We start from the raw sequence: 288358 nt of genomic DNA, 5'->3' as shown, positions 1-288358 counted from the left end.
TGAGCAAAAATAAATTGTTAAAAGTGGTTATAGAGTGGCAAAAATGGCTTAAAAAAAGGTAAACAGAGGAAAAAATCAGATAAAAGCTACCAATATGGGTTAAAAGGGCCAAAATGGGATCCTCCACCCCAGCCTCCGCTTCCTTTATAGCATAAAGCTTGTTCCAACCTCTTACATGGATTCATGCTACTAATTCTTTAGTGTTCAGTGCATGTTGTAATTAATGTGTCTATCTATATGGGTGTTTCTAGTCATACACTGCTTGACCAATGCAGGGAGCATCTACACAGAGTCTTCTACACCTAGTAAAACTATACATACATGTTGCAATAAAATGATAAAACATGTTTCCAGAGTGTTCTTGACTGAAAAAAAAGGTTAAAAGTGGGTTAAATTAGGAAACAAATGTCACAAAAAATGGGCTGAAACTGGAAGGGAGTGGCATAAACAAATAATTCAGACATCAGACCCCAATAATAGCTTGACACCCTTTTAAGCTAAAAAATGGAGTAACCATTAGTCAGGACAGGAGCACTGATTCTATCCTAAACACATGCAGTGATATCATTAATAAATCAGCACTAGGGAGGGCCCATTCATCAGGTTTTCAGGGGCCCAGCCAATTCTGTGGATGGGCCTGAGAACGGTAGCTATGGGTGTGGTTTGGGTTTACTGCAACCTTGTAAACAATGATGAAGAGAGAAGAGAAGGGAGTTAGGACAAGGTGTTAAAAGTTTACATTTTTTGGAGAAGTTACTTCAAGGTCTGACTTCTCCCCCTCACTGTTTTGAAAGAACGGATTGAGTTATTTTGCTTTCTGCCAGGTCATGAACTCTTTCGATATCCTGCTTTCTGTGTAATCGATGCATGCATGTAGGGATGCTCCTCTATGGGAGCATGCGCTGGTTGCTCCAGCAGTAAAGAGGATAGAGGAGGGAACACCATGCAGGCCTTGATCATTTCCTTTTCTAATATTTGCAAATAAAATATTGATTATAGTTCTTTAAGCTTGGTACTGCCCAGGGCGAAGTGGCTGGAGCTCAAGCCCCCTTTTTCTACATGTGTGCGTATGTGTTGCCTGGTGAAGACAAGGTGGTAGATCTTTTCTACTGCACCAACTTTAGTGTGAAATTTGCACTACCAAACATCTCCACTTTTGAAATGATTCCACTAAAAAAATTGTGTGCAATTAGCATTTCCCCTTTGCATGAGCTCTGTGTATGACTCATTTGCACAGCTTAAAAACATGCAAGAAGCAGCACTATTCTCTAGTGAAGGTGCCCCCAGGTCTTTTGCTTGCATGGAGTAACTCTGCAGAGTGTCTTCTTTCCTTAATGTTTCATAGGTGTCTTGTACCTGCATAACAAGTCTATCAGGACTCTTCTTCTGTGCCTGCTGGTCCATCACTGTATTTCAGAATGAAACCATAATCCATTTCTATGGCAACAATGCAAGCATACGATCACTCTACAGAAACTGAGGTGGAGGATTTTTCAAGTATGGAGGTGGATTTTCTCACAGGTTTGATCTTTGGCATCCTGTCTACATTGCCTGCGGTGTTGGAGTCAAAGGCTGTGGTTCAGAGTCTCAAAATGACCTCCTACATTTCTTCCTAACTGCTTTACTAACCTCCATGAAGAAGTCACGAGGTCAAAGAAGGTCTCAGGAGAAATCAGAAGTAGTTATGAGCAGACAGCCATAGTCCATGAAGAATGAGAGCTCCTATACTCAAAGGATTTTATTGTTATATGGATCTGCTGAGTAAAAAACTACATTCTGATAATGACGGATAACAGAGTGAGTCTATCACCATGCAGTTACTGTGGAGAGCTCATTATAAAGTGACCTGGACAACAGAGGGGGAACAACAAGGTGTTTTTATTCATATTTCTCACTGAACAGAACTTGTTAGCTTGTTAAATAACCTGGAGGTAGTGTTGCATTTGCATCTGCCAAAGGGGGGCCTGACAAAAAAAAGTTTGGGAACCATACACTTATCCAAAGTTAACTTAAAAAACAAGAATTTTATCAGCAGAGTAACACATTGACCAAACTTTTCCCTTTCTGCCAGCATTCCTATCACCCAGTTAAACTCACCATCAAACTTTCTCCTCCTTCTCTACTGCATAGCAGTATAGCCTTCATTTACATTTGTACATTTTTAAAAGCCACGCCCCATTTCTATTCCATTTAGCTCTGGTTGGGGTCAGTTTCTCCAATTTATCCCCAGAAAGTTAAAGAAAGTCCATAAAACACCAGCATTCCGTAAGGCAGGGAACTCTGGTTGGGGAGTGATGCAGGCTGCTGGGATCCATGAGCTTATTCTCGAACAGAAACGCCCTAAAGGAGTGTTGGGAAGTCCCACTCATGACATCAGCGAGTCTCAGTGTTAGTGGGCACGGGCCCATAGATTACACACCAGCACCACCAGGTACTTAACCAGTCTAAGGTAAAGATTGTCTTCTCTTTCTTCCCGCTGAGTCGCCATCTGAAGTTGCACTCTTTACTCTATCTCTGTCTACTCTGGTTCATAAAAGTTTCCCCCCAACATCCACAGAAAATGTTCAAAAAGTGTACAATCGGGCCAGCAATGTTTTTGGCCCATTTCTTTTTTCTTTTAGCTTAAACTTGCTAAATTATGTGGAGCAGCTATACCCATATGTGGTGCTGTATAAACTGTTTTTCTTTTAATTTTTTTAATTTTTTTTTTTTTTAATTGAGACCAGTTTAATGATACATACAAGACCCAAACACATACAAGTACTACAAGGACCATAAATATGTATATTAATATATATAAATATGTCCACCCACTTACTGCCAAAAAGTAAATCTCATATATGCTCTAGAATTTTGACAGTATGATGCCGCCATATGATCCTTTTCCAGACCCCATATGAAAAGCATATTTCTTGTGGGCTAGAATTTGTGTATTATTTTCATTTGAAGTACAGAGGTTTGGTATCAATTACAGAATTTTAGGTTAATTTATATACCTGTCCCTCTCTCCATGACAAAGGGGTATCTACAATCCTTTCCCAGTAATGTAGAAACTTGACTGGTATATCATTTAAATCAAATGCTTGCAAGAAAAAAAATATACATAAAAGGACTTATCTTATTTCTTTGCAACCACAAAAAAGATTTAATGAGAGGTCTACTAACCAGAACTTTTTTCCCATCAGTGTTGCCAACTTAACTTTTTCAGACCCCTCTAGCGACTTTTTTTTTAAAAAGTGGCTGATGACCAATCTAGCGACTTTGTCTGGTGTTACTGGAGACTTTAGAAGACTCTGATGCGACAGCACACATCGTTGTTGCTCCTCTCAGTGAGCAGTAGGTGCTGCTCTGGGCCCCTCCCCATCCCAAAGCACTCACAGGCAGCCCAGTCGCCCAGCAGTCCCCCTCATCTGCAGTCAGAGCAGGAGATGTTCACCCCTCCATGTCCAGACTGCAGATTAACCGCACTGTGAAGGCGCCTTGGCAGTTTTTTCTAATGTCTCCTTTTGGTCCATTTAGATTGTTAATACAAAGACTGTATGCAAAGAAAAAAAAAAAAAAAACAGATTATAGGTCTAAATGTTATGGTTAAAAATGTTAATGTTTCACTGGGATTTGTTGTAGGTTTTTAAGTGGACCTCAAGGTTTAAAACTAAACTAAATGTAAGAAAACTAAACTTCTTAGAAAAACAGAATAATAAATAGAATAATAAACTAAAAATAAAAATTAAAGTGACTGCCAGAGTATCTCTCGAGTCATTTTTGCCAGTCTCAAGCCTAGATAAAGGAGGAGTTGGAATTGTGACGTTATAAAACAAGAATCGACAGAAGCAAGTTAATTTCTACACATCTTAAGGGTCTTTTTACTCACTTTGCCTCTCTCATGACTCTTTTCCTCTTTTCTACAGCATCCATTACAATTAAATGCATAAGGACTATTATGCAAATTAGACGATGACATCATTTAGCGAGTTCTGGAGACTTTTAGGACAGCCAATAGCTACTTTCCTTACTGAGGAGTTGGCAACACTGTTTCCCATTTTCTTTGACTATTTTCCTCCAAGCCACAGGAACAGCAGCTGACTATATCTGAAAGTTGAGTAGCTGTAATAACTGTATAGCCTATCCTCTCCAAGTGTGTCCTGTTTGAATGCTCTATGAATGCCTACTATCACCAATACCTCATACAGCCTAACTTTGAAAATAGTGAAATATCCCTTTAACTATTATTTGTTAGTAAGTCCCACTACAAAAGAAATGTTTTAGTTTCACGTTATTCATTTTAGAAATGTTGCATATTGAGCCTTTGAAAGCTCCTTGAATGTGAGCATTGAGTTCTCCTGCACACACACATAATATTTATGGTTTTTGAATTATTCTTTTGTTCCGTCTCAGAATAGATCCATATAATCCACAGAGACCTGCTGCTTGTTTCAGACTGTGTCATGGTTTCAGACATCTCTAACAATCTGTCTTTGTGTTGAGGAATGTAACCCTTTCACCGCTGCTGAGACTTCGTGATGGGAGATAAGCCGTTCGCCACACTCACACGAATACAAAGTGTGTGGCCACTTCAACGAGCGGCCCACTCCTATATTTCGGGGGGTGATTTGGTTTGACACTCGAGAAGAAATGAAAGGAGAAGGGGGGAGTTTGTGGTCAACAATAGTCACAGTGTGCAGAAAAGTTGTTGCCTGGAGGCCGAAAGAATTCACTCTGACTTCCCAGGGAGACACTGCTTTTTACAGCAAACGAGCGTCTAATTGGAAACATCGCCGGGGTCAATATCATATCGAGGATCTGCCAAAGAAAAAGCTCTGTTCGCTTCCTCAAAGCCTGGTCGGAAGGCTTTTACAATCCAGCTTGTTCTGTGGCAGCCAGAGAGGTGAAAAAGACAACAAAAGGTTTGATTTGTTGTCTGTTTTTATTGACTGAGTACAAGAAGGGACCGATACAGGTCTTCATCTTTGAGAGACTATTATTCTACAACATTTTTAACAAAGCAGAGTCCAACCAAATTCATCCACTTAGTGACCTTTTCTACAATTCAGAATAGACATTGATCATGTGCCAAATGGAAAATGTATAATTGTTAGAAGAGGTAGTAAATGGAAACATCTCTGTTGCTGCTTTTACAGCAGCTATATATGCATCGTATTTTGACAGATTTACCCAAAGTGGAGAAATATCATGGATTTTGGATGTCCAACAAAAACTGCATTACATTTAAGTCTACCATTATAAAACTAAAGTACAACAAACTATTTACACAGCAGAGAGAGAGAGATAAGACGGCAAAAAACAAGATAGCTGATGCTCTTAAAATGGCTAAGTCACATGTGGTGTCTCATGTGGCTTTAGATGGTGGACTGAGAACAAAATATAGAGAAAGAAACGTTAGCTATAAGCTACAACCTCAGGGTGCTGACTTCACCTCACAGAAACCCAGTGGCCAGACACTGATTTGAAACACTGTCTCCCTGGTGTTTGTGTTGGTGTAGTGGACATAAATGGACACAGCAAAGCAAACTGACACAAGAGACAATAGGACTGCGACCCCCAAATGGCAGCCCACGGGCCACTTCCGGCCCGCCAGCAGGTGTCATCTGGCCCACGAGACATTTGGGAAAAAAGATGGAAATTTTTAATTCTTAAAAAATTTTTACCCTCTTAGGTGTTTAAAATACAAATGTTTCACTCATTTATCATGGTCTGTCTATAATTATAGCAAGGAAAGGTCGTACTACTATGCAATATGGTACGTTGAACTATCTGTCGGCTTCTATGTAAAGGTCAAGACTTCTGATTTTTGACATATGCCAAAGTACAAAACAAGCTTCAGGCTAAGGCTAATTCCCTTTCCGATAAAACCTTAGTGCCCACTTTTATTTTGAAAAAGAGTGAGATATTTGATTTCCCAAGGTGCTGATTACATGCTCATTAAGCTAATAATGCATTTTAAAAATCTGTCTATGTTGAACCCTATTGTCAGTGTGTTTATCCCGTTTTACTGCACCGCTGAAGTCAAGAGATTGCGATCACAACAGCTGTAAAAACCTACATTCATTCACGCTCTGTACTGCTTTAAAGGGAATTCCCTTAATTTGGGTGTATTTGTGCTATTTTAGTGCAGACGGACGGCTCTGTCAGTACATGGGAACATGCGCCGCCATCTCCTGCTGCAGAGAGGAAAACTGGCCCCTGAGTTTGTCTCAGGATACTGAATCTGGGACACCAGATCTGTTGTCCCACTAGATTCTCTTTGAGTATCTTTTCCAAAATAAGTTGAACATTATGAGTTCATTTTTAATGAGTGCTACAGTCAAACATATCATTCTATGCTAGTTTATTTATTTCATGACTTCTTTAAGTTATAGCAGCTTCTGATTTTATGTGCAAAGAAAAGAGTTCAGGGACACCAAAGTAGGGTAGGCATATGTCTTGAGTGTCCTGGGAACATCTTATTTTCATGTTCCATGTCCTGTTTCCTAACAAATTTCTATTAACTCTAAAATGTACCGCTTTAGAACCCATCCCAACTTCAACAGAGTGATATACCAAAACATGTCAGCATGGATGCCTACACTGATCCGTCTGAATATATGCTGATTGTTGTTTTAACGAGTAGAAAATAATCCGTTGTACATGTGTCAGCCAATATACTTGTGAGGGTGTTGCTGAGCTAGCTTATCATGCTAATGGCACCTTACATTAGCTGGGCTAGCTGTCACGATGAAAAGGAAGTGAGTGTGTATTAATGAGCTCCAGGACAGTCAGACCTTTATAGAAATACTTTATAAATGGATCGAACTCTTGTGGAGATCATTTAGTACCACATGGCATTGAAAAACACACTTTACACCATCAACATAAGGCCCAAAGTGTCAAGAAACCCCATAATGTTGGCACCACTTAAAGAAAAGAATGACAGGAAATTATTTGGGATGTATGAGTTAATGCGTTCATCATGATTAATCAAAGTCTACAATTAGTGCAATCTTTTTTTTCTTTTTTTACTGTGATTAATGCTTTTTTTGTCTCTTTCAGGACCCTCAGATTAAGCCACATTAATGTCTCTCTGCAGCCAAAGTGATGTCAAATAAGTCCACCACTGCTCCTTTTTTTTTCAATTTCAACTTGCTTTATTGGCATGAACAGATCAGTTACTGCCAAAGCAGTGTAAAAAAATAAAAATGCATTAAATATTTACATATAATATAAATTTGCATATGAAAAATTCCTCAAACAATTAATGTATAATGAAATAAATCTGATTAATTGGATAAAACAATAAGTCTAAAAAATAATAGAAATAAAATAAAGAATTTTAAAAAAGAATTTAAAAAAATAAATAAATAAAATTCTGAGTGTTTGTTGGGAAGAGACTGATTGGTTGTCCCTCAGGCTATGGCTCCTTAATGTCTTATTTCAGTTTAAAAAACTTACTGACAGCTGAGTGGACAAGTCAGAAGTCATGTGTACCTTGTTGTATCAAACATTTACCTTTTTACCAATCTCTAAAAAATGCTCCTCAACATGAAGTTATGAAGACTTTGAATATTCCACCATCTACAGTTAATAATATCAGAAAACCACTCAGAGAAGCTGGAGAAATCTCTGTGATGAGGCCGAAGGTCAATATAGCTGCTCGTGATGCATTGAATCGTTGCATGGGCTCATTAACGCTTCCATATCATTGTTCATTCATTCACAGTTAGGCCGGCCACACACTACAGGATTTGAAGCCCAATTCGGGCCAAGATTTGCCTCCCCCGACGATTGAGGGGGCGTATCCTGAGAGGAGCCTTGTCACAAACGACTGTTTGTCTGAGTAGTCTGCATGTGTGTGGTGTCAACACAATTGTTTTACTGCTCCAAATCGCGTCGTAACCTCCAAAATCCTGAATCGTAAATATCAAACATGTTTGATATTTATGATTCTAGGTTGTAGTGCCGCTGACAGAGTACCCACAACAACCAATGAGAGCGAGAACACCAGGCAGCGTAAAGCCAGATCATACGTACTTTCACCGCTCACAACCATGAACACAACTTTAACTTAATTTCAGCCAGGATTTCACCCAGAGTCTTTCCCTTGTATTATGATTTTTGATTCATCTATAACGCATCCCTGGGCAGCCTGTTGTGGAGAAACAGCAAGACGGTATCAACAGACATTCGTGTTTTGTTTCTTTTTCTAAAGTCACGTGATCACGCGAGGTCGTAGGCAGGTCGGCAGGTGTGTGGTCTTCAGTGATCTGACAGTCTGGCTGAGTTATCTAGTGTGTGCGTTCAGAGGATTAAAGATAAAAAATCTTTGGAAGTTGTCCTGAAGTCTGTGGTCTCCCACAGTTTAAAAATCGTTACATTTAACAGTGTCCCAACTTTTTTGAAAATGAGGTTGATAATGGCAGATAATTTACCATGTTAATTATATTTGTCTGACTATTTAAGGACTAAAGTACACCTAACAATAATAAAGTGAGACCATTAAATAAAATGCTTGATCTTCGATATTTAACAACAAATATTCTAACATAACCTAGAGGACGTTTTCAGCCACATGCAGATGAGACTATTTGCGTCTGAGGATTTCCTGGTGCATTCAGGAGTCCCTCAGCAGAGCGGTAAATGTTAGTTAGTCCACATGTCCGCCCTAACCTACTGATGTGTCTGACAGCTGACCTTGAGGTGTGTGCGTTTCTCTGTGAGAGAGAGAGAGAGAGTGAGTGACAGCTGACAGCCCTGCAGGCAGTCAAACAGCAGACTCCCTGCAGCGCTGACATCCTCCAGCCGGCGGGCCCTGACAGCCGACCAGCCAGGGTCCACGCTCCTCTTCATGTGTGTGATTGTGGCTTTAATTGCTCTTCATTTGTCAGCCCTCATCTCTCTGAGACCCTAGGGCTCAAAGAAGCCAGAGGTCAAAGTACAGAGTACGTGTGGCGCTTCATAAACAGACCTGCATGTTTGCTGCACTGCTGCTGTGCTCCGAGCGCCAGTTCAAAGATGAAATCTGGATCTGCTGGTGAGAAAACATGGAGCAGCTGAAAGCACTGTGACATCATGGTAAACGACATGAAACTGAAGGAATATGTCAGTGGTGTAGACACAAACCGTCTAAACTCTCTCTTTCCAGGAAACCCACAACAATGGAGCCGGCTTTTGCTTTTTCTCTCTTCCATCACACCATCTGCTCTAACTCCCCCAACTTTAGGCCTGAGCCAAACAACTATCTATCCACGGTACTGGACATAGCCATGCTGTTTGGGGGCACCGGTTCTCAAGGAGACAGAAGGAGTAGGGATGTCGACCAAAGAGGCAAAATGGTTACCAGAAAAATCAATTACTTTTGCTGCAAAGCTAAAAGAGTAACCAAAGTCAGAGTTACAGCTGAGGTGCATCCACCCTGGAATTTCAAGCACCGTTGTTGAATCATCTTGGACAAGACAAGCCCACTCACTCCACTTCACGCAGTCACCACCTGTCATCATTCAGTCCATGCTTCCTCTGCTGATTTATAATGCCATGATCACAATAGGTTGACTTAGCATGAGCTACATGAATGTGAAATGCTAATTTTTGCTCCTGTAGAAGACAAGTCTTTGCATGTTAACCACTTCATTTAAAAAATGATTTGTGATCTTAGGCAATGGCACTACATTACCCACAATCCTAGAAACTCATTGTAACATCTTTGATTGGTAGAGCTACGGCAACCAGCAGAAACTTCCATTTTTGGCAGCCCTGAAGTTAAAAATGATGGAATGATGATAAAATTTGTATGCGTTTTTGGAGAGGAGTGTTGTCCCGCTCTTGTCTGATGTCAAGCTGCTCAACAGTCCTGGGTCTTCTTTGCTTGTTTTTTATTCATGGAAGGTCTGGACTGCAGTCTCAGACTCCTCCACCACATCTCTTTCAGGCAGTCTCTGAAAGAGACATTGTCTGGATAGGAGCATATGTTGCTCAAATCGCTCTTCATACTTTTCAGCATTGGTAATGACTTACCATCAGAGAGGCAGGCTTTTGAACTGTGCACTGAGAACAAGCTGGCTGGCCCCTCTGCTCTTTAGTCTACAGGACAATGTGTTTTTGGTTTCCATAAAGACTTTAAATTTTGATTAATCTGACCACAGAACCGTTTTCCATTTTACTTGAGTCCATTTTAAATGAGCTTTGGCCCAGCAGCAGATCTCAGCAGCTGAGATAGGAGGGACTCTGCATACAACAACTGTTGGCCGGGTTCTTCACCAGTCAAGCTTTATGGGAGAGTGGCAAAAAAAAAAAAAAAAAAAAAAAAAAACAGCCACTGTTAAGGAAATTTCAGATTAAATCTGGACTAGAGTTCACCAAAAGGAATGTGGGAGACTCCCTGGTCAAGTGGAAGAAAGTTCTTTGGTTTGATGAGACCAAAATGTTGCTTTTTGGCCATTAGAGAAGACACTATGTTTGGTGACGCCAAACACTGCACATCACCACCAACACACCATCCCCACAGTGAAGCACGGTGTTGGCAGCATCATGCTGTGGGAATGCATTTTGGCAGCAAACCCTGGGAGGATTGTAAAATTAGAGGGTAAAATGAATGCAGCAAAAAGAAAAATCTGACACCAATCTTATTCAGTCTGCAGGAATACTACAGCCTGACCTAAAGCAAACAGCAAAAGCTACAAAGAGAATGCTGAAAGACAACAATGTGAATGTTCTGGAGTGGCCAAAACAAAGGCCTGATCTCAATCCAATAGAAAAATGTGATTGGACCTAAAAAGGGCTGTTCATACCTGATCCCCATGCAATCTGACAGAGCTTGTGCAGTTTTCCAAAGAATAGTGGAGTTAAATTGCAGTATTTAGATGTTTAAGCCTGACTGAGACCTATCCACACAGACTTAGTGCTGTGATTGCAGCCAAAGGTGACTCTACTAAATCCTGACTTGAGGGGGTGAATATTTATGCTGTCACTTATTTAACTCCACATTTTTATTTATGTAACTGAGATTACTTTCTTGAAATTTGTTGTCACTTTGACATTAAATTTTTTTTTTTTTTGCATTTTTTTGTGACAAGAAGCCAAATTATATCAACCACGATTGATTTATAAAAGCAATAAAAGGGTAAGACATCCAAAAGGTGGACATTTTATTGCACTGTCAATGAAATAATCTTACTTTTGCAAATTAGCATATTTCATTTCAAAACAGGGCATAAGACACAATAATATAAGAAATATAGTATTCAGCTTTCCCAGAGGAGAATGTCAATTAACAGGTTATGATGCTAGAATGTAGCTTGTTATTTTTCTGCCTGCCTCCACAGCTCTTTCCATTATGTTGCTGACCTTGATCAACAGGAGCAGAGAGTGCTCAGCATGTGCAGAAGTCACTAACATTAAAAAAACATTGCTTTACACAAAATGTTGCGCACTGATGTTGGACAAGAAGGCCTGGCTCTTAGCCTCCACTCTAATTCATCCCAAAGGTGTTCTGTCGGGTTGAGGTCAGGACTCTGTACAGGCCAGTCAAGTCCATCCACACCAAACTCTCTCATCCATGTCTTTATGGACCTTGCTTTGTGCACTGGTGCACAGTCATGCAGGAACAGGAAGGGGCCATCCCCAAACTGTTCCCACAAATTTGGGAGCATGGAATTGTCCAAAATCTTTTGGTATGCTGAAGCATTCAGAGTTCCTTTTACTGGATCTAAGGGGCCAAGCCCAGCTCCTGAAAAACAAGCCCACACCATAATCCCACCTCCACCAAACTTTACACTTGGCACAATGCAGTCAGACATGTTCTCCTGGCAACTGCCAAAACCAGACTCGTCCCTCGGATTGCCAGATGGAGAAGCATGATTCATCACTCCAGAGAAGCACTGCTCTACAGTCCAGTGGCGGTGTGCTTTACACCACTGCATCTGACACTTTGCATTGCACTTGGTGATGTATGGCTTGGATGCAGCTGCTTGGCTCTCTACGCACTGTTCTTGAGCTAATCTGAAGGCCACATGAAGTTTGGAGGTCTGTAGCGATTGACTCTGCAGAAAGTTGGCGACCTCTGCACACTATGTGCCTCAGCATCTGCTGACCTTGCTTCGTCATTTTACGTGGCCTACCACTTCGTCACTGAGTTGCTGTCATTCCCAATCGCTTCCACTTTGTTATAATACCACTGACAGTTGACTGTGGAATATTTAGGAGTGAGGGAATTTTACCACTGGACTTGTTGCACAGGTGGCATCCTATCACAGTACCACGCTGGAATTCACTGAGCTCCTGAGAGCGACCCATTCTTTCACAAATGTTTGCAGAAACAGTCTGCATGCCTAGGTGTTTGATTTTATACACCTGTGGACATGGAAGTGATTGGAACACCTGATTTCAATTATTTGGATGGGTGAGTGAATACTTTTGGCAATATTGTGTATCTTCACCTGTGTTCTGATGGTTTAGTTTGTCTTTATTTCAGAAAAATATGCAATTTTATCAACAAGGACTGCCCAAAAATATTGGTCTGACTTTCTTTAGCACTTTTAACCCTTACCACTTCTTATCAAAAACCTTAGTGTCATTATTTTTTCATCTCTTGGACAATTTTCTCTCCTTGACACCTTGTTACTTTAGACAGGCCTCTGTCCTAACAGTGAAATTCACAATTTTTCTGTGTCATTTTGAAACTACCTCAAGCACATGCTTATCCCTATACCTGGACATTTACATTTGGCCATCAGCATCATTCCTCTGAGTAAATTTATCCTAGACTATCTACCTTCTCTGTCCAGCTCAGTCCCTTGCCTCCATGGTTTTTATGTTTTTGGAAAATGCACATAGAGCCGAGACTTGGCCAACTTTCCTTCCAAATGAAACGGCTCTTTTTAATGTCGACCTCATCACTCTGCCAAAGACATCAATATTTAACCACCCTCTACTGGATTATATAGCGCCAAACAATTTGCTTTGACCTTTCAATTCACCACAAAGGCCATAATTACTGGATTATTTATAATAACTTTTTCATCTATTCACTTTATTCCCAGCTCCCATGATACCTTGTGTAAATTATGGGTCTTGCTTCTGGTTCCTGCTGTCTCTGAAAGAGGAATCATTGTAACAAGACACTAGTCCTGATTATAACAGTGGTTCAGAGTCGAAAATGTTGGAACGTCCTCTGTTGGACCTCAAACATGATAATGTGCAGTGGTAGGAAAATGTATGTGCACCCTTCTTCACCTGATCTGCATCTTAGTCACAAGTACAGACAAACACAGCATGCTTAACCAAATACCACACAAAGTCTTAAACAGCTGTTAAACATTCATAATGCTGCTGCAAAAATAAGAGAACACTGGATTTAAAAACTGGTTGAACCTCCTTTGGCAGCAATAAGCTCAACCAAGCATTTCCGATAGACTGGCACAACATTCAGGAGGAATTTTGGACCATTCCTCCTTACAGCTCACACATATTCTTATGCTGTCTGGTGTGAACAGCTCTCTTGAGGTCATTCCTCAGCATCTCTATTGGATTCAGGTCTGGGCTCTGGCTGGGCCACTCTAAATGGTGGATTTTCTCTATTTGAAGCCATGCTGTAGTAGATTTACTTCCATGTTTAGGATCATTGTCCTGCTGCATCATCCAACTTCTTCTGAGCTTCAGCTGGCAGACAGCCACCCTGACATTATCCGGTAGGATACCTTGACAAACTTGGGAATTTCATCCTACATGATGGCAAGCGATCCCAAATTCTGATGCTCCACAATTGAAATGATGTTCTTATGTTGGTATGTGGTACCCTTTTTACCCCATCTATACAGTACTGCTGCATGTCCTTCCAAACAATTCAACCTAAGTTTCACAAAAACATTTTCCTAGTACCATTGTGGAGAGTTAAGGCTAACTTCAGGCGTGCAGTGATTTTTTTATGGTGTCCTGTCATGGACGCCATGCCTGTTCATTCTTTAGCACACCGTAGACTCATGAGCAGAGATGTTGATTGTTCCAATGATTCCTTTAAGCATCTAGCTGTTACTCTAAGGTCATTTTTTTCCCTCTCTGAGCATTATATGTATGCAGCCAACCAGGCTGGATGTCTACTTCTAAGGGTTGTCCTAGAGTAACTGTGTTGTCTCCATTTGTGGACAGTTTGTCCAAATGTGGACTGGTTAAGACCTAAAGTCTTTGAGATTACTTTGTAACCCTTTTAGTTGTTCTCTATTTCAACAATTCTTGATCAAAGGTCTTCTGAGATCTCTTTTTTGCAAGGCATGGTTCACATCAGGAGATTTTTGTTGCAAAGAGCAAACTCAAAATATGTACGGCGACGCAGGGGTTAGTGCTGTTGTCTCACAGCAAGAAGGACCCTGGTTCGCTTCCTGGTCAGGGCCTTCCTGTGCGGAGTTTGTATGTTCTCAATGTGCATGTGTGGGTTCTCTCTGAGTACTCTGGCTCCCCCCCACCACCGAAAATCATCATTAGGTTAAATGAACACTCTAAATTGGCTGAAGATGTGAATGTGAGTGTGCCTGGTTGTCCGTCTCTATATGTCAGCCCTGCTATCGACTAGCGACCAGTCCAAGGTGTACCCTGCCTCTTGGCCAATGACAGCTGGGATAGGCTCCGTGCTAAGGGGAATAGTAAATGGATGGATGGATGGTTTTATAAGTCACAGTAGCTCTACACCTGGCTCATATCTGGTTTGAATGATTGGACTTGTTGTGCTAACTTCTGACTCCAATTAACCTAAGGGTTCTCTTACTTTGTCCAGCAGCACTGTGAATGTTTAACGGCCGTGTTCAATTAAGACTTTAAATATTATAACTATTTGTGTGGTTTTAGGTTAAGCACATTGTGTTTGTCCCTACAGATGCAGATCAGATCACATTTGATGACCAACTATGCAGAAAACTAGATCCTTTCAAAGGGTTTGCATTCTTATTATTGCCACTGTAATTATTCCTCAGCCTTCTATGGTTGGGAGGAAAATATGGAGGCACAGAAAATATTCAGAGCTCCTTCACCTTGTTTCGATTGTGTTATGTTGCAGCCTGATGCTACAGTCGAAAAAAAAAATTCTCATTATTTTGCACTCAGTACCCCATAATGACGAAGTGAAAACAGATTTTTGACAGTTTTACTAATTAATTAAAAAGAAAAAATGAAACATCATATTGACATAAGTATAGCTCAGGCTCCTCCCATTTTCCCTGATCTTTGCTGAGATGTTTCTACAGATTTATTGGAGTCTACCTGTGGGAAATTAAACTGATTGGACATGATTTTGAAATGCACATACCTCTCTATAGGAGGCCCTACAGCTGACGATGAATATCAGAGCAAAGATCAAGCCATGAGGTCAAAGGAACTGCCTGCAGAGCTCAGAGACAGGATTGTTGCAAGACTTCCAGTTTACCTTCATCTGCTTATACTGTACCTTCAATCAGGGATGGAGCTACAGGTACCAAAACTCTGCAAGGACATTTCAGAAATACAACTTACAACTTGTACAATATTGTAGTTTCTTAGAGCTTTACCTTCCTTATGCATGTTGGCACAGAAAAACTTGGTGTTAGTTAGTTTCTCCTTTGTTTTATATCCAAAGTGTCCGTAATGATAATGTTGCCAATGGTGCAGCAGCTCATCAGGACCATAATCTATGTACCATTCAACTCCCTAAGTCAGAGCGCCACCTCTTTTTGTCAGTGAACGTCTGCAATCTGTTGCTCAGCTGCAGCCTCCCTGTTTTCAATGAGACTGGATTGCTCAATGCTATGAGTATGGCCCCTTCACGTCTGAGCAGAAAACGAGGACAATGACTGCAAGAACACACTGCTCTTCAAAACTAAGCCCCTGTGAATATCTGATCTCTGCAAGGAACGCTTTTAGCTTTACCAAAATTTTGTAACTGACAAAAGAAGGGTGCTATCAAAGAGGTGCTTCAGTAAGAGGCACCCACGTTTGTCGTGAGCATTCTTAGAACTGTCCTTTCCTGTGGGAGAGTGAGGCTCCCCTGGGAGAAAATAATTTATTCTATGGACCCCCACCATGAAAAATAAGATGAAGTAAATTTAAACTATATTTATGTCTCATCTTAAACATTTTTATGTTTATATTTTGGTTTGCATGTCTCTTCAAACATCCATCTTGCTAAGAGTCAGATCAGTATTGGACTCATTGCAAATGCCATCTGATCATTCAAGCACTTTGCAAAAACACTTAATATTTAGCTCGGATTCTTTCTATTTCTCTCACAGCTGAGGATGCTTTCCAGAGCAAAAACCAAGACATGAGGTCAAAGCACAGATCTGGGGAAGGTGACAAAGAAAATTTCTGCTGCACTTCAGGTTCCAACAATGGCCTCCATAATTTTCAAATGGAAGAAGTCTGGCACAACCAGGACTCTTCCAAGAGCTGGCCACCCATCCAAACTGAGCAATCTGGGGAGAAGGGCCTTAGTAAGAAAGATGTCTATGTAGATTCTCATGCATCCATGTCATCCAATTCTTTGTCAAAAGGGGGAGCTGGACTTGCTCGAGGTTCTTGAAGATGTTTTACATCTCCTCCAAAAGGCTTCTTCAGTGAGAAAGGTGACCAAGGACACGATGGTCACTCTAACCCCTAAAATACACCACATACGTCAACCGTCCATCATGGCAGCGCTGCAGTTTGACTGCGTGCCCCGCCATCTGTCAACACCCACAGCACGGAGCAGCACTGCTGGACTGCGAGACCTGTGAGATCGAGGATTTGCGGTGACTACAGAATTACACCTGACCATGCCAGTAGAAATTACTGAAGTGCCATAAAACATAATAAACACAAATGAAGTTTTTGTTCTGAACTACTTTGATGTATATTTCTAACCTTTTATAAATAAATTCGCCTCTTTGTACTCCTCTCATCTGTTGCTACGCCCCATTTTGACTTTGTCAATGTAGTGAAATCAAATACAGTCTGGCATTTTTCTGGCGTCACCACGCAGCATTTTATTCCGATATTTAACCAAATATTTTGATATGGTTTTGACAACACTTCCTTTCCTGTTCGATCTGTTCCATGTTGAATTTATGCGCAGGTCTCCAGCATCCATCAGAAATAGAAGTCCAGCATATCTGCTGCACAGGGCTCTAGACTGCCGGAGCTCTACCAGAGCAGAGATGCAGTGCAGCGGAGCTGGTGGAAGCTCTAAAACTAAAACCTATTTACCTATCACCGTTCTGGAGCAGAGACAGACCAAACACGTATCTGGTGTATTTTAGGGGTGACTGAGCCCCAGAGATCCTGTGTGGAAATGGGACAAAGTTCGAGAAGGACAACCATCACTGCAGCCCTCCACCAATCACTGATGGGCTTGACAGAAGCCTCTCTTCAGTGCAAAACACATGAAAGCCTTCTTAGAGTTTGCATGTGAAAGTCAATCTAATTGACCACAGGTGGACTCCAATCAAGATGTAGAAACATCTCAGCAAGGATCCAGAGAAATCGGAGGAACATGAGATAAATTTCTAGTGTTTTTGGTCTGAATACTTTCTGAATGCGTTGTATATCTCTGGCCTGACCCTCAAAATGAATGGGATGATCAGAATTAAGCAAAGTGGATTTCCAAGAGTAGATTTACCATCCTTAATATGCAGAAAAAAAATAATAATTTAGTTTAAAATTGGCTTCACTGTAGAAAAGGCATTTAACACTAAAGCCCATTTAGACTAGACTCTTGAGACACCCATCTTGGTCCTAATATGGCTTGATTTTAATCTCATTTGCATGTTAAGAAGGCAGGGCTGTCTGGTTGCCTGCACAAAAAGTATCTCTCACACACCACATATACACATCTCATGCAGAGATATATAGATTAAAGGAATTGCCTATTATTTCCATGAGCCATGCACATCTCTCGGCCAAAATAATCAGAAAGATGATAAACAGGCAGTCATATTTACTTTGCTTTAGCAAATACATGCACCCAGAATATGTTCACAGTCTATTTCTCAAGCCAAAATGCATCCTTTAAATAAAGTTATTCTCTTAACTTTTAATATTAAGGAAGCTTTCTGATCTATGTCACAGGCACATGCACACTTGTGGTTAAAGTTTTTCAAATTAAAAGGCCCAGTTCAGCATCCCTGTGGCAAAGCCCACCCAGTTTGTACAGAATGCTTTTATAAGTGCGGATGCTAAGCATCAACACCATTGATATTCGCGTCAGCCATTTTGTTTATTATTCTTCTTCCAGGCCGGCTATCTACTCCTTCATACTTTGTCGTATCAACACCGTTTGAACTTTAAAAAATTCAGTTTCTTAGTCATTGGACTGCTATGACTTTTCTCATATCAAAATTTTATAAGTTTTAAAATATGGCTATTTTCATGCTATTTTCAGCTATTTCTATGCTTTTTCAGCCATTGTATGCAGTTTGCAACTACTTATAGGCCAAAATCAGCTATTTTTATCCAATTTTCAGCTACTTTTAGGCCAAAATCAGCTATTTGTATGCTATTTTCAGCTATTTTAAGGCTACTTTCAGATATTTTTTATCCTTTTTTGAGCTATTGAATGCCATTTTCTGCTATATTTGTGCTATTTTATGCTATTTTTATGCTATTTTCGGCTATTTTTGTGCTTTTGGTTATTTTCGGCAGTTCTTCCACAATTCATCTCTCAGCATCCCCATGCAATTTCAGCTGAGAATGCAATTTTAATCTAGTTCTGAAATGTTCTTAGCTCAGTTAAACAATAAATCAAGACACTTTTAGGGGGATTTATTGATGCAAAACTTGTGAAGAAGAGCCAATTAGCACTGATGTGAACCTGATATAAAAGACTGTGCATGCTAAAGTGGACATGCTCGGCAGATGCCAGAGTAAGACAGTGAGGAGGAGGGTGAAGGTGGTGTAGTGAGGAAGAATGGGATTATTCCAGGAGACACAGCATCCAAAGAAAACCAAATAGAGCGCTGATCCTTCCAAGCTCTGACTGGATGATTAAAATAAACTGGGGTTAACCTTACAAGTTTATACAAGACTGTCTCTTCACTGTTTCAAAGACATGGCTGCGTTTAACAGCTGTCTTCTTTACAAGTCGCTGTGCACAAAAACTTAGCCGGCCAAGTATAGGCCACTCACTCAGAACGCTTCAGGCTAGTGGAAGCTTCAGGAACGTTTGAGTTTGCCAAGTCCTGGGCACCACCCCAAACCACCATGGTGGCATCTATGGCTGGAGTGCCAGGACGCTGATATCTAAAGGGTGAGGACAGCTGTGCACGGCGTGAGGACCCTCTTTGTTTGAATCCAAAAAGAAACAGCCTGAGGGGATGGCACGGCTAATAAGCCCACAGTTTGGGGTATATCTTCTATCCTTGAAAGACTGTTTGAATTATATTAAGGGTTTTTAAAAGTAGAATATGTATTTTTAGAACTTTTCTGTTGTTTGCTGTAGTTTAATATTCCTTATTTGCCATTCTCTGTTGGCTGTATATCCCCTGAAGCGAGTTCTGAAGTTTACCCCAGGGTTTCCTCCAAGCTGGACGTGCCTGGGAAACCTCCAGAGGGAGTCAGCCAGGAGGCATCCTAATCAGAGGCCCAAACAGCCTCAACTGGCTCCTTCTGGTGAGACGGAGCAGCTGCTCTACTCCAAATGTGCGAGCTCCTCCAGCCTCTCTAAGGCTGAGCCCAGTCACCCCGTGGAGGAAATTTCTGCCGTTTAAATCAGCAGCCTCATTCCTTCAGTCACTTAGCAAAACTCAGGACAAAAAGTGAGGGCTGGAGGATAGGTGGACGGGTAAATCTCAGTCCCTTTAGCCTCTGCTCTTGTTTTTATTTATTGCACATTTTCTTGATTATTTCCTGTTTTATTGTGTTGTCACTCACTCTTGTTTCAATCTTACAGGTCCTGCTCTTCATGCCCTGCCTCGTTATCCCCTGAGTATGAATTCCTAACCTCAGGACGCAGATACAGAATGCTCAGGATGAAAACAAGAATCTCATCATTTCTACCATGGAGTATTCAGCTACACAACAAGCTCTGCCAGTAGTTAACTTTGCACTTCATTGAACTTGCTAGACATTCCTTAAATGTTGCACACGGTGCCTTAATAATGCTTTAATAATGATTTTGTTTTAGTGATACTTTTGAATGGTTTTAGTGATGTATTTACTTGTGTCCCCTGGATGTCCGTGTCTTTTGTTCATGTTTTTATGCTCTTGGTGCAAGACGAATTCCCATAGGGCTGAGCCAGCTTCTGTCTAGCCACTCTGCCATAAAGCTTAGATCTGTGGAGGGCTGCAGTGATGGTTGTCCTGCTAGAACTTCGTCACATCTCTAGTATTGAAGTACTCGAGAACGGTCTTGGTCTTGAGACCAGCCTCAAGACCACATTTTGAATGTCTTGATCTTGTCTTGAATTCGAGAGCATTTTACTCGGTCTTGTCTCAGATTTTCCATCAAGGCCGGTCGAGACCAGCACTGATCTGCTATTCTTTGACTTCATTTTTGTGATAATAAGGAGAAGCACTTGCTAAAACAACAAACAGCTACACCTGCAAAAACTCAGACATCAGTCCATCTTATTTCTAGTCACTTACTTTAGGCCTCATTCACCTGACAAATACCTCATGGCTTTGTTTTTGCTCTGCTATGTTGTTGCTATGAGGCCTTCTATAGAGAGGCGTGTGCCTTTCCAAATCATTTCCACTCAGTTTAATTTTTTTATTTTTCAAAAATTTGCCAGATATTTCAGAATCCAGTTTTCATTTTGTCAGGATTGGGTAGTGAGTGTAGATTATTGAGAATAATATGGCTATTCTACTATCTAATATGATAAGATTGTAGCATCAGGCTGCAAAATAAAAACAAAAAAAGTGAAAGGGGGTTTGTGGACTTCCTGAATGCACTGTTATATCTGAAAAATGTAGCACAAATATTAGCAGTATTATTCTCATAAAATGTAAGTTAGGGGTTTAGGTTTGGGACAGCCACCTCACAAGTACCCTAAAAGAGTATTTAACCCTTTGGGCACCAGTTTTTTCAAGAAAATATTCAATTTTGATATCAAGATTTCAAAAGGCTTTAGCTTGAAAGTGGTTAGAGATAAAGGCACACTGTAAATGAGAAAAATCTTCAGTATGACCCAAGGTTTGTGATGGGAGTAAATTCACTCATCTAATTTGAATATTCTGACATCACCAGGCAGCCTCCACCGCCATTGGCTGTGTGTTTTCTCCTACGGCTTCTACCATGTCTGCCCCTACCTCCGCAGTGTTTTTCATTTCTGCTACCTCTAACACAATTCGCAGGGGGTTTGACCACCCCTGACACCCCCACCACGTCCCCTCCTTGGCATTCGTGGATTACTCCCACTCCAGCCACGGTGAGGCAAACTATCAGCTTCAGTATGGGCTGCTTGTGCACTGTCATGGTGCACAGACTCCCTGTCGCTACTCACAGCCGCACCGTCAGTCTCACCCATGGTTTCACTGGACGACGAAACGTTATCGTCAGAGGGGTTATTATTCCTCTATTCCTCCCGGCATTGTGAGTATTCTCACTACAATTTGCTCTTTTTCTCTCTGTTACGCTCCGACTACAACCGCTACTAGCGCTTCCTCGTTTCCTCGACCGGGGGTATGTCTTTCAAAACTCTCTCTCTCCCAAACTTTGAATAGAAACACACCCACAAATGCTGCTGGGATTGAAGTTACTCATGTTCCCCATCTCCTGGTGTAAAGTAGTAACAACATGAGGCACCATATTTGCAGCTAGAGCCTGTTTAAGTCAGCAATGTTGCTTGTCACAGTTTTGTGACTTTGGCACTTAAAGAGTTAATAGTAATGTACAGTCATGGACGAAACTATTGGCATCCTGGGAATTTTTCCAAAAAATACACCATTTCTCCCAGAAATTAAAAATTAAAAAATTACAAGTGTTTTTGTTAAACATGTTTCAATCATTTATGTGCATTGAGTTGTTTTGCTGCCTCTGGCACTGAGTGCCTTGGCTGTGTACAAGGAATCATGAAATCTGGAGACTATCAAAAGATTTTGGGCTGCAATGGAGGTGTCTGAAAGCTGGGTCTGCATTAGAGGTCATGGGTGTTCAAGCAGGACAATGACCCCAAACATACCTACCAAGAAATGGTTGAAGACAAAGCACTGGAGAGTTCTTAAGTGGGCAGCAATGAGTCCAGATCTAAATCCCATCGAACACCTATGGAGAGATCTCAAAATTGCTGTTGCAAAAAGGCACACTTCAAATCTGAGAGACCTGGAGCAGTTTGCAAAAGAAGAGTGGTCCAAAATTCCAGTTGAGAGGTGTAAGAAGCTTGTTGATGATTATAAGAAGTGATTGATTTCATTTTTTTTTCTCAAGGGTGTGCAACCAAATATTAAGCTGAGGGTGCCAACAATTTTGTCTGGCCAATTTTTGTTGTTTTGTGTAAAATTATGTCAATTTTGGCTTTTTTTCTTCTGCTTTTTTGTGTTGTTCCAATGCACATGAAGGAAATAAACATGTGTATACCAAAAACATTTGTAATTGCAACAATTTCTGGGAGGAATGGTGTATTGTTTGGAAATATCCAGGGGCGGCAATACTGTCATCCATGACTGTAACTTAAAAAGTTTAGAAGTATAATCTTGGGTTTATAGAGACAACTGCTTAACCGAGATAAATGTGCAAGACTTTTGCAATGAAACCAATGTAACACTTAATACACCGAATCAGTAGACATGCTCATTTATGTCTTTTATTGCGTCCTTGCTGTAGGGAATCCCTGGAAAAGATACCACAGTCTCTCTGGTTCTCCCTGCAAAAATGAAGCATAAATAAATAAAAAGAAAGGAGATACTTAAATTCCTCCACCAGGGGCAAAGCCTCTCTTACCAACCATAGGGAGCAATCCACCGTTTCCGGCACAGACCCCATGGCCTTGGACTTGAAGGTGCTGACCCGCATCCACACCACTTCACACTTGGCTGCAAACCAATGCAACGCCTGCTGGACGTCCCAGCAAGAAGGAGCCAAGAGATAAAACACTGTCTGCAAAAAGCAGATGAGACTTTGAGGCTCCGGAAGAGGAAACCTTCCTTCCCCCAGCTGTTCCTGGAGATCCTATCCTTAGAAATCACAATAAGAATCAGCAACCCGCTGCTGAAGGCCAGCATGCACCAGGAACATTTCCAGCTTTTAGCAGAAAATGCATGACACAAATCTAACTACTACTATAGCATACACTTCTTAAACAAATGCTGCCAATGCCACACTTTGATCAGTAACATCTACAAGCATCAAAAAGTCAGCTCTTACTGCCGCTCATTAGAGCAGCTTTGACTAGGAATTAAAAGCGACATGAGTAAAACAGCATTGAAAAGAATAAAAGAGAGAAATATGCTGCTCAATAGTTCAGATATCTCTATGACAGTTTACTTTTATTGACACTTTAGGCTGGAGCGCCGAGCTCTTCAAAATGCACGAGGTAAAGCAGCTTTTCAGTCCTTCCTTTCAGAGTGAGGAGAAGTAATTAGAAGTGATGAGGGAAGCTTGGGCGGGAAAAACAGACAAAGAGAGCGAGTGAGTGATTGAGAAGAGGAACAAAGACAGACTCAATTTACTAATGGCAGGATGAGAAATTAAGAGATGTTCCAATTATGCGTCCTATAAGTAATGCCAGTGAGCTCATTAGCTGCAGGGCTGAGTTTCCCACAGAAGGCCTCTCCTCGGCGGGCTGCAGGGCTCTTCACTCGATGGCTTTAGAGGTTTTAATAAAGACACCGCACACAGCCATCCATTCACAGACCACTCACGAGTGCAGCTTCATAATGGCCCCTATTTGGGCTCATTACAGGCACTACCTTTTAATGCATAGTGTTGTACTTGAGTAAAGGTAAGAGCCAGGCTTTGTTACACAGGAGTGACTGCTTTGTGAGTGTATTGTACTGTCAGGAACAAAAGTGTGCTCCTCTAATGTCACTGTGTGACAGAAAATGGATTTAGAGTGCAGCGGGTCTCATGGCTAATAGACGAGCCAGTGTTTTCTGTGATCCTCCTGATGGCAGGAGAGCTTTAAAGACTCAGAAATGTGTGCTTCTAAAGACAAGCTTTGCAGTGAAAAGATGTCGGTCTGTTTGCCTTGATTTTACTCTGACACTGCTGCAGTAAGAGGATGTTAAGTAGCTGAACACGTGCATTACAGCTTCATAAATGTTGTTTTTACTACATTTCCTCATAATTTGTTAATTAATTCTCATATCCTTCTAAATCCAATAGCATTCAATCACAGAAGATAAAAACAAAATACTGGATCATATTTATAAGTTGTTCTAACTGAGAAACTTGAATCTGACAGTTTTTTGCAGATGAACCCCTGTCCATCTTTACTTCTGAGAGACTCTGGCTCTCAAAAAAATCTCCTTTTATACCTAAAATAAATATGACAGACATATTTGAGATCTGAGTTCAGCTTTAACTCATCCACAACTTTGTCAGCCTTCAAAATGTACCTCAAAGTTTTCCTAGCTGGGAGCATGATTTCCCAGTAGGTTTGTCTCTGAAGATCAGGAACATGAAGAAGCATTAACCACCGAAAAGCTTTGGAGCCTGTTGGCTTGAAACGTCTTGTTGCTAAATAAATAAAGGAGCCTCCTGGTGCCCAGACCTTTTCGCCTACTTATGCTTGCTCTTTTTGGATCCAGAACCCACTACGGGGTTTTGATTTCCTGTTTAGATCAGAAACTTAAGATGGGGTCATGCCTCAGACCCTGGTTTATACTGATTGTATGTCTCTTTTAACTCTCTTTACCTGATGTTCTTTGTGTTTTTCTTCTTTCTTCTGTTTTGTGGACCTGTTACCAGATCCTAAATAAATCTAGTCAATAAGTCCTTGTATAACACTGGTCTGCCAGCATCCTCTATGTTTGGATTTCCGTCCTACCCACAGGTCCTACCTTATCATCTTTAGGGGTTTAGAGCGAGTTCCTGTGTATTTATTCTTGAGTTCTGGTGTACTTTGTGTGGAGCAGATCTTTGCTCAAACGCTCCTACTGAAACCATCTAATATGAAACTTACTTCAAATGGCCTCTTCATTGATACAATGCCTATAAAAGTATTCACCCTCTTGGATGTTTTACCATTTTATCAATTTTATAAATCAATCATGGTCAATATAATTTGTTCTTTTTGACAAAAAGAAAACAAAAAACCTCTTTAATGTTTAAGTGAAAACTGATTTCTACAAAGTAATTTAAAACAAATGTAAGGTAAAAAAAAAAAAGCATGAATATTCACCTTTTGCAAAACTGCTCAAGCTCTGTCAGGTTGCATAGGGACCAGGCATGAACAGCCATTTTCCAAAAATCCTCTGTTGGATTGAGGTCTGGCCTTTGACTCGGCCACTCCAGAACACTCACCTCCCTTCCCATTTCTGTGTAGCTTTCTCTGTATGCTTCGGGTCGTTGTCTTGCTGGGAAATAAATCTTCTCCCAAGCTGTAGTTCTGTTACAGACTGAAAAAGATTGTCCTCCAAGATTTTCCTATATTTGCAGCATTCATTTTGCCCTCTAACTTTACAAGCCTTCTAGGGCTGGTTGCTGAGAAGCATTCCCACAGCATGATGCTGCCACCACCATGCTGCACAATGGGGATGGTGTGGTTGTGGTGATGTGCAGTGTTCAGTGCGCAGCTGCTGAAGCTTGTAACTCCTTCACCATAATCATAGGTGTCTTGGTGTCCTCTCTCACTAGTCTCCTTCTTGCACGCTCACTCAGTTTGTGAGGATGACCTGATCTGGGCAGATCTACACATGTGCCATATTCCTTCCATTTCTTAACTGAACTCTGGGGGATGTTCAGTTCCTTGGAATTTATTTTGTATTCATCCCCTGACTCTTTCTCTGTGTTGTTTGCAGTGTTCTTTTGTCTTCATGGTGTAATGGTAACCAGGAATACTGATTAATCAGAGACTGGACCTTCCACATACAGGTGTCTTTATACCACAATCACTTGAGACACATTCACTGCACTAAAGTGATCCCCACTTCACTAATTGTGAGGCCACTAGCAACCGGTTGGCTATTTCACCTTCTATATTTTTATTTAATTGACATTATTTTACAGAAATCTGTTTTCAACGGGGGTTTTTACAAGTTTTTGTCAAAAAAGGCAAAGTCAAATTATTTTGAACATGACTGATTTATAAAATCAATAAAAGAGTTAAACATCCAAGGGGGTTACAATTTGGAAAAGTATTTGACCCCCTACTCAGAACCCCTACCGAAGCAGAGGACCCTCAAACTGTCCCACAGTAAAACCAGGGCACAGAGATTATTTTAGGCCAACAGAAATTGAGGTTTTACAGCTTGAACAGCCTCAGGGTGACTCTGGACAGGACATGTGATATTACCGCTGCCTGTGCAGTCTTGCACAACACTGCTGCTGGATGTCATGATAGGCTGTCCAGGATGTTGCTGCAGGAGAAAAGGAGGGAGACGGATTCTTCAGGAAAGCATGGATGGAAGAAAAGTGCCTCAATACCTTCTTCAGTTTATAAGCCTCATTTTATGCTTGATGAGGTTTGGTACTGGAGTGAGACTTCAAATGTTTGACTTCCAGTGTCAAAAATTCAAGACATTTTGAATTTGGAAATTTCAAGTTTTTCTTGCAAATTTTATACATTTTAAACTCTGAAAATCAGGGGTTGATTTCATGTAAATACTCTATAATCTTTTTTTTTTTTTTTAATGACTTGTTGCAGGAAAATTTAACAACATCAGAGGAGACCGGGTCCCACATCCCCCCTGAGATCTTTGCATGGATGTTGGATGACAGACCTGGCTCACAATCTCCATTCTAGTTCATCCCAAAGGAGCTCAGTGGGGTTGAGGTCAGAGCTCTGTGTGGGACAGTTAAGCTTTTCCTCATTGAAAGCAACAAACCATGTCTTCAAAGTCCGTGCTTTGTGCTCTCTGAGGCACAGTAATTTTAGAATAGAATGTGGCCTTTCCTAAACTGTTGCCACAAAGAAGCCTAGCATTGTCCAAAATGAAGCATTAAGATTGGCCTTCACTGGAGATAAGTGGCCAAAGCCAAATCCTAAAAAACAACCCCGTGCAATTATACATCCTCCACCAAACTTCACAGTTGGAACAATGCAGTCGCCAAACAGAAACAGTATGTGTGATTCGTCACTCCACAGAACATGTTTTCACTGCTCCACAGTTCAGTGCCACTCTGTCCAATTGCATGCAGCTGCTCTGCCATAGACACCTATTCATGAAGCTCTTGCCTCAGTTTTGGTGCTTACATTAATGCCAGTGGAGGTCAGAACCCTTCAGCTCTGGAAACAGCAGAGCCCTCCTTGACCCCGCTTTGTGATTTTATGTTGTCTTCCGCTTCATGGCTGAGTTGCTGTTGTTCCTGAACTCTTCTGCTGTCTAATAGTGCCACTTAGAATTGACTGTGAAACATCCATAAGGGATAAAATTTCACAGAACATCTTATTGCAAAGGTGACATCCGTAGCAATGTTAAACTTGAGATCACAGAGCCGGCGTCCATTGCACACAAAGCCAGCCTATCTGTGAAAGGCACATCAAGAGTAACCTGCTGTCCTGAATTGAGTTATCATTTCAGTCTAACCAGTACCCAACAAGACTAATTTGCTCATGAAGAATTGAACTGAACTGCTAACTTAATTTTGGATGCATATTATGGACAAATGTGGTTGCTGAAGTAAAATATAAACAGGGCCTTTGCCATCCCTCCTGCAGCTCACAGTGAGTCTTATTTAAATGCCCCTCATGTCAAGAAAGTCTATTTTTAACTTAGATTATCTCCTTCTGATAGCTTGATATTCATCAAAGGAGGCCACTTATATAGAGTTTTCATTGAACCAGAAGAAGGCAGCCTGGCCGTCTATTTCCTTCATTCAGTGTATTATCAGACGTATGTGATGTGTGGCTCTACAGTGACCGTATGACTCCGTTTAAATGACAGGGCCTGTTATGTATGGTGAACTCCACTTATCACAGTCCCAGGGTTGCCTGTTTGTGTCACGAGGACACGTCTTTCATCCGTCACATAAACGGCAGGATGCTGATTCCATCAATGAGTGACACATATTGACAGGGAGACTGTATCTCCTCTTTACATCCTTCACTGACTCACTCCTGGCTGTCTGGATCAGAGAGAATACTTTTAATTTGTCACACCGGGCTGAGCTTTTGACTGCCAGGAAGTCAGACTGATAGATCAGACTTATCCCAGATCAATGCATGGATCTCAGCTGGTCCCCGGCTGACTGAGGGGGAGGCTATCAGACTACACAGGAGAGGGATGTAGGGACGACACCTTTATGGCTCTTTTGTTCTGAGGTTGACTGGTTACATGTCCAGCAGCTCTGAGACGGCTCTGACTGATGGAAGTGAAGTCTTTGTAAACGGTTTTTGCTGGTGGGTAGTACAGGGACAGATAGAAGTGTCTGAAGAGCAGGTGTAACACAAAGTTCCTGTAATCATAGGATCCCTTTTCATGTGCAGAATGTGCAGGGTGGAGTGTAAATTGAAACAACTCTCCACAGCCGCGAACGCCACATCTAATCCATACAAACACCTGCAAAGGCAGCAACACAAAGCTAGAAGCAAACACAAAATGTCAGGTGAATTTAGAATACAACACAATGCGTGGTCTCCTGATTATGTCAACATTTTGTCTCATCCTGCAGCACGAGTGAAAGGTCAGTGTGTCACAGAGGTACTACGGCGCCATTGTCAGAAAAAAGTTAACTTTTAAGGTAAAAGGCCACAGGTTTTTAACTTCATAATGTACTCATCCATGGTAGAAGCAATAAAATAATGGACTCATGTTAAAGTGAATGGCAAGTAACTCCAAGAAGGCTAAATAATCCGTTGTTGACATATGAACCACCAGTTCCAATGTGATCTCTGGTCTTGTCTCGAGCTGATCAGGGCTGCACAGCTTCCAGTGTGCGAGGTCGCTCTATTTTGGTCGTTGCAGAACTGCAGCGCTGCAGAGCGCAGCTGTTGTATGTGGCAATTGTGGGTAATATGGGTGGCCTGGTTCAGGGGTGTCCAAACTTTTCCCACTGAGGGCTGCAGATGAAAATATATAATGGTGGTGGGCCCACTTTCGTACACCTCACCTTGAGGATAGTTTACGGTGTTGTCTTGGTTAAGTCACAAGAAACTCAAATCAATACGTTTTTCTTGTCAAAATGTTTGTTTACAGAATTAGAACAGTAGCACTGCCCTGTGCAGAACAAAGAATTACAATACAGTCAAGCACAAGCTTCATGTTCAAATAGGGCCATATTTCATACTATGGTTAGAGTTTGCTGCGGGCGAATCAAAAATGTGCTGCGGGCCACATTTGGACCCTGGGGCCATAGTTTGGACACTCCTGCTCAGTGCAGAACTTTCCAATGTCAGGCTTGGGAGAGGAGGGGTGACACCCCAGAGAGACTCTAACCTTTAAAACTGCTTAGATGGGGCATCAAAAGAGCTCCCGCACTTTGTATTAATCCCATCAGTCAAAAAAGTAATGCCATAATGAAATCAGAGTAGGAATTAGCACAGCAGCCACTAATTAGCACACCTAATGAGCTAACTAATAGTTATATTACGATATGTTCAAGGTTGGCTGGGAAAAAAAGGAAAGGGTATTAATGTGTCAATATATAAAAAACACAAAGTAGTATTTGCACAATTTATTTCATTATCTTTATATGTTGAAAACATTTATTGGTAGGAAGTTGCAGCATTATTTTTAATTTAAATGTAATTTAATCATTTCAATATACACATAATTTTATTGCATTTTTTTCAAAGTAACGTACCAAAAATGTACCGAATCATCACTTAAAAAACTGAGGTATACAGTGATTTTGAAATATTTTTCTGCTGAAGGCACACACATTCATATCCATGCTAAATCTATCTTTAGTTGTGGTATAAAGTGTGTTTGTTTAACCCTTAGGTATACCTAGGCACATTCTTCACACTCTCTTTAGGAATTCTTGACCTAATTTGTGTTCTGTTGATGCGATTGGCATGAAACTGCACAAAGGTGTGTATTTTTGCTCATTTTTAATTGTTCAAGCCAAATCATTACATTGACCTGTTTGGTATTGTGCATAGGAAGAATGCACACGTATCTATCCCTTGGGGACAAAACCTGCCTTTTTAAACCCATTATAATTTCTTGTTTTGATTGCAAATTTGCAATACCATGTATTACTGTAACCGCCATTATCTGTGATGCAATTTTGAAGGGGATCTTAGACTTGTAATTTTTACTACTAACCACTAGATGGCACCATTACCCTTTTTGGGCTAACATGTATCCGTAGGGCACTTAAAAGACACACTTACAGTGGGATTTTTTTTACAGCTCTGTGAAATAAAGGCATAAAGAAATGAAATAAAAAATGTCTGTGGGTTTTGATATGATATAAACTTGGATTTTGCATGTAAGATATGAGAAATTGCATCTCTCAAGTGCCACTCCAACGTGCTTCGTTGGGGAAAATGAATAAATCAATTTAAAAAAACAAATTATGAATATAACCATATAAATTTGGGGTCAAAATGTTTCTTAGGGATCCATCTTTTGCATCTTCACCAATTTCTGGAAACTGCACAAAAAAAGCAAATGCATAAAACTTGATATTGGTGGTAATTGATGACTTATGACCGTTGTTGGTAATAATAACAAAAAAATCCACTGTTTAAATGGAAAATATCTCATCCTGCTGAACTGAAAATTTTGGGGAAAAAAAAGTTAAAATAATATAAATCATGAATTTCAGCATTTAAAGTAGGTGCAGAAAATGTCCCCCAGGGATAAATGTGTGTAGTCGTTTATAGGGATGCCTAAGGGTTAAATCCACACTGCAAACCTAGACATGCCTCACTGCACCAATTAAGAACAACTAAATGGCGTAAACACATACAAAAATATATGTTTTTGCGGCCTATATTTTAGCCATACCAGCCTTATTCACAGTTATTGATTTAAGCAATCCACTGCAGCCAATCCAAACTTTTTGTACCTCTCAACAGATATTTTTACACCACACTCTCACAAAATACTGCAATAAAAATGTAGCTGCCTAATTATTTTCAATATTTTGATACCCAATGATACTGTTAGTTTTAGAAGTTCTAATCTCAATCATTGATAGAGTGTCAAAAAGTGCTCCTACTGTGTTTTATATCCTTTAATTATCAATAAAACAGCACATTTATTATATTCCCTGCAACTAAAGACGTGAAACTTTTTAGTAGCATCCTCTTATCAACACAAATGTGGCGATTTTAACATTATTTGTTCCCCATAAACATATAGTATTAATGGAATGTCTCCCAATTTCTTTTTTTTTTTTTTTTTTTTAACATAGTGCACACCCCTGGCTCACGTAGGTGAGGACGCTGGTCGTCTGTGGTCAGAGAGGAGCTTTAAGAGGAGAAAGTTCTGATATTTAGCCTTCAGGATTCTGAAACTTTTGCCCTCAACAGATGGAAGCCTAAAGTCTACACTACTGACATGTCAGCATGCGTTTCAGTGTAGGTGTGTGCGTGAGTATTGTGTTTGTGTGTGTCACTCATACAGCATGAAAGCAGATGAGGATGAGAGGAGAGCAGACGCTGCTGCTGTGTTAAAGACGCACGAACGGTCGAAGGGAAAGGGACGGTGGGGGAAAAAGAGTGACAGGGACAGGAGATCATGATGGAAAAATTAAAAAACGAAGATTGTGCACAGGTCTCAAATCACGAGTCCCCATCTCCGGTCCCTGGTACTGCTGGGGTGTTATGAAGCCCAGTCTGTATTGTTGAGTGCGGTGTCTCTTATCTTCCTCCTGACATTTCCCCAGAGATTCTCTACGACCAGTTGGCTGACCAATCAAACACAGTAATGTCATGGTTGGTAAACCAGTTTCTGGTAGTTCTGGCTTCACTGTGGGCAGGTGTCAAGTCTAGTCAGCAGTCTTCCCCATGATTGTGGTTGTGTGTACTAAACCAGAGAGAGAGAATGAAGGCTCAGGAAACCTCTGCAAGTTGGACTTTTCCGCAATACTGTAATATTTTGAGAGCAGATTTTTGATTTGTGTGAGCTGTAAGCCTTAATCATCAAGATGAAAACATAAAGTCTTGAAATATTTCACTTTGAAAGTGATGATTGTAGAATATATGCAAATCCCACTTTAGTAGTTTGAGGGTGACTTTTCTCAGAGTGTATCCGAAGGTGTGAGTCCAAAGGAAACAGTGTGATCCTCTCATTCTCTGACTTAATTAGACCTTAATTAAATCTAACTGCCTCTCTTTTCAAAGACTCCTCTGTCCCGGAAGTTCACCCTGAATGAGCAAGTGGTACAAGATGTCTCAAATTAAATCTCATTGTAGGAGTGTTACAGTTGAATTTATATGAAGAGATTATCATCATTGTCCATCCCATCACCGCCGCCCGCCTGTTTCCATGGAGTTCTGCAGCGTTATTCTCCAGACCAGCCAACACTTTAAATTTTAATCTTGGCGTAATGGTTATGCATGAGGTCGTGTGTGAAGCTGCACACCACAGAGCAGACAGTGTGAACATTTACAACAGCTTGCATCAGATGCAGTTTGTTCCTCATCCCACGTGACCTCCCCCTGTCACCGCGGAGCATCGGCCAATCACGGACGCAATCTTGAGTGCTTCACAAACATGCACATTCAAATTTTCTACATCCCCTCCAGCAGGGTTCGGTTTATTCACCATCAGCAAAACCACATATTTCTTTCACAGCTTTGGTTGTGGATTAGGTGACTGAAATCAGCCTGGATCACTAACTGTATCATGGAGAGAATTAAAGAAACTATGAAAATAAAGAAAAAATATCTTCTGACCTCTGGAAATCTTATCTGAATGATGTTATATTCAGCAAGGTGGAAAAATACAATTCAATCCGACCTTTCTTTTTCATATTTGGTGCTCAAATTGCAAAGCAAGAAGTCACAGGTCAACCCACTTGTGCCCAAATTGTCTTAATGTTTTATGCACATAATCATGTTAATTAAATCCCACATGAACATGTTCTGCATCTATTGACTCCATTTTAGACCCTCTTCGCAAAATCTTATTTGAATGAGTGAGGTCTGTTCTGCTTTTTAATGTTTAAGTTACATTTCTCAGTATTCATATTCAATTTCTAATCATCTTCTCAACCTCCTTCATATCTCTTTTATTAACAGTTATTCAAAATGTTTATTTGGGTTTTATTGAGCCTGAACACTTTATTTCAGGCACCAGTAAATGTGAGGAATTAGTACCGATATCTGAATAAATCCAAATGAGACCCAATCCATCTTTGCAGAGTGGTTTATGGCCTGTGGTCTAAACTGAAGCACTCTACATGCAGTACGCCAAATTTCAGTTGGTGTCGAGAAAATACTTTTCAGCCGCAACCTCCAAAATAATAATAATAATAATAATAATAATAATGATAATAAAAACAACAACAATAATAATAATTTTTAGTGTGCAGACTTAAAATCTTATACTCTGAGTAAAACCTCGTCATCCATCCATGCCTTCAAATATACTCAGTCATCCTCTAATCCGGTGGTTTTCAAACTTTGTTTGCCGACGCACACCTAAGGCCGGCCACACCCTAGATGATTTTTTAATCTGAAACGAATTTAAAACGTGAGAGACCACAGACTTAAGGACAATTTCCAAAGATTTTTCATCATTAATACTCTGAACGTAACCTTGCAAAGCAGATGGATACGCCCGTTTCCTTGTTTTTCACTGACGAATCCATCTTGCAAAGCTCCTATCTAAACCATTTAGGCCCGGTTAGAAAGTGACAGGACCAATCAGCGAAGAGGAGCAGCACTTTCAGGTGCAGCAGAGTCGACAAGCAGCAAGAGCTGGTGCAGTTATGGAGGAAGAGCTTAGCCTGGATGCTGCCAAAGCACCAGTTTTATCAGACCTTGTCGACATTTCTTTGTTAAAAGAAGAACAAAGAACAGCAGTGAGTTGTTTTCTTTTCAAAAACGACAAAAATCAAGTACTTACATGTCTATAGTCATCATGTTTCGCATTATTACTCATTAGCTGCACAAGCGCAGCTCGATAGCGGCTACGTCACGTGTTTTGTTGCTCTGATTGGCCCGCAGAAATGTGACAGAACGTTCAGCCAATCACATGCCGAGTTTTTTTCAAAACCTCTGCCTTTTCTCAAATGTTTCCTATTAAAGCTTTCACAGATGGATGTGTGAAACAAATCAATCTGGCGTGTCAGGTTACTCTGAACGCACACACTAGACAGCTCAGCCAGACTGTCAGATCACTGACAGCACACCTGCTGACCTGCCTACGACCTTGTGTGATCACGTGACTTCAGAGAGAAAAAAAAAAAAAAAACACGGATGTCTGTCGATAACGACTTGCTGTCTCTCCACAGCAGGCTGCCCTGGCATGCGTTACAGGTGCAGCAAAAATCATAAAACATGGGAAAGACTTGTGATGAAATCATGGCTGAAATTAAGGTAAAGTTGTGTTCATGGTTGTGAGCAGTGAAAGTACGTATTATCCAGCTGTGATGCTACCCGATGTGCTCGCTCTGGTTGTTGTGGGTACTCCGCCAGTGGCACTACGACCTAGAATAGTAAATATCAAACATGTTTGATATTTACGATTTGGGATTTTGGAGGCTACGACACAATTTGGAGCAGTCAAACAATTGTGTTGACACCACACACATGAGGATTATTCAGACAAATAGTCCTTTGCAACGAGGCTTCTCTCAGGATAAGCCCTCACGATCGTTGGGGGAGTGTGTGGCCAGGCTAAGGTTGAGCAAAAATCTCAAGGCACACATATTCATGTCAATACAAATAGACTTTAAATAATGATACAGTCATGGCCGCCCATAAGGGGGTGATAAAGGGAGGAGTCCAAGCGAATTGGGTGATCATGGAGGTCAGGAAAACTGTGGTCTATTGTTGAGTTAAGCTGTGATAACCAGTATATTTAACCTAGATAATAAACACTCTTATCAAAGCAACAGAAAATAGTTTTATTTATTTGTGCTTTGGTGCAATATAGCTTTCTTAAAAATGGAATCCTCTTTAAACACAACGACCCAAGGCACACCTAGACCTGCTATCATCATCTGGCCCGAAAAGATGTTGTTTTCAGACCACAGTCAAAGAATGCCAGTCAACATAAGCAGCTCTTCTTAGTAGTCAGACAGAGAAGTTGCTGGTGTCTTTATGTCTGTGCTCGCCCATATTTTTAAAATAGGTTTAAGAATTGACAGTAGTCTAAAGCGTCGCCAGCCTAACTTCAGATTGCAATGAGCAGAGACAAAACCTCTACTTTCAGCAGAGGAATGTGGAAACTTCCTTCCAGTGTCAAACTCCGACTGGGAGTATTTCATCCTCTTTGCCGTGGATGTTTCTGTGCTGAAAGTGTCTTTTGATGACATTCATTCCTGCTGTCTCCAAAAAACATTATTTCAAATAGCTGCACTTCTTCACAATTTTCCACCTGCCAGTCTGAAGTACAGCTCATAAAACAACATCAGAGCCGCAGGAAACAAAGAGGCATGCAAATCTGCTCGGCTTTTGGTGTTTGACGACAGGAACATTTAGCTGAGGCTGCTTTTTCTCGGCTCTGATGTGTCCCTGCTGTGTGCGACGGTGAGTCACTCCTGTGTCTCTGGCAGATCTCCTTTTTCTCCGTGACACTTCAGATTCACTGTCACATGCCAATTCTCGGTGAATGCTACTCTGACTGGTGCTAAGACACTGTCATGCTTTGACAGCAGTGTGATACATAAATATTGTGGCTGCAGCATACAGCAAATGATTACTGACAGATGCCACTTTATGACTACTGTACCATTACTGTTGAAGCTTCAACTCAGAGAGCTGTGTGCCTCCTGCAGGAACATTTCTGTTCTTTTCCTGAGGCTGCTGGATCATGACAAAAAGATCTTTTTATTTCCCCTTTTTCCTGACTTTCTTATTGATGAGTTTGGAGTGTAATAGTGCAGGAAAATTTGATATACAGACTGTTCAAGCATAGACTATACATGTTTAAGTCCAGCATCAATACAAGTAACATTAAGGGTCCAAAGCGGCCATTTGTCTCACAGGCAACGCTCCTTTCCAAGACAAAACCACCTTAATTGGAGTCCACCTGTGGTAAATTAACCTGAATGGACATGATATGTGAAGGCGCACAGCTATAGAATCCTTCATGGCTGACAATGCATATCAGAGCAAGTCCAAACCATGAGGTCACAGGAACTGTCTGCAGAGCTCAGAGACAGGATCGTTGACAGGCACAGATCTGGGGAAGGACACAGAAATATTTCTGTTGTATTGAAGGTTGCAGGAAGCTGGCAGCTCCCCTTTTTGACAGCTTTTCTACCGTATTATATCATAAAATGGCATCCAAATTTAAAGGGTCTGTTTGTTACTGACTGACTGAGTCTACTTGCGCTATGGGCAGGATTTAGTTGTACTGAAAGCCGTCAGTAATGGCTGCCTCCGCTGTGGTGATTAACTCAGATAAAGCTTTAGCACTGCGTCTGTTTTGTTAGAACTGGATCATTTTTCTGTATGAAATAAAGAATAAAAACAACCCTAAATTCTTTTCATGTTGTGAACTGTGTTTTTGCTCTTCTGCTGACCTGCTTCAGCACAAATTTGTGATATTTACAGGGAAAGGGTTATTTCTTGTGTGAATGCTCGTATACGATGGCTGCTAGTGGAGTGATTAGCTTGGACGGTTTTGTCTGACCTGGACAATGTCTCTTTATTTAAACGAGCAGGGGGCAACACCAAAAGCTTGCCACGGCAGAAAGATGTTTTTCTGTACTCCTGCTCTGCTTCGGCATGACTATGTGCTTTGGCATGGTTTTGCGATCGCTACAGTTTTCCGGTGTATCCTCGGGCTGCTGCCGAGGTAGCTGTTAGCTTGGATGTAGCTGTTGGAAATTAACAGTTTAATTGGTACTGGACCTCATTTCTTTTTAAAACAAGTGCACAGAGTCACACTGAAAGCTTGTCTTGGCAAAGAGGTTGTTTTTGCGCATCATCCGAGTCGCCTTGGCATCAATTTTACGTGAAGCTCCGTCATTAACAATCTAAGGCAGTGGAGCCCTGCACAAGAGTAGCGTATGCGAACAGGGCCATTTGTTGTTTTGATAGCCCGTCATGGATGTGATGGACAGAATGCTCCTCCAATCACATTTGAAGATTTTCTGAAAAGTCCTCCCTTTTTCAGATGGTTTCTATGGGAGCTTTCCCAGGTGATTGGGAAATATATTCAGTCGATCTAACGTGTCAGGCCAGCTGTTTACTGCCAACAGGGCTTTATGTTTTAAATAGTGCTGTCAATTGATTAAAAAAAAAAAAAAAAGTTAATGGCATCTCTATGATGTGATTAATTTCTTTAGTTTTAGTAACTTAAATTTTTAAACGTTCTTATTATCAAGTGTATATTTTCATGATCTTAACTTTATGTACAGCCCTTTGAAAGTGCTTGTTACTAAAAAATTGATTTTTATAATAATAATATAATAATAATAATTATTATTATTATTAATATCTATAAATTAACATTTAAAATACTACTATTTTCTTGTATTTAGGTTGAGATAAATTAGTACATGTATGGTGTTTAAATGAAGAAATATTAAACAAACTAGAGTTTTTAAATTTATCTGTGGTTTTTAAATCAGAGTGTCTTAATTCACTGAGCAATAATATTTATAAACTGCAAACGAGCCCAGAAGACAAACCTAATCAGGTAGAAAATAACTTCTGCTGTAAAGAGAATGATCAGGTGTGCTGTTACCTTGAGGTAGCTGAAGTTGCTGACTGATGTCCAGTGGGCTCTCGTTAGTGTAATAAATGTAGCTCGGGCCAGCTGCTCCACTTTAGCTGCCTTTTTAGCTGTCATACAGTTCACAGATTCTTGTGGCAGTAGTTCTCGTAGGTGTTCTGTGGTACGGGTCATCCGAGAAGACCTGGATGATGTCTTGAAGCCCCTTGTCGTCAACGATGTTGATGGTCTGCAGTCTCTGGCGACCCATTAGCAATCACATTGGTTAGCTTACATGTTGTCGTTTTTGGGACAAATCTAGGTCTGCAACATTAGCTATAATAGCTTGATCCTGAGTTGTTGTTAGCGTCTTTGCTAACATTAGCAACATCAGCTATCATAGCTTGATCCTGAGTTGTTGTTAGCGTCTTTGCTAACATTAGCAACATTAGCTATCATAGCTTGATCCTGTGTTGTCGTTAGCAGAGATGCAAACATTAGCAACATTCGCTATCATGGCTTGATCCTGAGTTGTTGTTAGCGTCCTTGCTAATATTAGCAACATTAGCTATCATAGCTTGATCCTGTGTTGTTGTTAGCATCTTTGATAACATTAACAACATTACACATTGTGGCTACCTGATCCATCTCGTAAACCCGATTTGTACTGCGCATGTGCAAACACGCGTCTATATCCGCTCAGAAGCCTATCGAAGCTACGTTAGATATAGCATTTTAATTTCCATTCGTTAGATTTAGGGGTTTCTCATTGGGGTAGGTTTTATATTTTAATTAATTAGCTTCCTGGTGTTAGGTTTAGCATTTATATTCCACTGGTTAGGGTTAGGGTTAGGGTTAGAATTAGACGTGGATGTAGACGCGTGTTTGTACATGCGCACTACAAATTGGGTTTCCAGGATGGCTCGGGTAGCGACAGTTATCATAACTTGTTCCAGTGTTGTTGTTAGCATCTTTGCTTACATTAGCAACATTAGCTATCATAGCTTCATCCCGTTTTGTTGTTAGCATCTTTGCTAACATTAGTAACATTAGCTATCATAGCTTGATCCCATGTTGTTGTTAGCATCTTTGCAGACATTAGTAACATTAGCTATCATAGCTTGATCCCATGTTGTCGTTAGCATCTTTGCTAACATTAGCAAAGATGTGTTTTGCCCGGAGGTGGTCCTTCAGGCTCGTTGTGCTTTGGCATAAAGACAGTTCATCACCGCAGTATGTACACACAACTTTTGTTTCATCCAGACTTTCATTAGGCAGCTTTTTAAATGGAAATTTGCCATGAAGCAGACCTAGGTCTGTCTCCTCACTCATCACTGCTGGCTGCGTTTTACCTGCCTTTAACCTTTTCAACCCCAGGTACGTAAACACCCATGCAGGAGGACTATGGGAGGAAGTTGTGGTCAAACTTAGTCATATGATTAAATTGCGTATTTAGTATTTTTTTAGGCTTAATCACGAGCGTTAACATGTTTATATTAACAGGCCTATTTTTAAACTTTTGGGGTCCTTTAAATCTCAACTAACAGACATTAAGATAGTTGTGATCAGCCATATACTAGGTTTTCTACTAATCTTGTTACTGAAAAGACTATCGCTGGGCAGTGTGTTTCTAGTCATAATTTTTGCACTAAAGGAAGTTGCTCTTGTGCACAAGTTACTACAAAATACATACAGAAACTAAAAAATCATGGGTAAAATCTCTTCAGGATTTTTAAGTCTGACAGGAAGTCTTTGACTCTGCCAGGAAAACCATGGATTACAGTTTATAAAACAAAAATATCAGGTTTTAAATCTAAGTGTGTACAGCTACCAAAGTTTGGATCATCCCTGCAGGCCTCAGACAGTGCTGGCAAACTGGCCCTCCAACCTCTCAGTTAAAATAGTGATGCAATTGTATCGCCTTTGACAGAAATAAAATCACATTTACAGCATTTTACATTCAGGCTTATACTAAATATCAATGCAATGCAGCAGACGGCAGTACAGAACAAGACCAGGGCATGAAAAATACAGCAGAACAGGACAGAATTACAGGAATGAGCAGGAAACCGAAGAGATCCATGTGCAACCAAAGCAAGACAGAAAAGAGCAGAAAGGGGAGGAAAAGAGAAGAAACCCTGCAGCAAAGGCTGTAAACTCCAGCTCTGTCGGGTCATAACAGACACAGATTGCACTCATAGATGATTACAACCCGCGAACTGATGACCCCTCATTACCATCATCCAACTCAGATCAGGTCTCAATCACATTAGCCGCAGCTTGTCTCCGCTTTAATCCTTCTGATTCAGAGCGAGCGGAGATTTTCTCTCACCTCTGACTCATTATATCATTTCACACCTGCTCGGCCATAATGGAGCGCCTAAGGACGGGAAACGGTCCAGCTCTAACTGAAATCTCATCAAGAGGAAATGTCTTTTACGGGGGGAATTATTCAAATGAGAAAGCAAGATGTCTGACTGTATGTTACAAGACTCAACGCCTGATCACTGAATAAGACCAGTTAAATATCTGTGAGAAACGAGAACAAATGGAACAGATGGAGTTTATGTGTTCGTTTTTTTTTCTGATTCTGTCACCCCAGCAAAACAAATGTGGCATCTTTTTTTATCCTGTGATTTAATTCAACAAGTGAATCGTCCATTTTAGATTCATCATTACAAAGTAAAATATTCAAGACTTTGTTGTATACTTGATGATTACAGTTTACATCTCATACAAATCATAAATCCGCTATCATGCTCATTTATGCACTCAGTACTTGGTTGGAGCTCCTTTTGCACAAATTACTGCGTCTATGCAATGTGGCATGGAGGCGATCAGCCTGTGGCACTGCTGGGGTGTTATGAAGCCCAGGTTTCCCTGATAGCAGCCTTCAGTTCATCTGGATTGTTGAGTCTGGTGTCTCTCATCTTCCTCTTGACATTACCCAAGAGCTCCCTAATCCTCTACATCAGTGATACTCCCACATGTGGCTCCTTTGTGATTATTTGTGGCTCCTTTATGTCTTAATTTTAAATATCATTACCCCAGAAAACCTGACAAAAGAGAAACTTTTTTGCCCTTTTTCACCATTTTTTGCCACTTTTCATCCCTTTAAGCTACATTTTTCCATTAAACACCACTTTTTTCCTACTTTTTTGCCCATTGTTGCAACTTTTTTCCAGTTTTTGCCACTTTTATCCCATTTTTGCCATTTAAGCTAGCTTTTGCCATTAAACACGACTTTTTTCCTACTTTTTTGCCAATTTTTTGACACTTTTTGTTTTTTGTAAATTTTTACTTTTATCCCATTTTTGCCTTTTCACCATTTTTTTCTCCCCATTTCTACCCATTCAAGCTACCTTTTGTCATTAAATACCACCTCCATCCTCATTTTTGCCCATTTTAGCCACTTCTTTCTGGCAATTTCTTGCCATTTTTGCCCCTTTTAACATTTTTTTGGGCCACTTTTTCCAATTTGTGCCACTTTTATCCCATTGTTGCCTATTTAAGCTACCTTTTGCTATTAAATACCACTTTTTTTCTTACTTTTTTCCAATTTTTTGACACTTTACCACTTTACCATTTGCCCTTATCACATTTTTTTTTTTTTTTCAAATTTCGCCCATTTCTGCTACCTTTTGCCATTAAATACCACTTGTGTCTTCTTTTTTTTATTATTTTTTGCCACTTCTTTCTCCTACTTTATCTCATTTTTGCCATTTTTCATCACTTTTCACCCATTTATGCTACCCTTTGCCACTAAATATCACTAGGTTCCTAATTCTCATTTTCCCCCTTTTCATCCTTTTTTTGTTGCTTTTGACCATTTTGCCTCATTTAACTTATTGTTATTGCTACGTCAAGCTTTTTTTTTTTTTGCCACTTTTCACTACTTAGATTGTGGCTTTTGCAAAGGTATTTTTCAACCATTTGGCTTTTTGGTTGAGTAGGGTTGAGTAACACTGCTCTACAGGGTTCAGGTCAGACCAACTGGCTGGCCAACCAAACACGGCAATAGCATAGTCAGCAAACTAGTTTCTGGTGGTTCTGGCACTCTTATCTCCATAAAGCTTCACAGCAGATGGGAGCATGAAGGTCTCTGCAACAGCAGCAGATGACATGGCAGCACAAACCAGAGATGGGGACTCAAGACCAAGACTTGAACTTGAGTAGCAATTAAGTCAGACACATTAGTGACTTGACACTCCACTCAGACTTGTGATTTAGAACTCATGCAAATCAGTTTTTAATTTTTCTATCATGATCTCCTGTTCCCCTGTCACTCTTCCCCCTATGTAAGCATATTCATGCGTACACTGCGGCCAGTCGACCATAGAAAATAACAACGATGGCTGCTCCACCCGTTGTGCTGATGATACGTGCTTTGATTCGTTAGATATAACCATGCAGCTCATACAAGTCTTAAATCCACTATCATGCTCATTTATGCACTCAGTACTTGGTTGGACATACATTTATTTTAATTTGGACATTACTGATATCTTGCGTCTTATCCTCTCACTCCTTTGTTGCTTCTGTGTTTGCACACTGCCCTGCTGTGTCATGCCCTAATTTGGGCATAAGGGGCATTTCTCTATGCTAACGAGGTGAAATGTGCTTCCAGCTTTCCAGCACCTGCATTCATCAACTGAAGAACACAGAAGAGAACAATTTAGCAGTTTAAGAATGTGTCATGAATCCCATGAAGGTTTCTCTGAGCAACTTTGAGAACAAATGTAAGAAAAATCTGAGGAAGATGTTGATGAAGGAGGTCCAGTGTTAACGAGCAGTTAGTTAGTAATGCTTTAAGATGAACTCATCTTCTGCTACTTGTAAAGTGTTACCAAAGTTGCATTTGTGGGTCTTTAGTGGCTTAACTGCCTTTTTCTTTAAATCCTGAAGTTTGTGTTCTTATTTTTGCTCTGCTCTTTCCGTCTGTCTTTAATTGGCAGCGCTGACTTGATTGTTGTTCCTAATTAGAGGCATGGCTTGAAAAGTGTCAGTGTTTTTATTTGGATCACACACACCAGCACACTTCTAAACTTATCTGCTGTACTGGAGTATTTTTGATTGTATTTATTCATTATTCATCATCTCGCCGACTCCAAAGCTGATTCCCACTGCAGCACAAACACAAGCCGAGCGATGCACATGCACGGCTGACACGGCTGTCAGAGCTGTGAGCGTCTGTTCACCGAGGAGCTGCCTCCGCTCCCGGGACGGGAATTAACAAACGCTACAAGGAATTAGTGTTTCTTGGCACTGTACAAATTAACTTGTTCTGCTCCGTCTCTCTGCGATGCATGCTGCTCCTTGATACGACTCCATCGGAGAGTTGTTCACTGTGTGTGTCTCTGTGGATTAACAGAAATCAGGCATGCCAAACCCCAATGTCAGATGAATTTCTCTGGTTGATTTTGTCCGAACAGAAACAATAAAAGCAGCAGAGGCAGGGCAGAGGCACACATTTAGAAACACACCTGCACACAAATAAAATGTACAACAGGCCGCTGTTCGCCACAAGATGCCGGGTTTCTCCTAATGCAGATGTACACACTCATTCACTCAGACTCAACTTCAAATGCACATCCATGCCTTTTGTTTTTCATGTTTGTGTGCGCTGTTACTGTTTCTCTCCTGTGGTTTAATCTAAAATACATACTCTAACATTTCCACCTAAGAAAACACACATTTTCCGCGCTGCAGACTAAAGTCTGCTGTCGCTAAAAAACAGAGAACGATGGAGGATGAAAAGGAAAATAAAGAATTTTTTATCTTCAATAATAAACCAACATTGTTCAACAAACTATTCAAAAAAATCACATGATAAAGTCCAAGTATGTTAACTTTTCACACTGAAATGTCCGAACTAACTAAACAATGATGCTGTAGTTGAATTCTTACATTGACACCAGCATTTCCAACAGTTTTCAAGGCCACAGAAGTCCTTCTGTTTGGTAAATGATTTTTTTTTTTTGTCTTTATTGTACAGACAGGACAGTGGGGTTAATCAGAAAGTGGAGAGAAAGAAACATGCAGACAAGGATCCAGTAGCCAGACGGGAACCATTTACCTGATCTATAACCAGGAGCCCAACCTTTCTCAATCCTAATCCGACTATGGTCCGGTTTGAGATCTGAAACTCTTCTGGATACCCCGCAAAAACGCCAGTACAACCATGACATGAGACTCAAATATTTAACCTTTTATTTATCATGTTTTACATTGATTTGTTTTGCATAAAGCTTTGACTGGTGAAGACCTCAGCCAACAGTTGTAACCTAACAGGCCTTCCAGCTGTTGAGAAGCATCCCCACAGCATGATGCTGCCACCACCGTGCTTCACAGTGGGGATGGTGAGTTTGTGATGATGTCAGTGTTTGGCGTCTTGTCTGATGGCCTTAAAGTTCCATTTTGGTCTCATCAGACCAAACAACTTTCTTCCACTTGTCCATGGAGTCTCCTACATGACTTTTGTCCAGATTTAATCAGTTTTCTTCAACAGTGGTTTTCTCTTTGCCACTTTCCCATAAAGCTTTGACTGGTGAAGAACCCAGCCAACAGTTGTTGTCTGCAGAGTCTCTCCCATCTCGGCTGCTGAAGCTTGGAACTCCGTCAGAGTAGTCATACGTGTCTTGATGGCCTCTCTCACCAGTCTGCTTCTTGCACGCTCACTCAGTTTGTGAGGCCATCCTGATCTAGGCAGATTAACATGCTCCATATTCTTTCCATTTCTTCATGATGGATTTGAATGAGCTCTGGGGGATGTTCAGTGCCATGGAAGTTTTTTTATCCATCACCTGACTTGTTCTTTTCAATAACCTTTTCTCTAAGTTGCTTTGAGTGTTCTTTTGTCTTCGTGGTGCATTGGTAGTCATGGATACTGATTAACCAGTGACTGAACCTTCAAGACACAGGTGTTTTCACTTAAGACACATTCACTGCACACAGGTGATCCCCATTTCACTAATTGTGAGACTTCTAGCACCAGTTGTCTGGACTTCTGTTGATGTAGGTCAGTCACTTTAAAGAGGCTGAATATTTGCGCTGTCATTTATTTTATCTTACATATTTTTATTTAATTGACATTACTTTGTGAAAGTAATTGACCATGATGGACTCAACAAAAGGATCAAACATCTAAGGGGGTAAATACTTTTTATAGGTAATTTAAATTACATAGGTATGGTAGGATTTTTTGTGAAAAAAAGGCTGACAGTTGGAACTATGCATTTTCAAACAAAGAACATAAAAATCAATTATTCACACACACACAAAAAAATGTTTTGAAAAGTTGTATTTTTTAGACCAGTGTGAAAGAATTGCAGTGAGTGCATATCTTCTTAAAGATAAAAAGGATTGGGTTTTGTTTAGTTTGGTTTTAAAGGTAAAGTGCATAGTTTTTAGACTAGTAGCATTTGGCAGAACAAAACTGGTATAAAGTGGAACATAATTTTTAATAGTGGGTCTATCCAAATTGGTGGTTATTTGCCTGATTACAACAATATTTTCTTTTTTAACCCCCACTCCCGTGTAATTTTTAGCTCCATCTGTCCTTGTTTGTCCATATTCTTGACACACAGAAAACTGTTAATAAAATAATCATTTTTCAACATTTTTTTTTCACTTTCACTGCTTCAGATCTCTTCAACAACTACAACCCGGACCACTGAAAAAAAAATTAAATAAAAAATAGAAAAATTCAATGTTACATCCTTTTTATGCCAGTTATTGTACACCATGTCACTGTTATTTATTATGGTTAAAAAAAAAAAAACACAAAAACACCATATTTCCTGTATAAAATGATCTAGGAAAAAAAAAAAAAAAAACTTTTTTTCTATAAATAGAGTCTGGGCCAGGCCAATGATGAGTAGTAAAATTGATGTTGATGCATTGAATTTTTTTTGTAGTGCCAAGTGCCATACTTTAGCTCCATCTGTCCTTCTTTGTTCAGAAAACAGACATGCAGAAAACTGTTAATGAAACACTCTTTTTCAATTTTTTTTTAACTTTCCCTGACTCAAATCTCTTCAACAACTTTAACCCTGACCACTGGGAAAAAAAAAAAAAAAAAATCAGTGTTACACCCTTTTAATGCCAGTTATTGTACACTATGCCCATGACTTCAGTGAGATAGCGTCCATACTTAACAGATGAGTTTACTGGAGCGAAAAAACACGCCAGTTTTACCATCCTTTTCCCGAGCCTCGTCCTCTACCAAACCATAAGTGAGTGAATGCATTTGTTTATGTTAGGTTTATTTTATGTACGGGCATAAAAAATAAGAGGAAATATGTAGGATATGAATCACGAACACTTCCACCTCTAACCAAAATGTGATCACGATGAAGCTCATATAAATTTAATGCATGTTTGAGATATGATATATTCTCTCCTATTGATTGAAAGGACCCGTGCATCCTCATGCATGTCCATCCACTTGCTATGAAGTGAGGGCAAAGTTGAAATTGTCCAAATATCCCCCTTTCTTAGTCCCAGACCGCAGAACCCGGAAGTAGCATTTTCGACTGTAAACACTCCACGTATTCTTTTACTTTGCAGTTCCTTAGTAAATTCTGAATCCTAAGAATGAGTTTCTAAAAACGCCAAAATAAGGAGAAAAGGGCGAAAGTGTTTGAATAAAGTCAAAGCTTTCAGAAACGTGCAAAATGTCAGAAGTCAAATTTTTCAGAAGTTGCAATTAAACGACAAAATTTACAGTCAAAAGCTGAAAGGCTGGGGAAAAAAAATCAAATATTTGCTGCAGGCGGAGACTTTGGTGATAAAGAGAAATGTTATGAAAAGAACCATAATGTCAAGGAAAAGCTGAACTGTGAGAGGGCAGTCATAAAGTTTACAGTAATGCAAGACTTTATTTTCAACATTTCACAACATAAGAGAGACAAGAATTTTATTGAATTTAAAGAAAAAATGTTTGGAGGAACAAATCTTTCGATGTCAAAGTAAGTACACTGAAGCTTTTACTTAAGGAGACACTTCCAGATTTGGAACCTAAGGCAGTGGTTCTCAACCTATTCCCCAAAATAAAGGTGCCAGAGACCAGGGACCCCCTCTGTACCTGAAGGAGGTTGAACAGGGTCATGTACATTCAAGAATAGTGGTGTGAAGACAAGGCCACCCATAAGGGGGGATAAAGGGGGAGGTTTCTGGGACCCAGCCAAACTGGGGGCCCATGGAGATCAGCAAAATCATGGTCCGTTGTGAAGTTAAGCTGTGAAAACCATATTTTATATTTGACTTAAATAATAACATTCTTATCAAAGAAACAAATATCTTTATTTATTCATTTGTGTAGTAAATAGCCTACTTAAAATGAAATAACTTTTGTTACAGACATATTTGAAATGGAAAAAAAAATGATATTAATAATGGCCAAAAAAATGGTGGAAAAGTGTTAAAATTAGATTTTTAAAGAACATAAATGGGTTAAAAGCGGCAAAAATTAGATAAAAGGGGCAACAAATAACCAAAAATGATGGAAACATGAAGGCCTCTACAGTCTCCTGGTAGACGGCTGACAGAGTTGACTCTGGACTTGATAAAGACCTGTGGGACCCCAAACCACCTTGACTGTAGAAACTTCACACTGAAATTCAAGCACCTTGGATTCTGTACCCCTCCTCTCTTTCTCCAGAATCTGGAAAAAGAATTTCTAAATGGAAAGTAAAACTAGGATTCCAAACTTTCATCTGACCACTGAGCAAAAGTCCAGATCTTTTTCTCCTTAGCCCAGGAGAGACCCTTCTGATGTCAGTGGTTCAGGAGAGGCGCAACATGATGAAGGCAGATGTGTCTTCAGTAAAGACAGGATTTAGGTCTAGTTGGCTGGAATTGTAGGACATAATCAAAAGTTTGTATTTTCCTCTTATGTAGTAAAGAAAAATGGAATAGAAATTAGAGGAAAATTTCATCAACACTAGGATTGCAACAGCACTGAATGGGCCCTCACACCCTGGGAACAGATGAGTTTGGCACATAAAACAGGCTTCACAGTGAAGGTGAGCTGCTAGATCCATATCCTTCGAGTTTTATGCACAAACTAAATAATTAAACTTCTGCTGTGTCTCTTGCAGCTCACCATCACATTTTAAGTGGAAAGGTTTCCCCCTATGGCGGAGTTAATCCCAACAGGGGTCTTTGAAATGTCTTATTTTCTGTCTTTTACAATTTAAAGAGTAACTAAACCCTCAGACTTCTTTTTCAGCTATAAACCTGTGCATATGGGAATTAGGTAGTGCTGTTGATCAGTTACGATCCAAACCTCGACATTTTGGCACATCAAATTCTAGATTTTGTGTTAAATGTGTGTAGCTTGAACTGATAGCGTCTGTTGTAAAAGTCTAAACCTGTGAATCCTTAAAACTAAGATATGTGTTTCAGTTCAGTCAGTGACTGTGTAAACTGGTGACTTCTAGTCGTCTGCTTCTGCTATTGTCTTAATTGGCAGAGTTTTTGTTAGCTGGCATTTACCAGTTTCACAGGCAGATGACCTGCAGAGAAGAATATTAACAGCCAAATAAAATGTCAATTACCAACAAAAGTATGTAGTGAATACTTATATTTTGTTACCTAAAAGACGTGTTGCAAGGGTCTTTTGATATAATATCACATTAATTTTACTTTGACCAACTTCCTGTTTGGTGCTGGGGTTTCTGGATTCAGGTCTAACCTGAGGGCCCAACAGGGTCAACGTCTAACCAAAAACTGTCAACCTCATTTCACCAGTGATGAATTATGGGGAAATAAAAAAACAACTTAGCTCTGATGATAAAGGATTTTCAGTTTAAAAACATCAAAATAAGTTTAAAGGCTCAAAATCTGAGGTAAAAAGGCAAAAGTAAATAGTAAATAAATAGTTCAAAAGGTCAAAATACAAAATTAAAAGAAAAAAAAATAAATAGAAAAAATAATATATAAGGCAGGAATATGAGACCTAAAGTCAAAAATGAATGTAAAAGATCAAAATATGAGACAAAATTCACAGCCGTGAATTTAAAATACGAAATATGAGAATATGAGTTTAAAAGGCCAACAAATAAAGTAAAAATTCAAAATCATGAGTTTTAAAGCTCAAAATATGAGTTAAAATTAATACTCGTGAAATTAAAATGTAAAATATAAGATGGGATTAAAAATTTTGAGTTTAAAAGGCCAAAAAATGAGGGGAAAAAAATCAAAATCATGGCTTAAAAGGTCACAATATGAGACAAAGGCCAAAATTATACGTTGAAAAGGTTAAAATATAAAAATTCTAAATCCTGAGTTTAAGTTGCAATTGCAAGATGCAAAATTGAAAATTGAAAATAAAAACACAAACTAATTTTATCTAATTGTTTTCACTCTTGACACTAAATTAGATGACTTAAGGATATTTTTAATCATTTAAAGGTTTAGTTTACATTTTTATACTGGAGGAAATCTGCAGACCTCAAAGTGGGCCAGTTATAGTTAAAATGTGATATGATCTTGCGGGCCGGGTATAATTGTACCATGGGCCAGATTTGGACCCCGGGCCTTGAGTTTGACACCCCTGTTCTAGAGATTTCCTATCCATCCATCTATCCATCCATCCATCCATTTTCCTCCGCTTATACGAGATCGGGTTGCAGGGGCAGCAAGCCTAAGCATGGAAGCCCAGACTTCCCTCTCCCTGGCCACTTCTCGTCCAGCTCTTCCCGGGGATCCCAAGGTGTTCCCAGGCCAGCCGAGTGACATAGTCTCTCCAGTGTGTCCTGGGTCTTCCCTGGGGCCTCCACCCAGTGGGACCTGCCCCGAATACCTCACCAGGGAGGCGTCTAGGAGGCATCTGGACCAGATGCCCGAGCCACCTCATCTGGCTCCTCTCAACGCGGAGGAGCAGGGAGAGCCCAGCCACCCTGCGGAGGAAACTCATTTCAGCTGCCTGTATCCACGATCTCATTCTTTCGGTCACTACCTGCAGCTCGTGAGCATAGGTGAGGGTAGGAAAGTAGATCGACCTGTAAATCGAGAGAGCTTTGCCTTTCAACTGAGCTATTTCTTCACCACCAGGGACCGATGCAGAGACCGCATCACTGCCGACGCCGCACCTATCTGCCTGTCGATCTTCCCTCACTCGTGAACAAGACCCTGAGATACTTGAACCCCTCCACTTGGGGCAGGATCTCATTCCCAACCTGGAGAGGGCATTCCACCCTTTTCTGACTGAGGACCATGGCCTCAGATTTGGAGGTGCTGATTCTCATCCCAGCCGCTTCCCACTGGGTCGCAAACCGTTCCAGCGGTTTCCCACATGTGGCGAATATGTTAGTATATTTACAAGAAAGCGTGAATGCAAGCTGAAACAGGAAGTAAATCTCTGCTATACCTTTTTGTGAAAATGGGATAAAAATACATCTAATGTGATGTAAAATGTGTCCTACTTTTCAGATTAATGTGAAATAAGTACACTAGTGTCAGTTAAAGTGTTCAAAAGAACTTTTTGTTTGCTTTTAAAAACAGAAAGTGTTTGAGAGCTCTGCTTCTCTTCTTTTTATTCTCTCTGTTTCATCAGACACCAACTGGCAGACTCACAGAGACTGTACACTTCTTTAACGGTCCACCAGCCTACCCATGCAGGAGCCCACTGAGATTCGTTCTGATGTGTCACACGGCTGCTATAATACTAATAAAATTTAAATAAACCATTACAACCTCCTTCTTTAGGGTTTAGTTTTAACAGTTTGTTCCTCAGACCACCTCAGAGCCTTTCTGACTTGCAGAATACGCCCTCTTTGGTCACAGCCGGAGGATACTGTGTCCTCGGCGGCTCATAACAGAGAGAATCACCTCTTCACCTGCATGCTGACAAACAGGATGTGATGCGTTCACAGTCGCCCCCACAGGAAGAGCCTCGGGACCACAGCCGGCTGTTTGAGGCAGCGTCTGGTGGTGATGATGGAATTAAATGGAAACCACACCTATGAACCAAAAAGCTGCTGTTGTTCATGTTTCACCACCTCCTGCCCCATGTGTGACATCACTGCCGCTTCATTTCCTGTTCTGGCCGTCCAGGCGTCAGATTCAAGGACGGTCTGGACACCGAGGCTCCCAGGAAGCCGTCTGTTTCCTGACCTGATGCACAAAATCAGGAGGTTTGTTCTGATTCAGGAAGAGAGATGAAAAATAAGAGGCTCGATTTTGAAGTTAATGGAGGACGTTTGAAAGTTTGCTCTTTGTTCCATCAATCAGAAGATACAAAGCATTCAGAGAGTATTCAGACCCTTTCACTATTTTCAAATTTATGTTGCTGCCCTATGCTGCAATCATTTAAACACATGTTTTTACGCTCATGAATCTCCACTCAGTACCCAGTAATAACAAAGTGAAACAAGAGTTTCTGCTCCCAAGAGCACAGCATAAGCAAAGCCAAACTGAGCAATCAGGAGAGGACGGCTCTAGTAAGAGAGGTGACCATGAACCTGATGGTCAGTCTGACTGAGCTCCAGAGATCCTGTGTGAAGATGGGACAAAGTCCCAGAAGGACAACCATCGCTGCAGCCCTCTGCAGAGTGGGTAGACAGAAGCCTCTCCTCAGTCCAAAACACATGAAAGCCAACTTGCAGTTTCAAAAGAAGGAGGAGGACTCTCAGACTGCAAAACAGGATTCTCTGGTCTGATTAAACCAAGATGGATGGCGTTTGGCCTCAAATCTAAACAACAAGACAACATGTCTGGAGGAAACCAGGCACTGCTTATCACCTACATAATACCATCCTAACAGTGAAGCATGGTGATGGCGGCATCATGCTGTGGGGGTGTTTCAGGGAACACTGAATGGAGTAAAATACAAATATCCTCAATGAAAACCTGTACAGCAGGGCTCAGGACCACACACTGGGATGAGGATCACCTTCAAACATCACACTGACCCTGAGCGCACAGCCAAGGCAACAGGTGTGGCTTAGGGAGCCCTAGAGTGGCCCAGCCAGAGCCCTGACTTGAGCCCCAGCCAACATCTCTGGACAGACCTGAAAATGGCTGTCCACTGATGGTCCCCATTCAATCTGAATGATCTTGAAAGGATTTGCAAACAAGAATGAGAGAAAATGCCCCAATCCAGGTGTGCAAAGCTCATTGCATCATATTCAAAAAGACCTGAGGCTGTAACTGCTGCCAAAGGTGCTTCAACTAAGAACTGATTAAAGGGTCTGAATACTTGTGTCAAAGTGATATTTTATGTTTTAATTTAATTTTTTTAATTTAATTTAATTTTGTTTTTATTTTTATTTTTTATTTTATTTTATTTTATTTTATTTTATTTTTATCTTTTATTCTTTTTTTATTTTTTTTATTTTTATTATTATATTATTTATCATTATTTTTATTATTTTTTACAAATTTATTTCAAAAATTTTGTTCCTTAAATGAGAAAAACAATAATCCACTGTAGCATTAGGCTTCAACATAAAACTGAACTAGAAAAGCACTCGGAGGGCGCAGACCTCCGCTATTAGCCCTATCTCCTAATAGTACAGAATCCTTTAAAAAAAAATTCCTGGATCCAAATGGGGATCCAAATCACTCCCAAAATCTAATCAGTTCTTTTTTATGTTATTTCTGACATTTCCTAAAAGTTTCCTGAAAATCCATCTATAACTTTTTGAGTTATGTTGCTAACAAACTAACAAACAAACAGACTAACTAACAGACCCTGCTGATCACATAACCTCCTTGGCAGAGGTAATAAAGTGAAGGGGTTCCCAACACTTTCTGAATGCTCTTCAGTTAACTTAGGGGTTACTAATGTGGAATAATTGAGGTGGTACTAGACTGGTTTAATTAAACACAGGGACGTTGTGACAGAGCTTGAGCACAATTGAAGCTCCTCTACTACAGAAAATTACGGGCATTAATGCTGCCACCTGAATTGGGCTGTGGATACTGTGTCGAGCGGGGTCTATTTTTGGGCTTTGCATGCTTTTATTTAGAGAGGAGGACAGAGGATGGAGTCAGAAATGGGGGGGGGGGGGGGGGCATGCAGGAAAGAACATAGGGCACCACCTTACGGCTAGGCCATCTGCGCCCCTTGTTTGCCTGTTTTCTCCATTCAGAAGTTTTTATTGTGTGACTGCATGTACGTCAAACCAAAGAAATACCATTACCCCTAGTTACAACTGAAGCTGCCTCTATTATGGTTTTCTTTCTCCTCTGCTGTGAAAGCTCCATGAATGGTTGCAGTGTGGGTTTGTCTGCACTGAGCTCACCTTGGCCTACTTGCATCAGCCCAGCCTCTCTGTCTCTTACTGATGTGAAAGGAGGATTCTTTTTCCTAAGAAGTGCTATAAGTTGGAATTCCAACCATTTCTAGCACTCAGAAATATGAGCCTGTTCTTTTGACTCTGAACATGACTGTTAATTTGATTTTATTTTAGCTATTTAAATCAGCCAAGAGCTGTGGCAGCATATGCCTTTTTTTAAATACAATATTCAAAATATTTATATTTTATATATAAGTACATCACCAAGGATTGTTCCTTGAATCACAGAAAAGAACTTCAGACTGGGGCAGGAAATGATTACTGCACAGAGAAGTGTTATCAAAATGCCAAAGTTTCGTGTTGTTTATGGTCGTGACAACAGTTCAAAATTGGGAAAAAAGTTCTTGAGCGACATTTGAACCCGGAAAGTAGTGACACATGAAAGTAAAACATCTAAAAACCTCACCAACGAACGATGGCAGACATGGATTAAAACTTACCACCAAGCAGTCCAGATTGGTCCAGTATGGTTTGGCACAGCAAACCCTGATCTTGCTTGCATTTCAACATTCAAATTTCATTCAGCCTTGCTCACTTTTATGGTAAATCTGCCTCTTTTAAGAGATCTGGATCTTTAGGCTCTGCTCAGTACTAAAAGCTCTTCAGCTGGTACCAGTTTCTTTCACAGCACATCTACTGTATCGGAGATGCTGTCTCATTCAGAAAGAATTAAAAAAAAAGATAAAACCTCCATTTAGGATTCGAGTCAGGGTTAAGGTAACATTTAGGTTTACCAAAAGCTAAAAAAACTGAACTGCAAAACCTAAAAACAAAAGGTTTAACAAAGCAGAGTTAGCTCAGAGAGCGTAGCTTATGCATCTTCATTAGCTGTGTAAGCTACGTAGATAGCATAGCTACTTCATAGCAACAAAACTGACATAGCTGTTCTGTGAGAGGTCGCCAACTTTCTGCAGAGTCAATCGCTACAGACCTCCAAACTTCATGTGGCCTTCAGATTAGCTCAAGAACAGTGTGTAGAGAGCTTCATGGAATGGGTTTCCATGGCCGAGCAGCTGCATCCAAGCCATACATCACCAAGTGCAAAGCATCGGATGCAGTGGTGTAAAGCACGCCGCCACTGGACTCTAGAGCAATGGAGACGCGTTCTCTGGAGTGACCGATCATGCTTCTCCATCTTGCAATCTGATGGATGAGTCTGGGTTTGGTGGTTGCCAGGAGAACAGTACTTGTCTGACTGCATTGTGCCAAGTGTAAAGTTTGGTGGAGGGGGGACTATGGTGTGGGCTTGTTTTTCAGGAGCTGGGCTTGGCCCCTTAGTTCCAGTGAAAGGAACTCTGAATGCTTCAGCATACCAAGAGATTTTGGACAATTCCATGCCCCCAAATTTGTGGGAACAGTTTGGGGATGGTACCTTCCTGTTCCAACATGACTGTGCACCAGTGCACAAAGCTATGTCCATAAAGACATGGATGAGAGAGTTTGGTGTGGATGAACTTGACTGGCCTACCTCAACCCGATAGAACATCTTTGGGATAAATTAGAGCAGAGACTGAGAGCCAGGCCTTCTTGTCCAACATCAGTGTATGACATCTACCATAAACACACTCCTAAACCTTGTGGAAAGCCTTCCCAGAAGAGTTGAAGCTGTTATAGCTGCAAAGGGTGGACCGACATCATAATAAACCCTATGGATTAAGAATGGGATGTCACTTGAGTTCATATGCGAGTCAAGGCAGGTGAGCAAATACTTTTGGCAATATAGTGTACATATGATGTGAAAATCATTGCATTCTATTTTCTTTGTTTTTACACAGCACCCCAACTTTTTTGGAATTGGGGTTATATTTCCAATGGTTACAAAGTCACTGAGACAGTGTAATACATTTTGAGTATTTCTTATTGTGCTTTATGCCATCCATGTATCCATTAAAAGAGAAAAAAAGAAGAATAGAGTGGTCTCTGTTGCCTGATCATTCTTCCTTTATGTCATATATGTGGTTGGGAGCACATATTCTTTATGAATGACAAAGAACACCATGAAGCCATTTTACAGACTCAAACCCTGTTTTCTGGAGCACAAAAAGGTTTTGCAAAAGGATCAGAGCGGCCTGTTTCCTTGCTCTGACGGGTGATGAGGAGGCGGAGGGTGGAGGCAGGAAGATGAAGATCTTTGATAACATACAGTACACACATGAACAAGCTCCTCTCTGATCATCACCGCCTGGACGTGGCCCCCAGCAGCCTGCGTGTGGGGGCGCGCGGGTCAGGGAGGAGGCAGAGGGATCGAGGGAACCTTCAGCTCAACACTGCCCTCACATGGTGGAGCAGGGAATCACACTGGGAGCTTTTTATAGGACAGCTTCAGTTAAAGGGTGTCACGGTAAAAGTCGAGTGACCATTCATATCCATTACAGTCTGACCAGCTTTAGCCATCATGAATTTGTACAAAGTTCCTCTTTCACTTCACAGCTGAGGTTTCACCCACAAAGCTGCTTCATTTTACCTGGACTGCATCACCATGGAAACCAGTACTTTATGGATAACCTGCTCTGGAGTGGGGTAAACCACAGAGCATATGCACCTTGCAGAAACCAAGCCAGCATTTTCTAAAAGACGGAGAAAAAACAAAACATCAGAGGAGCATTCAACACACCGTAAGGCAGCATTTGTCCTGTTTATCTACCTGTAATTATTGTTATTCAGTGAACATCCACTCAGCGGACCATCTGGACTAAATAATTAAACTGATCATGTAAAGATTGTCATGTTAATGAGGAGCAGCATATGTGCAGACGGTGTAAACAGAGAGACTGTATCACATTCACATGATTTTAAATCAACAAAATACTCATTATTGATTCAGGAGTGACAATTAAAGAGTGAGGAGTAAATGTGGGACACAGAGATGTCACCATAATGCTAAAATACGTTGGAATTTTCCACAAAAATGTCTATATCTAAGGAGAAATGCCCACTCCTGTGATGACCCTGGGTCATATTGTTTCTGCTTTACTGCACATATACAGCTCTGTGTCCTCCCCTGCAGTGTTGAGTGTGTGAATGTGTCTCTGTGTGGGTGTGTCTAAGTCAGTGGTTCTCAAATGGTGTGGCAACACACACTAGTGTGCCTTAAGGCAAGTCTAGGTGTGCCATGGGAATTTGTAAGATAACGTTATTATTACAACTTTATGGCAAGAACTGTAACCAGGCCTGGCCTCAGATCTGGATGGACCCCTGTAAAAACCCCAGAGAATGGGACCTTTCCAGTCGGGATTCATTGATGATGTCAGTGTAAGTGTGTTGGGTCAGTTGCATTGGTGCTAGCATCCTGGCTAACAGTTACCTCATTAAGAGCAGAAAAGCATGGCAAGCTATTATTGGGTTGAACTTGGTGTTGAAATTATTAATTCATGCTATTTTTCACCAAGTTAACCAATTTGTCTACCCATTTTTGCCACTTCTTTTGACAACTTACACCGCGTTCCAAATTATTATGCAAATTGTGTTTAAGTGTCATAAAGGTAAAATGTGTTGTTTTCCAGTGAAACTCATGGATGTTATTGTGTCTCAGGGCTCTTTGGGTCAGTGAAATCAATCTCAGACACCTGTGCCAATTAGTTTGCCAGGTGAGTCCAATTAAAGGAAAAACTACTTAAGAAGGATGTTCCACATTATTAAGCAGACCACCATTTTCAAGCAATATGGGAAAGAAAAAGGATCTCTCTAGTGCTGAAAAGCATTAAATAGTTGAATGCCTTGGACAAGGTATGAAAACCTTAGATATTTCATGAAAACTTAAGCGTGATCATCGTACCATTAAGAGATTTGTAGCTGATTCAGAGCACACACAGATTCTTGTAGATAAAGGCACAATGAGGAAGCTCTCTGCCAGACAAATACATCAGATTAAGAGAGCAGCTGCTAAAATGCCATTACAAAGCAGCAAACAGGTATTTGAAGCTGCTGGTGCCTCTGGAGTCCCGCAAACATCAAGATGTAGGATCCTCCAGTTGTGCATAAACCTTCTATTCGGCCACCCCTAACCAATGCTCACAAGCAGAAATGGCTCCAGTGGGCCCAGAAATACATGAAGACTAATTTTCAAACAGTCTTGTTCACTGATGAGTGCTGTGCAACCCTGGATGGTCCAGATGGATGGAGTGGTGGATGGTTGGTGGACGGCCACCATGTCCCAACAAGGCTGCGACGTCAGCAAGGACCTGGCGGAGTCATGTTTTGGGCCAGAATCATGGGGAGAGAGCTGGTCGGCCCCTTTAGGGTCCCTGAAGGTGTGAAAATGACCTCCGGAAAGTATGTGGAGTTTCTGACTGACCACTTTCTTCCATGGTACAAAAAGAAGAAACGTGCTTTCCATAACAAAATTTTCTTCAAGCATGACAATGCACCATCTCATGCTGCAAAGAATAGCTCTGTGTCATTGGCTGCTATGGGCATAAAAGGAGAGAAACTCATGGTGTGGCCCCCATCCTCCCCTGACCTCAACCCTGTTGAGAACCTTTGGAGCATCCTCAAGCAAAAGATCTATGAGGGCGGGAGGTAGTTCACATCAAAACAGCAGCTCTGGGAGGATATTCTGACATCCTACAAAGAAATTCAAGCAGAAACTCTCCAAAAGCTCACAAGTTCAATGGATGCAAGAATAGTGAAGCTCCTATCAAATAAGGGTTCCTATGTTCAAATGTAACTGGACCTGTTAAGATGTTTTGATGGAAATAGCTTTTGATTTCAGTAAATATGACCTGCTAATGCTTCTGATTTAACAAATGAATATTTTCGGTTCTTTTCAACAATAACATGGTTTGAAACTCTGTTGTGCATAATAATTTGGAACAGTGCATTTTAAGTATTTATTTTAGAAAAAAATACTGTTGTCATTGGGAGGTTTGTTTAATAACATTCGAATTGTACTCTAAAGGTTGATAACTTGTAAATTATAATGACTGTCATTTGTATTGACTATTTAGCAAAATCTGAGAAAAATATCATTTGCATAATAATTTGGAACGCGGTGTAAACCATGTTGCTGCTTTTTTTTTTCTTTTTTTCTTTTTCTTTAGCATTTTTGCCACTTCTCATTACTACTGTTGACCCAATTGTGCCACTTTTTAGGAACTTTTTGCGACATTTAACCCATTTTTACTACCCTTTTGCCACTTTTCATCCATCACTTTTAACTCCATTTTACCACCTTTTGGGAATTTTAACCCTTTTTGCCATTTTTATGCCACTTGTGATCTATTTTGCCACCTTTTTGACACTATCAACCCATATATGCCACCTTTTTACAACATTTAATCCTTTTAGGCCACTTGTAACCAATTATTGCCACTATTTAGACACTTTCAGCAAGTTTTTACCAATTTTTACCTGTTTCTGACTTTGTTTTGCCACTTTTTGCCTACTTTTGCCATGTTTTTTCATCATTTTTAACCCATTTTTGCCACCTTTTGCCCACTTTTGCCATCTTCATGATCCCCCAGTTGGCTGGGCCCCAGAAAACTCTCCCCTTTATCTCCCCGTATAGGCCACCTTGACTGTTACATTATTTAAAAAAGTCTGTTTTGGATTGATTTAAATATGGTGTGCCTTGAGATTTTGACTTACCTTAGGTGTGCCTTGGGTGATAAAAGTTTGAAAACCACTGATCTATTCTGCCATTTTTTTGACACTATCAACCCATTTATGCCACCTTTATGCCATTTTTTTTTTTTGCCAAATTTGCCCTTTTTTATCCTTTTAACACATTTACCACCTTCTTACAACATTTAATCCTTTAAGGCCTCTTGTAACACATTTTTGCCACTATTCTGACACTTTAAACAAGTTTTTGCTAATTTCAACCCATTGTTTGGCCACTTTTTTACCAGTTTTCATCCATATCTGATTTGTTTTGCCACTCTTTGCCCAATTTTGCCATGTTTTTTCATCACTTTTAACCCATTTTTGCCCACTTTTGCCATCTCCATGATCCTCAAGTTGGCTCGGCCCTAGAAAGCTCTCCCCTTTATCTTCCCTTATAGGCCACCTTGACTGTAACATTACTTAAAAAGTCTATTTTGTATCGACTTAAATATGGTGTACTTTGAGCAAAAAGTCTGAAAACCACTGGTGATTAGCTGCTGATGCAGGTGGCTATAGCTGATTGGTCACTGAAGAAGAAGGTGCTGCTGCTGATTGGATCTAGCCACTCCTCCAGCCTTTAAATCCCAGCTGCTGCAGTCTGCTCTCCCCTTCACCAGCCACTTCCAAAGAAGCCAGCAGCTTTAGCTTTTGTGACTTTGTGGATTGTGTGATCTCAGTACATCAACTTTGGAGTGAGATTTGATAACTTCGTGCTTGTGATTGTTACTCATGAGAATATTTGTGTTAAAACTCGGCTCTCTGCAGCAGTTTTGTTATGCTCTTTCTGCCACTCGAATTAGGACAATTAAAACTGCTGCTTTAACTTTGCTAAACTTGTGCCTGGCTTCCTTGGGAGTGGGATGAGTGGCCACACATTGTGTTATGGCCAGATTCCCTTAGACTGGGATGTAACAACTCCTGCGTTCATTTTAAGTTGATGTCAAATTTAAATGTGTAAGATCATCAAACCAGCTTTCATATATGACAAAGATGGCCCAATAAAATAAAAAAGCAATTTTTTGACAATTCCATTCATTAAGAGAAAACAAAAACACCCAAACCTACCTGAGCCTATGTAAAAAGTCATCAAAAGCAACACATAATTTGTCATGTAATGAAAAAAAACATTGGAAAAAAAAACAAAAACACTGACATCTATCAGTCTGGAAACCATTTCTCAGGATTTGGGACTCCAGTGTACCATGGTGAGAGCCATTATCCACAAATGGAGAAAACTTTACATGTTTCGAACTGTGATGGTTAGAGGACACCATGCGCCTAGTCACGCAACCATTACGTCCAAACCATTAGCCATACAAATGCAAAGAAATATGACAAGGATTTACCTGCCAATACAGGTGGCAGTAAAATAAATAAATGTTTGCTAACCACTAATAAACAACCAATGAAGAAGAAGAAGGAGGCACGTTTATTTCCTTTCTGTGCATTGGATCAACACAAAAAGCAGAAGAAAAAAGCCAAAATTGACATAATTTTACAAAAAAAACCCTAAAAATTATTGGCCCCCTTTTAAAACTGTGGGTAAATCATTTTATTTCCAGCATGTGATGCTCATTTAAACTCACCTGTGGCAGTAACAGGTGCTGGCAATCTAGAAATCACACCTGAAGCCAGTTAGAATGTCTAAAAGTTGACCCAACCTTTGTGTTGTGTGCCTGTGTGTGTCACACCAAGCATGGAGAAGAGAAAGAAGAGCCCAGAATGGTCTGAGGACTTAGGAAGCAAAATTGTGGAAAAATATGAACAATCTCAAGGTTAAAGACCATCTCCAGAGATCTAGAAATTCCTTTGTCCACTGTGCATAATATAATCAAGAAGTTTATAACCCATGGAACTGTGGGTAATCTCCCTGGACGTGGATGGAAGAGAAAAACTGACAAAAGAATGCAACGCAGGATAGTTGGAATGGTGGATAAACATCCTCAGCCAACTTCCACACAAATTCAGGCTGTCCTGCAGACTCAGGGTGCAAAAGTGTCAGCTGGGACCATACGTGGTCATCTGAATGAGATGAAGCGCTATGGCAGGAGACAGAGGAGAACACCACTGCTGACAAAGAGACATTAAAAAGCCAGACTGGAGTTTTCAAACATGTACCTGAGTAAGCCTCAATCCTTCCTGGAGAACATTTTGAGGACAGATGAGACTAAGGTAGAGCGTTTTGGAAAAGCACGTCACACTGTTTACAGAAAACGGAATGAGGCCTACAAAGAAAAGAACACAGTACCTACAGTCAAACATGGTGGAGCTTCAAAGATGTTTGGGGTTGTTTTGCTGCGTCTGGCACTGGGTGCCTTGACTGTGTGCAAGGAATCATGAAATCTGGAGACTATCAAAAGATTTTGAGCTGCAGTGTAGGGTCTAGTGTCAGGAAGCTGGGTCTGTGTCAGAGGTCATGGGTGTTCCAGCAGGACAATGACCCCAAACATACCTCAGAAAGCACCAAGAAATGGTTGGAGACAAAGCGCTGTGGAGTTCTGAAGTGGCCAGCAGTGAGTCTGGATCTAAATCCCATTGAACACTTATGGAGAGATCTCAAAATTGCTGTTGCAAGAAGGCAACCTTCAAATCTGAGAGACCTGGAGCAGTTTTCAAAAGAAGAGTGGTCCGAAATTCCAGTTTAGAGGTGTAAGAAGCTTGTTGATGGTTATAGGAAGCCATTGGTTTCACTTATTTTTTCCCAAGGGTGTGCAACAAAATACTAAGTTGAGGGTGCCAATAATTTTGTCCAGCCCATTTTTTAAATTTTGTGTAAAATTATGTCAATTTTGGCTTTTTATTAAAAGCATTACATTTAAAAGACTATATACACAGACCTGTAGAAGAGGAGAACAGTGGCTACAAGCTTGTATTTAAGCACTCAGCTCAGACTCCATTGCAACATCCCATCCTGTGTTTACATCATAAGCATGTCAATTAGGGATAATTGACACAATATTATCAGTGTGGTATCAATATCGGCAGATATTAGCTTAAATAGGCAAGTACTGGTATCACCAGATATCAAAATTTTTGCCAATATTTACATCCATTCTTTGTAAAACTGCTCAAGCGCTGTCAGGATGCTCAGGGAGCAGGTATGAATACCCTGAATCTTCTCCCAAGCCATAGTTCTCTCACAGACTGAACAAGATTGTCTGCCTGGATGTTCCATATTTTGCAGCATTCATCTTACCCTCTACCTTTACAAGCCTTCCAGGGCCGAAGCATCCCCACAGCATGATGCTGCCACCACCGCTCTTCACAGTGGGGATGGTTTGTTTGTGGTGATGATCTTCTGACTTAAACTTTTCAATAACATTTTCTCTGAATTGCTTGGTGTGTTCTTTTGACATCATGGTGTAATGGTAGCCAGGAATACTCATTAACCAGTGACCTTACCCAACCCTGGACTGTCCAGACAGATGTGTCTTTAATTGATTGATTAAAGACACCACTGATTTATAGACTCAATGAAAGGAAAACACATCCAAGGTGGTGAATACTTTTAATAGGCATTGTAAGTTTTCTTTGATAATAGTTATAAGTGTGTTTGCAGGAGCCTTTAGCTGTTAATTTACACCAAAATTTCAGACATGACACTGCTGGGTGTAACTGTTTCATCCCTGGGTGATCTCTGCCAGATTTTCTTTGGTATAATGATATTGAAATTTTAGTAAAAAAAAAAATCTATGAAACACTTTCACACCTTGACTGACTTTATTCAGCTGTTGACGTTTTTCACAACTCAGCAACTCAACAATTCTGGTACATTCACAGTTTAAAAAAGGTGAGAGAAACAGGGTGAGAAGGGATGCAGCCGCAGAAGTAGTCGAGATACCTGACTGATAGGAGCAAAAAAGACGAGGATTTATACATGTTCCAGATTTAGCATGAAGGCTGGCTGTGGGAGTGTGCAGGGATGGGATGAAAGTTTATGAAGTGAGCCTCCTTTTTTGGAATATGTCTGTTTTTTACTGCCAGAGTTCTCTCCACGTACGTTTGTCTGAATAACAAAGGATAAAAGAGACTGTATAGCGTGAGCCCGTGGCCAAATATCTGGCGGTATGCATGCTGGCACACTGGAGTTTATTTCATGAGCACACACCAAATGTTCTGCAGCATGCATTCATCTTAAATGCCAAGTTTGTCACAGACATTTAGAAGGAACGAGATTTGCTATTAACATACAGTAGAACGCCATTTCTCTGACATTTCATTTCCTTAACTCTCCAAACAAAAGGCATTTTAGATTTGAAGTAAGCAGATTCATGTCAGTTAATTCAGTTAAAAGAGCGCTTTAAATGGTGTATTTACTAAATAAAAAATCACTGGTTTTGTTTCATGGATGAATTTCACATAATGAGGGAGAAAAGCTGTAAAACTGTTTTTGTGGTACTCTCTTGCATGCTACAGTTGCTGATGGGTCGTCATCAGTTAGACCAGTGGTTCTAAACCTTGGGGTCCGGACCCCCTTGGGGGTCACGAGACTCTATAAGAGGGGGTCTCCAGATTCCCTAAAAAAAACAAGGATATTTTTTAAATTCAGCTGTTGCCACTTTACACCAGTTTTGTCAAATCTTAACCAGTTTTCAAAGTTATCCCAAAACGTTTTACACTTTTTTGCCATTTAAAACCTGTTCCACCACTTTTTCTGCCTGTTTTTGCCACGTCTAAACCAATTCTTGCCACATAAGCCTGTCTGTCTAAGCCTGTTTGTCTTTCTACAGATCACGAACCCAAGTTTTCAAAAGATTTTCAGCAGCGCGTGTTTACTTAATTAATTATGTTGCGCTGTGGAGCATGATTGGACCAAAACACCTGATAACCATAAAAGGAAAAGGGGCAAAACTGACAAAATTATTTCAGTATCATGGGGAAAGTAGCCATTTATTGCAAGAAGTGCAGAAAATTAGTTGAAATATTGCCCAAACATTTTAATTTACCCAATTTCACAGTCAGGGTAAAATAAAGGGTATCAGTGCATGTCCAATAAGGACTTCACGACTTTTGCCACAATTTATTTTTCAGACACCTAGTCATGACCCACTTAAAACTGCTCCATGACCCACTTTTGGGTCTCGACCCACCAGTTGAGAACCACTATTGTAGAACTTGTGGAAGTGTCTCTTCTTGAATTAAGTCACAGGAAAGAAAAAGTTAAATCTTTTCATGATATTCTAATTTTTATTAGATGTGCCTGTATATACAAAGATGTATTGAGGCAACAAAAAAAAAAAAAAAAACACAAAAGTTTAAGGAAAAGGTCAACATTTTTTTGGATAAGTCCCACAATCACAAGACACCAAGATAAAGCAGAGTCGTCTCCTGACTGCTGTTAATTTGGAGCGATAACTCCTCTGACCTCTACATACTCTACCTGCACAGCGATCCAGTGATCCACTTGTGAAGCAACAGAGCAAATCACGCTTTTTTGAGTCAATCTTTGCAATTCTGAACCCACTGTGGTCCGTCTTTGGTGTGTTCCAGATGTTCTGCTCTGCTTGAGACACATGCCTGGTCTATCTTCAGCACTGGTTGCTGCCAAACTGAGTCATAATGTAAAGCAGATGGAACCTAGGAGCCAGGAAAACATGCAAAGCATCAGGCCTACTTCAGTCGGCATTCAGGTGGAGTATGTGTAATTTAGGGGTAAAGGCCTCACCAGTTATAGAGAAACAACAGCTTCTTTCTTTGCATTGGTAGCCTATCTAACAGCTTTATAATGTGCTGCTGTATGATAGCTCCAACAGCCCTGCTTCATGTTTTCATACTGTATTTGAATTTTCCAGAAGAGTCTAGCCAGATCCAGTTAAAGGAGTCTGTTTCATGCAGAGGAAACTGTAGAGCAGACATTTATTCTAAGTTCTCCTAACAGCCCCCAGCACCAAACAGGAACAATCAGCTGTCACCATCTCACAGCCCAACTCTGGCTTTAAGTACAGCTGTTCACTCAGTCGTGCCGAGCCTCTGAAAGAGTGGTGGAAATAGAAACCCAGCGTTTTGTTCCTGTCTACTGTCTTTTTCTGCTGCTGTCCTCTAAAGGTTGGACAAATCACAGGATGGTTAGCATGGAGCTCACATAATGACGCTTCTTCTTCCTCTTTGACTTGCCGTCTCTCTCTGTCATTACATCACTTTGATTCTGCAAAGCCACAGTGCCGGCATCACAAAATCACCCGAACAACCAGCGAGAAAAGCGCGGCTCCTTGGAAGCAGTTACAGGGTTCATTGTCTCCTCTCATAAGCAGGAAACAGTGAGGCATGATGGGAGTTAATGAGCTGTCGCACTCTGTTCTCTGCAGCGCTTCAGGACACGGCTTAATGGAGAGGCGCACTTCTTCCTGTCTGTCAGTCTTTCTCTTTTTCTCTGTGCGTTTCAGTTTCATCCTCCATCCTTCAGACTACCCTCCCTCCTCTCCTCCTCCATGTTGAGCACTCGTACTCGGCTGCTCTTTCCTCTTTGACCTTCTCCTTCAGCCTTCAGCATCAATTTATCTAGCAGGATGAGACTTTATAAAGCGGATCTGGAAAGACAACAGCCGTGGATCTGTTTCAGGCCTCACCTCTCCGAGTGCCATCCCAGAACAGAGCCAAAGGACCTTTTTTTATTTATTTATTTATAAAGGGCAAAGTGATTTCCACACCCGGAGCATCAAAACCAGCTTACAAATGCACTGAGAGCCGTCATCTAGCACAGCACTGCAGCAAAGTCTTATAAATAAGACCCAAACCTTCAATTTTTCAATCATAACTGGATGTTTTCTAAATAATGGGTCAGTTTGACTTGAGATGGAACAAAATAATAACAGACCAAAGATTTTGAGGCATTTCTTTCAAAGTAAAACACAATCATATGCTTTTACATGCAACCCCAATTCCAAAAAAGTTGGGGCGCTGGAAGAAATAAATAAAAACAGAATGCAGCGATTATCAAATCTCAAAACCCCATATTTTATTCACAATAGAAAATAAACATATCAGACATTGAAGCTGAGACATTTTACCATTTCATGAAAAATATAAGCTGATTTTGATGGCAGCAACACATCTAAAAAAAGATGGGACAGGGCAGCAAAAGGCTGGGAAAGTAGGTGGCACTAAAGAAAAACAGCTGCAGGGACAGGGCCACGTTTACCATTCTGTATCATCTCCTCTTCTTTAAACCAGTGGTTCTCAACCTTGGGGTAGGGACCCCTTTGGGGATCGCGAGACACTAATAGGGGTCTCCAGATTCCCTAAAAAAAAAAACAAGAGATTTTTTAAATTCAGCTGTTGCCACTTTATACCAATTTGGCCATATTTTAACCAGTTTTATCCCCCCCCCCCCAAAAAAAAATTAACACATTTTTGCATTTAACACTTATTTTTGCCATTTGAAACCCTTTCCACCACTTTTTTTCTGCCTGTTTTTGCCACTCTAAACCAATTATTGCCACATAAGCCAAATGTTGCCTCTCTTGACCCATTATTGCCACTATTAACCAAATTTTACCACTTTTAATGCCCAATGTCTGATATGCCCATTTTTGCCAGTTTGTCCAAATTCTGCCAATATCTGCCTGTTTTTTCTTTCTCAGTTAGCACTATTTTGCCAGTTTATAGTGATTTTTCTTCCCATTTCACCAGATTTCTACCCATGTTTGCCAAATTCAGCCGCTTTTTAATTCCCCTTTACCACTGTTTAAGCCCATTTTTGCCACTGTAACCATTTTTACCTTTTTCGGTTATTTTTTGCCATTCATATATTATTTTTGCCACTACTAACCCATTTCTGCTACTCTTAAGATCTAATTTGACCATCTATTCCACCATGTTTTTACATTAACCTTTTTTTCCCCATTTTTCACCTATTTTCATTTTTTTTAACAATATAAATTTACATTTTAAGAAGGCTATATACTACACAAATGATTAAAAAAAAAGAAATTTGTTTCTTTGATAAAGGTGGTTACTTTTTCAGGTTAAATATAAAAAATGCATTTCACAGCTTACCTTTACAATAGACCATGATTTTGTTTACCTCCATGGGCCCCCAGTTTGGCTGGGTCCCAGAAAGCTCTCCCATTTATCACCCCTTGTTGGGGGCTCCAACAAAAAATAGTTGGGAAACACTGGGAAACACACTGTAAAACAAAATGAGTTGAGCTTACTTATAAGAAAATATGGAAACTTGTGGCCTCAAAAACAACAAGTAAACTACACTTGAGTTTTATGAGTAAAAACGTGTTTGTTTTCAGTGTGCAGTACTTTTTCTACATGAACTATTGAAATATTCTACTACTACTATTTTAAAATCAATTATTTTTAGTGCTCAAACCTGAGATTCAAATGTTAATTTAAGTTAGCCGGACTTAGGCTAAATCATCTACTTTGAGTGTGCAATACTTCATATTTTTAGTGCAATGTGAACACTGATAAGATCATAGCACTCAAAATATCATAGTCAACTGATTACCCTTAAATGTCAAATAGTACTCTCTGTAGAAGTTTTTTTAAGTTATCATTTCATCTAAGGTGGACTAACTTGTGCCACCATTTATAACAATGGCTGTTAGTGACCCACTGAACCAGTAGTTGATATTTCATTAATGTCAGTGTCCCATCCAACATTCATAGACATTAATAACATTAACATCGCCCCCTATGTAAATGAGACAGCAACTTCACTCATGGTGCATTTTATTTATGTATTTTATTTAATCTTTATTTAACCAGGAGAAACCTCTGAGATTAAAAACATCTTTTTTCAAAAGTGTCCTGGCCAAGACAGCAGCAGCCAACAGAATGCATAATGTTTTAGTGCCCAAAGGCATTCTGGGAAAAGTGCATATTTGTCATAACTCAAATTTGAGTAATAACAAAAAAATACTTAAATTTTTTGAGTACTGTTCACTTCAAACTAAAATGAGTTCTATCAGCTCATAAAAACAGAGTTGAAATGGCTGTTTTGGATTATTAAGTAAACACAACTCTTTTTACTTAATGTGTTTAAACCAAGTAAACTAAAGTAAATTGAGCCTTTTAGCTGTTATGGCCAAGAAGTACAAGTAACTTGTTTATAATAAGTATTTAGAACAGGTGACAAAAAACTGAGTGAATTCAACTCAATGTTTCTGAGTTGAATTGATGTTGTGTTTTAGAGTGCAGAAATAATTTCGATTTTTGATTCATCTGACCACAGAACAGTTTTCCATTTTGTCTCAGTCCACTCTAAATGAGCTTTGACCAAGAGAAGACGGCAGGATTCCTGGATCCTGTTCACATACGGCTTCTTCTTTGCATGATCCAGCTCTAAGTTGCATTCATGGATGGCACAGCCAACTGTGTTGACAGACACTGATTTCTGGAAGTTTTCCTGAGCCCTTGCAGTGATTTCTAGTACAGAATCATGGCTGTTTTTAATGCAGTGCCACCTGAAGGTCTTAAGATCACCAGCCTCCTATTTTGACCAGCTTCTCTGAATGTTGTGATAATATTATGGACTGTAGATGGTGGGATAGTCAAAGTCTTTGCAGTCTTATATCGAAGTACATTTTTTTTTTTTTATGAAATTGTCCTACAATTTTTAACACACAATTTTTTTGCTGATTGGTGAAACTCTACCCGTCGTTACTTCTGGGATACTCTCTAAAATGCTCCTTTTATACCCAGTCATGTTACTGACCTGTTGGTAATTAATAATTAGCTGCAAAATGTTCCTCCAGCTGTTTTTCTTAAGTACCACTTACTTTTCCAGCCTTTTGCTGCCCTGTCCCTACTTCTTTGAGATGTGCTGATGCCATCAAGTTCAAACTGAGCTTATATTTTTCCTGAAATTTTAAACTGTCCCAGTTTCAACATCTGATATGTTGATTGTGATCGACTGAAATCTGAGATTTGATTTCTCCCAGCGCCCCAACATTTTTGGAATTTGGGTTGTACAATAATGTATAAAATATATCCCACTTCAAATCATTTTTTTTTAAAGTTGCCATGTGATTTGGAGTGCATCCTGCGCCCCCAACCCACCCCCTAAGTGTCTTGGGCCCCCCTTGGGGGTCCTGACCACCACTTTGGGGACCACTGTTCTAGATTACATATAAAGAGGAATATTTTAAGCCTTTTTTTTGGTTTGAAATTGAACATTTTGGCTCACAGATCATACAAATGAAAAATGTAGCATTAAAAAAATGAAGATATTACATAAGAATAATCCAAACAGGATACAGAAATGTCATCCTTCTGAAAAGTGCATATTTATTCATCCTCTCTATACTCATCTGCCGCTCCTTTTGTATCGGTTCCTGCATCACTGCTGAAGAAATAAGTTCTTTAGAAAAATAAAAACTTAAGAATTATGATGTGTTGGCAGGAAGAGTTTAAAAAGAATGCCACGAGGCTGCAGCTTTAGCAATCACTCCGGTTTTGAAGGGGCAGTCTTGTTCTAATGGCTGCACAACAGGAAACAAATGAATCCAAGGTTAAATTAGTCAGAGATCACAAATGGTACGCATGACTTCTCCTCTGTTTCTATTCCTCCCTCTTCCTTTCCTCATTACTTTCACACAACCGCGCTGGCACCGACGCTCCTTCTCCTTTCAGGTGACAGGCGGGTACAGTCAGACACAGAAAATGGCCGGTAATAAAACGGCAGTGGGACTGTCAGTGTTTTTTTAATGAGCTGTAGTGTCACATAGATCTGGAGGCTCTGGCTGTCCCCGCCGGGAGAAAAAGACCTTGTCCTTTAGTTTCACCGTAACTTTTTAATGAACAAAGAGCTAGAACTATATTCTCAAGAAGACCGCCGCTCGCTCCGAGTGGTGAAAACAGTTTAACCTTTGTAAGACCTCAGGCCGCCTGACAGGAATGTGACAATAGATTTCTTTTATTTCACAGAAAATGAACTGTGGTAGATATAATTAAAGAATCTGATCCTCATTCAGGACTTAACTTAGGGAGATAGTGTACCACTGCAGGGCACAACAAATAACTTCTGCTCCCTTCACTTAGGAGGAAAGTCTGCCTCCATTTACCAAGATTAGACAATGACGAGCTACCAATAAGGAATTTATGATAAAAACTCTGATGATTGCATGCAAAGTTTTTGTTATGAGACGACTAAAATGTGTGTGATCTGCTGTCAAACTCCAAATCTGTCCAAAGCCAGAGGAGCGTGTGTGTGCTTGCCCATGTTTGTTTCTGAAGACCAAGCATGACAGATAAAGCACAAGCAGTGGTATTAGCTGCATTCGATTAAACCAAATTTTAGGACCTTTTCATGGGCTTTGGGTTGAAAAACTGTCAACTCCAGCCACTGATTATGCTGCCATGAAAGGTGAACTGCCACAACTCCCACACTCACCATCAAAGCAGCCTATTAGGGGGATAAAGGGGAGAGCTTCCTGGGGCCGGACCAAACTGGGGGCCCATGGAGGTCAGCAAAATCATGGTCAGTTGTAAAGTTAAGCTGTGGTAACCATATTTTATTTTTAACCTGAATAACCACTCTGGTCAAGCAACAAAAGATGAATTTAATTTATTTATACTGCAGTGCAATACAGCCTTTTTATTAGGGGTGTTAACGAAGTGGATGGACACACTGAATTATTATTAAAGTAATGTCAGATTTTACAGCCAGCCCACGATGCCATAGATGTCAGGATGCCAGGAGAATAAAATAATAGAAACTAAGAGACCCTTTTTTACAAAAGAGTGAAAAGTGAATGATTGTGAAAATGGACAAAAAAATGGTGAAAAGTGGCAAGAATGGGTTAAATTTGTTTTAAAACAGTGGCATAAATGGAATAAAGTGGCAAAAGTGAACCAAAGGTGTCAAAATGGGGCAAGGTGGCAAAAAGAAGTGGCATAAATGTGCAAAAAGTGGAATTTCAAAAAGGCGAAAATATGGAAAATTGATTAAAAAACAAAGGAAAAATGGGTGAAATGTGAGGAAAAACAAGGCAAATACAGAAAAGGGAAAAAGGGAAAAAAGAATAAAAAGTGAGAAAAAACAAGGCATAAATATGAAAAAGTGAAAAAAAAAACAGACAAAAATATGGAAAAGTTAAATAACAAGTAAACCAAAGGTATCAAAATGGGGCAAGGTGGCAAAAAGAAGTGGCATATATGGGCAAAAAGTGGGAAAAAAAATAAGGCAAAAATATGGAAAATTGATCAAAAAAACAAAAAAACATTGGAAAAATGGATGAAAAGTGAGAAAAAACAAGGCAAAAGGGGAGAAAAGTGGAAAGAACGAGGCAAATATGGGTGAAACATGAGAAAAACAAGGCAAGAATACAGAAAAGGGAAAAAAAGGAAAAATGAATGAAAAGAGAGAAAAAACAAGGCAAAATGGGTAAAGAGTGGAAAAAAACGGCAAAAATATGAAAAAGTGAAAAAAAAACACAAAGGCAAAAATGGATGAAAAGGGGAAAAAACAAGGCAAAAATGGGTGAAAACGGGGAAAATGGGAAACAAGTTGCAAAAATGGGGTAAGGTGGCAAAAGAAATGGCAAAAGTGTGATAAATGGGCAAATTGGGCAAAAGAAAAAATGAACAAAAATTGGCACAGAATGGGCAGAGCGTGGAAAAAAAAGCTATAGTTGGCAAAAAGTTGTAAAAAGATGTTGCAGAAATGGGCAAAAGAATGGGGCAAAAAGTGGTTAAAAATAGGTGATGGAAACGGGTGAAAAGGGCAAAAACAGATAACAGTTGCAAAATGTTAAAAAGAAATTGACAAAAAATGGTCAAAAGGGTCAAAAATGGCAAAAGGTGGCTAAAGTAGTCAAAAAGTTGGAAAAAATATTGCTGAAGTTGGCTAAAAATGGTTAAAAATGTATCAGAAATTAGTGGAAAAAGGGCAAAAAGTAAAAAGTAAGTTAAAAGAAGGGAGTAGACATAGTAATATTTGCAAACTGGTCAAAAGGTAGCAAAAATGTGTAAAGGTGGGAAAATGAATGACAAGAAAGGGCAACAACTGGCATAAATAGGCCAAAAAAAAATGGCAAGAAATGTGCAGAAAGTGGCAAAATGGGTGAGAAGCAATGTTTCAACAGCAGTGGTAATGTGTTTTGTTATTGTATATTATATCTTGTGTATCTTGTGTAACTTGTGTTTGCTTCAAATTGGAGCGTGTGTGCTGAGTGTGTGTGTGGGGCGTGTGCTATCTGTCTAATTAGCTCGTCTTTGATTTAAGCAGAGAAGTGACGTCACCACAGTGCAGGGGAACCCCGTCTTATCCTCTTCTCAATCAGCCACGCCCCAGCATTGTTGAGAGCCCAGCTCGTAATTGTTAGTTTAATAGTGTTACTACTGGTAGCATAGGGGTGAGATCTATTTATGTATATATATGTACATATATATCTATATATATATTCTTTGAGATTTTCAGGGGCCCAGCCATTTCTGTGGGAGGGCCAGCACACCATCAGCAGACACAGATTCAACGGCAACATCCACAGTATCCCTGCATGCCTGGATCTTTGCTTTGACCCTGAAGACATGTAGTCCCAACGGTCCAGCCTCCTCACATACAAATTATTTTGGCACATTTGTGTGGAGTGTGTGATGGAGTAACCACCTCTAAATGATACAGATAATTTGGCCTTGCTCAGCAAGTAGAGCTAACTCTTTCAGCTTCCTAAAGGCTCTTCATTTAGAATCATTTGGCTTGATTAAATTACTGAGTTGTCGTTTTTTTCAGCACTACTAATGTGTGCGTTTGTACTCCAACAGGTTGTTTACAGCCGTTTCATCCAGAATGTCAGATAGCACTTTCCAAATAGAACAGCCTGTAGGTTCTTGGCGATGGCTCTTCGTCACTCTCACTGTAAGCAGCAGACTGGGTAAGGAGCAGCAGCTGCTGTAGGCTGGGGAGTTCATGGTAATGTTTGAACATTCAGTACTGAACCAGACAGAAACAGACTGAACGTCTTACTCTACTTGTCCAGTTTTAAGATGGAGGCTCCTCATCCATGTCTGTTTCTCTGTGGGCTTTTAAAGCTTCTATGCCTGAACTTGTCGTTAGTTTTGGGGCACAAAAGTAGTTAAAGACCTTTTTAAGTTGGCATAGCAGTAAAGAGCACAAAACGTCGTTTTGATAGTGCTTTAGGTTCTTATGACTCACTCGATATTAGGAACTTCATCTTCTGAAGTATTTTTCTGCGTTTTGCTGTTCTGGCTTGAACAGTTGTCTAAGCTATTCAACACTGCCCCCATGATTTCCAGTGGTATTGCAGCAGTCGGTCTGTGTGGGTAGGCTGCAGTCAAGATGGCCGATATAGGCGTCACTATACATCCAATCCATGCCGGAAGTCCCAAGCGGAAGTTTCTTCTTCGTGTTGGACTCAGCTGCCAGTGTTTGTCAGTCTTTTTCGTGCCTAAGCCTAACCCTTGGTGCTGGATCTCAAATATATCACCTTCCCCACAGCCTTACCCTGAACCTAACCACTCGGGTTTTAATGCCTAAGCCTAACCTTAGACATACGGACTTCCAGTTGAGACTTCCGGTATGGATTGGATGTATGTCTGCCATCTTGTTTGCATCAAGGTACTCTTGGAAGAAAGACATTTGCATAAAGTGAACACAGAGTAGGGACAGGAAGCTCTGTCTGTACCTTTATACATACAAACACAGCCTAAATGAACCTCATGAATAAAACAGCTGCTTAAAGTAACAAACTCAAAGTGACCTTTACAGTAAACTAATCTAACACATAGATGATACAAGAGCACCACACATTAACAGCATCAACCAGACACACTTTAAACGTTTTTCTCCACGCTGATGGGAGCAGCAAACATCACTGACAGGCACAGAGAAGGTCCCACGCCTCGACTTCATGAACGCCAGAGGCCTGAGTTATTCTGGGGCTGGAGCGCTGCGTTGTTTATCGTGACTGTAGACACACTTCAATCAGTGTGAAGCTACTCTTTAATCCTAATCCTCGCCCCTGTGTGATACACAGACACGTTTCCCAAAATACTCCCCGTCATCAGTCATACATGGCTCTGGGCTGAAATATCCACACTGAATTTAGCGCAGCAGCAACCCCCAAGCACCTGGGTCATAAAAAAAAAACTATTACATTTTTAATTTGTGTTTCTATAGTCCAGAGACGTGAGGCTCCCACAGCACATCAGCACTTTATATATGAGGTTTAAAGCCACAATAGGTAACTTTTCCACCCTAGAATATTCATTTTAAAGAAGATCTAACAGTAGAGTGACTTTTAACAGGAAGAATGGTGTCCATCAACTTCCATGAAGTGTGCAAGTTGCCTGCTTTGAGTGCCATGTACAGTATCTGTTGAAAAATATTCACCCCTTTGGATGTTTTACCCTCTAATTGATTTTACTCCAGAACATTCACCTTGTTGTCTTTAAACCATTTCTACATCACTTTCTCTGTATGCTTCACGTTGTCTTGCTGGAAAGGCCGTAGTTCTCTCTCTTTTTTTTTTGCTATATTCATTTTACCCTCTACCTTTACAACCCTTCCAGGGCTGTCTGCTGAGAAGCATCCCCACAGCATGATGCTGCCGCCACCGTGCTTTACAGTGGGGATGGTATGTTTGTGTTGATGTGTATTGTTTTGTTCTTCCTCTTAACCACAGAGTCTCCCACATGCCTTTTGGTGAACTCTAGTCCAGATTTAATCCGAGATTCCTTCAACAGTGGCTTGTGCCACCTTTGGTAGCAACAACTTCTAGCAAGCATTTTCTGGCAGTCTTTTACCTCCCTGTGGAGGAGTTTTGTTCCGTTCTTCTCTGCAAAATTGTTTTAATTCAGCCATGTTGAAGGGTTTTCCAGCATTCATTCCTCGGCATCTCAATCAGATTAACGTCTGGACTGTGACTAGGCCACTCCGAAACCCTCCTTTGTCTTTTCAATCCACTCAGAGGTGGTCTTGCTGTTGTGTTTTGGATCAATTTGTAAATCCTGCTGTGTAACCCATGCGGTCTTGATCTTGAGGTCATGAACTGATGGTTAGACATTCTCCTTCAGGGTTTTCTGGTAAATACAGCATGTGGTCCAGGTCCTGAAGCAGCAAAGCAGCCCCAGACTATCACACTACAAACACCATGTTTGACTTTGGGTATGATATTTATTCAATTCTGTGTTAGTTTTACCCCAAATGTAGTGGGATGCACACATTCCAGGAAGTTCAACTTTTGTCTCGTCAGTCCACTGAATATTTTCCCAAAAATCTTGGGGATCATCAGTATGTTTTTTTTTTTCAAATATGAGACGAGCCTTTGTGTTATTTTTGGTAAGCTGTGGTTTTGGCCTTTGAACTCTCCCATGATGCCATTTTTGCCTAGTTTTTTTGTTATTGTTGAATCGTGAACTCTGACCTTCATTGAGTCAAGTGAGGCCTGCAGGTCCTTAGATGTTGTCCTGGGTTCTGTTCCATCCTCCTGGATGAGTCGTTAATGCTCTCTTGGAGTCATTTTGGTCAGCTGACCACTCCTGAGAAGGTTCACCACCATTCCAAGTTTTCTCCATTTATGGATAATGGCTCTTGCTATGGTTGGCTGGAGTCAAAAGGCCTTAGAAATGGCTTTGCAACCCTTTTCAGACAAATAGATGTCAATGACTTTGTTTTTCATCTGTTCTTGAATTTCTTTAGATAGCACCATGATGTGTTCTACTTTAGCCTGCTTCACTTTGTCAGACAGGTTCTATTTAAGAGATTTCTGGATTCAACAGGTCTGGCAGAAATCAGGCCTCAGTGTGGCTAGTGAAACTGAAGTCAGCTTTTGAAAAGAAAAAAGTGGTTAATCACAGTTGATTCAATATGTTGTTTCTAATATGTTGTTTAAGAACAATTACCCTGAAAAACCCCAGCCTTACATTTTTCTCCTGCCTTTTTTGAGTAGATTTCAGCTTCTAAAGAGTTTTTCTTCATCTACTAAAGAAATAAATTAAAACTCTTCCTCTTTATAAGCTACAAATGCATGGCAAGCCATCAGCAACCATGTTTGATTATTTCTTTATTCTTATTTCTGAAGCCTGTGGACGCAGCAGGCAGGTTGTGTCAGATGTAGCAATTAACAGCAGACAAGGCAAAGATTAGGAATGAGTGATATGTTCGACTGTGTAAAGACAGCAGGTGGATATTTTTCATCTAAAACACCACTCACACATGTAGCACAGATCATTAAAGGGGAAAAAGCAGCACTTTGTCCACAGGGTGCGCCAAAATCACCACAAAACAGTTTCTTACATCAGCTTTAAAGCTCCATGATTGCTCTCCTCCTTCCCTCTTCACCGCTGGTCTGCTTTAACATCAGTAACATTGTTTTGTACCTTGCACACTTGTTTGTGGACAGTCTGATATGGTGGGTGGAATTATGCATGTAATTGGTTTGCAAATTAGCCAAGAAGAAGAGAACACCATGGACAGTCGAGTCTGTTCTGCTACCATGGATGTTTTTATCATTTTGGACACCCACCATGACCCTCGTCCTACTTCCCCACCCTGCAGCTCAGAGGGTGAAACGGAGCCATGCTGCACAGAATTAAATTTACAGCTCTTTGAGTTCCCTGTACTTGGTCACGGTTGCATCTTATCCACTCTTGTCCACCTCTTTGGGTGGACCTAGGCACAGCACAGTAGGCTTGTGTTCACAGTGGTTAAAAAAACAGACTTTAGGGTAAAGTCTACTCTGATCCTAGCTCTGGATTCTGAATGTGTAATGTTGAATTTGGCGTTTTTTCTAATGAGGCTGGGCGACACAGAAAGGTGTCCAAAACTTGCCTTGAACTGGTTTAAATGTGCCGGCACGTACCCATACAGTCATAGAAATTATGACATTCTCTGTTTTTGAAAACTTCAGAAAAAAATTTTAGACTCTCTTATACCTAAATTAGGGTTGCATGGAGGCACAGGGGATAGCGTGGTTGCCTCACAGCAAGAAGGTCCCTGGTTCGCCACCTGGTCAGGGCCTTTCTGTGCAGAGTTTACATGTTCTCCCTGTGCATGCGTAGGTTCTCTCCAGGTACTCTGGCTTCCTCCCACCACCAAAAACATGCTCCTTAGGTTAATTGGACACTCTAAATTGGCCGTATGTGTGAATGCAAGCGTGCCTGGTTGTCTGTCTCTATATGTCAGCCCTGCGATTGACTGGTGACCAGTTCAGGGTGTACCCTGCCTCTTGCCCAATGACAGCTGGGATAGGCTCCAGCACCCCCACAACCCTGAACAGGATGAGCAGTATAGAAAATGGATGGATGGATATTACCGAAAATAAATCAAACTAGACTGTTTCCTGAGCCTTCATCTACCACTTCCACTAAATGTTGGTGATGTCTTAATATTCCACTTTGTATTATCCTCTCTACCCTCTGTTTTGTTTCTGGAAACCACTTTTATGCATTACAAATGCATTTGTATGAATAAACGTGGATAAGCTATAGGCCTTCTTTAGGGGTGTCCAAACTTTTTCCACTGAGGGCCGCATACAGAAATATATGAATGGTGGGGCTACTTTTATATTCCTCACCTTGAGGGTATGACAAATCCATGCTTAGCAATTGAATACACCTAAATGGCACGTTAATGGCTGACAAGGCAAATTGAAAGTCATTTTCAGGATTTGGGGAACTCAGTCAGATTTCAGGGGGCCCTGTTTGGCTCGGTCTACCACTGGCTCTGCCTCTGAAATGCTATTGGTGCTGCTATTTGCTGCAATATATTGATCAATAAATATTCTTGTCGAAATGTTTGTTTACAGAATCAACATGGTAGGACTCAAACTAAAATGTACACTACAGTTGAGCACAGGCTTCATTATCTCACGTGGGCCATTTTTCTTTTTTTTTCTAGAATTTGCTGCAGGCCAATCAATAATGGGATAGCGGGCAGCATTTGGCCACAGTTCGGACATCCCTGGCCTACTTAAATAACCTACCAGTTTGCTCAGACTATAAAAGTAGTCTTAGTTTGTTTCAATGCTAACTTCAGCTCATAAATCCTCATATCCGGTTTATAGGCCTAATTCTGATAAATTATATACATTTGGTTCTTTGATAAAACAAGTGTCTATTATCTAATGTAGAGTATCTGAGGATTTGTTGGAATCTAGCCCTCTGTTAGACAAAAACAAATGTGGCCCTCTCTGTAACCAAAGCTGCCCATCACAGCACAGTTTATGGCTTAAAGTGACTCTTTTCATTCTCTCACTTTAATCAAAGTTGAGGGATATGAATGTCACGTGTCTATAAAGAAGATATTTCTTTAGAAAAGACATGGAAGTTAATAATTCTTCACCTGAATAGGGGTGATGTGTGAATATTTCTGACTGCTGAAGAGAGAACGTTCGATTTCCCGTCGCACCTGAAGCCATTAGTAATATTTACCTGAGCACTTAGAGTTGACACTCAAACATTTACAGCCACTTAACACAGTCATGAACTTCTCCTGCGGTCTGTGCTTAAAAGCTTTGATGATAATTCTGCTGTTATTCAATCTGAGTGTGTTCAATACGTGCAGGTGCAGCTGTTTGATAGAGTGCAGAAATTGATTGTAATTATTCTGATTGGAGCTGAAGAATGAGAAGAAATGCAGCATCTATACACAGTAGTCACCCTTCTGGATGTTTTACCCTTTTATTGATTCTATAAATCATTCTCATGTTGGTATTTCTTTTTATTAATCTGTCAAAACTTATTCACTTTTGTTTCCTTTTTAATGAAACCACATCTCACATTTACTTTTGTTGAAACAGATCTCACTTGATTGCGGTTGTGACGGTTGTTTTCTGATTTGGGTGCACACAATTTAGTTAACATTCTTTCACTTACCTTAATGTGAGATGTTTAATTTTCAGTAATACACTTTCTTTGTTCTCTTTATTGAGATCAACTGTCAAAGGACCTGCTGGCTGCTCAAGATGGCCTTTTTAAGCCCCGCCCACAGGAAGTGGAGGCTACCAGCAGTGGAGATTGCAGGAGGGGAGACTTGGACACATGATTTGCTAATTAGATTAATTTCTTTTGCTTTGGACTTTCTGATATTTCAGTAGCTATTTATTTTAAATAGCTTATTTAAATAGGCTAATTTTGGTTGGTTTCTGTTTGGATAAGTTACATGATAAGTTTCTAGTCACTTTAGTTTCCCTGTTGTTTATGTTGGACTAGTCCAATGTGTGAATATAACCCCCTCATGTGTTCCTGATGGTCAGCTCTGTTTATGTCTTGTTAGTTTGCAGCTTCAGTCCTTTTTGCTTAGTTGACCTCATTTTGAGTTTGCATTTTTATTTCCTATTCCAACTGTTAAAGTGATATTTTATGTAAACCAATTAAAACTTCATTAAAGCAATTTGCTATTTTTACACCTTTGTCCTTTTGCTTTTATTGCTTGGTCCTTGACAGGGCAAAACATCATAATGCCAAAATCACCTCTTTAAGGGAATGAAATTTTTAAAAAAGTGCAGTGTTTTTACAATAATTTAACACTAAATGGTCAAGGTCTGCATGCTTTTGACACTTGTTTTTCTTTAATTCATTGAGTGCCATTGATGTATATATACGTCAAAGTGTTTTTTTCGGCAGCCGGCACAAGGGGGTGCTTTCACGGTCCCTGTGAGTAATTTTGGGGCTTCTGGGATACATAGTTGGAACACGGAAGAGACGGTAGATCAAAGTCAGACACCGGGATCAGAGAGCAGAGCGATCGATATGGAGGTAATCTAAGCTAAAACTTATTTAATATTCAGTATCGGCACAAAATGCCCCCCAAGAAACTGAGGGAGTCAGCGGATGCTGGAAGAACCTTTAAACTTTTGAGTGAGGAATCGGTTTCTCACTGAAACCGACAAAGAACTGAGTGACAGCAAATCCAGGGATCAGCGCGGCCATTCATCTGCCTCGGCCGGCTAAGAGGCCAAAGAATGCTGCGAGGTCTCCCCCGTGTCTGCCTCTGCTCATCTTGTAGTCAGATTGTGAGCATGTTAAACAGCTGTAAATGTTTTCCTGTCTGTTAGTGGTGTCCTCAGGCTGCAGAGATACAGATTAAGGGCTGTAAATTACTCTGTACATTGGCATTAGAGTCTGCATGTTCAAATGCAGACGTGTGGTTGTTATCTGTCGTTTTTACAACTGCTGAGTGGAACGAGTGGCTCAAGGGTTATAATATTAGTAACACAAAAGTACTCTAACGCGTTACTTTTCTCAGTATGTAACACAGTAATCTAACGAGTTTCAAAAGTAACGCTACCCAAAACTGGTCAGGAACAGTCCTATTGCATCAGAAAGAGTCCACACTATCACAATCCTGTCCTGTTTTTTTGTCCAATAACATGATTACATCCAGAAAGATCCATGGACTGGTGTTGATTTCAAATGTGTCATTGTTGTTCTTAATAGTTCATTGTATTTCCTGTAATAATAATGTCTGACCTTTACATTGACACCTAATTTGACCAGTTGGGGCTACTCTGTCTAGTCTGCAACAGCCAATGAGCTGGCTGGCTAGAAGGGAAGTGCCCGCCTCTCTTGTGATGTCACCAACCCCAGCCATATAAGGACTGGCATTCTGCCAATAACATGAAAATAGTAAAATTAGTAAAAAATGGTTGTAATGATGGAAATATGACTGCAGGATAACATTCATTAACCTATTTCTCCACCATAACACATTTTCTTTTCAGGCTCAATATATTTACACAAAAATGCACTATACCTCATCGGCTCCTCTATTTCCGTGCTAGTAATACTGATTATGAATCTGGACTATGGACAGGATTCCTCTAAGTGTCAGATTTCCATTGAGACCAGGATGATCCCTGTATGTTGAAGCATTCAGGAGTAACAGCCTTTTACTGTGGATGTGGTCCAGTTGAGATTCCTAGCTAAATGGCTAATGGTTCAAACAGAGCATTCCATTTATTTGTGTTCAATATTGGCACTTTTGACTGAGTTTACCTGGATTTCTAAAGAGCTAATCAATGCCTGATCTATCTAGGGTACATTTTTCCTTAAATTCTCACCCTGATGATGACAGTGCTTATTTACAAAATGAATTTCTATTCAGTAAAATGACAAAAAAGAGAATCAAACAGTATTTGCTTCTCAAAATATCTTTTAAAAAATAGGCTCCTGCATCTGAGCATCAAGGCCGGGCCTTTCAGGACTCAGCAGTGATAATCAGAAAACTCCTTGACACAGCTGACTGTAGTGAACAAAGCTTGAAACACACAAACACAAACTCCTGATCCTTTCAGAGCAGGATGTGCTGCAGCGTTCAGCCTTGGGTTCCTGCCCGCGCAAACTGCTCCTTTCTGCTGCCTTTAAATGAGGAGAGGGGATAATAGGACTGAAGCTGTGCTCAGCCTTGAAAACACTTCACCCTCACACCTGGGAGCTGGACTATGTGGGACCTATTAAAGGTCCGAGCATCAAATGTGGAAACTTTATTTAAGAACTTTTACCTCTGTTATTTTCCTCCATCTCTTATACCTGTATCCTGGGACAGGATGAGGCTTCTACAATCAGCGTCTGTATGTCAGAGGTCAAACTTTTACTCGGCTCATAGCTCAGACATTCAGCCTGAAACATCAAGTTTTCATGGTTACAGTGCCTATAAAAAGTATTCACTCCCTTGGATGGTTAACCCTGTTATTGATTTTATAAATCAAACTCTGTGAATTTGGCTTGTTGACAAAAAATACAGGAAAAAAAAAACTCTTTAATGTCAAAGTTAAAACATATTTTCACAAAATAATATCAGTTCAATAAAAATATCTAATGTCTAATAAATGACTGTGTAAATTTCCACACCCATTAAAGTGACTGACTTAACTCAACAGAGGTCCAGCCAGTTTGGGCCAGTAGTCTCACAGTTAGTGTTATGGGGATCACCTGAGAGCAGTGAATATGTCTCAAGTGATTGTAGTATAAAGACACTTGTGTCTGCAAATCCTACTCACTGGCTAATAAATATTCCTGTCTACTATTACACCATGACAATAAAAGAACACTCCAAGCAACTCAGAGAAAAATGTTATTGAAAAGTAAAAGTCAGGGGATGGAGACAACAACAACAAAGAAAACTTCCAAGGCACTGAACATCCCCCAGAGTTCAGTTAAATCCATCATCAAGACATTGAATGAATATGGTACATGAGTAAATCTGCCTGGATCAGGCCGTCCTCAAAAACTGAATGAGTGTGCAAGAAGGAGACTAGTGAGAGAGACCACCAGGACACCTATGACTACTCTGAAGGACTTACAAGCTTCAGCAGCTGAGATGGGAGAGACTGTAGACAACAACTGTCACCCAGGTTCTTCACCAGCCAAAGCTTTATGGAGAAGTGACAAAGAGAAAGACACTTTTGAAAAAATCTCAGATTAAATCTGGACTAGAGTTCACCAAAAGGCATGTGAGGGACCCCATGGTCAAGTGGGAGAAAGGTCTATGGTCTGAGGAGACCAAAATGGTGCTTTTTGGCCATCAGCAGAGACCCTAAGGAGGACACCCAACACACCATCCTCACTGTAAAGCATGTTAGTGGCAGCATCATGCTGTGGGGATGCTTGGCAGCTGGCCCTGGAAGGCATGTAAAGGTAGAGGGTAGGGGTGGGATAGTTAACAGAGGTCACATTTTGGTACAAGTTTGATTTATTGATAAAAAAAAAAGATAGATTTATAATTCTATATGTCCCTGACTATTTTTTCTTTCACTAACGTTAGAGCAGCTAATAATATTTTCTACATGTTCAAAATATACATTTGAATTAATCAATCCTGTGTTCCATCCAGTCTTATTTAGAACTATCAGTGATAGCTCGCACAGCCTGTGATATACTAAACACAAGGCAAGAAAAGGAAAACATATTTGAATATGTTATATTTTAACACAGAGATCAGCCTAAACTCTCCTCGTCTTTGTTGGTGGTTTAACAGAAGTTAGCAAGCACTTACCAGTGTTAGTGCCACCAAGATTAGTGGGTTAATAATGTAATAATGTTCTTTCCTTTCTATTTTAATGTTTCAGATGTATTTGTCGTGGGACTACATGCACCAAACCTACCCGTGAATCGTGACGTAAGGGATGAATACAAAAACCATTACACCCCTAGTAGAGGGTAAAATGAATGCAGAAAAATATAGGAAAATCCTGTAGGACTATCTTATTCAGCAAGAGAACTACGGCTTGGGGGGGGGATTTATTTTCCAGCAAGACAACAACCCAAAGCATACAGCTAGTGGCCGAGTCACAGCCCAGACCTCAATCCAATAGAGAATTTCTGGCTTGACTTGTGAATGGATGTTCATGCCTGGTCCCTGTACAACCTGACAGAGCTTGAGCAGTTTTGCAAACATCCATCCATCCATCTTCAATACTGCTCATCCTGTTAGGGGTCTGGGGGGGCTGGAGCCTATCCCAGCTGTCATTGGGCGAGAGGCGGGGTACACCCTGGACTGGTCGCCAGTTAATCACAGGGCTGACATGTAGAGACAGACAACCAGGCCCGCTCACGCTCACACCTACAGCCAATTTTAGAGTCACCATTAACCTAATTAGCAAGTTTTTGGTGGTGGGAGGCAGTGTTCGTTTCGTCGACTAAAACTATGACTAAAAATGTTCGAAGACAGCCTTTTTTTCTTTGACTAAAACTAGACTAAGACCAACAAAAATAGATCTGTGATGACTAAAACTGACAAAAACTAAGTTTAGCTTTCGTCAAGATGACTAAATTGTGATTTAGTTCTTGTGGGACGTTCAAAATCCGTAATATTTCTCCACTGTGGGTTAATCTGTCAAAAAACAATGCAGCTGTAGCTATTCTGTCTCTTAGCTGTAGAAAGCAGGGACCCCAGGTTTAGCAGAGTGCAGAGAACACACAACCATGATTTTGTACCAGATTTAGGCAAGAAAATAAATGAAATAAAATCAAAATGCATTTCATCTAACCCTTAGAGCTCACAGCATTTTTTAACCATCATCTCTCATCTGGACTTTTTTTCTTATAAAGCTTATAAAACATTAACTCTGTGGTGCACAGTCGGGCTCTATACATCTTTTTTTTTTTTCAGGACAACCTGAGCTTTAAGAATATATCTACTACAGTAATTTCACTTGAATTTTGAAAAGGTTAAAGGACTCTGAAGACAAAAGAAAAAAAAAAAAAACAAATCAGAATAAGAAACTCACAGATTCTTGTTGATTACACACAGGAGACAATAGTTACTAAGCATTTTCTCTGCCCAGACCTGTTCTCCCATGTCTTGGGAAGAATTATACATTCTGTGACTAACGGTTTTCAAAATATCTACATTTATACAAAAAAAGTCCATGCGCTTTTTTGCAGTTAGATTAATTTGTGCCATTTCTTTAAGCAGTAGAGAGGACTGCTCCTCCCACAATGCATTGCATGTAAACATTTCCCTCAACAAATGTGCCTTTCTATATATGTTCTTCATGCGTTCGTAACTGTTACAGAACATTTTCTAGTGAGCCCAGAACTTGGCTGACTTCCAGAGGTCTCTGAAGACAGAGTTGTCGTATAAAACAAGAAGCAACGCAGTTTAGAAAAACATTAATAACTTTTGAACCATACGTCGTAGACACTGTCTTTGAAAGCTGACCATTTTGGCGATCGTTTGCTACCCTCGATGTCTCCGTAGCCCTAAAAAACGCCGTTGTAGCGAGCCCAGAACTTCGGTGACTATTCGGGGTCTTTAAATATTATCCACGGTGTTAGATCCAATAATACGTGTCTTTTTGTCCTTTTTTAAATCTATTTTCATTCATGTACTTTGGCTTTCTTCAGTGGGCAGAGCCATATTTGTTTAGGGCAAAGTTTAGATGCAAAGCATTGTGGGAGCTGGAGTCGACCAGTTGCTTCTCTACTGCTTAAAGGAATGGCACAAATGAATCCAACTGCAATAAAGCGCGTGGACTTTCTCTTGTATTTATTTAGATGTTTTAAAAACCGTTGGTCAGAGAATGTTTATTTTTCACAGTTTCATCCCCAAGAGATGGGAGAACAAGTCTATGCAAGGAAAATGCTTTGCTGCTATTGTTTACTGTGTGTTATCAATGAAAATCTTTGAGTTTTAAAGTCTGATTTGTTTTTAATATTGTCTTATGACTTTTTCATAATTCAAGTGACATTACTGTAGCAGATATATTCTTAAAGCCCCGGTTGTCCTGAAAAAAAGATTTATACAACTTGACTGTGCACTTCAGGGTTGATGTTTTACAGGCGAGACATGATGGTGAAAAATATAGCTGTGAGCTCTAAGGGTTAATTGTCATCACTGACATTGTTTACTATGATTGATGTATAAAATCAATAAAAGAGTAAAACATCTAAGAGGGTGAGAAGTTTTAGAGGCTCTGAATGACCAAAGTCTTCTAATTGATCTGCCAATTAGCAGAGGAAACTTGTGTTTTGTTTCTGTGAGCTTGTATTCAGAATCAGTGAATCAGTCTTTTTGTTTCATTTATCAGCCCCAGGCTAAACGGGCTTAAATTATTAAGATTTATTTTGTTTTTCCATGCAAAAACCTTAAGAGATTTTCATTTATAGAAGTAGGAGCATAGTTATTATCGTTCTCTTTACAACATAACCTCCTGTATCTTTCATGTTTTTCACACCTAATACTGTTTCCTTTCTAAAAGTGACTCTGCATTAATGTCTCAGCGTTGAAGATAAAGGTTTGAAGCCTATGTGTTTGTTTGGCATCCAAACATTTTGCCTATTCAGAAAACATTTCTTCCCTTGGTGCTGAGATTAACAAGGTTCTGGCCTACTGCGGGGATTAAAAGGATTATGTGGTATTCATAACACATTGATGGGTGACAGGCATTATAATAACCTTGTTATGCATGAGTCTGGAAGATGATATTTTTGATTCAAGGACGCAGTTTTGTTGTTGAATTTGTTGCATTTTAATGATGAGCAGTGGCTAGGAAAGCTGCTGCATCCATACCTCAGTGCAATTGATCAGTCTAGTCAAATAAGTGTGCTTTTTCAACTTTATTATTACTTATCTTTAAATTCTATCATGTTAAAAGGTGCTCATAATGACTGTATCATTTGCAGAGCTACAGTTGGATAATTTGGTTGAATAGGCTGGAGTGACGCGTATCTTTAATGTCGATCCAAAGCGTTTTTTGAGCTTCCACCCACTCGCCTCGCTCTGTATGCAGCGGCTCTCCGGGCATCAGCGCTGGCCTTTGATATGAGGCAATATCCATCAGAAACAAATAATATCTTTTTCTCTTAACCGTTTTCACTTAATTCAGTTTTTCAGGGATGAGTGGGAGAGTGATGCAAACAGGAGCAACATGTCTGCAGAGAGCATCTGTCATGAAGGGCCCTCAGCACTCATCTCCAGGGACTGTGGAGGAGGGGCAGGGCGTCTTCGGCCCGCTGCGCTCAAACAGTGTATGTGAGCCTGGCTGATTTTAAATGCAGCTCAGACCAGGGCTTTATTTTTGACATCCACGGAGCTGCAGAAACAAAAGGTGTCCGATAACCAAGGAAATTTAAACTGAAAGAAAATAACAGAAGAAGAAACGTCCCTGTCCTTGGTTGAAAGGACATCTTCTCTTCTGCTGTCTGGTTCTTTGTTTTGTTTGTTTTATAACTGAGATTCCAAAAAAGTGAGGACATGCACAGGGACAAAAGTATTCAGCCACCTGTCCATGACACCAACAGGGACTGTAATGACCTTGTATGGTCCTCCTAACCTGGCACACCAGATGGATTTGTTTCACACACACGCAGGAAGGAGTATGCTCGCACAAAACAAGGGGGTCAAAGAAAAATGACTTCAAGTTTGTATTAAAACCATTTCAAAAGGACTAAATGAACAAAAAAAAAAGTGCATATCTATATATAAAAATTGGTTTATTGTTGTGGTTAGTCCAACTCACCCCCGCTTACTTTTTCTCAGCCCCATTCCAATCACTTGACCAAATGGTGGAATGACTCTCATCCCCCGAGAATCCCCCTGGAATCCCGAGACCTGTGGGATTCTCGGAGCCTCTAGCTCAGGGGCGTCAAACTCAATCACAGAAGGGGCCGGATTCTGAATTAAGATCTAACCTGAGGGCCTAACAGGGTCCACATTTAACCTGTTAACCTCATTTTTACCAGTAATCAATTATGGGGGAAAAACTAGCACTGATGACAAAAGATTCTGACATTTAAAAAGTCAAAATGATTGGCTAAAAGGCTCATAGTTTGAGATAAAATTTATTAGTTCAAAAGGTCAAAACACAAAATAAGATGTTAAAATAATGCATTTAAAAGGCAAATATATTAAAAAGAAAGTCACAATCATGGTTTAAAGGCAAAAATATGACTTAATTTTAAAATTGTGCACCTAAACAGTCAAACCATTAGATAAAAAGTGAAAATGATATTGACAAAGTCAAAATTATAAATTGAAAAAGCCAAAATTATTAGATAAAGTCAAAACTATGAATAAAAAAAGCTCAAAATCTTGGATTAAAAATGAAAATAATAAATTTACTAGGTCAAAATATAAGATTAAAAGTCAAAATTATAAATTGAAAAAGCCCAATTTATTAGATAAAGCCAAAATTCTAAACTAAAAAGCTTAAAATATTAGATAAAAAAGGAAATAATAAATTGACGAGGTCAAAATATGAAATAAAAAGCCAAAATTATTAGATAAAGTCAAAATTCTAAACTAAAAAACTTAAAATATTATATAAAAAATGAAAATAATAAATTGACTAGGTCAAAATATGACATAAAAAGTCAAAAACATAAACTGAAAAAGCCTAAATTATTAGATAAAGCCAAAATTCTAAACTAAAAAGCTGAAAATAGTATATAAAAAATGAAAAATATAAATTGACAAGGTCAAAACATTACAAAAAAGTGGAAATTATAAATTGAAAAAGCTGGAATTATTAGATTAAATCAAAATTATCAACTAAAAAGCTCAAAATTTTAGATAAAAAAATGAAAATAATAAATTGATGAGGTCAAAATATGACATAAAAAGTCAAAATTGTAAATTGAAAAAGCCTAAATTATTAAAGTCAAAATTATAAACTAAAAACTCAAAAATTAGATGAAGAAAAGAAAAATATAAATTGACTAGGTCAAAAATATGAGATAAAAAGTCAAAATTATAAACTGAAGAAGCCTAAATTATTGAAGTCAAAATTATATACTAAAAACTCAAAAATTAGATAAAAAACGAAAATAATAAAATGACTACGTCAGAAAATCAGATAAAAAGTCAAAAACATAAACTGAAAAAGCCTAAATTATTAGATAAAGTCAAAATGATAAACTAAAAACACAAAAATTAAATAAAAAGTCAAAAATTGTAAATTGACGAGGTCAAAATATGAAATAACAGTCAAAATTATAAATTGAAAAAGCTGGAATTTTAAGATTAAGTCAAAATTATCAACTAAAAAGCTCAAAATATTAGATAAAAAAATGAAAATAATAAATTGATGAGGTCAAAATATGACATAACAAGTCAAAATTGTAAATTGAAAAAGCCTAAATTATTAAAGTCAAAATTATAAACTAAAAACTCAAAAATTAGATGAAGAAGAGAAAAATATAAATTGACTAGGTTAAAATATGAGATAAAAAGTCAAAAACAAAAATTGAAAAAGCCTAAATTATTAGATAAAGTCAAAATTGTGAATAAAAAAATAATATTAGATAAAAAAATTAAAGTTATAAATTGACAAGTTAAAAATATGACAAGTCAAAATTATAAATTGAAAAACCCTAAATTATTAGATAAAGTCAAAATTATAAACTAAACACTCAAAAGTTCAATAAAAAGTCAAAAATTATAAATTGACGAGGTCAAAATATGAAATGAAAGTCAAAATTATACATTGAAAAAGCTGGAATTTTTAGATTAAGTCAAAATTATCAACTACAAATCTCAAAAAATTAGATAAAAATGAAAATTATAAATTGATGACAAGTCAAATTACAACATCAAAAGTCAAAATAATACATTTTAAAGGTCAAAATATGAAATAAAAGTTGTAAAAATACATTGAAGTCAGAACTGTGCAATGCAAAATTGAAAATCTGAAAAAAAAAAAAAAAATCAATTTCTTTTCCCACATTTCTTTTAATTCATTATTTTTACTCTTTATTTTTCAAATTTTTATGTCTTAAGAATGTTTGATATCATCAAGGTTTAGTTTACATTTTTGTAATGGAGGGAATCTGCAGACCTCAAATTTTAGGGCCAGTTATAATAAGAATAGGATATGATCTTGCAGGCCGTACCATGAGCTGGATTTGGCCCCCGGGCCTTGAGTTTGACACCCCTGCTCTAGCTCACACATAGCTAGAACAAGTGTTGAATCAAGGTGCATCTCTTAGCACCTATTCAACCCTCCTCTCCTCCCACACAGATTCAAGAGTTTTTCGTTTTTTGTTTTGACAAAACAAAAAACAAAAACAAACAAAAAAAAAAAACAAGTTATAGTGAACATAATTTATGTATTAAACATACAGGTTGAATACTTTCTATGACACAGTAATGCTGCAGGCAGACCAAAAAAAAAAAAAAAACCACTACGGGTCCTGCATGGTCCCAGATAGCCATGATAGAATAAACAAACGATGAGATGATTAGAGTCAAGTTTGAAAGGTAGGTGGATTTCTTTATTAATTTAATCAAACAGTGTTATTCTGCAAATGTTCTATAAGTAGTCAGATGTGTGAGTGGGAGCGGATCACACAAGGCTGGCGGTAATGGTCTGGAGTGGGTGGGAGCAGGATTCAGAGAACAGTCCCATGCAGGGCTCTAATTCACAACCCCTTCTTAGAGAAAGAAAAACAGAAATCCAGCTTTGCTTGTGCATGCATGGGTAAAATACATAAATGCATCGCAATCTTCTACAATAAGACATTGGATAAACCATTTCCTGAAGTTATACAGTGATATAAAATATGGTACCTCTTGTTGTATTTGAAGAGTCACAGACTTCATCGCTATATCTGCTGAGTGAGGGAAATCATCCTGATGCAAATCAGCAATCTTCATCTCAGCTGATCAGACTGCACTGACTGCTCAACATAATTGTAGGATTAAAAAGAAGTTAATGTTCTTCTTGGTAGAACTCAAACCGAGGTTGACAAGCCATGATTTTTTCTGCATGTAATTCCTTTGGAGATTAAACAGCACCAACAGGCATACAGAGGCTTTACTGTATGCTAATGAGAGACTGGAGCTTTACGCCCAAGATCAGTGCAAACAGCACGAGTCCCATCATTCTCAGCCCTGAGAATGATGGGACTTATAATTTCTGAATCAGGCAGTTTGTTGTTATACACCATTACATCTTTCAAATGAGATCAAAACAGACCAAAACTATCCCAATCTCACTCTGAGGCTAAAGGCGTTTGGTTCAGTTAATACAAACGAGTCCATTTGTCAGGTTGCTGCAGTTTGTTTGGTGTGAAATCTGTCCGTCTAATCTTGGTGTGGATCGAACAACAGGAGCTTGACTGCTTCAAAAAGGTGGATCTCAGTCTACATTTTTCAGACTCTGATGTGGTTCCTTTATTGTAAGAACATGGACCTAACTCAGTCCAACATGCTGATACCTTCAGATAAAAAATGTCCACCATGGGCCCTTTCTATTCATCAACGCTGAACACGCATTAAAGAGCACAGGAAGGCACAGACTCCCTCTGTGGGGCCCCTGTGGGATGGACTATCCGACAAGAGTTTCCACTGGGGGGAAATTTTCTGGAAGGTTTTTGGGACTTTTTAGGCATGGTGAAAAAAACAAACAAAAACAACAACAACAACAAACAAGCAGCACATGGCAAAAAAAAAAAAAAAAAAAAAAAAAAAACACAGACTGCAAGCTGCACTCTAGGGCCCTTATTTTGGAATTTAACTGGAACTTCCAGTTGGGACTTCGGTATGGTATATTCAAGAGGCTTTATTCTGAGGTTTCAGGATGATCTTATGCCGACAAAAACAAAACAAAACAAACAACAACAACAAAAAAAAAATCATGAATTAAACTTTGGGGCTCAATTGTGAAAACTTAGTTTGTACAACCTTGGATCTCCATCTGGTCTAGAATCAACAAAAAATAAAAAATAAAAATCTGGAGGAAATTAGATAAAATCCCTAGGTAGAGTTTGTTTAGATATCAGACCTTTAAGAGATTATCAACAGACATTTTTTTTTTTTTTTTTTTGTCTGGACATGACGCATATGTGTACTGTTTTTCATGCATTAAGCCACAACTTCACAAAGGGGCCCCTGAAAAAGTAAGATTATGTCCCATGTGGCGCCAATGTTCAAAACCAGTAAACAAAACCACCAAGATTTTCATTATTCACAATGACTGATATTTCTGTAAAGGTTGTTGATTTTTTTGAGCATTTTAAGGCACCAAATTTGCAACTGTTTTGAGAGAAAATAATAAAGTCTACACATACAATCCTCAGTCAAAGTCTGTGTCCGAGCCCTAAAAACAACAATTAAACAGCCACAGTTTTAGGGTCCTTGCTCCAAGGTCAGTGCTAGGGCCCTAATAATAATGAAGATCGCCTACAGTATCAATAGGGTCCTTGCTCCGAGGTCGATGCTAGGGTCCTTATTAAAGCGTAGAAAGCTCAAAGTTTCAATAGGGTCCTCATTCCGAGTTCAGTGCTGGGGCCCTAGTAATTACGAAGAATGCCCACAGTTTCATCGAGGTTCCTCGCTCAGGGGTTGGTGTTTGGACCCTTATAATCAGATTTACCTTTAACCTGTTAGTTGTGATGCTGACAACAATGGGATCAGAATATAACCATTTAGCCAACTAATCACATACATCCAAAAAAAAGAGGAGGGTCATCAGTGATGACAAGTGATCTAAAATTTCAAGTGTCTCAATGTTTTGTGACCATATATACTCAGAAGAGGGAGTTTTCTTATTGAAAGATTGAGTGAAAATTAGTGGTTTAATTCATTTAATACACTGGTAGTGCATGAGCGTTTAATGCTGCAGTGGTCTTACAATAACAGATAAACTTGGATTTAGTAGTTTATTTTATTTTTTTCCATCAGAAAAGTCCCGTTCACTCCATGGATCTTATGTTTTAGTCTTGTCTGCTGCATTTCCACCTAATACTCCTTATATGCAGGTCTAAGCTGTGCAAACTGTAATCCCCTGAGCACTGCTGCACCTCTCGCACATCCTCGTGTTTCCTGACACTCTGGTAAGAAAATGACAGAGCTCTCATTGTAATTCCTTGTTGCCTGCTGCCCCTCGACAGCCTCCGACTGCACTCACACGAACCAAAGAGACATCCATGTGTCTGTCCAGCTTTTGCTCGCATGAGAAAATCTTCACAAATCAACATGGCTGAAGGTGAAGTTTAGACATCTCTGATATGAGGGAAACACAGCCAGAACCAATCAAGACATTTTCATTCTGCTGCTGACTCCACGACAGCCAGTGCCACCTGTCACTCCTGATCGGAGCAAGTCTGAGGCCTCAGCTGGTCGACTCTTCGCTCGTCTGATTGATCCTATTAAATCCTCCTGTCCTCACCTGATGCTCCTCTGAAGGATGCAGAAACACTGATCACAATTACCCCGCAGTCTGCCCGGAGCTGTCAGAGACTTAGGCCAGAAGACTTCATCCAGTCGTCATCACTCAGTAACACGCAGAGCACACCAACACCAACGCTAACCTGAATAGATGCAGAGATACAAACGCTGACACTCGTGGCGTGCCTGCCTGGTGACCACGCTGATGTGATGACACATGATTTGATGCAGAAATGTTTGTTGCTATGGTGACTAAAGCCAGCATCGATGATGTGATTTATGAATTCTCTTTTTACTGCATTTTCTTTTTTTCTTTTATTAAATATTGTTTCTTTTTGACACTAATATACAAAGCCAGCAAACACTGGCATTGGTAGAGTATGCAGGATGTTTATACTTAAAATGCCTCAGTTAATTAAGAAAGGGCTAAATGCATACAATATTTTTGCTTGAGTACTCTTATTACCTTGGATATTTCCAACATTTCCTAAGCTAGAGAAAGCCTTAATTCTTAAAGTATTAAAGTGACATGGCTCCAGACTCAGATACTCTCACATGAGGAGACGTTGGGGCTTTTTCATTGGTAAACCTGTAGGGAAAGGGTCAGGAACCTTTTCAATTGCAAGAGCCATTTTTGAAAGTACCGTCATCTAGAAAATCTTTCTGCTGCAGCAAGACACAATGCAGCCTCACAATTAGATTTACACAGCCAATTAAAGCCTATCATCGTTACTGATTGAGCTACGGTACAGACGCATCTCCTGAGATTTACTTCAAGCAGGTAAACTTCATTTTAAACTTTGTTTAAGTCTTGATGATTTCGGCTCAGCTCACAAAAATCTAAATCTGGTGTCTAAAAGTATTACAGTATTAAAAGAAATCAGTTCTAAAAAGGATTTCTAATACAGAAGCATTGACCCTCAGGAAAATTATGCTCACTTTTGCAGTTGTACATGTTTGGAGCTCCTTTTGCACAAATTTTGCACTTTTTGTTCAGGCATTTTGAGGGGCAGAAGACACATGCCAGACTCTTATTCATAGACTTTTCCTCAGCCTTCAACACTATCCGACCCTCTCTGCTTTTCTGATAGGCTCCTCCATCATTTTAAGCTAGATCCTAACCTGATTGGTTGGATAACTGACTTTTTAACTAACAGGTCACAGTGTGTGAGAGTTAATGGTGTATTTTCCAGTGTGCTCTCCTCTTCCACTGGTTCTCCTCAAGGTTGCTGCTTGTTGTCCCTCCTTTATATTTTGTACACTGATGAGTGCTGTAGCAGCTTCAGTAACAGACACATCTTGAAGTTTGCTGATGATACGGTTATTGTTAGTCTTCTTCAGGGGGATGAGCAGAACCATGGGCCTGCTGTAGATGATTTTGTAGCTTGGTGTGATGACTCTTCTCTCGAGTTGAACATGTCGAAAACTAAAGAAATGATTGTTGATTTTAGGAAGTCTCCCTTTTTTCCTCCAGCAACTGTTATCAAAGGTGCCGATGTTGAGATGGTGAAGAGCTACAAATATCTGGGTGTGGTCCTTGATCATAAACTGTGTTTTAAACCTCATGTTGATGCTACCTCCAAGAAGGTTCAGCAAAGATTGCTGTTTTTGAGGAAAATGAGAACCTTCCATGTTTACTGAGATGATGACTCTCTTTTACAGAAGTTTTATTGAATCTGTTTTAACCTTTTGTATTGTTGCATGGTTTGGAAACCTGAGCCTGTCCAATAACAACCGTCTCGTTAGTCTTGTTAAAACTGCTGGAAAAATCTCAGGAAGTCAGCAGGCCGGGGTAATGTCTATAAAAGAGGTCCTGAGGAAGGCTAATGCTATTCTGGATTGTCCTAATCATCCATTTGGAAACGAGTTTGAGCTTTTGTCCTCAGGCCGTCGTTTTAGGGTTCCTATGAGGAGGACTAAAAGACTTCAGGTCTCTTTTATCCCCACTGCAATTTATTTACTTAATGGCCATTAGCCCTTAGGTTGCTTCTGTTCTTGCACTATTATTGCTCATTTGCACATGCACACATTGCACTTTTTTGCATTACTTGGTAGTAATTTTCCATTTTTGGTATGAGCTCTGGACTAAACTCTAGTTAGTGATTTTATGTGTAGGTGTTTCTTATATTGTGTTGTTTTTTAAAATTTGTCTGACTTTTAGACTTTCTGCTGAAGTTGTCATTTTGTACCTTGTCTTTTGTGTGCCCCTGCTGCAAAACTTATTTCCCTTCACGGGACAATAAAGAGGTTCTGAGATTTCTGCATCTATGTAATGTGGTGCTAAGCCAAACAGTCTGTGGTACTGCTGGGGTGTCACTAATCCCAGGTTGCTCTGATAGCAGCCTTCAGCTCCTCTGTATTGTTGAGTTTTGTCTCTCAACTTCCTCTTGACATTTTGCCAGAGATTCTCTATGGCAGGGGTGTCAAACTCAAGGCCTGGAGGCCAAATCCGGCCTGTGGAACAGTTAAATCCGACCCACAAGATTATATATTTCTCATACAAGTGGCCCGTCAGTGTGAGGTCTGCAGATTTCCTGGAGTATAAAAATGTCAACTTATCCTTGATGATTTAAGATATCCTTGTTAAGTTGTAAAATCTGAAAGAGTAAGGAGTAAAAACAGTTAGATAAAAGTCAGAAATGTGGGGAAATTTTATTTAATTTCATATTTTCAACTTTGCATCTCACAATTAGGACTCAAACTTAAGATTTTGACTTTTTGTGAGAATTTTAACTCATAATTTTGACTTCTTTTATAATATGTTGAGTTTTAGATTCTAATTCTAAATTTTAAGTCATATTTTGACCTATTAAATTAATTATTTTGTATTTATCCTATATTTTCAACTCCAAATTTTGACTTCATATTCCCATAGTTTGACTTTTTAGACCAACAATTTGAAAATTTGAATCATGTTTTGACTCTTAATTTCATGCTTTGCCTTTTAAAAACAATAATTTTCAATTTCAATTTCATATTCTGATCTTTTTGAATAAATGTACTTTTCTCAGGTTTTGAGCATTTAAACTTATCTTTTTAACTTTTTAAATTTCAAAACTTTTTTTTTATCAGTGCTTTTTTTCATATTTTATACTGTTGAAATGAGCTTGACAGTTTATGGTTAAAAAGGTGGCCCTGTTAGGCCCTCAGATTAGACCTGAATCCAGAATCCGGCCCCTGCTGTGATTGAGTTTGACCCCTCCTCCTCTTTGGGGTTCAGGTCAGACCAGTTGGCTGGCTAATCAAACACAGGAACACCATGGTCAGCAAACCAGTTTCTGGTAGTTTTGGCTTCACTGTGGTCAGGTGAAAAGTCCTGCTGGATAAGTAAATCAGTATTTCCATAAATCTTCTCAGCAGATGGAAGCATGAAGGAGTCTAAAATCTCCTGGACGGCTGACAGCATTGACTCTGGACTTGATAAAGACTGGTGGACCAACAGCAGTAGATGGCATGGCACCACAACCCAGCACTGACTGTGGAACATGAAAACACGGGACCTCAAGCATCTTGGATTATGGGCCTCTCTGATCTTCTTCCAGACACTTATCTCCCACATTTTCAAACGTTTATATATAATGCAGAATTAAATGTTGTATACTCATGAGTACCCAGGTAGATGGTAAGCTGGGTTCATACATTCAAAATGCAGCAATAAGGAGTTAACAAAATGTCTATGGGAGATTTAAATGGCAAATATGCTTCAGGAAGACAACAGAAATCTCCAGCAACAGTTGTAGTTTAGAGAACAACTTTATTAATCCGATGCATTTTGTCAGGGTCAGGATGAAGGCTAAATGCCAAAATGTGTTGGTCTAATAAAGTTGTTCTCTAAACTACAAGTGTTGCTGGAGATTTCGGTCTTCTTCAAGACTCTCTCCATCCTCCACGCACCTTGGAAGTTGGTGAAGTTGTGCTGGAGTTACCCACTTCAGTTTTACTCAGGTTTACACGTGTGCCATATTCCAGGGGTGTCAAACTCAAGGCCCGGGGGCCAAATCCAGCCCATGGTGCAGTTATACCCGTCCCACCAGATCATGATACTTTTATTAAAAATGGCCCACCAGGATGAGGTCTGCAGATTTCCTCCAGTATAAAAATGAAAACTTAACTATGATGATTTATAATGTCCATGTTGAGTCATAAAAATGAGAAAAAGTCAACAGTAAAATAATTTGATGAAAAGTCAGGACATAGGAGAAATTTGTGGGGTTTTTTTATATTTTCAATTTTGCATCTCCCATGACTTAAAATTATGGTTTTGACCGTTTATTTTATATTTTAACCTTTACATCTCATAACTTTGCCTCTTAGATTAATAATTCTACATTTTAAACCCTATTTTGACCTTTTAAAAGTCATGATTTTGACTTTTATCTCATGTTTTGACCTTTTTCAACTCCTAACTCTTAGTTTTATCTCAGTTATTTACCTTTAAAACTCTGGATTTTTTGTAATGTTATTTCATATTTTGACTTTTAAAACTCATGAATTTGAAATGTAATCTAATATTTTGACATTTTAAACTCGTGATTTTTATGTTTCTCTCACATTTTGATTTTTAAATATCATGATTTTATTTTTTTTTTCAGTTTTGCTAACATTACAACTCCCAACTTTCACCTTTATCTCATATTTTGATTGTTAAATATCATGATTTTGAACTTTATCTGTTTTTGCTGTCCATTTCAACTCCTACCTTTGACTTTTATCTCATTTTTTTGCCCTTAAAACTCGTGATTTTGAATTTCATTTCATATTTTGATTTTTAAAACTGATGATTTTAAAATTGTCTAGTATTTTGACCTTTAAAACTCAAGATTTTGACTTTAATCTAATTTTTTGAACCTTAAAATATGAGATAGAATACTGAAAAAATGGTTTTTGCCTTTAAAAAACATTATTTTGACTTTAAATGTCATGTTTTTACCTTTGAAACTTATAAGATTGACATTTTATCTCAGATTTTGAGTTTTCAATGTATCATGTTGACCTTATACTCTCAAAATCATTTAGGCTGACACTCAGTGGTTAAATATTGACCCTGTTAGGCACTCAGGTTAGACCCAAATTCAGAACTGAGAATTGAGAAAGAATTGAGTTTGACACCCCTTCAGTTTCTTGATGATGGATCTAACTGAACTCTGGGATATGTTTAGTGTCTTGGAATCTTTCTTGTATCCATCCCCTGACTTCTACTTTTCAAAACCTTTTCTCTGAGTTGCTTGTAGTGTTCTTTTGTCTCCATGGTGTAACGGTAGCCAGGAATACTGATTAGCCAGTGAATGGAACTTCCAGATACAGGTGTCTTTATACTGCAGTCACTGAGATACATTCACTGCACTCAGGTGACCACAGTTTCACTAACTCTCAGCAAAGATAGTAAGAATGTAAGATGGCTCACTCCTGATAAGTTCTAACTATTGTCAAAAACCCTGGTGAGTCCGTCCAGTGAGATAAAATCAGTCCAGCACTGCCATCCAGTCCTGCAGTGTCTAAGTAAAGTTATGGTGATCTATTATTGTTAATACATCAGTGAAACAGTATTGTTTAGATGTTTTAAATTTGAATCTGAAAGATACCAGAGTGCCCTTTTGTTTGCTGCTGAGCTAAAAAAGTTAGGACGTGACAGATGAGCGTCTCCTATAGACAGGTGTTTGGTGTTGTTGGATTTGCTGTATGTTCAAAGAGCATCACAAATCTTCGTCTTTTCAAAGCAAACACCAGCTGAGTTCTGCCCATGCAGCAGAAACAAAGCCTTTGAAAAGAATGTGTGTGGGCAAATAGCCTCTTCATCCTTCTCTCTCTCACACACACACACACAACCTGCTGCAGCTGTAAAAATAATCTGCACCTTGTGCCCTACAGTCCCTTTATAATTGGAGCGATGGGAGATACCAAAATAGAAAAATAAAGCTCTGCATTTATTTTCTGCCTCACCACTGTGGAGTTTATTTTGGATGATCTAAATGTTAATGTGCACGATCTGTACAGGATGCTTTGCTTCAGTACACAAAGATATATGATGGCAACTCTGAGCAGGGATGTTCAGCTGCTTTTCTCTTCTGTGGTGTTAAACACAACAAGATTAAACACTTTAGACAGTTTAATATACAAATATCTAGACATGCTGAATGAGAAGAGGCTTGAGCTGTATTTGAGTACAGTAATTTAGCCTTTCTTTAAACTTTTGAGCATCACAGCTAGGCCTGAAGCCTGGTTCTTCAAGATATGACCTTCAAATTTAAGATGAAAAGTCCAGAATAAAGAGCATTAGGCTCAGATGAAAAGGTCTATTAAAAAAGGGTGTCAGACTTCAGATGAAGAAGTATGAAGTCCAATACCTTTTTTTCCCCCAAGCCTTTTTCATTTGATGCCTTTTTTTTCCCTGAGACCTTTTCCCTAGAAATCTGCTACTCATTTTCTGAGACCTGGAGATATTTTTCCTGAGACCGTTTTTGTCCCAGTCTGAAGTCTTTTTTTTCCTGAGATCTTTCTTTTTGAATTCTAATTCACATTCCTGAGACCTTAAGGCCGGACTCATAGGAATTTCTCCTGAGACCTTGTCATCTGAAGTCTGATGCTTTTGAGACTTGAGACCTTTTCGTCTAAAGTTTGATCCATTTTATTCTAACATCTTTTCATTTGAAGTCTTGTTCCCCTTTTGTCTGAGATCTTGAGGTCTGAATCTGATGCTTTTTTTTTCCCTGGGACCTTTTGATCCAAAGTCTGATGCCTTATTTCCTGAGACTTTTTTGTCTGAGCATGATGCCTTTCTTCCTGAGACCTTTTCTTCAGAAACCTGATACTCTTTTTCCTGAGACCTGAAGGTCTTGTTTCCTGAGAATGTTTTGGTCCAAGTCTGAGACCTTTTTTCCTGAGATCTTTCTTTCTGAATTCTGATATCCATTCATGAGACCTTGAGGCCAGACTCATGGGCCGTCCTCCTGAGACCTTGTCATCTGAAGTCTAATTCTTATTTCATTGAGACCTTTTCTTCAGAAATCTGCTTTTTTTTCTAAGACCTTCCCTCTGAAGTTTGTCGTCTTTTTTTCAGAGACCATAATGTTTTTCCTGCGACCTTTATCTCTGAGGTCTGATCCATTATTGATCTTTTAAACATTTTTTTATTTAATGAAATGCTGTGATTCTAAAACTTAAGTAATATTTTACTATTTATTTTGGAATGATGAGGAAGTAGAACATAATCTAAAAACTTAAGCTGAACAGTAATACCACATGGTATTTGGCTGGTTTGTGGAGCATTGTTTGAAGGCTTCATAGCAGGCGTAAATGGGATGTTAATGATCCAAATGATTTGCTCATCAAAGAGAACGCTCGCTAAAGCCAGACAGCTTCAGTCGGTGAGCTAAAACAACAATGAGAAGAAAGATCTTCAGCCGGTTTTAAGATGTGATTATTGTGAGAAAACAATGATCCGTGTTTGACTCACAACACACTGTTTTCATGATGACACTCTATGAAAGTGTTTCGGGAAGAATCCAGGCTGCACCTCGCTCTGTTTAAAGGCCAAAACAAGAACAATCCTGACAGCTGTCAAATATCATTCCTTGAAATGACATTTCTGCACAGGCTGCTGACAGACAAAGACTATTTATCGGCTTCGGGGCATCCTGAGCTGCACTGAGGAGGGTGTGAAGATTCTTCCCCCTTTCTTTGTCACAAGTCATCTCTGTCTGTTTTACTTCAATTCCAACTACCCAGGGATTATTAAGGACTACCTAAAGCTAGCTGTGGACCCATCACCATATCCTAATGAGGAATCATGACCCAAATTCGCCCCCTTCAGGTCAGAATTTAGTGGATGCACCTTTGGCTGCACAGGACTGAGTCTGTGTGGAAAGGTCTCAATCAGGCTTGCACATCTGGGCACTGCAATTTTACTCCATTCTTCTTTGTAAACCACCTCTATTCAAGTCCAGCTACAAATTCTTTATTGGAGGTCTGGGCTTTGACAACATTCACCATGTCGTTTTTAAACCATGTGGAGCTTTCTCTGTATGCTTCAGCTCATTATCTTGCTGGAAAATAAATCCTCTCCCAAGCTGTAGTTCTCTTGCAGACTGAATAAGATCGCCCTCCAGGATTTTCCTATGTTTTGCTACATTCATTTTACCCTCTACCTTTAAAAGCCTTCCAGGGCTGGCTGCTGAGAAGCATCCCCACAACATGATGCTGCCACCTCCATGCTTCACAGTGGTGATGGTGTGTTTGTGATCATGTACAGTGTTTGGTTGGCCAAAAGACCTTTCCTCCATTTGACTGGGAGTCTCCCACATGCTTTTGGCAAACTCTAGTAACTCTCATAAATCTAAGGGCGCTTTCACATTGGGCCCAGTTGTTTCGAACTGCGCCACAGTTTGATTCACAAAATCAATAAAAGGGTAAAACATCCAAAGGGGTCAAAGACTTCACAACCTGGTGAAAACAGCCCTGTGACCTACTTTAGGGTCTCGACCCACAGGTTGAAAGCTGACGCTCTCTAACATGGACTTGGCCTGTGCTGTGCAGAGATTCAGGGCTAACACTGGGCTGTCCCTCTGCCTCCTAAGCTAACACAACACCCCCGAGGTCAGTGGGACATGGTCCAGGTAAATCTCATCTTCATTCCAGTTTGTCTTTTTAGTTTCCTATTAAACCCAAAACGCCCCGTCACCATGATGAAACGCTGCCTCCCTCCACATGTGTGAGGCAGACGGTTAACTGTTGTCCCGTCCTGCTGGAGTCACATCTCTGTGCTGGGTTTTGGCTGCAGACGTGGCCAGCATGGATTATTCTCACTGAGAAGAGTCGGCATGCATCGCTGCTGCAGCCAAAAATGCTCTGAGCTAATTGACTTACTAATTTTAATGTCAACAGAGCAGCTTCAACAAAAATAGAGCCGTTTAGAGGAGGTGGTAATTATGAACTGCGGGATGTGTAGTCCACCTGTGCAAAGACCAGAACCTAAAAGAGGTGCATGTCTATTCATGCACAGCTGTGAGTTAACAGTGTCCTTACATGCAATGTTTCACAAACAGCAGCGAAAAATCAGCTTGATTTAATTTCTTATTCAAATGTCTTCACAGCCAGAGAGCAACGCAGCTCGACACAGCAGGCCGTTTTTACCCCGATGTCCCATTTCTGTTTTCCTCCACCGCTCCTGTTGACAAAGGCGAGGAGTGGGGAAAGAGACGAGGCACAGAGTGTGTCTAACAAGAACTTTTTCTCAATTTTCCTTCACCTTCTATACTCTTAGAGCTAGTTTCACTATGTGGGGATAGGGATGCCTGTAAAGTATTTTCAGAAAGTATTCAGATCCCTTCCCTTTTTTCAGTTTTGTATTGTTGCGGCCTGGTGCTACGGTCATTTGAATGAATTTTTAGACTCATAATCTACACTCAGTTCCCTACAATAACAAAGTTAAAACTGAATGTTAGATTTCTTTGCAAATTTATGACAAATTAAAAAAACTGAGATAGCACATTGATTTAAGTATTCAGACCTTGTGCAACAACACTTGAGATTTAGCTCATGCTCCTCCCATTTCTCCAAAACTTTGCTGAGATGTTTCTACACCTTGACTGGAGTCCACCTGTAGTTAATTAAATTAATAAGACATGATTTGTAAAGACACACATCTATCAAGACATCAGAGCAGTGCAACGTCACTTCCCACTTTCCAATGTGACATCGCCCCCCATTTGGGGGAAAAGAAGCCCTCAGATTGAATGGTGATAGGTTAGAAAATGTTAGTAACAACACAATTTAACTCACTGAGTGCCAGCCCTTTTACTGTATATAATGGAAAGCATTTTTGTGAAAGAGAGTCTGTCAAGCAAAACAGTTATTTTAATGTTATAATTTTGCCTTCAATGACATAAAAGACATCTGGAAATTGTATTATAAATGTTATTTTATTCTAAAATAGCTAAAAGTAAATACAAAATACAGCACAATACAACTGGACGGCCGCCATAGGACCCCCAATACGCCCATGTCCTCTCCTGCTTGCGTGTCCCCTGGCACTGCCTGTAAATTATAGAACTAATATAATACATAATATGTTGTATAGATTATATACATAATCTATTTTTTTGTTTTTACCTCTTTTTCTGCCAACAGACGGTGTTGCAGAACTGCATGGGGCTTGCTCTTCTCTCAAGTCTGCTTCTGAAATCACATGAGTGAACGCATGAGTGAAGGTTTCATTTGATAAATTTGAATAATCAGTGGGTTCCTAACGTTAACTTACCTCCATCGCTCTGGGACGGAGAACAAGATCCCCTCCACTCACTCGGCAGCCATTCCTCGGAGTCTGGGTCAGAAAAGTCTGTCTCTGAAGTGATATCGCTGTACACATCCAGCTGGATAGTGGATGCCTTCCAGCGTCCGCTGGCGAAACTGGCCACTTGATCCCTCAGTTTTTCGGGAGTCATTTTGTGCAGATACTGAGTATTTTAGATTTTTTAGCTTAGATTACCTCCATCCCTGCGTCTCCACTTCCTGCTCTGATCTCAGTGGCTTTGATCTACCAACTCTTCTGTGTTCCAACTACGTATCCCAGAAGCCCCAAAATTACTCACAGGGAGTGTGAGAGCGCCCCCTTGTGCCAGCTGCCGAAAAAACACTTTGACGTATATATACGTCAATGGCACTCAATGAGTTAAAGCCATTTTGTTGCCTTTTTTTTGCCTCAAACAATTAAAAAGTCACAATTTGGGGCATATTTCGTTATTCTCAAACGATGCAGAGTGTCAAAGATGAGTTCTGTGTCTCTGGCTGAAACTAGAAAGGACTAAAGCATGCAAATGTTGGATAAGTGCTGTGTTCTTAATGACTTTAACTTAGTTAATGCTCTGTGACAGCAGGAGCTGTAGTGTGTCTGCCTGTTTACAGCTTTTTCATACACTAACACAAGGGTGTCAAACTCAAGGCCCGGGGGCCAAATAAGGCCTGTGGAACAGTTAAATCCGGCCCACAAGATTATTTCATATTTCTGTAATAACTGGACCATCAGTATGAAGTCTGCAGATTTCCTCAAGTTTAAAAATTCAAACTTATCCTTGATGATTTAAGACAGGGGTGGCAAACTCAATCACAGCAGGGGCCGGATTCTGGATTCAGGTCTAACCTGGGGGCCTAACAGGGCCACCCTTTTAACTATAAACTGTCAACCTCTTTTCACCAGTTCTAAAATATGAAAACAACTTAGCACAGATTATAAATTATTTTGAAATATAAAAATTTAAAAAGATAAAGTTTAAGGCTCAAAATCTGAGAACAGTAAATTTATTAGTTCAAAAAGCTCAAAACATGAAATTGAAAAATAATGTTTTTAAAAGGCAAATATATTAGAAAGAAAGTCAAATCATGAGTTTAAAGGGCAAAATACCAAATAAAATTTGTAATCATGAAATTAAAAGTCAAAATATGATTCCAATTTTCAAATTGTGGGTCTAAAAAGTCAAATTATGGGATTATGACGTCAAAGTTAGGAGTGGAAAATATGAGATAAAACTGAAAATCATTTGAAACACAGGTCAGAATATGACTTAAATTTTGAAATTATAGATCTAAAAGCTCAATGTATTATAAAAAAGTCACACTTGTGAGTTGAAATTCTCATAAAAAGTCAAAACCCTAAGTTTGAGTCCAAACTGTGGGATGCAAAATTGAAAATTTGAAATAAATTAATTTCTTATCCCACATTCCTGATTTTGATTGAATTATTGTTGCTCTTTACTAGATATTACAAATTGGCAAGAATTAGTTTAGAAGTAGCAAAAACAGGCAGAAAAAAATGGTGGAAAGAGTTTAAAATTGACATAAACAAGTGTTAAATGGCGAAAATGTGTTAAAATTGGTGGGAAAAAATGATTAAAAAAAAGGTTGATAAAATTTGACAAAATTGGTGTAAAGTGGCAATAGTTGAATTTAAAAAATATTCTTAGTTTTTCAGGGCAATATGGAGACCCCCTCTCTGTGTCTCGTGACCCCTAAGGTTGAGATCCACTGCTCTACTGAATGAATGGGCACGGATTCCAACAGAAAGACTTTAAAATCTTGTGGACAGCCTTCCAAGAAGAGAGAAGACTGTTGTAGCTGTAAAACAGGGCCAATTCCATAAAGAGGCTCTATGTAAGATTTCTGCTTTAAAACTTCCCATTTTTGAGTTTATAATGGTGCGCACTTTATCCCGATGCGAAGAACGAGGCTCTTTATGTCTTCCTTGTTTGCCTGTATAAGCCTGTGGAGTCATTTCTCTGTGAAGACTTCGGCCCGAATTTTCCGTGAAATCTCAACAGAAGTGACGTCGGGTACGAGGTAATGCGCGCACCCTCTTGCTCCGTTTATACCTCACAACGACGTGTTGAATGGAGAAGGCTGCTTCTGTGAGTAAACGACCAGCTAGCTCAGCCCAAATACCCACACAGACTCAGCGAAAACATAAAAAACCTAAGATAGTTTTATCTGCTGAAGCCCGTCAAGCTAAAAGAGAGTGTGACACAGGGGTAAATCGAGGATAAATATCGGTGGAGCATTTGAGAAATGGAGGGAGCTTCACTCAGCGTTCGGGATAAATACCGATCCAGAGATGACCGTCTTTCTGTTGAAAAGGTAAGGCATCACTCCGGACCATGAAATACAAAGTAGTGTTTTATGTTATATTAACCATATGCTATATCACGTTAGCTCGCTTACGAAGACGCTATCCAAACAACGAGAATGTCACATTGCTCATTTAGTGTTTTCCGGATAATACTGCATCTTTTTCTTGCTTCCTGGCACTGGACTCAACTTACTGAGTTTATTTTTTTTGATACTTATTTCGTAAAATATCTTCAACACATAAGGTCAGCTATCTGATATCCACGGTCGAGGCACTATTTTCAGAGCTAAGCAATGTTTGCCCTGTTGCTTCTGCTCCAAAATGCGTCCCTTTCAATCCACTTTACACACATAAAAAGACAATGAAATTGGTCAACGCTGCACTAAGTAGCGAAGTTGTTCATTCATAGAAATGGGCGCGAAAATACCATACTTTTTTAATCGCCTCATATGAGCCAATATTTAATTTTGTGCCGTGTCCGCACTAAAGGTTCAATTATACTTTATTCATTTCCATTTTTAATTCGTGGAACTTTAAAGTTTTACGTCACTTACCTCCTCTGCTGGTAAACCACCTTGGTCTGCATGTGTATCAGCTGATAAACCAGAGGCTCGTACAACACGATGTTGTTGTAGTTCGCCTAATGGCCGGCGGTGTCGCTACACTGATGTTTTCTAAATCGTGCACAGAGCCCCTTTAAGGCCATGCATTTGAATACGTTATTACAGTCCATGTTGGGGTGATGGGCAGGTGTCCAAATACTTTTGTCCATATGTGATATATTACACATTCACCTGCTTTTTAACAGACTTTACAAACAGCCCAGAGTTTTCCGTTTTCATTATTATGATGTGCAGCTTTGTGCCAGTGTCTGCTTGGCTTGTATCAGTTTAAATGGCTGTTGGAAACTCTAATCATTACTGCTTTTTCTAACAGAAGAGTCTGTGTCGAATATTTTTATGCTGCTGTAACAAATAAGAATCTCTGTGGCTGTCAGGTTCATCCAAGTTCATCTGCTCTGAGTTTTCAGCAAACCCTGCATTATAGATAACTCAGAGAAAGAAAACCATCAGCCATTATTTTTACATTTTGTGAAACCATTCCTCCATAGATTGGATAGGACAGTTATATGATTTCCATCCCGCCTCTTATTGAGTGTTTCTTTGTCCTGACAAAACACAAAAATACTATTTGGCAACATAGCACGTATTTTATTGGATCTGTGAGTTTCCATACTTCATAGTGATATGGATAATCAATAACCATGCAGCCTCCACCGAAGCAGCTTTCTGCTGGAGAGATCCATCATCGGACTCCGAGGCGGTGCATTTCGACCTCATATCAGCTGCACCATGAATCGCTCAGCGCGGCTTCTTCAGGGGAGATTTATACTGAGCCTTTCACCGCGCCATCATTCACACAGCTCTGTTTTCACTATCACACTCAGGAGGGAATCATAAGGAAAAAAAACGCTGCTAAATTGAACTGTCAAAGCCAAAATATGGGACGGGAGTTATCATGTAGATGGAAATGACGGTGAACCGTCTGCACACCCACTATGTTTTCCCTTTTTATGTCTCATTTTACTTTTTAATTTTCATGAAAAAAACACCAGCGCTTTGTCACAGGCTGTGGTCCCCTGATGTGGTCTTTAATAGTCCCTGACCAAATAAATATTGATTCAGTTTCATTCAAACAGAGTTTCCTTCCTTATTCAAATACACTGACAAACTTTAACATCCAAATTCCTTTCTCTTTCAACCAGACATGGTGATATCACGTAGCTATCATATTGAAACCATCTGTAGGCCTCCTAACCTGACGTCTAAGTCACTAGGCCAGCCCTTAAATAACCCCAGATTTAAAAAGGAAGAAATACAACCCCACTTCCAAAATAGTTAGGGTGCTCTGTAACAATAAAACCAGAATGCAATGATTGTAAAATCTCATAAACCCATATTTTACTCAAAATAGAATAAACAACATACCAGAAGAGGAAACTGGGGTATTTTACCATTACATAAAATATTCGCTCAATTTAGATTTCACAGCAGCAACATATCTCAAAAAGGTACAGACAGAGCCGTTGTTACCATTGTGTAGCATCCCCTCTTCTTTTAATAACAGTCTGTAAACATCTGGAATGTGAGGAGACTAGTTGTTGGGGTTTTGGAAGAGGAATGTTGTCCAATTCTCAGTGGCAGACTTAGCAATTTTGTGGCCCAAAGTGTACACAATATATTGCTAAAAGTATTCACTCACCCATCCAAATAGTTGAAATCAGGTGTTCCAATCGCTTCCATGGCCACAGGTGAATAAAAACAAGCACCTAGGCATGCAGACTGTTTCTACAAACATTTGTGAAAGAATGGGTCGCTCCCAGGAGCTCAATGAATTCCAGTGTGGTACTGTGATGGGCTGCCACCTGTGCAACAAGTCCAGTAGTGTGAAGCACACCGCCTCTGGCCTCTAGAGCAGTGGAGACGAGTTCTCTGGAGTGACCAATCACGCTTCTCCATCTGGCAATCTGATGGACGAGTGTAAAGTTTGGTGAAGGGAGGATTATGGTGTGGCGTTGTTTTTCAGGAGCTGGGCTTGGCCCCTTAGTTCCAGTGAAGGGAACTCTGAATGCTTCAGCATACCAAGGGATTTTGGACAATTCCATGCTCCCAACTTTGTGGGAACAGTTTGGGGATGGCCCCTTCATGTTCCAACATGGCTGTGCACCAGTGCACACAGGAAGGTCCATAAAGACATGGATGAGAGAGTTTGGTGTGGATGAACTTGACTGGCCTGCACAGAGTCCTGACCTCAACCTGATACAACACCTTTGGGATGAATTAGAGTGGAGACTGAGAGCCAGGCCTTCTTGTCCAACATCAGTGTGTGACCTCACAAATGCGCTTCTGGAAGAATGGTCGAAAATCCCCATAAACACACTCCTAAACCTTGTGGAAAGCCTTCTCAGAAGAGTTGAAGCTGTTATAGCTGTAAAGGATGGACCAACATCAAATTAATCCCTATGAATTAAGAATGGGATGTCACTTAAGTTCATATGCGAGTCAAGGCAGGTGAGCAAATACTTTTGGCAATATGGTGTACATATGGAGCCTTCCCAACCACTCATATCAAGTAAAAAAAAGAAACAAAAAAAGAATTTCATTTATTTATACTGTTGTACAATATGGCCTTTTTTATTAGTAATGTTAACAATGTGTGTGTGTGTGGGGGGGTGTGTGTGTGTGGGTGGGAGTGTGTGTGTGGGTGGGTGTGGGTGTGGGTGGGTGTGTGTGTGTGAGTGTGTGTTTCAGTGTGGAGACAACTTTTTGGGAAAATTAGTAAAAAATTCAATGATTGTGGAAAGAGACAAAAAAATGGTTGAAAAGTGGCATGAATAGGTTAAATTGTTTTTGTTAAAGTTCCAAAAAAAGGCAAAAAGTGGGAAAAAAACAAGGCACAAATGAGTGTACTGTGAAAAAATGGGTTAAAAGTTGCAATCTAGTAAAAAAGTAGTAAAATGGGTTAAATGGGGCTAAATAAATAGGACAGAGGATGCAAAAAGTGGCATAAATGGCTGAAAAGCGACAAAGAAATTGACAAAAATTGGCAAGAAATGGACCTAAAGTGAGTGAGAAACAACAGTAGGTTAAAGTGCATAAAAACTAAATCAGCTCAGCTGTAGCTACAGTTCAAAAGGACATGTTTTATACTCCATATCTTGGGGCCACTTCTGTCAGCCTGCCAGCCACGCTTCCAAAACAATGCAGTGTGTTGTAGGTAGACTATTGCTAGGCTACGCGGAGTGTTGCATTCATGGTCTGAAATGCTGTAGGAAATTATGAGAACTTGCAAAACAGGTTGCCCTCTGCATCTCTGGCGTGACCACAGGCTGGGCCTCAGCGGGTTGTTTCCACATGTGACCCCAGGGCCGCTGATTGAATAGGCCTGCTGTAGATGCTAAGATATTTGAAGTCCTTCCAATTATTCATTGAGAAATATTTTTATTATTATTCCACAATTTTTAGATGCAGTTTTTCTCTGATTGATTAATGTGTGCCCATCTTCACTTTTAAGAGACTCTGCCTCTTTGTAATGCTCCTCTTATACCCAGTCATGTGACAGACTTGTTGCCAATTAAGATAATTAGTTGCTAAATTCTCCTCCAGCTGTTTTCATTAGTACCACTTACTTTTCCAGCCTTTTGTAGTCATATCCCTACTTTTTTGAGCTGTGTCACTGTTAGCAATTTGAAAATTAGCCTATATTTGACTTTTTTAACATCTGATATGTTGTTTGTGTTTAACTGTGAAAAAAATGGGTTTATGAGGTTTGCAGTTCAATTAATTCTGTTTTTGTTTACATTTTACACAGCACCCAAACTTTTTGGGAATTGAGGTTCTGCTTCTCTGTGTGCAATACTGGTACGAACAGTAGTGTAACATCATGGTGATAGGCCCCAGTGCAATTATTTCTTATGTGCCCCCACCCCCGGCCTAAACACAAGCGCACGCACACACACACGCACAGCCACTCGAGAGAACTGCCATTGTCACTATGTAGGCTAATGTTAAAGGTGACTGGCCACACACTCATCCTGCAAACCAGCCTTTCAGCACCATGGACAGCAGCCAAAGCTCCATATCAACACTTATCTAACAGCCTTCCCTGACCTGGGCTCAGACTGCCACAGCCTGATGATGTCTCCAAACTATCAAACATTCAAATATAGCCGACACTAACAAAGCTACACAAAGATATCTTGCACAGTATGTCCATAAGCATAACCATCAAGAGAAACAAAGCTCATTATATGCCTTACAAAAACACTGGCCGCCCAGAGAAGCGGGATGCGGTGGTAGGGTCAATGCTGCTTTATTTATAGAGCTAGCTAGCAAGCTGCCGCTAGCCTCTGGCGGGACGCTAGCTTTTGCCTGCATGGGTTGCCTGGGTTTGTGTAAAAACTTGTCTAATTTGGTCATTTTAGCTTTACCCTCATCCTGCTTCTTTCTTTGCATCCTCTTTTATGCACCGCTTTTTTGTTTGGGTTTGCTAAACATGATGACGCTTACCTTTTCTCATCAACTTTTACCCAACTTTTACTTGCTTATTTTTCTTGCTGAAAGGAGAAACAACTCACGTCACGTCATCGAGACTCATCATGACTGACAGGTATCAAGGTGATTGGATGAATTATCATTTCCTCCTCCCATACCAGCCACTCATCGTACCTTACCAATCCACCCTGAGCTATTCCATTCACAAAATCACGGGCCTGTGGCAATTCTGGACAGCTCATTTTTTTTTCTTCCTTCATGGGCCCCTGACGGCGTCTGGGCCCCGGTGCAGCTGCACTGGTTGCACCATCAATATTCATGCCACTGGGTACAAAAGAGTACATAGAGTGACGATCTGCAATCTTGAAAATGACTGAATGGATGTGGATGCAAGATCAGGATTTACCTCACTGAAAAGCAGACCACACCAGGAGTGTCTGGCTCTGCTCTTTCTTCAGATGGAGGTTTTTAATTCATTTCCCGCTGCCATTTCTGAAGCGTACTTTTCCCTGATTGAGTAAGTTGGCACAGTTGTTAACAGCACAAAACTTTGGCGTCTTGACAGCGGCTCTCTGTGCAAAAATCTGGAGATCTGGTTGACATCATCTGCAAACAAAGTCTAGTGTGTGCTGCAGTTAGAGATTGGAAGTGTCTTAATTGCTAATCCATCCGGTGTCATTGTGGTTGTGGTACGTCTATCAGGTGTCCCTCCAATGCCGTCTCCATCCCCCCTCATCCCCATCCTCTCATGCAGTCAGATGTCTCATCATGAGCCCGTCTCACCTCCTTTTTCCCCAGATTAGACGGAGCAGAGCGGGGAAGTGAAGCTGACAGCCAGAGTGAGGAGGATGAGATGAAAAGGAGAGCGGACTACAAACCTTCCTCTCTACATCTGTCTCCCTGCCTGCGATCTCTCACCTCTCCTCCCTCCTGCTGATGTCTTTGGTCTCCTGCCTGGCTCTCCTGATGAGAAGCCCTTTTTGGTTTTGACATTGAGGATGTCAAAGAGGAGGAAGGAAACACCAGACATCTTGCAGTTTGCCATTTGTAGGTTATTCTTCTAAAACATCAGGTGAACCTGTCCGACATAATACTGGTAAAGCTACGATTTGTTTTGATTATGAAACATGTTATGATTTAAAATAAAGGTTCTTTTCATTAAGAACTTTAAGAGAATATAATCAGCCAAATTAATAAAAAGTCATCCAACTGAAATGTGTTTCCTTATGAACTCATATTCTACTATAACGCTGCTCTGCACTCTGCTATCGTTTCCCTGAGGGTGAGAGAGGAAAAATGAGAGGCAGAAACATTTCATTTACAGCCCTCCATCTGTTTCTGTTGTTCTAACAGCGCTGTGGTTCCCTCGTGCTGCTGGCGGCTGTTAAACTGTAAAAAGCAGAATCAGGCGACGTTTAACAGACAGGCTGCTGCAGGGAGACGCTTAACCTGCAGGCCTCAAAACACGTCAATATGAATGAGATAAATCCTAATGGGATCCAATCTGAATCAATTCAAGCATTTTATTTTATGCTTGTGAACAGGTTGTTATCACAGGCTGAGTAAAACTACAGTTGCACTAAATATCAATCATATCCTGTGCCAAAAACAAAATGAAAGAAGCATCATGAGTGAGCACTGACAGAGTTTTAGTCAGAACATAAAAACATGTAAAAATGGCACAATGGGAATGTCAGTTTTTGGTATATGGAGTCAAAGTGTGACTTTTAAATTGTACTCTCTTCTTCCCCCTTGTTTTTAAAAACGGTTATTTCTGCATAAGTCACATGACCGGAGAAGAGGCCTGGAGGGCAAAAGAGCTTCGGACAGTACCAGCTACCATTGACCATGATGTGGAGCTGCAGCATCAGCCATGTTAGGTCATTTTCACACCTGATACTCTGGGGGACTTGGTTCAGTCCGGGGCGAAAAAGAAAAAAGAGCAGTGAAAAAGAAAGGGAGACGTAGAAGAGGGCAAAACCGGAAATCCATCTCCCTCACAGCAAATCCAGGTCATTGGAATAAACTCTGTGTACATGTGAAAACAGTAAATAAACTCTAGAGCACGGATTCACCCATTTCCGTGTTTCCCACTGGCAAATCCATCTTGCAAAGCTCAAATCTGAACCGTTTGGGCCCGGTTAGAAAGCGACAGGACTAATCAGCGATGAGGGGCAGTACTTTGAGGTGCGGCAGAGTTGTGACGTATGTCATGGCTTCAGGTAATAAAGAAACCTAAACAAAGAGAGCTGCAGATGGCTGAGAGACACAAACAACAATGCAGAGGCTGGGACCAAGATGGGCCTGGGACGAGCGGACAGTCATAGTCTCCCATAAAGCTCTGACTGGTGAAGAACCTGGGTGATAGTTGTTGTCTGCAGAGTCTCCCATCTCAGCTGCTGAAGCTTGTAACTCCTTCAGAGTAGTCATAAGTGTCTTGGTGGCCTCTCTCACTTGTATCCTTCACTGTCATTCAGACTGATCTAGGCAGATTTACTCATGTGCCACTGAATTCTGGGGCTGAATGCCTTTGATTTTTTTTTTTTTTTTTTTTTCATCAATCCCCTGACTTGTACATTTCAATAACCTTTTCTCTGAGTTGCTTGGAGTATTCTTTTGTCTTCACAGCGTTATGCAGGGGTGTCCAAACTTTATCCATTGAGGGCCACATACAGAAAATTTCAAGGATGGTTGGGCCACTTTCATGTACCTCCCCTTTATGATATCAAAGCGGGTCAGTCCTGTCCAATGAAGGAAAAGATACAGTAGGTGATTTAATGTGCTTTAAAGTTACATCATGAAAAAGTACATTAACAAATTGTTGTGTCAAAATGCTTGTTTGCAGAATTAGCACAGCAGCCTTTCCTAGTGCTCAAAGTACAACATATGCTACGCTGTCTTCACAAATAGCCATGTTTTCGGTGACTTTTTTTTGACAGACAAGTGTAGTTTTGTGTTATCTTCACAAACGAGCCCCCAAGGTAACACAAAACTTTTCTTGTTCGTCAGTAAGAAAACAAATCAGCTATACTCCACAGTAAAGCACAAGTTTCAAGCTCTAATGTGGGCCATTTTTCATTTATGTTTTACAATTTGCTTGGGCCAATTAAGAATGGGCCAAGGGCCGCATTTGGCCCTCAGGGCCCGGTTTGGACACCCTTGGTGTAATGGCAGCCAGGAATACTGATTAACCACTGACTGGACCTTCCAGGCACAGGTGTCTTTATACTACAAGCACACCAGCTTGATTGCTTAGGTGATCCCCATTTCACTAATTGAGAGACGACTAGCACCGATTAGCAGCCACTTATTGCTGTAATTCCAGTGAAATACATTCAAATGTTCTGTATTTGGGTGGAATAACGTCCAGTAAAAAGAAGGGAAACAGGAAATCAAAGGCATATGTGGAAAGCTGTTACCCTGGCATCAGGTTTTAGACACAAACATCCAGGGCTTCATGCAGCCAAACGGACACATACATGTAAAGATACACATCCATAAATCACGGCCTTCAGACAGACAGGGGAGTAAAAATAGAGGTATAAAAAGCAAGAGATGGATGAACAGGCTTAGGGGCGATCAGACAGATGTCCTACTGGTCGGGCTGCAGAAATATTGGTATTGATTTCCTCTCTTTGATCCACCCTGTAAACCACATCAAAAGCTTCATTCCAGACCAGACAGCACAGAAACAGAAACGCAATATTTGCTTGGCCTTTTTCTCCTCTTTCACTTTTTTTGCCCCCCTCCCGTTAAATTCCTCCATGACAACCCTCAGCGTGTCATTGCATCAGCCTGTTTCTCGATTTAGTGTGCCCGGGAAACAAGCAGATAAAGAGCTGGGAAACACTCCTGTGAGCCAATTAAAGCCTGAGACTATCCTGTTCTTTTGTTTTGTTTATTATCAGCCTTTACAGCTCGCTGCTCATGGGTATGATAATCAGAGGCGGCACATCATACACGTCTGTTTTTAAATTATACTTCAATAAAGGGCAAGAGATAATTCCATTGACGTGACCTTTATGTTTTCTCCGCCATTGTGTTCTTGCTCAGATTATAATTCTGATTGCTGTTGTGTCAACAAGCCTTTCATGATTTCAGTATTTGAGAGTGCGAAAGTCCATTTTTATGTTTGTGATTACATGCTTAGTGGCTGGAGTCCACATGGAAGTGTGGCCGCCGTGTCCCCATGCACAGTTTGAAAGTTGGCATGACTTTGGCGTGAGTCATGCAACTCAAAAGTTGTGTCTGAGTCTTCAGAAAAACACAAAGTTTACATCTGAGTTTAGGGGGGTAAAGGAAAAAAGCTTTCCTATGGAGCCCATTGAGATAGAGGTTAGATTCTCTGCCCAAGACCAGCCAGACCCAGGCCTGGATTAAGAATGCTAATGCCCAAGGGCACAAAAACTAGAATCCTACATCAGACAAGAATGGGACAACATTCCTCTCCCAAAACTCCAACAATTGGTCTCCTCACTTCCCAGATGTTTACTGACTGTTGTTAAAGAAGAGGAGATGCTACAGTAACACTGTCTATGGCCCCCCTCTGCAGTGCTTTATACAGTCATGGACAAAAGTATTGGCACCTCTGGAATTTTTTCAGAAAATCCACCATTTCTCCCAAACATTGTTGCAATTACAAATGTTTTTGGTATACACATGTTTATTTCATTTATGTGCATTGGAGAAAAAAAATGGAAGAAAAAAGCCAAAATTGACCTAACTTTACACAATACTCAAAAATGGGCCAGACAAAATTATTGGCACCCTTTTAAAATTGTGGGTAAATCATTTTATTTCAAGCATGTGATTCTCATTTAAACTCACCTGTGGCAGTAACAGGTGCTGGAAATCTAGGAATCACACCTGAAGCCAGTTAGAATGTCTAAAAGTTGACTCAACCTTTGTGTTGTGTGTCTGTGTGTGTCACACCAAGCATGGAGAAGAGAAAGAAGAGCCGTGAAATCGTCTGAGGACTTAAGAAGCAAAATTGTGGAAAAATATGAACAATCTCAAGGTTACAAGACCATCTCCAGAGATCTAGAAATTCGTTTGTCCACTGTGCGTAATATAATCAAGAAGTTTATAACCCATGGAACTGTGGGTAATCTCCCTGGACGTGGATGGAAGAGAAAAACTGACAAATGAATGCAACGCAGGATAGTTGGAATGGTGGATAAACATCCTCAGTCAACTTCCACACAAATTCAGGCTGTCCTGCAGACTCAGGGTGCAAAAGTGTCAGCTGGGACCATACGTGGTCATCTGAATGAGATGAAGCGGCAGGAGACCGGGGAGAACCCCACTGCTGACAAAGAGACAGACAAAAGCCAGACTGGAGTTTGCAAAAATGTACCTGAGTAAGCCTCAATGCTTCTGGGAGAACACTTTGTGAACAGATGAGACTAAGGTTGAGCTTTACTGAAAAGCAGGTCATTCTACTGTTGCCAGAAAATGGAATGAGGCCTACAAAGAAAAGAACACAGTACCTACAGTCAAACATGGTGAAGCTTCAAAGATGTTTTGGGGTTGTTTTGCTGCCTCTGGCACTGGGTGCCTTGACTGTGTGCAAGGAATCATGAAATCTGGAGACTATCAAAAGATTTTGGGCTGCAATGTAGGGTCTAGTGTCAGGAAGCTGGGTCTGTGTCAGAGGTCATGGGTGTTCCAGCAGGACAATGACCCCAAACAAACCTCAGAAAGCACCAAGAAATGGTTGGAGACAAAGTGCTGAAGTGGCCAGCAATGAGTCCAGATCTAAATCCCATTGAACACCTATGGAGACATCTCAAAACTGCTGTTGCAAGAAGGCAACCTTCAAATCTGAGAGACCTGGAGCAGTTTGCAAAGAAGTGGTCCAAAATTCCAGTTTAGAGGTGTAAGAAGCTTGCTGATGGTTATAGGAAGCCATTGGTTTCACTCATTTTTTTTCCAAAGGGTGTGCAACCAAATATTAAGTCGAGGGTGCCGATAATTTTGTCCCGCCCATGTTTTGAGTTTTGTGTAAAATTATGTCAATTTTGGCTTTTTTTTCCCTGTTTTTTGGTGTTGTTCCAATGCACATAAAGAAAATAAGCATGTTTATATCAACAACATTTGTAATTTGTATTTTCTGGAAAATTCCAGGGGTGCCAATACTTTCGCCCATGACTGTACTTCTTATGAGTTAGAACATTTCCATAATGCCGTAGGGGAGAGCTTACAGTGACTTAAAGTGAAATTATAACATATTATTACATATTGTACTGTATTATAGATGTAGTTCTGCAGTTTGCATTCTGATTATTTATGAATGCTTATAACTGTACTTATGACACATTATAGGTATAGTTATAAATCATTATAGACAGTCGAATTATAAGTCATGATGATTACTGGTATAGGGCATTATTAAAAGTAATGAGTGCTTATGGTTACACAACATTATAGGAACGTTCTAACTCATTTTAAGTATATTTATAATGAGTTATAAAGCATTATAGAGAGAGAGCATAGAGGCCATCTTTTTGTTCATTTCTATGTAGCTGCTGGTTGGCAATAAATGACCTCCGGCCAAGACTTCATTCCCATTTGCTAACCAGTAACTGTAGAAGTGACTATGGTTCCTGGAGGCATGAGGAATCCAGCTGAAGAGATTGTTTCCACAGCAATCAGGGAGGACCAACAATAACATTAATTTGTATCAAACAGCGTGAAAATGTACACTGAATTGGGTGTAAAAACCAATAGCTTGTTAAATGACGGTCTGGTCCGGTGAATAGCCCTCATAAATATTGATATTTTCTCCTCTGCCTGTTGTAAGAAGGCATGTAATTTATCAAACGCCCCAGGCCAACATTGTGAGAGCACAGCCATCAGCGTGTGACGACTGACAGCTGTGACTGCCGGCCACATATCCTGATGAATGCCAGAGGAAAGTAGGTGAGCCGCCTAGCCTCGCTGTTACACTTCATTAGCTGTTCCCCGTGTTCATGACAATAGAATAAACATGATTTTCCTGCAGGATGCAGCTAATTAGCTCATGATGCTGCCAGCATTTCTTTACGCATTTCAGCATTACAAGGTTGTCAATCAGTGGCAGGGCAGCAGACTGAAAACACACGAATATCACTGGTTTTAAATCCACGTCCAGCTAGGGAGACAGAAAATCAACATAGTGGTGCTGGAGTTTGACCTCAAACTAGTGAGGAGTTAAAAGTTTGAAGGAGGTTTTTTGACTGATTTCGACACCTAAAATATGAGAGTAAAATCCGGTTAAAAAGAAAAACACTTTGCATAAACGTTTCTTCATCCTTATAACATGAAAAGAGGTTTCTCTTGTTTGTTTGCTTTGGGACCAATTTACTAAATTATGGCATTCATTCAGTGTTCACATGGAGCTGTTTAAAAGTGGGCCAAAATGTGTGATAAGCTTAACCTTGTAAAGCAGATGGATATGCCCGTTTCCTTGTTTTTCACAGTTGAATCCACCTAGCAAAGCTCCCACCTGAACTGTTTGGGCCTGGTTAGAAAGTGACAGGAGCAATCAGCAACGAGGGGCAGCACTCAGGCGTGGCAGAGTCGTAACTAAACAAGCAGCAGCAAGAGGCCGGTGCAATTATGGCTGAAGAGCTTAGCGTGGATGCTGCTAAAGCAGCAGTTTATTAGAACTTGATGACATTTCTTTGTTAAAAAAAGAACAAAGAACAGCAGTGAGTTGTTTTCTTTTCAAAAAAGACAAAAGTCGTGCACTGACGTGTACAGTTGCCATGTTTCATGTCATTCCTCGGTACTGTGCACGCGCAGCTCGATAGCGGATACGTCACGTGTTTTGTTGCTCTGATTGGTCCGTAGAGATGTGACAGAACATTCATCCAATCACACTCTGCGTTTTTTTCAAAGCCTCTGCCTTTTCTCAAACGTTTCCTGTTGAAGCTTTCCCATCTGGCGTGTCAGGTTATGATAAGCTATATTCTTCAGCAATGACCTCACCATGCAGTAGCATGGTGCAGGTTCCACGTCTGTCATCTGGTGGATCCATCCTGCAGAGTCAAGCTGATGCACTTGTTTATGACAGAATGTCAGAGGACGACCGCATCAGTCAGCATCATTTGAGAGGAAAGAGGTGTAGTTATAGAGCCGAAAACTAAGACTATACTTAGAATAACTGCCGAACTTAACACTTCATCCAAGCGGCAACCTCCGGTCCTGAAAAATGAATTTGATAAGTTTAAAAAATTGCAGCATAGAGAGTGTCCACTTGAGGTTGGCTGCAGAAACATCAGAAGTACCAACACATGTTAAAAATCTGTTTAATACACTAGAAATAAACTGGTTTTCGGCCTGGTTAAAAAACAAAGCTAATGATTTTTTTTTTGTGCAGCAATCATTTAGAAAAACCTCACTGTTCACCTCACTGCAGCACTGAGAAACACTATTTGCATACAACCGGACTTAAGACTTATGACAATACCAAACCTGTTTGATATTACCATCATGCCAAGATTAAGGAAGACCTCCTTAAATCTGCTAAATTGCTAAAAATGGGAGCGAGCTGTGACTTTGGCAAGACTCCCATGATTTTACTGCGACTTTAGAATTTTGTCTGCGAGTTTAAAATCAGAGGAAAAGTCTTTAGGTGTAAGGCTAGTTTAATATGTAACAAGAAGACCAAGGTTATAAAACACCACATCACCTTTAAATGAAGTGGAAAGGACAGATGTGTACGGCTAAGAAAGACAAAGGGCTTCATGTACAAAGGTAACTGTTGGTTTATCATTTTAAAGCGGACACGTTATACAAAATAAACTTTTTCAGGCTTTCAAGAAAAATATGTGCCCCTGGGCTGTCCACAGCCCCCTTAAGTACTAGACCCCCCCGAAACAAGCCTTTCTCAGAATTCCCCTCATGATGTCATGTGGGGAGTTAGCCCCGCCCCCAGGTTTGGTTGGCCCTCCTCTCCTGATCCTCCTGTCAGCTGCCACCTGAGAAGAGGATCAGAAGAACAACATCCATTAAGCTACAGCCAATTCCTCAGAGGGGCGGAGTCAGACAGCTTATTAACATTTAAAGCTACAGACACAAAAACAGTTTGTTCTGAGCAGGGCTGAAACAGATGGATTTTTAGACATGCAAAAATCGTATACTACTGTTTTTTTCAGCAACAGACTTCACAGGCATGTTTTGGGACCTCTTAGAACAATATAAACATGTCTTAAAGGGTAAAATATGTGATCTTTAAAGCAACGAAGATGAGGTTGACGGGATTGTTTTTAAAATTACAGATACAGTTTACGTGCCTCTCTGTGATTAGTGTGAAACTCTAATGACCCACGGTCCTTTTAATTGGAAATAATGTCCTGTTAAATTAGATCATCAGCATCACTTGTTGACTTAATTGAGGTCCAAACATGTGGCTCAGGTGTTAATGACTTCACTGTTACATGCCTACACTAACTAAGAGTGTAAATCAGAGACAAGAATGTTCCTCACAGCTGGAACGTGCCGGTTGTTGATTTTTAGTCACTATCTGTGATGACTTCAGGTAGTTAGTTCGACAACAAGAAACACCTTTGTTAAATGAATCGTTTGACTAATGAAGAGGCTCTTAATTATCTGGATCTCGTTTGTAAGTGTAGAAGGTAAAAAGGTCAAAAATCACAATTTGCTTAACTTTATTATTAAGGTGTTTTTAAAATCAGGTAATTAATTTGAGAAAGAAGGGGGTGTAAAGAGAAATATGAAAAAAATGTGACTTTTTAACATGTTAGACGATCCAAAGTGTAATTATTTCTGGATAGTTAAAAAATAAGTGGAAAGGAACAAAATAAAGACCCTGGTTTTGTGGAGTTTAGATAAAAGCAGGCCACACTAAACAATTAAAGGCCTGACTTGCCCCCTCTCCCAAACAATCTGGTGGCTTTCACCCAATTCAAAGCTTTTCATAAGCAGGTGGTTCCCCAAATAAATTAAAATTAGTGAAATAAAAGTTAGTGCCCATACAATTTCAACCAACTCAGAGCCTTTCTGAGTTCCAGATTGAGCTGCCTCTTACCGAACATCTGCAGCAGCCAATCACAGCCAGTAGATCAGGAAGCATCACAGACTGGATGCTGTGCCCTTTTAGTGCTCTCAAACATGGCGGAAAACATGAATACAACAGTTTTCATTAGCCAGCATTCCCCAGTCGTTGGCTGGTTTCACTGGCAGATGCCCAACCAATAAATAATGGCCAAAATGTCCAGCTGAAGAAAATGGCAATTACCAATAATAATCAATATTTATGGGATTACCTAGAAGATACTGTACATTTTGAGGATCTTTAAAGAGGTAGTTAACACTTTAACAGTTTTTTTTTTCAGCTGTACACTGAAGTATCCGACTGAACTATGATAAAACACATCAGTGCTGCTGTTATTTCTGACGTTTGCACCAAACTGATAAAAATCTGCATTTTACGGCTTTTAATTAGCTCAAACAGACATCTGCTTTGAACATTCTTTCCTGAAAAGGCGGGGCTTAAGTGTCGTTTTAGTTTTGTCGTACTCAAGAACAATGTTGAGTCCGGTCTCAGGACTACATTTTGAATGTCTTGGTCTTGTCTCAGTCTGAGGAGCATTTTTACTCGGTCTTGTCTTGGTCTCAGACTGGCCGGACTCAGGATTTTCCATCTAAACTGCTAGCACTGATCTGCTATTCTTCCACTTCATTAATGTGATAATGAAGGAGACGCACTTGCTAAAACAACAAATGCAAAAAACTCAAATATCAATCCATCTTATTTCTAGTCTGAAATTTAGGACCAATTCAGCTGACAAAAATCTAGATAAACATCTCATTTTCAGATATTTAAAACACTTCTGGACTCGTCAGTGGCTTTTAAATACATACAAGGATTTATTTTACTTATAAGGAGTTAGTCGGGGCACACATGGCCTAGGGGTTTAAGGTACGCCCCATGAACTCGGGCAGCCTTTCCCACATGTCTATCCCCACTCTCTCGTCTCTGCTTCCAACTCTATCCACTTTCCTCTTCTATCAATAAAGGCAAAAAATATAAAAAAATAAGAAGTTGAACAAATTGTAAGGATTTGAGATTTTTGCATGTGCTTTGAAAGAGTTGCAGACACCTTGTTTTTATCTGTCAGATTTATTACAAAGAAAACTAAAATTAAAGCCCAGCCCAAACAGGTCGTGCTCAGGACCACCACGGTCCACCGCCACACTACAGCCTGCTTCAGGGGACTCTGGAGGGGGGAAAATCCTCCACCTCTGAAGATCGCTCTGAGGCAGCAGTGCTGCGGGACCCTGTATCACTTTCTCGCAAGGAGACGTCACCGCCCTTTTCCCCTTCCTCCTCTCATTTCAAAACTGCCCATTTTTGTACATTTTTCAAATCTCTGAGGGGGGTGGAGTTAGCTCTGAGCTGGGGGTTTACTTACAATTTAATATAAACTCAAAGCAATTTTACCAAGATCCACTATCTGCATGGTGATGGAAGTTTGTCTTCGAAACACGGCACATGGCCAATTTAGGCGGTGAATATTCATGTGATCAATGTTGATCATACCAAACAAAGAGACTTCAGAGCAACTGAAAACTATACAGGGAATTTGATGCAAGGGAGGGATTCTCACTTATCATAATGAACTTTGGTGACTGGATAAATCTATCTTTGACAACTCTCACATGAACAGGATCTGCATTCAAAATAGAATCACACCATGCAGGACGGTGTGGATCGTTAGGGGTGACAGCAAGAGAATCATCTCCCTTCTCTGTATCTGGGCGTTCATGCTTGAGGCATCCTAGCCAATCATCAGCAGCAGCCATTCATGAGAGGAAGCCATAGTGAACTTTTCACATTGGACACTTTTGTCTTTCTTCTGGACTACTCCAAATACACCACAGTGGTTGGATTTGATTGTTTCAGTGGAGGTTACAGTTGAGATCATCAGTTTATGAGAATAATTGGTGGTATGAGTAAACTTTTAGTTGTAATATGATATTTAAAGTTTGTTTTGTTGATTTGTTGGTGTTTTTTGTGACAGATGGTATTTGGTTGTTGTCAGCTGATATGTGATGGTAGTAGCTAATGTGCTAATGGGCACATAGAGCTAACAGTGCTAATGTTAAGCCAGGCACTGCTTTATGTGTTAAATATAGGTGTATATTGTGAAACTGACTGCACGTATGTGAGGAAATACACACAGTATATTTTTTTGTTTAAACAACTTAAAGACGTAAAAAAATGTCTTAGTCATTTCAAGGTCTGGTCATTAGTAATATGTGTCAAGCAGGCTGTAATATCAGAGTAGGAAGAACTCTGGGTTACTGTTCCTATTGTCTCAGTCTTGGGTCAGGTTCATAAAATAAAACTGTGTCCCCAGTCTCGTTTTAGCAAGACATGAAGCTGTGAAAGCAAAGATCCAGTAGTTGTTCTAAAATTCTAGAGGACTACCAGTCAGTTTCTGGTCGAAAAAAAAAAGTCTAGCAGCAAGTCCTCTATGACCTGAGTATTGAAAAAGAAGAACAGCTTGTAGAATTAAGGTGCCAACACAGGTGCCTTTAAAACGTCTGAAAAAACAATCCATGCAGGTACCATTGAAGGGACTGAAAAGATTCCATTTAAACGAATGGCAGTTATTAGAAAAGACTGTGCCTTCAGCAATTCAACAGCTTAAAATACAAAAAAATGTGCAGTTTAACAGTTAATGGGAGCTTAAATTCACTGGAGAGTGAGTGCAATATAAAAATAAGGACTTTTCCAAGCAAGGACTGTAAAACAAAAAAACAATAGTGGGTAGGGGTGTAACCGTATTTGTATTAGTCCCGTATCGTCATGGTATGACCGTCACGGTTCGGTGCACGCAGTAATACGACGAATACATCTGAGTGAGTATTAAAAAAAGTAAGTTCTCACTTCAATCCAGGTGACGGCAATGAGCCTAAAAGCTGCCAGCAACCGTCATTACAGAAGGAGCAGTTACAAAAACAAACAAAGAAGAGTGATGGCATGCGTGGAGTTAGAAGAGCCGCCGGCTTCATTTAAATCGCCCGTATAGCAATGGTGCTCTGGCTCTGTGAATCATGTTAACTTTACCTTCAGCCATCAGCCTCGGAGGAGTGAGAGAGGGACTCTGCAGCTGTGTCATAGGTAAAGTTATCCTTAGATTTCACACGACTTTAACCTCTTTATCCTCCAAGATGAGCTGTGAAAAGTTCTTCCAAACTTTGTAGAAGATCCCATTGGTTAAAAAAGTAGTCCAGTGCTGAAGTCCTTGGTGAAATCGGCAAAAAAGACTAATTTCCATACTTAACAAGCTAACTTGCCGTTGTGTGATGATGTGTTCATGTTAGCTGGGAAATTTTAGTGTTTAAAGAATGGGTATAAATATGTCAATATATCAGTGAAAATAACCTAGTTATTCAAAAATGTATTTATTTATTCATGTTTTGATCACTGAAGAACTTTTGGAGGGAGGTCACAGCATTATTCTAATCTAAATGTAATTTATTCAGCCTTTTTATTTCAATACAATTTAATTTAAAACATTAAAATTAGATTTTATTTATTTGCGTACCAAAAATGTACCGAACCGTGACTTCAAAACCAAGGTACGTACCGAACTGAATTTTTTCTGTACCGTTACACCCCTAGTAATAGGTGTAATAGCTCACTTTGGCCATAGGCGGCCCTGGCTGTATTTTTGGTGTGGAGTCACTCCTGACCTACAGACCATGTTAGAAAATTCTCACCTGAGCTAAGGAGAAAACGAACTGGATCTCAGTATTTTCGCATGTGTAGCAAACTTATTCCAATACATCCATAGTGTTACTTTACAATGACTTTATTGGTTATTCATTTTACTTTGCATGACGCCAAAAAAAAAAAAAAAAAAGGACAGCACAAGGCTTTGTCTGCTCAGAGGTCACAATTTGATTTGCATGACAAAACCCTTATCAAATTGTCAAAATAAAGGTCTTTTGGTAAAAAAAGCAAGTTTAGATCTGTTTCCCCGGGGTTTCGTCAAAGAAAAAATAAAATCAATGTTGGTTTTTGAAGCAGCCGATGATTTTTTTATTCCTTTGGCTTTGTTCCTTTTCTTAGAAATGGAGGAGCTCAAAGGAATGAAGGTTGAGCACTGCTGCATTAAAGCATGCAGTGTTATCCTACAGTAATGACATCCTGATTAAATGCTATCATCTATAATTACAGGGGCAAATATTCATACTCTTACTGACATCAGTGAGAAGTTACATCAGGCTCTGACTTCTTACCCTCACTGATTTAGAAAAAAACAAAACAAAACAGAAGGAACAGTAATCCTCTGACGTCACTCCTCCAGTTGTATCACTGACAGCAAACTAATCTATGATCATGTACAGGTCAACACATCCGCACTCGCAGCTTCAACACCTTTAGGATCCTTGAATAGTTTGGTTAAACCTGGAGTAACAGGCCAGTGGGATGACAGCTGATTCAGCACAGAGCTGATTCACAGCAAGATGACGAAGGCGGGTTTTGACAATGTCAGCGAGGGTGATAACCTGTAATGAAATCCACCTCCATACCTTAAAGTACACAGAGAAATCCTTCACACCTTTACTCTGACAGGGTGGTGTGAATAAACTTTGAATTATATATATATCCAATAAGTCATGGTGCAGCAGCGTGTTTGCAGCAGGGTTATGAGAGTAAACAATCTAATGAAGTCACTAACACTAGCATGTAAAATATCATTTAAGTTCACTGAAACTAATTAAAAATGCAGACTTCCAAAAAAACATGGATGCAGAAATACCATGCATTTCCAGAAGGTTGATATTTCTGTATGAATCCATTTTGGACTGATGGTTTCTGATATTCTAATATTTGGAGGAAGATTTGAATAACAAAAGTCTTGAAATATTTCACTTTGTATTAGATGAATTTAGAATTTATGGAAGTTTCACTTCTTATATCAAACCACAGGGAAAAAAAAGAACTTTTCCACAATGCTAATTTTTTTAGTTGCACCTTCAGGAGCTTCTCTTGTTTTTGTTTCTCAACAAAAGTGAAACTATTCAGCTGCTTTGGCCATATTACACCAGCAGGGGGTGCTGTATGCCTCCAAAAATAATTTTCCAATGAGTTTAACCTGCTTTAGTGTTTTTGTTAAACAAAATGAGAGAGATTGCTTTTTCAATTATTTTTAAAAATTTTTTTTAATCAAAGAAACCATACTGTTGCTCTGCAAGGACTTTTAAATTTTTTTTTCAAATTTATTTATTCAAACAAAAACAAATGTAACAGCCTCGTATTATCTACTCTGACTGCCCTTTATATGGAGCTTTAACATGAATGACAGCTGTGACCTTGCTCACCATCCTCACACGCTTTATGAAGCGACTTGATGCAATCCAAAGAAACCTAACGGTAGTTTAAACCAGTGGTTCTCAACCTTTTCAGCCCCCAAAACAAAGGTGCCAGAGACTGAGGACCCCCACTGGACCTGAAGGTGGTTGAACAGCCATGCACAATCAATAACAGTCATGTGCAGACAAGGCCGTCCTTAAGGGGGGATAAATGGGAGAGCTTTCTGGCGCCCGACAAACTGGGAGTCCATGGAGGTCAGCAAAACCATGGTCCATTGTAGAGTTAAGCTGTGGTATCCACATTTCATATTTAACTTGAAAAATAACCACTCTTATCAAAGAAACAAATATCTTTATTTATTCATGTGTGTAGTAAAAAGACTTCTTAAAAATGTAAAAAAAGAATGAAAATATTTTTTAAAAATTGCTAAAATGGGTTAATAATGGCAAAAAATGGTGGAAAAGGTGGTGAAGTTGGATTTTAAACGTAGCAGAAATGGATTAGAAGTCTCAAAAATTAGATAAAAATGGCAAAAATGGGTTTAAGTGGCAAAAGTGGGCATAAATAGTGGCAAAAGGAAGTTCAAATGTGGCTGAAATGGCTTTAAATGGGCAAAAAATGGGTGTAAATTTGGTGCAATGGGATGCAAAAATTGATATAAACTGGCAAAAAAGGGTTAACTGAGAAAGAAAGAATTGGTAGATATTGGCAGAAATTGGTTAAAACTTCCGAATTTGGGCATATCAAATGGTGAAATGTGGTTAAATGGGAAAAATTTGGTGTAAAAAGGGGTTAATAGTAGCAATAATGGGTCAACAGGGGCAACATTAAGCTTAAGTGGCAAGAATTGGTTTAGAAGTGGCAAAAACAGGCAGAAAAAAAGTGGTGTAAAAAGTTTAAAACTGACCAAATAGGTGTTTAATGGCAAAAATATGTTAAAATTGGTGAGAAAAATACTCAAAAGGGGTAAAAAATGTGACAAAGCTGGTGTAAAGTAGCAACAGTGTAATTTAAAAAAAATATTCTTAGCTGTTTTAAGGGCATCTGGAGCCGCCCTCTGTGTGTCTCACGACCCCAAGGTTGAGAGCCACTGGTTTAAATGACTGAGAGCTGTTTTGTTGCTGTAACGCTGAGAGCTTTAGTTTACCAGCAGGTTTTCACACTTTAAAAGATGTGACGTTTATCATGACACTCATCAGCAGACTACAGAATACTAACAGTAGAGTACATACTACACTGAGTCCTGGCAGTGCAGACACACTGACATGAAGACTGCTGCTAGTAGAGAGCTTGGATGCCCTCTAGTGGTCACACTCAGTGACTGCAGCTTTACATTCCTGCATGGGAGTCTATCTGAATAGTTAGTCTTTGTGGTTTATTCAGGGAAATATCATTTAGAAATGCTTTGCAAATTAATATAATCTGTGTTTATTTATATTTTATAAGGGTCTGTATATACGACCCTAATTCCAAAAAAGTTGGGATACTGTGTAAAATGTAAAAATAAACAGAATGCAATGATTTGTAAATCTCATAAAGCCATACTTTATTCACAATTAGAACATAAGCATCATATCAGATCTCAAAACTGCATCATTTTAATATTTCATGAAACAGCTCATTTTTAATTTGATGGCAGCGACATGGCATTAAAAAGTAAGGACGGAACAACAAAAGGCTAAAAAAGTAAGAGGCACTCATGAATGAAGCTAGAGGAGCATTTTGCAACTTAACTGGAAACAGGAAACAACTAGAAACAGGCCTGTAACCAACCTGACACGCCAGATGGATTTGTTTCACACATCCATCTAGAAAAACCTCAATATAAACACAGCGTTTGGGAAAGGGCAGACTGGATGAACACTCTGTCTGTCACATCTTTACCAGCCAATCAGAACAACAAAACACGTGATGTAGCCGTGACCGTGGAGTAAACTCCATAGAGAACTGCATAACACAAACCATGGTGACTGTAGACATGTCAGTACACGACTTTTGTCATTGTTATGAAGAAAACAATTCATTGCTGTTCTTTGTTCATCTTTTAACAAAGAAATGTAGTCAAGGTCTGCCTGGTGAAGAACCCAGCCACTTATTTTACCTCATATATTTTTATTTAATTGACATAACTTTGTAAAAATCTGTTTTCACTTTGACATAAGTTTTTTTTTATTTGTTTGGCAAAAAAATAAAGTTATATTGACCATGATTTATTTCATCAATAAACATGTTCAATAAACATCCAAGGGGGAGAATACTTTTCACAGGCTCCGTAAATTTGAGTGGGAGATTAATAATGAATTAATATTTATGCATTTAAAAACAACTGTTATCACAGCTGTTATGAGAGGGACTATTATTAATAAAATGTTAGGATTAATAAGCAATGACTTTATCTCACTTTCTTACTGTAAAGTTAATTTTGATAATTATCTCACAACACAAGAAGAAATAAAAATGATCATTATTGGAATTAAATCCTAAAATAATTCTGTATATAAATGTAAATAATTCTTCTAAATGCTTTAGCTTTATTAACAGTTGTTAAAATTAAAATAGATCTAAAATAATGGAACAATTAAAAGGTGATAGAAATTATTGTAATTGAAACTGAAATAATTTAAAATCAAACCTCTCAATTATTGATTGCAGGTGTTTCAATCAGATGTTCTGAAGAGTTCACTGACTTTAAGCATGGTACTGTGATGGTGACACGTTTGTAACAAGACGGTTCATGAAAATTTCATCACTGCTGGATATTCCAGTCGACTGTTATTGATATTAGAAAGTGGAAGCATTCAGGAACAACAGCAACTCAGCCACAGAAGAGAGAAAATCACAGACCAGGGCCAAAGACTGCTAATGCGTACAGTGCGTAAAAGTCTCCAACGATCTGCTGATTCCGTAGAGTCTGAAGAGTTCATGTAAAAACTTCGCTGTGGAAATTTCATGGAGTTTCCATGGCTGAGCAGCCATGCCAAATGTCAGATGGAACTGGTGTAGAGCACATCGGCACTAGACTGTGGAGCAGTGGAAACAAGTTCTGTGGAGTGACGAATCACGCTTCTCTGTTTGGCAGTCAGAAGGAGATGGTTCTGGATTTGGCAGATGCAGGGAGAACACTACCTGCCTGACAGAATTGTACCAACTGTGGAGTTTGGTGGGGGAGGGATAATGGTGTTGGGCTGTTTTTTTTTTTTTTTTTTTAGGTTAGTTTGGGCTATAGGCTCCTTATCTCCAGTGAAGGCCAATCTTAACTGACATTTGGACAATGCTTCCAACTTTGTGGCAACAATTTGGAGAAGGCCCTTTTCTGTTCCAACATGACTGTGCCCCAGTGCACAAAGCAAGGCTATAAAGCTCATGGAACACCTTTGGGATGAACTGGAACAGAGGTTGCAAGCCAGATCATCCAAAATCAGTGCCTGACCTCATAAATGCTCTGCAGCAGCCTTTCACAAACTTCAGAAAATGTGGAAATCTTCTGGGTCCCACCAAAACCGTCAAACAACCATAACATGATATTCAAACTATTTACGTCATATTTTTACTTCATATACAGAGATGTACTTTTGGAGGATTCACATTAATAGGAACGGCTTTGCAGAGTGAAAAAGTACCTCTAACAAGCCCCCCTGTTTATTATGTTTCGAGCAGCCATCTCCAAAGTCTTCAGTTTCTGCTTGTTTGTGACATTTTGAGCCTTCAGTTCTGTTCTCAGTAACTAAAGCCGTGCTGTGTTTGTTTCAGATCAGATTATTGACTCGGCCGTTGAAGAACATTCCACGTCCTTGCCTTCATAAACTCTTGGATTGCTTTGGTAGTATGCTTCTGGTCATTATCTGCACTGTAGACTGTGTCCTGTTAGTTTTTCAGGCTTTTACTGATAGTGATCAGAGAGTGAAGCCCTGTCAGAGATAAAAAGCAGTGGCAACCGTACTCACCCATTTGTCTTGAAGACGACAGCAGGCCACACTTGGCCATTAAAAACCTCTCCACAGTTAAAATACAGATTGCATTTGGACTGATGTTATAGTAAACATCAGTCCGAATGCTTTTAGACCCCCTGATAATGGTCTACTCAAAATGTCTGTTGTCCTGAATAGTAAGTGCTATTTTTATAAACCTTTAAATGAACGCCGAAAGTCAGCAGAAGCAAGTGGGAATTTTGTTCCACTGTCTAATGCTGATGGACCTGATGGATCAGTTTTCAACCAACTGTGATTTTGTTAAAAGAAGGGTTGAAATTGCAAACATTTAAATTAAATTTGATGTTTTTTTTTCAGAATGAAGAAGTTTTGAAATATTGACTCGTTTATGGAAGAAATTTTTTTTTAACATTTAATATTTTTACAGCTGATTTTAGGAAACTGGCAATTTGGTTGCTAGTGTTGAGTTTTTGTCTTTTATATTCTGACACTGCAATAAATAAATAAATAAATAAATAAATAAATAATAATAAAAATAATAATAATAATAATACATCAAATTTAATGTTAATGCCAATTATTGAACCATCTCATTGCCTGATAATATTAATGATCGAATTCTCCTTGAAAGGTATTTTATGGAAATCAATTCATTTTTCTACTCTTCTATAACAGTGGAGCGGTGTAAACATACTGGCCTTTGAAGGATAAACATACTCAAAAAATAATTCATATTTTACATGTATATTTTGGGCTGAAGTAGTTTTGAAAGACTGACTCGTTTAGAGTGAGAAAAATGTTAATATATATTATTTTTACAGAGGTTTTGGGGAAAAATACATTTTTTACATACTTTGTTGTTTTTTTTATAATTTGACTCTGTAGAAAATAAAGATGCATCAAAATCAGTGTTGCTGCCCATCGTTGACCCATCTCAGAGCCTGATGATAATAATGATGGAAAACTCCTTGAAATGTATTTTATGGAAAACGATTCAGTTTTTCTATAAATAACTATGGAGTTATGTTAACATACCGGCCTTTAAAAAGGGTTTAAAAAAGAAACAAAAACAGATTTATTAATATTTGATGTAAACCTATTAAAACAACCTCTCACAGTTACTAACAACTTTCTATGAAGGTTAAGCTTCATTTTGACCCACAGAAACATCCGGTTTATGTGAGATTTTTTTTTTTTTTTTTGACACCTTCTTTAACACCAATAGCACACATGAAAGCACAGTGAAGTTGATTCATGTAATTGCTCAGCAGTCCACTAGATGGCAGCGTAGTACTGTGAAAATATTTCTTCAGCCTGGTGAACAGTCAGGGAATGTCCTTGATGCAGTTTTAAACTGATTGTTTTTGTGCTTTTAGATATATATGAGCTATCTTTGTGCTTTATTTGATGCTTTTGTCTCTAAATCAAAGTTCAATACCAAGAAACAACAACAGTGAGGCTTATTGGATTAAATAAATGCATTCCCATGTGTAGAAAAGATGAAGCATTATAATCAATCATTTAAAAACCAGACTATATGAGGCTCATTAGTGTTTCTACAATGTGAAATAGGAGTCTTTTTAAAATAAGGTTTTAAAAATGGCCAACAACGGAGTTTAAAGGAAGCATAAGCTCAATAAAGCTCGTTTTACATATCTGAGTGTGGTGGTTTTGGTATGCACTCATTTTGTTTTGAAGGACTGGTTTCCGTTTTGTGCTGCTGATGTTTTAACTTTGCTTTCCCCTGAGGCTTCCCCTTCCCCCACGGCGCTGAGGCTAATGGACCGCACCTGTGGCTGCTCTGCAATCAAGCACACTACGTCTCTGCAGCAGACTGATGCCTCAGCGCCAGAGTATTGTTTGCCACACACAGCAGCACAACGGCTCCTCTCATACCTACCAGTGACACTCCTCGCTGCAAATTCTCTTGTGCGTCTTGTGAACCCGTTTTTGACCATTTCTTGTGTCTCCTTTTCTCCAGTGCCTCCCTCCTCGCCTCACGCCAGCCCTAAACCCAGCACTCTCTCTGAAGACTCGCTCTCACTCCCACTCCTCCTGTAGATCACCTTACGCCCTGGACCTGTGGATTCCCCCCTCCCAAGTAACCAATAAATCTGTTAAACCTTTGTAAACTCCGGTCTGCATTCTGGGTCCACCACACTACCAACCATATCCTTGTAAAGGAAGAAAAATGTTTTTTTTTTTTTTTTTTTTACTTTAAAGGTTGTAAATGTATGTGAGCCAAAACTTAGAAATTCTGGGATTATAAAGCTGAAAGTCCAACCACTGTTTTCAGTTTGGTTCCTTGTAAATTTCTGTTATTACACTGTTTTAAATATTTGATTTTAAAATCTGGAAATATTTGAGTTTCTAATGTCAAAATTGAACACTTTTTAAACTTGGAAAGTTTTAGTTTTTCTTGTAAATTTCAGATGAAAATTCTGAGTTTGCTTTCTAATAAATGTACCATTTTAAAACTCAAAAATGTCAACATTTCCCCGACAAATCTTGACATTTTTGCTCATAAATATAACAGTTTTTATGTTCTAATGATGATTTTTTTTATAATGATAAAACAAAAATCTGAATAAACATCTTATTTTGATAACATCAGAGCAGATGGGTGCAGACAGGTGCCCCAGACCCCAGGTTGGGAACCGCTGGACTAAATATCAGTGGCAAATATCAGCAGAAATGTTCCTGCCTGCTGATACTAATGATTTACTTTTTACCAGGCTATATTTGCAGAAAACTATATCATTCTGATAATATTATACATCCCTGGAAATGTCTTGTTGTTGTGTTGGTCTTTCTCTCCATCTCATCTTCCTCCTCCTCATAGTACCGCCTCTCACACTCCTCCTCCTCAGACTCTTGAACCGTCTCCGTCCATCTTTGATATCATCTTAAACTCACTTTTTCTCTCTGAACTGGCCTTAAATGATGTCTAACTTCTGGCTTCAGTGGTTACCATTCTGCATCACAAGTCTAACCAAAATGTGCTTTAGAGAGAGTTTAGAGTTTGGGAAAAAAGAGCAAATAAGTGCTGCAAATTGTGTCTAAGCAGGGAAAATATTTTAGGCTCTACTAACAGAAGGCCAACTCAGTAAATGAGTTTAGGAAACTGACTGGTTCAGAGGATGGGAAATAGAGTTTTAGCAGTTATGAAAAACTGTAATTCTAAGTGCTTTTCTGTTAAATCAAAGAGTTTTGAATATGCACGAGTGTGAGACTTCCCAGCTACCGTAGAAATCCGCCCATCAGCCATTATTAGTGAATACTCTGCATGATAAAAACAAAGTTATCACTTTAATCTTGATTAAATGTGTATTTTTGTGCCAACTTCTTTCTAAGAATCAAAACAAATATGCATTAGTGTGAGACTTCCTGGCCACCGTAGATTTCTGTAAAAATGGATCTGTCATTCCTGTTAAACAGTTTCACTTTCAACAATTTTGGGGTTAGAATTTATTTGTTTTTTCCCTCCCCACATTTTCTGAATCTAATAATCTTTTGGGGCCCTGATATTACCTCTCGGCCCACCAGGCGATGGTCAGTGTCGCTGTCCAATCAGTCGTCTCTGTCTATCAACACCATCACAGAAGCTGTATGTGTAAACAGAGCCACCCATAAGGGGGGATAAAGGGAAGAGCTTTCTGGAGCCCAGCCACATACAGGGCCCATGGAGGTGAGGAAAACCATGGTCCACTGTACAGTTAATTTATGATGACCATATTCTATATTTAACCTGAATAAAAACAACTCTTAGTAAAACAAAAAAAAAAAAAAAATCCTTTTTTAATGCTGCAGCACATTATAACTGTTTTCAAACTGTAAACTCCTACTCTTAAATCAGAATTACCTTTTAATGGTAGTGTTAACAATGATGGGCGTATTGGCTAGACCATGTGGAAAGTAATGTTAGACTATAAAGCTAAGCCAAGATGTGCAAAAACACCAGGAATAAAGTAAGGAACTGAAACAACTTAAAGGGAAAAATAATTATATAATTGCAAAACAAAGGCAAAAACTGTCAAAAATGGGTTAAAGTGGCAAATATTGGCATAAATAAGTAGTGAAAAGTAGAAAACGAGAAGCAAAAATTGGTATAAAAAAGGGCAAAAATTGTATTAGACAGGAAATATGGGTTAAGAAAGGCCAAAGAGAAAAATTGGGTGGTAAAAAAAAGTAGAAAAGTGGTTAAAAAGAGGCTAAAACAGATTAAGTGTAGCAAAAATCTTAAAAGGTTAAAGAGGGACAAAGACTGGTATTAAGGGGGAAATGAGATAAGGCAGCAGATATGGGTTAAGAAAGAAAGAGTGGCAAAATGGGCAGTTAAATAGGTGAAAAGCAGTTAAAAAGTGGAAAAAATTGATTAAAAGTGGGAAATATCAGCAGAAATAAGTAGTGAAAAGTGGTCAAAGAGGGACAAAGATTGGTTTTAAGGGGGAAAAATGAGATAAGGCAGCAAATATGGGTTACGAAAAGAAAAAGTGGCAAAATGGGCAGTTAAAAAAGTGGAAAAAATTGATTAAAAGTGGGAGATATCAGCAGAAATAAATAGTGAAAAGTGGTTAAAGAAGGACAAAGACTGGTTTTAAGGAGGGGAAATGAGATAAGGCAGCAGATACGTGTAAAGAAAAGAAAAAGTGGCAAAAATGGGTGGCAAATATTGGGGAAATCAGTTAGGAAGTGTCAAAAATGGATAAAGAATTGCTAGAAGTGGCAAAAAAGAGTAAAAATTGGAAACAAATGTGCCAAAATAGGCAGAAATACTGATGGGGAAACAGGGTTTCACTGGTAATTATTGTTATGAAGTCTTAGATTTTTAAGAAACTGGATGACTTTTTTCCCACAAAAACTCAGTGAAAATTCACCCAGCTCGTTTAGGCAAACTTGGTGCACCTGAGGTGGCTGCTCCCAGCTGAGAGCTGTTGGTAGTCTTTTATTGATAATCCCACTTGGGAGGCACTCAAGTCATGTAAAAAAAGCCGAATTATTACAAATTGCTGGCCAGTTTGACATCGCAGTGAAAGCAGGCAGCAGAAAAGATTCAGTCAAGCGAGATGTTGTCACCGGTTTACTGAAGAAGCAGATTCTCATTGATACAGAAGCTAAGTCAGAGAGTGGCGATGACGAAGGTGAAACCGAAGACGGTGTCGCAGGTTCAGATACTGATATTTCATTAAAACAATTAGAAATGAAGCTCAAGCTTGAGCAACTGAAATTTGAACAAAAAAGAATGCAATTAGAATTTCAAGAAAGAGAGTGAAAGGCAGAAAGAGAAGGACATACGTTCGAAAGAACAGAACATCCATTTAAAGGAATTAGAACTTGAGGAGCTCAGAATAAAGTCAACACAACAGTCCATGTCTAAAGAGTTTGATCTTGCTTGTAACAGCAGACTTGTGCCACCATTCAATGAAAAAGAGGTGGATGAATATTTCACACTTTTTGAGTGGGTTGCCGACACATTAAAATGGCCCGAGGAGTTCAGGCCATTGCTACTCCAAAGCGTGTTAGTAGGCAAGGCTCAAAGTATTTATGCTTCTCTGTCTGTTGCCCAAAGTTCTGATTATAAAACTGTAAAGGAGGCCATCCTCTGGGCATATGAGTTGGTGCCAGAGGCGTACAGGCAGCAGTTTAGAAATTTGATAAAGGGTGAGGTAAAAACTCATGTTGAGTTTGCATGAGAGCAACAGAGTTTGTTTGATCGTTGGTGTAAATCACAAGAAGTGAAGGATCTAGGTGATTTAAAAAATCTCATTCTACTTGAGCAGTTAAAGGTTGTGTGCATGAGAGAATTGCAATGTATCTCAATGAACATAGAGATTTAACTCTTGAAAAAGCTGCTGTCCTGGCCGACGAGTATATAGCTACCAGCGTTTCCCCTAGACTTTTTTGTCTCCTGTCAAAATGACTGGCAGTCCTGAAGAATTCCAGCCATTTAGAACAACTACCGGACATTTGCTTTAACATTATTTGCTGCATTAACAACAGCAAAATGCATAAATCTCTCTTATTTTTCTTTGTGTATGTGGTTTAAAGTATCAAAATAAAGGCTGCGTGTTTTTCCTTACACACGCAGTTACACAATATACGCCCACGTTAAACTCATCAACAACAGTTAGCTTCACATCATCACCGTTAGCCTGTTAGCACATTGGCCGTGATCATAACTTTGCAACTTACAACAGCCAAATACCATCCTCCACCGACAACAACAAAGCACCCAAACACATAACAAAAGTGCTCTCTTAACTGGACACGCGTCATTTCAAATGAAAAATGAGTCTTACTGTCAGCTGCTAATATCAGTCCTCATGATGATATAACTGTAACCTCTCTGAAGAGAGACAGAGCCTTCGTTATCAGCTCCAAGCGGTCCATGCCATTCTGCACGATGTGATTCTGTGTTGTCTACAATCCAACTTATCTGAGGATTGGTAATAGGTAGTGTATCGAAGTCACTACAACTTTGCTCGGCGTAGGCCTCTCTCTCTCTCTCTCTCTGCTGCTGCATCAGTGTTTAAGACACTCAGCTATACAGTTCCCTTTATTTCAGCCTCTCCATTACTTGCAGCAATGACACAATATCCCTCCATACCATTGATGATATTAAGCCTTTGGTTAACCAGGAAAACCTCACTTAGATTAAAATTCTGCTTTACGAGAAAACTCTGGTCAGACTTTCCCACTTTCGCTGCATAGTCCCCAGCAGTACTGAGCACGTGCAGAGAGATAGATTTGCTTTGACGTCATCGTGCATACATAGTTAGCCATGTGCTTGCCATCTGAGGAGATAAACAACCCCAGCACCGCAGGACAGTGGATGTAGTAAGATTAGGCAACTTTTAGTTTATATTAATGCATTCTTGCAACATAGCTTCTAGGTTACAAATAAGATGCAAGTATTCAGTATTTACTTATCTGGTCATTGGCATGTTTTCTGCCCGACATTTTGACCGGCTATATTTTTATCTGCCGGACTTCCGGTCTTTTTACCAGCCAATGACCAGCAAATGCCGGCTAATGGAAACTAAGGTATATACTCACTCATAAATTAACATTTCCTCCAAAGTCACCAAACACTAAATGCACAATAAAATCTCCAATCACCCCCAAACCAGGCTCTGCCCCTACTTCAAGGTCGATCACTTCAGGTCAAAGAGAATGTCATTACTGCCGGGCGAAAGGTCACATAGTCCGTGACTGTCCTGTCCTACGAGAGAAAAATGAGAAACCCAAAACAGTCGCCTTACTGGGAAGGCCCCTAATCAGTGAACCTTTGCTTGAAAAATTTAAACCTGTCAAAAAAGATGTGCCAGACGAGTTTAAGCCCTTTACCTCAGAGGGATTTGTGTCCCTGCCTGGAGATAATGCTAAAAAGCAACCCGTGACGATATTGTGTGACACGGCAGCGTCACAGTCAATCTTGTTGAGGGGTGTGTTGCCCTTAACTGAAGAAATGAAAAGTGGAAACAGTGCTCTACTGCAGGGGGTAGAGATGAACTGGTTTAGAGAACCATTGTTTAATGTAAATTTGGATTCTGGCATTGTTAAAGGTTCTGTTAAAGTTGTGATTAGAGATGGCTTTGCTGTAGAAGGAATCTCATTTCTCCTAGGAATTGACTTGGTAGGTGACAAGGTCACAGGTCATCTACCAAACCCTATTGTGTCGGAGGTACCTGAAATCGAAGAAAAGGAAGGGTTGATGGAGTTGCACCCTGATGTTTTGTCTTGTGTTGACACTCGTGCCATGGCCAAGAGAGTCTAGTCTATAGCACATGTTCTGAAGATGTCAGAGATCAAACTTTGGTTGATTTGTCTGAGACATTTTTGTATGATTCTGACTGAGATTTCTCCTGAAAATAAATCGTCTATTCATGAGCATGTTAAAGCAGATGGGGATGTTGAGCATCACATTTCGGTCGGTCTCTGAGACAAAACGATGTGATGTCAACTTTGTTGAAGCCCCTGAGTTGGTTTTCCCTTTGGGCAGTCCAAAGGTGAACAGAGATGTAGAGATGAAAGATGATGTCTCTACATATTGCATTAAAATGTCTCATGAGCAACCCACTGAGGAGCAGGAGAAAGAGGTTTCTTTGTCACCTCTGTATGTTGACCTCTGGTTGGAAGAGGATTGTGATAGTGTGGGATACTTTAAAAAAAGTGGCGTTTTAATGAGGAAATGGCAGCCATGTCCTCTTGTGGAAGGTGCCAAGTCGGCTGTATCTCAAATAGTGGTCCCAACACCACTTCGTCCCGAGATACTGAGGCTGGCACATGTAGAGAGTATGTCTGGCCATTTTGGTGTTGATAAGATGCATGACTGGATTTTACAAAATTTCTTTTGGCCAGATCTGAAAACAGACATTAAGAAATTTGGTAAAGCCTGTGAAGTTTGCCGGTTAACAGGCAAACCAAATCAAGTGGTGCTGGTTGCTACTTTGCAACCTACAACTACTTTTGATGAGCCATTCAGCAAAGTGCTTGTGGAGTGTGTGGACCCCTGGGAAGAGGGTGTTCAAGTTTTGTTTGCAAAGAGAAAAGTCTTGGATGATGGAAAAGCCTGTTCTCGATCATTTGAATCAGGAATCAGATGCTGATTTTGTTGCCTGCTGTTATGTCTCCCCTTGAAGTGCAGTTTTCTGGACAATGCACTGTAGTAAGGGAGGTTGGAAGCTTGGATGGCATTGTGTCAAGACCTGACTTCAGAAAGAAAAAACTACAGTGTCCCATTAAGTTGACGATTTTGACAATGATGATGCTGGCTTTTATTCTGGTTTTGGGATTCTTTGAGGTCTACACCTCATCTTCTGATCCTTTGGTGGTTTAAACAGACCACAAACCTTTGTTTCTGCACTGATCAGCTTTTGCAAACAATCAAAAACTCAGATGGAGTTTAGCTCTGCAGGATTTTCTGCTGGAAATCCAAAGAATCCAAAGAAAAAGACAGCAAAGGATAATTTAGTAGCCGAGGATTTGTCCTTAGTTTTCGTTTGAAAGATTATATCAGTGTATATTGGATCATCTTTCTGTGAATGACCTTTTCTTTTTGGAGGAAAAAAATCTGATTTTGAGTTTTAAAAAAAAGGGAAAATCATGAATCTTTGAAAAACGGACAAATTTTATTTTGCTCTGTAATCTAGAACATTAATTATTTAAGTTGATATTTTGGATGTACATGGTTTTGTGGCCTGTTCAAACATCTAAAGCCATTTGGTTGCTTTCTGCAAAATTTTACTCATTTTTTTTTTATATATATAGTGGAGTGGGAGCTTGTATTGTTTTTGTCAACAAATCTGTTAGATTTGTTGTCTTTTAGGGAGGAGGTGTTATGAATTCTTAGATCTTTAAGAAACTGGATGACATTTTTCCCACAAAAACTCAGCGAAAATTTGCCCAGCTCGTTTAGGCACACTTGGCACCTGAGGTGGCTGCTCCCAGCTGAGAGCTGGTGGTAATCAGCAGGGCTGGGAGGCTATACAGGGAGCAGGCTGCTGCTCAGTTCGGTTGGGTTATGAATGTGTGAGGGTCAACACCATCAGCTGGCTCTTTCTTTGTGTATGATCTAAAAAGAAACTTTGTTTTGAGTGCCTTTGTGTGCCTGTGTGAGGGAGAAAATCCAAAATATTGTTGATTCACCTTCCCCTTTCTTCAATGACTCCCACCTATTTTTGTTTGTGGGTCAGATTTTCAGTTCATCTATCAGTTTGATAGACTTAGGCCTTGTACACACATAGCTGGGTATTTTCTAAAACCAATATCCCCCTTCATTCATTTTTAAAAATACTTTCGTCCACACCTGATCATTTACAGAAAAAAAAAACAAAAAAAAACTTGTCCACACGTAACCGGCAAATCCTCCGTTAAATGCTGCTCTGAGCATGCCAAACCCATAGGTGGCAGTATTTTTCAGATGTGAAACCTGTGCCAGTCAATCAGAATGAACATCCGTCATTCTGTCTCTTCCGCCAGAGATTCATACATGGCGCAAGCTGTGACGTTTGTGAAAACAAAAAACTTTGTTTCCCGGCGTACACATGAAACCACGAAACTGGAGTTTTCCAAAATCTCCACTTTGGCCGGAGTTTTCAGAAAAGATTGTTTTTAGTGACGTGAAACTGCGGTTTCGTGTGGATGACAGGCCTAAACGTATAAAAAATATTTGCGGTTTCCCAGATACCCGGCTACGTGTGTACAAAACCTTAGTGGGTGGCAGTGTGGAAACATAATCCCTGCCACCTTTTAGAAACCCTGGACCCGTTTGGTTTTTGTTCATGCAGTTTTTGTTTTAGCAACTTTTGTTATAAAATTCGTTTTCTTTGGGGGGAAACGTAACATTATGAATCTCCATTTCCCCATCACTGATTATTTATTCCTGGTCATTTACCAGGAATTTACCTTCTCAAACTGCTCAGCTCCAACATGTAGCAACTGTTAGCCAGGATGCTAGCACCAATGCTCCTGATCCAACACACAGACATCGATAGCATCAATAAATCACACCTGGGGAGGGCCCGTGTTTGTCAGGGGCCCAGTCAATTCTGTGGGTGGGTCTGTGTTTAAACATGTCAAAAGTTAAGAGTTTTCATAAAGGTGAGTTTTCAGTTACCTTAAACGTGTTTGGATGAGTGTGAAAGCCCAGATTGTAGTGAAATCGACTTGTGTGAACAAAGCCTCCTCCTTTTTCCCCACTGTGCTCCCACCCTGACTGTACCCAGCAATGTGGTCTCCTGATTGGATGTGCACTTTAACCCCATGTGTCCTCCTCATACTGCTCCCTGGTGTTATCTTCTTCTAGCCTCTCTTGTCCTTACTTTTCTCCTCTTTGACCTCAGCCCGTTGGTGTCTTTTTCTTGCTCCCAGGTTGGATTTGTTTGCCTGGATGCTGAAATAACATCATGATGCAAGATTGAAGGTGCATGTTTTCTACCTGCAAAACCAGACAAACAAGTTTTAAAATTCTTTCTGTGTCCTGAAAATAATTTCTGATGCAACCTCAGGACAGATGCTACCTTTATGGTGACTCACCAAACCTACACGTCATTTTGAATCATCCTATGTAGGGAGAGGACAGGGTCAGTGTTTCTTTATTTTTTCTAACATTCCCTCAATTTTAAGGCTTTTTTTTGGTCATGATTGCATTTTGAAACTTCACAGTTCACTATTTTCACAGTTTTTGCACAGTATGAGGTTGTTTTTTTCTTTTCATGCCTCCTGTAACTTACAAATCAGTTTTGTTATTTATCCAAGTCATGCTCAGACCTGCAGGGGTTTTATTTCAGATCCTTTTCTTCACACAAGCAGAGTTTCTACAGCACTGAATATTCTCTAAAAACCTGACAATTTCAAGAGATGATCTGAAAAACTTCACTCCGCACAGCTCACTAAAGCAGAGTCCACTCTGATCTCTTCACCACTGTTTACAGGCTCTCCCTGCTGAATCAAATCTGTACTGAAAAATACCACCTGATCCCAAAAAAGTTGGGGCGCTGTGTGACATAAAAGTCAAAAACAGAATGCAATGGTTGTCAAATCTCATAAGCCCATATCTTATTCACCATAGAACATAAACAACATATCAGATGTTGAAATTGAGACATTTTAATATTTCATGAAAAATTTAAACTCAAGTTTAATTTGCAAACACATCTCAAAATGTAGGGATAGGGTAACAAAAGGCTGGAAAAGTAAGTGGTGCTGGTGAAAAACAGCTGGAGGAAAGTATTGCAACAAATTAGGTTAATTTGTAACAGGTCAGTAACATGACTGGGTGTAAAAGGAGCATTTTAGAGAGGCAGAGTCACCCATCTGTGAAAAAAATATTTCTAAAATGTATGGAACAATTTCAGAAAAATGTTCCTCAGTGTAAAATTGCAAAGACTTTGAATATTCCACCATAATACCATCAAAAAATTTATAAAATCTGGAGAAATATGCAGAGGAAGCTATAGGTGAACAGGATCAAGACACGCTGCCATCTTCTCTGGGCTTGTTATCAACGCGGAGGTCATGCGGTGGATATGCCCGTTTCCTTGTTTCTCACTGGCGAATCCATCTTGCAAAGCTCCCATCTGAACCGTTTGGGCCCGGTTAGAAAGTGACAGGACCAATCAGCATCAAGGGGCAGTACTTTCAGGCACGGCGGAGTCGTGATGTAAGCAAGCAGCAATAAGAGGCCGGTGCAATTATGGCGGAAGAGATTAGCGTGGACGCTGCTGAAGTTTTATCAGAACTTGACGACATTTCTTCATTAAAAGAAGAGCAAAGAACAGCAGTGAGTTGTCTTCTTTTCAAAAACAACAAAAGTCGAGTTCTGACATGGCTATGTCATGTGTTTTGTTGTTCTGATTGGCCCATAAAGATTTTTTTTTTTTTTTTTTTTTTTCAAAGGCTCTGCCCTTCCCCAAAGCGCTGTCTATGAGGGGTTTACCAGATGGGTGTGTGAAACAAATCCATCTGGCATGCCAGGTTACCAGGACTGTTGAACAGCTAGAATCCCAAATCAGATGAGAATGGGACAACATTAATCTCCTGCAACTGGTCTCCTTACTTCCCAGACGTTTACAGACTTCTTAAAAAGAGAGGGGAAGCTGCACATTGGTAAACCTTAGCCTGTCCCTACTTTTTTGAGATGTGTTGCTGCCATCAAATTCAAAATGAGCTAAAATCCTCATGAAATGGTAAAATGTCTGTTTCAACATCTAATGTTTTTTTATGTTCTATTATGAATAAAAAGGGGTTTATAAGCTTTCCAGATCATTTTATTCTGTTTTAATTTTACAAATGGTCCAAACTTTTGGGGGATTTTAGTTGTGAAGTTGGAACCATGACCTCTGTGAACCACTGCACGATGGGTGAAGTGAGTTGAACAGAAAATAATGTTTATCAGCACACAATGTTTTCAAACATCATACTTCCTCAGAAAGAGTCTAATCTTTGGACAAACATCAGCCTTTCTGGTCACATCTTGTTTTTCTGCTCCTGCTGTTAAAGTGAAATGATCAGCAGCATGGATCAGAAATCACTGAGATGTGGACACGGGGTGTCACACAGAAACACCAGAGACTTCCAGAACATTTCACACTTTGGTGATTTTTCCCCTCCTGTCCCTATTCCTTCTGTTTTCCTCCTGGATTTTATTCTGATAGGCCAAAGATGCCCTCATGGAGTAGGATCACGTAGAGGCTGTGTAAACAGCTCAGACAGTGAGATTTTCCTACACCATTAGCTGTTGATGATGATTGCATGTCTAGTTAAGCAGTTATGGATTTAATGAATGCAACCTCTTTAATAAATCGAGTAAAACATACTGGAGCGAAATGACAAAATAATGCAAAACATGGCAGAATATCTGTGCCTGCAGAAATATGATTTCAACTCTAAAGAACATCATCTGCCCTTGGCGGCACGCCATCTGCATCCAAGGACATCAGCGCTCTCCTGGGAGAAACGATTCCTCTGCAGCCCGCCTGGTCCGCTCATCCATTACAGAACTGTCAGAGGAGCACAGTGGGAGCAGAACATTTTCACGAAAATGAGTAGATGGCGGTTAAAGGGGACATATTATGCAAAAATCACTTTTACAGGCTTTTCTAACAAAAATATGTGCCCCTGGCCTGTCCACAATCCCCTCAAGTACCAGAAAAATCCATTACCTCCTCCCGTCTCTTTTTCCAGCCTTTAAAAAATGTGTGCTGAAACAAGCCGTTCTCAGATTCTACCCTCATGATGTCATGTGGGGAGTTAGCCCTGCCCCCAGGTTTGGTTGCCCCCCCCCCCCGGAAGAAAGTTCCACCCTCCTCTCCTGATCAATTCTCAGCTGGCAGCTGAGATGTGTATCAGGAAAGCTGCACCCATAAAGCCACATAAATTTCCTGAGAGGGGCGGAGTCAGACACCTCAGTAAGATTTAAAGATACAGACACAGAAACAGCTCGTTCTGAGCAGGGCTGAAACAGAGTGGTTTTTAGACTCACAAAAATCCAATTCTGGAGTGTTTTTTCAGCAACAAATGGGCATGTTTGGGGACCTCTGAGACCAGTTTAAACTCATCTTTACAGGGTAAAATATATCCCCTTTAAGAATGATGGCTGGAACGCAGCATCATGAACACGAATGAAAATTATTCTCTTCCAATCATTTCTACAATCTGAACATTCAAAAGTGTGTTCACAGCTCAGAGAAACATCTGCACACGTCTTCAGTTAAAATGAAACACTACTATTGCAGCTCTCCTACCCAGGACCTACCTCAAGGGGGATAAAGGGGAGAGCTTTCTGGGGCCCAGCCAACGGGCTAAAAAGAAGGTTAGAGTGGGTTAAGTGTCAAAAACCAGAAGAAAAGCTGAAAAAGTGATAGAAAGGGTGAAGAAGTGGGAAAGAAAGCTTATGTGGTAGAAATGGTGTTGAAATGGAATTTAAGAAAAAGGAAAAATATAAAATGAGAGGAAAAGGTGATTAAATGGGAATTTTAAATTGATCAGAAATGGGTTAAAAATAGCAAAAAATGGGTTAAAAAAAGGCAAAAAACAGCTGAAAACTGTAAAATGGGGTTAAAGTTCCAAAATCAAATTGAAAATGGTAAAAATGGGTGTGACAAAGAGTGTTATATGTTTAAAATGGGCAAAAACGGGGGTTAAATATGATGACAAGGGGTGATGGTGACAAAAATGGGTCAAATGATGCAAAAATAGGCGGAAAGTAGCAAAAGCTGGTAGAAGTGGTGGAAAGGGTTTAAAAATGGCAAAAAGGGCAGAAATGAGCAGAAAAAGGTGTTGAACTGGTATTTAATAGCGGCATTATTGGCATAAAATTGGCAAAAATTGGAGGAAAAGGTGATGAAATAGGATTTTAAAATGAGCAGAAATGAATTAACGTATGCAAAAAGTAACAAAAATGGGGTAAAAATATGGGTAACAGTGGCGAAAAGGGGTTAAAAGTGGCAAAAATGGGTCAAATGAGACAACAGTGAGTGGGGAGGAGTAAAAATGGGTTAAAAGTGCCAAAAATTGTCAGAAAAGATGGTGATATTGTGCAAAAAATGTGTTTACAGTCGTAAAAATGGGCAGAAAAAGTTGTTAAAAGGAGTTGCAAATAAATAATTTTGACATCAGAACCCAATAATAATCTGACACAATTTTCATCTCCTAAATAACATCACTTTTAGCCAATGATGCTAGCACTGCTTCTGATCCAACACATCAGTAAATCACAGTTGGGGAGGGTCTATTCTCTGGGTTTGTCAGGGGCCCAGACAAATCTGTGGGCAGACCTGTTTGTTAAAAAAGACTCTGATTCAGTGATTTTGAGCCTCTGAGCCTTTGAGCCTCCCTTGAGTGGGCGTGGCTTCAGCTCATTGTAGAGACATGCACACATCATCCTGGACCCGACTTTACTGCCTCATTTTCCATGATTTTGAGGCTTAATTTTATAATCTTAGAGATATTTGTTATGACTGAAATTAGCCAGTTGGTTGATAACACAGTGGCCTGTCATAAAACAAACTTAGAATACAGATTTTTTGTTTTTATCACTTTACAGGGACTTTAAAGGTACCATAATGTACTGAATGACACTTATGTCAGTTTTATGAATACCCCTTTAGATACAGTTTTACCACCTTTTTTTTTTTTTTTTAGCCTGTCTGCTGTATAGATGTGCCAGTTAGATCATGTTGTGTGTGGGTCATTTGTTGAGACTACATAGAGTGAAAATAAAGCCAGAGGGGAAGTAGCACACTTTTTAATCTATTCATTCCATTGAAAACTGTTAAAATAAAATCAACAGATTGCTAAATATCGGCCTAAATAACTTGCCAGGCTGACATTTTTTTGCCATTTATTAACCTCTTTGTTCTGCAGCCAACATCATTGAATTAAAGTATAATTCTCTTTGATCCAAGAAAAGCTTTTTAAATTTACTTTTTGATTTAAATATCCATGCCGATGCCAACAGCCCTTATGATTCTAAAGACTTTCTCAACATCACAGCATGTGGCATTTTCAAAAAAAATCAGGCATAGTACAATTTGGTTTATGGATAAATAATGAGAACCCAAAGCATAAAAGAGAATATAAAATGGTGAAAGTGGATAGTGGAAGACAAAGCTTCAAATACATCAAAGTGTGATATCTTTAAAGTAAAAGCTGCACGGTTTCTCTTTTTTAATCAGTACAGTTATGTTGAGTTTCAGAGCTGTGTGCCGTGATCCTTAATCCTCATACATATATGGTTCTTGTTCACTGTGCAGCTTTGTCTACTGTCTTTGTAGTTATGTATATGTGAGAATGCATCTGAACCTGAGGTGAACACCTGCATGAGTACACGTGCCCTCATCAGCAGCTGATTCACAGACAGAAACCCTCAAACAGAACCACTGTGACTGGATCGGACTAAGAATCACACTTTTAAATCTCAGCTGATAAAGTGGAGGTGTCATGCAGCAAAAACAAAGGTCAGTTCTGGCATGTTTAGCCTAATGTCAGAGTTTTATATCCAGACTGTCTCTCTTTTAACCTGGCTATATCACAATGATGATGATTTATTCAGAACCTGTTCGGGTCATGGTCTAAATTTTGGATCCAATCAGCTGTAAAAGAGCCAATCAAAGCAAAGTTCACAAAAATCTTTGCATGGATCATCGGCTTGCTTTATAGGCAGACAATGGTCCAATGACAATGATCCATTTATATTTGCAGACAATGCTCTGAGGAGTGACAGTATCTTGCAAATCCGTGCTTTAGGTCAGGGGTGCCAAATTCAAGGCCCGAGGGCCACATCCGGCCCGTGGCACAGATATACCCGGCCCACCAGATCATATCATATTTGTATCATAACTGACCCACCAGTATGAGGTCTGCAGATTTACTCCAGTATAACAATGTTAACTTAACCCTGATGATTGAAAATATCCTTGTTAAAGAATTAGAATTAGAAAAAGTAAAGAGCTAGAATGATTTGACAAAAAGTCAGGAATGTGGGAAAAGAAATTTGTTTTCATTTGGGATTTTCTAATTTGCATCTCAAAATTATGACTTAGAGTTATGGTTTTGAATTTTTATCTCATATTTTGACCATTTAGATTCACTATTTAAATTTTTAAGTCATATTTTGATGTTTTAAACTCATGAAATTGAATTTTATCTTACATTTTGACATTTTTTTTAACTCCTAACTTTGAATTTTAATTGCAAGGATTAACCTTTTCTATTGAAAATCTTTAAATTTTTATCTCATCTTTGGACATTTATAATTCAGTATTTTTAATTGTATCTCATATTTTGACTTTGAAAACTCATTATTTAGAATTTAATCTTATATTTTGACCTTTAAAACTCTTGATTTTGAATTTTATCTCATATCTTGACATTTTCTTATTTTTAATCCCAAACATTGACCTTTTAGATTCAAATTTTTGATTTTTTTCTTATCTAATCTTTTGATCTTTTAAACTCATGGTTTGAATTTTATCTCATATTTTAACATTAAAAACTCATAATTTTCACATTTGTAAATACTTGTTAATAGTTGTTAAATTGTTAAAGATCATGATTTTAATTTCTGACTTTTTTTTTTTATCTCAAAATCATTTATCATCAATGTTACTTTTTTTCCCCTATAATTCGTTACCAGTGAAGATGAGGTTGACAGTTAATGGTAAATTCTGACCCAAACAGGGCCTCAGGTTTGACCCAAATTCAGGCCCCTGCTGTGATTGAGTCTGACATCCCTGAGCTTTTAGATTCATAATTTTAAAATTGAAGTCATATTTTGACCTTTTAAACCAACTATTTTGTATTTTATCTCACAATTTCCAATCCTAAATTTGACTTCATAATCCCATATTTTGACTTTTTAGACCCACAATTTGAAAATTTGAATTATATTTTGACCTTTTAAACTCATAATTTCGACTTTCTTTCTGATACATTTGCCTTTTAAAAAACATTAGTTTTCAATTTCATGTTTTGACATTTTTTTAACTAATAAATTTACTTTTTTCAGATTTTAAGCATTTAAACTCATATTTTTAACTTTTAAAATTTCAAAATCCTTCATCATCAGTGCTAAGTTTTTTTTTTTTTTTCCCCATATTTTATTACTGTGAAATGAGCTTGACAGTTTATGATTAAAAAGGTGGCCCTGTTAGGCCCCCAGGTTAAACCTGAATCCAGAATCCGGCCCCTGCTGTGATTGAGTTTGACAATCCTGAACTACAGCTACTGTATATGTAGCAAAGCAGCACAAAGTCAAGCTTTTACAGTAGAGCAGATGGTTTGTGTGGCATTGTCTGTTTCTTTATTTTTCCCTTTTCCCACTGGAAGCTCCTCACATTCAGATCATGCTGCTGAAAATCTGGCCAAGAACACGGTGTGCCCCTCTGTACCATTTACAGGGTTGTTCTCAGCCAAACCGAACTACTGGAAATGTTCGTAGTGTTCCCTCATCCTGTTGGTTACATTTCTCTGTAGGTTTTCCAAAGAGTGTAGGAGAAACTGACCGTATCCATGTTAAGGGAAGATGAGGGGGATTTGGGGAAAACAAAATCCTGTCACAGCATTAATGGTCAGGTAAAGCACTTGAAGACATTTTGGCCCATAGTTTCTGGCAAATATGCACTTTACATGTAAGTCCAATGATGAAGCATCTTTTCCTTACCTATCTCTTTAAAAGATCACATAAGTCAGTGAGACTGAATAAGATGGGGTCATCTACAAAGTCTACATTTTGCAGGTAACAGTCCAAAGATAGTCAGTTCATCCTTAAATCTGATTGGACATTTGTGCAGTTTCAAGAAAACGGGTTCTTGACACATCATGTCCACAAGTAAAAGTTGTACTCTGATCAAAATGACTCCAAGAGTGCATTAACAGCTCATCCAGGAGATCACAAAAGAACCCAGAAGAACATCTAAAGACCTGCAGACCTCACTTGACTCAGTTAAGGTCAGAGTTCATGACTCAACAATAAGAAAGAGACTGGGCAAAAATGGCATCCATGGGAGAGTTCCAAGAACAAAACAGCTGCTGATCAAAAAGAACACAAAGGCTTGTCTTACATTTCACTAAAAACATCCTGATGATCCCCTAGGCTTTTGGGAAAATATTCTGTGGACTGACGAGACAAAAGTTGAACTTTCTGAAAGGTATGAGTCCCGTTCCATCTGGAGTAAAACTAACACAACATTTGATAAAAAAGAACATCATTCAGTCGAACATGGTGGTGGTAGTGTGATAGTCTATATCAAATTCAAATACTCCAAAAACGGCACTACAGCGTGTAAAATGTAAAGATTTGCTCCGGCGGAATTGCTCTATGATTGGTCATAAAGGGTTAAACCAAAATGTTGCCTTGGCATTCGCCAGTATGAAAGCATAAAAACAAGCAAACCAAAAATGTTCATAACAAAACACTCAGCCATAAAAATGTACGGTTATAAACAAGATGTGTCTAAAGTTTTGTCTGTCAAGCAGAGTTTTATCACTGTGGTAAATATCTCTACATTTAAAATAGACAAAAATGAAATATTCAAGAAAACTTAAGCAAGAATAATTCATTAAGTGAGAATTACATTAATAGAAGTACAAGTATTTGAACACTGGGGCTTGATTTGCAGAAAACATCATTATTAATCATTCATGTGCAGATAGCAGAAAGAATTGCTGATTAGAACAGTAGTTTGTTGTTGTTTTATGCATTCAGAAAATTAATCTCCATAATTTCCTCATGTTTCTTTAAAATGCGTCCATAATCGTCCAGATTCTGCCCTGCTTGCTGAACTCTCAGCCTCTTCCTCATACAGTGCTGAATATGCGATCCTCCAAAGGTGACACAAAGGCTGCACAAAGACTCAACATCCCCATCAGTAAGTCAGACAAGTGAAGCAGACACTCTCCACTGTGTGGTTCAGATCACATCAGACGACGCTCCAATTACAGAGGAGCTGCAGGGCTGTGAGGGTGAGGCATCTCGGTGGATTACTCACACTGCTGAGATGATCTGTGTCTGCAGTAGGTGATGAAGGGGACATGGATCTGCTTACTGCCCATTTAGAGAGCCCGTTTGGATATCATCTTGTTTGCACGACAGCATTTTATACATCAGAACGCATGATATATGATTCAACTTGCAAGGAGAGCAAAATAAGCATGATGAATCCCACGGCATGGATCCCAAAGTTGGTGCATCATGTGAAATATGAATCAAACAGAATACAGTGATTTGCAAACAGTTTTAGACCTTTATTGACTGAATACAGCAAAAAGACAAGACATGCTATAAAGACAAAAGTATTTAACCATACCTATTAATTATGAAACCAGGTGTCTCAATCAGACCCGTTGCCACAGGTGTGTAAAATCAAGCACATAGCCATGCAGTCTTCATTTACAAACATCTGTGATACAAAATGGGTCAATCTGGGGAGCTCAGTGACTTCTAGTATGAGACTTTCATGGATACTACCTTTGAAGTAAGGCAGTTTGTGATATTTCATCCCTGTCGGATATTTCACAGTCAACTGTAGGTGATATTCTGAGAGAGTGAAAGTGTTCAGGAACCACAGCAACTCAGCCATGAAGCAGTAGACCGCAGAGTGTTGTTGCCAACGTTTCTCTGCTGATTCCACAGCTGAAGAGTTCTGAACTTCCTCTGGCATTGATGTAAGCACAGAAAATGTGTGCAGGAGCAGCTGCATGCAAGCCCCATATCACCAAGTCCAATGCTGAACGTCAGATGGAGAGGTGTAAGGGACGCTGGCACTGGATGGTGGAGCAGTGGAAACATGTTCTGTGACAAATCATGCTTCTCTGTTTGGCAGTCAGATGGTTGAGTCTGGGTTTGGTGGATGCCAGAGAGTTACCTGTCTGGCTGCACTGTGCCAACTATGAAGTTTGGTGGAGGAGGGATAACGATAGGAGGCTGCTTCTTGTGGTCTGGTCTAGGCCCCTTTTCTCCTGTAAAGGACAACCTTTATGCTTCAGCATACCAAGACATTTTGGACAATGCTATGCTTCCAACTTTGTGGCAACAGTTTGTGAAAGACCCTTTTCCATTCCAACATGACTGTGCCCCACAAAGTAAGAACTATAAAGACTGAAGACTGGCCTCTGACTGCACAGAGGCCTGACCTCAAATCCTTTGAGCACCTTTTGGATGACCTAGAAAGCAAGCCAGGCCTTGCCATCAAACATCAGTGCCTGAACTCACAAATGCTCTATAGCAGTGATAATTAACGTGTGGCTCTTGAGCCACATGGGTCTCTTTTGTGATATTTGTGGCTCTTTTATGTCTTAGTATTATTCTTCAGTTTGTTTCCAACACTTATACAGAAGTTTAAATGGACAAATTTAATTGTCACCCTTTTTTTTTCTCTGTATATTTCATTGCCCTCATTTGTGTTTTGTATCCCTTTTTATTACAGTTTTTTATCACTTTTAATCAATTTCTGATGCTTTTAGCCCATTTTTTAAAACTTCTTTGCCACTTTTTGCCCTTTTTCATGAGTTTTAGCCACTTTTATCCTGCTTCTTTTCTCTCATTTTTTGCTGCTCTTTTACCCCCGTAACTCAATTTTGTTGTGACTTTGCACCCATTTTTGCCACTTTTCACCCAGTTTATTCCATTGTTTGCCTATTTTGCCCCTTTTCCCCGTTTTTTTGTTTTTGTTTTTGTTTTTTTTTTTTGTTGCCATTTTTATTCCATTTCTGCTGCTTTTAGGATATTTTTACTACTTCTTTCAGCCACTTTTTGACCATTTTTGCATCACACTTTTGCCCTTTTTCATGAGTTTTAGCTACTTTTATCCTGCTTCTTTGCATTTTCTCACCAGTTTTACATGCCTTTTTGCCATTAAATGCCACATGTACCCAATTTTCCAATTTTTTTGCCCATTTTCCCACTTTTCTCTTATTTTTTTAGCCACTTTTATTCCATTTCTGCTGCTTTTAGGATATTTTTACTACTTCTTTCAGCCACTTTTTGACCATTTTTGCATCACACTTTTGCCCTTTTTCATGAGCTTTAGCCACTTTTATCCTGCTCCTTTGCAATTTTTCACCAGTTTTAGCTGCCTTTTGCCATTAAATGTTACTTTACCCCATTTTCTCAACTTTTTACAGCTTTTTTTTTTGCCCATTTTAGTCACTTCCACCCATTTAGATTGTAGCTCTTGGGATGGCATTTTTCAACAATTTGGCTCTTCAGTTTAGCTGGGTTGAGTAACACTGCTCTACAGAATGAATTGTCCAAATTCCCACAGAAACACTCTAAAATATTGTAGAAAGCCTTCCAAGAAGAGTTGAGGATGCTGTAGCTGCAAAAGGAGGGCCAACTCCATTTTAAAGTACATGTAATTGAATAGGATGTCAATACAGTCCCTGCTGGTGTAATGGTCTGGAGCCTGAATAGTTTTGTCCATGTAGTGCATTGAATATTGATAAACTTTATTCATAAACTTTATTATTTAAAAAAAAAAAAAAAAAAAAAAAAAGGGTACTCATTCTGAATGTGATGGCTGCAACATTTTCCAAAAAGATTGGAACAGTAGCAAGGAAAGTCTAGAAAAGTTATGGAGTTCTCTGAATACACCTGGAAAAATCCACAGGTACCTTAATTGGTAACAGGTGGTTGTCCCGTGATCGACTCAGTCATCACAACCAATGATTCTCTGTGGTGTTGAAGACTGTGTGGGCAAATAGTCCCACAGTTTCTGAACAGCGTGCCCCTTACCCATTCTTACCTGTATTATTTACTGTTTTTTGCTTTCACTGCTATTTTAACATACACCTGGACAGTCAGCCAAGGGTTTTGAAGTTCCTCCAGGTTTGTTTTCTTCTGTGACATTGTCACTAAAAACAGCAGCTGTGTCTGGTTGGGTAATCTACCATGCATGTTTGGAGGATATTGTTAATGTAAAAAAATCTGTTGAATAAGATCTGAGGTCTCCCATGTTTTTAAAATTGACTAAGATTTAGCAATCATCTAGCGTGTGGCGAGCATTAGGGTCAGGATCAAAGCTTCAAGTCTGGGCAAAGAGCTGAAGCTCTATAATGGCTAAATAATTAAAAAGTCTTCTTTTGTCTCCAGGACTGAAGACTCAGTAAAACATGACTACATATTTCAATGCCCTCATCAGGAGTACACTGAACCAGGCTACATTCATGTGAGGTTGATTTTTCTTAAAATACATTTAATAAATCAGTTTTTTAAAAAATAGCAATGCCAATTTTCTTTTCAAACATATTTAACTAACAGAGCACTGATCCTTAGTGCAGTCATGGCTGACTCCTTATCACAAAGCAGCTGCAGGTTAATTTTATTCTCTTTGGTGCAGGCTGACCTCTCTCTCTCTCCCACCTTTCTACAACTTCCACTGAAAAATAAAGGTATAACAGACCACACTGCACACAAAATTCACTGGAATCAAAGCCTAAAGTTGTCCAACCTCTGACCCACTTGAATAAACTTCCTAGCAGAACAGGGCTTGATGAAATATGAGCGTGTGTGAGAGCACAAGTTCACAGAAGTGAATGACTCTGTCTGATAAAATGAGCAGAACTTCCTTCTACGTCCCAGCACCCACATATGAGGTAGTGTTAATTTCACTGACAGCCTTTTTTATTCCATGACAAAAACTAGACTAAGACTAACAAAAATAGATCTGTGATGACTAAAACTGACAAAAACTAAGTTTAGTTTTCATCAAGATGACTAAAACTAGACTTAAATGTAAGTTTTCATAGGACATTCAAAATCCATATTTCTCCACTCTGGGTAAATCTGTCAAAAACAATGCAGCTGTAGTTGTTCTGCCTCTCAGCTGTAGAAAGCAGGGACCCCAGGTTTGGAGTGCACAGAACACACTACCATGATTTGGTACCAGATTTAGGCAAAGAAAATAAATGCTTGCAAGGCACAAAGCCGTCTGTATGGAAAAGATTAGGACCACTGGAAAAAAAAAAAAAATGAGATGAAAATTTGTTTTTCACTTGTGAGAAAAAAAGTCAGAATTCTGAGTTTAAAGCCAGAATTCCACTCCTTGTGAAGCTCCCCAAGTTTTAGGGCACTTTCACATTAGCCCCAGTTGTTTCGAACCACGCCGCGCCACGACACCCCGGCTTGCTTTCACAGTAGCAATATCGAACCGTACCCAGGCGCACTTGCGTATTTACTCGGTCTTAAACAGCAGGTGGCGGTATGCATGTAGCTAGTTTACAGCCCCACAAAGGAGGAAAAAGAAGAAGAAGCTACCATGGCAACCACTGGGGTCATGACCTGAGCGAAGATTTGTTTTTATTTTGACCTGGTAAAAAGTCCATCCTGCAGCCTTGGATGATTAAAATCACCTTTTAAGATGCCAGCAACTTCGCTCTCATATCTGCACATCTACTACAGATCAGAGATTAAATGGGCTCGCGCTGCACAGATACAGTGGTTTTAGAGGTGACAGGAGACCTTTATTGCCTTTGCATCTCATCTCACTGACTCCAACTTGTGTTCATCTGTAAGATGAGTCACAACAGACCGTTATTGACTGGATTTTGATTATTTTTGCCCTTTATTGAGGAGAATGTGAATGATCTGCTGATGACGATGATGTCATAAAGCTGATTTGACACTCTGTCCCGTATCTGGGCGCAGTTGTATTCACATCTCATCCGAACCGTGTCAGAGTCCACTTGAGTCACGCCCAAGACCACCTCCCTAAGTAGGCCTGGTCCCGGTGCCTGGGCGCAGTTCGTTTGCATTCACACTACCCCAAAATGAACCGGACTTTGGGCTCAAGTGCGCTCAGATCCGGGACCGGGCCCCTGGTGTGAAACCACCCTGAATCTGCTTCGTTTGACAATCTTCTGAAGCTCATCCTTGTTGCTTGTGCTCCTTTTCTTACCACACTTTTCTCTTTTAGTCAACTTTCCATAAAAATGCTTTGATACAGCCTCTGAGAACAGCTTCCTCTCTCAGTAGGGACCTTCTCTGACCCCTACATGTGTTTGTGATTGTCTTCTGGACATTTGTCAAGTCAGCAGCCTTCTCCATGATCGTGATTGTGTGTACTGAACCAGAAGAAATGAATAAAGACTCAGGAAACCTTTGCAGGTGTTTGGAGTTAATTAGCTGATCGGAGCTCTAAAATAATAGACAACAAATTAGACTTCTCCACAGTTTTCTAATATTTCCAGATGTAAGCCTAAGCATGGAGATTAAAACATAAAAACCTTTGGAACATTTCACTTTGTGTGGGATGATTGTCGAAGTTTCACTCATTTACAGAAAAAACTTTTTTGCTATTCTACATTTTTTTATATTCACCTGTATACTAACGGAGAAATAAGTAGTTAACTAAGAAAAACAGACCAAAGAGAATAATCCAGTAAAATAATGACGATGTGTTTTAAGCTTGGTGTGCCCTCGGCTAGCTGTCACAGCCCGCCCCCTCACACACACATACACTCACAATATTTTTTACTGTCATTCATACAACCTCAGCTTCTCCCTTGACACACACAAACACACACACACACCCTCCGATTAAGCCCACCATGTGTTTCAGGGATTAGGTTGTGCATCTCCAAAGGGGCACGCCATACCATCTGTGCAGGGGCTGACCACAAAATACACACTCAAACGCACACTCTTCTGTTAGCTCTACTCTTAATCACTCAGGAGTACACTGACTTAATTGGGTTTGCAGTGAACAATAGCATGAATGTTTTGCTCGTGTTCGCGTGCTAAATCATCAGCATATACATTACTGTGCACGTGCACGTTACTCTGCATGTGCAGACTCTGTAGACACAGTGACTGTGCAGTATGGCTTAAGTTTGATCCACATGAAGGCTGCCTTTGATTCGTTTGTGTATTTGATTTACTAATGCCTTTTTACAGATGTATCACAGCTCTGCAGCCAGCGCTCCACAGTAACATGAATTCATGTAGAGGACAGATGGCTGCCTCATTTGTGTGCATGTTTTCATCTACCTGCCAGAGCTATTGCTGGATTCAAAAATCCACCCCAGCCATCCTAATTGTAACCAACCTCCTTATTTTAACCTGCTGTGATGCATGATATACATCAGTGGTTCTCAACGGGGTGGGACACAAAAGTGGGTCATGAAGCTGTTTTCAGTCTGTTGTTTTTTTAATTAATAGATATATGAATGTTTGCAACATTTGCAAAAAAAGAAGTGGACTACAATTACCTTGAGAGGGTTGGGGTAGATCCTAAGGGTCAACCACTTCAGATCCCCTGATATATACACTGTCAGCAGGGGTGGAAAGTAGCTGATTACATTTACTCAGATTACTGTAACTGAGTAGCTGTTTTGTGTACTTGTACTTTTTTGAGCAGCTTTAAAAATCCCTACCTTTACATAAAGAGTCTTTACATCTGAAATAAATCTGTATTTAGGTTTTTTGTATGATAGGTCACTGTGTTATGAACCCCCAGGTCAAATTTCAGTCAAATAAAACATCTCTGAGTTTATGAAATTAAGCTTCAAAACCATGAAAAATGAGGCAGTAAAATCTGCTCCAGGATGGTGTGGGCGTGTCTGTTGAATGAGCTGAAGCCACACCCACTCAGGAGAAATGCAATCCTCTCGGGTTTAAAGAAATGCTACAATCTGGATGCAGGAAAAGCACTCACGCCATTAGCCTCCCTCATGACCTTTTGTTGACCTTAGAAGAAGAGACAAAGTCTTTTTTTTGCTCAAATCTCTGTCATGATGCTTTAAATGATCCATAGACCACTGTGGCTGATAGATTTGGTAAATTTACCTCACAATGAACAAAAAACAACATTTAACTGTCAGTTAACTTTTAATAAAGGCAGTGACATCAGCTAACAACAGACTGTACTGAGATGAAATGCTCTGTGATTTTATATTGTAGTGTTAGAGGGGCGGGGTCATTACCCACTGTGGGCTCATGACAGCTTATAAGACCTTATAAATAATCTTGTTAGAGGTCCATATTTTCTTGTGGTTAGTACAGATTAAGGACAGGTCATATTTTACTGTGAGAGCCCCTTGGGCAGTGTTACTCATCCCTGCTAAACCAAAGAGCCAAATTGTTGAAAAATAAATTTACAACAGCCACAATCTAAGGGGTGAAAAGTGACAAAATAAGGTCAAAGTGTCAAGAAAATGCAGTTAAAAGTGGCAAAGAAGAAGCTGCAAAAATAGGTGAAAAAGGGGCAAAATTTGCATTAAATAGCAAACTTGGTCAATAAGTGTCAAAAACAGAAAAAGGCAATTAAGCTGACAATTAAAGCCTACTGTAGAAGATTTGATTTTTTTTTTTTTTTTTGTGAACAACTGTTTATTGAGTTAAGTTGACAACACATAAACACGTGTACACATGCTCTTAAAGATTAAGACAAAGTTCATAGTGTTGAACAGAAAGCATGACATTTGTTATTTCTCTAATCAGGACCTTATATATATATATATATATATATATATATACACATATACACACATACATATATGCACATACACATACATATATATATATATATACATATACATATACATACACATATATACACATACATACATATACAAAAGAAAAAAGAAAAAGGAAAAAAAAATACAAATAAATAAATGAATAAATAAATAAATTCTGTCAAATACATCCTCACTATGCAACAGCCATTCCTGACGGTTTAATTGCTATTTGCATCGAGATCTGCATAAACTAAAAAAAAAAATGTTCATACTTGCCTAAAAATAGGGGTGTCTATCAAAAATGACACCCCTGCTTCAAGCTGATTAATTCTTTTAAACATTCAACTTAAAATGCATATGGCATGTTTGCAAAAAAAATACATGTCTGAAAAGAGATCAATAAACATATACAGCTAGTTGTCAACCCCTTGTTTATCCCCCTAATGAGTGACCGTCCCACCCCCCATTCCACCCTCCCACCCTGTTAGCCTTCCCTTCTGCTGGCAAGAGACTGTACAGCTGAGAGAGCTTCAGACCAAGACCTTAAAGTTTTCGCTTTAGCACCATGAAACCGTGCAACAGAGAGTTCAAGGGACAATATATCTGATAGCAGGTGCCACCAGTGGTTTAATGACAGTGAATGTGGTGGTTTCCAACGCGTTGACAGAATTTTCTTTGCAGCAGTCAGACCAGAGAGCCAAATTCTTTTTCCATGTATAGACAGTGGGACCTTGGAGTTGTCATTGAGCAAGCATAATAAGGGGCAACATGGAATCTCCTTACAAAGAATTTCAGACAGGGATTTTGTAACGTGTGACCAAAAACACCGTACCTCTGGACACTCCCAGAACATGTGCAGAAAGGAACCAATAGAACCAGATGAACAAAACTGGCATAAGGGAGATGAAATGAGCTTAATCCTATATCTAATTGTAGTGGTTAAATAAGACCTGTAAATAAATCTTAAATGGATGGATTGGTGATTAGGGTTTTTGGATGCCTGTTTAATATTTGCCCAGATAGTTTCCCAAGCTATTTCTGAAGAGATAGAGTTTAAGTCTTTAAGCCAGGTTGCCTGAATAGGGAGATGAGTGTCCTGTGTTTTCATTATCCGGGAGTACAGTGTTGATACAGTTCCTTTGGTCATGTTAGTACTGTGTAAATTATTTGTAAGTTCATGTTTAGGTAAACCAGAGTTCCATGGTACTCCATACGCCTTCAAGGCAGAACGGAGCTGTAGATAAAGAAAGAAGGAAAAACCGGGTAAGTTATACTGTTGTTGTAGTTCTTGAAATGAGTGGAGACCATGCGCACTGAACAACTGTCCAAGTAGATAGATTCCATTATTTGACCAGAGTGGATAAGCCAGTGTCCGACCACCAAGCAGCAAATTATAGTTATGAAATAGTGGGGTGTAATAATGCCACTTTTTATTCAATTTAGTATATTTAATCACTGATTTCCATGTGTGTAAAACATTTGATATTATAGAACCAAAACGCATCTTTGCTTGTTTAGAGGGGACTTCTGCATAGATTAAATCCTGTAATCTGTGTGGATATACTAAATTCTCTTCTATAGGACGCCAACTTGTGGAGTTTGAGGGATCCAACCAGGATTTCAAAATACGAAGTGCAAAAGACCAATAATAAACCTTAAAGTTAGGGACTCCCCATCCTCCTACTGATTTTTCTTTCTGAAGAGTAGCCAGTTTTATCCTTGGTCTTCTGTTATTCCAGATAAAACATGAAATTAAACTGTGGAGTTTGTCCCAATATCCTGTCTGTGGATTCAAAGGAAGCATTGAGGCTATAAAGTTAATTTGAGGTGATATCATCATTTTTATAGTTGAGATTCTGCTGTCAAAGGATAACGGTTTTGATGTCCACTTGTCCAAATCACTCTTGATCTTATTTAAAACTGTGGTGTAATTTCTACTGACAGTGATTTCTAAACTAGGAAAAATATCTATGCCTAAATATTTAAATTGATTGACAATTGGAATATTGAAGCAGTTCAAGTCCTCAGTGGTATGGTTTAAAGGTAGCAGAGCAGATTTTTGCCAGTTAATTTTATAGCCTGAGATAATATTGAAGTCTGAAAATAACTTTAAGGTATGGGTAAGTGACTGTGAGAGCTTGCTAATAAAAATAAGAACATCATCTGCGTAGAGTGATATAAGGTGATTGGTAGAATTTACTGTAATAGGAATGATATTGGTGGACTGACGAACTTTCTGTGCAAGTGGCTCAAGGGATAAAACAAATAAAAGTGGCGATAGCGGGCACCCCTGGCGAGAGCCTCTGGAGATGGGAATATATTGTGAACAGGTCTTGCCTGACAGTACCATTGCACCTGGGTTAGCATAAAGAACTTTAATATAGTTGATGAACTGTTTTCCAAAATCCATGTGATCTAGTAGGGTCCAGAGATATTCCCACTCAAGTCTATCAAATGCCTTCTCAGCGTCAAGCGATAAGATTCCGCATGAGGTTATCAGGTCTGATGAATTAGGGATTGAATGTAAGATATGTAATGATCGTCTTAAATTGTCTGAGCTATATCAACCTTTTACAAAGCCTGTTTGGTCACAATGTATTAATTTACCAAGATATTTGTTCAGCCTACGGGCCAGTACTTTAGCATATATCTTCATATCTACATTTATTAGAGAAATAGGCCGGTAGCTAGTACATAGTGTAGGATCTTTATGTTTTTTAAGAAGAAGAGAAATTAAAGCTGTATTTGTTTGCTTAAGAAAAAAACCATTTTGAACTGAAATATTTATCATTTCCAAAAGCATGGGACCCAAATCTGACCAGAATTTGCTATAGACTTCAGTGGGAATACCGTCTGGGCCAGGAGATTTACCCGAGTTCATTTCTTGGAGAGAATCCCATAATTCCTTTAAGGAGATGGGTGCTCCAAGATCAGCTGCTTCTGTTTCAGACAGTTTCTTCATGTGGAGGTCAGTAAGAAAGTTTTTATATCTATCCTCACTGAATTTAATCTCTGACTTATATAATTCTGAATAAAAACAGGAAAAAACTGCATTAATTTCAGCTGGAGTTGTTACAATATCACCACCTAGTGACCGGATTGCAGAAATGCATGCTTGTCGCTCATTGGAGCGGAGACGCAGGGCCAGTTGGTGCGAGGGCCTGCTGCCGTTGAAATAATGAATTTCTCTAGATTTCTTAATTAAAAATTCAGCCTTCGCCCTAAATAAAGCATTTAGAAGATTTGATTTGATCCTTTAATTTGTTTTACTTTTTGCATGTGAACCGAAATAAATTTCCTTCCTTTATTCATTAATTCATTCATTCATTCATTCATTTTTTCATTAATGTGACTTGCGATGGATAATTTCTGACGTCAAAGTTTTCCTTTTAAGGGTTTTTTGGGGCAGTAATATTTCCAATTAAGAGATAAAAGAGCCACAAATTATCACAACAGAGCCACATGTTGAGTATCACTGCCCTTGGGTATCAAAGTAGCTACTCAGTACTTTGAGTAAATTTTAAATAACATACCTTTTACTTGAGTAGATTTATAGACCAGTACTTTTACTTCTACTCAAGTAAATTCTAACCAGAGTAACTGTACTTTTACTTGAGTAGTCTGGTACTTTCCCACCTCTGTATATCAAGAATGCCAAAGTCAATCACAGTCAGTCTTAACACTTTAACATACCAGGACATTTTGGTCAATGTTATGCTTCCAACTTTGTGGCATCAGTTTGAGTTTCTTCTATTCCAACATGACTGCCTCAGTGCACAAAGCTGGGACTATAAAGACATGAGACTGATGAGTTTGGTGTGGAAGAACCTCAACCCCATCGAGGACCTTTGGGATGAGCTAGAAGAGAGATGGTGAGCTAAGTCTTCTCATCCACCATCAGTGCCTGACCTCATAAATGCTCTACAGAATGAATGGGCACACATTCCCACAGAAATTCTCCAAAATTCTGTGGAAATCCTTCCAAGAGTGGAGGCTGTTATAGCTCCAAAAGGGGACCAACTCCATATTACAGTAGATGTATTTGAATAAAATGTCATTATAGTCCCTGTTGGTGGAATGGTCAGGCGTCCAAATACTTTTGTCCATATAATGTGAGCCAAGTTATTCATAATCAGGCATGGCTAATATGACAAGGCAAGGTTTTTAGGTTAAAATGGGGGTGGAGGGGGTGGTGTCTCTGATATAATGCACACAGTAGGTGTTATTGTTCCTGTCTACTCAGGTTAAAGGTCACCCAGCCTCATGACTGAAAAATTTAGACTCAATCGACTCAGATTATTCCCCCATCTGGCTTCGGCTTATGAAAGGTAAGGAGGAGTGTAATCATTCAACAGAAATACAGAGCTTTAACTAAAGCTGTTGTATTAAGAACGTGTGAAGAATGTAGACAGAAGTTCCATAAATACCGGGACAGTGCCAGCCGTGGAGTTTTAGTGTGAGACAGCGAAGCTTTGTGACAAATGTTGTCAAACCCAAGATTTCGCACTGCTCTAAGAGGATGAGGAATTAAAAGTTTGCAAGTCCTTCCTTCTACATTTGAATGACTAAATGATTAAATCACTTGTTTTTCTGGGACAGAATCTCCTTTGCTGTTGGTGATAAACACGTCATCCAAAGCTTTCTGGATGCCACGGGTGAACAATGCGAGTCTTTCTGCAGTCACAGACTCACTCCCCTGTGCTGCTCTGAAGCAAAAAGATCAGCTAAAGGGTAAAAAGCCCTCGGCTGTTGGATTAGTTCAGAGTCGCTCGGTCTCTGGCCAGCTTGAACTTTTGACAGCGGTGCCAAAACAAGAGATTGATGGTGATTTTAAGCCTTTCCTCTCACTGGGTTATTTTTCTTTGACTGGCGGGGAGCCGGCCAGGGTTCCGCTTATTTTTTAGAGACACAGAGATAAAGCTTTTTGTGTCTCAACTTGGTGTCCTGCTATTTTCACACCATTTAAACAGTGGCTCAGAGCTGTGTTTGTGGAAAATCCAGTTCAACATTTCACATGCTGCTTCAGTGCTGTGAAAAGCATTTGTCCCCTTCATAATGTCTTTTTTGTGTATGTTTGTCACATTTAAAGGTTTCAGATCAAAAAACAAATCCATCCCAATGTGACAAAAGCATTCAGATGAAGGGGCAGTATAAGATGTATCTTTAAAAAAACCCACATAGATCTATTTTCAGAAGTGCAGGGAGCAGAAACGAGCCGAAAGGGGTTGCAGAAATGACATTATTAGCAAGAGTAAACGAGAAATTGTGCCGACCAAAATGCCTAGAGATTCTCGTCAAGGTGAAAAATGTCTAGCAAGATTATCAGACCGCAAACACACTGGTTTGAGCTCTCTAGGATTGAATCATCTGCTCTGAAATAAATCTGCTGCTGCTGAATATGTGTGCAGGGTTAGAAATGAGAGAGATACAGTGTTTGATTAGCGCAATCAGCTTAGATGTAGCCATAGCGGCAGTTTTATCTGACCTTGATTATATTTCTTTATGAAGATGAGCAAAGAGCCACACTGCAAGCTTTTCATGTAGGAAACGATGTTTTTACTCTTTTGCAACCTGTTTCAGTGTGAGTGTGCTATCGTTAAGGGTGGGGTTACTGGCAACAGGAAGTGACACAAATGGGTCATTTGTTTACTCCTCTTTCTTTGCTGAGCCTATCAAGCTCAGATTTGTCAACTGCAGTCTTCAATAATTGTCCACAACATTGACGTGCTCAATTAATAGACATCTTACTTGCTTTGGCATGCATTTTGATGTTTGGCCAATTTCGCAGGAAGTTGCCATAACTCCTGTGAACATCTAATTTACTTAAAATTTCACATACATCAAAGTCTGCCCCTCTAAACATTCAAAGGTTATTTTTATCATTTTGCTGTAGCTGGGAACAGGAAATGACATGACTTGATCATTCTTTTATGCCCATTATTGTTGTGAATATATTATACTCAGATTATGATAGAAAACCTCAATCTTTTTCCCAACACTCTCATGTCTTATTACAGGATGCCCTTCTGCCAATGGAGAGCATTTCCATAGCTTACCAATTTGACAGGAAGTTGGGCTAATTCTGTTATGAAACATTAAATTTGCTTTAATGTTCACAGGAAGTTTTCCATAACTCCAACAAACATCTGATTGACTTCAAATTTCAAATATATCAAGGTCTGCCCCTTTACACATTCAAAGGTTATTTTTTTATCATTTTGCTTTAGCACCACATACTGGCAACAGGAAGTGACCCAATTAGGGCATTCCAATGTTCCTATTGCTGTTGTGAATATATTAAACTAAGATTATGATAGAAAACCTCTATCATTTTTTTTTTTACAACACTGACATGTCTTCTTCAGAGATGCCCTACTGCCAATGGAGAGCATTTCCATAGCCTGCCAGTTTGACAGGAAGTTGGGCTAATTCTGATATGAACATCTGATTTGCTTTAATTTTCACAGGAAGTTGCCATAACTCCTATAAACATATAATTCACGTCAAATTTCACATATATCAAGGTCTGCCCCTCCACACATTCAAAGTTAATTTTATCATTTTGCTGTAGCACCACCTACTGGCAACAGGAAGTGACACAACTGGGCCATTCCTTTATACCTATTGCTGTTGAGGAAAAATTACTGAGGTTTTTCTATCTTAATCTGAGTTAATTATATCCACAACACTGGCATGTCTTATTAAGAGATGTCAATGGTAAGCATTTCCATGGCTTGCCAATTTGACAGGAAGTTGGGGTAATTCTGATATGAAACATCTGATTTGCTTTAATTTTCACATGTATGATCGAGGTCTGGCCCACTACACATGTAAATATTAAATTCATGGTTTTATTTTAGCTCCACCTACTGTAAGCTGCCAGTTGCTACCCTTTCATAATGTCCCATTTTCCTGTGTTTTACACATTGATGTTGGTCCTTTATCACCTCTTCATATCGGCATCTTCCTTTGAAATAACACTACCTAATGTTGACAGGGAGTACTACCTCATATATTAAGTAAAATGCGCTCATTATTTTGAATTTCTTGTCCATCCTGGAAAGATCAACATGGCCTTTCTGCCATGCTGCAGCTCACTTCACAGATTGCTAACATCCAGTTATTCCCATACACCCACAGTTGCCACACACCCTTACATGTGCTGGGGTGCGAGGGTCCTTCAGTGCTGCTTGCAGCCCTAGTTTTTCTTTTTTTTAAACTAACCTTTTCCACGACACCCAAAAGAAACCACTGTGATAAGAAAGTGACAGAGTGAAGAGGGTCTGGGCTCAGAGGGATGGAGAGGCAGCGCAGTCGTACGTCAGTGAGATAAAAGAAGCGGGACAGAAAAATAATCAGCTTGAGGGAACGTTCATCCATCAAGGCATCAATAACACAAAGCTTTCTTTGTAACAGTTGTACATGTGAAGAAAAGCACCGATCAACAAGACTGACACATTTAAAACCCATGCACTTACCTCTAAAACATGGAATACCAATTTATACAATAATGGTCTAAAACCCTGATAAGATCTGATTTCCCTTATCTACGGCAAATAAAAGCCTTCTGCAAGTTATAAAACACAATGACTGTCCCTTAGTCTTACACAGAGTGTTGAAGAGCTTGTAAATTTTGTACTCACTCACTCATTTTACAAAAAACAGCCATTAAAAGCATCAGTAGGAACTGATAAAGATAGCCATAAAGCCCATCATTACCTCCACCAAGGAGGTTATGTGTTCGGGTGGGTTTGTTAGTTTGTTTGTTAGCAACATAACTCAAAAAGTTTTGGATGGATTTTGATGAAATTTTCAGGAAATGTCAGAAATGGCATAAGGAAGAACTGATTAGATTTTGGGAGTGATCTGGATCACTGTCTGGATTCAGGAATTTTTTTAAAGGATTCTTTACTATTGGGAGATAAGGCAAATGGCGGAGGTCTGTGCTTTCCGAGTGCTTTCTAGTTTGTTCCGGTACAGCTGTTCATATTTAATGAAACAGAAGATGACATTATTCTGCAATTTATGTACAAAGACAAGACTTTGCAGGCCAAGACTTAAGGAGGGATTAAAGGCTGGCTCAGACTACACGATTTTTTTGGTCGTTCACGATGGCACCATGTCAGGCTATGCAACCAAAATCTTGTCCCGTCTTGGCCAACAGCCTGGCCAAACTACAAGAGTGATCCTGACTGCTCAGCATATGCTGTCACCACTATCTCTGCAACTGAGTGCGAGTTCACAGGTTGTCGGGGGGCGGGCCAAAGAGTGTCAGTCACTCTACAACAGAAGCGCTCTGTGTGATTGTAGCAGTCTTTTGCTCATCAAAAGGAAAATAAGAAACAACTGTGGATTGGATTATGGAAAATAAGTATGGATGTATCAAGAGGAGGAAAATATTGACTGGCTCTCCTTCAGATAGAACTTAAGGTATGCATGCAATAACATAAATAAAATGATTTAAAATGTACACATTAGTTTCAGGGAATAAAAGGGGATAAAAGTGGTAAATCTTGTAAATGATGATGCAAAGATAAGGAGCAAAGGTTCTCCTGTTGTTAAACATCCGGATTCACGTCGTTAACATCAGGTCAGGGTGTCAAACTAGACGACGATGTATGAAAAATTCTGACATGCTAGTCTTGTTGAATCGTGGTCGTGGGGCATCTTGGACGCGTCGTTAATTATGTCACACTACAAGACTGTTAGTCGTTCCCGACGCTCTAAATCAGGCCAGAGTTTTGATGATGAGCTGCGACGTCGCTGTCGGGCTTAAATCTGGCTGAATTCATGTAGTCTGAGCCAGCCTTAAGAAAACCAAATTGACTAAACAATGCACCAAATTCACTTGATATAACAAAGAATTTTAAAATTGACCTAAGTTTGTGCCACAACTATTTGCTGAAAAAGGTAGATACATGCATGAGTGTTTATTAAATGTTTATATATTTTGGAAGTATAAATTGATATATCATTGTGAATAAATGTATGGTTAGCACCAACCACAGAGCGAGGACCCTTGTTTATCAGTAGGCAATAGGTGAATTTTATGGAACTATCTCCAACTAAAATCAGAGAATCTAGAATTATTTTTATTTTCATCATCGTCTATGTAATTTGGCTTATTTCACCATAAAAAGGAAAGAAAAACAAATTAATGTCAAAGTGAAACCAGATTTCTACAAAATAATGTCAATTAAATAACAACATGTAATGTCAAATAAGTGACTGCATAAATATTCACCCCTGTCAAGTCACATCACAGCGAAGCAAGTCCAGACACACATTCTCTATTGGATTGAGGTCTAGGCTTTGGCTCGGCCACTCCAGAACATTCATCTTGTCTTTAAACCATTTCTGTAGCTTTCGCTATATGCTTTGTCTTGCCTGAGAATAAATCTTCTCTCAAGCTGAAGTTCTCTTTAAGAATGAATGAGATTGTCCTCCAAGTCAATCCTCATTCATTTTACCCTCTCCCTTGATAAGCCGGCTTCCAAGAAGCATGCCCACAGCATGATGCTGCCACCACCAGGTTTCACAGTGGGGATGGTGTGTTTGTGGTGATGTAACACCAAACACGATGTCCTGTCTGATGGCCGAAAAGCACCATTTTGATTTCAGACCAAAACACTTTTCTTCCACCTGACCATGGAGTCTCCCACGTGCCTTTTGGTGAACTCTAAGATTTTAAACGTTTTCTTCAACAGTGTCGTTCTCTTTGCCACTCTCCCATAAAGCTTTGACTGGGGAAGAACTGGCTGACAGTTGTTGTCTGCAGAGTCTCTCCCATCTCAGCTGCTGAAGCTTGGAACTTATTCAGAGAAGTCATAGGTGTCTTGGTGGTCTCTCTCACTAGTCTCCTTCTTGCACAGTCACGCAGTTTGTGAGGACGGCCTGATCTAGGCAGATTTACACACGAGCCATATTCCTGACATTCCTTGATGATGGATTTAACTGAACTCTGGAAGATGTTCAGTGCATTAGACACTTTTTTGTATCCATCCCCTGACAAATTTTTTCAATAACCTTTTCTCTGACTTGCCTGAGGTATTCTTTTGGTTTAATGGTAGCCAGGAATACTGATTAACCAGTGACCGGACCTTCCAGACACAGCTGTCTTTATACTACAATCACTTGAGACACATTGACTGCACTCAGGTGATCCCCATTTCACTAACTGTGAGACCAATTGTCCAGACCTCTAGATCTATAGACCCCTAATATTAGCTTGCCACCAGGATGGCAAAACTAGTTTCCAGGTTTAAGGGCCAATGACTTTTGCACATGCAGCCAGGTAGGTTTGGATGCTTTTTTTCCTTAATACATGAAATCATAATTGAAAAACTGCGCTTTGTAATTACTCTGATTTATTTGTCCTATATTAAATTTTTGATAATCTGAGGTGTAGCAATTTGCAAAAAAAAAAAAAAAAAAAAAGGGAAAAAAAAAGAAATGGGGCAGAAACTTTACATGGCTCCTCGACCATAAATGGTTAAACTCGGACTCTATTTACTCCCCACCCACACACAGTACCTCATCAACGTTAAGTCAGTAATTGGTTTAGATGGACAAAGACCCCTGCAGAGCTCAGCTTAAAGACTCTCTGACTAGGGGGCTGACACTAATCCACTATTGTGTCTTGGTGTGTTTGGGTTGTTAACAGAATTACTCTCATGTACGCAGAGAGTGAATCCTGGAATGACACAAAACTGAATCTTGACTCCTGAGTGTGTTTGTTTCCCTGCTCACACATCTGCATGCACGTCACACATTATCAATGTTTGGGTTACTTGGTGTGTTTTTGACATGTTTTTTTTGTTTTTTTTTTGTGCTGGTGAACGCATCCTGAAATTCATGCAGCCGATGTTCGTGTGCTATGCTGTCAAAACAGGAATACTTCTAAGGCTGTGTGCGTTTGTGTGTGATTAAGTGCTAGCAGAGATCCCTCGCTCCCTTAGAAGCTCGGGGGAGATGCAGCCTGATAGCGTCTCAGCTATATTACAGAGAAAACAGCCGGCAGAGAAACAGCCCGTTTGCCTGAAATCTTCACAAGTGAGACTCTGTCAACAACTCAGAACCGTCTTTACCGAGGGGAGGGGTGTAGATGAAGCGGGGGGGGGGGGGGGGTGGGAATAAAATCAAATGCAACGAGAGCTAGACGCAAAGATAGAGAGAGAAATATGAGCCAAGCGACATTTCAACACGAAGAGCTGAAAGAAAAACAAAAACTCTGGGAAAGAGAGTTTTATTTATCACATATTTATTCTCAGTGCGTCTCATCATTGATGTTTAACTGTTGTTTTTTCCTGTCATTAAAGGAACAACACGTAGAATTTTTACATTTAAATGTCTAAGACTAAACCCGATCCATCATGTACAACCCTAGTTCCAAAAAAGTTGGGCCGCAGTATGCAATGACTGTCAAACCTCATAAACCCGTATTTTATTCACAGTAGAACATAAAAAACATATCACATGTTGTATTTGAAGGTTTCCCTTTTCTTTCAACAACAGTCTGTAAAAATCTGGGAAATGAGGAATGTTGTCCCATTCTTGCCTGGACTGCAGGCAGCCAAGTTCAGCACCCAGACTCTCCTATTGTGAAGCCATGGGGTTGTGATAGATGTGGTTTAGCATTGTCCTGCTAAAATAGTCAGCGCCTTCCCTGAAGAGACGTTGTCTGGATGGGGGCATATGTTGCTCTAAAGCTTTCTACTTTTCCGCATTGATAGTATCTTTCGAGATGTGTAAACCCCCCATGCCATAGGCACTGATGCAACCCCATACCATCAGAGATGCAGGATTTCTAACTGTGCCAGGATAACAAGCTGGGTGCTCCCTCTCCTCTTTAGTCTGCAGGACACATAGTCCCTGGTTTCCAGAATGAATTTCAAATTTTGATTCATCTGTCCACAGAACAGTTTTCCATTTAACCTCAGTCCTTGTTAAATGAGCTTTGGCTTTCAATAATACAGCTTTAACTTTCTATTGTGGATGCCAAGGCCAACTGTGATCATTTCTGGAATTGTTCCTGAGCCTGTGCAGTGATTCCCTGTTACAGAATCATGCCTGTTGTTTAGTGCAGTGGTCCCTGAGGGTCTGAAGATCACCAGCATCCACCACTAACTCAGGGCCTTGACCCTTGCTCACAGAGGTTTCCCCAGATTCTCTGAATGTTTCCATGATATTATGGACTGTAGCTGCTGGGGTATTCCAAGTCTTAACAATTGCACATTGAAGGAACATTTTTCTGAAATGTGTCCACAATTTTAGGATGCAGCTTTTTGCAGTTTTGGAGAACCTCTGCCAATCTTTACACCCAATAAACTCTGGCTTTGTCCAATGCTGCTTTCATAGCCCGTCATGTTACTGACCTGTTGCAAATTAAACTAACTACTGGCAAAATGCTCTTCCAGCTTTTTCTCATTGGTACCTCTTACTTTTCCAGCCTTTTAATAATAGTATCTTGAATTTATATAGCGCCTTTCAAGAAACCCAAGGACGCTTTTGTTGCCCTGTACCTACTGCTTTGAGATGTGATGCTGCCATCAAATTCAAAACGAGCTAATATTCTTCAAGAAATAGTAAAAAGTCTCAGTTTACACATCTAATATGTTGTTTAAGTTTTGTTGTGAAGAAATATGGGTTTATATTCTGTTTTTATTTACAGTTTACAAAGCATCCTAACTTTTTTGCAAGTACTTAAACTATCCCAAATATGGAAGAGATAGAAAAGTTTTCAAAGCCAAAGAAATACTTCATTTTATGGCTGTAATACGATATATCTTGCTAAGGTGGCCACTTTGAGCCGCCATGACAGTTACGACATGGTTGGTTAGTTAATCTGAATTTCTCCATTATTAACAGTTGTTCATATGTAGTTTTTAGGGTTCTTGTAGTTCCTGGGTTGTAATGGTTCACAGAGGTCATGGTTTGGTTTGTATGTAAGTTTTGGGGTCAGTTTGGTTCAACCACTGGTGGACTCAAATGCAGGCAAGTCTGTGATTAATCCCACTCAGTTTGTCTGTCCTGGTGCATTGTAAGCAAGCAAAAGTGAGGCAGCATTTGGATAGTTCTCATCATAGCATTGTTTTGCTCTGATAGTGGTGTAAAGTAAGTCAACCACTGCTCCTTCATGTCTCATCTCTTTAAAAACAAACTGACAGCTTAGTGGATCCCACCATCTACAGGCCATCATATCCCCCCCCCCCCCCCCCCAAGATTCTGGAGAAATCTCTTTGCACAAGTGACAGCGCAGAAGGTCAATATTGGATGCTTGTTGTCTTTGATCCCTCAGGGGCCATTGCAGAAGAGTCCAGGTGCTCAACTGGTCTTCCTGTAGTCCAGATCTTTCACCAATAGAAAACATTTGGAGCATGATAAAAGGAAAAATCCTGCAAAGAAGACCCAGGATTGTTGAGTAGCTAGACTCCTACATCAGACAAGAATGGGACAACATTCCTCTCCCAAAATTCCAGCAACTGGTCTCCTTACTTACCAGACTTTCACAAACTGTTGTTAAAAGAAGATATAGTAAACATGGGCCTGTCCCTACTTTGTTTAGATGTGTTGCTGCCATAAAATTCAAAATAAACTTATATTTTCATGAAATGTAAAAATGTCTCAGTTTTAACATCTGAAATGTTGTTTAACGTCTAATTCGAATAAAATTTTCATGTATGAGACTTTAAAATCATTGCATTTTCTTTTATTTACACCACCCCAACTTTTTTGTGGAATTTGGGTTGTATATATTTGGTCCATACCTGAAATCTTCAAGAGTAGATGCAGAAATATGGACAAATTCAGTGGTTAAACAGAAAACTTCCCCTGTATTTGTTTCCGGTTCTAATGTAGAGTGTAAATAAGCCTCTAGATCAGTTTTACTCAACCCTGCTCAACCAGAGAGACAAATTGTTGAAAAATACCTTTGCAAGTAAGTGGTGAAAAGTGGAAAAAAATGGCTTGAAGTAGCAATAAAAATAAGTTAAATATGGCAAAAGTGGTCAAAAAGCAGCAAAAATTGATGAGAAGGGGCGAAAATGTGTAAAAAAAAAAAAAGTGGAGAAAGAGTCAGAAAATGGCAAAAATAAGTGAGAAGTTACAAAAAAATGAGTTACAGGTGGCAAAAAATGGTCTGAAAGTGGCAAAAATGTGGGAAAAAAAGAGAGTTAAAAGTGACTAAAATGGGCAAAAAGCAGTCAAGACTGGCAAAAATGGGTAAAAAATAGCAAACAAGTGGTATTTAATGGCAAAAGGATGCTTTAATGGGCAAAAAATGGTGAAAAGGGCAAAAATAGGATAATAGTGGCTAAAGGAAGTCACAAAAATGGCAAGAAAATAGGAAACTAGTGGTATTTAATGGAAAAAGGCAGCTTAAATGGGTGAAAAATGGCAAAAAAAGATGGTGAAAAGGGGAAAAAAGGGGAAAAATGCTAAAAAGAAAAGGCAAACATGGGCAAGAAAATAGGAAACTAGTGGTATTTAATGGCTAAAGGCAGCTTAAATGGGTGAAAAGTGACAAAAGAAATGGTGAAAAAGGGCAAAAATGGGAAAAAATGGGGGAAAAAGTGGCAAAAAGAAGTGCCCAAAATGGGCAAAAAGTAGGAAAAAAAGTGGTATTTAATGACAGAACGTAGCTTAAATGGATGAAAAGTGGCAAAAAAAAAAATGTGAAAGGGGAAAACAAAGTTATTTGGGAAAAACATTTAAAATTAGGACCTAAAAGAGCCACAGATAGTCACAAAAGAGCCACATGTGGCTCCAGAGCCACACGTTGAGTATCACTGCTCTAGATTTCAGTGAGTCATTTTGTACATGCACTCCTGCATATTTCTCAATATGTAACACTACGCACAAGTTATTATCATAAGATATATCTCTTTCATTTGGTTCACAACAAAGACACTGAGAAGAATTCAATCACTGAACTTGTGATATGAAATTCAAAATAAAGCAATATTTTAACATTTGGCTAAAAATCCAATTAATCACAACTTCCTATAGAAACACAGGGATGAACTGTGATTAAAACTATAAATCATTTGACAGCCCTAATTTAAATTATTCCACATTTTAAACATGCTCCTTTTTTTGCACTTCAGCAAATCTGACTTTTAATGAAAAACCTTGAGAGTGAATAAAGCAGAGGATTTGATGGAAGTACAGTGAGGGAAAGAGAGAGAGGGAGATGGGGGGGGGGGGGTCATTGGATGTATTAGAGAGAGAGAGGCTGAGAGAGGGAGGGACTTAGAGGGAAAGAGAGAGAGCGCTGAGAGGATTCACAGAGAGGAGACGGGAGCAGAGATAATAAGAGCAGATAGAGCCAGCTCTTAGTTCAGCAGGGTGAACTAATGGACGGAGAGAAGCAGGCACAGACCGAGTTACTGGAAATATTTGGACTTTAACTGTGCGGCGGCTTGGAGGAACACTGAGGGGCTTGTGTGAGGTAACTACCCCTCTCTGCACACTAACACTGCTTGTTGATTAGAAAGGAGAGCGCTCACTCCACACCACAATCTTCACATAAAGTCTGTGTGCTACTTTGCGCTCCTGATCTCATTATTAAGATTATTCCTGAAGTATTTCATGTGCAGGGGGGACGGGGAGCTGAAAGGGGGGTGGGGAGCTCCTAGCAAATCAATTAAAGAAGTGACAGCTACAGTAGAGGAGCTGCATGCAGGACATGTTGTGCATTCTTAAACAGGAACGTCGACTTTGTGAAGAGGAGGAACATGCCTGGTGTGAAGCTCTTTGATCACTTTATGGTGATGGGATTGGACATTGGCTGCAGCTTTTTACAGGAAGTTCTGCATTCATTCAGATCGCTGTGGAGTAAGTTAACGTGAAGAGGATAGGACAACAACAACAGAGCAGCTTTGTTGATTCAAATATTAGGTTGTGCACCTGCTAAGGTTCTCCACTGGTCCATCCTCTGGACCCAACACAATTTTAATGAGAAATTGCAACCCAAATATCTGAATATCCCCAACCTTTCAATTATTTAATGAACTATGTTTCAGTTTGGACCTTATCCTGGCGGAAAGGTGCATCATGAAATAAGTCCTGCAAGGACAAGCATGCAATTTATTCAACTCTGTTATGTCTAAAGAATTAACACATCACCATGGAAACACCAACTTTGTTATCACAACATAACAAGAGAAACAACCAAATTGAGTTGTATTTTAAATGACTCTAATTGGCCATAATAACATTGATTTATCTCTGCTTAGAGCTCCTTAATTTACATTCAGTGCTGACAAATGTAAACCTCTCTGAGGACAGTTATTATGTGCAAATGCAAGTCTTGTGGCATGTTTAGGGTCTAGATCCACCAGTTGACAACTACAACCTCAATCTCCAAAAAGTTGGGACGCTGTGTGACATGTAAATACAAACAGAATGCAATGATTGTCAAATCTCATGAACTCATATTTCATTAACAATAGAAGAAAAACGACATATGAGATGTTGATGCTGAGACGTTTTAACATTTCATGAAAATATCCACACATTTTGAATTTGATGGCAGCAACACGTCCCAAAAAGTAGGGACAGACTTGTGTTTACCATTGTGTAGCATCCCCTCTTTTAAAAACGGGAGCCAAGCTGTTGTGATAGATGAGGTATGTGGTTTAGTATTGCCTTCCCTGACAGAGACGTTGTCAGGATGGGAGCATATTTTGCTCTAAAACGTCCTTTTACTTTCAGCATTGATAGTACCTGTCCAGATGCATAAGCAGCCCATGCCATAGGCACTAATGCAACCCCATACAATCAGAGATGCAGGCTTTAGAACTGTGCCAGGATAACAAGCTGGGTGGTCACCTTTCCTCTTTAGTCTGCAGGACACGACATCTGTGGTCCCCCAAAAGAATTTCCAGTTGATTTATCTGACCACAGAACAGTTTTCCATTTTGCCTCAGTCCTTGTTAAATGAGCTTTGGCCTGGAGAAGACTGGACTGCACACACATGGCTTCTTCTTTGCATGATAAAGCTCTAACTTGTGTTTGTGGATGACATGGCCAACTGTGTTGACAGACAATGATTTCTGGAAGTGTTTCTGAGCCCATGCAGTGATTTCCTGTTACAGAATCATGCCTGTTTTTAATGCAGTTGCCCCTGAGGGTCTGAGGATCCCTAGCATCCAATATTGACCTTTGACCTTGTCCCTTGTCTACAGAAATCTCTCCAGATTTTCTGAACCTTTCAATGATATTGTGGACTGTTGGTGGAGGCATATTTAAAGTATTTGCAATTTTACGTTGAGGAGCATTTTTCAGAAATTGTTCCACAGTTTTAAAAGAGTTTTTCACAGTTTTGTTGAACCTCTTCCCATCTTTACTTCTGAGAGACTCTGCCTCTCTAAAATGTTCCTTTTATACCCAGTCTAATGCACTCACCCAAGGTAAAAGCATAACAAGATGATACTAAGGTGAACAGCTTATCAACCTCAGAGAGGAGAAGTAACTTGCTGCCTTATTTTATTCTTATGTTTGACTCAACTCTCCTAGAGTGATCTCCCGATTCCTGCACAGACTTATAGTTCTCTTTTGGTTCTCCTATAGTTCTCCTAGGATCTTGTGATCTCTTGTCTCCAGCTGGTCAATGCCGTGCTCTGCTACAGAGATGGATCTAGGAAGCCAGGGCAGGTGCTGTGGGTGGGAACAAAACAGATGTGGAGTAGGTTTAATTTCAGGGGTCAGGGATGCACATCATTAGGTTATCTGACATGGTTCAGCTTCAAACTCCCCAAACTCAATGTTTTGCCTTGTAAGGTGAAGCACTGTGGTAGGTTCATACATGCTGCTTTGTAGATGCTATCATCATCTCATTGCAAATAGCAAAGACTGCAGTCTAACTCCTTTGGTCTCAGGATAGAATTTATAATGAATTGAAGCTATACAAAGAAAGACTGAGTGATTGAGTGTGAGGCACCTTACATTTCCTTTCCCTGTGTATACTAAGTGCTTTATAAATAAAGCTTGACTTGACCTACCTTAGCCCTTGACTTGAATCAAGATGGAAGACATTTGATTCTAACATTAGTGATTGATTATTTTCCAGTTTGAGCATTCAGTAATGAGGTTAGTTCTTTGGTTTACATGTACAGTGCTTAACAAATTTATTAGACCACTCTAACCCTAACCAAAGTAAGATTTATGCCACAGCTGCCCTAAATTAACAGCATTGGTAATTACCAAAATCATTTTTTTATGTTTCTGCAATGGTCAATACACCAATATGTAGAAGCTCTTTAACCCAAATGATATTTTTAATGCTAAAATATAATTATTATTGTCGTCCATGAATTTTCAAATATATTGATTTACAAAAAAACTAAAAAAATAGTAAAGCACATTATTATTTCTTGATTAATATGTCAAATTATAGTTATTTACTTGCATTCCTGATCAGAAAAAATAGTTTTAGTGGTTGAATGTTATGCTTGATTAATCTCTGACTTCTAAATGAGCCGGCTCAAATTTGGGTGAATTCAGTTTGAAATTCCTCATTCCTGTTCAAAATGGTAAAACGTGGAGAGCTCACTGAAAATGAAAGTCTGCATTAAAGCACTTCATGATGCTGGATGGTCTCTGAGACAAATATGACAGGGGGTCTAATACATTTGTTAAGCACTGTATATCTTGGGCCCCAAGCACCAAAAGTTGATTTTTTTTTTTTTTTTTTTTTGGTCTCTTTCCATTATTATTTTGGCAAATAAATCACTATACCACCAATTTCCAGAAAAAATGTCTCCAGGTGGAAATGTATGTATTCTTGTGGTTTAGTGCAAGTGCATTGTGCAGATGGACAGCCTGCACATTTTAACATGGTTGTCAGGGGGATTTTATCGGATTGACTCCAGTTTTTTTTTTTTTTTTTTTTTTTTTTTCTCATTGTAGACAAGTCAAGATATTAAGTTGTGTGAAGTTTTCAGCATGGGTGGGGCTACAATTGGGCCCAAATTTAGATTACTTTTTGTATGTTGATTTGCAGTGAAAACACACTAATAATGCCATATAACTTTTTTTCCATTTATTTTTGGGCTTTCTTTGCCTTTTATGACAGCAGAGGACAGTGGACAGAATTGGAAACAGGGATGAAAGAGGTGGGGGAAGCTCCACAGGCCAGATTCAAACCTGGGCTTGTTGTGTACATGGGTCATCTTAAACCACTGGGCCATCTGTGTCACCCATATAACTTTTTAGTGCTTATTTCGGTCATCACTGCAGTAGAGGGATTATCACACACTGACACTGAATACATCCATGCATCAAAATTACAGCATCACACAGCGCCCCCTTCTGCCAATGAACATTTGCTCCTCTGATTCTTTTTATTTTTCCCTTTAAAGACCCTGTAAAGTGAAATCCAAAGTTTTTGTCTCAACAAACTAGATATGTTGGAATATGGTTGCTATAAACACTGACATCTACATGTGAATAAATTCTGGATTTTTACTGTTTTTCACCTCTTTCCTGGCTTGGTTTCATGTGGGCGGGGCAAATATGTGAGCTCATGATGTCATGAGCCCACCCCTCTAACACTACAATATAAATTCACATAGCAGTTTAACTCAGTACAGTTTTAAAAACTTTTTAAAACCTGAGAGGATCGTATTTCTCTGGGGTGGGCGGGGCTTCAGCTCGTTCAACAGACACGCCCACACCCTCCTGGTGAAGCTTTTACTGCCTCATTTTTCATGGTTTTGAAGCTTAATTTTATAAACTTAGAGATGTTTTATTTGACTGAAATTTGACCTGGAGGTTCATAACACAGTGATCAGTCATACAAATACCTAAATACAGATTCATTTTCACTTTACAGGGTCTTTAAACATTCAGCCCCTGTACACCATTCAACCTAGACTTATGTTTTTTGTTCTGCCTCTTGGGCCCATACCCAGATTCCAACAGGAAGTCCCCCAGCTTGATCTCATTTTCAAAATAAGGCGTTTTTCCATGGTGCCAAATGACTTTAACCTGTCGTAACTTTTGTACACATTATTCTTATCTTCTACATTATTCTGCCAAGACAACAGCATCACACTAAACACACCCAGATGCAAACATCTCATGATAGGGCCCTCTACTGGCGACAGGAAATCACACATCTGTTTACTCCTCTTACTGTGGTGAAATTCTCAAGCTCTGATTTTCATGGTTTTGCTGTGGTCTCACCTAGATTCCATTAAAACCTCTGACATATATATTGTCCAGTTTTCTTTGAATTTTATGATAAATGTCAGTCCTACCCGGATCACATCTATATATTAGCAACTTACTTTGTCACTCTGCCACCTACTGTTGACAGCCAGCACTACTTCATATACAAAGTGCAACAAATTCATTATTTTGATTTAATAACAGTCCTGTGAGGCTCTACTTATCTCTCTGTTGCACACTGCATGGTTAACCAACACCCAGAGGGATCATCACACTAACAGTTGTCATACACTCCATCAGGGTGTGAGGGCCTTTCAGTGCTGCTGCAGCCCTGGTACATTAAATATAATTTTAGCAGTAGCAGCTACACCTTTAAAGAGCTACAAACAGCACTGTAATGACATGCTGACTGACAGTGAGCCATAAACAGTAGAGTAATACAAATGTGACCCACTTTTTATTCAGCTTATACTTTCATATAGATGCTAATTACCCTGGTAAAATGAGAGGCTTAAGAGCAGGGTGCTTCACTGAGACAGTCTATGTTTAAATAAAATAAAGGCACGCTTTCTTCTCAGGTGCTAAAATCAAACAAGCTCAGACCAAAAACTTCAGTCCTTCAAAACTCTGTAAATTTTAACAGGAGAAGGTGAAAAGCAACGCAAATCTCCACTATGGTAGGTCTGTTAGTTCTGATTAAAACTACACCAACATTTTGGCACACTCAAAACATCGGCCATACATATGAGTAGAAATTGCCATACCTGCCAAGAGCCAGTTTTAATAGTAATATCATGCATCCCTTAAATCAAACCTTAGAGCAGTGATACCCAACGTGTGGCTCTTGAGCCACATGCAGCTCTTTTATCTCATGATTTGAAATATTACTCCCCTAGAAAACCTTAAAAAAGGAAACTGTGACCTCAGAAATTATTCACAGCAAGTCACATTAATCAGTGTGTTTCCCACACTTCTACAGTAGGCTTTAGTTGTCAACATGTATTTCTGTCTTTACATTTTTATTGCAATTTCTTTTACCACTTTTAATCCTTTTTTGCTGCTTTTGGTCCATTTTTGCCCCTTCTTTTGCCATCTTAATCCACTTTAATCCTGCTTTTTGCTATTTGCAGTTTTCCCCTTTTTTCTGCCATTTTTCCCCATTAATGCTGCGCTTTGCCTTTTTTTTCCATTTTTTTAACCATTTCTGCCACTCTTTGTTGCTATTTTTCCCGATTTTTCCTATCTTTTTGCTGTTTTATGCCCATTTTAGTGACTTTTAACATACTTTTTGCTACATTTTGTTCCGCTTTTTAAACACTTTTGCCACCTATAACTTTTTTTTTGCCACTTTTCACCCAGTTTTTTGCCATTTTAAGCCTGTTTTGCCCCTTTTCAGCCATTTATGCCACACTTTTGCTTTTTGACCATTTTTGCCACCTTAATTGATGTTTTTATCACTTCCCACCCATTTTTTCCTCTTTCCACCCTTGTTGCCACTTTTTCTCTCCATTTTTGCCACTTTTCACCCATTTTTTGCCACTTTTTTGTTGCTTTTTGACCATTTTTGCCACCTATAACTTAGTTTTATTGCCACTTTAACCCCCTTTTTTTTGCCACTTTTCACCACTTAGATTTTGGCTTTTGCAAATGTATTTTAGCTAGCTAATACATATAGCATGCCTTTCTAAACTTTAAGAAGTGTTTCCAAAAGTATGGGTCCTGGAGATTTTGCAGGTCAGTGGGTTGTGGTCTTTCACACTAAGTGAAAACCATAGACGTCATTTTTTAAAGTTCCAGAATTGATAAGACTCAGCGAGTAGGTGTAGTAAACACGGCCACTTTCTATCTCTGTTTTTGTCTGTTGCTCAGAGTCAGTGACACGTTTCAACAGGTGTTGAATTAACTGGTGGCACTCTGTTAAGCGTCCTGCTAAGCCCATCAGGATAAAGCTGTTAGAATTTGTCAGTAACTTTGGAGACATTAACGTTACTAGGAAAGAGTTTGTGAAGTCACAAGAACACTTAGAGACAGTGATGGACTCTAGGTGTTTGAGGGGCGGGGCAAAGGAACAAGAAGCACTGTTGGGGCAATAGTGTATGAAAAGTTGTCCCTTTACAGTGAAATAGTTAGAAACCCTGGTTAAGATTGAGCATCTTTAAATATGTGATCAAACCTACCACACCTCTGTGAGAACACAGATAAGGAATTCTGAACTATTCGACCATTTATTCTACAAAAACAGAGCTGAGCTGAGTCTTAGTCATCCTCAGTTTAGACAGTGACCCACTACTGAATCAGTTGTGGCATGTACAATTTTGAGGAGTTCGGTCAGGGGACACTTTATCAATTTCTCTACTAAATTTGAGCCCTAGTGGGAACTTCACAATGTTTGTCCTGACTTGAGGGGCACCCTAGAGGGCACTTTGCTACCTTTATTCCCACCGACAGGGCAATCTAAACGGATCACAACTAAATTTTGCCAAATGAAAATACATTCTGGAGGGCATTAAATCCAGTTTGTCCACTTGAAGGTCATCCAATTGTGCATTCAACCTAATTTTGACCCAAATGGCTTGGGAAGGAGACCTAAGAGGGCACCTTGCCATGTTTTGTCCACTGAAAGGGCCCTTTATCACATTTTACCAACAGGATGAGCACTCATACATAGTTTTTCTTCAGTAAGGACATCCTTGGAGCACTCACTTTGTCCACATGGGGCACGGTCAAGGGCACTTTTTCATGTTTTGTCCACTTGAAAGGGAACCTAGAGGGCACCTAACCCAGTTTTGTCCACTAAATGAGCACCCAAGAGGGCTCTTTATCAGGTTTCCTCACAGAGTGGGTGCCCAATCCAGGTTTTCCACTTTAATTGCACTGTTATGGCTACTTTTTCCTGCTTTATCCACAGGAAGGACACCTAAGAGGGAACTCCACCAAGGTTTGTGCATTGGAAGGGCTCTCTTAAGAACACTTACACACATTTTGTCCTCTTGGGTACACAGTAGGGTTCTTTATCACATTGTGTCCACAGAGAGGGCACCCCAGAGGGCTCTTTCTCATGTCTTATTTACCATACAGTATTTTTGAACTTTTGGGCATATAAGAAATGTGATGGTAAAAATATGAAGGTAAATACTCCGAGTCTAGTTGTTGTTAGAGGTGGACCTCTGAAGATATTGAAGTTTCAAACTAGGCTGTGGCTGTAAAGTCAGTGTCGGTGCAGAACAGGATATCAGGAACAGAGAGAGGGATATGATCTGGAGCAGGGGTGTCAAATACGGCCCGCAGTTATACCCGACCCACAAGACCATATCAGATTTGGATGACAGTTTATGGTTAGTGTTGACCCTGTTAGACTCTCAGGTTAGACCTAAATTCAGAATCTGGCCCCTGCTGTGGTTGAGTTTGACACCCCTGATCTAGAGAAAAGAGGTCACAGATTGGACCAAAACCCAGGCCTAGTAGAATAAGATCCTTTAAATACCATATTTTAAGTAACAACTTTTCTAACTTAAACTAGTATAAAGACATTTATAGACACTGGGTGGTTGTCAGGTTTTCGTTTAGTCGCTAACAGCAGCAGAGTTTTGTTTCTTTTAACACCACTTCACTCAACGTAACAATCCACTGAATATTTAGGAGCTTTATTAGAATTTGAAATGAATGAAAATTGTTAGCACTTTATTTCTTTTGTAGATTCTTCTCATGGGAATAAGAAATTCTATATTTGCTGTTTTTCTTTATATTTAGTGACATTTCTAATCTTCTGTTGTGCGTGGAGGTGGTGCAGTTATACCGTAGTTTGCATGTCACCTCACAGCAACAGTAACTTTCTGCTCTCCAATCCTCTTTCTGGCTTGAGCCTTTCACTTCTTGGAGTTTGCATGATGCTCTTGTGCCAACTTGAGTTTCATCCAGTAGTCAACGGGAACGTGAGTCGTTCAGGTTAATGGGTCACTTTTAATAACATGAAGGTGTGAGCTATTGTGTGCCCAGTCATTGACTGACAGCTTGTCCACAGCTGGTCCTAAGTTTCTACTTTCTAATTTACTTCAGCCTGGATTTGTTGCAGTTAAATAGAGTCTGAGTAGAGACGCTGCATGCTGCCTCAGCCTGTTGAGACTGTAAACGCTGAGATGAACATGACTGAGAAACTGTTGCGCTCTGCAGAAAAGATGTCTCATCTAAAACATCTCTATGTGATGAATAAAAAGACCAGGGATGCAGCGTTCAGCTAAGATGTGACTTCAATTCAAGAGATGAACTATACACAGTGGCTTGGTCCTGGATGCAAAGTTTAGCACTATTGTCCTGTCCATGCCACACTCCTGAGCAAATCACCTCCTTTTTTTCTCAATCTTAGTATTTACTTCTCTGATACTATTTTTTCCTTCCCAATACTGATTGGGAGCTCAGATCCAATATGGGTGTGACCTTTCTGGACTGACTGTGCAGAATAGTAAATTATTTTAGACCTATTTGACTCAGAACATGGCTCAACAAACAGCATCATAACATACAGCATCTCTGTGACTCTAAGGCTGTTTTTTCTGCTGATTTTTGAGTTTTACTGCTAAATATTAAAATAACAATAATACAGGGGGCTGCATTACAGGTTCTCTTTATCTCAGACAGACCCTCACTTAGGGTAAACAACATGACAGGTAGCATTCAAGCTCGCTGTAATAAATGGTCATAATTGATTTAAATTAGATAAAACTGTTCAATATTGGGCTTCTTGGATTTAATCATAAAGTCCCAAAAAGTCACACTAGTTCCAGGCTCACTGAAAATGCTGCTGCAAGGGATTCAAAGGCATGGATAGTGTCAGTGGGAAAGCACAACGGCTAGCTTCAAGAGGAAAACAAGCAAGAGATAATGATTTATGGTTTAAAAGTTATTTAACTTTTGATAAACTGTGTCACTTCTTGTCGTGTACGACAGCACCGGTCTGGAAGGCATTTTAATGATCAAATTCAAAGAAAAACTGCAGTAGTCACTTTACTTTGCTGCTGCAGTGCAGGTCTTCGCTGCTAAAAACGCTAGCTTGTGCATGCAGTGCTTTCCGGCAGCGAAGAAGAATTGAGCTATGGCTAAGCCACGCCCCCTCCACTCACTCGGACAAACAATGAACATTCACTGACAGACGCTATTGCAGTTGTCACAGTAGGAGACATTTCACAGGAGGCCAGTGATGATTTTTTGGAGACAGAAAGATCACATATCATCTAGAAGTCACCAAAAGGGTCTAAACTACGCATTGGAGGGATATATTAATCATTTTATTGTCGAGAAAGTCGATAAAAAGCTTCAGTTACAAGCCAAAATTTACAGGTCCCAGTGGAAACGTTATAAACCGCATCTCATTGCCATCACAATCTCAGACCACAAGATAGAGGATCAACATCAAAGTGCCACTGAAGTTAAGGTTTTTGGCTCAGAATATGAGAAAAATATAACGGCCTTTTTACCATCTTTACCAAGAGTGTCTCTCCATTAGTTTGGTTCTACAGTATTTACATTGAATCATTCAGCACAACGTTTGCCAACAATTGTTATCTCAGCTATTACAGATAAGTTAATGAAGCTAAGCTCCAGAAGTTAAAGTTAGTTTAACTAGAGCCTTTTGGACAACAGCAATGATGTACGATCACCAAAGAATGAAAACTACAACAAAAAATGCCAATGAACTCCCAACAAACAACGTGACACAACGAACAACGCAGCTAGGAGCTAACGTTAGGCTAACTTTAGCTAACATTAGAGAGGCTAAAGATAACTTTGTATTTCTTTCCAGCAAAGTCACAATATGTTGCCTCAAATATGATGTTGGCTCACCTTAGAACAGATGTTGTTAATTTTATCCACGTTGAGTTGATGTTGTGGTCTACCGCACTATTATAGCCATTATTATATTGGTTTAGATGTGGCTTAGGAAAGGGTAAAAATACACTCTGTCGCCCAGCCTCTCAGGATACCTTGTGTTGGAGTCGCATGTACCCCATGAACACCGTTTGACCATTTTTAAACTTAAAATCTCAAAAAATCTCATAAAACCAGACGAAAACTGACTTTCTCCCATGCATTTCAATGGATGTCCAGGCAGCCAATGTCCGATTGTATGGAGTGGCTATATGCACTGTGACTGGCTCATTGCGTTTGAGGGCGGGACTTAGCCATAGGTCAATTGTTTTTTGGTTTATAGCGCTAACAGTTAGCATGGCTAAAGGAAGCAAAATATAATGCTAAATCAAACAGTATTGGATCTGTGCATACACTCGTTTACTGGCTGATACAATACCTGCATTTTAAGCAGTATTGGACGTATTTCCGGTACCAGTATTGAAATTCGAACAACTCTAGTTGTAGCATGATGTGTTTCGTCACCAATGACCAATACGTGTTTATAGTTGCAGTGAAATCTGCATCAGTTGCCGTGCCATATAAAGTATGAACTGCTGCTAAAAGCTGCTGTTCTGTTGCTGTACCTCACTCATGTTTTGTGCTGCTTAGTGATGGAACACTGTTATTCTCTGACATCTTTGCCCAAGACCCCCATGGTCCAAATTCCCATGATTCCCCACACCTTTGATGTCACTTTCTGATACTGTACATTTACACTGCCTTGACAGCTTTTGTTTCATTCTAGAGGTTTCTGACAGATTAGTGCAACAGTCATAAATGTATTTTATTAATTCAAGCTGGGAAGGCATCCTTTAAAGACTTAAAGCAACAGGATGCAGTAAAGCCAAACTCCATGAGGACACATTGTCCTTTAAAGGTGTTGAACTTCCAGCCCAGCAGTGTAGACTAAAGGCCGGATACAGCTGAATGGCTGTGAAAAAAGAGGACCATGAATAAGTAAATAGAATTTAAAAATCCATCTATATTTCTTGTCAAATTGCTCCTGCTCTGGTGGAGGGCTTCCACTGATGTATGGAAATGAATGAGAGCGTTGCATTGGCAGCCTGGAGAGTTTCTGTGTGGCTCCAACTGGGGCAGCTCGCCTTGTTCCACCTCAGTGGAAGATTGATGACTTCTGGGTTCTGGGATCTGCACCTGTTTCCTCTCCGCTGTCTCCCCTCTCTCCCCCCCCGTCGGTCCCTCTGCAGGCTACGCTCTATCTCCTTCTGTGCAGCTGCTTTATTGTGGTTATTAAATATTAATGGCACATCATGTTATGAGTGTAATGTATGAAAATTTAATATACAAGTTTGAGCATGTGTGCAAGGTTAGCATGGAGAGAGAACATGATCGGCTACAAGTTTAACCAGAGGGCAGAACAAACGTGCACCCAACACAGGCCTGCTCTGCTAGTGCCATGTCAGACTATGTTAAAGGATTAGTTCACTTTTTTTTTTTTTTAAATTAAGAATAAGACATGTGCTGCTATTTTTCCTGAATGACCTCAGAAGGACTCATTTTGAATGCCTGGCTTTTACTTCTTATTTTGTTGCTTTTATTTTAAAGATTATTTTTAAATTGAGATTTATTTTGCTATTTTGATAGGACTGCTGAGGCAAGACAGGACACTGGGATGAAAGAGCAAGGGGAAGATGTGCACAAAACACGGATCAGGATCAGGATTCTGCCCTATACGTTCAGTGCATTGAGGACTTTAGCTGAATGAATAAAAAAGGAATGTGTTTATCTTTGGCAGGTTTTATTTGACCCCAAACAGTCGTCGTATTTCACAACATGACCGAATTCTTGATCCACAGCATAAATGATGATTAGTACTACTCCCAGCAGCCGTATAATTCTGCAATCACCTAGAGGTTACCCAGTGATAATACCAACAAAAACCCACAGTAATAAGGCTGATTAAAGCTGGGTGTTACTAGTGATAGCCTGAATTGATTTGAATTCAATTTGAATGCTTCACAAGCTCCCAGTTCATTCTGATTTCTGACTCAGTTCAATAATGATTAGGCCTGTCAGCATTAATCAGAGTAATTAAGGTCAATAATGAGTGCATTTTTTAATCCAATTAATCTCATGCTTTATTGTCTGTGCCAGCACACTTTGGTTAGTCCATGTCAGTGTCTCCCTGAGGATAAAGATAGGAAGGAGGTAGCCCCCAGTGTGTGAATCCAAAAGTTGTCATTGTAAGAGGCGTTTGAGTTTACCCACCCCCAAAATGACTTTGAGAGTGTCTGATTGGTGTGACCAGCTGTTTTGTGGAGCTGGGCCATAGGGTAGGGGTTTTGAACCCTTGGCAGACACATTGGCAGATTTGTGTTCAGCCAGTCTGTCACGCAGCCTGCATTCTGTCCAGCCAGCATGAAAACAGCCACGCTCACATTCTGTGGTATTTTATATTTAACCTGAATCATAACCACTCTTATCAAAGAATCAAATATTTAAACAGTAAGTAGCCCTCTTAAAAATGTTGATCCTTTTGTTTAAAACAGAATTAAAATACATAAAAAAGCTAAAATGGGTTAATAATGGCAAATAATGCAGAAAGGTTGGTGAAATAGGAGTTTAAAAGTAGCAGAAATGTGTTAGAAGTGCCAAAAATTCCATAAAAGTGGCAAGAAATGACATATTAAGTGGTAAAAGGGGATTCAAAAAGTGACAAAGTAAAAGTAAAAAGTGTTAAAGTAGCAAAAATAGGTGGAAGTAGGATGAAAAGTTGATCAAAACTGGCAACAAAGGGATAGCTGAGGCAGAAATAGTCAAAAATGGGTTAAACTAGCAAAAATGGGCATATTAAATTGTGAAATGTGGTGTAAAAAGTGGTAAAGAGGGGTTAATAGTAGCAATAATGGGTCAACAGAGCCAACAATAGGCGAAGAGTGGCAAGATTTGATTTAGAAGTGGCAAAAACAGGCAGAAAAAAAGTGGAGAAAAGGGTTTAAAACTGACTAAAAATGGGTTTTAAGCTGCAAATATGTGTTTAAGTTAGAAAGTGATGACAACGGGTTGAAATCCAGCAACATTGGTGTAAAGTGGCAACAGTGTCAATTAAAAAAGTATTCCTAGTTAAGGGATCTGGAGACCCCCTCTCAGTGTTTCACTACCCCCGACGGGGTCCCAACCCCAAGGGTGAGAACTCCTGGTTTAGGGACTAGGAGTTGAAGAACATCATAAGATTGTTTTTCTTTTTAAAATTTCAATCATATTCACTCTTAAAAGTTTCTGTCAGGTTTAGTCAAAAAAAAAAAAAAAAAAAAACAACAACAACAACAAAAAAACAGTTTAGTCTAGTTTTAGTCAAGTAAAACTCCTTACATTTTAGTCTTAAATTCACAATGTGTATTCTCTTTTGACCAATTTTATTTGCTTTTATATATAAATATATATAAGTAAGTGAAAACATCCATATAAATGGACTATCAATATGTATTTACAATGAAGAAAATACAAAAATACCTTGAATGCTGTCTACATAACCTCTGCCTCCAGCACTAACATTTTAACCTTGTTTCATTCTATCAGAGTTTTTAAAAACGTTTACACATTAAGGATGACACAAATAAATTGCATGAAAATGCAAATTATTCTGAGGTGAATATCGCTCATTGAAATTACCTTGCGGCTGTGGAAGATGACTCACTACAGGCTCAAAAAAAAAAAAAAAAAAAAAAAAAGTGCAAATTATTTGCATGAAAAATTACATCTGGTGTGCAACCTTTAGCCCGGGTTCACCAATGGATACATGTTAGTCCAGGAACATTTTCAGTCATAGTTTAAAGCAGTGGTAACTCGTGGCTCTTTTGTGATGATTTGTGGCTCTTTTATCTCTTAACTGGAAATATGACTCCCCATGAAAACCTTTAAAAAGGGAAACTTTGACATCAGAAATTATCCATGCCAAGTCACATGAATCAGTGAATGAATGGAGGAAATTTATTTCGGTTCATATGCAATAAGTAAAACAAATTACAAGCTCAAAGTGAAATTTCTGAATTTCCAAGGTAACTGAAAGGGTGTATGCTGAAGCTAAAGCTTATTTATAAACCTCAAATTAATCAGTTTGTTTCCCACATTTCTACAGCAGGCTTTAATTGTCAAACTTCATTATCACCTTTTTTTGTCTGTATATTTCTATCGCCTTCTTTGCCATTTTTGGTTCCTTTTTCTTTCTTTTTTTTTTTTCAAATGTCAATGTGTCAAATGTGAGACGAGCCTTTGTGTTCTTTTTGGCCAGCAGTAGTTCTGGCCTTAGAATTCCCCCATGGAAGCCATTTTTGCCCATTCTTTCTCACTCTGGAATCATGAACTCTGACCTTAACTGAGTAAAGTGAGGCCTGCAGGTCTTTAGATGTTCTGGGATCTTTTGGGACCTCCTGAATGAGTCATCGATGCACTCTTGGAGTCATTTTGGTAGGCCGGCCAGTACTGTATGCACTCTGTTAAACGTCTCAGCTGCAGTTCCTTTAGCTTCCTGTCCAAAACCTCCAGTAGCTGGCTCACCAAAATGTGGATGCTTTGTCTTAATATGATTAAAGAATTTACCCAGTCTCATGCTGTTATTAACTAGCACCTCTTTGCAAATTACACATCAGGCCTCGAAGCAACTTCAGGACCAAATCAGGAAAATCCCAAACCAGAATTGTCATGGTGGTACTCCCTTTTTTGTCTGCTCACTCCAGTATATCTCATTTTCTCTGTTACAAAAAATCTCTCCATTTTGCTCCAAAATTACAGACTTACATGCTTTGAAAACTGCTGGTGCAGTGTGTTGCCAGCCTTGATGAGTAATCTTTATAACCAGCTTCTTGGTAGCTGATAATAAAACTTGAGGTCCAGCCAGCTTACTCAGGAAAAGACTGGGTATGTTAAACTGGCTCTGTCAGTTACCATGAATATGTCGCAAGATTAAAATACAGAACTCAGAGAACTTGGCCTTTAACCTGAATCTTGGGACCAACCATTTCATTTCACTGTGCTGCATTTAAAAAAGTAAAGCAATCATAACAAAGATTGGTATAAAGCATAAATTAGTGGAAGGCTGATGATCACATTCACTCTCCTTTACCGCTGAATGTTTTGGTTGCATTTTTTTGCAGAGAACTATGGAGAGAAACTTTACAAGAAACTGAAATTTTCTGTATTTCTAAAAAAAGCATAAATCCTCCTGGGATCTTTGGTGATGTAACAGATTTTATCCCTGAAAGTATGGAGCAGAGTTGGGAAACAGGTCCATCTCCATTTTGCTGATTCTCTCTCTCTCTGCAGGATTCACTTGAACTAAAGCTGATTCTGACATTACTGATGATCTGATGGCATCTATTAGAGGTAATATAAGAACCATGAATACAGGGGGCATGTCTGAATATGAAACATTTCCTTATTTAGCTGTGGATTGTCACACTCACTGACTTGTATCCTGATCCTCTTCTTGATATGTATTATTTGGAGCACTAAGCTGAAGATAAAGCCACAGTTGCGTCTAACACACTCTACTGACTGCAGGTGTTTCATAACAGGATCATGAGTCTTGTCTGGATTATTTTTGGCGCCTAAATGCTTGATTTCAAGGAAGCTTTTCAAAGATTGCAAGTCAAGTTACAAAGCTTTGCGACTTTTTAACACATTAATCATTGGCTGAGTGACTGGGACAAACACTCCAATGAGGACTTCTTCTGGTGTTAAACACAGCGTCTGATTAGTCAAGAGACCACTCTATCAGGAAGTGGTTGATGGACGTTTGTAACATAGAAAAAAACATGGATTTACAATTTTCAACATATTTCTGTCTCTATAGTGGCTGTTTGATTTTAAAGGGGACATATTTTACCTATTTAAGACAAGTTTGTATCAGTCTCAGAGGTCCCCAAAACATGCCTGTGAAGTCTGTTGCTGAAAAAACACTCCAGTATTGGATTTTTGTGAGTCCAGAAACCCCTCTAATTCAGCCCTGCTCAGAACGAGCTGTTTCCGTGCCTGTGGCTTTAAATGTTACTGAGCTGTCTGACTCCGCCCCTCCTGGAAATGGATGTGGCTCTGCTGATCCTCCTCTCAGCTGGCAGCTGAGAGGAGGATCAGCAGAGGAGGGTGGAACTTTCTTTCAAGCAGAGGGGGCCAACTGAGCCTGGGGGCGGGGCTAACTCCCTGATGTCCCCCTTATGACATCAGGAGGGGAAAATCTGAGAACAGCTTGTTTTAGCACACGTTTTCTGAAAGGTCGAGAAAGATTGAGGGAAGGGAATGGATTTTTTTCTGGTACTTGAGGGGATTGTGGACAGGCCAGGGGCACGTATTTTTCTCAGAAAAGCCTGAAAAAGTGATTTTTGCATGATATACCCCCTTTAAGCTGAGCCATGAAGCTCATAACCTTGCAAAGCTGATGGACTAACCATTTAGTACAGAGGACGCTTAGTCTAGCGCACTGCAGGGCAGAGCCAGACCCAGTAAGGGAGGGCCCTTACTGGGTCTTAGGGGGGCCGGGATATTTCTGTAGGTGGGCCTGACTCTCAACAGCAGAGAAACAAAATCATAAAGATTCAGTTAGAAGACAAAAACATTTTTCTCCGCTCTCATGAACAGAATTTAGTTTCACAGGCCTGACTGAGGGACAGAAGGAGGCTTCAACATGCATTTAAAACTGCAATATTAAACTTTTTCCACAAAAAAGAGAGAATGATAAAAATTTGGGGTCATATCAGCCGGCCCTAGTTGGATCCCGTCCGTTGCTCTCACAGACACTGGTGTAGAGAGGAGCAGAGGGGCAGAGTGTTTGTTTTGATAAGAATAACTATTCATGCAAAGCAAAAAGATCGGAGTTCAAAATCCTCATGTATGTGTCTGTTTCTGTTCATAGGTGTCAAACGTAAGGCCCAAATCTGGCCAGTGGCACAGTTATACCTGGCCCACCAGATCATATCATATTTTTATTCTACTGTAACTGGCCCCCAGTATGAGGTCTGCAGATTTCCTCTAGTAAAACAATGTAAACTTAACCTTGATGATTGAAAATATCCTTGTCAATTCATAAGAATCAGAAATATTAAAGAGTTAGAATATTTTGATATAAAGTCAGGAATGTGGGAAAGGAAATTTGAGTTTTAATTTTGTATTTTCTAATTTGCATATCACAGCTATGACTTAAAGTTATGGTTTGAGAGTTTACCTCATATGTTGACCTTTGCAAATCATAATTTTGACTTTTATCTCATATTTTGACCGTTTAGATTCTCATTTAAAAATTTTAATTCAAATTTTTGTTTTAAACTCATAAAATTGATTTTTATCTTACGTTTTGACATTTTTAACACCTAACTTTGAATTTTAATCGCAAATTTAAACCTTTTATATTCAAAATCTTAAATTTTTAGCTCATCTTTGGACCTTTAAAACTCAGTTTATTAAATTCTGTCTCATATTTTGACATTGAAAACTGATTATTTTGAATTTCACCTTATATTTTTACCTGCTAAACTCTTGATTTAATTTTTTTTTCTCATATCTTGACATTTTCAACTCCTAAATATAACTGTTAATCCCAAATATTGACCTTTTACATTTTTTCATCTCACCTTTTGACCTTTTAAACTCATAGTTTTGAATTTTATCTCATCTTTTGACCTTTAATCTCATGATTTTTTTTCAGTACTTTAACTGTCAAACATCATGATTTTAACTTTTAATTAGTGGGGATGCTGAGCATCCACACTATTGATATTCGCGTCAGCCATTTTGTTTATTATTATTCTTTCGCGCCTCCTTCATACTTTGTCGTATCGACAATGTTTAAACTTTAAAAAAAAATCAATTTCTTTGTCACTCGACTGCTATGACTTTTCTCATTTCTAACTTTTATAATGTTTAAAATATAGCTATTTTGATGCTATTTTCAGCTATTTCTATGCTTTTTCAGCCATTGAATGCATTTTCAGCTACTTTTAGGCCAAAACCAGCTTTTTATATGCTATTTTCAGCCATTTTAAGGCCACTTTCAGCTATTTTTAGGCTATTTTCAGCTATTTGAAGGCTACTTTCAGCTATTTTAGGCTATTTTCAGCTATTTGAAGGCTGCTTTCAGCTATTTTAGGCTATTTTCAGCTATTTGAAGGCTGCTTTCAGCTATTTTTTAATCCCTTTTGAGCTATTTAATGCAATTTTCAGCTACTTTTGCACCATTTTGTGCTATTTTATGCTATTTTCAGCTATTTTTGTGCTTTTGGCTTTTGTCACCAGTTCTTCCAAAATTCAGCTCTTAGCATCCCCACGCAATTTCAGCTGAAATTACAATTTTGATCTAGTTTTTTTGTAAAATCTCAAAATCCTTTATTATCAATGTTACAGTTTTTTCTTTCCCTATAATTTGTTACCGGTGAAGATGAGGTTGACAGTTTATAGGAAATTAAAGCCCAGTTAGGTCGTCAGGTTAGACCCAAATTGAGAATTCGGCCCCCCCCTCTGACTGAGTCTGACACCCCTGCTGTAGATTTTCCTGAGAGTCTATCTTGGCACTGCTCTGCCTAACCTGCTTTTAGCTCTAACCTTAACTCAGAGTCATTCATCCCGTCTGCAGTCGGAGTAATAAACGCTCCGTATGCTTCCTGGGTGCTGGCAGACTGATCCTTTTATCGTGTTATCCGTCTGATCCCTTTATTGTGTTATCAAGTTTGTTTATTTACCAGTCGACTAAAAAAGTGGGTGTGAAGCTCCTCATGCAGCCTCTCCTGGAGTAACCCTCTAACCTAAATCCTGCCGCGCAGCACTCTGAGGATCCTTAAAGCATGCATGCATTCATGAAAATACTAACACATCCACACAGAGCTGACATGCATGTGTTCACTTTGTAAAGGTTTAAATAGGTTTGTGTGCATGTCAATTACAGCGTTACATAAAGGGAGAAAGCTGCAGAATCTCTCTGTTTATTCATGCTCTCTCTAAACCATTGTGTTACTGTGAATCCCTGAAAAGTTAATCTTCGGGATCATGTGGAGGGTGGAGGGGAGCTGTTAAATCTATAATCTGCTAAATGACTGATGTACAGGAGGCTACGGTGATCAACAAGTCTTAAAACAAGCTGAGCTGGCAGTATTAGCAGAGTAAGCTGTAATAAATAACTACTATAGGCACTATTCAAGCTAATATGACATTATTGTGGCTGATATAAAAGAAAAAAGGCAGGAAAATAAAAACACTGTGCAGACATTCTTGCTCCTTTCAGTGATCCAGGTCACTTTGCTCAGCTCAGATGGAAGAAGTGTCTGTTTTGGCTCTGAGTCAATATTTAATTTGCAAAAACTTTCATTAGATGAGCTTTCATTAAACCTAGCAACTTGCTTGATATTTGATGTGGTATTTTATGCTTCATTCGGGGGCGCGGTCTCTTCTGAGGTTGTCAGATTAGATCAGAATTAAATCATAATTCTGCATAGCTGCTGCCTGCATGTTTTGCTGCATGCAGCTGCAGCTCTGGCATGCACCGTCACGGATTTCATACCAGGTGTGTGTGCTGCGTGTTGGCTGTGTCTCCCTGCTGTCACAGCTTTGTCTTTCTTCATTAGTTTACCTGAATAAATCACCCCCCCAAGTGACTCAGTTCATTACAGTACAGAGCCAGGAGAGTTTCAGAACAAAAGCGTGCTGTACAAACAAGGTTAGCTTCTCCCATAAATACAAATAGGGGCTTTTACTTTGAAAAGCACAAACTGGAATTGCAACAGTACTGTGTTTATCTTCCCTGTGATATATTCTACCAGTGTGGAGACAACAAGCTGCAACAGTTGGAGTTTAGAGAGCAGCTTGCTTGGGTCAATAGGAGAAACAGAACACATCTCAAACATTAAAATGTCAAGAAAAAAAGCTTTTTACTGTGATTTATTTCAAGAAGAGAAATTTTCATCTATTCTAGATTAATCTCATACAAAGTGAAATATGTCAAGACTTTTTTAATCTTGATGATTACGGCTTACAGCTCACATAAATCTAAAATCCACTATTTGAAAATATTAGAATATCACAGAACATCAGTCCAAAAAAGACCTTCTCTTTAACCCATTTATTATGAATTGTCTATGATTAAAGCAAAGAAAGAGCTTCATATGATGTAATAAGTAAGTTAAATATGAAATGTTTAACTTTCTTAAGAGCATCATAAAGATGCACAGCGAGCAAACACCAGCGCTGCTGCAGCATCACCTCAGATCTGCAAACACAGAAGTATATGAAGTCTTTACTGTTGCAGAACTGAAGGGTGCATTTCAATATTTTGAGAGCACTACTTATTGATTTTAGGCTCAGCTTTTTCTTCAAACCTTCCATGAAAACCTGCCTTTGTACTCTAAACTTCCTCGAGTGCTTAGATTTTCTTTTTCTGTGCTCAAATCTGTGGTAGCTCACTAAGAGTTCCTCTGCTCCCTCGGGTAACTTCTGCTTGCTTCTGCAAAGGTCCCTCTTTCTGCAGGCATTCTCTGCTCCAAATATATTTTTAAAATTTGAAACCAAATTCAATTGGTTTGGCTTTAAAACTGGTTAAAATTCACTCTTGCGTTGTGCAGAAAAAAATGACTCCATAGCAGCCATGCTGCCAATAAAGGGGTGATAAAGGGGTGAGCTTTCTGGGGCCCAGCCAAACTGAGGGCCCATGGAGGTCAGCTAAATCATGATCCATTGTAAAGTTGTGATATCAATGTATTATTTTTTATACCTGAATAATAACCACTAATAAATCTCATCTATTTATGCTGTAGTATAATATACCATTTTAAAATGTATGAAAAACCCTTCACTGAAAAGATAATTAGCTGTTATTGGAAGGCTCGGCCATAAAGTGCACAAACAGCAGGATATCAGAAAATAAAGTAAAAGAAACTGAGACAACTTTAATGTACATGTAAAAAAAAAAAGTGTCAAAAATAGGTTGAAAGGCTCAAATGCGCCAAATATCTGCAAAATATGTTTTAATATGTTATATATGTTACTGGATATGAATATATAAAATATGTTTTTAACGGGCTAAAAAAAAAAAGGTAAAACTGGGATAAAAGTGGAAAAATGGGTGGAAGGGGCAAAAACGTGCAGAAACATTGGTGGAAGGGGGTCAAAAGTGGCGAAAATGGGTTGAAAAAGGCAAAAAAATTATATATAAAATTCGGACATGGGTGCAAAAGAAAAGTCAAAAAATGTTGCAAAATTTGGTTAAAAGATGCAGAAATGGGACAAAAGTGAAAATTGGGGAAAACAGTGGTGAAAAGTGGTTAAAAAGTGGTGAAAATTGGATAAAAGGCTCAAAGAGGCAAAAAAAAAAAAGAGATAGCCCTATATGTTGCAAAAATAGGTTCAAGGAGGCAAAACCTGGCCCAAAAGTATGTTTTAAAGGGGTTAAAGAGAGGCCAAAAAAAAAAAAAAAAAAAAAAACATTGGTGAAAAGGGGTCAAAAGTGGTGAAAATTGGATAAAAGTGGCAAAAATGGGTTTAAAAAAAAGAAAAAAATACAAATAAAATTGAGACATGGGTGCAAAAGAAAAGCAAAAAATGTTGCAAAATTGGTTAAAAGAGGCAGAAATGGGACAAAGGTGAAAAACTGGTTAAGAGTGGTGAAAAGGGGTTAAGAATGGCAAAAATAGGTTTAAAGGCTAAAAACATGAGATGGTTTAGGTTGCAAAAATGGGTTAAAAGTGGCAAAACTTGGCAAATATATTTTATTAAGGGGTTAAAGACATACAAAAGAGTGGATAAAAATGGAAAAAATTGGTTAAAATTGGCAAAAATTGAGTGTAAAGCTTCAACATGGGGTGAAAGGGACAACATGTTAAGATGCTGGATAAATGATTAATTTCACTATAGGAACCCAATAATAGCCTCACACACTTGTAGCTCTAAAATTAAGTAACTGTTGGTCCGGACACATCGAGCATAGATCCACCATACATTCACTGATATCATCAATAAATCACAACTGGGGAGGGCCAAGTTTCTCAGGTTATCAGGGGTCAAATCTGTGGGCAGCCCTAAGTCATTCTGTCAAAAGTCCTCAGCTGAAAGATTCTAGAATAAGGTTCAACGGTTGCCGCATAGATTGTTCCAAAGTATTTATTAATAGCAAGTAAAACCAGAAAAGGGTTTAACAAAAGCTATTCCCTCTTCTCTGTGCGTATACTTTAGGCCACCCTTACATTAGTCACTGCCCCATTTGGGCCATCCCAGCCAGTATGGTTAGAACCTCATTTTAAAGTCAGTTCTCCAGACTTCCTCTAAGGAGCTGGACTTTATCTGTTCAAGGAGCATGCTCGTGCCGTGGGATGTCTCCTTCATGGAGCGTGGGTTTGATGAGCGCTGCAGGGCAGAGTATTCACCCGAGAGTCATTAAGACCTTTCAGGAACTTCACTTTGGTCACGGCTTTCTTTTTTTTTTGGTTCATTCCTTAAAAGTGATCTCTGTAGTGTTTTTGTCTACACAGTGCTTGTAGTTGTTGTTGTTCTTAATGTGATTTATAGGAATGTACAGTAGCTTTGTTTGCTGATGCATGTGCAGAAACTAAATATAGAGCAGGATGAAATATGCAGCAGGGATCAGAGTGAATCTCCAGATTCTGTTTAGTCACTACTATATTTCACTAACGCACACACTTGGAGCTCGATCCTCTGTCCTGCGGTTTGTTAAAAAGTTATAAATTGCTGCTGTGGCGTGGTGTGGCGCCCGCTGAGCCTGACTCGCTGTGACGCTGTCGGGCTCTTTAAGGATCACCAGAGTGGAACTGGTCCTAGATATCTCTGCTAGCACAACACCAACAGAGTTATGTACTCCTGTATGGACACTTATACTAATGTCATGTGTAAGAGGGTTTGTGAGGTCACAGTGCATGAGAGTTTTGAAATTCTAAAAAATGTATATAACTTTATTTAATATATCACAGGTTATATGGGATTTATTTGTGACTCACAACAACTCATTTTACAGGTATTTATGAAGTATCAAAGCTTAATGGGTTAAACTCAGATCCACCAGAATTATGAGCCAGTTAAACTAAGTATTAACATTTTTATAATCAGTGTAGGCACAAAATACCCGTTTATCTAAACTGTAGTTGTTTTTAAAGACTGCCTTGTGACTACAGTGCTCTTTAATGTGATATCCTCCTGAGACCCGGCTTTTGTTTGCAATGCAGTATTAGTTTTTCTTACTTATTTAGGACCAGTAGGACCTGATAAGCCCTGTTTTTGAGCAGGAAGAAATTTTGACCTAAATATAATGTCTGCATTTGTGGACAACAGGCTTAACTGACTGTACAACACACGCACAAAAAATATATTGTGTATATATATATATATATATATATATATATATATATTTGAACATTTCAAATGTGTCTGGCCAGTTGGAAGGGGGTTGTTCAATCAGTAAGGCCTTTAAAATTTCCACTAAAAGTTCTGGAGGTCCCTTTAAAATGATCGGAGTTCCAAAAAATAATAATCTCTCTAAATTCTCAATTTTTTTGAAGACATTACCAGAATTTTCTGTATAATTCCCCAAATCCCTTCAAATATACCCCAAAATGTCCTGAAATATTCCCCAAATTTTCAGTATTTTTTCTTCTGGAAAAAAAGCCTAAAGTTAACAGGAAATTCAAAAATTCCATGAGAATTCCTTCAAAAATTGTAGCAAACTATCCTCAATTTCAAAGCAAAAATCACTTAAAATTTCTAATCAAATTCCCCAAAATTTTACCAATAAATTCCCCCTAAAGGTAATGGACAATTCACCAAATAAATCCCCTTCCAAACAAAGTCCTTAAAATTCCCATGGAAATTCAGGAAGATTTGAAGTAATTTCCCTATCTGAGTTTCAAGTCAAATTCCCAAAATGTTTTGGTAAATATCTCTGGAAAAAGCCTAAAGATAAACATAAAAAATAAGTTTAAAAAATTCTTGAAAATTCCTGAAAAATGTTTGGCAAATTTCCCCAAATTTTAAAGCAGCAAACATGAATTAAAATTTCTCATCAACATCCCCCTAATTTCCTCCTAAATTCCATGGAATACTTCTCCCAAATATCCCCAAATATCCAAACAAAATCCCTAAAATTCCATGAAAATTCAGGAACATTTTGAAAAAAAATTCCCAGCATTAAGGTTGGCCTTCACTGGAGATAAGGGGCCAAACCCTGAAAAACAACTTGATACCATCATCCCTCCTCCACCAAACTTCACAGTTGACACTGTGCAGTCAGAGAGGTAATGCTCTCAGGTCAGATTGATTCATTATTACCTGAAATTTATTCACCTTTTTTAACGTCCCCTTAAGTAAAGTGTATCATCATCATATGTGGTTACTCAGTACATGACCTTTGATTATGTCTGCATTAATTAAAGGAGCATTCCGTGAACCAGAACTAAGCAGAATCAACCCGAAATGCGTCCACTATCTAAGCAGCCTACTGTTTACCGTAACAGCCCCTTACACCTGTCAGCTCCTATAAATCAAAGTTTCATCACATGAATATTAACAGGAAGTTTTCTCTTTATGTGTGAATTTTTGGTGGTGAAAATATCATTAGAACCTGTAAATGTCATCATCAGCTGTTTACGACTTCCTGCCGCTCTCATAATGACTCCATCAATATTTCCTCGGCCAAACACTCATTATGAGGGAGGGTTTCTAAAAATAGAAGTCAGCTTTGCTCTTTTCTTGGTGACACCTTTGATTCGTGATTGACATGTCCCTAATTAGCTAGTTAGCGTCCAATGGTGCATGAAATATTACAGGAGGCACCTGTCTGTTTGGCTGAATGTTTTCACCCTAAAAAGTTCACGCGGTATCTCGCCACCAGTCACGCTCCATCAGTGTGTCTCAGGAAACAATCCGTCCAATCAGGCTGCAGAGTCTTCATCAAACTCTTTAAGGTGGTCAAGAGGTCTGAGCATATGTAAGGCATGAAGGTCACCGCAAATGATAACGTGGTCTTCTTAAACAATAGCCCAACCAATGAGAAGATGGGAGTTAAAGGGCTATTCTGGTGTTTTTATAACTGGGATTTAGTGTGGGGTATTTTCCTAAAAAGACTCATAGCAGCAGCACTAAAGTATCTGTAAGTGGGAGTTCCAAATGCGCTGTTTACAAGGACGCCAAATAAAACGATCCTATTGTGACATGTGTATGCATGAAACATTTCATCATGATAAAACCATGCATATGTACTTGGAGCTGTCCAACTCTCTGATCGGACAGAAACAGCACAGTAGCAATGTTCTGATATCACAAAAGCATTTTAAAAAGTTTTATTTATGTCCCATGCTCAGTGACTAACATGACATTTGTCTCAGGGCTGCAGGAGACTAACAAGAGGAGAGAGGAACTCTGATAATCTGTGTTTTTGGTCTTTATCCGTCTTGCAGGGTTTGAAAAGAAACTCTGAAAAGTTTCCAGCTCCCCATATCTGTTTTGGGATTTTGAAGAGTGTTAACCTTTAGAGGAGATGAAACTTAGTGTCTCAGAGTTTTTCAGCTTTAAGACCACAGGGCACAAAAATCAATAAGATCATAAAATATATTTAAGTCTGGAGCAGCACAAAGTCAGAGCTGAGCTCACAGAGACCCTGAAAACTGTTCAAAAAATAGAGTATAGAGGAATGGACCAAAAACATAGACGACTTATGATGAGGGATACAACCTTTTTGTCTGTTCTGGTGGTCACTACGCCAGAAGATCTCAGAGCCATACATCTGTGGTACAGGACCAATCATCACAACCAACCAGCTGACTTTAGACTGCTGCTACTCAATGCTACTGAACCAAAGAGAGAAAGTGTTGAAAAATACATTTGCAAAAGCCAAAATCTAAGTGGTGAAATTGGTAAAAGTGGCAATAAACATGAGTTATAGATGGCAAAAGTGGTCAAAAAGCAACAAAAAAGCGGCAAAATAGGCTTAAAATGGCAACAACTGGGTAAAAATTGGCAAGAATGGAGAGAAAAGGTGGCAAAAAGAGCAGAAGGGGCAAGAATGGGTGGGAAGTGACAAAATAATTAGTTAGTGGTGGCAAAAATGGTCAAAAAGCAACAAGAAGTGGCAAAATGGGTGAAAAGGGGCAAAATAAGCTTAAATTGGGAAAAAAAAACTGGGCTAAAATTAAGAGAAAAGGTGGCAAAAAGAGCAGAAAGTGGCAGGAATGGGTGGGAAGTGACAAAAAATGAGTTACAGGTGGCAAAAATGGTCAAAAAGCAACAGAAAAGTGGCAAAAATGGGTGAATATGGGCAAAATAGGCTTGAAAATAGTTGAAATTGGGTAAAAAGTGGCAAAAATGGGAGGGAAGTGAGAAAAACAGTTCCTGGTGGCAAAAGTGGCAAAAACATCAAAAAGTAAGTTAAAAATCACTTAAATGGGCAAAAAAATAGTAAAAAGGTAAGAAATTTTGGAAAAATTGTGGCAAAAATGGTCAAAAAGCAACAAAAAAGTGGCAAAAATCAGTGAGTCAGGGCAAAATAGGCTTATAATGGCAAAAACTGGGTGAAAAGAGGCAAAAATGAAGAGAGAAGGTGGCAAAAAGGGCGGAAAGTGGCAAAATGAGTGGGAAGTTACAAAAAAAATGTTATAGGTGGCGATTAGGGCCAAAAAGTGGCAATAACATAGCAAAAATTAAATTAAAAGTCACTTAAATGGGCAGAAACAGCAAAAGTTAGGATAATTTTAGGAAAAGCAGCCAAAAGTGGCAGAAATGGGGGAAAATGGAAAAAATGGCAAAGAGCAGCATAAACGGGGAAAATGGTAGAAAAAGGGAAAAACTGCAAATAGCAAAAAACAGCATTAAAGTGGCAACAGGTGAAAAATGGCAAAAGAAGAGGCAAAATGGGCTAAAAGCAGCAAGACAGGATTAAAAGTGGTAAAAAGATTGCAAAGTAGGGCAGTAGAAATATACAGACAAAAATAAAGGCTGACAATTAAAGCCTACCAGAAATGAGGGAAACAAACTGATTCATGTGACTTGCAATTTATTTCTGAGGTCAAAGTTTCCTTTTAAAGGTTTTATGGGGGATAATATTTCATATTATACTGATAATAATAACAATATAATATTATGACATAAAGAGTCAAGAGCTCAAGAGCAACTGCTTTAGACTGATTTTAATTTTCTACTTTTTCTCCACCATCTGATTTGCTCACAATCATGACTTTAGTGTACACAACTAAGAACGATTAAATCATAGTTTTTGCAGGGAGACTTCCTGTGTTGTTGATTATCGTTGTCGTTCAGTATGACACACTAAACAGGATAAAACAACATATTTTCTGTGCCCACAGTTCCTAAAAGCCTGTCAGATCAAGTCATGCATAGATTAAAAAACAATAATACTGATGTGAACCGTTTAGAGTCCAGCTGAAGAACATGCCCACAGTTTAACTCTGAGATCTCAAAGTTCAGCAACCAGCTCAGAAGCAGCTCCACTCACATCCTCCTCTCTGAATTATTTTAATACTGAGTGAGTTTATGTGCCTGACTGGACTAAAGCCTCTCTAGAGATCATATCCACACTCACACACTAACACACACTCTCTACCGCACACTAAAGCCTCTCCTCAGAGGCATTTCTACCATCTCTTGTTTCAGGAAGCACTGATCCATGCCAGCCTGGTCATGTGATGGTGAAAAGGCCAGCAGAGCACAGAAACATGGCTCCTGACCTAAAGAGAACCGGGATTATTCAGAAAACTTTGTGTTATTGTTCGAGGAACTCTCCCCTGCTGACTGACTTTCATTTATGTGATTTTCTACCTTTTTTTTTTTTTTTAATTAAGTTAAACTGTGCTGGTGCATCAATCTGCACCCTAACTCCAGTGAGAGCAGAACAATAGAAGTGGGCCAACAGGAGCAGAAATGTCACAGCTGAGAGGAGATTCACTTGTTTCCATCTGAGGCACAACTACAGCCTGCAGCAGCAGCAGTTAATCTGGCTGAGCAGAGGCAGAGTGGCACATGATGGTCACCACAGCGGATAATTCAGAGCTCTGATGTGTGAAGATTGGACGCTCTTTTAGAATCACCAGGAAAAAGAAAAAAACCTTTTCTTAACCACAGACAGATGTTTCATCTGTCCACTAAAGCCACCAGAGCCCACTGACAACTAGAACCACCGCCTGGTGGTTGTAGGCCATGTAAGTAACAGGGCAGCGGAAGAGGGGTGGGAGGTCTAGGAGAAGGACTGTAGCGGGTTTAGTGGTTTAAATGAAAAAAGCTTAATATTTTGAAACTATGAATGATTGCAGTGATGCTGCTGTGTTTGGAGATCAATGTTCTGGGATACAGTGGTGCTCAAGAGGGGTCGGTGCTGATGATTTAAGCAGACATCGCCTTTTTAACGTCTGCATGTGCAGCTACATTCATCAGCTGTCTGATTAATCCAGAATGGCTGCCAAGCTCGTATGCAAAAGCCTTTTTTCTAATCTGATGGAGATGGTTTTTGGTCTGAAGTGATGGTGATGACTGTAGTGAAGAAGGCTATTTCACATGACACATTATCAAGTTTTATCTGCATTAAAAAAAAAAAAAGTTGCAGCATACAAAGCTGGTCATGGACTAAATCAAAAGCAAGCTGAAGATCTGAAAAAGGTTTTGTATTCATGGGTGCAAAAATAGAAAACTGTCATCAGCGTAAAATTGAAACAGGCGTTTGGGATATTCTAGGCAGTTGATATAAATGGTAAATAAAAGTGGTCCCAAAACTGAACCTTGAGGTACCCCCTTGTGGATTACAGGTACCTCTGATGTAACACCCTCTAACTGATCAGCCTGCATTCTGCCAGTAAGACACCCAATGGCATGCTCTGAAAACCCAGTCACTCTAAGACGGTCCAGAAGACACTATTAGGTCGTTTCCACCGAGCAGTCCGGCTCAGTTCAGTGCGGTACGACACGCTTTTTTTCTTGCGTTTCCATAGAGAAAGGGTCCCAAAAAACCGACCCGTACTGTCCCACTTTTCAGCACCCTTCCGTAGGGGTGCCAATCTTACCTAACCGTACCGAAAAGATGGAGCTACACACACAACAATAGGGGCTGCACTGACGTCGCGTCAGCGCTCGACTCAGCTGCTTGCTTCTGGGCTTCAAAGATGGAAGTCTGCTGTGAGAAGCGGGAGAAAACGGGAGAAAAATGGACCAATATCTGCCTAAATGGGAAATATTTGGACTCGATGGAGATCCAAACTGTTTCCTAGTCTATGGATATTGGTATCTGGCCACAAATCAAGTTTCCTGATGTTTATCTGGATGATTTTAAGTACACAAAGCAGAACCTGTAGGCTCACATCAGCCTGATCCATCCGCGATGGAAGAGAAACTAAATGAATGCAGAAGTTTTGTGAATACGAAGAACAGTTCATTCTCATCTGTAACTAGTTATTAATCTACGTCTTATGTTAGATAACCTGTGAAAACATCGCTCTGTGGTTGTTGAACGGGCTCGTAAAACTTCACCTTATCTGCCACTTTCCACCCAATCTGCTGCTTTTTGATCAGTTTCACCACCTTTTTCATCACTTTCAACCCATTTTTGCCACTTTTTGATTAGTCACTTTTAACCCATATTTAACACTTTTATATAAATCATTTTGGCATTTTTTTGCTACTTTTTGCCCAGTAAGACCATGTTTTTTTATCACTTTAAACCAATTTTTTTCAGCCTATTTTTACCACTTTTTGCCCATTTTTGCCACTTAAAAAAAAATTAACTTTTAACCCATTTTTGCCACTTCTTTTTACCACGTTATGCCCAATTTTGAAATTTTTTGCTTGAAGAATTTAACAAAATTTTTGGCACTTTTTTGCCATTGTTTGGCTACTTTTTGCCAATTTTTCAAAAATCACTTTCATGACTTATGTTTTCAATATTTTTGCAACTTTTTTCCCAGTGTTTCCACATTTTAGTCACTGCAGACCTATTTTTGTCAATTTTTTCCATTGTGTAGCAACTTTTTGCCCGATTTGCCACTTTTTTAAACAATCAGTTTTAATCCATTTTTTTTGCCACCATTTTGCCACTTTTTGCCTTGTTTTGCCAACTTTTTTGTATCAATTTTTTTCCTCATTTTTTTTTTCTTTTTTATCACTTTAAAACCATTTTTTGCCACTTTTTGTCCATTTTGCCATTATTTGGCCAGTTTTCGCCCAGTTTTTCCACTTTAAAAAAATCATTTTTTATCCATTTTTGCCATCATTTGCCCCTTTTTGGCCAGTTTTGCCAACACTTTTAAAATCAATTTATACCCTTTTTTGATAATTTTTGCCATTGTGGTGCCACAGTTTGCAGAATTTTTCCTAACGTTTTAAATCACTTTTAACCAGTTTTTTTGGTTAAACCTTTTTGCCCATCTATGCCATTGTTGGGCCACTTTGTGACCAATTTTGCCACACCAGCCCTTTTTGCCAATTTTACACCCATTTATTATCTCTTTTCACAATTATTCAGTTCTTCTTTATCAAAGATGTCTCAGTTTCTCCTGCTTTATTTTCTGGCATCTTTATATGTGTGCACATAGTGGCCTAGCTATGAACTCAACATTTCCTTCTTAATCATTTACTACAGCGTTCCCATGCACATTTTTAACATTACCAATAAAAAAGTAATTCAGTTTGAAGAGGACTACTTATTAAAGAAAGCTATATGGCATTAAAAAGGTATGAAACCACTGCTCTAAGATATTGCTCATCATTTTCATAGCAACAGTGGTAGTGCTGTGGTTAAACATGTAACAGACAAAAAAATTAAGTTTTGATAAAATGTTTCAACATATTTTAGCTTTAATTGAACAAAAAGCCAGGAATTAATCCTGATTGCTGTTTTATTGATTTAAAGCATTGATAAGCTGATCAAAATAAAGAAAACTGTTGTCTCAGTGATGCCAACATTTCTCTTTTTTCTCTTCCCTCCCCTGCAGGCGTATGAGCTGCTCACAGGTGACGAAGACGAGCTGGTTGATTTGGAATCAAACTTGACATTTACTGAACACACCACTGGAAACACAAGCCCTGAGACAGTCGACACTATCATGTCCAATGACTCCATTGTCCAGCACAATGGTTTTCAGTGAGACCCGTCCTCTAACAGATCTTCCCCTCATCACCTCGGATCATCTTGGATTTTAATCCCTTTTGTCCGATGCTCACCTGCAGGTTGAATCCTGCTTTGGATGCATGTCTGTTCCCACCCTGGACTCAGCCAGCTCTCTGAACTTTACACTACCTGCTATTTTCCCAGCGATATCCCCTGATGATCACAAGAGAATATGTCGCTCTGTTTCTGGTGGGCTCCTGCTTCCTGTTGGACTACAGCTCCCAAGTTCCCCTGCAGGTTCAGCTCCAGAGCAGAGCCAGAGCTGGAGGGGTGTCTGCCCGCGGACCCAGAGGTCATAAGGTGAGAGCGTTTTTAGGTGAAGTGACATCATCGGAAGGCAGGATGCGGCTCAGAGGGCACGGGAGGTCGAGGGTCCAGAGGATTAAAAGAGGATGGGTGTGGAACCAGTTCTTCGTCCTGGAGGAGTACATGGGCTCTGAGCCGCAGTATGTTGGGAAGGTAAGACACTCCAGCTCATGTCTGAGCTTCACATTTATGTACTTTTAGTGATTGTTTTTTGAAGATGAGCTGGCTCTAAATTCAGTTCCTGAGACTAGACCAGCTGAGAGCCACCACACACTGGTAACACACCGCTGGTGTGTTACCAGCATATGTGGTGAAACACCTGTTAACAAAGTAGTAGGGAGGAAAACCTGCCTTTGACAGACGTAAATCTTGAAACCAACTAGACTCATGTTAAACAGCCACCTGATGAGACTGTACTGGAGAAGGAAAGTGGGATAAAAGTGGGGAAATGGAGAGACAGGTAGGGACAAACAAAAAGAGAAACACAACAAGGACAGCTAGACTTAAGTCTGCAGAGCCAAAATAAGGATGAAAATATGTAGTGTTAGCAGGAGCAGCAATGTAAACAGTTCTTTACGTAAGCATTTAAAAGTGTTATTATAATATTTGGAGGACTGATTGTATTAATTATAACAGCTAGGGTCGTGCAGTTTAAAATGAACATTTGCTGCTTATTCTGTTAATTGTAAGCCTTTATAAAAGACCAGCACTGCCATAGGGGCTCTTGCCTCATCTCCAGCAAATCCTCTTATCATATAGTCTTATTTGTTCTGCTGTCTCTTTATTTAACTCATCACATTAAGTCTGCAAGTTAATTTGGCACTTGTATTAAAGCCACATTCGCTGCCGTGCTGCATTTGTTTAGCTGGATAATGATTAAATGACCTGTGGAGTTGAAGGAAAATGTTTAATTCTGCAGTAAAAAATAACTTGTAGTATGTTTGAAATGAACGTGAGGGCAGAAAAGGACAGAAAAGTTACTTACTGAGGAGTTGGGAGCTGTCCAAGGTGCTGAAAATCTGAACGTGGCCACTGAAAAGACAGATTCTTAGGCTGGTTACACATTAAGGATCCAGGTCTGGATTCAATTACACTTAACCCTAAATTACCAGCCTCTTGCATGCTTGAAGAAGTCATCTCTGGTTCATCTGTGTTCAAGCATGGCAACAAGTGCAGGGCACTCAATAGTGAGGAAAGCTGTAAAGTAATTTCTTTATGTCTCCTGTCTCTTATAAACACCATTTCATCCAGGCAGCACAGGACCTGAGCTGCATGATAGATGTGTAAGTAAAAAGAGGGTCATTGTTGGCATCTCAAAACTAACTAGGTCTACTAGCAGCACTGGAGGGCCTTCTTGCCTCGGTGCATGATGGGGTGTGTCCCAACCATGGGTGAGTAGGAACTGTTTGGTGTTGGCAGCCCGCTGTAAGCAACCTGTGCCGTGTGCTGCAGCATAACCACATAAATCCTCCCTGGACTGTCATTAAATAAAAAATACTGATCATATTGCACTTTGTGTTTGAGACAGTACTGGCTGTTAACACTAGGTGGCATTATGAGCAAGATGTTAAGATGTAGAAGTGATTAGACCAGGGCCGATATTTTTATCATATACATTTTAGAGAAGATGTGATATTTTATGTTAGAGGTGTTACTGGCTTCTTATGATATTTGAAGCCAATCAGATGTTTCATTTGAGAGTTGCACCAACTTCCTGTGAAACTTGCAAGATATCAAAATGCTTGCCATCAGCGTTGAGGTGTCCTTCAATGGAACATGTCTGTGTTCACTAGATACTGAGAACTTCAGTTTCAGCACAGGGGGACTAAACTAATGGCTCATTTGTGTCACTTCCTGTTGTCAGTGGGCGGTGCTTTGATAAAACATTCACACGAAGTCTGTTCACCATCATACCGTTTTCCTGCTGGAAAACTTTGAAAAACACAGAATAATCTACACAAAGGTTATTACAGTTGAATGTCATTTGGCACAATAAAAAGGCCTAATTTTGAAAATGATGTGAAGCTGGTGGGCTTCCTGTCAGGATTTAGGCATGGGTCCAAGAGGCTTTTTTGTAGGTCTCATGGTGACCCATATGCAGACCAAAAACCACAAGTCTAGGTTGAATGTGTGCAGGGGATGAATGTTTGAATTGATGTAAGAGGGGGAACAAAATCATAATTTATGATTATGTCCCTGCCCTGTGGTAAAAACCCTTGATAGCTTTAGATAACCAACTTGGCTAGAATCACCAAAATAATCTGAAGTCCATGAGATGAAATCCCTCAGACTAGTTCATAAACGAAGGGCTGCAAAAAAAAAGGCTGCAAATTTCTCCCTTTGCCCCTTATGATCTCACTTCCTGTACATATTTTTAACAGGTAGTATATTTGTTTTTTGTTTGTCTCACCATGAGACATTTATATGCCAGTTTTTTTTCTTTTTTTTTTTTTTTGCATGTAGCTCAAACTATGTTGAGAGTCCTTGTGGGACCATTTTGTGACTTTTAGTGGTCAAGATATGAGATAAATTTAACCCCTTAACGCCTGTTGTCACAAATTTAATATATACTTTTATGATACTTCTATCTAATCAATATGCTCAATAAATAACTAAAAAAAACAACAACATATGAATACAATCTGATAAATGATAAAAATGCCCTCAAGTGGATTATCAGTTACCAAAAACACCTAATGAATAAAATGAGATACTAAAAATATAATTGTTGAATTTTATGGAAATTGAATTTTTTTAAGGTTTCAGTAGAAAGTTAAATGAACATTTCAGTTCCAAAAAAAAATTAGAATTATCTTGCTGTTATTTATGTTTTCAGGCATTAAGGGGGTAAAAATCATAAGTCTAAAAAATCACAGCGTGAGAATAAGTTTTACATTTTGAGTTTTAAAGGTCAAAATATTACTTAAAATTTAAAATTGAGGATACAAAAGGTATAATTATGAGATAAAAGTCAAAGTAAGGAGCCAAAATGGGTCAAAATGTGAGAAAATAAATCAAAATTGTGAGTTTAAAAAGTCAAAATAATACTTAAAAATGTAAAATTGAGGATTTGAAAGGTCAAAAAATAAGATAAAAGTCAAATTTGTGAATTGAAAAGGTCAAAATATGAAATAAAAAGTCAAAACTGTAAGTTTGGGTCAAAACTGTGAGATGCAAAATTAAGAATATTGAATAAAAACAGAAATGTATTTTCCCATATTCCTGACTTTTATCAAATTGTTTTAACTTTTTTGTATTTCTTTTTTTTTTTTTTGACCTAACAAGGATATTTTAAGTCATCAGGGTTAAATTTACATTTTTAAACTGGGGGAAATCTGCAGACCTCATACTCATAATAAAAATATGATAGGATCTGGTGGGCCGGATTTGGCCCCCGGCCCTTGAGTTTGACACCCCCACAGTAAAATATGTTATTTTCACCAGGACTGAAACATCTGTGAAATTTAGTGATTTTGTTCATTCCTTTTAATTGGTCAAGTTTTTCCTGTAATAATAATAAAAAAGGAGAATCCATCTGTTTTAATAGGTTCTTGCTCTGAGGTTGGTGCCAGTGCCTTAATGAAAACATCCATGGCAGCAGGATGGACTTTTGTATCCATGGAGCATGGACATAAATTTGATCCTAAATGTCCTCCCTCTTGAATCTCTTCCATCCTGATGTAATGCAGATGTTTTGTAACTTCAGTGTGTGTTGTTGTCTGAGCCGCTCCGTATTTATTCTCCATAAATGAGCATCAGAATAAAACTCCGTGATATGATTGAACCAAGTAGACACCATTACTTTCAGCTGCAGCTGTGTCGTGACACATTAGGTGGATGGCTCACAGTTACATCATATCTATGAATCAATAATGAACTCATATTCAACAAATAAAACAAACACTGTGCCGTTTCTGCTGCAAACAAATCTCATCTGGGCAGCACAGATACAGTTTATATTCTAAGACATCACTGCATTAGATTTCTATGGAAAATAGTAAATGCATTAGTGTTAATGTGATGACACTTATGGAGCCATCTTTAGAGAGCAGAAACAAACATTAGAATGTAAAGAAACTTAACGTCCTCGAAAGATGAGATAAACAAAACCACAGTGTCAACTCTCAGTCTTTCATTCTCTTGCACATGCTGACTGGCACACTGTTATTTTCACAACAGATTTGAGTTTTTATTCTTAAATGGACTGAAATCTGGTCACCTGTTTAAACTTCTATGAACATCAGAAACTATACACAAAAAAGGCACAGTGAAAGCTTCATTTGCTGCCATGCTGCATTTGTTTAGCTGGTTTAGAAAAAATGTTTAATTCTGCAGCAAAAAAAAAAAAAAAAAAAAAAAAAGGGTTTGAAATGAACATGATGGCAGAAAAGGATGGAAAAGTTTGGAACCAGCCTGTTACTGAGGGGTTGGGAGCTGTCCAAGGTGCTGAAAAGCTGAACGTGGATGCTGAAAAGACAGTGAAAACTTTCATATGAGGAACAAAAGCATACCTATATACTTAAATTAGTAGTCAGTGTGTATGATCCTGCACATGTAACAGGTACTGGAGCAAGGGCACACAGAGGAGAGCTTGTTAACATTCAGGAATTAAAAGTTTTTATCTCTAATTTCTGTCCCATTTGAAATTTTTATTAAAGGTATCAGAAAAGGGGTTGTAAAAAGCTTAATCAGTGTTTGTCCATCTTTTTGTTACATCCTCTAACTAGAAAAGCATTCAGAGAGCACAGACCTCTGCCATTAGCTATATCTCCCAATAATGAAGAATCCTTTAAAAGCATTCCTGGATCCAGACGGTGATCCAATCACTCTCAAAATCTAATTCGCCGATTACTCCCTCCCCGGTGGGGTGGAAACATGGCGAGGCAAGGCATTGGCTTTGCCACGTGTGGACTGTCATGGCAGAAGCACCCATGTTCTCACCGGACAACTGGAAGTCATGACAGAGGGTGAATATTCCTCTATTCCTCCCAGCATTGTGAGTATTCACGCTACAATTCACTGTCTTTCTCTCTGTTACGCTCCGACTCGTCTCCTCGACTGGGCTGCATCTTTCAAACTCTAAAAACTCCAAAACTTTGAATTGAAACACACCAAGAACATGCTGCTGGGATTGAAGTTACTCATGTCTGCCATCTCCTGGTGTAAAGTGGTAACAGTGCAGACCTCCACTATTAGCCCTATCTCTCAATAGTGCAGAATCCTTTAAAAAATCCCTGGATCCAGACGGTGGTCCAGATCAAATCTAATCAATTCTTCCTTATGCCATTTCTGACATTTCCTGAAAATTTCATTAAATCTGTCCATGACTTTTTGAGTTATGTTGCTAACAAAAAAACAAACAAACCCACCCGATCACATGACCTCCTTGGCGGAGGTAAATATCAGGAACATCCTGTAACATAGAATTCAACCTCTTGTTGGAAAATGGAACAAGACATTTAAAAGGATGCACTTGGATTGAACATTTTTGCTTCTGAGGATTATGGTACAGCCTTAACAGGCCATCTTTTGACCCCAGCTGAGCTATCCCAAACACTTTCTCCACCTATTTGTCATTTGGACCCCAGGATATATAAAAATAGAGCTCAGGTTTTGAATGAGGCCTCCTAAGGTGATTGTAACACCAAAGACTACTGTGCTACTTTCAAAGTTAGTAGTCTGGAATGGAGTGAAAACTTTGACTTAAGCTCTATATCTCCCCGCTGGCCTGCCTGCAGACGGGCAGGAGAACACGTGCATGGTCAGACCGGGTAAGCTCAGCTCCTCTCGTGCTCAGCCAGAAAGGACTGGTGCCCAGGGGCTCGTGATTAATCTGCTGTTGGTGCTAATAGCTGGGACACAGCTTGATTATCACCCGAGGAGGCACGGCTACGTGGAAAAAAAGGAGGGGTGAGGAAATCAGATGACCTCCTGCCACTAGGAGTTTGACTCAGAGCTTGTAGTGCTAAAACCTTGGGTTAAATCTGAGCTGCAGGTTTAGAAGATTATGACAGAGAGGAGACCGGCTCTGGCCAAAGGAGGAACAGCCAAACAAAGGCATGCTAGGAAAGTTCAGGCAATATCACAGCCAATTTACCAAGAAGGAGATGGACAAATGCAAGAGTTTATTATCATTTTAAGATAGGAAGGAAGTTGCCATTGCCTTGAAGTAATTGTATAACAAACATCTGTTTCTTCTTCCACTATTTAGACGTGATCGTACCCATGAATATCTGGGAATATTTTCTTGTTGCCCCTAAACCTAATAACTGGTTCTTCCACCCTTGGCAGCAACAACTTCAACTTTGGTAGGCTGGCCACTCCTGGGGAGATTTACCACTGTTCCAAGTTTTCTGCATTTGTGGATAATTGCTCACACTGTGGTTGGCTAGAGTCCGAAAGTCTTACAAATGGCTTTGCAACCATTTCCAGACTGAAAGATGTTAGTGACTTCGTTTGTCATCTGTTCTTGAATTGAATTGAAGCTTTAATAGATCTTTTATCCTACTTGACTTTGTCAGACGGATTCTATTCAAGGGATTTCTGGATTCAGTGGGTCTAGCTTAACCATGTCTTGGTGTGGGTAGTGAAATTGATCTGGGATGTCCAAAAAATGAGTTTAATCAGGGTTAATTTAGGATTGTCCTGTGTCCTATCCTGTCCTATCCTATCCTATCCGGTCCTGTCCTGTTCTGTCCTGTCCTGTCCTGTCCTGTCCTGTCCTGTCCTATCTGATCTGATCTGATCCGATTCCTATCCTATCCTATCCTATCCTATCCTATTGTATCCTATCCTATCCTGTCCTATCCTATCCTATCCTATCCTATCTTATCCTGTCCTATCCGGTCCTGTCCTATCCTATCCTATCCTATCCTATCCTATCCTATCTTATCCTGTCCTATCCTGTCCTGTCCTATCCTGTCCTGTCCTATCTTGTCCAGCTTATCCTGTCCTATCCTCTCCTCTCCTGTCCTGTCCTGTCCTACCCTATTCTTTCCTGTCGTGTCCCATCCTATCCTATAGATCAGGCTGAAGAACTCCTATCAAACCCTACCTGAGCCTGTGCACATTCTCTCCCAGCTCCTGAATCAAATCCTGAGCCCAAGAATCAAACTCTAAATCAATCTAACTGTGAGATATTTAAAGATGCGCACCCTGCTTGGTACATTATCTGAAGTCTTCGAAATACAAAGGTTCTGAGAGTTCCTGTTTACTTTTCTGTGTTAAATTTACCTAAAGGTTTTCAGTGATCTCATTACTGATTGGTTGGAATAAGAGCACACCTTAATAAACTGCTGCTGGCTCCATTGAGTGCATGCAGAGACGGTGATGGGTTTCAAACAGAGCACAGCAGCTCATCACCTCACAGTTAACAAGAAGTGAGATTTGTTGGCTGTTGGTGGTTGATCCACCTGTTTACTGAACTGAATACTTTAACCTAGATGGATGTAAACATCCATGTTTAAATCAAATTAAAATTATCATAAAATCTTTACTTCTGTTTAAAAAAACATCCACTGAAGAGTGGGATAATTGAATAGCGACTCAAAGTTGTTTTTTAAAGAAAAAACGGTAACATGACTACTTCTGAGTATTTTTCATCTTGCGGCTCCATGCAGACATGAGCCGGTCAGTGTTGAACTTTGCTTGAACTGAGCAAACATCATGTGTAACTGGTTGCCTGCTGTGATGATGATAGAGCAGCACCTCAGGCTGAATATAAACTGAGCTTAACTGTGAGAGAAGTATAGTACAGCAGAGAAAGGTTGGCTGTTTGTGGTGGAAAATCTCTGACAGTCTTTCAGTTTCTCTCCTGGGCTGGTTGGTTTAATCACAGATACGATAGGTTATCAATCAGGGAACAGTTTAAATAACCAAACCTTTAAAACAGCTCTCTGTCAAAGAAACTTCCAGTTTGTTTGTCTCCCATTCATAGCTGACTCTTCTTTGTCTTCATGCATTTTCAGTGATTGTCTTGTAAACCAGACACGCTGCCATCAAGTTTAATTTAAAGTTTTGTGATCATCATGTTTTCCTTTGATACTGTATTGGATAAGACTGACTTCCTCTAAGCTTGTGCCTGCTCCATCATGAAAGTTACACCCAGGCACTACACATACAGCTCTAGTTTAGTTCTCCCTGTGCATGCGTGGGTTCTCTGAGGGTACTCCGACTTCCTCCCACCACCAAAAGCATGCTTATCAGGGTAATTGGTGACTCTGAAATTGTGAATGGTGTGAGTGTGAGCGTGCCTGGTTGTCTGTCTCTATATGTGACCAAGGCCAGATAAAGTTCCTGCAAGTCAGTACTCCAGTGGTTGAGAGAAATGGATACAAAGTCATTTTCTTCAATGCAAGTCAGACATTTAAACTACTCATTAGATTAAAAAGTAACACAAATGTGATATTTAAAAGTGTTAATTTTTGTTTTAAAATGCCCTGTTTTTGGAGTTACTGCGGGGAGATTGAGGGGAGGGGAAAGCGAAACTGCTGGGTGATAATTGGCCACTCAGCCTCCCATTGTTCCCAGTTTCGCCCACTGAGATGAACAATAACAAACACCGCATGATTCAAACACCACCCCTATGGTGTATAAATACAGCTGTTTCTAGTTATCACCTTTGTCAACAAGCCTCAAGATGCACCCTGCAGCGAAGAAAAGTATAAAAGACATGAAGAAGCAGCAAAAATTATCCACAGACTTGGGACGACTTCAGAATCACTCAACAGTGAAAGTTTGATGAAGGCAGATTTCCTATGGGAATATTTTGATGAGCGTCACCACTCTGATTCAGAAGCTTGGTTTGGGTGGGCTTTATGTAAATGTGGCCCTGTTGTTCATGCCCATTATCTGGCCTGCCTTAAGGTATGAAAAGTCCTGAAACTTTGAGCCTGGTTTTCTTAGAACAAACAGAAACTAGAAGTTATCATTCAAATGAGCATATCTTTGTAAAATATGCTCAGATAAAGGTGTATGATACACCATTTGAAAGCTTGGAATCTACGCTTTCATTATGTGTAAAAAACTCAAAAATGACCTCGGACGACTTGCAGGAGTTTTTACCAGCTTTGGTCACATATGTCAGCCCTGCATTTGTCTGGCGACTCAACCCAGGGTGTATCCCGTCTCTCGCCCAATGACAGCTAGGATAGGCTCCAGCCCCCTGCGACCCCCAACGGGATAAGCGGTATAGAAAATGGATGGATGATTTCAGTGAGCACTGCCCCTTTAAGGGAGCAATGCTGGAGGCAAGGAAGAAAGGGTTCTTTTGGGTTGCTATATGAGTTTTCAGAATTTGCTACAGTATTTATTTAATGAGACATTTACGTCTGCAGTGCACATTAAGGCTGCAACGGGCAGCTCCACCCTATAAACGTGCCCTATCTACCATAATAAAATACAAAAACAAGGCTTGACCAGCCACTGGATGGTGAAAGAGCTGAAGTCATGCATGCAGAACGTGTCTGGACAGGACCCGACTGAGTACAGCGTTCATGTTAGCTATCACCTCAACCAACAAGTCAAGGATGGTGCAGAAGACAGACTTGGTCAACAATAACTTAAAAAACAATTTTTGGGAATCTTCCAAACATTTTTGGGGTCAGGGTTGATTCAGTTCGCCTTAAGAAATTTGAAGAATTAGTAAGGCAGGGAACTCTGGATAGGGAGTGATGCAGGCTGCAGGCGTCTGTAAGCCGCTAAGCTAACCGGTCTCCGCCGAAGTTTCTCTCCCTCTCTTTCTTCCCACAGATTCTCCATCTGTACAAGTTGTTCCTCTGAGTACTCCCTTGTTGCCACGGTAAACGGCACGCCATCATCACCCCAGTCAGCATCGCTCATTTCAGTGTTGTTTTGGCTTAGGAACTTCTTGTTTCCTCTGACGAAGCCAGCAGACAGAAACGGCTGTTCAGATACGTTGAGGTGGAATAGCACATAGCACAAGTTTGCAATGCAAAATAGTTCCAAATACAGTGGCTTTCTGGGTGAAAAATTAAACACTTTAAACATAATTGACATGCCCACTGAAGTCATTGGTGGCTATTTTATTCTATTTTATTTACATGGGCACAGTAACAGTGATGCAATGACATTTAATCATGCTTAGGTCCTTTTTATCATTAAGCCCAATTTTCCCGGTATCATGGCCTGCTCCCTATCTGGAGTTCTGACGTAACATCATCTAAAAACAGCCTATTTTAGCCCTGAACCATATGCAAGTCTTATTCTCTAGATGTTTCCTTCCGTGAGGTGAGCTGCTCATGCCTGCAGTCCTAAATCTCTGGCTTGTGAACATGCCGAAGCCATGACACAGCCCTCTCATATTCAGTGTGAAGCGAAGGCTCTATGGCTACAGGCGGCACAGATTCACAGCACTGTGACAGGATACACATGGTGTTAAAAGACATGTGCTGTGCTCAGTCACACATTAACACTTAGCTCAGTGTCCTGGGTTCAGGTTGAGGTTTGTCCTGGAGTTCTACCTTCGCTGGTCATCTGTGACCAATGAGAGCTTTCCTTTAGTGCAACACCTGCAGAAAAATGTTAGGTTGAGTGTTTATGAATAGAAATAGTGAATCTGTGGGGTAGGAAAAGAGCACATGTTCTAAATATTTTTGAAAAATGAAGTTTGAATCAACAATATGTAACTTTCTGACCTTTAGTAGTTTAAAAGGAGCTCCAAGAGTGCAGTGATTTTCCTCAACCTGTCTGGTTTGGTTGAATTGACCTGGAGTTTATATGCCGAATTAGTTCAGTTTATTTGTGCTGGTGTGGAAGCTGTTGACTGAACTCTGTTGCAGATCAAAAAAACACTTTCAAAGGTGGATCTCAGTTCACTTTTAATCAGACTCCGGTGTGGTTAATTTGTAGTGGAAAAAGAATTTACTTCAACCTTACACAGAAATATGGCTCCTTTTTGGACTAAACCAGCTGCCGTAACCAGCCAATGTGCTAACAGCTAGACCTGAACGAGTTTCAGAAACTTTTTTCCTAAGCACCTTTTTGTCTTCCTCCCAGGCGTCTGTCTAGATTGTTCTTCTTAGTATTTATTGGTTTGTCTTTGGAGAGGTAATGTAATGTGAGAACATTAATAAACCCACACACTCTGCTGACTCTGACCCTCACTGAAACACACTCTGACAGACAGAGCATGCTGTGGAGCATGCTCAGTACATCACACTTTAAATTAACTGGTTGTTTTTATGAAACTCTTTTAAATATAATCTCCTGCTGTTGTTTAGTAAAGGCAGTCAATTTGATTTGGTACAGTTATCACAATGATTTAGACTGTTTTTGCTAATCACATCATTTTATTTATTCATTAATTATGCCACATTTACTTTTTACTTTTTTAGAATATTTGTACAAATTCCAAACCAGAGAGTATGGACGAGGATAAGGGCTGCTAAAATTCCTTTGGTGAATCAAATGTATGTAGTTGTTTTTCAAATTTTGGGAAAGAAGTCAGAATTCTGACTTAAATCTGAGATTACTGATTTAAACTCAGAATTTTGAGATTCAACTCAGAATTATGACTTGCATATTCTTCTGACTTAAATGTCAGAATCAAGACTTTAACCTCACACTTTAGACATTAAGTGCAAGATTCTGAGTTAATCTTAGAATTGTGATTTAAATCTCAGGATTATGACTTTAATCTTTGAATTCAGACTTTAATCTCAGAATTATCAAATTTGCAAAACAGATGGATACACCGGTTTCTGTGTTTCTCACTGGTGAATCCAACGCCACTTTTATCAGAACTTGTCGACATTTTTTCGTTAAAAGAGGAACAAAGAGTAAAGAGTTGAGTTGTTTTCTTTTCAAAAACGACAAAAGTCGAGTACTGACATGTCTACAGTTGCCATGGTTCGCGTTATGCAGTTCTCCATGGAGTTTACTCCTCGGTAGCGGTGATGACATCACGTGTTTTGTTGCTCTGATTGACCCGTAAAGATGTGGAAAACAGAACGTTCATCCAATTACCTCAGAGTTTTTTCAAAGCCTCTGCCCTTTCCCACATGCTGTATATCGAAGATTTTCCAGATGGATGTGTTCACACATCCATCTGGTGTGTCAGGTTACAGAATTATGACATTGATCTAAAAATTCTGTATTGTGACTTTAACCTCACACTTCAGAAATTAAAGTCAGGAATCTGACTTTAATCCCAAAATTCTGACCTTAATCTCAGAATTCTGAGTCTAATCTCTGACTTCTATATCAGAATTCTGATACAAATTTAAGAATTCTGAATGATTTTTCAGAATTCAGACTCTACTCTCAGACTTCCGACTTAAATCTCAGAATTTGACTTAAACTCAGAATTTTGACTTTAATCTCAGAAATCTGACTTTTTTTCTCAGCATTCAGGTTATGAGAATGATGTCAGAATTATGACCTTATGACTTTAATCCTGAAATTCTGAGTCTAATCTCAGACTTCTGATTCTTTTCTTGGAACTCTGATTTCAATTTCAGAATTCTGAATTATTCTCAGAATTTAGACTTTAATCTCAGACTTCTTACTTTTCTTTACTCAGAATTCTGACATTAATCTCAGAATGTCACTTTAATCTTAAAAGTCTGAGTTCATCTAAGAATTCTGACTTTAATCTCAGAAATCTGACATTGAGCCTACATTTTTAGAATTCTCAGGAATGAGTTAAAGGTCAACACTCCTTTTTTTCAGTGGCCCTGATTGTCTTCCTCATACATCACTCTTTTTCTGTTCACCTGTAAAAGTCCTGATGTGACCAATGGGGACATGATTATGCATCTGAGGGGCATGGCTGCTCTTACTAATCCCTACACAGGTCATCAGCATTCATCAGACACAAACACGGTCTGAGCATCCATTCCTCAGTGTCTTTTTTATCATCATTAAATCTGATTGCTCTGGTCACATGTCCAAACAAACCTGGCCAAAGAGCAAACTGCCTCTAATTTCAGGAACACCTTATCCAAATGATCCCAGTACAAACTTAAACTCAGGAGTACTTTGACTTCTTCTCTGTGTTTCTTCATATCATGATATAAATAAAGAGTGATGTCTCTCTGATCCATTATCCCTGAGCCTTAGGAACAGCTATGACATATTTAGACGGTATTTTCAATATGAAGCCCTTCGTCAGTCGGCCGTGTTTCTGCCGTCAGAGAAGAGGCCTCGTGTTTGTTTGTCTCCCAGCAGGATGTACGTGTGTGCAGCTTGTGTGGTCTTTGAGGTGAAGACATATCAGCTCCCTGCCCTCATTACATATGTCTGCCTGACCTTTTCAGTCTCACCTCCATCTGTCACCGAGGGGCATGACGGCTTTAACAAAATCACCACGCGGGTCATCAGCATTCATCAGACACAAATGCGACCTGACCATCCATTATGAAGCATCATCAGAGGCTTTTTAAGCAAAAACAAACAGATATTTTTTCTCCTGGTGTTAAATAAGCCATCAGGAACTGACTTTATCATGTAATATTAGACCAGTCATGTGTTTTAGAGACAAAAAGATGTCAGCAGATTTAAAACAGTCAGATATCAGACGTCATTCCTGATATCGCCTCATACATTCCTCTAAATCGGCGTCGTCTCATCCCATTATGAGTGACTGTGATGAAGACTATTAAAGATTGAGAAGGAGTGATGTAAGTTGGTGTAAGGATGATCAGATGGGTGTCAGCTGCTCACTGAGATGATGTGAGAGATGATGATATGGTTTATTAATGTCATGGAGCAGCTCACAGTCATATCAGAGGTAATGGTTGTTCTTTCTGCTCATTTATCATGTTAACAGATCATAGATTATAGGCATTCCACTGAATCTAGAGCTGTATTTGTTGTTTTGGACACGCTGCAGACAAGTTGTGATGGTTTATTTCTTCGTTTAAAGTCAGTTATTTAAAAACCAGCAGACAGAGAGCAACATATTCATCATGAGTCACGTGTCCATTCTCATATTTAAAATCCTGCGATGGTTGCTGCATGATTTGAAGGAATCTGATGAGCAAGGGATGATCATGTAATCTGTTTTCCTTGACCTTTGACCTCCAAAATCCAATGAACTCCTCCATGAGTCAGGGTGGAAACCTGTGCAAAGTTTGGAGAAAATTACTCAGATCCTTCTGAATGCATTCACAAACATTGGCTGTTTTTTGATAAGACATAAGTTGTCATCTTGCCTCAGTGGACATCAAGGTATAATCACTAGAGGTGTACATTAAAGATAATATAACCCCAGTTCCAAAAAAGTTGGAGCGCTGTGTACAATGCAGTTAAAAACAGAATGCAATAATTTGTAAATTGCAATAAAAATTAGCTCATTTTAAATTTGATGGCAGCAGCACATCTCAAGAAAGTAGGGACAGGGCAACAAAAGCATGGAAAAGTAAGTGGTATGAATGAAAAACTGCTGAGGGACCATTATGCAACCAGTTAGGTTAATTGGCAACAGGTCAGAACCATGACTGGGTATAAAAGGAGCATTTTAGAGAGGCAGAGTCTCTAGGAACACTCCTAAAAATCAATGTTTGTCAATACAGTTGGCCGTGCCATCCACAGTATCCAGTTATGCCTTGTTCCCTGGGCCAAAGCTCATTTAAAATAAACTGAGGCAAAATGGAAAACTGTTCTGTAGTCAGATGAATCAAAATTTGAAATTCTTTTTGGAAATCATGGATGCTGTGTCCAGGAGAGGGATCATCTAGCTTGTTATTGCAGCACAGTTCTAAAGCCTGCATCTCTGATGGTTATGGGGTTGCATTAGTGCCTATGACGTGGGCGGCTTACACATCTGGAAAGACACTATCAATGCTGGAAGTAGATAGTGTTTTTTGTTTGTTTGTTTGTTTGTTTTGTTTTTGGTTTTAAGATTTGTTTTGGGCTTTTTGTGCCTTTATTTGATAGAGGAGGACAGTGGTTGGATCCAGAAATGGCTGCCTGCGTACATGGGTAACGCCTTAGACCACTAGGGCATCTAATAGTGGTTTTTAAGGATTATTTGCCCCCAACCAAACAACAATTATTTTAAGGAAGGCCTCGACTGTTTCAGAGGGACAATGCACAACCACAGAAAACATCAAACACAACAGCATGGCTTCACAGGAGAAGAGTCTGCATGCCGAACTGGCCTGCTTACAGTCCAGACCTTTTACCAATAGAAAACAGTGAAAGCATCATAAAAGGAAAAATCCAACAAAGAAGAGCATGGACTGTTGAGCAGCTATACTCCTACATCAGAAAGAATGGGACAACATTCCTCTCCTAAAACTCCAACAGCTGGTCTCCTCACTTGCCACACTGTTTTCAAAATGAGATTTGATTGAATTCTGTTTTTATTTAGTAGGTTAAAAGTAGTGCCCCAACTTTTTTGGAAGTGGGGTTGTGATTTATTTTTCTCTTGTTAAACAGCGAGTGCACACAAGGTTTTAGGTCAGTGTTTTAACCTTTTAGTTACAGACAATGGTATCAGCCATGTGTTCATTTTTTTTTGGGGGGGGGGTAAAACCTCACATCTCTAATCTCCACTTGCAAACCTTTTGTCTAGAAATGGCAGCCATGGCCCCCATGGTGCCACTGGGATGCCAGCAGTGCCTGGAGCTTACATTTACCAACCAGAAATGATCTGAAATTCAACATGATAAACCAACCGACTCATTAATCAGCAGCTAGCGGTGATGAAGAGAGAAAGGTTAATAAGGTGAGCTGGGTTTACACCTTAAGGGGTCGACTGATGGCAAAGTGTTTTGGCAAGAACGCTTCCATCTCTGCAGCAAATCGGTTGATGGGATAAAGAGGGAGCCAGATGGTCTGTAGGCTACTTTCCTTGGTTTTCTGCTTCTCTACAGCACGCACCAGCCTGCAGGTTGGAGAGATAAGACGAGGTGCAACTCACCAAAAGCAGCTGACAACACAGCAGGGATGCCAAGGAGCTACCATCTGCAGAAGATGAATCTGGCTCAGCTGCTGATCCAAGGCAGCAGAGGAATTTGGATATGAGCTGCATTAGCAATTAGCTGCAAAAAAGCACACCTCTCGGATGCAAAACCCCAATTCCAAAAATGTTGGGGTGCTGTGTAAGATGTATCGGATGTTTACTCAGACATGAATGTACATTTTAGGGAATGTTTTCAGCTCCTGGGTCATTTTAAGGTTTGACTTTCCACAACTGAAAGGTAACACTAGAGACCTGAAAACCATGAGTGCACTTTCTGTTTACCAAGAGAAAAATATACAGCCCCAATTCCAAAAAAGCTTGGACACTTCATCAAATGTAAATAAAAACAAAATGCAATGACTGTCAAATCTAATAAACTATTTACATTGGAACATAAATAAGATATCAGATGTTGAAACAGACATTTCACCATTTCATGAAAAATATAAGCTCATTTTGAATTTAACGGCAGCAACACGTGTCAAAAAAGTAGGGGCGGGGTCATGTTTACCATTGTGTAGCATCTTTCCTTCTTTTACAACCAGCCTTTAAACCTCTTTGAGGTAGTTTTGGGAGAGGAATGTTGTCCCATTCTTGTCTGACGTACCGTAAAACACCAAATAATAGCCCGGGCGTTTATTTGTCTCAATCACTGAGCAGACCAGGCGTTTATTAGGGACCAGGCGGCTATTTGGCTCAGGCGTTTAATTCCTTTCTCACAAAAATCTTGCTAAGCAAAAATTGGAAAAATATGGTAAATTTAATCAAACTATTTATTTACACCAGTATGAATATCACTTTTACATTTTTAAGACAAGATTACAGTACCATAGTTATACTTTTGTCTTCTTCTGTCAACTCAACACTCTCTAAACACTTTAAATACTGGTAAGGAACTAAACAAACACAAAGTTGACGACAGACAGTTTAAAATTAATGTTGTACTTTTTATTTTTTGGCTGCACCGAGGCATGTCGCTTCCATTTCCCTTGAGAAAACGAGCAAGGGACGGGGGTGCCCCAGCCAATAAGGAGGCTAGTAGTCGCAGCCAATCAGGCTCAGGTCAGAGGGAGCGTTCCTATTGGCTGCTGTAGCTTCCGTATCTCAGCTCAGTGAGAAGTTGATTCAATGGCGGAATTATGGCGGTGTTTGGTCCTGTGTAGAATTTGTTCATGATGAGATGAAGTGTTTTCTTGCCTGTGATTCAGCCATTGATTTCAGTGGAAAAGCAGAGCAAAATCACTCCACGAGTGCTTTGCCCGGGACATTCTCACCCGTGAGGAGGCACCATAGACTGTAGAGGGGAGGCACATAAAGAGAGGGGCGGAGCTACGGAGCTCAAACAGGGAGAAGAACAGGAAGGGAGGGGGAGTTGTGAGTTGATTCTATACGGTTCTCATCTCATTTCGGTCACATATCGGAGCTGTAAATAAATTACACCCGGCATTTATTTGGAACAGGCGCTTATTTGTCAAAATGTACTGCCACACCCGGCGGTTAATTGGGACCCGGCGATTATTTGGTGTTTTACGGTAGTATTCCAGCTGCTCAACAGTCCCAGCTCATCTTTGCTGGATTTATCCTTTTATGATGCTCCAAGTGTTTTCCATTGGTGAACGGTCTGGACTGCAGGTGGACCAGTTCAGCATCCAGACTCTTCTATTGTGAAGCCATGATGTTGTGATGGATGTGGTATGGGGTTTAGCACTGTCTTAGTAAAATATGCAAGGCCTTCCTTGAAAGAGAAGTTGGGCGTATATGGTTAAACAAATGATAGTCCTAGTCCTCTCAAGCAGAACACAGTATCCATAAAATTTTGATTCAATTTACCACAGAACAGTTTTCCATTTTGCCTCAATCTGTTTTAAAGGAGTTTGGTCCTGAGAAGACAGCAACATTTCTGGATCCTGTTCACCTATGGCTTCTTCTTTGCATGATCCAGCTTTAGGTTGCATTCATGGATCGCAGAGCCAACTGTGTTGACAGACACTGATATCTGGAGGTGTTCCTGAGCCCATGCAGTGATTTCCAGTACAGAATCATCCTTGTTTTAATGCAGTACCACCTAAAGGCCCAAAGATCACCAGCTTCCAATTCTGATTTTCGGTTTTGGGTCTTGTGCATGAATACTTCTCCAGATTCTCTGAATCTGTTGATGCTATTGTGGACGGGAGATTTGGGATATTCAGTTTTGCATTAACCTCCTAAGACACTGCATACACATATGAGGACATCACATTTTTGTTCTCCTACAACAAAGTTATAATTTCTGCTCTAAATTTTTGAGATATTAGTCTAGAATGTCCACTGAAGTTTAAGTTATTGGCTTTGAATGTTAGAGTAATTTGCTGTTTGGATATTTAGGAGAATTTGCGTGGAATTTATCAAGTATTTTCATGGAAATTTCAGGGATATGTTTGCATATTTTGGAGAGTTTCGTTGAAAGTTTTGGGGATATTTTCTTTTAACTCCTTTGGCATTTTCCTGGGAATTTGGGAAATTTATTTGCATATTTTTTGGACTGTGTTGGGACTTTTAAGAGGTAGGGATTGTCCTTTAAAATTTTCACAAATTTTCATGGAAATTTCGGGGAATATGTCTGGATGTATTTTTATGAAATTCTGGGAATTTAACTGTACATTTTATTGAACAGTTTGCAGAGACATTTTAGGGGGAATTTATTATATGTTTTAACTGAAAGATTTGAGGACCATTTAAAGAAATGTGGGGTACTTATCAGGGTACACCTTTATAAAATGTTTAAGAATTTTATCAGAAATTTTCACAAAGACATTTCCTTGAAATTTAAAGGAATTTGTTTGGACTTTGGAAATAAAAATTTCCCTTTCAGAGACAAGGCTAATGCTTTAACTTATCAGTTCCTACTTAAGTGGGAGAAACTAATAAAGCTCAGGTCTCAGGAGGTTAAGAAACATGTTTCTGTGTGTTTTACAGTTATAAGACTGTTTTTCCCAAATTGGTGAACCTCTGCTCATATTTACTTCCAAGAGACTCTGCCTCTCTAAAATGCTTGTTTTAGACCCTGTCATGTTACTGACCTCTTGACAGTTAGCCTAATTATATGCAAAATGCTCCTTCTATCTGTTTTTCCTTGGTACCACTTATTTTTCAAGCCTTTTGTTGCATCTGCCTTACATTTTGAGATGTGTTGTTGCTATCAAATTCAAAATGAGCGAATATTTTCACGTAATGGTAAAATATCTCGGTTTAACATCTGATTTGCTGTTATGTTCTGTTGTGAATAAAATATGGGTTTATGAGATCTGACAATCATCGCCTTCTGTTTTTATTTACATTTTACTCAGCGCTGGGACGACCCTTAAAGTTCCTGATGTGTCATTGACAGCTTGACTTTGAAACAAATGAATTTCTCAAGGCATTCTGGGAGATTTCCAATAACGCATATTTTATAGTGTACACTACACAAAATATACCAGAGGTAGGGCTAAATGGACGTGGTAAGGAGTGTGAGTGTAAAGAATCATAGTAAAATCAGGATACTTTATTAATAAAAGAAACATTTCAACATTGCAAACACAGAGGGATGTTCATCTCCTGTTTAAGTGCCCACTCTGTTGGTCCCTATCTGCTCCTTATTTACTTTCACACCAACATTTCAGCTCCACTGGACCTTCATTAAATTGCATCAATATTCAGCTCCTTATTTCTCATCAGTGTTTGGAGCCCACTGGGTCTTGGTCAGTTAGTTGTTAACTTTCACATCAGTGGGCTCCTTCTGCAGGAAAATAATGAATTCACTGTTGGAGAGCCTCAGCTTACTTTGAAAATCCATGTTTTCATCAACTTACTGCTTCAGCTCAAGGTTCTGAGGGGCTATAAACATGTCTCAACTTCTTCAAAGGCATTCATACATTTTTTATCCCTAGTAGTTTAGTGACAAATTTGTTTTGATATGTCCAGAAATTGTCTTGTTCAATGAAGAAATCCCACAACATATAGACCCATGTGGGGTAGATGTCAAAATTGACTGTGCTTTCTCACCTTCATCAGTGTGAGAGGTTCTTCTGTAACATGGAGGTGTTCTCTCATTGGCCCAGTTCATTTAACAGATTTTCTAAATCAGTCACAGTCAATATAATCTGGCTTTTTTGACAAAAACACCCTCTTTAATGTCAAAGTGAAAACACATTTCTACAAAGTAATGTCAATTAAATAAAAATATGTAATGTCAAATAAGTTGTCTTTAAACCATTTCAGTGTAGCTTCTCTGGCTGCTTTGGTTCATTGTCTCAATGGAAAACAAATCCTCTCAAAAGCCACAGTTCTCTTGCAGACTGGGAAATATTGTCCTCGAGGATTTTCCTATATCTTGCAGCATTCATTTTACCCTCTACCTTTTCAACCCTTCTGGGGCTGGCTGCCAAGAAGCATCCCCACAGCATGATGCTGCAACTGTCAGGCTTCACAGTGGGGATGGTGTGTTTGTGGTGATGTGCAGTGTTAGACTGTTGGCCAAAAAGCTTCATTTTTGTCTAATCAGACCAACAAACTTTCCTCCACTAGACCATGGAGTCTCCCACATGCCTTTTGGTGAACTCTAGTCCAGGTTTGATCAGTTTTCTTCAACAGTGTCTTTCTCTTTAAAGCTTTGATTGATGAGGAACCCAGCCAACAGTTGTCTGCAGAGTCTTTCCCATCTCAGCTGCTGAAGCTTGGAACTCCTTCAGAGTAGTCATAGGTGTCTATGTGGACTCTCGCTAGTCTCCTTCTTGCACGCTCATTCAGTTTGTGAGGACAGCCTGATCTAGGCAGATTTACATATGTGCTATATTCCTTCCATTTCTTGATGATGGATTTATCTGAACTCTGGAGGATTTCCAATGCCTTGGACATTATTAAATCCCTTGAATTATACTTTTAAATAACATTTTCTCTCAGTTTCTTGGAGTGTTCTTTGTCTTCATGGTGTAATGGTAGCCAGGAACACTGATTGACCAGTGAGTGGACCTTCCAGACACACATCTCTTTACACATTCACTGCACTCAGGTGATCCCCGTTTCACTAATTTCTTGGGTTGTTCTTCAGTACAGATGCTCGGTTTCCTTACATGAAGATGTCCAACCACTCTAACTGTGTCTGTTCAGTTGGACGGTTGGCCCGCTGCGCTGACAGTGAGAACAGTTAGCTTGTCAATGCACGACAGTTTTTCATCGGCCAACAAACTCCTCAAATCATTAGAGAGGGCGTGACTCTAGAATTCCCGATGTGAAAGCACCACAGGCTAGCACTATCTAACTTTCTCCTTTCAACTGTCTACCCAGAGAACACATGATCACTGCGTATAAACATATTAGCAGTCTATGTAGCAGTAATGCCTGGATGACAGCACTTCATTAAGTGTGCATGTAAAATCACAAGTGCTAGTTGAAGTAAATGAAGCCCTTAATTTGGCTGACAGTGGCTCATGTTTGTGGGGCCCTCAGCTCAAAGTAAGAGATGATAAAATCAGAGATTTATGGATCCATTAGAGACTTTGCTCTTTGATCAGTAAATAAAACATACAGTAGAAATGGAGCTCTGCCAAGGTAATGAAATGAGTCACAAAATGTAAGTATTGCACGGCTGCCTGCCTGTGAAGATGATTAAAACATCAGTGAGAGGTTTCTGAAGGACTCGTTCTTTCATCTCTGGTTTAAAATTCATTTTTGAAGCATATGTTTTTTTTTTTTTTTAGAAATGATAATGCTTTATTCGCATTCTTATTTTCTGTGAATAAATAATGTGTTTTTCAATCTTAGAAAAATGTCTGAAATATATTATTTTAGAAATTCAGTATTATATTTAATTCTCTTCCTTACTTTATTCTAACTACAGTGATGCATGTTAATGATTTGCACAATAGATTTTAAAATGGCTTTGATGCCAACAATAACCAATAATGGGCAGCCCCACTAAAGGATAGCAGGGATTTTTGCACTTTTTTTTAGCCGTGCAAAGGGGAAACCATAGCATCTGATCCACAAATCACATGCAAAGGGGAAATACACACTAACTGCATTAGAAATACATGCAAACAGCACACAGGTTTAAAAATTGGTGCAGTCGCCCCCCACAGATGCAAATCAGCCTCAGAACAAAGTAACTAAGGCTGGTGCTAACTGCAACAGGCAGTTAAAGTGGTGCAATTTATCATGAAATGAAACCAGGTATTAAATGTGCAGTAATACTTGACACTTTCAAATGAGACAGCTGAATAATGTAAAAAAATAAAAAGTTTACAGAGGGGCCTACCCCCTGATGATTAATGAAGAAGTTCTTTTATATCAGGGGTGTCAAACTCATATTAAATCCGGGGCCAGATTTGTTCCAATGAGACGTCCTGATTTCCAGGAGAGTCAAAGTCAATCGCGGATTCTGAATTCAGGCCTAACCTGAGAGCCTAGCAAGGTCAACATTTAACCAGTAACTGTCAACCTCATTTTCAACAGAAGTGTGGGTTCTCTCCGGGTACTCCAGCTTCCTCCCACCACCAAAAACATGCTCATCAGGTGAATTGGTGACTAAATTGCCCGTAGGTGTGAATATGAGCGTGCCTGGTTGTCTGTCTCTACGTGTCAGCCCTGCGACTGACAAGCGACCAGTCCATGGTGTACCCCGCCTCTCGCCCGATCACAGCTGGGATAGGCTCCAGCCCCCCCGCATCCCATAACGTAATAAGCGGTATAGAAAATGGATGGATGGATGAAATGACAACATTAATTTATTTTTCACTTTCCTGACTTTTTCTAATTATTTTACTCTTATAATAGAATGATAGTATGATCTTGCGGGCTGGATACAGCTGTACCACGGGCCGGATTTGGCCCCCCGGCCTTGAGTTTGACACCCCTGTTCTATATGTAATGTAAATTTTTGTCCATTACTACAGCTATGTATCTCTATCTCATGCTTCATGCACAAAAACATGGCAAGCAGGGTGCACACACTGTGTATTTTGCACGCTGAGATGCTTTGATTTTCAGCACAAAAATCCTGCTGCCAGACAGAGCAGGAGCAGCATAGACAGAAGCTTCTCTAGTATTTGTATTGTCTGTAATTAATTATTCATCTAAAAGACAGAAGGCAAGCACATGTGATGGATGATGGAGGGATTGTCATTAGGCACTGTGATTTGGTGAAAATGAAAACAGTACTGGCCCTGGTATGAGTCAGTTTCACTGTAAAAGAGTGTAAAGAACACTGTAGTGTCTGATAACAGACTGGTGTTGTTTCTTATAAACAGCAGTGGCATCTAAATGGTCACTAATATCCTCGTCTCTGTCTTTATCCTTCACACTGACAGGATGTTTCCTCATTAATTGATTAAATGTAGATTTATGCAATTTAACTCCATACAGAATGACTTCTCTCAGCAAAACTGACTAATGACTTTTTTACAAAAATATCTGGGTCACTTCAGCATCATAATCAAGCTGAACATCATCAGAGTCTGTCTGCTGTAACTTTGATGTGGTTTTGTCTCTCCTGCAGCTCCACACAGACCTGGACCACGGAGACAACGCAGTCAAGTACACCCTGTCTGGAGAAGGAGCTGGCTCCATCTTCACCATCGATCAGATCACAGGAGACATACACGCTCTACAGGGACTCGACAGGTCGGTACTCACTGTTTAACACTAGTACTGTTAAATCATTGGAAGATGGGACATTTAACCTGTGGCTTCCTGAGCTGCACAGGCTCCTTAGTGACTAGTTGCATCTTTTTTAGGTCCTATCTAAGAGACCACCCCCCCAAAAAAAACACCCTAAGCAGGATGCCCCGGTACAAGTCTGACCCTCCACAGTCTCTCTCCTTAAGTTCCAACTCTGTCCACTTCCCTATCTGAATTAAAGTCACAAAAAATAGAAATCATGTTCATCTTTGTGTCAGGAGGTCACACTGTGAAACCCAATATATAAATCTTATTTGAAAAATCAAACTGATCAGCTTTAAAAACAGTAAAAATAACTTCTTCTTCTCAGTAAAGTAGACTGTATTCTGTAGTCTATTTTGTCTGTTGCATTTACAGAAGCTTTCTTAGTCTCGTGCACTTGCACTTTAGGTAAAGTCGCTAAATATATTCCATAATTAACACTAGATAAATTTAGTAAGATGTACAAAAGACTAAGTGAAGAGTACAAGTAATACTCATTTCATAATAGTAGGCAATTTCAAGTAAATCAGCTACTTTATTTCTATCACAAACTTCAATCTTGGGCATTTATGCCATGCTCAAGGTCGATCAATTGACGTGACAATAAGTGAAAAGTGCACACTGAACCAGGAAGTCCTCTTCTATCATGTTCTCTGTTGTGGTTGCTCTCCACAGGTTGGACTTGTCTAACCGAGTCAGTAACTCCACTCATGGTGCAAATGTGTCAAAGGAAATCTTAGAGAACTCTGCAGATTAACAGATGATTGTCAAATAATTTTAGTACAGTAAAAACAATACTTGAACGTTTAGTACTGTTTTATTTTAACCCTTTAAAGCCAACTGTATCATATTGGATACATGATTTTGGGGAACCTCTGTCTAATCAACATGATCAGTAATTTCATTTAAAAAAATAACTTTTGGATGCAGTCTGAGAAATAATAAAAATGCCTGCAAGTGGATTGTCAGTTGCAAGAAATGTTTACTGCATCAAATGTAATATACAAATATCTAGAAAAATATATGTGAATTTTCAAGGCATTTTTCCTTTTTTAAATTTCAGTAGAATGTTAAATAAACACCTCAGGTCCAAAAAAAATGAATTTTGCCATTTTTTTTTAACAACCTTTAACTGTTCAGTCTTAAAGTGAAAGACTGAAAGGTGCATTTGATCTAGAACAGGGGTGTCAAACTCAAGGCCTGTGGTGCAGTTATACCCAGCCCACCAGATCATATCATATTTTTATCATAACTGGCCCACCAGTATGAGGTCTGCAGATTTCCTCCAGTTTAAAAATGTAAACTTAACCTTGATGATTTACAATATCCTTGTTGAGTCATGAAAATTAAAAAAAAATAACAACTAAAAATAGATTGATAAAAAGTCAGGAACATGGCAAAGAAATTCATGTTTTCTCTATATTTTCAATTTTGCATCTCACAGTTATGACTAAAACTTATAATTTTGATTTTTTATTTCATTTTTTTACCTTTACATCTCATGACTTTGACTTTTTATCTCATTTTTTTACTTTTTGGAATAATAATTTTAAACTTTAAATCCTATTTTGACCTATTAAAGTCATGATTTTGACTTTTATCTCATGTTTTGACCTTTTTCAACTTCTGACTTTGACTTCTATCTCATTTTTTTAAATCTTAAAAACTCTTGTTTTTCGTTTTATTTTATATGTTGATATTTCAAACTGATGATTTCGATGTTTACCTCATATTTTGACTGTTACAATCCTGATTTTTAGTATCTGGGGGGATTTTCACAATATTACAAAGCTACAGACTTCTGACAGTCAGAGCAAATATGAAATTCTAGACGGTATATTACCTGATATAACACATGCTCTGACAGCTTGGAATGTGACATTTCTTCTTCTTTTTCTGCTTGTTTGCTTTAACCTGGTTACTGCCACCTACTGGACAGTGGTGTGAATCAGCAAAGAGCCCTCAGGCGTTACATGTTTACTTTAAGTCCACTTTACTTGGAAAAACAGTAGAATGGTTTTCTTCACCCTGAAATCAAACATTACCTAGTTTTAATAGGGATACTTCTCTATCAATTAAAGTAAACCTCATTTGCGTGAGTCTGGTAGCTCTCAGTGTGTACAGATCAGAAAGAATACTTGACCTTGGCATTCTGCATCTCGATATCTCCCTGATATTAAGATGAAAGAGTTTATGGCAATCACAGCTCTCTTTAAATCACTGCAACAATAGCCAAACCATCACAGGATGTTCTTTTGACTTGGAATGAGATGGAAGAAAATGCATATGTCACTGGGAAGTATTCATCTTACACTGTCTGCCCTCAGAGTCACTTTCGTTGTTCATCTTTTGGTCCAAATATCTTTTGAATTTGGTGCTAACAACTACTGCCAGGGAGTGTGAGCATGCATGCGGTGCTAAGAGCCTCCGCCAGCAGTGAAAGCTTTTAGCATGGCTAAATCATCTTCTCCCTGCTTGTTTCATGTCATTTCAGACAGCAGGTCCCACAGACTCTCTGACATGTAGACACTTGAAAACATGCGTGTATTCATGTGAAATGTGATCCTCCACAGGGAGGAAAAGTCTTTCTACACCCTGAAGGCCCAGGCTGTAGACCTCCTCTCCGGCGTTCCTCTGGAGCCGGAGTCAGAGTTCATCATTAAGGTGCAGGACATCAACGACAACGAGCCACGGTTTCCTGACGGTCCCTACAGCGCCAGCGTCCCGGAGATGTCCCCCACAGGTAGGACAGTCACAAACAGCCTGGGACAAAGAGACTCATTCACCTCTTCCCCAGATGTTTCCAGATTTGTTGTGAAAGTTTCTCAGAAAAACCTAGGGGTTTATGACATGTTCTTAAACAACTATTCTCTCCTTTCTTTAACCCTCTGAGGCCGCCATTGTAGTACACGACAAGAAAAGACACATTATTCAAAGCTAAATGATTTATGAACTTTAAATCAGAGCCACTTGATTGTTTTTTTGCACTGAAAGCCCTCCATTTCACCATTCTAATGACACTATCCAAGCCTATGTAGCTCTTACAGAACATTTTCTGGCAAGCTTTGAACTTTGGTGACTTTCCAGGGTCTTTCCAGGGTTTTAAAGATTAGATCCACACTAGCAAGTCTGATATTAAACGTCATTTTTATGTATATAATCCATTTTTTGATCGTTCCAGCAGTGAGCAGGTTAGAACTAAAAACGCTTAAAAAAGATGCAAAATAAAAAGCAAAGTAGAAATGGATAGTCCAACATCTCCTAAGAAAGATGAAATTAACACAACGTAATGATGAAAACAAAATGTGTATTTTAGAGCTTCTTTATGATTTATGTGGTGTGCCTTTACAGTGTCACATAGCTGCTATGAAGCAGTATATCAAAGGCTGTAGTAGGGGTAGAGAACACTGGTTAAAGTGTGTATTAGGACAGCACACCAGCGCATGTAAACACAGGCTGTAACATGCCAGGTGCTCATAAAGTGGAACCACATTTCTAGAGAGTGCCTCTTTCATGCCCATATAAGGGCATGAGACTGCAGGGCAGAGTGCAAACACAGAAGGCTCAGCTAAATGAGAGTACTGTCTAAATTAAAATGAACTGTAAAACACTGCAATTAAGTGTTTGGTGTAATTGGCAATGAGCCTTGTACATCACTGTGGAGAAGTTTTGGCTCACTCATCTTTGCAGAATTGCTTCAGTTGAGCCCCATTTGAGGATTTTCCAGCATGGATGGCCTGTTTAAGGTCATGTCACAGCATCTCAGTCATCACACTACCACCAACATGTTAGGTGTATGATGTTCTTTTGATGAAATGCTGAGCTACTGGGCCAGGTATGTTTGGATGGCCTTTTTTCACTTAAATGAAATCCTCATTTAAAACTGCATGCTGTATTCACTCGGGTTATCAATATTGGTTGTTCATATTTACAATACATGAATTTTTACATGAAATAAAGGTATTTTAAATGTGTTTAATACACCAGATTTTTGTCTAAATATACACAGTTGTTTAGGTTAAAGCCTGTTGGCACAGCTCAGATCTTAAGATTCACTTTGCAATCTGTTTGGCCACATCAAGTTGTAGCGACTGACCACACACACACAGACAGAGCTCACTAAGCCTGACTTAGTGGCCCATCTGTCTGCTAAATACCATTACTGAGAGGTAATTTAACAGTCAAGGTCTTTAGGCTTTAAGCTGTTAATGCTTCAGCTGAGGGCCAAAGTGCTCTGAAAGAACACAAGCCTGACACCGGGACGTCTCTGCTGCAGAAACATACAGAAACAAACTGTATGTTGGATTAGCTATGGCAGCAAACAGCACCAGAATCCTTATGATAAAAACATAATCCTGTCTTTAAGAAGGTGACTGCTAAGAATAGATACAGCCGTGTCATTTCTCCTCTCAAAGCTTCTGCTCGCTGCTTTTCTCCCGAGTTTCTGACTTCTCCTGAAGTTTCTGATACGCTTTGAATATGAGAAGCTGTGCAGGTTCACTTTTTTCTCTTACTGACAAAGGCTGAGGTTTTATTTCCAACTTCTCAAAGGCAAATAGACAAAAAAATCTTTAAAGGGTAACTAAAGCTGCTATAAACCTTCGCACATGAATATTTAGTAGTGCGGTTGATTTATTCAGGCCCAAATCTTGACATTTGAATACAAGTATTTAGATTCTGGATAATATGTTATAAATACGCATAGCTGCTGCCCTCTACAGGTTAAAACCAGGCTAGTGCAACTGAATTTTCTGATTGGCTGATCTAGCCGAGTCATTGTTCATCACCACAGAGCTCAACAGGAAGCACCATTTTGACAGCTGTGGCTTTGGAAGAAACGTTACCTTTCATATTATCCCTTGAATTTCAGAAAATTTGTTCATTACATCAATATTTCTGTTCCTGGAACCAAGCAAGGATTTAGGGTAAAAAGTTGCTGCAATTATTTTTAATTTCAGCACAAATAATAATAACAATAATGATAATGATAATAATAATAATAATAAAAAAAAAAAAATAATAATAATAATAACAACAACAGCAACAACAACAACAAAAACAACAACAACAATAATAATAATAATAATAATAATAATAACAATAATGATAATAATAATAATAATAATAATAATAATAATAATAATAATAATAATAATAATAATGATAATAATAATAATAATAATTATTATTATTATTATTATTATTATTATATTATTATTATAATAATAATAATAATGATAATAATAATAATAATAATAACAATAATAATAATAATAATAATAATAACAACAACAACAATAATAATAATAATAATAATAATAATAACAACAACAACAACAACAATAATAATAATAATAATTATAATAATAATAATAACAATAATAATAATAATAATAATAATAATAATAATAATAATGGAAATAATAATAATAATAAATAATATTAATAATTATAATGGTGCTGGTCTTAACAGTACAACCCCTCACAAATCTCATAAACCCATATTTTATTCACAATATAACTTAAACAACATATCAAGTCTTGAAACTAAGATATTTTACCATTTTAACGAAAGGCTGGAAAAGTAAGTGGTGCTATTGAAAAAAAGCTGGAGGAACATTTTACAGCTAATTAAGTTGATTGGCAACAGGTCAGTATGAAGACTGGGTATAAAAGGAGCATTTTAGAGAGGCAGAGTCTCTCAGGAGCAAAAATGGGCATAGGCTTTCATCTGTGAAAAACTACATCTAAAAATTATAAATCAATTTTAGAAAAATATACCTTATTGTAAAATTGTGAAGACTTTGGGTATCCCACTATCTACAGTCCATAATATCATCGAAAGATTCAGAGAATCTGATGAAATCTTTGTGAGCATGGGACAAAGCCAAAGCATGCTCATGATCCTTGGGCCCTCAGGAAGCACTGCATTAAAACAGGCTTGATTCTGTACAGGAAATCACTGCATGGACTCAGGAACACATCCAGAAATCACTGTCTGTCAACACAATCATGCAAAGAAGAACCAATGTGTTATGATCCAGAAACATGGCCTTCTTCTAGCTCCTGCTAGAAGGGCACCCTATTGTTATTCGTCTGTTTCTTTCTTCTTCTTATTATTCCCTTGTCTCTTTGAACCTTAATTTGACCCCCTAAACACACTCAAAAACTCACCAAAATTTGCACACACCTCAGATTCTGTGAAAATTTTGATAAAATGAAAAAAATTAACCCCAAACATGCCAAAATGTGCTCTCTAGCGCCACCTAGGCACACTAAAACGCCCCTCACGGCCAGTAGGAATGTTGTAGAGAGATTAAACCAACGTTGAAACGGTCGTCTCATCGAGACCCACAAGTCATGCACTGACACCCCTAACCTATCTCAAACAGGAAGCCGGCAATTTGCCTTTCAAAATAAAATTTTCCAGGAAAAAGGGCTCCGAACACAATGTATATTCTCCTAGGCTGTAAATTGTATCGGCTTGAAACTCGCAGAGAAGACACACTAGGCCATGCTGATCAACAGTTATTTGGGAATTTGTTGTTTCTCAAACGGTTTCCAAAAACCAAGCCCTCAAAATTGGTCTACCCCGAAGAAGCCCCTCCTGCTGCTCCCATTCAAATGAATAGGGGCAGCAGGGAGGGCTCTGCATAAGCTGTGGCAGTTGGGCCTCTACACAAAAACCCAAAGGTCCTACAGCTTTAAAAATGACATGGATGGATTCCTGACAAAATTTACTACAAAAATATCTTATTTTTAGAGACATTTGGTCAAAACTGTGGCATCTGTGAGGTGAGATTCAAAGAAATTTCAGTCAATTTCACTCCTGAAACACAGAGAGCAGTTGGTGATGATGTCACCCACTGATTGACAGATCAAAGCAGCTGCTATGCAGGCATTAGTTACCATGGCAACCAGGCAGACACAGAGGGCGGGGCTGAACTCATGAGCTCTGATCACGCACACACATGGGGCTGTTCCATTAAAGCAGCCCATTTTAGCAATGCTTTAACGGGATGGTTGGGACTGTGGGTGGCTTCTCATCCACATAAAGTCCCCCATAAAGACAGCCACACATATATCCTATATGAAGTGAATGGGAGAGATGCTGCATTTGTGTGTGTGTTAGCGCGCAAAGCGCGCATGAGTGTATGTTTGTGTGTCTTACAGATGCAGGTTTTTTGAACATTACAATAAGCTTACCGTGCAGCTGGTCATGTGACTCATCGAAGGCGGGAAAATGGAATGTCTAATACCCACCCATTATAAAGTCTGAGGCTCCTGACAGAGCTGCAGGTACACACCTCAGTCTAACTTTGAGCAGGTCAAAGGGTCAAAGAGGGATGAAACCCTCAAAGTGGAGGTCAAACGGGCATGAGGGACGTGCGACAGACCGAGGACCCGACAAATGCTGCTTGCAGCTTTAATTATAAATATTATTTCCTCAGAGGGGCATCATCTACCACTCAGAGACATCCACCTTCCCTCTTTTTCTTCAGGATTGACGCACCTCAGCCAGAACTCTGCTGTTTATTAAAGGCTTACTCTACAAATCTAAACATGTACTTGTCATTTGACTCTCTCTGATCTCCTCCAGGTTGTGTGAAAATAGTTTTATCCCAAATTCATTGGTTCTAAATGACTCATTTAGATGTACCATTAGGTAAAAAAGGGGGGGGTTGATAGGAGGAACTTTTCCACAAAATCACGAAATATTTGTCTGTGCTTTTTTCAGGGACCTACGTGACACAGGTGACCGCCACAGACGCAGATGACCCCACATATGGCAACAGCGCTCGGATCGTCTACAGCATCCTTCACGGCCAGCCGTACTTCTCTGTGGATCCAAAGACAGGTGAGAGCAACCGTCATGCCAAGCTTCCAAAAAACATCCAGTGAGTTCTGTGACTTCTGTATGAACCCACAGCTCACATTACGCTCCAGAAATCATTCAATTCAACCTGTAAAGACACAGATAGTACTTCTGAGAGGGAGTTTCTGCTCAGTCCTGCACCTGAATGCGTAAAGAAGCACTGAGAGGATGCAGAGATTTGAAGCCCTTTGACAGACGTCTCAGCTGACCAGTAACGGCTTTCAACAGGACTTACCCTGCATGATTCACAGGCTATTTAAGAAACATTCAGTCCTTATAAAAGTTAGAATTGTACGGAAGATGAAGGCATGAAAAAAGCATGCTTCTACTGGTGAAAAAGTCAGAACAACACATCTGTGGCCAGCTTCCTTCTATGGTAGAAGAGCATGGTTTTAGTTGTTGGGAATGTGCTAACTCCTGACATATTTTGAGGAGAGTTTGTGGATTTTAAATGACTTTATTTTCAAGTAACAGAGCCGTGCTGATCTGCAGACGACCTATAGATGCAAAATGAACAGTGTGAGTTTAAATAGAAGATTTGATTTGCAGCTTTATTTTAAGAACTATTAACCGTACAAAGTCTAAACTTCCATTTTCTAATAGTTAAATTAATACATTTCCCTAATAAGATCTTTCATGGCTATTTTTGCCAGTTTTGAAAAAGAAAAAGAGAGAAAAACGTTCAGTTTGTTTCAGATACTTGGATCTACTGCATAGAGTTTCTGTATCCTGTTGGATTTAGGAACTTTTGTAGAACCACAGGAGGGTTTTCTGGCATAACTTAACCAACTTCCAATGTGACTAAAGGATGAGAAATCATGAAGAAAGCAGAAAGTTTAGAAACACTTGAAGTTTTGAGAACAGCCCTAAATCAGCCGACACACTGGCACGCCGCCTGGATATTCTTTAAACCAGTTTTCAACCTTTTTTTTGCCCAAGGCACACCTAAGGTTAAACCAGAATCTTAAGGCACACCAAATTCATATCAATGCACTCTTTAAATAATAAAACCCACATGGCTCAGGGACCACATCACTCAGTGTGGCCCATAAGTAAATTTCCTAAACCAACATATTATGAGCTTTAGCAGGGGCGTAGCTAGGGATTTTGGGCCCACAGAAAGATTATTACACAGGGCCCTCCTAAACCGGCTAGCCAAGCATCAAATATTGCATCATTTTTGAAAATATATACGCATTTTAATGCATTTTTGAACAATAATTTCCCAATTTATAGGCAAAATTTTTGCTAGGGTTAAATCAAATTTACTTGCATTATTTTGCAGTGCTGGACTTGATCATTTGGACACTTTTAAGGGATTAGCAGAGGTCCACCAGTATTTTATTTTACTCTATTTGATGCAAATTTCAGTCTGTGGAGCAACTCATTTAGTCGCTTTCGATTCAATAATGGCACTTAAAGTATTACTAAGAAAAAAACAAATAAATAAACACTTTTTATTGCAGGTTTCTCAAGCCTACTGTGGGCCTGGGGAACTAGATTTTTCTCAATGTCTATTATTTTTATTTTTTGTTCATCTTCATCATTTTTTAATGTAAATTGTATTTCTTTCATTTTTCTTTAACCCTCTTGGTAACCAAAATTGCCCATCCCTGCTCTGGACTAACCCCGGGTGGTGGCAGGGAACGAGGACCGCTAGTACTGGTACTCATTTAGGCAAGCTGCTGCTGTCGGCCTTCTGGAGGTGGCACACATCTGGAGAGCTCATGTGTCACATTATAACATGTCTTTCCTGTCTCTCTTGTATGCTTAGCTAGCTCAGGGGGAGGTTTTGAAAAAGAAATATGAAATCTGCAACATTGCCTTGAAAGCTTGTCTAGCTAAACAAACATGGGCTCACGCATCAAAAAAGGGCGACATTTTTAAAATGACAACCTCTATAAGCCTGAAGAGCCAGGCTGTGTGGTGGCCCTCTGAGTAGACTACAAACGCTTTAAAAATGATCCACACAAGATTTTAATGAAATGCAGTAATAATGATATCTCTCTGGCCCTTTATTTGGGATCCCTTTTCAGGATCTGGCCCTCATTTCAAACTAGTTGAATGGAAATTGCCTGTAGGCTGCATGCACAATATTTCAATCAGGAGAGACTTACTATACGAGTTTAACAATGATTTATTTTACAATTTTAATGAAAGAGAAATGTGCAAAGTCCTTGGCGATTAGACTCCATCATGCTGGCTTCATGTTTTTGAAGGGGTAGTGAGGCAAACGGCAGGAATAGGATACCCCCCTATGGAGTTTAGACACTGGTGGTGGTGCTAAGAGAAGCAGGATCAGATGAGGAGACTTCTGAGAAGCTGGACCAGAAACCAATGAGGTGGCATGGAGGAGGAGACTGAGCTAGACCTGTGAAGATCTGGACTACATGCTGATTAACTGAATGGAGGTAGCTGGGGTGGAGGAGGGTAAGAGCAGCTTTAAAATCTTACAGGTGCATGATGATTGGTCAAACGAGGCTGTGGCAGAATCTGATTAGCTGGAGAGTGGACGCCCATAATCAGCTGATCGTCAGAGCAGGAAGAGAGAAAGAAAGGAACAGAGAGTCACGAGTGGTGACTAAAGAATGAGCAGAAACAGTCTTCCTGCTCGACTTTCACTGAGCTCCATTAAAAGCACTTATTTATGTATTTGTGTTATGAAAGACATCAATATAAATCAGAAAAATTTGAAATCGGACCCTTTATTCTAAAAAGAATAAAAGCTCTTTGCAGTACCTAAGTAGGGGCCCTGATGGGAGCAGATACGAGACTCCTGTTCTGACATCTATGACCACAATGACAGTTGTCTCCCTGACCTTGGCACAAACTTAAACATATTCCCAGCGGGTGTTGATGTCTGATGCTGGAGAGATTCAGTTTGTGATTTCCAGGATCTTGAGGCAAAGCCACGGGGAGGAAAGTGTTGGCTATTTGAACCTCAGTGTTACATCTCTTCATTTTGATGTGATGATAAGGTTCTGTTGGCTCCATCAAACTATGACCTCCAGCTAGCACTGCTGAGTCTGAAGAAGGCTAAACCTCCGGGGTAGAGTCTCTGCTGGACAACTGCAGATAAGTCCCTCCCACAGGGGGGAGACTTACTGCATTAAGGGATGGATTTAAGCATCTCCAGGTCTGCACCACAAGTAAGGGTGACATGGATCTTTAGATCGACGGATGGATATGTGCAGCATCAGCACACTGATGCTGTGGTTAACAGGGAGATGAGCAGGAAGGAAAAGCCCTTGATTTATGATTTATCCTTTTACTTAAAGATTCCAGATGTGTCAGTCACGATTCCCTGAAGGCAGATGAGCTCAGCTTGAAGAGAGTGAAGAGGGTTGTTATCTGAAGGAAGCTCAGAGAAGAGGATCTGTGCTGAAGGGTGATGGTTCTGTCTTCTGATTAGGATGCCTCCTGTACGTTCTCGCTCTGAGATTTCTCCACACTCTGACAATCGTTTGGAGACAAACTGGAACAAGATGCAGTAATTACATCCAACCTGGTTTAAGGGGGGGTGGGGTCTGGATCCTCCATGTGTTTGAGGATAAAGTTTGGAGGAAGAAAAACTTTGACTGTTGCCATCATGATCCAGTAGATACAGCAAACACAGAGTGGATTGACTTCAGAGCAGAGCGATTTAAATGTTCGACAGTTTGAAATCAGATAAAATTGCAGACAAAGCCAAAGGGCCTCCATTCCTTTCATGTTCTTTTTTGTGATTAACTTCTCAGACCACCGCTGTGCACCTCTCTGACCACTTCATCAAAGGCTGAAATCCTCGCTCTAATTTAGGAGTAGTCCTTCACCTGGTGTGAGGAACCTTTTTGGACACTTTGCACTCCTCCCTCCTGCCGGGCTAAAGCTTTGATTGTCCTCGCCTTGAATTAACGTTTCTCTTTCTTCAGCTTTTCATCACTTTTTGATTTGTTTCGGTCATCGTTTACTTGTTTCATGACTAAAATGTTCAGACAACTGTAATGCTATCATAATCAGGTTATCCTTAAGGCATGGCTGGCTTTACATCAGGCCATTTTCAAACTTAACTGGTTCTAAACCACAGACATATCCATGGCTGGCCCAAGGGAGCCCTAAGTAATTTCCATCTGGGACACCCGCAACCACAATTCAGTGTTTCTAATCTAAACAGCAGTGGGAACACATTTCTGTAGCAGCAGAACTTCAGTCTTTGCTTAATTTATTTCAAACAACATTATAAAGCACAATATTGAAACAAATTTGGCCATCTGACCATCACACCAACAGGGACTTCAATGACATTGTATTCAAATACATGTTCTATAATATGGAGATGATTTCGGAGTGTTTCCGTGGGAATTTGTGCCCATTCATTCTGTAGAGCACTTTTAAAGTCAGGCACTGATGTTGGACATAAAGGCATGGATCACAATCTCTGTTCCAGTTCATCCCAAAGGTGCTCAACGGGGCTACAGTCAGGGATCTGTGCGGCCCAGTCAAACTCTTCCACACTGAACTCATCAAACCATGTCTTTATAGAGTCATGTTGGAATGGAAAAGGGCCTTCCCCAAACTGTTGCAAATGTCTTGATATGCTGACGCAGTGAGATTGGCCTTCACTGGAGATAAAGGGTCTAGCCCAAACCCCAAAAAAACAGCCCCCATAACATCATCCCTCCTCCACCAAACTTTACAGTTAGCACAATACAGTCAGACAGGAAACATTCCAAATCCAGACTCACCTGTCTGATCTCAAAACAGAGAAGCGTGATTCTCCACAGAACAGGTTTCCACTACTCCACAGTGGAGTTTTGGCTTGATTTACACCACCCCATCTGATGCTTGGCATTGGACTGTGAGGCCTGCATGCAGCTGCTCAGCCATGGAAACCCATTCATGAAGCTCCTGCTGCATAGTTTTAGTATTTGCATTAATGCCAGTGGAGGTTCAGAAGTCTTCGTTGCTGGAATCAGCAGAGCGTTGGCAATCTTTGAAGCATGATTTTTCATGGTCTTCTGCTTTGCGGCTGAGTTCCTGTTGTTCCTAAACCACTTTTTAATAATATCACTTACAGATGATGGTGGAATATCCAGCAGGGATGAAATTTCAGGACCTGTCTTATTGCAAAGGTGGCGTCCATCACAGTGCCATGTTTGAAGTCATGAGCTCTTCAGATTGCCCATTTAGTGTCACAGATTTTTGTAAATGTAGACTGCATGGCTAGGTGCTTGATTTTTATATACCTATGGTAACAGGTCTGATTGAAACACCTGAATTCAATATTTAACAGGTGTGGTCAAATACTTCTGTCTATATAATGTACACTGATTTAGTACAGCCAACCAGTGAATGTATACCCAGCCTTAAATTCAGAGCCTCCTTCACTAGTCTCTTTTCAAACTCCTCTAGGTGTGATCAGGACGGCTCTAGCCAACATGGATCGTGAGGTGAAAGGGGAGTACCAGGTGCTGCTCCAGGCCAAAGACATGGGAGGTCAGCTGGGGGGTTTGGCTTCAACCACCACCATCAACATCAGCCTGAGCGACGTCAACGACAACCCACCACGCTTCGCTAAGAGTAAGAAAGCCTCCTAGATGATGTCTGACTGTTCTGTCCTAAATATGTTGTACTTCACTTTAACCCCCCCTTCCCTCCCCTCAGGTGTTTTTCATTTACGGGTGCCAGAGTCAGCGACAGTCGGCTCTCCGGTGGGTCGTATTCGAGCCAACGATCTGGATGAAGGCAGCAATGCAGAGGTGGATTATACCATCGTTCCAGGAGATGAAGGCAACATGTTTGATATCCTCTCTGACAGCCAGACCCAGGAGGGGGTCGTGGTCCTGAAAAAGGTAATGGCCTTATGATCAGTGGCACAGGGAGGATTTTAACTTAAAGTGTCTAAAAATCAATTTTTCAATCAATCATAGTCAATATAATTGAGCTTTTTGGCAAAAAAAAATGTTGTTACTACTTCACACTGGGAGATGGCGGACATGAGTGACTTCAACCCTAGCAGCATTTGTAGGTGTGTTTCTATTCAAAGTTTTGGAGAGAGTGAGTTTTGAAAGACGCACCCCTGGTCGAGGAGACGAGGAAGCGGTACTAGTGGTTGTAGTCTGAGCGTAACCGAGAGAAAGAGAGCAAATTGTAGTGAGAATACTCACAATGCTGGGAGGAATAGAGGAATATTCACCCTCTGACATGACGTTCAGTCGTCCGGTGAGACCATGGGTGAGTCTGTGAGCAGTGACACGGAGTTCAGTAGTCTACAAAGCAGCACATATCGAAACCGATGCTTTGCCTCACCGTGGCCAGGATTGGAGTAATAAATGCCAAGGAGGGGACGTGGTGGGGGTATGAGGGGTCAAAACACCGCAAATAGTGATGGAGGGAGTAGGAATAAAAAACACTGTGAAGGAGGGGCCGACACGTTAGAAGTTGTGGGAAAAAATGCACAGCCATTGGCGGTGAAACCCACCTGGTGATGTCCGAATATGCTCATTTACAGTATGCCTTCATCTCTAACCACTTCCAAGTTACAGCCTTTTGAAATCTTGATATCAAAATTGAATATTTTCTTGAAAAAACTCTGGTGCCCAAAGGGTTAAATCCTCACCAGTAACTCTGATACTGAATGTCTTTTTGTCCATGTTTTAGTACAATTTTGATCATCTCTGCAGCTAGCTTAGCCATAGCCACCTTTCCTCTGAGTTGCTTGGAGTGTTCTTTTGTCTTCATGGTGTAATGGTAGCCAGGAATACTGATTGACCAGTGACTGGACCTTTCAGATGAAGTTGTCTTTGTACTACAATCACATGAGACACATTCACTGCACTCAGGTGATCCCAGTTTCACTAATTGTGAGACTACTAGCACTGATTGTCTGGACCTCTGTTGAATTAGATCAGTCTTTTAAAGAGGGTGAATACTTATGCACTTATTTTAGATCACATGTTTTTATTTAAATGACATTACTTTATAGAAATCTGTTTTCACTTTGACATTAAGGAGGTTGTTTTTGGGATTTCATTTGACCATTCTTTATTTATAAAACCAATAATAGAGTAAAACACCCAACGGAGTAAATACCTGGTTCTGTATTTGCTATAAACACATTAATTGGATGAAATCACTGATTCAGACTCTGCTTTCATTAGAAATGAAATGCATCATGCTCTGCATGTTGAAATTAATACTTGACCACATTTAGATCATCTATTTGTGGATATTATTTAATTCTATCAAAGTGTTAGATTTAAAAAATTCTATTGTATTGATTCATTCATTTTCCAGAACAGTTGAGTGTGTATGAGTGCTAAATTAAATATTTTGCCCATCATATCCACACTAAAATGTCATTCAGAGAGCTCTGGATTTTTCTTAGATTTTGTTCTTAGCTAAGAACAAATCAGAGAGAACAACACTGGTGGGTGTCAGAGTCTTCTTAAGAAAAGGGTAAGAGGGTTTTTAAGAACAGATTTCCTCTTAAGAACGGTTGGTGAATTGGCCCAATCATTCCTCCTGCTCCTGTCCTCCCATTTCTGTCCTTTTGTTCCTCCCAGTTTGTCCTCAGTGATCCTCAGGGATCAGCAGCATCGGACGGCTGAACCAGCAGGATGTAGACTGTTTGGTGTATTTGTGTGTGAGCGAGTGTGCGAGGCATTATCTAGTTCGATGGCTCGGTAAGTGGAAGGTTAAAAGGCGGAGTGATCAGGATCCCAGCCAGATCAGCACATTCCTCTCTCCTCTTAGATCACTGACAGCTCATCAGCAGTAAAGTGCTGCTGTCTGCACTATTTGATTCGCTCTAACTTTTTTAAATTTGATCCTGCTTTGATTCAATGTGTTTTACATTTGGGGCAACAACAATAGTCTGCAGTGTTTTATTTTTTTCCTTATATTTTTTATTTTTAGGTTCATGTTCCTATGACCGAATCAGTGAAACACTCAGGTGCTTCTTCTTTTTTGATCCTGTTTAAATGACAGCCAGTAGCTGGATCTGTTTCCTTATCTTTATGCTCATCTCCAACACCGAACCGCCCCTGAGGCTGCTGGTTAACTTCTTGTCAGAGCTGAAGGTATGGAGCTGAATACAATTTTCCTGGCTCCTGACCTACATACATGTGACACGTCAACATGGCCAACAGGCCTGAACAGACAGATTCATGAGAGACACATGTGAACATGAAGGATGCAGCACATTAACATATCTGACTTTTGAAGCTATCAGACGCTGATCTCTGCAGAGATCTCCTCTCTGCTGTCTAGATTTCATCCTGGTAAATTCCTTTCTGTCTCCATGTTCACTGTCTTTTCTGTCAACCCAGAACTCTACAGGGTGCTCATGCTATGTCAGCATGGCCCATAGATAGTCTAGAGCAGGGGTATCAAACTTAATCACCAATCAAATCAACTAATCAATAATCTGAATCTAGGTCTAGTCTGAGGGCCTAAGATTTAACCGAAAACTGTCAACCGTGTTTTTACTAGTAATGGATCATGGCAGAAATTAAACAGTGATGATAAATTATTTTAAGATTTATAAAAAAAAAAAAAAATAGTCAAGATGATTAAATATCACAGCATCAGTGTTACTGTGTGTCCATGTCAAATAAATAAATAAATAAACGAGTTTAAAGGCTCAAAATCGGAATAAAAAGTCAACTTTATAAGTCCTAAAAGTCAAAAAATACAAAATTAAAAGTCAAAATAAAGTTTTTAGAGGGCAAATATATGAGATGGAGTTAAAATCAGTTTGAAGGTCAAGATATGAGATAAAATATCAAGAGTTTAAAAGGTCAAAATAGAAGATAAAATTCAAAATTGTGATTCTTAAAGGACAAAACATGAGATAAAATTCTAGACCAAGAGCTCAAAAAGTGAAAATATGGGATTAAGAGTCAAAGTTGGGAAAATAAGGTCAAGATATGATTTAAAATTTAAAAATATGTTAATCTAAAAGGTCACAATATGAGAGAAAAGGTCAAAATTATGAATTTAAAATGTCAAGATATGAAATAAAAAGTCAAAATCCCTAATTTAAGTCGTAATCTTGAGATGCAAAATGAAAATAAGAAAGGAAAACTTAAATGGATTTCTTTCCCTCATTGCTGACTTTTTATGTAATTATTTCTACTCTCTACTTTTTCAGATTTTTATGACTTAACAAGGATTTTTTTTTTTTTTTAGATCTTCAAGGTTAAATTTACATTTTCATACTGGAGACAATCTGCAGACTTCATTCGGGTGAGCCAGTTCTAATTAAAATATGATATGATCTTGTGGGCCAGTTAAAACTGCACTGTGGACCGCATTTGGCCCCCGGGCTTTGAGTTTGACACCCGTGGTCTAGAGCAGTGGGCCTCACTGGTAAAGGATCAGGACCCACCACCTCCTCCTTAACCAACGTCAGGATGACATTTGTAAAATTGTCATATTTTTTAAAATGAAAAATGTTGCATTTGGACCTGAAGTCAGAAGAAAACTGTTGACCAGACGAGACAAACACGAAAAAAAAAAAAAAAAAAAACACATCAATACATAAGGATTTGCATGCATATCTCATGTTTTGCTCCATTTTCCTTAGATAGCAATGACATCTGGTAACTTCTCTTAGAATTTCCTTGTTTTCACCTTATGTAACCCTGCACACTCAACCAAGGTTACAATAGTTTTGGATTTTTCAGTAGTTTTTATTTTTATTTCATTTTCACTTTCTGTGTTCGAATTCGGTTTAGTTTAAATTCGTTTTTACTGCTGGTTTGTTTGTTTAGTTTAGTTTTTATTTTGCAAAAATACTTTGTTTCAGTTTCATTTTTATTAGTTTTAGTTCTCTCAGAAAGATGTCGGGGCTTAGGGAATGTCATACCTTATTTAAAAACATATTCAAACAAGTTAATCTTCACTTTTCATTTAACTTGTTTAAAGATGATGTTTGAATAAAACTCCAGACATAAAACTACCACTAGGTGAAGTCTTAACCAATCAATTCAGACAATTTCACATTCCCAAGAGTCTAGTGTAGGTGTCAGTAAGTACGGTTGTGTCAAAGACTAAAACTAAGAATATTTTGTCTCCATTTTTATTTTATTTTAGTTAGTTTTGTAAGTGCACTATACAGTTTTAGTTAGTTTTCGTTTTTTTGTAAAGCTTAGTTTTGATTTAGTTTCAGTTAACTAAAATGATTTTGATTTTTAGTTTTAGTTATTTAGTTAGTTTTAGTTAACTATAATAACTTTGCAACTGACTGAAACTGTCTTTGCACTTCCCCTCTGGCGTCAGCTCCATTCAGGGGCACCTAGCCATGCAGTCTCCATTTGCAAGCCTTTAAGACCCTAAACGGGTTGTTCTGAAGAGCTCAGTAACTAGTGAGGTACTGTGATGGATGCCACCTTTGCAATAGGATGAAATTTCATCCCTGCTGGATATTCGACAGACAACTGTGAGTGATATTATTAGAAAGTGGAAGCGTTTAGGAACAACAGCAACTCAGCCATGAAGTGGAAGACCACATAAAGTCACAGTGCAGGGTTGACAACTGCTAAGGTGCATGGTGCGCAACAGTTGCCAATGTTGCCAAACACATAAACTGTGCAGTGTCGCTGAATGGGTTTCCATGGCCGAGCAGCTGCATGCAAGCCTAATATCAACAAGTCTGATGCCAAGAAACGGATGGATTGATGAAAAGCACACCAACACTGACTGTGGAGCAGTGGAAACCTGCTCTGTAGAATGACCAATCACACCTCTCTGTTTAGTAGTCAGAGTCTGGGTTTGGTGGATCCTGGGAGAACGTTATCTGCCTGGCTGCACTGTGCCATCTGTAAAGTTTGGTGGAGGAGGGATAATGGTATGGGGCTGTTTTTCAGGGTCTGGGCTAGACCCCTTATCTCCAGTGAAGGCCAATCTTAATGCTTCAGCATGCTAAGACAGTTTGGGCAATGCTATGCTCCCAACTTTTTGAGAACAGTTTGGGGAAGGCCCTTTTCTATTCTAACATGACTGTGTCCCTGTGCACAAAGCAAGGAGTATAAAGACATGGTTTGATGAGTTCTGTATGGAAGAACTTGACAGGCCTTGATCTCAACCATGTCAAGCACCTTTGGGATGAATTGGAATGGAGATTGTTGCCAGGCTGTCTCATCCAACATCAGTGCCTGACCTCATAAATGCTCTACAGAATGAATGGGCACAGAAACTCTCCAAAATCTGACAGAAAGCCTTCCAAGAAGAATGGAGGCAGTTATAGGTGCAAAAGGGGCCAAATACTCTTGTCCCTACTGTGTGTTTCACATCTATCTGACTGGCTGGGAATTTTAAACGTGATCTGTGATACGCTACTACAGGTCAGTGTTTCCGTACATTTAGCATCTTTATATTTTTGCACACAAACGTGTAAAGTTTCCATCGATGCAGCTGATTGACAGGAGGCCGACATGAGAAACAACTGAGTGTTTCTTTCCCAGAGGATTCTGGGAGTCATCCACTGAAAGTCATGAGTGGATTCTTGTAAACCAGGGATAACGTGAGATGTGTGTGGGTGTGTATTTCCTTTCAGTAGTTTTCCTAACACTGAACTCCTCCACTTGAAGAAGCTCCAGTGATGCCAGCAGAGAGTGGAGCGCAGCGGTGTGAATCGTCTCTGGCATCATGAGCCAAACTGGGTTTGATGTGGAGAAGAATGTCTTGGTACAGTTTGCGGCTGTATTTCCATATCAAAGTAGCTGTCTCCTGCATTTCTCACCTGTGCTTTCACAAACACATCAGCATGAGGAGGAATGGAAATCGACCCTCCTCTGCGTCCAAATCAATCAGTAGGTGGAGCCTTCATCAAAGTGATTGGACATCAATAACCAAAGATGGCGCCTTTGAAGTCTCCGCTGTGAGGAATTAATAAATCAGGATGCTGTCACAGTTGCTATGCAACAATAAGGCGGGTTATCCCAGAGTTTTGTAAGAGAAGAAGTGAAATCTTGAGCTGGGTGTGAATCTCTGACTGTGAAAGTGATGGAGAAAGCCACGGGATCGTCACCTGGCAGTTTCACGCTTGTTTTAAAGCTTGAGGGGAAAAGGTAAGAAACATAAAAACAGACTGTTTAGTAAGTTTGATTCCTTTAATACAAAAATAAGTCAGCAAATTGAAACAAAAGTGAAGCAAACATGACCAAAAAAAAAAAGAAGAAAGAAAATAGATAAAGAAAAGCTGTTAAGGGTGGCGCCACTTTTAAACAGCTTTTCCTCTATTACGTGACATTCATCCATGAAACAAAAAAAGTGGTGTAATAATCCTTAAATACACTTATAGAGTGTAGATTTAATTGAACAGAGCCTTTCGAACAAGATTTGAGCTGTTATAGGCACAGCCGAGCAGGGTTTTTGGAGGAACAGGGAAATACTCCCATGACTCCGTGGGACCATAAACTTCATCTTTTGCTTTTTGGGGTGAGCCCTCCTAGGACCCACCTGGAAAAATCAAGACCGTTTTTAATTATTTCCATTGAGAGCATCCCAGCATGATATGTTTACATACACTCTTAAGCCGGTTACACACCGCCACGCGGTAACTACCCAAAAACCGCAGAGCTTTTTTTAAAGCAGCTGCTGCTGCCGCGGTACGAGGCAGCAGTGACGTAGAGGTGCTTCAGTGAATATCACCGCAGAGCCCGCCCACAAGTCCATCACAACCCCCCCCTCCCCAAAAACACATAGAGTACCTCACAGTCTCTGTATATTAACATGTATAATGTACTATAAAACGGAGGGGAAAATACGGTTCCGTCATCAAAATAATTCCCCCTAGAAAATACGTTTCAATGGTTGGTTCCACAATTTTTCTTCTGGTTGTCTTTGTACAATGGTAGAGCTGTGTTGTCGAGCTCAGGATATTCAGACACCAACATTATGAGCTCCTCCATTGTTTGCTTTGACCCACGAAGCCTGCTATTTGCGGGTTCTCTCCCTCCTTCGATGTGATTGGCTGACACCAGAAAGTTCAACATGCTGAACTCCGAGCAGCAGGGCAAAATCTGTGCACATTCACGTGGGCTTCAACCACTTCTGGGTCCTACCATCATGTTGTAAATTTAGGATGCTAAAAATTGAAATGTTTGAGTTTCTAATGTTAAAACACATGAGTTTTTAAACTCTGTAATACCTGAGTTTTTCTTGTAATATACAACTTTATAATCTCTTTTTTTTTTCCCGAAAAAAGCATTTTATTGTATTTCTTTTATCAACAGATTTGCATCTTTAATCTTTTAGGATGGCCCTAAAACCCCATTGTACATTATATTTCTAATCCTGATTTTAAATATATATAAATGAGCACCACCATCATGTGCTACCATACCATAACTTAGCAGTTTATAACAGCCAAATACCATCCATCACAACAAACAGTCCAAATGAATAACTAAACAGTACTCCATTACCTTTAAACTCTGCATTACACATAAAATTTGGTCCTACTATCAATTTTCCCATATTAGTCCTCATAAACTGATGATCTCAACTGTAACCTCCACCCGGCAGCCCCCTAGGGTTGCCTAGACCGTAATTTGGGAACAACTGACCTAGGGGCATACAGAGAAAGCTGCACAGAAAAGGTTTAAAGACAACAAGGAGAATGTTCTGGAGTGGCCGAGTCAAAGCCCAGACCTCAATCCAATGGTCCCCGATGAGTGTGTGTTACTTTTGTGTGTTAGAATTTAAGAGTCATTCTGTGTGTTGTTGTTGCATCAGCAATAAACAGAAAGCACCAAAAGTTTACAGAATAGTAAAGCTAATTAATTGATTAATATATGAATCAAAACAATCATTTCCTGCTCTGTTTCTCTCCTCTGTGCAGCAGCAGTGACGATTTCACCATAATTGCGTTGATGAAGCCTATTCATCTTCACTTCTATGACTTTTAATCTCCCAGAATCAGACAGCTCTCCCAGCAGCTGCTGCTCCTCCTCCCAAGTAACTCAGTCAATACCTGAAACTTCTTGGCAGCAACCGAAACAATTTCAATTCTTTCATGGTTTCTTTCTGCTTCAGCGGTGCCGTTTGTCAGCATGGTGAAGAGGAGCAGAGCCTAATCTTGTCTTTACAATAGCAGCGGTTCTGGTATGTTCTTTCTGACTGGTCTTCCCTCAGACGTGTTTCTTTTCTCTTCAACTTGCCGTGAGTCACACTTCAACTCAAATCTGCCTTCAGACTTTGACAACAGCTGTATCCAGGCAAGGGTGTCAAGGGGTGCCAGCATAATATGACAGAACTTTGAGTAGTTTATAAGAAATATTCCAGGTAAAATCAAACCAATATTGCTGTTTTTGCCATTAAAGGCTTGGATTATTACTTCAGATGTCTGAAAACATGACAGAAAGAGTCTTTAAAATCAGCTGAAGCTCACTCCATTAAAAGATACATAATGAAGCTCTGCAGGACATAAAACTGGTCTGCTGCTGCTTCTGTAATTGCTTTGTCAGTTTGTGTTATTTTTAACTGAAATAATCTCAAAGTTTTCATACTTGCCACGGAAACATTAGACCAATACGAAGCTCATTATCATGATCCACAGATCGCACAGGCAGACTCAGTTTTAGGACTTTGGACGCCCCGGGCAGACACCAATCTGAGGCCCCTCCTCATTTAGCTGAAGGCAATCATAGTGAGTGAAACAAATATCTAGAAGCATCTCTTTTCAGGTGTGTATTTATTTCTATTAAATTCTACCAATAGTGCTCTATAATAGTACTATAATGAGCTTATATGAAAACATTTTGGGGCTTTATTAAGGGCATGGACCTTGCTCTTTGGGCCAGGAGTCCTCCATAGTCCACAGGGGCTCTCTGGATAATCAAAACCTGTTTAGAGGCTGTTTATTCACTCTTTGCCTCTTTATCTCCATTCACAACATTCACTGTGATACAGAGCCTCACCTCATATCAGAGTTTAACTTATTCTGTCATTGACTTTTTTTCGTGGACTGGATAATTGAAGAAACAAAACATATTATCAATTTAACAATCAATTTAATCAACAAACAGGAGCCTTAGTACTAGAAGCTAAAAACAAGAGTGTTAACAGCAGAATAAGCTTTTTGGGAGATTTAGCACATTTTTCCCACATACTCAGCTCTGCTGCTCATCCCACAAATGCATGTTCCCTACAAATGTGGCTCCATTTAAGAGGGAAATAAACAGGCTTTACAACAGTGTGAGATTTAAGGAGCATCGTTACAGCAAAGAATAAATGTACCAAACACCAATGTCCTTACTGTTTTGTGCTTAGTTAATTTAAACTACCTGGCTGTTGTTGGTGTTTGCTGAAGAGTGAAAGCACAGAAGAGGGTTAAAGAGAAGACCTGGGATGGTGTCTGTGGTACAAATAATAGCCTAACGATCTCCACCTTTATCCTTTGACCTCTTAATGCTGATTAATTCACCCTTGGGTGAGAGTGAACATCTGTGAAGTCCCTTCAGAGTGTTCTAGAGCAGGGGTGTCAAACTCAAGGCCCGAGGGCCGAATCTGTCCCGTCCTACAGTTACACCTAGCCCCCAAGACCACATCATTCTTTTATTATATCTGGCCCACCAGTATGAGGTCTGCAGATTTAATCCAGTATAAAAATGTAAACTTACCCATGATGACTTTTTAAGTCATAAAAATCTGAAAAAGTTAAAAAAAAAAAAAAAAAAAATAGAAATCAGGAATGTAGGAAAAAAATCATTTGTGTTTTATTTCATATTTTCAATTTCACAATTATGACTTTATCTTAGATTTGCATTTTTTTCATATTTTGACTTTTTCACTTCATTATTTTCACTTTTAATTTCATATTTAGACATTTAAAATCACATTTTTAAATATTAAGTCATATTTTGACATTTGAAACTCAGGATTTCAAGTTTTATCCCATGTTTTGATCTTTTAAACCCCTAAATCTGACTTTTAAACCCAGATTTTGGCCTATTAGACTCACACTTTATTTTTTTCTCAAACTTTGATGATTTATAATTTTTCTCAAATTTGGTCCGATGAAACTCATAGTTTCCTATTTTTTCTCAAATTTTGTCCTTTGAAACTCAAAGTTTTATGTTTTTTCTGAAATTATGTGCTTTGAAACTCATACTTTTCTAATTTTTTTTTTCAAATTATGTCTTTGAAACTCGGTTTTGAATTTTTTTCTTAAATTTTGTCCTTTGAAACTCATGATTTTTTCTTCGTTCTCAAACTTTGACATTTGAAACTGTCTTTTTCTAATGTTTTGACTTTTGAAACCCTTGATTTCTCATTTTAATTTCAAGCTTTGACCTTTGAAACTCATGATTTTGACTTTCTTTTTCACTTATTTGCCTTCTAAAAACTTTATTTTGACCTTTAATTTCATGTTTTAACCTTTTGAACTATTAAGTTTTACTTTGTATCTTGGATTTTGAGCCTTTAAATGTCATTCTGACTCTTTTTCATCTCAAAATAAATTCAGTCATTCATGTTATTGCATAAAAGATTCACTTTTACTTGGCGGAGAAGGCTCTGCTGTAAAGATGCTCCTTGGGTTAAAGCAGCATGCTTTGACTTTCCAGAGAGCACATTGCTTGATACTCCATATAGATGGATACATTTATGACAATGTGTACTGAAAACAATAAAATTTCTTTGAAAGCAATTAATCAATACTAGTATGAATCTGAATATGAGGGTGCAACAAGCTTTCTGCTATAAAGGAGGAGGCTGGGGTGGAGGAGGCTAAGCACTGTGGTGCATCAGCATTAATGTAAGCAGGGATTAGTAAGAAAGGTGTCATATTAAAATACACCGCTGTGTTGAAAGAGTTGTGATTGGCTGTGGCAGCTGGGAGGCGTGAACAGGATCAGCTGATCACAGCTGGGTGTATGACTTTTATGTCCTGCTTGAACTAACACTAGGTTTCACTGCTAAGGTTTTTCCCCATAATTCATTCCTGGTGATAATGTGGTTGATTCAGGCTCTCAAGTTAGACCTAAATCCAGAACCTGACACCTGCTGTAATTGAGTTTGACACCTCTGTTCTAGAGCTATTGTGTTTATAAGCAAAGGAGGCATAAGCCACTTGACCTTTGACCTCCAAAATCTAGTCTCTCATCCTTGAGTCAGGGCGAACATTTGTGCAGAGTTTGATGAGAATCTATCTGAGTGTTTTCCACATATTATGTTCACAAGACCGGGGAATTACAAGCGAGGAAGTAGCCAGACTTGACTCCTGCTTGGAGCGCCTGGAGTTGGACCAAACGGAAGACAATCAGCGCCCCCAAATGTTCTTATTTTTAACACAATAGACTACTCCAAACATTTACAGCTAATTTGGTTAAAAGCAAGCTTAGTTTTAAGATATTTGTAGTTTATGATGCTTTAAAAAACAAAAATCAGACCAACATCTGGGTAGATAAAAGTTAAAACAAAGACAGAGATCACTGAAAATGTGGCTGTAATTCGCTCTTTAAAAAGTCACTCTTGGACTCCTACATGGAAAAAGAGACAATTCTGTTCTCTAATCAGTGTTTCTCTCTTTCCTTGTGCTCCTGCAGCCTCTCGACTATGAGACCAAGAAGTCATACACCTTCAAGGTCGAGGCGTCTAACGCACAGCTGGACCCTCGTTTCCTTCACCTGGGGCCCTTTAAGGACTCAGCGATAGTCAAGGTGACGGTGGTGGACATCGATGAGCCTCCCGTGTTCACAAAGAGCTCCTACTCTTTAGAAGTGTACGAGGACACTCCTCCAGGAACCATCATCGGCTCAGTGACCGCCCACGACTTGGACGCCAGCAGCAGCGCCGTCAGGTAACAAAGAAACTGTTTTGTAGTATTGAATGATTCCCAGGATCCCCCACTTCCCTTGTTGTCATCTTTGCTGTCGTTCTGCAGTTTTACTGTGCATTGAAATGGAACAAATGCCTTCAGAAGGTGATGGACAGGGCTGTCCAAACCTCCACTTTCCTCTGATTTATCCTTTATGTCTTGTTTTTTGTTTATTGAGCTTTTCTTATGTGACTTGCAAAGTCATTACAGTCCAAATTTAATCCCAAAGGACTGAACTGCCTCGGTAAGATGGTGCTAAAAATGGCAAAGCTTTTAATGAGCTGCTTCTGCAGTTTTTCCTGTGACTAAAGTTTTATCCACTGATGGACTGAGAGTATTTGTCAAAGCCGTGTCACCTGATGGCACACAGCATCTCTCCTGGAGGTAATGAAGGGCTTTTTTGTGTGCAGGTACTCTCTGGAATGGCTGTCTGAGTCTGACAGCTCTTTTGATATCGACACAGTCGAAGGAACCATTTCAACCAACGACTACCTGGACAGAGAGACGGCGGTTCAACACAACATCACTGTGGTGGCGACCAAAGTCAGTAAGTATCCTGCACTTTTTACACCCTTTATCTGACTCAACAAACCCTCTTTTCACAAAGCAATGCAAGAATCGTGATTGGAGCTTGATGACAGTGCTTATAAGAAGTTGGATGTTCATCCCTAAAACTCAGATTTAATAAAATTACAGCCGTGACCGAAAATATTTCTTCAGGTGAGCTAACACATCAGCTTTCTAAAACGCACCTGATACCTAAACCTGCACCCCCCCCGCCCCTGCCCCTGTCCCTGTCCCCGTCCCCGTCCTCTGCTGGCTGAGATCAGCTGCAGCTGTGGTGGAAACTAAATTTAGTAGATTTGAGCCAGCAGCTTAATTCATCCAGACTGTGAGTGCACCGTCTGATTTCCACAGCGAGCTCCTCCTCCAGGAGTCAAAGGGCTGCTGAGTCACAAATCTGCCAACTTGACTACCCCCCCCCCCAACACACACACACACCCCTCTGTCACAAGTTAATGAAGCTAGGATGTAAATCCTCCCAGTCAATCACAGAGAAACAGAAGTTAATGATGGTAAATAATTAAGATGAAGATTATCCAGCACCTCTGTGACACGAGGTTTATTTAAATATGTTTACTCATATAGACACACAGAGAGGCGGCATCTCAGCTGATGATAAACACACAGGGAGCTGGGATCATGTTTGATGGAGATCTGGCTCCATCTAGTGGACAAGTGAGGCATTACTGACAGCTTCACTAGGTATAAATAAGTATTTGAAATCATGGTATTTTCCCAGATGTTTGTGTAATATGTCTTTTGTCTCACATGATTCATCACTCTATTTGTGCTCCATGTGAATACATATTACTTGTGCTTTGTAAGCATGTACATATTTCTTTTTTTGGCTCAGCTTCTCTTAATTGTTTTATTTAGACTTTCTAAACTCATCCATTTATTCAGTTTTTTACTCATTGGCCAAATGAAAGTGAAAACTTTCTGTTGAGGGGCTTTAAATAAATGTACTCAAAAATAAAACACAATCTGTCCAGTCCAAAAATTGAACTGTAAATTTGCAATTTTAAAAGTGACATATTTTACCCTTTTAAGACAAGTGTATATTGTTCTCAGATGTCCCTGAAACATCCCTGTGAAGGTTGTTGCTGAAAAAACTCCCCAGTATTGGATTTTTGCGTGTCTAAAAACCCCTCTGTTTCAGCCCTTCTCAGAATGAGTTGTTTCTGTGTCTGTGGCTTTAAATGTTAATGAGCTGTCTGACTCCGCCCATGGCCACACCCCTCTCAAGAAATGGATGTGACTCTCCTGTTGTTACAGACATTTTTATCCAAAGTTTAGGACCTGACTGGGATTTGAACCATCAACGCACCCACCCCCAGGTTTAGGGGCGGGTGCTTACTCCCCATGTGAGGTCACTAGGATTAAAATCTGAGAAAGGCTTGTTTCAGCACACATTTTCTGAAAGGTGGAGAAAGAGAGGGCGGAAGAGAATGGATTTTTCTGGTACTTGAGGGGATTGTGGACAGGCCAGGGGGACATATTTTTGTTAGCAAAGCCTGAAAAAGTGATTTTTGAATTATATGACCCCTTGCAACCTAGGAAAAATGATCTACTGTGCAGTTGGGATATCTGATAAGCAGCTGATAACTTTGCAAAGGAGATGGATAGGCCCGTTTAAGCTCCCGTCTGAACCGTTTGGGCCCGGTTAGAAAGTGACAGGACCAATAAGCGACAAGGGGCAGTACTTTCAGGTGCGGCGAAGTCATGATGTAAGCAAGCAGCAACAGGAGGCCAGTGCAATTATGGCGGAAGAGATTAGCGTGGATGCTGCTAAAGCACCAGTTTTATCAGAACTTGACGACATTTCTTTGTTAAAAGAAGAACAAAGAACAGCAGTGAGTTGTTTTCTTTCAAAAAGGACAAAAGTTGTGTACTAACATGTCTACTGTCACCATGGTTCGCGTTAGGCAGCTCTCTATGGAGTTTTACTCCTTGGTAGGGGCGCAGCTCAGTTGCGGCTATGTCATGATTGGCCTGTAAAGATGTACAAACAGAGCATTCATCCAATCACCCTCCGAGTTTTTTTTCAAAGGCTCTGCCCTTTCCCAAACACTGTCTATGAGAGGTTTTACCAGATGGATCTGGTGTGCCAGGTTAAGCAGCTGATGGTTTTAAGTTTCTCTAAAAATACACGCCTTCATAGGAAATAATGCTTGAAGTCAGCATTATGAACATTTTAGTTTTTCCAAATTCAGAACCCTCCTTGTGGAGATCAGCTGTTGCAGCCTAGCCACTGAATGTTGAACGACACATTTTCAAATCGTAAATTGTGTTATGCATGAACTGTACAGCTGAATAATCCTGATATAAGATCAGACACTGAGCAGAAGAGCTGTGCATATGAAGAGAGCAGCGGTGAACACACATTTGGACAATAGACACTAGTTTAGTAAAATAAAGCCATTTTCTCACATATGCTGCAGTTAACTGGAAGAGAAGCACTATTTATAACCTTTATGTGTCAAAACCTTGCTAATAATGCCCTGTGAAGTCTCTATTAGGTTTTCAATCAGAAAAAGAAGCAGGAAAAGCCTCACAGGCTGTAAAAAACCTAATTACCACCCTAAATTACAGTGATGCCTAAAATTACCCATGGACCTCTGTGTGTGTGCTAGCATATGGTCCACAGTTTTCTCTGGAATCTTTACACAGTGAATCACACATATTGTTGATTCTCACGGGATTAAAAACACAGACGCCCTGTGAGATTATTACAAATTACCAGAGGTCCCTAAGTAATAGTAGTCCAGTGGGAATAAGGTAAAAGAAGACCATCACTAACAACATCCCCACAGTGAAACACAGTGATGAGAGTATTATGCTGTGGGGATGCTTCAGGGAATTGCATAAAGGTGGAAGAATCATGAAGAAAGAAGGATATGTGAAGATTTAGAAAGAAAACTTGAAGCAGTCAGCAGCCGGTTCCGGTTCCTGAACCTAAATTTGAACCGGAACCGGCCAAGCGTGTTCAAACCGGGAAAAAATTGGTTCTGAACCTGAAAAGTTGGTTCTCAGCTGGAATCAAAAATAGTGGTTCTTTCTCGGGAACCGTGACATCATCAGTGGGCGTGTCACATTCTAGTTTATGAAGATGAGCAGAAAAAAAAGAACATGTGGAGACAAAATTTTTGGTTGTGATCTGGGCATCGACAGAATTCCAGTTGAAGCTTGAGAGTAGAACAAGGAAGAGCATGTTATATATCAAGAGATGGCAAAGGATGGATTCACCTGAACACCAGACTAAATAATTGATTTACTCAAGAAACTGAAGAAGGAATTCTGGGACAGCAGGAAAGACTTGGGCAAAAGTGGAGCAGGACGTGGTGATACATGTCCATTATGTCCTCCTACTTTGGTTCTGCTGATGTGAACACGGGCTGGCTCACCAGAAAGCACCAAGGTTCTAGGTCTACAGAACAGAACCAGAATCATTGCCAGAACCGTGTTTGTCTGAAAGCGCCCTCATTCAACCCAAAACATACGTGGCTCCTGGTGAAGAACGACCTCCAGAAGACCAAAGTAAACCTTATTAACTTGCCTGCACTGAGACCTGACTTGAGTCTCACTGAAAAGCTGTGGGGTGAACTGGAGACCAAGGTCCATGCTAGAGGACCATCGAATCTTGAGGAGCTTTAGAGAAAGAAGACTGGGTTAGGATTCCTCAGACATGTCAGAGACTTGAAACTTCAACAAACGACTGCAGGCTTTCATCCAGCAAAAAGGAGACAACTATTAGCATCAGGGGGCTAATTATTTAGACCCTGGTAGTTTTTGTGGAATAATTTTGTTCCTGTGTGCAAAGTTAAATAATGTGAGCATCCAAAATAAAACTAGGATGTTTTGAAAAGCTGTGTTAATTCTCTCTCTCTCTTGGAAATACTGACATTCTCATGGGGACGGGGCTAATATTTTTGTCCTCACCTGTATGTATTTCTACTTACAGCTTAAAAACATCTTAGACTATTTTACCACAATTGACTTTGTCCAAGCACACATTTGTGAAAACAACCCTGCAACCCACTTATGGGTCTCAACCCACCTGTTGAGAACCACTGATTAGGAAGAGGAAGGGTAAATATGGGATGCGTTTTTGTAACTGTGCATGCATCAGGCCACCTTCACATGAGTCAGCGCCCTAGTTGGGCCCCCCCAGTCCAGAAACATCCGGCTACACAGAGTTGTGTTTATACTTCATGTAAGCCTCCGTGTCGACTCTTCCAGACAATCCTCTGCTGTCGACCAAAGTGTCTGTGACTGTCGACGTCCTGGATGTGAACGAGTTTCATCCTGAGCTGTTTGTCCCGTCAGATACCTTCGTCTGTGAAAACTCTCGAATCGGACAGGTAAAAAATATCTCAGACATATCTGATCATTGTAGAGAGAAAATTTAGAAACAAATCGTTGAAGAAGAAGCATGTTTAACTCCATCGTGGTTCATATACTTCCACTTTTTCATATGAAGTTTGAACATAACAGTTTCCTACATTCAAAGGTCACATGGACTCTCCTGTGTTTTTCTCTCCCTGATCAGGTGATCCAGACGGTCAGCGCCGTGGATAACGACCTTCCTCCTGTCGGTCAGAGATTCTTCTTCAAGTCTCCCAAAGAGCTCCGCAACAGAAACTTCACCGTCCGAGATTTTGGAAGTAAGTCAACTAAACACTAGTTTATTTTATCATTAATGCTTCAAGATATAAAATGGTACCAAATGAAGAGCAGTTTGGGAGCTGAAAGCTCTTATAGCTGGGCTGAGATAAATAATCCAGATCTCTAAAAATATATGTCAAAATTATTATGAGCTTTAAAGGTGAAAAGATATAAAAAAACAAAAAACAAAAATTTGAATTGAAAAGATCAATATTTTGGACTAAAAGTTATATTTAGGAGTTGAAAATGTCAAGATATGAGAAAAACATTTTAAATCAAGGGTTTAGAAGGTGAAAATATGAGATACAATTCTAAATCAAGATGTTTTAAGGTCAAAGTATAAGACGAAATTCAAAATAATGAATATTTAATGTCAAAATATGAGATAAAATTTACAAGACTGAGTTATGAAGGTCCAAAGATGAGCTAAATTTAAAGATTTTAAATAGAAAAGGTTCAAATTTGTGATTAACATTCAAAGTTAGGCGTGAAAAATATCAAAATGTAAGATAAAAACCAATTTCATGAGTTTAAAATGTGAAAATATGACTTTAAAATTAAAATGGTGAATCTAAATGGTCAAAATATGAGATAAAAATCAAAATTATGTTTTGAAAAGGTCAAAATTGGATGTAAAAAGTCAAAACCATAACTTTAAGTCATAGTTGAAAATTAGAAAATACAAAAAAAAAACATGAATTTTTTTCCCCACATTCCTGACTTTTTATCAAATTTTTTAAAACTCTTTACTATTTCTAATTCTTATGAATTAACAAGGATATTTTCAATCATCAAGGAAAAGTTTACATTTTTATATATGAGGAAATCTGCAGACCTCATACTGGTGGGCCAGTTCTAATCAAATATGACATGATCTGGTGGGCCGGGTATTACTGTGCCACGGGCCAGATTTGAGTTTGACACCCTTGCTGTAGAGGGTCAAGTTCCTCCATACTGAACAACTCAAACCATGCCTTTATAATGCTTGATTTATGCGCTGGGGCACAGTCATGTTGGAATAGAAAGGGCCTTCACCAAACTGTTGCCACAAAGTTGGAAGCTTAGCATTGTCCAAACTGTCTTGGTATGCTGAAGCATAAGGAGCCTAGCCCAAACCCTGAAAAACAGCCCCATGCTATTATCCCTCCTCCACCAAACTTTACAGTCAGGGAGGTAATGTTCTCCTGGCATCCACCAAACCCAGACTCACCTTTCTGACTGCCAAACAGTGAAGCGTGATTCATCCCTGCACAGAACATGTTTCCACTCCTCTACAGTCCAGTGTCGGTGTGCTTTACATCACTCCATTTGATCCTTGGCATTAGATGTGGTGATGTGAGACTTGCATGCAGCTGCTCAGCCATGGAAACCCATCCATGAAGCTCCTGCTGCACAGTTTTTGTGTTCACATTATTGCCAGTGGAGGTCCAAAACTTGAGCAGAGTGTTATGCACCATGCACCTTTGCAGTTGTTGACCTACTCTGTGATTTACGTGGTCTTCTGATTAACGGCTGAGTCTCTGTTGTTACTAAACACTTCCACTTTCTAATAATATCACTAACAGCTGACTGTTATATCCAGCAGCCTGCTTGAAGTCACTGAGCTCTGCAGAACGGCCCACTGAGGATCACAGATGTTTGCATAGGGAGACTTCATGGCTAGGTGATTGCAACACCTGAATTCAACATTTAATGGGTGTGGCCAAATACTTTTACCCATTTAGTGTTGCTAATCATTGGAGAAGAAGGAAACATAAAGGGAGACAGAGAAATGACACAATTAAAGTAAATAAATAGATGCAAATGGGATGTATTCTTGCGTGAGTGTAAATGCACTTGAAGACGGTCTCTGGATGCTTCTGTGAGAGGATCACTGATATTTCATGTTTTTCTCTGCAACACTTCACCTACAAGCATTCTTCTGATTCCCTCTATTTGTACCTTTACAGTGAACATCACGTCTGATAGAGTCAGACACCGGCCTGCAGCCACCCAGAGGAACTGGAGCATGTTTGCGTTTATGTGTTTGTGTGCGTGAATCACTCTCGTCCCTGCATGGAGCACCGACAGAGAAAATAAAGACTTTCTGGGACATTTCCAGTGATGCATCTCCCTCCTCTCTTTGATTCCAGATAACACAGCCGGCATCGTGACTCGGCGCTCGGACTTCCAGCGGCGGCTCATGGATGTTTACACTCTTCCTGTTGTGGTTGAAGACAGCGGTTACCCCGCCCAGAGCAGCACGACCACTCTCACCATCAGGGTGTGTTCATGTGGGGTGGGGGGCTCGCTGCTCACGTGTTCAGCTGAGGCCATCTTCCTGCCTGTGGGCCTCAGCACCGGAGCTCTGATGGCCATCCTGCTGTGTGTCGCTCTGCTCATGGGTAAGATCATCTTCACTCTGTTAGTTAATGCCAACAAACTGAAGTCAGCACCAAAACACTGAGAACATTACTTAACAACAGGGCTCTGAGAGTCATTCTGCAAACACTCAATCAACTTTTATAAACATTTATTTAATCTGCAGAAGAAAATCTCTTGTCCAAGCTTTGTTTTATTAAAAAATATTACAAATGAAGATTGCAAAATAAATGCATTAGTGCTTAACTCTCACCTTACCCTAAATAAGATAAGCCTAAGAGTTTGTTTTTGATCTTTAAAGACTACATGAAATACACAGTTTTTTAATCCAATAAACAGAAATTCAGGTAAAGTTTCTGTGTTGGAAACGATTGACTTCCATTACATTTGTAATATTTCTCACAGAAACAGCGGACAGCACCGTTTTGTGCTTAAATCAACCCTCTGAGGTCTTTTTAACTATGTTTTTATTAATATTGTTGTCATTTTATGTCGTAGAAATACGTTTCAAACACTTCTGTGAATGGGAGAATCTCATCTTCCACTTCCATCCTCACTTGCCATCCTATGTGATTCACAGCCAGAGTTACAGGGCCAATAAGAGAGCAATGGGCACCTGTTGTCACCGTTCCTCTCTAAGGCTCTCACTGTCACGGTTTTTGCAGGAGAGGTAAGGCGAGAGACGGGAGCTGTTAATCTCTGATGGTGGTGAAGTGTTTGAATGTTCTCAGAAGCCTTGGAACAAATACTGAGAAGCAGTGATGAAGATGACGCAGCTTCATTTTGGTGAAAATAGAGTGGCAGACAACATTTATGCTCATAAAAACGATCTGACAAAGACATGTTTCCTGCTCCTACCTTTTATTTTAGTCACTACTTTTGTGAAGCCAAGACTTTGGTAAACCTATTCAAAGGCCCAAAACAATTCATCCAAGACAGTCAAACATTTTCAAAGATCTGATTTCAATATTCTGCATTTGGACTAAAATAACTCTTTACACAGTCCTCCAGGACAACAATGGGCCTCAGTATACGTAAAGCTGAGACTGACCTGAAACTTTTGATATGAAACTGTTGAGTATTGTGTTATTTGCAAGTACCTTAAAAGGGTTAATTAAGAAATAGTGTAAAAATTGAGGGAATTCCCTTAGACCTCAGAGGGTTAACGCCAGTGGAAGTACAGAACTCTTCAGCTATGGAATCACTGTGTGATTTCAAGTCAACCGTGCGACAGTCGTGGCAGAACTTTCATATCATACTGTGTGACTGAATGGTTTATGACACGCTACCATCGTGCATGACTTGTGTGCTCACTCTGTGCAAGTGAAGTCAGGACCAACTGTGACAGAAACTCACGGAGTTTCCTTTTAAAAAGTCTCACACACTGAGGGTGAAGTGTTTCAAGTTGTGTTCTCTCTCTCCCCCTCTTTCTGTCCCGGTACCTCTCTCTATCCCACACACAAACAGCATCACCTCTGTGTCAGCTGCAGGTCCGCGGGTAGGAATATTTCCTGCTCATTTATTTATTTACTTTATCATTGCAGGGGTGCATCAGAAAGTCATTCCAGCTGTTGTCATGGTGATTAAGGATGTTGTCTGACAGTTTACAAAGGAAAAAAAATCCCCCAAAGTCTTCTGCTCTTATTGTGAAGTGTCTGTGGAAAGGTTATAATAGTTTTGGATTTTTCAATAGTTTTTATTTTTATTTCGTCTTCACTTTCTTTCAGTTTCAGTTTAGTTTTAATTAGTTTTTACTGCTGGTTTGTTAGTTTGGTTTTTATTTTGCAAAAATGCTTTGTTTTAGTTTCGTTTTTATTAGTTTTAGTTTTTATGGATAGATGTAGGGGCTGAAGCAACCTCATACATTTTTGAAACCATATTTAAACAGGCTGCTCTTCACTTTTCATTTTATTCGTTTAAAGATGATGTTTGAATACAACTCAGGACATAAAACTGCCCCTGTATGAAGTCTTAACCAATCAATTCAGGCAATTTTTAACTCCCCAGACTCTGGTGTAGGTAACAGTCAGTATAGTTGTGTCAAGACTAAACTAAGGACATTTTGTCTCTTTTAAATTTTGTTTTAGCAAGTTTTGTATGTGCACTTTACAGTTTTAGTTAGTTTTCATTTTTTTCTGTAAAGCTTAGGTTTGATTTAGTTTTAGTAAACTAAAATGGTTTTTATTTTTAGTTATTTAGTTAGTTTCAGTTAGCTATAACAACCTTGGTCTGGAGTCATTGGACCAAAATATCAAATATGCCAGAAATCCATCTAACCAGTCAGGAGCAGGTCGTCAGGTTGTAGTCTGGTCATGGTCAGCCATCATACCCCCCGTACACAGCACGACAAATGACACCTTATCAGACTGAAAGTTGGCCCGACTTCAAAGTGAGTCGTGCGACTCAAAATTTGTGGCTGAATTAGAGGAAAATCGCACAGTGTACACTCAACTTAATACACACCATGGACCTTAGCGCCACTGACCCTGCTCTGTGATTTTTCGTGGTCTTTGCATAGTAGTTGAGTTGCTGTTGTTCCTAAACACTTCCACTCTCTAATAATTTTACTGACATTTGACTGTGGAATATCCAGCAGGGATGAAGGTTCAGAAAACGTCATATTGCAAAGATGACATTTATCACAGAACCACGCTTAAAGTCACTGAGCACTTCAGAACGACCCGTTTAGGATGACAAATGTTTGCAGATAGAGACTGCATGGCTAGGTGCTTGATTTTGTACACTTGACTTAATGGGTCTAATTGAAACACCTGAATTCATTAATTAACAGGTTGCAACACAAAACCTTTTATAGAAGGATAGATAGACGGACGGACGGACGGACGGACGGACGGACGGACAGACAGACAGACAGACAGACAGACAGACAGACAGACAGACAGATAGATAGATAGATAGATATGTATAATAAACAACAACTCTGAGTAAATACAATCAATGAAGCTCTCCAGAGAACGTCATAATTTAAAGCATCTCACATTTAATTGATACCTCCCCACATTGTGCGTTGAGTTAAATGAAAAGTTCATTATGACACAAATATTTAATATCAGCCCATATAAATCCAAAATAACCTAAAAGTCCCATTCTAACAAAAAAACAAACTGGTCCACATCCAAGCACTTTTAAGTGGCTTTTAAGTCTTTTTAAGTTTGTGATGAACGCAAACGTCATAAAGTCTAAGATCCACAGGGCAACGAAGGAAAAACACGATAACGCTTCGTGACAAAAAAAGCACAAAAAAGGAAAATATCATATATCAGAATGGCAGCAAGCATTGATTTGGGCTGTTGTGGGAAAAATGGGACATCCCACTAATCCTTGTGGTGCCTCCGACTCTTAACTCATTTCAGTGGTACGCAGCTGTCCAACTGGCTGTGATAGCAAGAATGTAAAACTACTTTCACCCCTGATTCAAAGAGGCATTTTAGCAGTTTGTTATGTGCATGCTGCAACACTAGAGGGCAGCAGCGTCCTATGAGGAGCGTCTAATTAACCTGAGGAGTTGATCAACTCTCACAGGCTCCATCCTCACTCACTTCTTTTACACTTGCTCTAATTTAATTTCTGCTTCTGTTACAAACATCCACAGTTACATAAACCACATGACCAATCACATGACAACACCAGGCGTCTCACTGTGTGTCTCCGAGCCTGTGTGCCTGACTGATAGCATGTCAGAGGAGCCGAGCAGCCTCCTCCAGGCATCGTCCCTCCTTTATTGTTGTCCTCTGTGGAGTGGGAGGGTAACTGAAAGACGACATAAAGGAGGAGAGAGGAGGATGGGCTAATAGCTGCTAACACAAAACATCCTCCATCTTCTCTGCCTGACACAAAGGAGCACATATACTTCCTCATGTATGTCAGGAAGGTGCTTCACCATTCAGGAGACACGGCCTGGGGACACGTTTGAACTGTACAGGGCCTGTTTTTATCAGATCATCACTGCATCATGATAGATCCAGTCATTTCACCCCAAGGTCCATGTATTTTTTAGATTATATGGTCTGAATGATAAATAGAAACCAGATGTATTGGATGTTTTTCAGCAGAACTAAGATGGGCTGGGTGGGGGGTGGGGGGGTTCTAGGAAAAAGAAAAAAGAAGAAGCTTCTTACAGCTGTTCTTGTATCTATAGCCGGGCTAACCCTATGTGCTTTCAGGCGTAACGGCGGGCCAACCTCAGCTAGATTTTGACTGGTGCTTTGTGATATTTAAATATTTTCTGATAGTGGATTTCTATGAGCTGTAAGCCGTAATTATTAAGATGAAACAAAAAAGTACATTAGGCTAGATAACAGCAAATAATTCCCTGAATTAATTTCTCAACATGGATGGTGGTTTGCCTGTTGTGTTTTTCTGTTGCGTGTGTGCACTGCCTGCTGACCTTTCTCATCTCCACCTGGCACCTTTATATCACGCTGCAAGCATTTCATTAAAAAAGTTTGGTAGATTTGGATGCATCAGGTACAGAAGACCCAGAATTATGAACTCAGAATTCTGATTTAAATCTCAGATTTCTGACTTTATTCTCATAATTCTGACTTTCCACCGCGTTCCATATTATATATGCAAATTGGATTTTAGTGTCAGAAACACTCAGTTTTTAATTTTTCAATCAAACTCATGGATGGTGTTGTGTCTCGGGGCTCTTTGGATCCCTGAAATCAATCTCAGACACCTGTGATAATTAGTTTGCCAGGTGAGCCCAATTAAAGGAAAACTAAAGACGGACGTTCCACATTATTAAGCAGATAACAGGTTTCAGCAATATGGGAAAGAAAAAAGGGATCTCTCTGGTGCTGGAAAACCTCAAATAGTGCAATGCCTTGGATAAGGTATGAAATCATTAGATATTTTATGAAAACTTAAGCTTGGTCATCGCACTGTGAAAAAATTTGTGGCTGATTCAGAGCACAGACGGGTTCGTGCAGATAAAGGCATAAAGAAGAAGGTTTCTGCCAGAGAAATTCATCAGATTAAGAGAGCAGCTGCTAAAATGTCATTACAGAGCAGCAAACAGGTATTTGAAGCTGCTGGTGCCTCTGGAGTCCCACCAACCTCAAGGTGTAGGATCCTCCAGTTGTGCATAAACCTACTATTCAGCCCCCCCAACCAATGCTCACAAGCAGAAACGGTTGCAGTGGGCCCAGAAATACATGAAGACTCATTTTCAAACAGTCTTGTTTACTGATGAGTGCCCGTGCAACCCTGGATGGTCCAGATGGAGGAGTAGTGGATGGTTGGTGGATGGCCACCATGTCCCAACAAGGCTGTGATGTCAGCAAGGAGGGGGTGGAGTCATGTTTTGGACCAGAATCATGAGGAGGGAGCTGGTAGGCCCCTTTAGGGTCCCTGAAGGTGTGAAAATGATCTTGGCAAAGTATATAGAGTTTCTGACTGACCACTTTCTTCCATGGTACAAAAAGAAGAACCGTGCCTTCCACAGCAAAATTACCTTCATGCATGACAATACACCATCTCATGCTGCAAAGAATACCTCTGTGTCATTGGCTGCTATGGGCATAAAAGGAGAGAAACTCATGGTGTGGCCTCCATCCTCCCCTGACCTCAACCCTACTGAGAACCTTTGGAGCATCCTCAAGCTAAAGATCTATGAGGGTGGGAGGCAGTTCACATCAAAACAGCAGCTCTGGGAGGATATTCTGACATCTTGGAAATAAATACAAGCAGAAACTCTCCAAAAACTCACAAGTTCAATGGATGCAAATATGGTGAAGGTGATATCAAAGAAGGGCTCCTATGTTAACATGGAACTTGGCCTGTTAAGATGTTTTTGATTGAAATAGCTTTGATTTCAGTAAATATGACCTCCTGATGCTGCAAATTCAGCAAATGACCATTTTCAGTTCTTTAGGACCTGTAAAATGTTCTGAAACTCTGCTGTGTTTAATGTGGAACAGTGCATTTTTTAAACAATACTTATCAATTGGAAGTTTGTTCAATAAAATTTAAATTATACTGTAATGGTCAGTGACTTGAAAAATATACTGACTATCATTTGCATCAACTAGCAAATCATAATCAAAAAAATCATTTGCATGATAATTTGGAGGAATGTGTATTCTTACAATTCTGAGTTTATTCTCTGAATTCTGACTTTATACTCTGAATCAGTTTCCGAGAATAATGGCAGATTTCTGACCTTATGACCTTAATCTCAGACTTTTGACTCTCATTATAGTATCCTGACTTTTTTTCAGGATTGGTTTGAAACAATTGTCTCTCTTGTTTTTTTTTCAGTGGCCCTGGAAAAAAGTTCCCTCTTCCGTTCCTCGACCTCTAAAGCTTTTGTTTTTAATATGTTCTTGTCAGAACCACCTGTCATTTAATAATACATCTTTTTTAGTTCATAATGATCTTGACTGTCTTGGGGCTGTGGGATTAAAGGAAACATCATAAAAGAACAAATTAAGTGAAACCAAAAAGTGTGTTTCCCGTCAGACTGACATGGATGGACTGCTCAGAGAGCATCAAAGTTGAGAGATGCAGAAAGAGAAAAGATAGTTTTGAGGTTGAATGCTTTATAAAAAAAAAGGACCTCCAATTTCCACATATAACGGCTGTGCTGTGATCCACCCGCATAACAAACTGTGGAGCAATTCACTTCTTCTCTAATCAATTCTATTTTTCTCTTCATAAGCAGTTAAAAATAAAACTTTAAAGATAAAAAAATCATCAATTTAGATACATACAGTCACATCACTGAAGCCTCCAGTATTTATCAACAGCTCATAATATTCAGAAGTTAAAACAGAATCCTACTGTGATTTGAACAATAGGGACATTAGTGCAGATGTGACTTCAGACCTATAATCATCACAGATCATTCTTTTACTGATTAACTAGTCAGTAAATTCTCTGCAGTTCCTAAAGCCCAAACTCTCGTCTTCCTCACCTTCACTGGTTATTCATTAATGAGCTAATTGACCTTAATCAGACACCATCAGCGTCTTCATAGAGCTGTAATTTATGAAAATCTGGTGCTTCTTGTCAGTAAATCAAGTATTAACCAGAGACAGAACAGAGCAGAATATTCACTATAAAGACTGTTATTTCTAAGCTGTTTAAACTCCAACTAGAATGAGAGAAAAGAGTCGTTTAAGCAGGATTTAAAAAGATGAGTGACTTCTGAGGTAGGAAGTTAAAGTACAGATGCTCTGAGTGTGAAAGCCGATTAAATCACCTTTATTTTTGCTAGGGTTTAGGCACAGAAAGAGACTTCTTCTTTGGGTCCAAAGCTTAGAGAGACTCAGAAGATCTGGAATCTTTATGGCCTGACTTCGCTGACCCTTCCAGTCAAGCAGGCCGACATTTAACGCAGTCCTAAAGTCCTCAGGATGACGGTGTGAGTCTTCTTCTCTCCTTGTCCTGGTTAACAAAGGCTGCAGCTCTTTGGTGACAGCTTGTAGGAGCGACGATAATCCAAGCGTAAAGAACCGAGGCATTCGTGACCTTTCCAGATCATCAGAGGAGCTGGAGGAAACATGACTAAACTTCCCTCTCACCTGTTTTTCACAGATAACACAGGACTCAGATCAACTTCAGGCTTTCATTCGACAACTTCAGTGGCATGTGTGTCTGAATATCACCACTGCTGTCTGCTTTATAATCTCTGTGTATAAATTCTACACAGAGACAAAGTAAACCTGGCTTGGGGTGGCCAGATCTCATGTTTGTCATCAGGCAGGTTCATCTCGCAAATTTTGCTTAATTATCCGTTTTACTCAAGGATGAACTCATTACATGTAGGAGTCATCTATCCTTCTCTTGTGAACCTGACTCAAGGATAAACCAAACATATTTGGAGTTTGAGAGCAAAATAATCCAAAATGCACGGAGGGATTTTTTTTCTCAAACCTACACTTGGACTTGAATGTGAATTGGTTGGATTTTGGAGAGGGACCTGGATGCATCCGAGGACCTCAGCTTCATACCGGAAGTCGGACGAGCGCCGCTATATCTCGTCTTCTACGTTGTTTTCTCCGTGTCACCACCATGTTAAAAGAGGCAAGTCCGCCACATAAGGAAATACAAGTAGACAAAAAAAAATGTGTTTTCAGACTGACAAGCACAGCGATTACATAACATTAATTCTAATAAATTGATTTATGATCCAAATTCAAGTATCAATTTGCACGGACATAATATGCAACGGGAGATCAGCTGGCTGGCCGGACGCCGATGTTGCAGCCATGTTTCCAGAAGGAAACATGGCTGGGTCATTGCTAGGTCATTCAATACAGTAGACAAGTTAGACTTGTTAGTCTGAAAACTCAAATATTTTTTGTCTACTTGTATTTCCTCAGTTGGCAGACTTGCCTCTATTAATACGGCGGCGACACATGGAGAAAACAACAAAGAAGAGGCTTAGTTCAAGTGACTTCCGGTATTAGAAGACGAGATATGGTAACGATTTTGCGACTTCCGGTGTGAGGTGGAGGTCCTCAGCTGCATCCAGGTACTCTTTGGAATTTGAGGGATATTCCATACATTTTAGATTTTTTTTTTTTTTTTTTTGCTTGAATAAATGAATGAAGAACCTAAGGATGGCACATTGAATGCCATTGTACTTGTACAGTGACAATAAAGATAATCTAATCACTTCAGCCTTACACATTTGGAGGTCCCAGTGACTTTGTATGTTGTATAGTGAGGTAAAAATTGACTGGTTGTTCCACCCTTGGCAGCAACTGCAGGCAAGCATTTGCAGTAACTGGTAATGGATCTTTAACTTCACTGTGGAGGAATCTTGGCCCACTCATCTTGGCAGAAGCCAGGACGGTTGGAGGGTTTCCAGCATGAATGGCCTGTTTAAGGTCATTCCTCAGGATCTCAATCAGATTTAAGTCCAGACTTTGCCTAGGCCACTCCAAAACCCTCATTTTATTTTTATAGAGGTGGACTCTCTGGTGTTGTCTGGATCATTGTCCTGGTGTAAAACCCAGGTGCCCTTGCTTGAGGTCACAAATTGATGGCCGTACATTCTCCTTTAAGATTTTCTATAGAGCAGTAATCATGGTTTTATCGATTACGGCGAGTTGTCAAAACAGGCCCGGACCATCATACTACCACCTTCATGTTTGACTAATGGTATGATGTTCTTTTGATGAAATGCTGTAACAGCATGCACCTTCCAAAAAGTTCAACTTTTGTCTTGCCAGTCCACAGAATGTTATCTTAGAAGTCTTGGGGATCATCAGGATAATTTTTGTCAAATGTGGGACGAACCTTTGTGTTCTTTTTGGTCAGCAGTGGTTTTGGTCTTGGAACTCTCCCATGATGCCATTTTTGGTTGAATCATGAACTCTGACCTTAACTGAGTCAAGTGAGGTCTGCAGGTCTCTAGCTGTTGTTCTGGGTTCTTTTGTGACCTCCTGGATGAGTCGTTGTTGCACTCTTGGAGTCATTTTAGTGGGCCAGACACTCCTGAGAAGGTTCAGCACTGTTCCAAGTTTTCTCCATTTGTGGATAATGGCTCTGACTGTGGTTTGCTGGCATCCCAGAGCCTTAGAAATGTCTTTGTAACTCTTTCCAGACTGATAGATTACTTTGTTTCTCATCTGTTCTTGAATTTATTCAGGTGGCACCATGATGTGTTGCTTTCTGAGATCTTTTATCCTACTCTTTACTTTGTCAGAAAGGTTCTATATAAGGGAATTCTGGACTCAACAGGTCTGGCGGTAATCAGGCCTGGGTGTGGCAACTCAGCTTTCAAGAAGATGTATTTAATTACACTTAATTCATGATTTTTCAGATGGCTTTTTCCCCTTAATGAATGAAATCATCAATTAGAAACTGTATTTTGTATTTCCTTAGGTCATCTTTGTCTAATATTCAGATCGGTTTGATGATCTGAAACATTTAAGTGGGAAACATGCAGGAAAAAAATCAGGAAGGGTGCATATGCCTTTCATTTTTGACAGTTTGCCATGCTAGAAGTGGTGTTCATTTTCCAGCTCAGGTCTTAAAATGTGATTATCAAAACTGTAAAGGAATCCTGAAGGATGTTTTTTTTTTTCTTTCTCTAACACACTGCACAGACACTGCTTTATTGTTTAGTTAATGTGACTGCATATGGCCTCTGTATCGTCTCTTTTGTGTACACTCCTCGCCCACCACCAAACGCTCTGACTGATGGAGTTTGAGCTTTAGCCTCCACCACAAAGAAAGCCAATAATCATCGATAGACTTCAGACTTCCTCCTCTTATTTGAATCCCCTCTGACCTGCTGAACTGTCTTCCTTTTTCTCTCCTCCTTCAGCACAGTTAGAAAAAGCCCTGATGCAGCCATAAAATGTTTTCTATTAGGACTCCCAAAGAGCTGAACAAGCTGAAACATCACATACTCCTGTACATTCTGCCGCCCCCATTAAACCCCCCACCCCCACGCCATGACCTTGTTTGGTTTCTATAGCACATACCCAGAGGGAGTGTTGTTTTGTTTGCTTCTCTGTGGACTGATCTCTGGATTTCTTATGGAGGAGAAAAGAAGAGGAAGGAGAAAATCGTGGCAACACATCTGCAGAGAGAGGTCATCAGGCTGGAGGGGGGGTCGCCTGCTGAACAGATGGATAAATCTGTGATAATGACCCTCAGACCTAGAGCTAAAGTTTAGCTTCCCATGATCATGATGGTCCAACTCTAGGCTGCCCTTGTTTGCTCCTCATGATCACAATTATTTACCTAACTTCTAGAAGCATCACACCGTACATCGCTATAAAAGTTCTGATTCATGTGACTCACCATTAAAAGTTGCTCTACAATGTCAGTTACCTCCTTCAAAGTTACTATTGATGCTAAAGAGAGCACTCCAGAAAGATTATTTCACTCAGCCATTACAGGGCCGATACACTATGTGGACAAAAGTATCCAGCCACCTGACCAGTCCACAAACAGGGACTGTAATGACATCCTGTTCAAATACATGTGCGTTATTGAGTTGGCCCTCCTTATGCAGCTATAACAGCCTCCAGTCTCCTATGTAGAGCTGAAAAACCCAGAGAATAAGCCTAATTTTTTGAGGCAAGATTTGCTCCAACGCGGCACGGCGGTGCAGGGGTTAGCGCTGTTGCCTCACAGCAAGAAGGTCGCTGGTTCCCTTCCCGGTTCTGTGTGGAGTTTGCATGTTCTTCCGTGCACGCGTGGGTTCTCTCCGGATACTCCGGCTTCCTCCCACCACCAAAAACATGCTCATTAGGTGAACTGGTCACTCTAAATCGGATGGATGGATGGATTTGCCCCAACGATTGTGGGAGCGTATCCCGAGTGGCGCCTGTTGGAAACTGTAATTTTATCTAACTAATCTGCGTGTGTGTGGTGTCAACACGATTATTTTACTGCACCAAATCGCATCGATTTATCACGTCAAACACTTGGATATTTAAGATTCTAAGTGAGCGAGCAGACGGGGCAGCCTCATCAGCCAGATCATACGTACTTTCACTGCTCAGAACCATAAACACAACTGTACCTTCATTCTAGCCAGGATTTTGTCCTGAGTCTTTCCCTTCTTTTTGGATTTTTCTGCACCTGTAACATATGCCAGGACAGCCTGTTGTGGAGGGACAGCAAGAGGGCATTGACAGACATCTGTGTTTTTTGTGGGGTTTTTTTTTTTCTGAAGTCACGTGATCACGCAAGGTCGTAGGCAAGTCGGCAGGTGTGTGGTCTCCAGTGATCTGACAGTCTGGATGAGTCTAGTGTGCGCGTTCAGAGGATTAAAGATGAAAAATTGTTTGAAACTGTCCTCATGTCTGCGGTCTCCAACTGTTTTAAAGTTGTCTAAGACTTTAAAATCGTGTAGTGTGTGGCTGGCCTTAAGCCCACTTCTACCCATTTATTGTGAGGGAATTCAACATGGCCTCTCACTGAGTGTGAGTCAATCAGTGCAGTGCCAGGTGTGTGAGAGCTGATTGCCCCAGATGAACGCCAGGTGTGGCAAACTGATATAAACACCTGGGCTGCAGCACTCTGTGCTGACTCATTGTCTCACCATCAGAAATAAGGAGAGCATTTCTTTGGGTTTCTCTAGTGTGAACTAAGAACACAAGAGTATTTTTAGAATTTAAGGGATCTTCCTATGTTTGTGTGTGAGTGGACCCACCAGTCATTAGAAAACTGCATTTGTTTATGCTAGAAGTCAGCATAAACCAGCCTTTTAGTTTGCCTCATAACATCAGTCTGGTGGCTGTTTCAGTCCTTTAAAGACCTTGTAAAGTGAAAATACATCTCTATATTTAGATTTGTTGTATGACAGGTCACTGTGTTATGAACCCTCAGGTCAAATTTCAGTGAAATAAAACATCTCTAAATAAGGCAGTAAAATCTGCTCCAGGATGGTGTGGGCATGTCTGTTGAATGAGCTGAAGCCACGCCCACTCAGGAGAAATATGATCCTCACAGCTTAAAAAGAAAATGCTACAACATGAATTGAGGTAAGCACTCAAGCTATCAGCCTGTCATTTGACCTTTAAATGACATTAGAAGAAGAGAAAAAAAAATCATTTCTGACTCAAATCTCTGTTATGATGCTTTAAATGATCCATAGACTGATGTGGCTAATAGATTTGACAAATTTACCTCACAATGAAAACAAAACCCAGCATTTTACTGACTGTTAACTCTCAGTAGAGGCAGTGACATCAGCTAACAACAGACTGGACTGAGATGAACTGCTCTGTGATTTTAGATTGTAGTGTTGGAGGGGCGGGGTCATTCCCTACTTTGGGCTGGTGACATCATGAGTCCACATATTAGCCCCGCCCAAATTAAACCAAGCCAGGAAACGGGTAAAAAAAATCTCTAAGGGTGCTTTCACACTAGGGGCCCGGTCCCTAGTGCACTTGAGCTCAAAGTCCGGTTCGTTTTGGTAGTGTGCATGCAAACGAATCGCACCCGGGCACTGGGCCCGGGCCCACTTGGGGAGGTGGTCTCAGGCACGATTCAAGTGGACTCTGGCACGGTTCGGATGAGATGTGAATGCAACCGCGCTCAGATACAGGACAGAGCGCCGTATCAACTTTATGACGTCATCGTAAAAACTAAACTTCTTTCCACAGCGCGGCAGTTTGTTCACATTCTTCCTCAATGAAGGGTGGAAATCATCAGAATCCAGCCAATAAACGATCTGTTGTGACTCACCTTACGGATGAACACATGTTGGAGTCAGTGAGATGAGATGCAAAGGCAATAAAAGTCTCCTGTCTTCTCAAACACCGCTGTATCTACGCAGCGCGAGCCCAATTAATCCTCTGAGCTGCATGTAGATGTGCAGATACGAAGAGCGAAGTTGGTAGCATCTTAAAAAGTGATTTTAATCATCCATGGCTGCAGGATGGACTTTTTGCCATGTCAAAACAAAAAAAGCAGTCTGTGCTCAGGTCATGACCCCAGTGGTTGCCATGGTAGCTTCTTCATCTTTCTCTTCCTTTGCGGGGTTGTAAACTAGCTACGTGCATACAGCAACCAGCTGTTTCAGACCAAGTAAATAGGCAAGTGCGCCCGGGTACGGTTCGATATTACCAGTGTGAAAGCAAGCCGGGGGGAAGGGGAGGGGGAGGGATCGCGCCCCAGTGCGGTTTGAAACAACTGGGCCTAATGTGAAAGCACCCTTAAGGTCTCAATCCAAAATTCAGTCAAATGTAGATCTCGGTGTCTTCACATGTTTACAGCAACCATATTCCAACATATCTAGTGTGTTACGACAAAAACTTCGTATTTCACTTTACAGAGTCTTTAAGTCTCTAGTTAGCTGCAATGCAGTGGTGGTTCAGTTTGACATTTTTATCAGTTAATAAGAAAGGAGCTTTTCTTTTGGTTTCCCCCTTTTCCCAATTAATTATTCATTGACATTTTTGACACATTTGTGGCCACTTCCAACCCCTTTTTTTATCACTTTTAACCCATTTTTCCACTTATTCTTGCCACCTTACCCTATTTTTGCCACTGTTTTTTTGCAACTTTTTACCCATTTTTTGCAGTTTCTTAAACATTTTTTTGCATCTTGTTTCCTGTTTTACCCTCCATGTCTTTTTTGGCCCTTTTATTCCCCTTTTTTGCCACTCTATGCCCAGTGTCTCCTATTTATGCCACTTATTTTGCTATTTTTGGACTACTGTAACCATTTTTTCCCACTTTTAACCCTTTTGTTGTCTTTTTGACTATTTTATTCTTTTCAAAAAAGTTTTCTCAGTTTCTTGGACTCTATGCATTCTGACATTGGTACACATTTTGGCCTAGCTTTTGCTTCCTATACATTTAGTTCACTGGGCCTATCCACATTAACATCACTAATTAAAGGCAATTCTGTTTTAAGAAAATGAGTTTACATTTTTAAAAACGCTATATACTACAGCACAAATGAATAATATTATTTTTCTATAATTTTTAAGAGTGGTTATTATTCCGTCAAGAAAATAAGATCTGGTTATCATAGCCTAACTTTACTTAGCTTAGCTTAACTTGACCATGACTTTGCTGACCTCCATGGGACCCCAATTTGGCAACACGTTTGAAGTCACCGAGCTCTTCAGAACGACCCGTTTAGAATCACAAATGTTTGTAAATGTATACTGCATGGCTAGTTGCTTAATTTTACACACCTGTGGCAACAGGTTTGATTAAAAACACCTGAATTCAATAGTTAACAGGTGTGGTCAAATACTTTTGTTCAGTGTAGCTGATCAGAAGAGAAGAAGGAAACAAACAGGACGATAAAAAGAACACATAATATAATAAACACATGTAAAAAATATATTAAAATATTACTTAAAATCTTTTTAAATGTGGACCGGTAGACTTACTGTTCATGACTGAGAGTGTGACCTGCCACCCATTATTCATAGGACTATTTATTCATGAATATTTTTATGTTTCTCATTAAAGGAAATGAATTAAATTAAATGTTCTGATTATTTTAATTGCTTTTCTCATCACTCAGCTACGCCTTCTACATATTTTTAAAAGCTAATTTTAAAAAAAGTGATAATTGTGGTGAGAATAAATAGAATGAATATTCCACTAACTGGAAAAAACACTCCATAACAGGAATGCCTGGTTGTTTCCATGGGAACAGGAATAAAGTGTGAGCTTATATCATTAACACAGAGATCCCTGTAGTTTAATGACTCATTTCACTGTAACCAAAGCGTTATGACTCTGAATAATAACCTGATAATATTTCACCTTTATATGCTCTTGACTCTTCTGTGAAAGAAGAGAGAAAGGAAGAGCAAAGATATCAGAGAATATATTATAAATGGATGGCATGGAGTCTGTTAGATCCATATTTAAGTGATAAATTGACTTTTCTCATCTTACAGCCACTCAGAGCGCCCTGCTCAACATGACACCGTCCACACATTCACACACCACTTAGCTTAGCTCTCAGTGTACAGGAACTAAACATTACATACAAAAATAGATACAACAAAAAAAAAAAATGTGTAGAATTAAAGATTTAAATATGTACAAGCTCTTTACCGCTGAGTTGCACAACCTTTACTTCAAACAACACTGAGCGTCTTTTTTAACGTCATACTGAATGACTCCTTCCTGCTTTAACTGACCAATGGCTGATATACAATGCATTCCAACTATTATGCAAATGATATTTTTCTCAGATTTTTCTAAATAGTCAAAGCAAATGACAGTATAATTTTCAAGTCATCAACCGTTAGAGCATAATTAAAATTTTATTGAACAAACCTCCCAATGATTTTTTTTTCTCAAAAAAAAAAAAAAAAAATCTCAAAAAAAATCTCAAAATGCACTGTTCCACATCATTATGCACAACAGTTTCAGAACATTTAATAGGTTTTAAAGAACTGAAAATGCTCATTTGTTGAATTTGTAGCAATAGGCGGTCATATTTATTGAAATCAAAGCTATTTCATTCAAAAACATCTCAACAGGCCAAGTTACATGTTAACATAGGAGCCCTTCTTTGATATCTATTCTTGCATCCATTGAACTTGTGAGTTTTTGGAGACTTTCTGCTGGAATTTCTCTCCAAGATGTCAGAATATCCTCCCAGAGCTGCTGTTTTGATGTGAACTGCCTCCCACCCTCATAGATCTTTAGCTTGAGGATGCTCCAAAAGTTCTCAACAGAACCAATTTGCATTATTATTTGGAACGCGGTTTAAGGAAGTTTGAGGTGAACCAATCTAGGGTTATTATCATACAAGGCATAATGATGTGTTATGGTTTGGGTTGGTTGAGTATATTTTAAGCTAGGTAAGACTGTCTGTTTTGTATTTATTTTAGAGACACTTCCCTTCTTTCTGGCTTGTTTTCATAAATCTGGTTTCTTGTTTCTCCTCTGAGATCTTCGGCATTGATTTCATCTTCAACCACACATTTTCTTCCCGCTGTGCAGTTGAAGTCAAACAGCGTTTAGTTTCCCTGCCAGCCTGAAATGTATCAGATGTGATCGATGTGACCTCCATTTAACAAACAAATATATTTAAAGTTGTCCTCTTGATGATAGGAACTGTTGGTTTAATTTTAAGATTGAAGCAAACAGCAGGAGTCCCTCTTCTTCTCATCAAAGCCACTGGCTCCCACTTTTAGTCAGCGTTGTTGGCGATAGGCTGCAGACTGCAGCTGAGAGACGGGAAGATTAGCCTCAATGTGACCTGGGAGGGAAGTGTCATCATGTAACCATGAGGGAACTTTACACTGAGATCTATCAGCTCTTGTTTTAGTCTAACTTCACTACAATGTGTGATATAAGAGAGTAACGAAGTGTTTCAGAGGGACTGTTAACACACAAGCCTGTTAATTTGTCAGACAGCCGAGGAAGCTCCAGAAACAGAGAAGTGTTTGAACTCAGCTCTTGCAAAATCAACTCATTTCTCCGCTGAACTATTGAACCTGTTTCTGTGCCGCTTCTTTAAAGGAAAGATTTAGACGTCCTCATGTCTATATTAACTCGCCAAGACAAGTCTGACCAACAACGGCGCTTATACAGTCGCTAGAAAAAGTATGTGAACCCTTTGAGATTTCTTGGATTTCTGCATCAATTGGTCATCAAATGTGCTCCGATCTTCATCTAATTCACAACAATAGACAAACAGTCTGGTTAAAGTAATACTGCACAAAAAATGATATGTTTTCATGTTTTTATTGAACAAACCATGTAAACATCCACAGTGCAGGGTGGAAAAGAGGACCATTCCTCTTTACAAAACTGTTTCAGTTCAGCAATATTATTCGGATGTCTGGTGTGCATCGCTCTCTTGAGGTCATGCCACAGCATCTCAGTCGAGTTGAGGTCAGGACTCTGACTGGGCCACTCCAGAAGGCTTATTTTCTTCTGTTGAAGCCATTCTGTTGTTGATTTACTTCTATGCTTTGGGTCGTTGTCCTGTTGCATCACCCATCCTCTGTTGAGCTTCAGTTGACAGACAGATGGTCTTAAGTTTTCCTGTAAAATGTCTCGATAAAATTGGGAATTCATTTTTCCATCAATGACAGCAATCCGTCCAGGCCCTGAGGCAGCAAAGCAGCCCCAAACCATGAGGTTTTGATGTTGGTGTGCTGTGCCTTTTTTTTCTCCACACATAGCGTTGTGTGTTCCTTCCAAACAACTCAATTTTGGTTTCATCTATGGACAGAATATTTTGCCAGTAGTGCTGTGGGACATCCAGGTGCTCTTTTGTAAACTTCAAATGTCTAGCAGTGTGTTTTTTGGACAGCAGTGGCTTCCTCTGTGGTGTCCTCCCCTGAACTCCATTCTTGTTTAATGTTTTACTTATTGTAGATTTGTCAACACAAATGTTGGCATGTGCCAGAGACTTCTGTAAGTCTTTAGCTGAGACACTAGGATTCTTCTTCACCTCATTGAGCATTCTGTGCTGTGCTCTTGCAGTCATCTTTACAGGACAACCACGCCTAGGGAGAGTAGCAACAGTGCTGAACCTTCTCCATTTGTAGACAGTCTGTCTTACCGTAGACACATGAACATCAAGGCTTTTAGAGATACTTTTGTAACCCTTTCCAGCTTCATGCAAGTTAACAATTCTTGATCGTAGGTCTTCTGAGAGCTCTTTTGTGCCAGGCATGGTTCACATCAGGCTTCTTGAGAAGAGCAAACTCAAAACTGGTGTGTGTTTTTTATAGGGCAGGGCAGCTTTAACCAACACATCCAATCTCATCACATTGATTGGACTCCAGGTTGGCTGACTCCTGGCTCCAATTAGCTCTTGGAGAAGTCATTAGCCTAGGGGTTCACATACTTTTTCCACACTGCACTGTGAATGTTTACATGGTTTGTTCAATAAAAACATGAAAACATATCATTTTTTGTGCAGTATTACTTTAAGCAGACTGTGTTTGTCTATTGTTGTGAATTAGATGAAGATCGGAGCACATTTGATGACCAATTGATGCAGAAATCCAAGAAATCTCGAAGGGTTCACATACTTTTTCTAGCAACTGTATATTGGTCAGTGGTTTTCTTCATTGTGCACAGTCTGTGTTTGTTGTCTTTTCTTTCTACCAAATAAAAAAAAAAAAAATTGACTGTTATATCAATAAAGACTAAGATCATTTAGGAGTATTAATTAGGGAATCTACAGCTGTGTCTAAAAAGATTAGAATATCATGTAAAACTTTATTTTTTTCTCAGGATTTACTTCAGAAAGTTAAACTTTCTGAAGTAAATCTGAAGTAGTTGGTTGGAGTTGGTTGGAGCTTCTTTTACACGTATAACTGCATCTTTGCGACTTGGCATGGAGGCGATCAGTCCGTGGTACTGCTGTGGTGTTATGAAGCCCAGGTTGCTCTGATAGCAGCCTTCAGCTCATCTGGATTGTTGAGTCTGGGGTCTCTCATCTTCCTCTTGACATTTCCATAGAGATTCTGTACGGGGTTCAGGTCAGACTAGTTGGCTGGCCAATCAAACACAGTACCAAAATGGTCAGTGAACCAGTTCCTGGTACTTTTGGCTTCACTGTGGACAGGTGCCAAGTCCTGCTAGAAAAGGAAATCAGTATCTTCACAAAGCTTCTCAGCAGGTGGAAGTATTAAGGACTCTAAAGTCTCCTGGACGCTGACAGCGTCGACTCTGGACTTGATAAAGACGATGACATGGAACCACAAACCATCACTGACTGTGGAAATGGAAAACACTGGACTTCAAGCATCTTGGATTCTGTACCTTTCAGATCTTCTTCCAGACTTTGGGACCTTGAGTTCCAAATTTAATTGAAAATTACTTTCCAGTTCTGTTTCTTTTTAGGTGAGAAGCTTATGATGCTGTCTGTGGTTCAGGACAGGGTCAACACTAAGACCACGACACTTGTCATCCATTTCCTGGACCTGTTTGTGTGGTGGATCTTGATCCACTGACTCCAGCCTCAGTCCACTTCTTGTGAAGCTCCTCTAAGTTCTTGATTCAGCTTTGCTTGCCGATTCTCTGAGGCTGATCTCTGTTGCTTGTGCTCCTTTTCTCTTCCAGTCAACTTTCTATGAATCTGCTTTGTTACAGCCTCTGAGAACAGCCTGCCCTTTCAGCAGGGACCTTCTGTGGCTTACCCTCCCTGTAGAGGATGTCAGGATGTCAGTGTTTGTCCTCTGGACATTTGCTGAGTCAGCAGTGTTCTCCATGATTGTGGTTGTTTGTACTGAACCAGTGTGATAGAATGAAGGCTCAATAAACCTTTGCAAATTGGACTTTTCCACAATATTGTAATATTTTGAGATGTTCCCTTTCAGTGTCCATACAAACTGAAACTGTGTAGTGTTGTCCCTGTGCTACTTAATTTCATTTATAATGTTTTTTAATATCAAACTTGGTGAAATGATCTGAAATGATTAATCGGTACTTTTAATTTTGTTACATCTCTATGTGGATGTTATTTCTAAGTTATTTTGACATCACTGACTTCTAAAATAAACATTTAATTTTCCACATTTCTGACTAATCCATGTTCTCTTGTGTCTTGCAGTTGTAGCAGCTCTTTACATGGGCCAGAGACGCCACAAAGAGAAAGAGACGTTGATGACATCCAAAGAGGACATCCGCGATAACGTCATCCACTACGACGACGAAGGTGGAGGCGAAGCGGACACTCACGCCTTTGACATGGGCACCCTGAGAAACACGCACCCACATCGCACCAGCACCCTCAGCAGCAGCCTGTCTAGGAAGGAGAAGAACGGCTACGGGGACGGCGTTCTGTTGCATCTCAGCTCACGCTCAGACAACGTCAGGACGCCTGACATCCACTGTCAGACCGCCAGCGTCCTCGCAGCGGTGAACAAAACGGGGACGCTGTCCTCCCGTGGCAGAGTGACTGAGGGGGATGCGGAAAAGATCAGGGAGTTCATCGAGCAGCGTTTAGAGGAGAGTCAGAAGGGATTCGCCGCCCCGCCCTACGACTCACTGGCTACTTACGCGTACGAGGGCGAGGGCTCGGTGGCCGGCTCGCTCAGCTCCATCGAGGAGTCGTGGGTCATCGATGACACGGGGGACTTCAGCTCTCTGGGAGACTGGGGACAGCCGTTTAAAACGCTAGCCAACATTTTGGACAAAAAGCCAACTGAAGAGGCTGACGACAGCTGAAAGGAGGCTCGCTAGGGTGGCCATGTTGGATTTAGTTTAATTTTCTAGACCTTTTTTTTACTGTGACAGGCACTGGTTAGAGTGACATGAGGACTGTAGAAAGCTTTCTGTGTGAAGTAGAGCCGTGGATGATTAGATGGAGAGCAGTGGACCTAGCTATGTTTGAGTGATAGCTCCTCAAAGTGCCTGAGGTACTCCATGTTTGTATTTGAATCCATGTTACTAATAAAACATCTTCAACTGATCAGTCTTAGTCCCTTATATCTGAACCTCAGGAGTCAACAAAACATCTGTGATAAATCAGGAGCCAACATGAGGTCGACCAAGGGCCTGAGGGTTTAAAACTGGATCAAAAATTCAAAATAGCAAGTGTCTGTTCTCTGTAAACCCTTTTAGCTATGACTCACTAGGTGGCGGTAACCGGGTTAAAGCAACACTCAAACAGACAGACAAAGAAGAAAAAAATGTAACAGTCTGATCATGTGCTTGAGCTAAATTTGCCCACACTGTAAACAGAAGTGAGGACAGCCCTAAAGTTCTTTGATTTCAACTTTTGTGCAGCTCTATTGATTTTTTTGGATATGATAAGGTTAGGTCTAGGTACTCAAGCTAAGGATTTGTTGTCATTCTAATTAATCATGCCTTAAAGTGACTGACCTCATTCAATAGAGGTCTATTAGTCTCACAAATCAGAGAAATGGGGATCACCTGAGTGCAGTGAATGTGTCTCAAGTGCCTGTAGTATGAAGACACCTGTGCTTGGAAGGTCCACTCACTGGTTCATCAGTATTCCTGGCAACCATTACACTATGAAATATAAAGAACACCCTAAGCAACTCATAAGGTTATTTAAACGTATAAGTCAGGAGATGATACAAAAACATCTTCAGTGCACTAAACATCCCCCAGCACATGTGTAGATCTGCCTAGATCAGGCCATCCTCACAAACTGAGGGGGCGTGCAAGAAGGAGACTAGTGAGAGAGGACACCAAGACACCTATGACTACTCTGAAGAAGGTACAAGCTTCAGCAGCTCAAATGGGAGATAATCTGCATACAAAGCCACTGTTGAGGAAAACTTATTAAATCTGGACTAGAGTTCACCAAAAGGCAAGTGGTAGACTCCATGGGGTCAAGAGGAGGAACGTTATTTGGTCTGGTGAGACCAAAATGGTGCTTTTTGGCCATCCTACTGTGAAGCATGGTGGTGGCAGCATCAAGCTGTGGGAATGCTTCTCAATGGTTGGCCATATAAAGGTAGAGGGTAAAATGAATGCGGTAAAATATAGGAAAATCCTGGAGGACAGTCTTCTTCAGTCTGCAAGAGAACTACAGCTTGGGAGAAGATTTTCTTTTTTTCCAGCAGGAAGATAACCCAGAGCATCCAGAGAAAGCTACACAGAAATAGTTTAAAGACAACAAGGTGATTGTTCTGGAGCAGGGGTGTCAAACTCAAGGTTCGGGGGCCAAATCTGGCCTGTGGAACAGTTAAATCCCGCCCTCAACATTACATCGTATTTCTGTTATAACTGGCCCATCAGTATGGGGTCTGCACATTTCCTCAAGTTTAAAAATGTCAACTTATCCTAAATTATTTAAGACAGGGATGTCAGACTCAATCACAGCAGGAGCTGAATTCTGAAATTGGGTCTTACCTGAGGGCCTAACTAGGTCAAAATTTACCATTAACCTCATCTTCACCGGTAACAAATTATAGGGAAAAAAATGTAACATTGATAATAAATGGTTTTGAGATTAAAAGAAAATAATCAATAGTTAAAATCATGATCTTGAACAGTTAAAGTACAAAGAAAAAATCGAAATCATGACTTTAAAAAGACAAAATATGAGATAAAATTCAAAAATATGAGTTTAAAAGGTCAAAAGATTATAAAGATGAAAAAAAAATAAATTTTGAATCAAAAAGGTCATTATTTGGGATTAAAAGATATATTTAGGAGTTGAAAATGTCAAGATGTGAGAAAAAAAATTCTAAATCAAGAGATTAAAAGGTGAAAATGTCAGATAAAATTCAAAATCAAGAGTTTTTAAGGTCAAAATATAAGACAAAATTTTAAATAATGAGTTTTTAATATCAAAATATGAGTGTAAAATATTTCTAAGGCTAAAACACAAATGCACTGTGAGATAGTGTTATGCCTAAGATGTGAAGGTTTAAGTTAATAAAATTTAAAATATTGAGTTATAAAGGTCAAAGACGAGCTAAAAATGTAAGATTTTAAATAGAAAATGTTAAAATTTGTGTTTAAAATTCAAAGTTAGCAGTTGAAAATGTCAAAATGTAAGATAAATTTCAATTTCATGAGTTTAAAATGTGAAAATATGACTTTAAAATTAAAATTGTCAAAATCATAACTTTAAGTCATAGTTGTGAGTTGAAAATTAGAAAATACAAAATAAAAACACAAAAATGTTTTCCCCACATTCCTGACTTTTTATCAAATTATTTCAATTCTTTACTAGTTCTAATTCTTATGAATTAACAAGGATATTTTCAATCATCAAGGAAAAGTTTACATTTTTATATATGAGGAAATCTGCAGACCTCATACTGGTGGGCCAGTTATAATAAAAATATGATATGATCTGGTGGGCCGAATATTACTGTGCCACGGGCCAGATTTGGTCCCTTGAGTTTGCCTTGAGTTTGACACCCCTGATTTATGATATCCGTATTAATTTGTTAAATCTAAAACGGTAAGGAGTAAACATGTTTAGGTAAGAAGTCAGGAATGTGGGAAAATAAATTGAATTGTGTTTTAATGTAATGTCAATTTTGCATCTCACAATTAGCACTCAAACTTAGTATTCTGACTTTTTACTTTGTACTTTAAGCATTTCAACTCAGAATTTTGACTTCTTATATAATATTTTAAGCTTTAATATTCATAATTCTAATATCTAAGTCATATTTTGACTTTTTTAACCAGATATTTTGTATTTTATCTCATATTTCCACTCCTGACTTTATAATCCCATAGTTTGAGATATTTGAATCAAATTTTGACTTTTAATTTTATTATTGCAAATTTTACTTCAGATTTTGATCCTTTAAACTCAGGATTTTGACTTTCTTTTTAATATATTTGCCTTCCAAAAAAAAAAAAAAAAAACAAACAAACATTATTTTTCAATTTTAATTTCATGTTTTGATCTCCTTTTTTTAGCTTTTAAATATCAAAATCATTTATCATCACTGCTAATTTTTTTTCCCTATTTTATTACTGGTGAAATGAGATTGACGGTTTATGGTTAAAAAGGTGACCTTGTTTGGCCCTCAGATTAGACCTGAATCCGGCCCCTGCTGTGATTGAGTTAGACACCCCTGTTCTGGAGCGGCCGAGTCAAAGCCCAGACCTCAATCCAACAGAGAATTTCTGGCTGCACTTGGAAAAGGGCTGCTCATGCCTGGTCCCGGTGGAATCTGACAGAGCTTGAGCACATTTGTTAAGGCAAATGGAGTAAGCCTGATGGTGACCTGTCCACACAGACTCAGAGCTGTGATTGCCGCCACAGGTGACTCTACTAAACACTGACTTACAATCTTGTACAGCTCACAAACATAAACACAACTATGCACTGAGCTTAGTGGTATATTAAAAAAGGGCAGCTTGTTGAATTCTGGAGATGCAGAGATTCAGTTAATTACGAGTCTAAGGCATGACTGGTACTGGCAGCAGTGCAGCAGCCTAATGAGACATTTCGTTTTACCTCGTCTCTCCTTTAAATTAGCTGAAATGTAACAGGCAGAAATACTCTACCTTTCCCTTTCTTAGAGTTCTCTCTTCTTACAGTGCAAAAGTACAGTCATTACCCTGAAAACTGTGAAAACATCTATCAGGAGGGGTAATTTGTGTTCCTAGAGAGTGTATAAAAGTCCCACCTGGGCTCTGGCGTCACTCAGAGGCAAATAAAAACAGTTGGGAGACCATTCTGTTCGTCCTTCGGAAATTATCAAATCAATATCTGTCCATGTGCATCGAATCCATCTCCTCCTCCGCGGCTGCTGTGATGGAAAATAGATTTTGTTGATTGCTACGGCGTAACAGATAGCTTCAGACAGTGAGGATGACCTTCACTCTATCAGCCCCGATCTCAGCTGTGACAATGGACGACAGCGAGCTCTGCAGGAGTCGGTCAATTCCGCGCTCAGTTCATTTTGATTTAGAGGGTAAATCACGGCGGCGGTATGATCGTTCCAATCAGAGCACGTCAGGATGAGGGACGATTGGTATAAGGGTTGAGGAATGCCTTCGGATTTATATTGAAAAGGGAAAATCTATTTCCCAGCTGACTTAATTGAGGAGCAGATGAAGCACGAGGCGCTCAGCTGCGCCTCTGATGAAAGGTGGAGGAGGTTAAAAAGTGTGTGGGTGAGGTATGTTAGATATCAGAGTATTCCAAAAACATCTTCAGAAACTCTCAAGCATCTCTGATTCTTCTTATTGATCATTTTATTCTGTGAGGTAAGATGCAGTCTGCAGACGCTCTTAAAAGATGTCTCTCAAACTTTTTTTTTTTGCCCAAAGCAAACTAAAGATCAAGCTCAAATCTCACTGCAGCATCAGAGGTGCATAAACATGTTTGGATGGATTAGTTCATACTGATGGCCACTCTACATAGCAGCCTTCACCATCAGTGTGGAGTAAATGAGTCAGCAGTGGTGTTGGTCTTGGAACTCTCCCATGGATGCCATTGTCCCCCAGTCTTTCTTATCCTCGAATCATGAGCTCTGTCCTTAATTGAGTCAAGTGAGGCCTGCAGGTCTTTAGATGTTCTGGTTTCTCCAGGTGGCCTCCTGGATGAGTCATCAATGCGCTCTTGGAGTCATTTTGGTAGGCCGGACATTCCTGGAAAGTTTCACCACTGTTCAAAGTCTTCTCCATTTGTGGGTAATGGCTCTCACAATGACTGTGAGAAGTAAAAATTCCTTTGAGTTCATACAAAATGTATTTTTAAATGATTATTTCATTTATTAAGGAAAAAAAAGTAATCCAAATGTACCTGGGAAAGTGAAAAAGTGATTGCTCCACCTCTATAATTGTCTGTGCCTGTCTCATTTGCACGTGACACAAATGTGCCAGCTGTCCTTGATACCTCTCAGAAGACTTCTTGGGTGTACTGCTTGGAAACTGGGGCCATAAAAATATCATAAATATGCACAGATTTTCTATAAAATCCAAAAATGTTGCAGCCTCTGCTTCAGTTTGCTCCCCTCCCTGCCTCCCCCTCCCTGTCCCCATCCATCATTATGTGCCATTATGTCACTTCTCTTGTGTAACACACACACTCACTCTGCCACAGTGCCAAAGAGGAAGGCCTTTGCTCTCGAAGGTCAGTAAATATTACTTTGACATTGGTATTATTGAACCAAAACCAGGAGTTAAATCAGTCTGAGGCGCTCAGCTGTTTTTATCCATGTGTTGCACAGTTTCACATGATGAGGATGAGTTTTCCTCCGTTCAGAGAGGAAGCCTTTTCAAGGAGGTGCTCACATTAAAATGACCATTCCTTCAGTGAAACTCAGTCAATTGTTCTGAATAGTAAACATGGATTTTCAGAATCCGTGCAGGATGCAGGCGGGCGTACTGGGATGTCACAAGTGCTCCTCGCCGTTGCTATGCAGTAACTACTGTTTCACACTGACAGTGTGTTTTGCTGCTTGCAGCTGTTGCTGCTATAACAGCTTTCATACCAGGCATGAGTTTGCTGCACGTTGGCTTTGTCTCCAAAGCCCTGTCAATCCTAAATTTTACCACAACAAACCTCCCTACGAGTGACTGGATTCAGCGTATAGTGGAAGCGTGTCAGTAGATTTTCATAATGAAAGCATTATGAACATACGAAAGGAGTTTCTCCAAAGAAATGCTAAAGTTGGCTTTTACTTTGAAAAGCACAAACTGGAAGTGTTTCCTGTACTTTGTTTATCTTTACCTGCAACATTTTGAACAGTGTGGAAACAATAAGCTTCATAAAGAGTAGACGTTTGGGAACGCATTTTAGCTCGTGGCCTTCATCTGACAGTAGTGATGGGTCAGGCGCAAAAGCTGCGGCTCTGAGAGCCGATGCTTTGTAGTGAATCAGAAGAGCCGGCTCCCAGTTTTTTTTTTTTTTTCCTTTCACTGCTTAGCTCTCACAGTGCTCAGCCCCAGCTCTGGTCAGAACTTTCTGAAAAGAGCCGAACTTCCCATCACTATCTGACAGATTTCAGACATATTCTACCAATGTGATCATAAATATTTGGTACAACTAGGTAAACATGGCTCTGTATTCATCATTTTCTTGTCTAGTTTGATTGATAACCACTCATGGTGCAAGGAAAAAATAGAAGAGACCTCAAATCTTAAAATTCTCCGTGCATGAGACGTGGAGCGTTTCAGAGATGCAGCCCTAACACTGGCTGCCAGTGTGGACCAAAACATGGCGGCCTCCTGGTGACTTTATAAACTCAAATTACTCAAAATGCAGATATAGTGAGCTTTCTAGTTCAATATACATATGAGAGATACAAATATCTATCAAACAAGATGAACTTGCCTGATCATGCAGGGTTCTTTTTAAATAGAGGCTGTCTTTACCAACTTGCAAGGAGCACGGAGGATGGATATAGTCCAGTGCAGAGAACAACTTTATCAGATGGACGCGCTTCTGCTTGTGGCCTTCAGCAGGGTAATGAGAAACACATCGCAAACAACATTTAAAAAGAGTAAGATGATAGTAAGTAAGAT

At 39.6% G+C, this 288358-nt stretch overlaps 1 protein-coding gene across 1 annotated transcript; it reads left to right on the top strand.

The window, feature by feature from the left end:
* Positions 1-171952: 171952 nt before the first annotated feature.
* Positions 171953-281749, top strand: LOC121520147 (cadherin-12-like). Its single transcript, XM_041803464.1, has 13 exons — positions 171953-172081; positions 203637-204271; positions 227560-227684; positions 230297-230466; positions 235462-235581; positions 240991-241158; positions 241243-241430; positions 253134-253387; positions 253816-253952; positions 258209-258330; positions 258519-258633; positions 260767-261018; positions 280992-281749. Exons 2-13 carry the CDS (start codon positions 203969-203971, stop codon positions 281606-281608), a joined length of 2571 nt encoding a protein of 856 aa, XP_041659398.1. The 5' UTR covers positions 171953-172081; positions 203637-203968; the 3' UTR covers positions 281609-281749.
* The last annotated feature ends 6609 nt before the right edge of the window (positions 281750-288358 follow it).

This window comes from Cheilinus undulatus, linkage group 13 (assembly GCF_018320785.1).
Source record: "Cheilinus undulatus linkage group 13, ASM1832078v1, whole genome shotgun sequence".
In the NCBI taxonomy this organism is placed as follows: Eukaryota; Metazoa; Chordata; class Actinopteri; order Labriformes; family Labridae; genus Cheilinus; species Cheilinus undulatus.
The sequence above is the reverse complement of the archived record's forward strand: the minus strand, read 5'-3'. Positions and strand labels throughout refer to the sequence as shown.

Excerpts from the sequence above, each read along its gene's own strand:
- LOC121520147 (XM_041803464.1), top strand. The coding sequence starts at position 203,969 with ATGATCACAAGAGAATATGTCGCTCTGTTTCTGGTGGGCTCCTGCTTC. Across the intron at positions 235,582-240,990 it reads CTCTGTGGATCCAAAGACAG|GTGTGATCAGGACGGCTCTA; the intron begins GTGAGAGCAACC and ends AAACTCCTCTAG. Across the intron at positions 261,019-280,991 it reads GTGTGTCGCTCTGCTCATGG|TTGTAGCAGCTCTTTACATG; the intron begins GTAAGATCATCT and ends TGTGTCTTGCAG.